Consider the following 288358-nt stretch of genomic DNA (forward strand, 5'->3'; position numbering starts at 1 on the left):
CTGCCATTAGTGGCCAAGGATCTGGTCTATTAGATGTTGGTTCATTAAGAGAGTAAAGTGATGAAAGTGAATATGATAGTTTTTCAGTCGTGTCCAACTCTTTGTGACCCGTGGACTGCAGCCTGCCAGGCTCCTCTGTCCATGGGATTCTCCAGGCAAGAATACTGGAGTGGGTAGCCATTCCCTTCTCTAGGCAGGGGATCAAACCTGGATCTCCTGCATTGGCAGCCAGATTCTTTACAACCTGAGCCACTAGGGAAGCCCTAAAAGAATAAAACTAGGTATAAAGAGAAAGAGTGGTGAAAGCACAGTTCCTCTCCTTCCAGTTTTGCTCAGGTTATCCTTATACACTAAAAAATCAAAACAAGGCAAAGCAACAGTCAAATTTTTAATGGGCCCTATAGATTTATAAGTTCAGAAGCCTTGGGCAGCAAATAGTCCCTTAACAAGGGAAGTTTAACTGAAACAGCTTGTGTGACAGCTTTGTCACTGAACGAAATCAAGTTTTTTCCCCAGGGATGAACACCTAAACCATACAAGTCAAGGCAGTATCTATCAGGGAATATGTTCTCTGTTTGGAATTTTCTGGGAGGGGCTGGAATGAATCGTAACAGCTGTGAGTGGCTTTCAGCGAAGTCCCTGCGCTTATGCTGCTGAATTCAGTTGTGTGACCTGAGTCACTGAACTTATGTTAAAATCAGCTTGGTGCGAGCTTTGCCACTGAATGCAATTAGCTTCATTCATGAATTTATTTTTGCCCTATCTCCTGTTTCCTGGAAGTAAACCAGCTTGGGTTCCACGCGAACAATGGGGGTGGGAAGCAGGCAGGAACGAACACCTTCACTGTCGCCTCTGCAACCGTCACCGCACTGTCCCTTCAGGTCTCACGTTTCCCAGTGCCAATCACGACAAACACAGGTAGCCTAAGAAGAAAAGGGATCCTGAAAGCATTGTGTACACAGCCTGACTCACAAGGGAAAGCCCCACGCCCCCTAAAGCCCATTTGAGACCCACACTTGACTGAAATTCAAGACTCATCGCTACCAAACTCAAACACAGATGTAACTTTTTAATCTAGCTCAGAAATCCACAGGGACTTAATCTCTAGACATCAGCAAGCTGCTTATATCTGAAGCTGATCTTACTAGCTTCTGCATCTCTGAAAATCCCAATCCCATGGTACTTCATCCAAGGAAATTATACTTCAATGGTGAGATTTCAGAACCAATGAGATTTCCTTAGCTTTTTCTCATCACATCAGCTAATTGCTTATTCTGCCCTCATACAGCACAAATTACTCTTATTTATGGGTTTCCCAGGTGACTCAGTGGTGAAGAATCTGCCTGTCAATGTAGGAGACGAGGATTCAATCCCTGGGTTGGGAAGATCCCCTGGAGGAGGAAATGTCAACCCATTCCAGTATTCTTACCTGGAGAATCCCGTGGATAGAGGAGCCTGGAGGGCAACAGTCCACAGGGTCGCAGAGTCAGACACGACTTAGCCACTGAACAACAACTCTTATTTACAGAGATGAGAAGAATGGTCCTCCCTCTCATTATTAGGAATGATCTGAAGTAGTGTCTTAAACTGTAATGTACCGGTGTGTATAGACTCCCAAACACACAGGGGCTGGGAGATTAACAAAAATGTGTAACCAGGATAAGTATTAAGGCTAAAGGGATTAGTGGAGCCTGAGAAACTGGATGCTCCTCTAAAGGCATTTAAATCTGTTTTTGAAGATACTGATTAACAAGCAAAATACCTCAGTTTGCAATCTACAAACTTCAAGATCCAGTAATAAAGCTAAAGTTTATTAGGCATTTCCTAAATGCCAGGCATTCCCCTGAGGGGCTCACATATGTCAAGTTACTTAAGTGTTGCAAAAATCCATAAAAATAGTTATCATTATTATCTCAGAAAATGAAACTGAGATGCAGAAAATAAAACTAATCATGCAGTCCACAAGTGGCAGAGACAAGATCTGAACCTAGCGCTCTCCGGATCCAGAGTTCATGTGTTTTAACTGAACAAGAACCAAAGTTCGTATTATCACCTCTTGTCAAGAGATTTTGAATCTAAATGCAAATGTAATGATTCTTTGTAGGTCTTCTGTGCCCCACCTGGTAATATTAAATCTTAAAAGGGTTCCAATCTACTCACTTGCCAAGCCAGCATCCCTCTGTTGATAGCGAATTCCAAACTAAAGTTCTATTTAAGTACTAGAGGCGCCTTTTCAATTATTCAGACAATATATGATGACTTTCCCCTCAATTAAGCTATTGTTTGAGTAGTGCATTGCTCTAGTGATGATATACCTGGTTCCAAGCATGGCAACAGATGCTACCTATTGTCTTTTTAAAGACACACAGGACTGATATATTTTTTTATAGGTCACCCCACAGTCGGAGAAACAGGTAGTCACAGGTAGTTATAGGAACCCACTTGCATTCAGTCCTTTGATTGGTCAGCCTTCTCTTGACCGTTTCCATCTAGGTGCACCACAGACACCAAAAACTTAGCCTGGTTCAGACTGGTCATCTCTTCCCTTATACCCACACCTGTTCTCCCTGGAATATTTTCTCTGAAGATTAGCAATTCAGCCATCTCACTAAATTTACTGCACTTAAACAATCTTAAGCTTCTCCTTTTCAAGTGCCACATCCAATCATCAAGTCTTGTTGTTTCCCCCTTCAGAAACAGTCCTCAGAGTTAATGTCCCCTTTCTCTGGTATCACTTCCTTGTGTTGATCTGTTTTTTTCTCATTTGAGCTACTGAAGTTGTTTCTTCATTGTTTTCCCTAACTCCTCTCTCTGACCCTCCCATGATTTCTCACTCCAGGCTGACTGAACTTCAAGCAACCTTAAATTCATTTTACCTATACTTCCATTGACTCTCTTTCTTATGGTCTAATGCTCTTAGCAAGACCTTTCACCTCAACCTGCCACCCACTCATCATTACATCCATTCTCCCTACCCACCGCTCCAGAACTCTATCTGTCTGTCACACAGCTACTGCACACCATCAGGTATTTGCATATATTTTCTTTTTGTTTGGGATGTTTCTACATTTGGAAAGCTCCAATTTGTCTTTCAAGACACAGTTTAAACATTTCATTCTCTGTGAAGTCTCTATAAATTCCTCTGGGCAGATTTATTTGCCCTCTCCTTCGGATCCCAAGATCTACGGTCATCTTCGTGTTACACTCTTGACATTAAGAGCTTTCAAGTGTGTTTTCTCCACTAGATGGTGGGATTCTAACTATAAAGGACAATATCTAATGTACAGTCACATGCCCAGTAAATGACACATTCAGTGTTGTTGAATAAATCTATCCAACATTTATCATTCAACAGATATTTATTGAGCGCTTGTCATTTGACAAGTGCTGGACTAAATTCTTGGGACATGATGGTGAGCAAAACCAGATATTTCCTCTGTCCTCATGAAGAAACTGATATTCATCAAGATGCAGGGGTATTTGGGGAATGAGGCTTGACCTAGCTAGGGAAATCAGGCAAGCCTTTGAGCTGAGTTATGTGCTGCAAATAGCCATTACTTGAATGAAGAAGTGAGGGAAAATCAAGCAGATGAAGTAGTGTGTGCAAAGACCCTGTGGCAGAACAGAGTCTGGAAAATACAACCCACTGAAAGAAGGCTATGTCAGCTGGAGCAGAAAGAAGTGGGCGAGCTTATTGGAGGATGAGACTGGAGAAGTGGGCAGGGTCATCCCACACAGGGACCCTGTGGTTCACGCTGAGAAGCTTCATCTATTTTAAAAGCAACAGGAAATTATACAGCATATACTTTAAGCTCAGGAGAGATAAGATCACTTCGCATTTTGAGATCATTCTAGTCACAGGATGGAGAACAGATGGGATGTGGGAACACCAAACAGGAAATTAGGACAAAAGCCTAAGTGAGAAAAGATGGTAATTTGGACAAACTAGATAAGTGGTAGTGGAGATGGAGAAAGGTGGATGGTTTTGTGAGATTTAAGGAGTTAAAAGTAACAGGATTTGTGATGGATTACATATACATATATATATATGAAAAGACAAGAATCTCAGGCAGGATATGTTTGACTTGCTAACTGGGCAGTACAAATTCAAGATTTTCAACACCATGCTGTGAACTTGGAAACCATTTACATTTTTTACTGCAAATCTCAGGACTGTGGGAAGAAAAGGCAGGGAGGGAATTTGAATTCTAACTCCAAGCAGTATCTCTAAGGTAGCGATGGGGGGTAGGGGTGGGGAGAGAGTAGCTAAAAGGCAGTAAAGATTTGCTTGGCCTGTGTGAGGACTGGTTTGAAAGAGCTGCTAGATGCAAAGAAGATGAGATGTGGAAGATGGAAAGAGGAGGTGGGAATGGCTAGGGCGGGCTTCCACTGAGCCTGAGCTGAGCCCTGGAGGATGAACAGGTTTCAGACAAGAACAGAGGTGGAGAAAGGATTCCTGGCAGGAGAACATGTTCCCTGGGTGATGACAAGTGGAGGAAAAAGCTGTTGAAGTACCTCCTCTAATTCTCCTCCATTTCCTTTAAGCTGGGAGCAAGATAAGTGAGCTTGTTACAGATACTACTTAAATGATCATTTAAAAATCTCTGGCTGAGGACATGAATTAGTGCAAAAACTGGCCTCTTTGGAGATCAGATGATGCTGACATTTTGTCTTCAGAGTTCAAGGTTGTGTGCTGAAGTTCCAAGATTTTAAATCACAGCCCAATCTTTGATTCCTTGAGATATGTGAATACATTTTGACAATCTCCTGCGTGGCAGGCAGTGCACTAAGTTCTGAAATTAGAAAGATGTTAAGGTGTGCCCTCCACCTGGTGTGTCTTACAATCTATACTAGGTTATCAAATAAGTTCAACTATAATAGTAATAATACACCTAAGCCTTTGCGTATATAAAATAGTCAAAATAAAAACTGAACCATTCTAACTGGGAAAAAATGAATATATATGATATCAGTGTCATGAAGCACAATCTCCCTGGCCTAAAGGCATATGAATCACTATGGTGAGCCTGCTAAAATACAGATTTTTGGATCCAACTCAGCTTACAGAATCAAACACTCTTGAGGGGTGGTCTGAGAATCAACATTTTTAAACAAGTTCCCAGTGATTTTTAATGCCCAGTTAAAGCATCATTTTATTAAACCAGGAGTGAATCTGGATATTAGAAAAGTTAAGCCTTTCTTTTACGCTTTGGCTCTTTTTTGGAAAAATGCATAAATATTAAATGTAACCCAGACCAAAAAAAAAAAACTTTGTGTATCCAGCTTCACGATTAGGATCCTAAATAGTCAATAAACCGGGAATCCAAAGGTTAAAATTCTTTCCACCCTTCCTTGCCTGCACGTACATAGTCTGTGTTCTTCTTAGCCAATGCTAATGATGGGCCTTCAGATGCGATTATTTACATTGCCAAGTATAGCACATAAAATATGAGGCATAAATTACTCTATGTGTGGCTTCAGTCTGGAAGTATGTACATATCAGTCTGGAGTATGTACATTTCAATGTGATTCAATGTGAAATCAGCCTTGAAGTTGCTTTTATATGGCATCTGTTACATATATAATTTGTAAAGAAACCTGCCACTTTTGGCTAAGAGAAGACAACCACGTAATTTTGCTTTGTATTCATGTATGTCCTTTTTGCTTTTCACCTTAGCCACATTACACTGTTTAAAAAGGCGAATCCATTACATAAGGAAAAGTGCACTCAAATTTTAAACGAAGAGAACGCAAATTAAACCTTGCACAGAGAACCTTGTCCTATGGAACCTGTAATAGGGATGTGAAGAAGGAAGCCAGAGCTGGACTTTAATATGGAGAATTAAAAAGGTCCAAAGAAAAAGTAGTCAAACCCTTTCATACTTCTCTGTTCCATATACTTCCTGCCTATATGATACATTATGGGTTAATTCCTGGGAGGTAGGAAAAAGACTCACCTTGCACTAAAGTTTCCGGCTCTACTACAAAGCCACAGTTATCAAGACAGTATGGTACTGGCACAAAGACAGAAATATAGATCAATGGAACAAAATAGAAAGCCCAGAGATAAATCCACGCACATATGGACACCTTATCTTTGACAAAGGAGGCAAGAATATACAATGGATTAAAGACAATGTCTTTAACAAGTGGTGCTGGGAAATCTGGTCAACCACTTGTAAGAGAATGAAACTAGAACACTTTCTAACACCATACACAAAAATAAACTCAAAACGGATTAAAGATCTAAACGTAAGACCAGAAACTATAAAACTCCTAGAGGAGAACATAGGCAAAACACTCTCTGACATACATCACAGCAGGATCCTCTATGACCCACCTTCCAGAATATTGGAAATAAAAGCAAAAATAAACAAATGGGACCTAATTAACCTTAAAAGCTTCTGCACATCAAAGGAAACTATTAGCAAGGTGAAAAGACAGCCTTCAGAATGGGAGAAGATAATAGCAAATGAAGCAACTGACAAACAACTAATCTCAAAAATATACAAGCAACTCCTACAGCTCAACTCCAGAAAAATAAATGACCAATCAAAAAATGGGCCAAAGAACTAAATAGACATTTCTCCAAAGAAGACATACAGATGGCTAACAAACACATGAAAAGATGCTCAACATCACTCATTATCAGAGAAATGCAAATCAAAACCACTATGAGGTACCATTTCACGCCAGTCAGAATGGCTGCGATCCAAAAGTCTACAAGTAATAAATGCTGGAGAGGGTGTGGAGAAAAGGGAACCCTCTTACACTGTTGGTGGGACTGCAAACTAGTACAGCCACTATGGAGAACAGTGTGGAGATTCCTTAAAAAACTGGAAATAGAACCGCCTTATGATCCAGCAATCCCACTGCTGGGCATACACACTGAGGAAACCAGAAGGGAAAGAGACACGTGTACCCCAATGTTCATTGCAGCACTGTTTATAATAGCCAGGACATGGAAGCAACCTAGATGTCCATCAGCAGATGAATGGATTAGAAAGCTGTGGTACATATACACAATGGAGTATTACTCAGCCATTAAAAACAATACATTTGAATCAGTTCTAATGAGGTGGATGAAACTGGAGCCTATTATACAGAGTAAAGTAAGCCAGAAAGAAAAACACCAATACAGTATACTAACGCATATATATGGAATTTAGAAAGATGGTAACAACAACCCTGTGTACGAGACAGCAAAAGAGACACTGATGTATAGATCAGTCTTATGGACTCTGTGAGAGAGGGAGAGGGGGGGAAGATTTGGGAGAATGGCATTGAAACATGTAAAATATCATGTATGAAACGAGTTGCCAGTCCAGGTTCGATGCAAGATACTGGATGCTCAGGGCTGGTGCACTGGGACGACCCAGAGGGATGGAATGGGGAGGGAGGAGGGAGGAGGGTTCAGGATGGGGAACACATGTATACCTGTGGCGGATTCATTTTGATATTTGGCAAAACTAGTACAATTATGTAAAGTTTAAAAATAAAATAAAATTAAAAAAACAAAAACCCTTCAACAAAACAAAACAAAACCTTGTAGAGAATAAGTAAAATTCCAAACAAATCCCCCAAAAATGTCCATAGAAAGAGCAGAGGTTCCCTAAAAATGACACCCACAGATGTGGGACTCTCAGAACCTTGGAGGTCAAAAGATCCAGAAAGGAAACTGCTTAGTACAGAGAAAGAGCAAAAACTCCAGAGCAGCCCTCCCAAACCACCCCAACCCCCAGGTAAGTCAGTGGCAGGACTGGTCCCCAAACTGCACCCCTGACTTCAGGCCCCCCAGCTGCTGATCCAAGCTTTAGAGGATTCTACCCACTATGTGGTTCCAACCAAACTCTTCATGTACAATGAGTGAGCCCAAAAAGAATTGTCTCATGTCGCTCCCCAACTAACCTGATGGCCTTAGCCTCACGAGGCAACAACGTCATATCCTGTATCTCCTAAGTATAGAAACCAGCCAGTCTCCGAGAGGACAGCAGATCACCCGGTCTGTTTCTTTCAGCTGGACTTTCAAAGCTCAAGGCCTGGCCCTGGGGAAGGAAGGTGCCTGTGCCAGCATATGTATGTGTGCACGTGTGTGTCCCAGGGAGTGGGGATGAGGGCCAAGTCATTCCGTGCGCCTGGAACACGGCTTTGATCTGCATCTTCTACTACCCAGTAAAACAACTTGTAATCAAGAGCACCTCTGGAACCCTGTCCCCTGATCCAGCAGGCACAGGCCCCTCTTTTCAGATAACCAAAGATCTTCCCAATGAGACCACTGCACTGCCCTGAGAGGGGGAGGTCCCCTTATCACTCACATGCTGTCATTCCCTTAGGGGGTGGCCAGGACACTCCAAGGAGCCTGAGCTGTAGGCTCTGATTGGGACCTCAGCCTCTTGGCCAGGCTTTCCCAGTTGAAAAGGGGACAAATATTGTTTTTCCTTTATGTTTCTTATCATAGGCCTATGGGGAGGGAATAACAAGGACCCAGGAGCTTATGAAAAGCTTACACTGAAGGCAGGAAGGGGAGAAAAAACTGGAAAAGTGGGGAGTAAAATAATATCCAGTTTTTTATTCAGCTATTTCATAACAGGTTAAAACCAGACTTCTTCCAGATCTAAATGGGTCCTGCAGTCCCAGAATTAAATGGGGAAAACGAAGCCGTTTCATGCCTTTTGCTTCCTTTGATCGTTGTTATTTTTGTGACTAACGTGTAACTGGAGCCGCACTTTCTGGGGCGTGAGCCTCGCGGGGGTGGCTGTTCAGAGAGCCCGGTGAGGCTGGCGTGGGTAGGAGCCTGCCCCACCCCCGAAAAAGCTGACCCCCAGAGATGAGTCTGCACTGGCGAGCCTCCTCATCTGCCTTTTCTTCTGGTGCGTTTTCCCATGCGCTCCTCCTCCTCGGGGACTCTCTGGGGGGACTGGTATTTTTTTCCCTTGAAGGGCAGGGATGGGGGCATATTAATGACAGTGCAGAAAACTGTCTCTCAAATCACAAAGATGGTGACCTCTGAAGGCTCATTATTTTCATTTTCTCTCCTTATGGTTCCTTATCAATTTCTATTCCTCTTTACTCCCCACACCTCCGTGCGTGCAACACACACGCGCTGAGCATGAATGTGCATGCACACACCAGTGAAAATGCTGTGGATCTTTCTAGGCTAAGGAGGCTCAATCCCATTAAAAGGCAAAATCTACTCATTAGCACAACCTCTACCTCTTCCTTTGCTCTGAAATCGGCTCCTGGTGATTCTCTAGAGCGCCCTCAAGTGGCACTCTGTTGTAATACCATTCAAGACCGGAAGGCTCTAAGCGTTTGTCCGAGCAGCGTCATCACAATTCAAACTATCACTTTTCTCTTTCCACCTTTACTTCTTGGGTGCTCCTATGAAGCTGAGAACTACTGTGAGATCCTGACACAGCATAAGTCATTCCCCAAATGCATGTCTGGACAAAACTGGTCGATCTCAAGGCTTAGGGCTGAATTCAAGTTCTGGTTTAGGGCCTTGAATGTTCCCTCTCCACCATGAGCTGAGAGCAAAACTCTGAATGGCACAGGAACCAGGGGGGATCAGCTGGGTACCTCTCCTCTATCTCCTTAGAAACCTGGCCAGCATTGCCTAAGTTCATCTTCCGGCCAAGAGTCTGATGAACTGATTAAAACCAGAGAGGTCATCTTAACATCAGGGCTTCCCAGGTGGCGCTATTGGTAAAGAACCCACCTACCAGTGCAGGAGAATTAAGAGAGAAAAGTTCGATCCCTGGGTCGGAAAGATGCCCTGGAGAAGGGCACAGCAACCCATTCCAGTATCCTTGCCAAGAGAATCCCATGGACAGAGGAGCCTGGTGGGCTACAGTACATGGGGTTGCAAAGAGTCAGACACGACTGAATCAACTTAGCACATGTGTCTTAACACAGTGCTTCCCAAAGTGAGGTTCAGAGAACTCCATCACAGAATCACCAGAAGTGTCTGTTAACATTCCAGATCTCCAGGCCCAATCTGCACCTGCTGAATCAGAACTTTTGCTACTGGGACCCAAGAGTCTGCATTTTCAATAAGTTTTCAAGTTGAGTTTTAGGCACAGTAAGATTGGAGGAACCTCACTTACTATAACCTCACTTATTTCTTTCACACCCTCTCAGGTTAGAGACTTAAATTTGGACAAAGCCTTTAATTCCACAAACCAATGGAATGACTTTGGCTATTGTGGCAGGGCAGCAGAAGAGGTCCTTTTAAAGTGAACAGAATAAGAGGAGTTTTCAGCGCTTCTTGATTTTTCCCATCAGGCAGCTGCACATGCAGCTAAAACAAAGGCCAGCCTTCTCTGTTTTACTGCTGTGAGTGCACCTCAAAGAGCACTTAGAGACTGGTAGGGACTGGATTCTGGGGTAAAGAACACTGTGTATAAATATGGGTGTTCAGTTGGATGGGAGAGTCAACGCACCTCCAGAGGTGCCAAGCCAGACGAGCAGAGCGTGGACTTCCTGTCCTGCCTCATTGTTTACTAGCTGGGGCATCTTGTTCAAGTTGTGCCTCTGGGCCTTAGTTTTCTCAATGGAGAATGGGAACTAATATTTGCATCTGCCTTGATAAATTTATTTTTATTATTAATTTCTAAGGATGCTGAGGTTGATGGGAAGAGCTTGTCCTCAGAGAAGGTATTGTGAGTAGTGGATATGAAGTTACGCAAAAGTATTTCACACGATGGGTCTGCATAAGGGAAAAAACAATATCTCTGTTATTAAATATTTTAAAATAAATTAAATATGTTAAATGAGCTCTGACCTCTCCTCTTCTCCATCTTAGCCTCCACCATCTTTTCCCTCTATTCCATCATATGAGGCTTCTTTCTGGGTATTTCCCAGTCAGGAAGATGGTATGGACTTCCCTGGTAGCTCAGACAGTAAAGCCTCTGCCTACAACGTGGGAGACCTGCATTGTACAGGTCTCCATACAACCCACTCCAGTATTCTTGCCTGGAAAATCCCGTGGATGGAGGAGCCTGGAAGGCTACAGTTCATGGGGTCGCAAAGAGTCGGACGTGACTGAGCGACTTCACTTCTTCACTTCACTTCCTTCCTCTGCTGTGGGCACAGAGCATTGTATGGTCATTCTCTGCCATCCTTGACAAAGGCATGAGGAGGGGACCGGAGGGGTATGAATTGGGGGTGGGGGAAAAGGAAGTTTCCTTTCCAGCCTACACACAAGAAGACACAAAGGAAGCTGTGAGTGGTACAAAGACTCACTCAACCCTGGTCAGGCCTACTGGGCTTATACCCAACCCTGCGTGTGTGTGTGCATGCTAAGTCACTTTAGTCATGGCTGACTCTTTGCGACCCTGTGGATCGTTGCCCACCAGGCTCCTCTCTCTATGGGATTCTCCAGGCAAGTATACTAGAGTGCATTGCCATGCCCTCCTCCAGATATCCAACTCTGCTACTTACTAATTTTAAGACCTTATTTAATATTCTTAAACTCTAAGCCTCATTTTTTCATCTATAAAATGACTCAAGTAATAATACCTATTTTGTAATTGTTATAAAGATGGACAGATATGAGGCATTAAAACAACTTCCCTGTATCTGATGCACTTAAGTGCTCTTTCCATGTTAACTGTTGTGATTTGGTCTTTGGATATTCCTTAGCCCATGGCTTTAAGCCCCGTGTAAGGCTCTCTCTTGTTTTATTTTATATTTTACCATTTATTCCATAACCTTGCTCTCACTCCCCTCCTTTCACCTCTTTCCTGGAATTTCTTATATGTCTTTATATTTATATGTATCTTTGAAAAACATGTAGCTTTGATTAATGTGAATATTAAATTTTAATATCCTTAAGTAGTATTGTGTTATAAATCGCTTTCCACCTTTTGCACTCAACACTGAGATTTTTAGCGCTATCCATATTACAGTTTGCCAATGGCTCTTGACTTCACTGCATAACAGAATCACTTGGGGAGCTCTTGAAAAATACCAATATCTGGACCTTAATTCCAGTGATTTTGATTTAATTTGTCTAGAATGGGGGCCAAGCCTCAGGTCATTCTAAAGTGCAGCCAGGAGTGAGGACCACTGCTGAACATAAAGCTAGCTCTCCAGACCAGACTGATCACATGGTAAGACATACGGAGTCCCTCCTTTTTCTAGCCTAAGCAAGTCCCTGCAGCAAAATCAGGTTATAGTGGTAGAAAGTGGTAAAAAGGAAAAAAGAGAATGGTCAACTTGCAGCCCAAAAGGCATGTAAGGAAGGGCAGAAATCAGTCCAGACTTTCCACCCTCTTTGTAAGAGTCATGGAGCAGCTTGCTATTGATTTGCCTATCTGCCCATTTAATCTTCAGCACTTATCAAACACCTATGTGCGCCCTGCCAGGCGTTCTACCAGGTATAGAGGACACAGCAGTGAATGGGAGACATGTTATGAGCACTCAGTAGCTTTCAAACCTGTTAAATGCAGCTTTCCAGGCCCCTCCCCCCCATTCCCAGTGCTTCCGATCCGTCGGTACAGGGCTTGGCTCAGGAATCTGCATTTTGAACAACTGCAATCAGTGACACTGGTACCTAAGGGCTTGGTCATCCTTTGAAGAAAATTGGTTCAACCAGTTTATAAGAATCAGTTCATTTTAAGCACATTTGGTAAATTTAACCTATCCCCTGCCCTCTAAAAGTTTCTGAGAAAGCAGAACTTGCATCTGCCATATGTCTCAGCTATAGTTACAGCCTTGGTTGATGTATCAGAATCTTCTTCCTCCTGCCAGACGTCCCTGCACATAACACTACCAACAATGCATTCATGGTACATCTGCATTATACAGTAGCTATAGAGATGTCAGTGCATTTAACCCTTACAAAAACTCTTAAGGAGTCTGAGTCTCACCTTTCATGTGAAAAAAAAATGGACTCATGTTGGTGAAGTGACCTTTCCAAGGTCATGCATGTCCAGAATTTAATGCCATATTCCTCTGGTTGGAATAACCATCCACCGTTGGGCCTTCAAAGGGAAAATAGGTTGAGAGAAAACTGTCCTGGCATTCTAGGTGGGAACCATGTGCTACAGGACAGTGAGGAGTCCAGCTGTTGAGGTTCTGTGTTGCACATGGCCCCCTAAAACACCAGGACAGCCTTCACTTTTCCTGTTTTCTCACAGAAGGCCCAACAGCACCAACAGATGCTTATTTCAATCATGATCATTGAACCAGCTCTTTGCTGGGTGCTATGTTGTGTCCATAACAAAGTACACAGAAGATGCCCTCCTATCTGGCATTAATTGGCCCTCGTTATTAGTTGGCTCCCTGGAAACATATGGCCAAAGCTGGGAATCATTAAAAGGTGATGGATACACACATCAAACATTTTATTTTAACCTATAACATATGAATGTACATTCATGAACTAGACTTCTGATGTAGAGCCAAGGTATTTTCTTTGACTTTAAAGCCTCTGATTAGAAGGCTTCCCAGGTGGCGCTAGTGGTGAAGAATCCACCTGCCAATGCATGAGATGTAAGAGATGCGAGTCTGATCCCTGGAATTGGAGTTTTAATACTACCTCTAAATAAATTATACCCATAATATATATTTTAGGATTTGTAATTTCCATTTGCTTAAAGTAGGGCAGAACTTTACTGCCCTTCTAAAGAAGTCTAGGGGCAAAGCTCCTTTGAAAAAATGTATTACAGAACTTATTGAAATTTTAAACATATAGACAAGTTGAAAGAGTAGTATTATAAACACCAAAATATCTGCTGACTAAATTAAACAATGTGTACCTATTGCCATGTATGACTTATTCCTCGTAATATATAGAGACTTACATCTACATTCATCCACTTATCATCTATCTATACTTATGTTTGGAAAATATTTGAAAATAAGTTGCAGACCCCTTGCTGCTGCTGCTGCTGCTAAGTTGCTTCAGTCGTGTCCGACTCAGTGCGACCCCATAGACGGCAGCCCACCAGGCTGCCCCGTCCCTGGGATTCTCCAGGCAAGAACACTGGAGTGGGTTGCCATTTCCTTCTCCATGCAGACCCCTTATGTTCCCCTAAATACACAGATGTACCTTTTGAGGATAAGAACATGCTTCTATATTTTTTCACACACTTTACAAATAATAGCTTCATAATAACATCTGGTATCTAACCTTCAGATTCTCACAGCTGTCACAAGATGGTCTTGTATAGATTTTTTTTTTCTTAACAAACATCCAGTACTGGTTCATGTATTGTATTAGGTGCTTCATTTGGGAACTCACCTTTGTTTTGTTTTATTTTTTCCTCCTTGACAGTGACTTTTTAAAGTGTTCAGGTCATTTTGTACAGCATCAAAAATTCTGGGTTTCCCTGAGTGTTTTATTGTAGTTATCATGGTTGCTCTTTACCCTGAATTCACTATAAACTGGATTTTAGGTTAAAAAGCTTAAATAGATTTGGGTTAAATATTTTGGACAAAATTTTTCACTGGCAATGCTGTGTACTTCATATGGCATCACAACTTCTGCAGACATTTTTATGAACAGATGTAAGCATTTATCTTGGGTACATACCTCGAAGTGGAATTGCTGAGTAAGAACACAAAAGTTAGCTTTTCCAAGTGGTTGTGTCAGTCTACACTCCTGCTCACAATATATGAATCCCAACGGGGCCCACTTCACCAACATCTGAAATTGTCTTTCTACTATGCGTTGGAGAAGGAAATGGCAACCCACTCCAGTGTTCTTGCCTGGAGAATCCCAGGGACGGGGGAGCCTGGTGGGCTGCCATCTCCGGGGTCACACAGAGTCGGACACAACTGAAGTGACTTAGCAGTAGCAGCAGTATGTTTGTAATAGATTGTCTAGTAATCTGTGTTAGTTTCAGATTGTGATTGTAAGTTGCCTTCTCCAGATGACCTTAAGTACATTTTTAAGTACTTAGTGATCCTTAAGAGCTGTGAAATGTTTCATTCTTTTGCCTATTTTTAAGTTTGCTTATCTGTCTCTTTAAAAAATTGATTTGGAACAGTGGATATGGGTCTTTTGTTGGTTATATATGTTTAAAATGACTCCCACTGTGTGATTTGCATTTTAAGTCACTGAATGTTGTCCTTTGAGGAATGTGAATTCTTAATTTTAATATATTTCAGCTTATCAACCAATTCTATTATGTTTAGTAATTTTATATCCTATTTCAAAGATTTTTGTTAACCCAAGATCATGAAGATATTCTCTGTATTATCTTCCAGAAATGTTATTGGTTTTTTTTCCTCTCCTGTCGAGATAAGCATTCCATTTTTTAGCATGGTGTGAGACAGGAGTCAACAGCAATTTTACACATGACCAGAACATTTTATTGAAAAGACCATCCTCATACTATGCTCCCTCTGTCATAAGTGTTAATATATGCTTGGTTCTCTACTCGGACTTCATTTTGCTCCATTGGTTATTTGTCTATACTTAGGCCAATAATACCATGCTGTTTCAATTACTATAGCTATACAACTCTTAATAGTCTGTAGTATATGAGGTCCAAACTTGTTCTTCCTCCTCAAGATTGCCCTTGTTACTGGGAAACTTTTTCATTTCTGTATAAATTTTAAAATCAACTTGATAATTTCCAATAAAACTACATTAAAACTATTAAATTTATAGATCAACATGGGGGGCAAACCGTGGTATATTTCTCTTCTTCTTTAGATCTTTCTTAATTTATCTTAATAATATTTTATAGTTTTGCTAAAATTATTTACTAATTCTATTGTATTATTTGTAGATTATTTTTGGACTTTCTAGGTACACAATCATGTGGTACATAAATAATGGAAATGTCTACATTTCAATTATTATTCATTTTATTCCTTTGTCTTGCTATGCTATGCTAAGTCACTTCAGTCGTGTCCGACTGTGCGACCACATAGACGGCGGCCCACCAGGCTCCCCCGTCCCTGGGATTCTCCAGGCAAGAACCCTGGAGTGGGTTGCCATTTCCTTCTCCAATGCATGAAAGTGAAAAGTGAAAGTGAAGTCGCTCAGTCGTGTCCAACTCTTAGCGACCCCACGGACTGCAGCCCACCAGGCTCCTCCGTCCATGGGATTTTCCAGGCAAGAGTACTGGAATGGGGTGCCATCACCTTCTCCGTCCTTTGTCCTTTGTCTTACCTTATTGCAAATTCTAGGCCCTCCAAAGTACTGTTGAATAGCAACAATAAAAAAATGATGATATACAAAGACGAGTTCTACCATTTCTTCCTAAATTCCAATCTCAGAAGTTTTTAGTAGTTCATCATTAAATATAAAGTTTGCTATAACACTTTATAAATATTCATCAAATTAAGGAAGTTCTATTCATAGTTTGCCATGATTAGTGGCGCAGTGGTAAAGAATCCACCTGCCAATACAAGAGGCGCAAGAGACATGAGTTCAATCTTTGGGTCAGGAAGATCTCCTGGAGAAGGAAAAGGCAACCCACTTCAGTATTCTTGCCTGGGAAATCCCACGGACAGAGGAGCCCAGTGGGCTACAGTCCATGGGGTTGCAAAAAGTCAGACACAACTGAGCAACCAAACACACACACACACACCCCTACACACCCACACATACACACAAGATTATTTTAAGTCATGTATCAATGTTCAGTTCAGTTCAGTCGCTCAGTCGTGTCCGACTCTGCGACCCCATGAATCCCGAAACTCGCATCCATCGAGTCGGTGATGCCATCCGATGTCAAATTTTATCAAATATTTTTCTAAATCTATTAACATGACTACCTGGTTTCTCTTCTCTTTTCTATTAATGTACCAAATAATAACAATGATTTTCTAATGTTAAATCAACTGTATTTTTTTGGGGGAAAAAAACCTGACTTGATAATGATGTGTACTTTTTTGTGTATCTTGTTTATATATATATATATATTTTGTTTAAAATATAATCATGTATATTCATGAGGAAGATTGAATTTTTTCTTATAATATCCTTGTCAGGTATCTTGCTGACCCAATAAAAGCTGAGAAGTAGCCTTTCTGTTACTATTCTCTGAGAAAGTTTATCTAAGATTAGTGTTATTTCTTCCTTAAATGTTTGGAAGAATTCATTAGTGAAACCATCTGGACCTGAATTTTTCTTCATAGGGAGATTTAAATTATGAATTTACTGTTTTTAATAGATACAGAATTATTTAAATGTTTATATCTTCTTGTGTTTTTCTGGGAATTTATCCATTTTATCTCAGTTGACAAGTTTATTCATAAAAAATATTTATAATAACGTATAATTATCTCTTTAATGTCTGTCCTTTTGTTTATACTGGTTATTTGTGCTTTCTCTCTCTTTTTCTTTTAATTATTTTTCCTAAGTTTATCAATTTTATTAGTCTTTTCAAGGAAACAAATTTTGGTTTTGCTGATTATTTTCTTTCCAATGTTTATTTTTTATTTCACTAATTTCTGCTCTTATCTTTATTATTTCCTTCTTCTACTTTCTTTGGATTCGATTTTCTGTTCTTCTGCCAATATTTATGATAGATAGTTAACCATTGATTTTTGACCTTTCTTCTTTTATAATATATTATGTATTTAAGGCTCTGACTTTTCTTTCTTCTCTACTTTAGTCGCATCCCACATTTGTTTTTCCTTAGCGAAAAGAATGAGGAGGAATGCTTTTTATGGTGGAAATGTTCTCAGAGCTCTGCTTCATGAGGCTTCATAGCCCCAAGTCCCTCCTTCAGAGTTTCCCCAGGCCTCTCTGTTCCTTTCCCGAAATTTTGAGGAGAAGGAGGTTCATGCAAAACTGTTTTCTGGATCCAGCTGGTTCAAGTCCTTTCCTGGGTTTAAGATTTCACAAGTCAGTCAGGGAAACAACCACTCAACAGATGAGGGACAGGTAGACAGCCCATACATTGTTATTCAATTTAAAACATTTTTAATTTTCAACCTGATTTTTAAAAAAATTTAACCCATGAATTATTTTGAAGTATACATAGGATTGATTTTCTGGGTACCTTTAAGTTTCTCTCTTAATTGTACTGTGATCAGAAAATGGTCTCTGGATGATTGGAATTCTTTCAAATTTGTTAAGCTGCGCTTTATAGCTCAACAAATAAATAATATTTCATGCACATTTGAAAAGAAAATAGGTTCTTTGGTTTTGAAGTACAATATCCAATATGATGTTTGTTTTGTTGTTCAGTTGCTCAGTTGTGTATGACTTTTTGCAACCGCAGGGACTGCAGCATGCCAGGCTTCCTTGTCCTTCACCATCTCCCGGAGCTTGCTCAAACTCATGTCCATCGTGTCGGTGATGCCATCCAACCATCTCATCCTCTGTCATCCGCTTCTCCTCCTGCCCTCAATCTTTCCCAGCATCAGGGTCTTTTTTTTTTTTTAATTATTTTTTTAAATTAAATTTATTTATTTTAATTAGAGGCTAATTACTTTACAATATTGTATTGCTTTTGCCATACATCAACATGAATCCACCATGGGTGTACATGTGTTCCCAATCTTGAACCCCCCTCGCACCTCCCTCCCCATACCATCCCTCTGGGTCATCCCAGTGCACCAGCCCCAAGTTTCCTGTATCCTGCGTCGAACCTGGACTGGTGATTCATTTCTTATATATTATACATGTTTCAGTGCTATTCTCCCAAATCATCCCCCACCCCTCTCCCACAGAGTCCAAAAGACTGTTCTATATATCTGTGTCTCTTTTGCTGTCTCCCATACAGGGTTATTGTTACCATCTTTCTAAATTCCATATATATGTGTTAGTATACTGTATTGGTGTTTTTCTTTTCTAATGAGTCGGGTCCTAGCATCAGGTGGCCAAAGTATTGGAGCTTCAGCTTTAGGATCAGTCCTTCCAATGAATATTCAGGGTTGATATCTTTTAGGATTGACTGGTTTGATCTCCTTGCAGTCCAAGGGACTCTCAAGAGTCTTCTCCAAAAGTTAATCATGTTCAAATTTTCTGTTTCTTACTAATTCTTTTGTTTTCTTCTTTGGCACTTACCATGAGAGATTTTAAAATTTCTAACTCTAATTGTAAATTGATCTATTTCTCCTTCTAGCTCTGACAAGTTTTATTTTTGATGCTCTGTTATTAAATATTATAAAGAAATATTGTATATTTCCGTGAAAATGAAACTTTCATTATTGCAAAATATTCCTTTTTATACCCGGTAATGCTTTTTGCCTTAAGTTTGACTTTAGAGTTAGTATTAAGATGGTATATATTTTTCTGTCTTTTTACTTTCACACTTTCTGTAGTTTTACCGCATTCTGACAATTTCTTTGTATTTTAATTGGAGAAGTTTACTTACATTTTATGTGATTACTGATGTCATTTGACTTCTATTTCTCACACAATATATTTTTTTATCTTCTTTCTTGACTTCTTTTGTATTAACCAATTATGTGTTAATTATTGCAGTTTTCCTCTATTAACTTCTTCTTTTTAAGATTTTTCTATTTGAATTTACTGATCACTAATTATAATCTCAGCAAGAAACTACTGAGGATCAGCAGGGGTTTCTGGGGAGCAGTTCCTCGTCATTTTTTTTTTTTAACATATCCATCAGCTCACAAAGTTACCCTGTGTGTGTTAACATCTACTGTATTAGCAAATTTCAGGTATGCATTATTATTAACTATAGTAACTATGCTGTACTTTAGGTGTCCAGAATTTAATAACCTTGTAACTAAAAGTTTGTACCTTTTGATCAATATATCCCTTTTCCCCCCAACTCCCAGCCTCCAATAACCATTATTCAACTCTGTTATTGTGAATTCAATTTTTTCCAGTTTTTTTCTCACCCACATATAGGTGAGATCATGAAGTATTTGATTTTCTGTGTCTGGCTTATTTCAAGGCAATGGCACCCCACTCCAGTACTCTTGCCTGGAAAACCCCATGGACGGAGGAGCCTGGTAGGCTGCAGTCCATGAGGTCGCTAAGAGTCGGGCACGACTGAGCGACTTCACTTTCACTTTTCAGTTTCCTGCATTGGAGAAGGAAATGGCAACCCACTCCAGGGTTCTTGCCTGGAGAATCCCAGGGACGGGGGAGCCTGGTGGGCTGCCGTTTGTGGGGTCGCACAGAGTCGGACACGACTGAAGCGACTTAGCAGCAGCAGCAGCAATGTTCTCCAAGTTCATCCATGTTTTTGCAAATGGCAGGGTTTCCTTTTTTTATGGTTGTGTAATATTCCTTTGGATTGAGTAATAAACCATATTTTCTTTATCCATTCATCTGTCAACATTTTAGGTTATTTCCATGTCTTGGCTACTGGGAATAATGCTGCAATTAACACTGGAGAGTTTATAGCTCTTCAAGATAATGATTTTATTTCTTTTGAATATAGACCCAGAAGTAGAGTTGCTAGATTATATGGTAATTCTATTTTTAATTTTTTGAAGAACTTCCAGATTCATACTATTTTCCATTATGATTGTACCAACTGACGTACCTACCAACTGTGTCCAGGGGTTCTCTTTTCTCTGCATCTCTGCCATTCAGTTTAGTTCAGTTCAGTTCAGTCACTCAGTTGTATTCAACTCTTTGCGACCCTATGAACCTCAGCATGCCAGGCCTCCCTATTTTTTGATAATAGTCATCCTAAAAGTGTGAGGTGATATTTCATTGTGGTTTTGAATTGTAGTTCTTCAATGATTAGTGATGTTAAGCATCTTTTCTTATATCTATTGGAATAGATATATCTTCTTTGGAAAAATATCCATTCAGATCCTTTGCTCATTTTTAATTGGATTATTCACTTTCATTGCTACTGAGTTGTACCAGTTCCTTATATATTCTGAACATTAACCTGTTACCAATCATATGATTTGCAAATATAGTCAGACCCCTGTATCCACAGGTTCTACATGCACAGAACCAACAGCCCATTGACAGTATATGGCTGCATCCTTTAAAGATCTTCAGTATTATTCTTCAGTAGTTCTGTGATAGACAACATTTAATGAAATTTTTTGAATAGAAGTTAGTATTAAGGTTCTCAAGCTTTGGAATAATCAAGAATCATGTGGGAATCATGCAGAGTCGTGTTTCCTTTCTTCAGAATTTCTGCTTAAAATTTGGGGAGGAATCCAGAAATCTCCATTTTAAAAATTATCCCACAAATTAATTCTAATTCAGTTGTTTCCCAGATTAGACTTTGAAAAATCTTCATGTAAGAGTTTGTAAATTCTGACAGGTAAAGCTTCAGTGAAAAAAGAGTTTTCACTAGTATTTAGCCCACACAGGTGGCTCAGACGGTAGAGTCTGCCTGCAATGTGGGAGACCTGAATTTGATCTCTGGGTTGGGAAGATCCCCTGAAAAAGAAAATGGCAACCCACTCCAGTATTCTTACCTGGAGAATCCCATGAACAGAGGAGTCTGGTGGGCTACAGTCCATGGGGTCACAAAGAGTCAGACACGACTGAGTGACTAATACTTTAACTTAATTTTAGTCTTCCTAAGGCTATGTAATTGCTAATGTTCATTTTTATCATAGGTAATTGACTTGAACCTGTGCTTTTCACTGGAACGTGCATCTTTATTGTTTAGAGTTAGTTCAATTACTAGAAAGGGAAAAATCTGTTTTAGACACTGCCTAAGCCCAAAAGGCCTTACTTCTTTTGTAAATGTTCTGGATCAACTCTCCAGAGCTGGTATTGCAGTTTTGTGAATATATCAAAGACCCAAGTTTTTTCCACTTACTTTGAGATTTCTACTGTGTGGTTCCTTATTCTAGATGGCTGCTGGAGCACCAGTCATTATGTCCAAATTTCATTCAAAAGGAAAAAAGACAAAAGAAAGAAGAAAGTGATGCTCTTTTCTTTTGAGGAATACTCATAGGAAGGTGCACACTTCTCTTCTACTTACATCCCATTGCCCATGCTTAGTTAACAGACGTTGGGAAATTTATTGTTTATTCTGAGTAGCTCAGCACTAATATGAGACACGTACTTCTTAGAAAAGCAGAGAGAATATATACTGGATGACAACTAGCAGTGTCTACTAATAATTTTCTTGTTGGAATAAAATCTCCTATTGGATCCCACAATAACAACTAATCCTGCCCTTGCTCCAGTGTTTTAGCATTTACACTTCATTACATCCTCAGATTTCTACAATAAATCTGGGAAGTATGAGACATATTGGGATATCCGTAGAAGAAAAAGGAGACTCAACTTCAGCACATTCAAGGAACTAGTTGACTAATCCAGGATACAAGTGGTATCTTCTATTAGTAGCACTTGCTCCATTACCCAACAACCCTTTATAAGCAGTAAGTATCCCAGGTGTGCAAAGAAGAGACTGAGGATCAGAGTCCTATACACGATCTAAAGCATAGAAGAAGTCTTCAGGGGATCCAAAACAGATTGTCATGAGACAAGAAGGAAAGGCAGCTCACTGTAGAGTCAGTGCATATTGACCCTGAGAAACAGTGCCAACAACTCTCTCTAGTGTTCCTGCCTTAAAGAAAATAGTGGGCTAGGCATAGCACCAGAAGACTTCCACCCAGTCTGTATCAAGATGTCTTAACATCTCCATCAGTGTAGTTTCAGTAAAGGCCAAATAGGAGGCCAAGATTTGTACCATTGCCAGCCAGTCCTTCTCCCTTCTCCCCTTCAACACAAGCAGGGTGTGGGGGTGGAGGTGGGGGGCAGAAATGAGCTTCTACTCATAGGGTTGGTATCAGAGGGGGCCTAGTGGAGAGTCAGGATTTTAACCATTGTTCAGGATTAATGAGCCAATAATTATATTAAATGTAAGTGGTCTAAATATACCAATTAAAAAATGGAGATTGAGAGAATGGATTAAAAAACATGACCTAATCATGTTCAGTCTACAAGAAACTTACTTCAAATATAATGATGAAGGTAGACTGAAAGTAAAAGAAGAAAAGATACACCATGAAAACACTAACCAAAAGAAAGTAGGAATGGCTATATGAATATCAGATAAAATAGACTTTGGAACAAAGAAAATGACCAGCGAAAGAGAGGGACAATACAAAATGATAAAAAGGGTTACTACACCAAAAAGACATAGCTAGCCTAAATGCATATCCAGCCAACTGATTTTTGATAAAGGTACAAATCTATTCAATGGAGGAAGCATAGTCTTTTCAACATATGGTGCTAGAGCAATTGGATATCCACAGGCCAAAAATGAAGCTTAACCTAAGCCTCACAGATTAGAGAAAAATGAACTCAAAAATGGATCATAGATTTAAATGTAAAACACAAAACTATAGAAATTTTATAAAAATACATGGGAAAAAATCTTCAGGACTTATAGCTGGTGAAAAGATCTTAGACATGACACCAAAAGCATACTCTTTTAAAAAGTTGATAATTCAGACTTCATCAAAATTTAAAACATTTGCTCCACGAAAAACTTCACAGAGCATGCTGAATAATTCAGCACAGGCCCACAAAAATGAATCAACATGAAGTATAGACTAGTAATGGATGCTAATGGAGCTCAGAAGACAATTACAGGTAAAGAATGATGAATAATAAAGAGGATTCAGCCAGAGCCCAGATTAGGTACCCCTTTAGCTGCCATGACCAGAAATTCATTCAGTCCTTAGTACATACTGATGTTAAGAAACACAAGAATTAAAGAAAGTGAGAAAGGGGACTATACCATTGAATATCATTTCATTTCAAGAGTCCAAAGTGACTATCAGGTTTCAGGGTAGGAAAAAAGAAGCAGAAAATTCCATTTGGCTTTTGAAACTATAAGCACACACACACACACACACACACACACACACACACACACACACACACACACAAACATTCCTGTCCCCAAACTTCTGCCTATAATGCAGAGTCCTGGAAGGAACTGGGTCCTTACAGGATGTCTTAGATGAATCATATAAATAGAAAGCTTTCAAAAGTCAACTCTGTTAAAACCAATTCAGAAGTTTGTCAAGAGAAAATAAACATAGTTATAGTTAGCTATTCTGTAGAAACTCACTCTCCATTTTCTCTGTAAATATGGGTTGCCATATTTATACATTTGTAATTAAGTTACACTTTAATCTTAAACTCACTCACTGTATGTGAACTATTTTACTAGACCACTTCTTCTCACAAAACAAGTGTCCAGCAGAATGTATAAATGGATTTGAGTAAGGGGTGTGGACAGCAGAGAAACAAAGGGATAGATGGTTTGGAACAAGAAATATAAGATTGTGGAAGGGACTATGGTAACTCTAATTTTGAATCCCTCCTTCCCTCCTCCTCTACCTTCGATCCCTCCCTTTCTCTCTCCCTCCTTCCTTCCTGCCTTTCCTTCTTCAACTAAAATATCAGCTATTCAGGATATGAAAGTAATATTATATATTTCTTATCAAAAGAAAGTGAAACCCTTTCCATTCATTATTACCTATTCTAGAAAAAAATTGACTCCTATGGCCAAGAATAATAATCATCATTTGCTTAATATTTGTTGCAGGCCAGGTAAAGTCCTGGGCCCTTTCATTTGATCATCCCGTAGCTTGCACAAGGTACAGATCATTCTCCCTGTTTTACAGAAGAAGCAACTCAGGAAGGCAAAGCAGACTACCCCGATTTTGGAACCTGGATCTTCCTGAATACAAAGCCTGTACAGTAAAGAGATCTGCCTTGAGCATTCTGCACCCCACTGCACCTAGCACAAGAGTGTCCCCTGCAACAATAAAGGCCTCATAAAGCCCTACTCTAGTGAAATCTTTCTAATTTGATGAGTAAATAGGTTTTCTGAGTGATGGCCACTTCTCAAGGCCTTCATGGGCAAGTGCAACGAATCTCAGAGAGCAAAGGAGAGTCAGAGTGAGAGAAGCTGCCTAGTGGTCACCTCTCTAATCTCTAGGAACCATAATAGCTCATCTGTTGAGGCTGTCCATGCATCAGCTTGCTCAATTCTCCCAGGGAACAAGGGAACCAAGACCCAGAGGCCTTCACTAGCTTGCTGAGGGCACATAGCCTCAATGTCAGAGCTTGGACTTAAACCCAAGGAGTTTGAGCCAGGCTTAATCTCTTAACCCCATTTTAACATTTACTTCTCCTGTAACCATATGTACCAAGTATGGGGTGCAGCCCTTCACAGGTGTGATCTCATTTAATCCTGACAACAGGAAGGTGAAGCAATAAGCTGGAGGTGAAACAATGAGCTGGATGTCCCACGCCAGCAAGTGGCAGAACAAGGATATGAGCCAGGTCTGTCTCCTGAGACTGGCATTCAAACTACTTGAACATCTTACTTCTCCCATGCATAGAGATTATTCTGGAGCCGGGTGTCACTCGAGTGCCTGAGACCTGGTTAATCTGCAAGGAACCAGAGATCATGGCATCTTCCTCGACATGCTTGTTAGTTGCTTGGTTAGTTGTTAGGATTCTGGTGTAGGCTGTAGAGTCTGGCTGTGTCCCAACAGTCAGGAAGGTGGGCCACTCATTTGGCTCAACATAACACATAGTGCATGACCATTTCTTTTTCATTATATTTAAAACATATGCACTGACCCTTTAATTAACCTGAAAGGCAGTCTGGATTGGTGGAAGGTACACGGGATTTGGAGTCAGTCACTCGAAACTAAGAACAAGGCCACTTTTCTTTTACTTGCTGCTGTAGAGCACAGTAGATGAACGCTTAGACTCTAGAGTTAGACTACCTAGGTTCAAAGCCTACTTACACCTACCCCTTTGGCACTTTGCCTCTCTGTGCCTCAGTCTCTTCATCTGTAAAAAGGGAATGATATCGATTGTGTGCTTATCTCCTGGCTGTGAAAATGTAAGGAAATAATGTTTGCAAAACTCTTAGAACAGGGGAACGTTTGCACTGATTTGCACTCCAGCCTGTGTACAGAACCTGAAAACAAGTACTGGCCCAGTAGGTATTTCTGAAATGCGGGAATTAGGTAGAGCCTGTTTCTTCAACAAAATAGAGCATGTGTCTAGCTACCTCCTGCCACCGACTTTTGAGGATTGCCTCAACTCACAAAAAGCGCCTGTTACCTTACCCAGCACATGGTGGTACCCAACAGGCATTATTGTTACCCACTTCATGATTTGAGCCTCAGCTTGCTCTTCAGCAAAACTGATAGCCTCTGGAAGCCCTGCTGGTATAACAACGTAGGTCACACTGCTCTGTGCATGCATGCTAAGTCACTTCCGTCGTTTCTGAGTCTGTGCGACCCTATGGACTGTAGCCCGCCAGATTCCTCCGTCCATGGGATTCTCCAGGCAAGAATACTGGAGTGGATTGCCATGCCCTCCTCCAGGGGATCTTCCTGACCCAGGGATTGAACCCACATCTCTTACATCTCCCTGCATTGGCAGGTGGGTTCTTTACCATACTGCCACCTGGGCAGCTTCCTTCGCAGCAAAATGGGTAGCCTCAGGAAGCCCTGCTGGTATAACAATATAGGTCACACTGCTCTGTAAGCAGTGAAAAACTGTACAATAGTGAGTTGCTACTGTCGCTCACGCCCGCCTCCTTTATCAGCATCACTCCCCTCCCTGTGGGCTTCCTCGGCCTCCAGCCTCTCCCTCCCTCTCTTTCCTGTTGGGAAGCTGCCTCCTATTCCCCTCTGCTTCCTGGCTTCTCCCATCCCCTGCTATTTCCCAGCTGCCCCAGACCCTCTCCTTCCCCAGGCAGATCCTCTCCCTGAATACATCTGCCTCACCCTCCTGGCCCAACCAGCCTTCCTGCTCCCCCACCCCTGCCCACAGCCTGCTGGCAGGAAGCCCTTCCCTCCTCACTCCACCCTGTTCCCTTTGGTAACACCCTGTACACATGGGGATTATTTCTCTTGGCAAAAGATGTCCAGCTGTCAAAGAGACAGATCAGATGTAGCCAAAGGAGGTGAGAAGGGAGATGGAGAAAGGGGATCTGAAAGGAAAAGGGCCCCGCCAGAAACTCTAAGAAATGAGGCAGGTGTGCATAGAAGCCTGGAAGAATGCAGGAAGCAAATCATAGACCTTCATCTGAGGATCCAGACTCTTACCCAGAAAGGTGCCATCAAGCCCCTCTGAAGTTCAAGCAGGATGTGAGAAGGTGCTGAAGGAAGGGGCAAGGAGGATGCCAAAGTGAAAGGTCGCTTGCTCAGAAGATTCATTTCTAATCACTTCCATGTTTGTATTCACCACCTCCACAATCTAGCATAGGACTGTTGTGAAGATTAAATATGTATATATATATAAAATATATATTAGCTGATTGTATTGTATATATATTGCTAATATTTATTAGCTATTAATTAGTTAATTGCTAATATATATACATGTGTATATATATATTAGCTAATTGTATTATCACAGGCTTCCCTGTGGCTCAGGGGTGAAGAATCCACTTGCCAATGCAGGAGACACGGGTTCAATCTCTGGGTCAGAAAGATCCCCTGGAGAAGGAAATGACAACCCACTCCAGTATTCTTGCCTAGGAAATCCCATGGACAGCGGAGCCTGGCAGGCTAAAGTCCATGGGGGTCTCTAAAAGAGTTGGACACTACTGAGCAATTAAACAACAATCTTATTATCATCAACAATGATAAGAATGCATCAAAATTCCAGGAATGGTGAGCATGGATTCTGGAGTCAGAGACCTGTTCTCAAATTCCACCTCGGTTCCTTCCTGACTATAAGACAACTTCTTTGAGCCTCAGCTCCCTAATGTGTGAAATGACAGCAGTATTGCCTCCCTTGCTGCTGTGGATTGAATTGTCTTTCCCCCAGATTCATATGTTGACATCCTAACCCCCAAAATAACTATATTTGGAGATGATAGTGCTTTAGGAGATAATTAAAGTCATAAGACGTGAGGGTGAGGCCCTGATCCGATTGGACTGTGGCCTCTTAAGAAGATGAAGAGATAGATGATATCAAGAAAAGTCCAAATGAGAACATAGCAAGATGGCAGCTGGAAGGCTTCCTGCAAGCCAGGAAGACCTATGCCAGAACCCAACTTCCTGCCTCTAGAACTGGCAGAAAACAAGTGTCTATTGCATAAACCGCCCAGCCTATGATATTTGATTATGGCAGCCTGAGCAAACTAATTCACTTGCCTTGCCTTGCATGGCAACTGAAAGGTATGTCCCCTCTCTATATTTCTAAGTTGAGACACAAAAACAGGTGATGGAACCTTCTATAATGAGATTCTTTCCCATAATTCAGAGTTTATAAGAGCCTACAGTGGCTTCTGTGGCCCTAGTCATCTTTCTCCAGCAGAAGAAAGTGAGCAGAGAAAGAGGGTGGGCAGTCAGAGACACAGGTAAAATAGTGGAAATGTTGCCTCAGTTGCTGGGAAAACCACTAGTTTGGGAGTCAGTGTCTGGTTCAAATACAGACCTGCCATTTACCTGTTGTGAGACTTTGGGGCAAATTATTTTATCTCCTTGAGAATCTGCATTTGTGGAGGAATCAAAGGAGGAAGAATACAGAAGACTGGAGAAGCAGTCAAGACTATTGTGTTTCAAAAGGAGAGAACCAAACTCAGGGCAGATCAAACCAAAGAAGGGAGCACACTGGAACCAGCAAGAGTCTGAGTTCCCGGTGCAGGCTCTGTCTCTCCACCTCTCAACTGCCTCTTTCCTCTCGGCTCTAACTTCTTTCCTTCTCTGACTACATTGAGTTCATTCTCCTCCAACCCCTTTTCCATTTCAGCCTTCGGCTGTTGCCTTTACAGAGTTTATTGGATTTCCTTTCACCTAAGCTCTGTTTACTTTTGAAAATGCATGTTTTCATTTCATTCCCCCCCACCCCATACACTTGTTTCCACGGAAAAGACAAACCGCAGAAATAAAAACCTCATAAACCCCTTGACCAGAACTTTGACAGGCTTGCATAGAGGTTTTGAACCCTAACTTCCAGACATTTCTGAAGTTTATTCTTCCAGAAGGTCAAGCTACATATAGTGGATGCATATTTTGAGTCCAAATTCCTGAGGGCACCAGTGACTAACATTTAAACATCATCTATCTTCTTGAGAAGTTTCTGGAAAGAGGATCAGATCCAGGCTAAAAGCTCTGACGTTCCACTTCCGACCCCAAATTACACTCTGGAAACTCAATCTCCAACGCCCTGTTCACTTTTACTTCCCATTCCATGACTGGCTCCACTCTCAACCCCAAACACACATTCATGCAAATAAACTGTGTTTACAGCTACACAGAGCTATTCTAGGTTCCCAGCCCCAATACCCCATGTACCTCCATCCTCTTCCCCAGGGGAAAACCCAGATTTATCCTTCATATCCTGGTTCAAGCAGAGGGTGTCCAGGAAAGCTGTCCCTTTTCTCTCACATCTTAACACTTTACCTTAACATGTTGTACTGTGGCCATTTGTTTAACCATCTGTTATTCTTTCTGATCATGAATACTTCAAGGTCAGAAACTGTCTTAGTCACCTAGTTCCCCCAGCACATGGCACATAAATAGGTGTTCAACGAACGTGTGAAAAATGAAACAGTGGAAGATCTGGGAGGTTGTATATATGAATGAGCCTCATACATCATTTAAAACCTCCTGATGGGGCCACCTGATCCCATTTATCTACTGCTACATAACAAAAATCTTCAATACACAGTAGCTTAAAACAACAATAATTACTGTAATACTCCTCACAATGTCTGTGTGTTAGGAATTCAGGAAATATTTGGCTGGTAAACTCTGGCTCAGGGTCTGTCACCTGGTTACAGTCGGATAGTCATTAAAGCTGGAAGAATGTGGGACTGGAGCAGCTGGGAACCAAGAAACTGGAGCATGGCTGGGTATCTTTCTCCATGCAGTCTCAGGGCCTCCCTTTGCAGTCTGTCTGTGAGGGGGCAGTTAGGCTTCCTCCCAACACGGCAACTCAGGGAAGTTGGACTGCTTACATGGAAGCTGGATGCGTTACGATGAATCACTATTTATGACCTAGACTTGGAATCTATGTATTGTCACTGCCACTGTATTCTGTTGGCTAAATTATTTACCAAAGCCTGTTTAGTTTTAAGACAAAGAGACATAGACCCCACTTTCCACAAGAAGATTGTCAAAAAATTTGCAAATGCATTTCAAAAACAGCACATTTTGCAATGTGGCTAGAAAAAGGACAGCAGTGGGAAAACTAGTGAAATTGAATACAATTCAGTTTAGTTAATAGTAATATACCAATGCTAATTTCTTGGTTTTGACAGATGTAGCATTGCAATGTGAGATAATTGGGAGAAACTGGGTGATAAGTGTATAAAGATTCTCTATACTATCTTTACAACTTTTCTATAAACCTAAAGTTATTCAAAAATTAAAAGTTGAATTAAATAGGAGTGCCACACAGCCCCTTCTCCCCACTCTGAAAGATGATAGAGAGAGACTCTTAAACAAAGAAGCTCCTGTGCATGCCATCACTAAGTACTGATTCTGCTCAAGCAGGATTTGCCATGCCCTCTCCACCTGCACTATTCATGGTGTTCTATCATCATCCTCTACAGGCCCATCTCCCATATGGATACTATGCACCCTGAAGGACCTTTTCTTACTGTTCTTTTTATCCTCAGTGCCTGGCACAGTGTTAAAGTAATATAGCAGCTGGAACCATATGAAAATTCCAGTTTGTAGCTCAAAAACAGTTGAATAGTGGCAATTAATTTGCAAACAAAAACTGAATGACATGGACTCTCCTTATTATATTCCACTCTTTCGCTCAAAGGGAAGAACAGAGTCCAACATTCTTGAAGGAAGAACTCTTTCAGAAAAATGAGTATTGACCCACAATTTTACACTGGGAGTTCCTCTAAGACCTTGGGACTCCTCACCCATCAGTTTCTTGAGCCCCCTCTAACTTCTTGTCTCCAGAGCCAATGCCTTTGCTGGGCTGAGAAAGTCTGTCTTGCTCTAGTAGGCCAGCAGCCAGAGGCCGAGAGACCTCCAGATGCAGACAGGAACGTGCAGGGTGGGGTCCAGATAGCAGAGTAGCCAGGGCCAGCTGGAAGGCAGCCATGGGCGCTGCTGGAGCAGGAGGCTGCAGGAAGTGGAGGAAGGAGGAAGCTCTCTTGTTGGCAAGCCCCACCCCTCTTCCATTTCCCAGGAGGTCAAGCAGATGTCATCAGATGAATTTTTCCAGACTTGAATGGAAGTGCCTAATAGCATTCTAACAGGAGACAGTGGGGGGGCCGGGGTGGGGGGAGTCACAGTTTTGCCACCATCTTAAGTCCTTTTTCTCTTTTTTAACCCAAATTTAGGAGCACCAGCTGCTGCCCTGGTTTCATGCTACCTTCTGCATCCATCTGCAAGGCCCATATCAGCAAGAAATGGTCACCAAAAGGACCAAGGCAAATTTGCCAAGCAGTTTTGAGCAATGTAGCATTGCAATGTGAGATATTGGGAGAAACTGGGTGATGAGTGTATAAAGATTATCTTGCCACTTGTCTTAGTCCTGGATGGGACAGAGACATGGCTGCAGCCAATCTGAGGGAAGAAGGTAGGGAGTCCTGCTTAGTGGCCAACAGAGTTCTGCCCACATCATAGCTTCCAAGTAGTTGCTGAGCCAGATCCAAAAATGTGTTGCCTGTTTCTGTGTTTATGAATTATCCTTCCCCGTACAGAACAGCTGGGGCATTTTGTTCTCCATTCTTTGACTCCGGGCTGGACTTTCCAATTTCTTGTTCTCCATAGTTTAACACACACAGCAATAAAACAGGGTCATTTTCTGTAGTATTCAGCTAACAGTGTAGGATCTGGCAGCCTCTCCTCCTTCACCAAAGCCATCCTTGGGAAAAGTTCTCATTCAAACACTCTAGGAGTTGTTTTTAACCAGCAAGTTCCAAGGCTTAGACATTTGTTGGGGGGTAGGGGGGTGGCAATCTGGTTCTTATTTTAGCTGAAACTAGTTTATTTTCCTCAGAACAAAAGAATGTCAATAATCCAGCAGTTCTTTACAGTCTACATCACCCGCCAGAGTCCTCCTGAGCTCTGAGGAATAGCCCAATGTGGCTTCAGGAGATGAGAAATAGAGAGAGGACCTGCTGTTTGGGCAAAGTATCTGGTTTTAACGGGTCTTTATTCTATGGGACCATGCAGCCATGAGTGTGCTGAGACCCAGTGAACCTCTTGACCAAGAGCCTTTGGGGCCAGACATGACCACAAAGTTGCAAGTCACACTCCAGTGAGAACTGGCTGCAGGGGCAAGGGCTCATTTTTTGTTAAAGACCAAGAATGCTATACTGGATGGAGGCCTGTATCAAACTGAGTCTTCCTGCAGGACATCCTGACAGTCTATTTTTCTCAGATTAGAGGCACCAAAGGGATTGGTAATACCACTGCTGCTGCTGCTGCTAAGTCGCTTCAGTCGTGTCCGACTCTGTGCGACCCCCATAGATGGCAGCCCACCAGGCTCCTCCGTCCCTGGGATTCTCCAGGCAAGAATACTGGAGTGGGTTGCCATTTCACGCTGACCACCTATAAAAGAGCAGGAGCACCCCCACGGCTCCCAGATCCCATCACAAACCCAAGTATGCCTGCCCTTTATGATTATAACTCAGTTTTTGGAGGCTTTGGGAAGTCCGTATTTTTCTAGATGGAAGAATTTTAATTGTTTTATGATGACTCTACAGAAGACAACCCATGTGAGTCATGTTAGTTAGCTTCATTATAACACTCTTCAGCATTTTTCCTCCCCTCTTCTTCCCACCTTTCCTTTCTTCTTTCCCTCATTCAACTGGTCAACATGTAATCATTGAGAGTGTTTAGTCATGTGCCTGGTTGTCCTGGGGCACCAGAGGATATAGCATTATATCTGTCAGAACGGGCTCTGATACGTTGCTGTAACAAACGATTCCAAAAACATAATGTTATAAAACAACAAAGGCTTATTATTCTCCTCTTGCTTTTCATTCACTGTGGATTGCAAAATGATATGTAAACGCAGGAAAATAAAAAGGATGTATTGATAATCTGGGAGGGATTGGGGGCAGGAGAAGAAGGGGACGACAGAGGATGAGATGGCTGGATGACATCATGGACTCGATGGACATGAGTCTGAGTGAACTCTGGGAGTTGGTGATGGACAGGGAGGCCTGGTGTGCTGCGATTCATGGGGTTGCAAAGAGTCGGACACAACTGAGCAACTGAACTGAACTGATTGATTATCTCCTATATACCAATAAAGTAGCAACTCATTTGCCCACAGTATTTTGTTTAATTTTTACAACAGCCATACAAGATGGGAAACTGAGCTTAGAGAAAAATTAGTAACTAACTCTTTAGTTGAGACCCGCCCCATATTAGGTGCTCTATAGACATTCAAATCAGTTCAGTTCAGTTCAGTCGCTCAGTCGTGTCCCACTCTTTGCGACCCCATGAATCGCAGCACGCCAGGCCTCCCTGTCCATCACCAACTCCCAGAGTTCACTCAAACTCATGTCCATCGAATCGGTGATGCCATCCAGCCATCTCATCCTCTGTAGTCCCCTTCTCCTCCCTCCCTCAATCCCTCCCAGCATCAGGGTCTTTTCTAATGAGTCAACTCTTCACATGAGGTGGCCAAAGTATTGGAGTTTCAGCTTGAGCATCAGTCCTTCCAATGAACACCCAGGGCTGATCTCCTTTAGAATGGAACTGGTTGGATCTGCTTCCAGTCCAAGGGACTCTCAAGAGTCTTCTCCAACACCACAGTTGATACTAGCTGCTATTATTATCATTGCTATTATTACTAGAGAAAAGGAGAGAAGGGATTGAGGGCAGTATATTCTACACAGAATTCCAGGTGGAAAGGTATGTTCAAAGTAGGGAGGGAAGCCCAAGCTAGGAGTTCTCTAAAACTAGGAATGAGATCCACTTGAGCAAAGAGACTTTGACTCTTGGCAGGTCTGATACCCCTTTGAGACACAAATGAAAATTATGGACCCGCTTCCCAGAAACATATACGTTCACACAAAGTTTGCATAAAAGCCCACCCATGGATTCCAGAATAATATAATAAATATTAACAGTAACCATATAATGCTGGCATAGTTGTGAGCCAGGCTCTAGTCTAAGCCTTTCACACAAATTATCTCATGTAATCCTTATAGCAACCCTAAGAGGTAGCTACATTTCCTCCTTTATAAACAAGAAAACTGAGAGTGAGGAGTTAAATAACTTGCCAGAGGTCACACTAAAGTGTGAAAGCGAGTGACATTGCTGAAATTCGAACCAAGCTGGCTCTAGAGAAAGTACAACCACCTACCACACCCTTGTTGTTGTTGTTTAGTTGCTCAGTTTTGTCCCACTCTTTTGTGACCCCATGGACTATAGCCCACCAGGCTCCTCTGTCCATGGAATTCTCCAGGCCAGAATACTGGAGTGGGTTGCCATTTCCTTCTCCGGGGGATCTTCCTGACCCAGGGGTTGAACCCATGTCTCCGGTATTGGCAGGAAGATTCTTTACCACTGAGCCACCAGGGAAGTCCACCACACTCTGCCTCTAAAGACCCTACTCCCTGGAGAGGAACTGAATTTCCCATCTGCATCCAAAGGAGGAAAGTTCTCTTTCAAGAGCAGACCCTTTGGGGGCTTCCCTGGTGCTCCAGTGGTTAACAATCCACCTTCCAAGGCAGCGGACATGGGTGGGATACCTGGTTGGGCAACTAAGCCTGCACACCACAACTAGAGAGAAGTTTGTGTGGTGCAACGAAAGATCCCATGTGCCTCAGTGAAGATCTCGTGTGCCACAGCTAGGACCCAGTGCAGCCAAATAGATGTGTATTTAAAGAGCAGCCCCTTTGACCAATCAGTCAGGAGCAGGGGCCACTTGTTCCTCTATCTGACACCTGCAGACCAAGCCCTTTTCTCAGCACCACCACCAGGTTAAAACCATTGTTTCCACTGTGCAACCACCAGGGTAAAAACCATTTTTTCCACAGCCATCCTGGTTTAGCGATAACCAGTTCCAGAGGTGCTACTGAGACCCAGGCAAACCCTATAAAACAATAAGCTGCCTCACTCAGGCAGAAACTCCCTCCCCACCTGTCTCCTCATCCCCTTTCCTGAGGAATATGCAAAAATTCCTTTTCCGCCTCTGAGTATCAGTACTGATGGATTAAGCACGTCCCCACACTACCCCTCCAGGGGTGCCACCAGTCCTTCTCCATTAAGCCCAGCAGTGTCGCAGGATAACAGAGACAAGAGGCCAAAAGCTGAGGGAAGGCCTCAACTAGCAGAGGCAGGTAGCACACCCACAATTAATTACACACATGTATTGGAGAGCTGGTAAGCAAATCAATGTCACTGGTGATTTATTCTCTAATTTGCCTTGAGTATGCACCTCATAAATCAATAATAGAAAATGGCATTAAAGCATTGGTGTTAACTGTCAGCAAAAGGCAGTGTACCGATCCTTTTAATTAAAAGAGTGTGTGTGGTGAATACGTCCATGTGTTATATTAGATATGGTACATATTTAAATTGCTTTTTCACATCAAAAGAAATGTTGGGAGTTTGGAAGAGGACGCAGAACTGTAAATTCACAGTGAGTGTCCAAGAGTCCTGGCATTCCTGGGTAATGTGCGGTAGTTTGACATGGAGCCTCATCCACGAGCGTTCTGGAAATGGAGACTGTTCTCTGGTTCCAGGCCAGGCTAAATGAAGGCAGGAAAAGGGCCATTGCTGACACTCCATCAGGAAGACATGGAACACAGTGAGATGTGGAATTCTGTCCTTTAGGTACCAGGTCACACTGATTCTATCTTTCCTAAGGAGGTATATACAGATTATGAAAATTGTTTATCCAAAATTAGGACAGTCAAGGTTAGTAATATTCTCCCCCTCCTCCAAAATTCTGAGGCTCGCATAACGTTTTTAGATAAGAAATCAATAAAACTTAATATTAAAAATCACACTGTTTGCCTGGGTGAAGAAAAGAAGAAGCCACAACACTATAGCATGAATTTCCATTTGTCTTGACTGAAAACACCAGTTGTTACAGTGAATGGCACGTGGAGGAAACATGCTTTTGCACTTGGTCTTAATCAAGTGGCCAAAAAGCAATAGGAAATGTACTTAAAGGAGAGGAAACTGTTCCTTGTGTACAGGAACACCTATGTCACAAGCAGAATATAGACTATTAGTCAATCAATGATCCTAGCCTAAAAGCAATGAGGCTTCCACAAGGGAGAAGCTGTGTGAGAGGCATTGTGGGTGACTAGACAGGAGTATGCTATGCTCTGAGTCAGGAAGAGTTGAAATCCTGCCTCTACTAAACGCCTGCTGTGTGAGCTGGAGAAGAGGACTTCAGTCTCCTAGTGTGTCTATTTTTGCATCTTTAAAAGGGGGAGAATAATCCCTATAACTTAGAGGTGGGTAATAGGATTACAAAAGATGATGCATATAAATCAAATTAGCAGAGTCCCTTGGCCCATGGTAATGCTCCGTAAGTGGTCAAGAACAGGGGAGTTCCCTGGTGGTCCAAGGGCTAAGACTCCGAGCTCTCAATGTAGGGGGACCGGCTTCAATCCCTGGTCGGGGAACTGGATGCCACAAGCCTCAACTAAAGACCCCATGTGCTGCAACCAAGACCTGGTGCAGCCAAATACATGAAGTGATTATATTTTTTAAATTCTTAAGAACAAAATAAAACACTGCAAAATAAACATACAAAAACCAGAGGTGGGGGCAGGGTAGGGAGAACAGATGCACAATACAAAGCCTACCATGAATGGGTGCAGGTGCCTCAGGGTAGAGAAATGTATTAAAGCCATTGGGGTGGAATGGTCTTGATCACTGCCTCCTGTGCAATGTCACGAACCTCTGTCCACAGTTCTTCAGGCACTCTGTCTATCAGATATAATCCCTTGAATCTATTTGTCACTTCCACTGTATAGTAGTAAGGGATTTGATTTAGCTCATACCTGAATGATCTAGTGGTTTTCCCTACTTTCTTCAATTTAAGTCTGAATTTGGCAATAAGGAGTTCATGATCTGAGCCACAGTCAGCTCCCAGTCTTGTTTTGCTTACTATATAGAGCTTCTCCATCTTTGGCTGCAAAGAATATAATCAATCCGATTTCAGTATTGACCATCTGGTGATGTCCATGTGTAGAGTCTTCTCTTGTTATTGGAAAAGGGTGTTTGCTATGACCAGTGCATTCTGTTGGCAAAACTCCTATAGCCTTTGCCCTGCTTCATTCTGCACTCCAAGCCCAAATTTGCCTGTTACTCCAGGTATTTCTTGACTTCTTACTTTTGCATTCCAGTCCCCTATAATGAAAAGGACATCTTTTGGGGGTGTTAGTTCTATTAGGTCATGTAGGTCTTCATAGAACCATTCAACTTCAGCTTCTTCAGCATTACTGGTCGGGGCATAGACTTGGATTACTGTGAAACTGAATGGTTTGCCTTGGAAATGAACAGAGATCATTCTGTCGTTTTTGAGATTGCATCCAAGTACTACATTTCAGACTCTTTTGTTGACTATGATGGCTACTCCATTTCTTCTAAAGGATTCTTGCCCACAGTAGTAGATATTATGGTCATCTGAGTTAAATTCACCCATTCCAGTTCATTTTGGTTCACTGATTCCTAAAATCAGCAGTGATCAAGACCATCCCTAAGAAAAAGAAATGGTGAGGAGGCCTTACAAATAGCTGTGAAAAGAAGAGAAGTGAAAGGCAAAGGAGAAAAGGAAAGATATACCCATTTGAATGAAGAGCTCCAAAAAATAGCAAGGAGAGATAAGAAATCCTTCCCCAGTGATCAGTGCAAAGAAATAGAGGGAAACAATAGAATGGAAAAGACTAGAGATCTCTTTAGGAAGGAAATGGCAACCCACTCCAGTATTCTTGCCTAGAGAATCCTGTGGACAGAGGAGCTTGGAGGGCTGCTGTCCATAGGGTTGCACAGACTAGGACATGACTGAAGCAACTTAGCAGCAGCAGAGATCTCTTCAAGAAAATTAGAGATACCAAGAGAACTTTTCATGTAAAGATGGGCACAATAAAGGATAGAAATGGTATGGACCTAACAAAAGCAGAAGATATTAAAAAGAGGTGGCAAGAATCCACAGAAGAACTATACAGAAATGATCTTCACAACCCAGATAATCACAATGGTGTGATCACTCACCTAGAGCCAGACATCCTGGAATGTGAAGTCAAGTGGGCCTTAGGAAGCATCACTACAAACAAAGCCTAGTGGAGCTGATGGAATTCCAGTTGAGCTATTTCAAATCCTACAAGATGATGCTATGAAAGTGCTGCACTCAATATGCCAGCAAATTTGGAAAACTCAGCAGTGACCACAGGACTGGAAAAGGTCAGTTTTCATTTCAATCCAAATGAAAGACAATGCCAAAATATACTGAGACTACCACACAATTGCACTCATCTCACACGCTAGTAAAGTAATGCTTAAAATTCTCCAAGCCAGACTTCAGCAATACGTGAACCATAAATTTCCAGATGTTTAAGCTGGATTTAGAAAAGGCAGAGGAACCAGAGATCAAATTGCCAACATACATTGGATCATCAAAAAAGAAAGAGAGTTCCAGAAAAACATCTATTTCTACTTTATTGACTATGCCAAAGCCTTTGACTGTGTGGATCACAATAAACTGTGGAAAATTCTGAAAGAGATGGGAATACCAGATCACCTGACCTGCCTCCTGAGAAATCTGTATGCAGATAAAGAAGCAACAGTTAGAACTGGACATGGAACAACAGACTGGTTCCAAACAAGGAAAGGAGTACGTCAAGACTGTATATTGTCACCCTGCTTATTTAACTTATATGCAGAGTATATCATGAGAAATGCTGGACTGGATGAAGCACAAGCTGGAATATAACCTCAGATATGCAGATGACACCACCCTTATGGCAGAAAGTGAAGAACTCAAGAGCCTCTTGATGAAAGTGAAAGAGGAGAGTGAAAAAGTTGGCTTAAAACTCAACATTCAGAAAACTAAGATCATGGCATCTGGTCCCATCACTTCATAGCAAATAGATGGAGAAACAGTGGCAACAGTGGCTGACTTTATTTTTCTGGGCTCCAAAATCACTGCAGATGGTGATTGCAGCCATGAAATTAAAAGACACTTACTCCTTGGAAGGAAAGGTATGACCAACCTAGACAGCATATTAAAAAGCAGAAATATTACTTTGCAAACAAAGGTCCATCTAGTCAAGGCTATGGTTTTTCCAGTAGTCATGTATGGATGTGAGAGTTGGACCATAAAGAAAGCAAAGCGCCAAAGAATTGATGTTTTTGAACTGTGGTATTGGAGAAGACTCTTGAGAGTCCCTTGGACTGCAAGGAGATCCAACCAGTCCATCCTAAAGGAAATCAGTCCTGAATATTCATTGGAAGGACTGATGCTGAAGCTGAAACTCCAATACTTTGGCCACCTGATGCAAAGAACTGACTCATTGGAAAAGACCCTGATGCTGGGAAAGATTGAAGGCCGGAAGAGAAGGGGATGACAGAGGATGAGATGGTTGGAAGGCATCACCAACTCAATAGACATGAGTTTGAGTAAACTCCAGGAGTTGGTGATGGACGGGGAGACTGGCATGCTGCAGTCCATGGGGTACAAAGAGTCAGACACGACTGAGCGACTGAACTGAACTGAACTGATTGGGGTGGAAGAAGGGTTGAAGAGGCTGGGGAGGAAATAGAATTCCTGAGTAAAGGGCTTCATGGTTTGGTGATGGTCTCTTCCCGTCCTGCTTCAATTCCTGGGCAGTAAATGGGAGCTTCGGGCTGGATGATCTCTGGTTCCCGAGTCAAGATAGATGCTGCCTTTGGTTTCTTTGCTGCTCAGTGGTGGTAATGTGGAGACCCTGAGGACTATTGAACAACTAGCTGCTGTTCTGTGTGTGCCCACATGCTATTGAGAATCTCCGGAAGAACCAGGCAAGGCAGGAGAAAGGGCTGATGATGAGATCTTTAATACCCACCCTGACTCTGAAAGTGAAAGTCACTCAATAGTGTCAGACTCTTTGCAACCCCATGGACTATACAGTCTATGGAATTCTCCAGGCCAGAATACTGGAGTGGGTTCCCTTCTCCAGGGGATCTTCCCAACCCAGGGATCGAACCCAGGTCTCCCACCTTGCAGTTGGATTCTTTACCAGCTGAGCCACAAGGGAAGCCCAAGAATACTGGAGTGGGTAGCCTATCCCTTCTCCATTGGATCTTCCCAACCCAGGAATCGAACCAGGGTCTCCTGCATGGCAGGCAGATTCTTTACCAGCTGAGCTATCAGGGAAGCCCCACCCTGCCTCTGCTGATCCCTTATTCTACACACTCTTATCTCTGCCTGCAGCACCCTTTTTACCTTTGATCTCTCTCTCCCTTCAGTAATTCTTCCATACTCGTTTCAGGGTCCGAAGGAAAGGGCACCCTCCCTGGGAAATCATTTCTGTTTCTTTCAGATAGATCTCTGTCTCCCTAAAGACCCCTGCAGGCTGTTGTGCTCCTGTGCTGCCCTCACAATATTTTTCATTACTTACAACCCCTGCCCAGATGCCTCCTTGAGGGTCCAGTCTTATTCCAACTGCCCGCTCCATGGCAAACCTGGAGCTCATGGCCTTTCCCTACAGAGTAGAGTGGTTAAGAGCTCTGGTTAGGACAGCCTGGCTCCATCACACCTACTTGAGTGATCATGAGCAAGTTAATTCCTCAGGTGGTTCTTCATTTGTAAAATGGAGATAAAAGTCCTCCTAATTTGGATCAGTTTGCCAATGCTCTCATGGCATCCTCTCCTTCTTTCCCTTGTTGCACATATCAACAGTGTACTTAGGCCATTGATTAGGTAATATACGCTTAAACATACACCTTCTCTGTTAGGATACAATCTTCACTGAGGCAGAGGCCACATCTGCACTAACCATTGCTTTATTTCAAGTTTCTAGAAGTTGGTTGAATGAGTGAAGGAGTGAATAAACAAATGAACATATGTATGAACAAATTATATACTTGTCATATTCTTCGACTAGATGGTTCATCCCTTGAGAAAAGTTTGCATTCTTCTCAGCTTTATATCCCTCCCAGTGCCAAACATGACATAGGTATAGAATGCAAAGCAGAATTGAATTGAAGGGCCTGCTCCTTGGAGGGGCATGTACACTCTGGGGAGCACTGAGAACTCTACCCATAACGTCTCAGTGTCCTTCTGAAGCAGACCAGTTGTCTTCCTACTGCTTTTGTCTCGGCTTCTCCACCTGTGAAAGCAGAGTAATTGGCTTATGACATGCAAACACATCCCCATACCTCAGGCTGTCAGCTTGGAACCCAGGGCAACCTTGTCCAGTTCCCATGACCTCAACAAATAAAGTCATGGGTCAGGGTGGCCCCTGCCCTCACTCTAACTCACTGGCATGAACACACAGTCAGTAACAGGGAACGTTCATCTTTGCTTATTCAGTGGAATTGCAAGTCTCAGCCATGCTCATGGGGTTCAATAAAAGATATTTGTGTTGACTTATACTATATGCTGTCGCTGGAAGTGACTCTATTTTAGACACACTGAATCTGAACTTAGGGTATATGGATATTTTTAAAAAATTTTTAAATTGTGAATCTGTTATATCCAAACATTTGCAAGTACATTGGTATTTATTATCCTCTCATATAGCTATGTAAAGCATGGAACCCAAGACCTGCAAAAATCTAAAAGATTATATAAATACAAAGCTATATATACATGCTTGTAGATAATTTCCATTAAGATATGCATTCATTATCCACTCTATATCAAACATGGTGTGCTATGTGCATCAGGGAATACAAATACAAACATAAATATGAAACAGACCTAACTCCAGTAATGTTATTGGTAAGCAGTGGAAGTGGTAACAAATAATAACTTATATAAATTAAAGTGTCTTTGGATGCAAATAATAGGATACGCCAATTCACACTGACTTCAATAATTTGGAAAGGGAGCAACAAGTCCAAAGGTGGGTAGGTTTGAGAATTAGGTAGTAATTCTGAATTTGTGGCTGACAGCTGTATCAAGTGCCCAATTCCTTTCCATTTTTCCACTTTGCATTTTCAATATTGCCTTCTTTTCCTCAGTTTAGGAAGTTATTCAATTCCTCTGTGCCAGGTCCAGATGTGACACGTGGACATGACAGCTTCCAGAGGCAGAAATTAGGCTGTCTCTTCTCTTGTCTTCTTCATAGAAGCAAGGATACTTTTCCCACAAAACCTCTATCCCTTCTCACTGTCCAGCCCCAGGTCACATGCCCATTCCTACCCCAACCTCTAACAAATGGATCTGGGACCACCATAGTGAGGATTTATTCCTGAGGCTATGGCTATGGTCAGTGATGCCAGAAATATAAAATATGTGGGAGGGATAGACACCAAGACATAACTGGGTCTCTGGAACTCAGGAGAAACAGAATAGATGCCAGGAAGGCAACCGACAACATCTACTAGAATAATGTTAACTTGCTAGTTAATGTTAACTTGGCATTGATGGTATTCAAATCCTTTTCATACTCAGTATCACTTTAATATAAACTCCATGAGCTCAGCAATCTTTTGTATGTTTTGTTCAAGGCCATATCACAAACTCATGGACATGAATCTGAGAAAACTCCAAGAGATAGTGGAGGACAGAGGAGCCTGGCATGTTACAGTCCATAGGATTGCAAAGAGTCAGATGCAACTTAGCAACTGAACAGCAACAACCTTAATATGTCAACATTTACTTTTAAGTTATAAAGTGCAATTGGAAAATGAAACAGTGGAAAGGGATAGAAGCCCAGCATGGTAGGGGAAGAAGAGGACGCTTTTTTATACACAACAGAGACAGCCTCTTAGCTAATGTGATACTTGAGCAGACTTGAGTGAAACAAGGGTGTGAACCCAGCAGTCATCAGGATGAAGAACATTCCAGAACAAGAGAAGAGGAAGTACAGAGTCCCTGAAACAGGGGGATTCTTAATGTGTTTTGAGGAGCCATGAGAAGGTCAATTAGAGCAAAGTAAGAGGAGTGAGGGGTCAGAAAGGTAGCCGGACATGAGGTTAGAGGCCCCCAGAACCTGCTGATGAGGTTCACAGGCTCAGCAGGCATGGCCATGGCAGGGGAGGTGCAGGACTGTGGCGCCTCCTCCAACTAGCCTCACTGAACTCCATCTGGGGAGAGACTATGCCAGCAAAGGGTCTTCCATGCTGGCTCAGAGAGTAGATAATCTGCCTGCAATGCAGGAGACACAGGTTTGATCCCTGGGTCAGGAAGATCCCCATGAGTAGGAAATGGCAAACCACTCCAGTATCCTTGCCTGGAAAAATCCCATGGACAGAGGAACTTGGTGGGCTACTGTCCATGGGGTCGCAAAGAGTTTGACACGACTGAGTGACTAACACTCTCTTTCACTTTTTCTTTTTTATGTCGGCAAAGGCCATCACATAACATTCATATGCACAGATGCTTGGCATCGGAGAGAAGTCGTGTGACGTAGCAGTTACAAGGCTGGACTGGGGAGTCAAAAGAACTGTGATAGAACCAAGCTCTGTCAGGTACTTGCCATCACATAACTTTGTTCCTGGGCAAGTGATGTAAGCTCCCAGAGACTCAAATTTTTCATCTTGAGATGAGATGTCATTGTTGTTTAGTCACCTAGTCGTGTCCAACTCTTTGCGACCCCATGGACTGCAGCACGCCAGGCTTCTCTGTCCCTCACCATCTCCCGAAGTTTGCCCAAGTTCATATTTATTGCATCAGTGATGCCATCTAGTTATCGCATACTCTGATGCCCTCTTCTCCTGCCCTCAATCTTTCCCAGCATCAGGGACCTTTCCAATGAGTCAGCTGTTCGCATCAGATGACCAAAATACTGGAGTTACAGCTTCAGCATCAGTCCTTCCAATGAGTATTCAGGGTTGATTTGTTGTAACTACTACATATTGCTGTAAGGACTAAGAGAAATAATGCATGCAATGCAATTAAAACAGTGTCTGGCACATATCATGGGTTCAATTAAAGCTCACCTCTGCTATTACCATTGTTATTCCTGGTGCTGTTTACTGGTTTTCATTTGGCATGGCAGACATACTCACTAGGTCAGGCTCTTCCCTAGTCGTGCTAACTATTTAAAACTAAAAGGAAGCTCCAGAAACAGCAGTGCTGTCCCTTAGTGAGGGTCTGGCAGCTGCACAAGGTGGCTGAGAAGCTGGCATCCCTCTGTGTGAATGAGCAGAGGACAGCCCCCCAAGGCTGGGGAGCCAGGTAGAAAGAACAAATCACCCTCTCTGATAGACCTACCATACTCCCTGGGATTCCACACTTAATAAGCTCTTCAGGGCGCTCTCTAAACTTCCCTGAAACAGATTGTTTTCCCTGCATTTTCTCCAAAGAGTGAAATCTGACTCATTCAGACCACACACCTGGACCTGTGGTTTGGGCCATGGCAGAGGGTGAGGGAGAGGGGAGCTACTGTAAGGCTGTGGATGCATGTAGGAGACCCCAAGGCTGCTTGCCTGCACAGCCTCACTTCCCTGCACCGTCTCCAGTAAGATGAAGGGGCCCACTTGTCTTCCTTGAACTGGGTCCAAAGAGCTTCACCTGGAGTGGGGGAAGATGGCTATGTGCTGGAGTCACTGGAGTGTCAGGCAGGAGGGAAGGGAGGACAGGGCAGGCATGTAAGATACACAGGCATATTGAAGAGTGGCTGTTGTATGCTGGGACAACACAGAGACAGAGGATGTGTCTCCTTCTACTTCCTGGTCCCAGACACTTCCTTTTTGACAAAAACAAAAGGAAGCAACATATCTTATTGCTGTTGCATGTTACAGTCTAAAAGCACAACTCTTGGGCAGTTTTTTGTTAAAGCTTCATTGTCCTGAGCCAGGACTCCTTCTCGTGCTACAAAAAGGCTCAGCCCTGCCCTGGTCCCAAGCCAACCATGATTTCTGGTGCTTTCCTTTTAGTGCATTTAAACAAATACCTGAAGCCTCCTGGCACACGACTGGGCAGCAGAGTGCAATGTGCTGAAGACTGGACCTCTGCTTCCATATCTCACAGGCTACTCACACCCTCATGTACAAATACCCACCCACCCCCTCGACACACACTTGCCTCCAGGCCAGTGGGCTTCTTATTAAACTCTGGGTTCAACCTCAGTGCTACGACTCACTGGCTGAGTAACTTTAGTCGGGAAGTGTATTCTCTTAGAAACCGCTTTCTCAAAAAAAAAAAAAATAAATAAAAAAAATAAAAAAAAGAAACCGCTTTCTCATTTGCAAAATAGGAATAAACACCCCAGGCCTGCCCAACACAATACACAAGCTATGAATTTTTGAGACAACAGTCACAGCATATTTGGGAGAAATTAAGATGCAAACATCAAAAAGGACATGAAATCCCTCAACTGGCATAAACAACAAATATGGGAGGAGTACTTTAGGCACGATACTATGCCCCCCAGAAGACATCAATGATAGGGTTCTATCAGCCTGCAGGGTCCTTATCAGCTTTCTTCTGATGGTGATTAAATTCCTTGGCCACATGAAAGGATCTAAAAGGCTATCCAGAACCAAAGCAAGTAGCCCCAAACACCTACGCAGCTTCCTTCCTTGTTCTCTTCAAGTGACTTGTTTTTACTGGAACATAGTTTCCTCTTCCTGTCTGGGAAACTCTGTTTACAAAATCTATCTCCATAAGGAAAGCAAAAAAGAAAGCTCTTTCCACCAACCAGCTTGGAATTTCACCAGGTTACCCTTTTAACCTGAACCAAAATAGGCCATGACTCACCACTTGTGTCTGGGGGACCCCATTCCCCATTTATCTTACCAGGAGATCATATCCTGCATGATTATCAGTAAAAACCAAGCTGCAGGGATGCTCCCATAGGGAAAAATATTTAGGAAAAAATTCACTTTTGGAAACTGCACCCTCACAGCACTTACTTACATTATCCAAGCTCCCCTACAGGCAATTCTCTACCATCTTAGCCTTGTCTAGCCCTGTAACACTCTCCTGTCAACTGAAAAAGAATGCAAAATGTGAGAGTGGTGAGTTAAGTTTTATTTGGAGCAAAATGAGGACTATAGCCCGGGAGACAGCATTTCAGATAGCACTGAGATACTGCTCCAAAGAGGAATGGGGGAAGGTCAGTATATACACATGACTTTGGTGAAGGGGAATACATGCAACCAAGCACATATTTTTCTGCAGTTTTCTGCTAGTTTCATAAAGGTTACTGCAGTCTCAAGGAGTAGACATCACCATGAAGGATTTTAGTGCTTTTCTAGATATGAAGAGATGTAAGAATTGGGCTCATAATATCTTTTCCTGAAAATATCTATCTGAAGACCTGTTTTGCCAGTTTGCCCAGAGCACAGAGGGCCTCATTCCTGATCTCCACTCTGGACTCCTTTCAGAGGGTGTCGATAGCAGCCGCAGCAGCTCATAATTTGATCCTTGTAAAGATAGATGGCAAGTATCAATCTGTAGGTGACACTCCCCATTGCATCCGCTCATCCAAGTCAAAAGCTTACCCCTTCATCTGAAGTTGACAGATTCTTGGCTGTGTGACCCTAGATACAGCTCTTCAAATTTTAGTTTCCTGACCTGTAGCAATGGCAGTAATAGACTGTGTTGACAGAATCCTTTATATTTGTCACATATTCATTCATTCATCCTCCAAAGAAGCCCGTAAGGGGAAAGCTATTGCTATCACCATTTTGCAAATGGTGTTGGTTTAGGTGCTAAGTCATGTCCAACTCTTACAACCCCATGGACTCTAAGCTGCCAGGCTCCTTTGTCCATGAGATTCTCCAAGCAAGAATACTGGAGTGGGTTGCCATTTCCTTCCCCAGGGGATCTTCCCAACCTAGGACTCACCAAAGCACCATAGCTGCTGCGGCTGCTAAGTCGCTTCAGTCGTGTCTGACTCTGTGCGACCCCATAGATGGCAGCCCACCAGGCTCCCCCCTCCCTGGGATTCTCCAGGCAAGAACACTGGAGTGGGGTGCCATTTCCTTCTCCAATGCATGAAAGTGAAAAGGGAAAGTGAAGTCGCTCAGTCGTGTCTGACTCTTCGTGACCCCATGGACTGCAGCCCTCCAGTCTCCTCCATCCATGGGATTTTCCAGGCAAGAGTACTGGAGTGGGGTGCCATTGCCTTCTCCGAGCACCATAGCTACCTACCCAAATTCATCAGCATGTTTTGAGGGTTAGAAGAAATAACCGGAAAATGGTAGGCATCTAACAAAATATTGTTACATTATTGGATGAAAACATATGTCAAAGTACTTGTCTTAGTGCCTGATTCATAGCCAACCTTCCAATTATGCTAGTGCCCTTCCATTCCGCCATCTTCCAACACAACCTTCCTGACCATGATCTTCCCTGCAGGTAGCCCAGAATGTGCCCTTTGAAGGTTACTCCTGAGAGAGTTATAGTGCTCAATACATTATTCCTGGAAATAGAGTCTTCTGAGTAATGTAGAAGGAAATGACAACCCACTCCAGTATTCTTGCCTGGAGAATCCCAGGGTTGGAGGAGCCTGTTGGGTGCCATCTATGGGGCCGCACAGAGTCGGACACAACTGACATGACTTAGCAGCAGCAGCAGAGTAATATGAATCATTGAGGTGGGATCTGCCACTTTCTGGATGGTGTGTGTGCATGTATGCTCAGTCACTCAGTCATGTCCAACTCTTGTGACCCCATGGAAGAGCCCACCAGTCTCCTCTGTCCATGGGATTTCCCAGGCAAGAATACTAGAGTGGGCTGCCATTTCCTTCTCCAGGGTATCTTCCTGACCCAGGGATTGAACCCACATCTCTTGTGTCTCCTGCATTTGCAGATGGATTCTTTACCCACTGAGCCATCTTAGGAAGCCCTTTCTGGATGATAACTTAGTTCAAAGTCATTCCACCATGGGCACCAGTGCCATGAGTACAACACAGAGATTCTATAACCTTTTTCAAGAAACTATGGCTCTTGGTGAGAAAGCAGAGTTGTTATTTTCCATGAGGGGACTCCACACAGAGTAATAGCCCTGCCTTTCCCCAGCATGCTGTCCTGTCTCACTTCTCACCAAGGACAAGGACAGGTCTACCTAACAACGAGACTGAGAGAAGAAATGAGCATGCACCTGTCAGCCTCTTAGGATTCCCTTTTCTTTTTTTCTTATTTTTATTTATTTACTTGGCTGTGCTGGGTCTCAGTTGCAGCATGCATGATCTTCCATCTTCATTGTGGCATTCAGGATCTTTAGCTGTGCATGTGAGTTTTACCTCCAGGAATTCTGTCAGGTCCTCCCAGTGAATATTGGGGGGAAAAAAAAATTCATGCTTCCATCAGGGGGAGAAAAAAGGAATCATTGCCACTGTGCCAGAACATTTGTTGTTTTTCATAAGGGCTGCCCTTAGGAAAAATTATTTACCAGCACATCACCTGCTATGGTTATAGCAAAGTCTAGCCTACCTACGGGCAAGAGAATATTCAACTCCAACCCCCTCGAGCCACCTAGTCCCACTTAAAAAGGAAAAAAACTAGGAAGCACTGGTGAGGCTCATAGTCCAGGGGAATAAGCTCACCAAAGGACTGAGACTTCATCAGCGGACTATAGAAGGATTGCCCTCTCTCCTCTCCCCATGCCCCCCCACTACAGCACTAACGGCCTGTTTGTCATGGCTCCTTCCACCCAGTACATCATGCCTGCATTTCAACAGAAAATTGCAAGACATTCTAAAAGGCAAAACACACAGTTTGAAGATTAAACAAACATCAGAACCAGAGTCAAATATGTCATGGGTGTCAGAATTTTCAGGCCAGGAATTCAAAACAATTATGATTAATATGTTAAAAGGTCTAAGGGATAAAGTACCTGTTAATCTATCATGACCAGAAGTAGAAGTTCTATCATTGCTATTTCCAAGCCCCAGTGTTACTTTCTTTGTCACACAATTAGCAGTTGGCCTTCCCTCTCCACAAACAGGCTACTTTTGGAGAGTCATAGCTATGAACCACATAGGGACCCTGATTTCTCATGTTTCATCGACAATTCACATTTCACATGTACTTGGACACCTGTGTCATGGGGAAAGCTGCAGGCCTAATGCACTGATAGTAAGATAACCTATAACAACTAGAGGTTACAAAATAGTTTTAGTTTCTGACACTGTTTGCTCACCGCATGTATAGTTAGCCTTTGCTTCTCTTAAAGCAGTGGTTCCATTTGTCTGGGTGTGTGTACTCATGCATGTTAGGGCTTTGAGGTGAATGGCAGGAAATCAATGCAACAATTTCCACACCACCTACCATTTTGTAACCTGCTTTGTGACATGTGCCAAATAACTTAAAGTACATTATGACTTCTAATCCTCGCAACTACCTTGAAAAATAAGCATTTAAATGAAACACAGCTCTCATACTTCTTTTACAGAAACTGAGCTCAGTAGCAAGTTCCTCAAGATCATGCAGTGGATCTGTGATGAAGCCAAGTTTGAGCACATATCTGTCCATCTTCAAAGCTGCATGGACTTAACCACCTTGCTTTTCTGGCTTTTAATATTTTACTTCCTGTTCTGCTTGGAAAGATGGTCAACACATGACTGGGCCTTAATGAGCACTTTTGCATTCACTGAATCTTGAAATAGATTAATGTAAGGGCGATTTGTGTCCTCAGCACTTACCTCAATCCCAGTGCCAAGCATTTAGTAAATGTTTCATAAATAATTTCTGCTTTAATAAGCATTTATTACATCTAAATAGGACATAGTGCTATAGCATGTGATGACTCACGTTTAATAAAGGTAGCATTTTGTCTCTATTTGCAAGCCCTATTTGTCTATTTTCATATAGTGTGATGTTTTATAAGGAAAGATAAAGCATAGCTGAAGAGAAAAGAATACTTCCCTTGACCGATTATTTCTTTTTAACCATAGAAGCTTAATTATTCATTCCAGGAGGCACTGACTTTAGTAATACATGATACCTTCTTGCAAATAGAACATACAAACAGCCTGCTGAGTGTTGATGAGCCCAGGGCAAGGAAGAAGCAGAATCTTATTTTTGCTACTCCACTATCCATTCCCTTTATGCCCTCAAGAACATTTGGATTGTTTTATGGTGAACTAACCCTGCCCCGTTCTGAGTCTACATATTCCTAAAGGTCTGCCCCATCCTCATGCATCACCACCCTCCAGATGCAGGAGTGGGCATAAGACTTCCATATGACCTTCCGATCTACTACCCAGCTTGATGGCACAGTAATTTTTTCTGTACCTAATTTCTCCCATTTTATGTTTTATCAGAGCTAGAGTGGTGTGGCTTACAGCAGAAACATTAAGGAAAAAATTTTCTTTTCTGGACTAGAACCTTGTGGAGGAGAAGCCTGGAGGTGTGACAGTGATCTTGTCACATCAAGAGGGACTGAGAATGTCTCTGATGCAGAAGAAAGCTGTCACTTCTTTTAAAAAAAAAAAAAAAAAAAAACATTTATTTATTTATTTATTTAATTTTTGGCTTCATCGGGTCTTAGTTGCAGCATGCGGACTCTTCATTGTGGCTTTCAGGCTCCAGGGCAAGCAGTCACAGTTCACCCGTGGCACATGGGATCTTAGTTCCACAACTAGGAATCAAACCCATGTCCCCTGCATTAGAAGGATTCTTAACCACTGGACCACCAGCGAAGTCCCAAAGCTGTCATTTCTAGTCATAACATTTAGGCCTGGAGAACTAGCTTCTCTCGAACTAAACTACTAGCCTCTCTTGAACTAAAATCTATTCAAAATCATACAGGTAACCTAACAAATTCCCATCTGTGCTCAAGCCAGTTTGAGTTTCTATCATTTGCAACCAGAAGTCCTGGTTGCAAGAGGGAGGGAAACAAACAGTTATTGTGTCCCACTTGCCTGGGTAATATCACTTCATTTAATTGCAGGAAGTATGCATTAGTTTTCCGCATATGATAAATAGGCAAACTAAGACCCAGATAAGTTAAGAAACTAGGCACACATGACTAGGAGTAGTTAACTTGGATCCACTCCTTTCTCTCCCTGACTCTAAAAACCTAGGTCCTTTCCACTACTGAATGCAGCAAAAGCAAATTTCTATGAAAAATTACCCTTTACTAAGCAAGAGAGACAGATTCCTTTTTTTTTTTTTCTGCCTGGCTCACCATACCTTTCTTGACTTTGAGCAATTTTCCTCTTTAAATCTCAGGGAGTTTTTGTTTGTTTGTCTTTGTTTTCTGGTCTATGAAATCATGAGGTTTGAACTGGATACACATGACCCAAGTTCTTTCCATCCCTAAAACTGTAAAATGTCAATTCTTGACTTTTCTTGAAATTTCCAAGTTAGGTGCTAGAAGAACCAGACATTGAAGCAAGCCAATAAATGAGGGTTCCCTCTGCAAACCCTCTCTCCTAATTTGGGCAAATGGATGAGGTATGTGTAATTAAAACTGCAGAAATAACAAGCTTCCGGCCAAGTCCTGCCCTCACTTAACCATACTCTTGGGGGTTGACTGGGGGGAGGGGAGCAGCGGATGTTGAACCCAGGGTGGAATTTGGCTTGATATGTGGATTCTTATAATTTCCAAATGATGTCAGTGCACTTATTTGAGAGACTGAGAAAGTGCTGAGTTTAGTCTATTTACCTCCATAAAGAAAAACTGAAAACCGCTGGGCTAGGGCCAGTGTCGACCAGTGTTATAAAGCTAAGAACACTCTTGGCAGGGCAAAGTCATTCGGGGACGATCGTACCCAATTCATGTCGATTTATGGTTGTGGCCTTTCTTTCTGATTATAGTTTTTTCTGAGATAGGAAATAACAGCCCTGTTCTTGTTAACTGGCTCAGAGAAAATCGATCTGCTAAAAAGTTTCGTCATTCCTTGATCCCAGAACCACTGAGGTTATAGAAATTTGAACAGCAGCTAAGAGGGGCCAGAATTCAGTGCTCATTCAAAAGAAAGTCAGCAAGCAATTGAAAAAACATATCTGTCTAGTTAATGCAACTCGAAATAGAATTTTGGCTCTTATTAGCCAGATAATGTCTTTGCATTTATGTGTCCTTTTGCCTTTGAGTTGGCCTCAATTAGGAATTTAGGTGAATTTTTTCTAATATTTAGATGGTATATGTCCAGGGGACATAAGAATTATAACATTCTATCTTGATCACGCTTTCCGTCCCCCAGAGAGTTACTAACATAACAAAGTATGGTCGGAGTAGAGTGGGATGGATGAGGCAGGTAGCCTAGGCTTAAACCTTGCTCACTTGTCAGTGAGAAAGCCTTAGGCACTTTTTTCATCTAGAAAAAAAGTGAATAATAATAGTACTTTCTCACAGGATTGTTATGAAAATAAAATTAGTTATTTTACTCAAATCATTTGTTCTTTGGCACCTAGTAAAGCTGAAACTCCAGTACTTTGGCCACCTCATGCAAAGAGTTGACTCATGGGAAAAGACTCTGATGCTGGGAGGGATTAGGGGCAGGAGGAGAAGGGGACGACAGAGGATGAGATGGCTGATGGCATCACTGACTCAATGGACAAGAGTTTGGGTGAACTCTGGGAGTTGGTGATGGACAGGGAGGCCTGGCATCCTGTGATTCATGGAGTTGCAAAGAGTCGGACAAGACTGAGCAACTGAACTAGAACTAGAACTATGTACTCAGTAGGGGATTCCCAGGTGGCGCTAGTGGTAAAGAACATGCCTGCCAAGGCAAAAGATTTAAGAGACCCTGGTTTAATAGCTAGGTTGGAAAGATTCCCTGGAGGAGGGCATGGTAACCCACTCCATGGGTTTGTTTTTTTGCCTGGAGAATCCCCATAATAAAGGAGCCTGACAGCTTACAGTACATAGGGTCGCGAAGAATTGGACACAACTGAAGCAACTTAGCACACATGCACATATGCATTCAGTAAATGCTAGCAATTAGTCCTAAAGATACTATACACATAGGAAACAAGACCAAATGTATACAAGTTAAAACTTCACTTTTATAGGGATCGATGCCCTTTATTCCAATATGTGGCACTCTGGTAAGCAAACTAGTCTAATTGCCTCTAAAGGGCCCTACCTCCCAGCTGCAATTCCTGGGTATTAATGACTTTCTGATTGGACCAGACCATCCAGAGAACCAGAGTTTTCATGACAACATTTAGGAAGGCATGCAAACAAAACAAAAGACAGGATAAATTCATCAGACATCGAGGGATCTTGACTTAGCATAGTGACGTCACATCAAAACAGCAGCAAGGAGCAGAAAAGAGGGGGAGAAAATACAACTGCTTGATGGCTGAACACCAAAGAATTGATGCTTTTGAACTGTGGTGTTGGAGAAAACTCTTGAGAGTCCCTTGGACTGCAAGGAGATCCAACCAGTCAATCATAAAGGAAATCAATCCTGAATATTCATTAGAAAGGTTGATGATGACTGAAGCGCCAATACTTTGGCCACCTGATGCAAAGAGCTGACTCATTAGAAAAGTCCCTGATGCTGGGAAAGATTGAAGGCAGGAGGAGAAGGGGACAACAGAGGAATAGATGGTTGGATGGCATCACTGACTCAATGGACAAGAGTTTTGAGCAAGCTCTGGAAGATGGTGATGGACAAGGAAGCCTGGAGTGCTGCAGTCCATGGGTGGCAAAAAGTTGGACATGACTGAGCAACTGAACAACAACAAATCAGATCCATCAGTAAATAGAGCCTGCTTAAGGTCCCAAAATGTGGCCCATCAGATAAGCAGCTGCTCATCAGGGCAGGGGCGGGAGGTGGCCAGGAGAGGAAACAGAAAGGGACTTGGATATCCTTTCCCCACCCCCAAACACTCTAACTTCAGTGATTCTCAAAATGCAGTGGGTGAACCATCCCATCAGACTCACCTGAAAAGTGAACTTAAAAGGTTAGATACTTAGTCGTGTCCAACTCTTTGCCATCCCATCATCTGTAGCTCACCAGGCTCCTCTGACCATGGAATTCTACAGGCAAGAATACTGGAGTGGGTTGCCATTTCCTTCTCCAGGGGATCTTTCTGACCCAGGGATCGAACCCAGGTCTTTTACACTGCAGGCAGATTCTTTACCATCTGAGTTACCAGGGAAGCCCCTAGGAAGTTTGCTAAAATGCAGATTCCTGAACTCTAAGCAAACATACTGTGATGGTTAATTTTATATACCAACTTGACTGGGCCATGGGATGCCCAGATGAAACATTATTTCTGGGTGTGTCTGTGAGGATGTTTCTAGAAGAGATTAGCATTTGAATCAACAGACTGAGTGAAACTGATGACCCACCCCAATGAGGGGGACAGGAGCGCTCAGCCAATCCACTGAGTTCCTGAATTGAACAAAAAAGTAGAGGAAGGAAGAATTCTCTTGCTCTGGTGAGCTAAAACATCTCTCTGAGCTGGGGCACGAGGCTGGATGGACCCTCAGACTGGAACTTATATGCTTGGCACTCCTGGTTCACAGACCTTGGGAGTCAGACTGGAAGTACACCATCAGCTTCCCATGGCTCCAGCTGGCTGATGGTAAAATGTGGGACCTCTCAGCCTCCATAATCATGTGAGCCATGTTCCTCATAATGTATCTCTTTATAGAGTGATAGATAAATAGATATATGAATCTTGCACATCATCTATCTACCTTTCTCTACATCTATATCTTATCAGTTTTGTTTCTTTGGAGAACCTGACTAATAGACATACTAAAATCTTTGATCTTTGAGGGGTAACGATCAAATATCTGTATCTTACAAGTTTCCCAAGTGAATTGAAGCATCTAATTCACTCTGAAGTCATCAAAGCACGGAGGTGATATTGTAGAATGCTTTTAAGTAGTCTTTGTGGTTTTTTTTTTTTTGGTAGGATGAATACTTCAGGAGGCCTCCTGAGTTGCTGTCACTCCCTACACTCAGGATGGAAACAGCACCAAGGCCAGCTGGTTTGGGTTCTGGTCTCATCACGGGCTCAGCCACTTGAGAATCTGGACACGTCAGAGGGCTTGCCTGTACTCTCTTTCCTCCTTTGTCAACATAGGAAAGGAGCTATGCCTCGCTTTCTTCATAGGGTTCTTGTAAACATTGAAGGAGCTGATGTGTGAGAGGCTTTTAAAGCTTATATAACCCAAAGAATTATGTATTCCTGTGAACTCAGAAACAACCACACTTCCCACTTCCCTGGCAGTTATGGGGAATCAGAGGTTTGTGTTTTTCCTCCACAAAGATCATGTTCACCAGATAATTACACACTTCATTTTATTCAACTTGTGGATTCAGTCACAGGATAGATGCCCATAACTAATGGGAAAGAACCCCACCATTTCAAGCAAAGCCTTTCTTAAAAATCTATCTTTCATTAGTATCACTAAATAGATACAGCATTTAAACTCTGCTTCCCTGGTAGCTCAGATAGTAAAGAATTGGCCTGCAATGCAGGAGACCCAGGTTCAATCCCTGGGTCAGGAAGATCCCCTGGAGCAGGAAATGGCACCTCACTCCAGTATTCTTGCCTGGAGAATTCAGTGGACAGAGGAGCCTGGTGTGCTACAGCCCACGGGGTCACGAAGAGTCGCACACGACTGAGACACTAACACTTCCACACTTTGAACTCTATTGACTTCTCTCTTGAGCTACAGGCCTGGATGTCCAGCTGAGCCCTGGTTCTCTCCCTCTGAATACGCCTCTCATGGGGTCGCACAGAGTCAGACACAACTGAAGCGACTTAGTAGTAGTAGTAGTAGTAAACCCACAATGTCTCGTGTCTCAAACTGAAATTCTCACTTTCCATCCTGAATCAATTTCTCCTCTGGACTTCCTCCTTCCTGTTCATGGCTTCACCGTCCTAACGCCTCCAACTGAAGAATCCGGGGCCCCTCCACTTCCCATCACTCTCCATCTGGAAAGAGTGTCTTGCTCACAGATTTCTTTCTTCTTGAATCTGCCACCACTGACCTCATCCTGGCCCCCATCTATCACCACTTTGTCTCAGACGCATGGCTGCGCAGTAGTAAAACTGTTGTAAAATAAAGCCTAGAGAGTCAGCCCAGAGCAGAGTCATTCTTAAATAAGTGATCACAACAATAAGGCAAAAGTCATCACTTATGTTGACACATATGTGCTCGCTGGTTGACAAGACCCAGGAGAAGATTTTGGAGGTTTTTCTCCCTATGGAACATCTGCTTTGGAACACACTTGGGGAAGCTTATAGCTGAAACTGAGAGCAGCATCTCTCTTGGGAACCCTAAGATACACAGAGTGATTCTGCTTGTTTATCTCACCATCATTGGATACTTTCCTGAAAATAAACTACATTCCATGGAGATGGGGGGGTTGTATTTTTGTCCCATGACAACAATCCCCTAAGGATGCAGGGCAGGAAGCTAGAAAGAACTGCTCCACAATGGAATCCCTGAGCCACTATGATGGCCCTGGCCTGCCACCCTCTGGACCCCTACTTGTGTGAGATGAATAACTCCCTTCAAGCCATCACTGGTCAACTTATTTGTTGCTTGTGATCAAATGAAGTCTTGACCGAGAGTGAAAAGACAGAGCTGGAACTCAAGCCCAAATCTGTCTGAGGTCAACACCTGTTCTCTTAAGTGCTACTCTACTGTGCTGTGGCTTATCTGAGGCAAGAGCTGTACAAATGGAGAAGAAATGAGATGTCCTAACATGGCCAGAGAAGGTTCAGCTGGCAGCTGGTACGCTGCTTTGAAATTCCAACCTGAATGGCCATTCTGAGAGGTACCCTCCACAGCCAGCCAACTCCAACTTTAGAGCCACGTCGTGTGTGCTAGGATCGTTTGGTTGTGTTTTAGGGATGAGGCTGGACAGACACTGATTTGGTTTTCAAAACGTTGCCAGAGGTCTGTCCTTTCCTTTGACTGTTGCCTGGGCCTTGAAACCAGCACCTATGCCTCAGGACATTTTATAAAATCCGAATCTCAAAAACTGAAGGCATGGTCTCCATCAACATTTGGATCAGATGCTCCTTCCACTCTGGATGATAGAAAGGAATTCTCTTTGCCTCATGTCCTAGGAAACAAGAAACCCTCGTCTAATTTGGTCTGTATCTGAATCCTGCAGCCTGGCACCAAACGACAGACATGGATGAAAATAAATCAAGGCGGGCAGTTTTGTACTAATCAGAACTTGGCTTCCAGAGCATGCCTAAGGAGTTAGAATAAAAGCAAATATCATGGCAGGGAAAAAAAAGAGGCTGGGGGAGCTGGGGAGAGAGAGAGAGAGAGAGGAGGCAGCTGACTGATGGCAAAGGAATGCAATGTCAGTTTTTCTCAGGTTTGACATAGCATCTGTCCTCCACTGCACGTCCCATCCTCCAGCGTTTACACTTGTCACATCTCTTTTCCTTCCAAACAAAAGATTCCTGACGGTCTGAACAGGTAATTTGTAAGGTGCTAGGGTTCCTCAGCCATCCGTGCTCATATATTTTTGGATGAGGAGAGGGAAAGTGGAGAGCAGCAGCTACATTTTGGAGGCAATGAGGCCACAATAGACCTAAACCTGCCTAGCACAAAAATAAACTATTGTGAGCCATTCTCTCTATCGCATAAAACTTAATTAACAACTCGCTCACCCACTACAGAGGTCACTGTACACCGAGTCCAAGACTTCAAAAATAAGGTGTAAAACAGATTTGCAGAAAAATTTAGTGATTTTGACGTTTTTGCCCAGACGAATGAACTTATTCATGATTTCTGGTTTGGTTGTCCTGGCCTCACCTATAGCATGAAAAATGGGTTCACAATTCTCCCATCAGATGTTTAGAGTAATTAGGGATTTGCCTCCATTTTTGCATCAGTATTGAGAGGGGATGTGTGTGTGCAGCGTGAGCACGAGGTTCAAGCCTCCACTGAATCTTGCAGTCTTTTTTGTTTTTTAATTTTATTTATTTACTTTTTGGTTGTGCTGTGTCTTTATGCTGCTCAGGCTTTTCTCTGGTTGTGGAGAGCTAGGCTGCTCTCTGGTTTCGGGCTTCTCATTGCAGTGGCTTCTCTTGTTGAGGAGTATGGGTGGTAGGGTATGTGGTTTTCAGTAGTTGCAAGTCCTGGGCTCCGAGCACAGCTCACTAGTTGCAGCTCAGGGGCTTAGTTACTTCATGGCATGTGGGATCTTCCAGGATCAGGGATCGAATCCATGTCTCCTGCATTGGCAGGCAGATTCTTTACCACTGAGCCACCAAAGAAACCCAGAACCTGCAGTCTTGATTGCAGTTTTGGCCACAGTAGCTGGGCCTGATCCATTTTATTTCAGTTTTGCAAATAACCTCAAACGGTTGATCAGCTACTTGTTGATTTTTAATCACATCCATCATCAGAATACCAAACACCCTCAGCTCAGCCAATCAGCACGTTTACTGGAGTTATTGTTCTAAGCAAACACAAGACAGGACTGAGACAGGACCCAGGTCTTTAAGGGATGACAGTAGAGACAGGGGGGAAAACAGGAGTGCAGTTTTCTGTTTAAGTGCATGTGTGAATTTTTCTTGGAAATGACTCTAACCCGCACCACATTCAAGGGATCTGGGATACAGTAAAACATAAGAGAGAGCACCACCTAGTAGGCTCTGGAGATAACTGGGTGGTTGGGCCAGGGACCCAAGGAACCTTGGTTTCCTCATTTGTGAAATGGAGATGACACCATGCACTTGGTAGGAGGTTTAACTACAGTATCATCGTTACAAGAAATATTGTAGAAATACAAGAGTATATTGCAAGCTGCCTGGCACATAGGAGGGCATTAACGCATGTTAGCAATCATGAGAACAAGGAGGAGGAGGATGAGGAGGAGGGGAAGAGGAAGAAAAAGAAAGAGAAGAAGGAGAAAAAGAAGGGAAAAAGAAAACATTGGTATAGGGAATTTTCTAAAACGGTACCATGCTTTGTGAGCCCCAGGTGCTCTGGGGCTGGATAAATCAAGGAAGCCTGTTTTTAAAAAGGAGGATGGTATTTGACCCTTGAAGAGCAAAAATTATTCAAACTGAGAGAATTAGTATGTGTTAGCGTTAGAGCTGGAGTACCGAAGAACTGATGCTTTTGAACTGTAGTTTTGGAGAGACTCTTAAGAGTCGCTTGGACTTCAAGGAGATCAAACCAGTCAATCCTAAAGGAAATCAGTCCCTGAATATTCATTGGAAGGATTGATGCTGAAGCTGAAGCTCCTATACTTTGGTCACCTGAGGCAAAGAACTGACTCATTGGAAAAGACCCTGTTCTGTTGCTGGGAAAGATTGAAGGCAGGAGGAGAATGGGACGACAGAGGATGAGATGGTTAAATGGCATCACTGACTCGATGGATATGAATTTGAGCAAGCTCCAGGAGTTAGTGATGGACAGGGAAGCCTGGCATGCTGCAGTCCATGGGGTGGCAAAGAATCGGACACAACTGAGCAACTGAACTGAACTGAAAAAATAGAAATTGAGTTAAAGGTAAGCAGATGTACTATTTAGGCCTCATGAGGCTTAGAGTGGCCATTGAGACAGGAGGTCAGCCTGGGTGATGACTGAAGTGCTCTAGGCTGGGCTTTTTGTGTGTGTCCATGGACGGACTGTAAGCCGTCAGACTCCTCTGTCCATGGAATCTCCCAGGAAAGAATACTGGAGAGGGTTACCATTTCCTCCCTCAGGGGATCTTGCCAACCCAGGGATCAAACCCCCGTTTCCTGCATCTCCTGAATTACAAGTGGATTCTTTACTGCTGTGCCACCTGGGAAGTCTAAGTTAAGATTTAGTCCTTTTTTTTAATTGGAATAGATCTGCTTTATGATGTTGTGATAGTTTCTGCTGTACAATGAAGTGAATCAACTCTATGTAGACATATATCCCCTCCTTCTTGGACCTCTCTCCCACCCTACCCCCTATCCCACTATCTACGTCATCACTGAACACCATAGGAAGCCCAGCAAGGTTTAGTCTTAACATTGGGAGCCCCTTGAACTGCAAGGAGATCAAACCAGTCAATTCAAAAGGAAATCAGTCCTGAATGTTCATTGGAAGGACTGATGCTGAAGCTGAAATTCCAATATTTCGGCCACTTGAAGCAAAGAGCTGACTCATTGGAAAAGACCCTGATGCTGGGAAAGATTGAAGGCAGGAGGAGAAGGGGATGACAGAGAATGAGATGGTTGGATGGCATTACCGACTCAATGGACATGAGTTTGAGCAAGCTTTGGGAGTTGGTAATGGACAGGGAAGCCTGGTGTGCTGCAGCCCGTGGTGTCACAAAGAGTCAGACACAACTGACTGAACTAAATATCTAGGTTGAGAAAACAGAAATATTGTAGCACAGAGAATTAGCCAAGTCCAGCCCAGGAGATGGTGGCAAGGAGAACTGGCCAGGCCAAGTGGCCCTTGTAGCCTTAAAGTGGTAACAAGTTAGACAGAGAGTCTTGTAGCAAAGCAAGCAGTTTCTTCAGAATGTCGTTACAACCACTTCATCAGCCCACCTGCCTTGTTATGTAGGTCTGCACGAGCCCATCCAGGGGGATGCCATGAGCTCATCAACAAGGGTCACTTTGCATTCATCTCAGGCTCCCCAGCTCTCAGCCCAGTTCTGCACACACAGCAGTCGCCAATAAATAGTTGCCCAAAGTCCAAGCTAAAGGAAAGACTCTTAGAAACAGAAGAGGGGAGAAAAATGCCACTCCACAGCCATAGCCCTGCCAGCTCTTCTGCTTGTCTCATTTTCTGTTCTTTCTAACACCAGGTTCTCCATTGCCCTTTGTGATGTTGCTTTGTGATATTTTCACCCAGGGAAGAGAAAATGGGACATGGGTGTGCCTTCTCTTCTAAATCTTCCACTTCCGCTTCTAGAAACCACTTTCGAGACACAGGTTGATGTAGTCAAAGGAAGAAACAAATGAGGATTCTTCAAACACAACCGCTGCTATCTCTGCATACATGACTTATGGTTGTCTTTAAAACTCTCTTTGCCAGGGTTTCCTCATGGGTAAATGTAGTGTTAATGACGACTTTATCAGGCTGCAGTCAGTTTCAGACAGTTACTGTTTCTGGTGCTTTTCATGCGTTTCTAAAGACCCACATCCTTTTCTTTCTGGGAATCCTTTTCCTTCAGACTGAAGAATTTCATTTTGTATTTCTCACAGTGCAGGTCTGGTGGCACAGTGACTTTCCTTCTGGGGGTGCGTGCATTTGTGCTCAGTTGCTCAGTCATGTCCAACTCTTTGAGACCCCATGGACTTTAGCCCGCCATGCTCCTCTGTCCATGGGGTCTGCCCTCTGTCCTCTTGCCTCTTGGCAAGAATACTGGGGTGGGTTGCCATTTCCTTTTCCAGGGGATCTTCCCAACCCAGGGATCGAACCAGCATCTCCTGCAACTCTTGCCTTGATAGGCAGATTCTTTCACCTCTGAGCCATCTATAATGCCCCTTTGCTTAGCATATCTTTTTCTGAAGATGTCTGTATTCTGCCTACATTATTGAAGGATGTATTTGCTGCAGATAGAATTCTAAATTGACAGATCTCTTATCTTTTAGCACTTCAAAAATGTTCTTGGACTGTCTTCTGGCTTCCATGGTTTCTCATGAGAAGGTGGCAGTCAGATGAAAGCTTTTCTCACCTATGGGAACATCTGCTTTTTTTCCTCTGACTTTAAGATTTCTTCTTTATCTTTGCTTTTCTATTGTTTGATGATGATTAATCTAGATTCAGTTTTCATTGGTTTTAATCCTGTTTCAGTTTGCTGAGCTTCTTCCCAAAATATAAGGTGCATCAGGGCAGGGGTCTTGTCTCTTATCTCATTGTTGCATCTCTAGAGCCTGGAAAAGAGCTGACTCTGTGTCGTGAGACTCAGAGAGTGTATCCGTCCCGTATCCTGCAGCCATCAGGTGTAGGCATCAGAATCTGAAGTCATTTCCCTTTGACTCCCTGCTTGTGTTTCTGCTCTACATGAAGACAAGTCAATGTCACACTGTGTTTCTCATATTAGTAGATGTGCCCTCTCTACAGGGGCTTCCCTGGTGGCTCAGTGGTAAAGAATCCACCTGCCAATGTATGAGATGCAGGTTTGATCCTTGGGTCGGGAAGATCCCCTGGAGGAGGGAGAAGCCTCTCCCTCCTGGCTACCCACTCCAGTATCCTTGCCTGTGAAATCCCACAGACAGAGGAGCCTGGCAGGCTACAGTCCGTGGGGTTGCAGAGTCAGACACGACTGAGGGACTAAGCACCAGCCTCTCTACAGCTCTTTTCCACTTAGGAAGTATGCACCATTCTCTCCTTTAGCCTACTACACTTGGCAATAGGACCTGACTTCAAAGTATCTAATTTGCATTGAATTAGTAGCCTTAGGATGAGATGTGCTATCTTCTCTCTATAAGAAAATATTAGAGTCTGTAAAAGGGAACTAACATGAAAGAAATTTTATTCTAATGGAAACTTACTATGAAAATCAGCAGAGCAAAAAGTTTTACAACCATGTTAAAATTTCAACTACAAGGTAAAACAAACCTGTATAGTTATTTTATTTGCATCAGAATGCACTTAATAAACACCAACTTAAACACAACAATTTTCTAGATAAATCAAATGAGCCTACCTCTATGATCTTTCAAGTGAAAATACCAAAATACAAAAAATGAAAGATGTAATTGTAACAAACTCATGGAATAATACATTTCTAAAACTCTGCACAAGTTTTCTAAATGCACTAACATGCATTGTTTCACTTGATCTTCTGACATTTTTGTGAGAAGTATATGATATTTATTATTATTATTAAATCCACTTTTTACATCTAAAACTTGGGGAAGTTGTTACTAATACATGAAAGAGTTAAGATTTAGATTCAGAGCAAATCCTATTTTCTTAGTGTTTACCAGGTTACTTGAATCAACTGTACACAGATAAGGTAAAATATTTACACTAGCTAAGACTAATGACTGCAGCCATGAAATTAAAAGATGCTTACTCCTTGGAAGGAAAGTTATGACCAATCTAGATAGCATATTCAAAAGCAGAGACTACTTTGCCAACAAAGGTCCATCTAGTCAAGGCTATGGTTTTTCCAGTGGTCATGTATGGATGTGAGAGTTGGACTGTGAAGAAGGCTGAGTGCCGAAGAATTGATGCTTTTGAACTGTGGTGTTGGAGAAGACTCTTGAGAGTCCCTTGGATGGCAAGGAGATCCAACCAGTCCATGCTGAAGGAGATCAGCCCTGGGATTTCTTTGGAAGGAATGATGCTAAAGCTGAAACTCCAGTACTTTGGCCACCTCATGTGAAGAGTTGACTCATTGGAAAATACTCTGATGTTGGGAGGGATTGGGGGCAGGAGGAAAAGGGGACAATAGAGGATGAGATGGCTGGATGGCATCACTGACTTGATAGACTTGAATCTGAGTGAACTCCGGGAGTTGGTGATGGACAGGGAGGCCTGGCGTGCTGTGATTCATGGGGTTGCAAAGAGTTGGACACGACTGAGCAACTGAACTGAACTTAAGACTAAAGTGAATAATTTGAGTTTCATATGAGGGCAGTGCTATTTACATGAGATGAAATTGAATTGATTGTGTGTGTGTGCACGTAGGGTTTATATGACATGTATACACATACTGATGTATATATTTTCATATATGTACACATAGACATACATTCACATGTGTGTATAATATATTGGAAGATATACATATATACACAAACATACATATGCAGTTAGAAAAATCTTAAAATGAGCATGAAAATATCATAAACCAACTGAGTGGAGAAGAGCTAAGTGGGAAAATTTGAGGAGAAGAATCAGAGAGCAAATGGAAAGAATAGAAGAACAACAAAAAAAATGGTCCCTGCTGCCAGTCAGTCCATTCAACAAGGATATAAAGCATCCAGCACTCAAGTCACCATTATCTCCACACCCATAGCTGACCACACTCACTGATTATGGCATTCTTTCCACTGAGCTTGGATACAACCATGGTTCTCACTGAAACTGTGCTCCAAGCAGCCATTGCCAATAAATCAGAGTTAGCACCAACGCTGCCTCAGGAAATATTTCCTGACTTCATATTCAGCAGTATTTTTAATTCAACACAGTAAACTACAAAGACCTCTCACTTAGATTCATCCATTCCATTCATCGCTGAGCAGTCAATGTGCTCTCCTACAGCTAGTTCCTCCTTGTTGTGATCTTGCCTTAGATGCCCATCCTCAGAGAAACTACCTCATAGAAGGAAGTTTTATAGCTTCCTGTTTATATATAAATAACTTCCTAAATAGAAATAATCCCTATTTATAATATAGTAAAATATATAATGTAATACATTCCCATTTCTTTATCTCCCTGTTTGCTTCTTTCCTAGCGGTTGTTCATTTGGTCACCGAGCTTCACTGTGCTGTTTGTCTCCATCATTAAACTGAAAAGGAGGGCACGTCTGCTGCATTCTGTCTTGTATTCCTATCTCTAGCACAGCATACGTGTGAGATGTACTGATTCAATTACTGCAAATGAACAAATGAATGACTACTTCCTGCCTGACTTCAGTGGGCTCACAGTCTAGGGCAGGAGACTCTAATACAGAGAAACTGTCACACTGTTAACAAACTCAAACACCACATTGAACAAAGTGCCAGAAGAGCACAAAGGAAGTGTAACCAGGACACTCCTTGAGGGGAGGCTAGGGACTGCTAAAACACAGAAGCGAGAAGGGATATTCAAGTTCAAAGGATAGCATTGAGGATGAACGTGAGTTTGATTAAGGCTGACACCGAGGAAGGCTTTGGTGTGGAAGTGACCAGAGGGCGCCACATCCACCAGAGTCCCCAGGGGCTGGCTTCTTCTGTCCTCTCCTCACTTCTCTGGTGGCTCAGCTGGTAAAGAATTCACCTGTAACCCAAGTCCTGGAAACCTGGGTTTGATTCCTGGGTTGGGAGATTCCCTGGAGAAGGGAATGGCTACCCAAGCCCGTATTCTGGCCTGAAGAATTCCATGGACTGTATAGTCCCTGAGGTCGCAAAGACTTGGACACAACTGAGTGACTTTCGCTTTCCCTGCTCCCCACCCTCCTCCGGCTGCCTGGCCAGGAATCCTGTTCATTTTTACAATGAACGGACTTCTCTCTGGTAGACAGTCTCAGCCCAGAAATGGCAAAAGATTATCTTTGTGTTTATTTTAGTCTCACTTTAAGGATCTTATCTCTAGCAAATCCACTGTCATGGTTCACCACAGCAGGACTCTCCCCTCAAAAAGGGCAGTCATTTTCTCCAACCCCATCAAATTGTCAAGAGGTTATTTCTTATTTACAAATGCAGATACATTGCTTACAATACACAGGCCCCAAGCAAGGAGGGCAGAGATCAAATCCGGAGGGCCACGGCAGTGTTGATGTTTGGACTTCGGGGAAAATCGTTCAGGGTTTTATGAAGAATTAGCTTTCACACTGAACTTTATTAAATTCTGTCCCAGAATTCTTTCCCCTTTGGAAGGACCTTTCAGTCTTTAAGCCTGGAGAACAGCCCACATCGGATGAATTCCAAACAAAATGTAGTAGAAGGTATGGAATCATCTGAGCACATACAACAGAAGTCCCATTAAATGTGTCAAGAGATGCTCACAACAAAGATGCTTACATTCTATGAACAGAGAGACCGACTGGGGTGAGGCCTGGTCAGGGGTCTCATAGACAAGCACAAAGACGGCCCAAGAAGAAAGCAAACACCGTTCTCCCTCGTGAAATTTTCTTTGGCCGATTGCTAAAGGAAAATCACCTGGAAACACCATTAGCCTCACTTCTTTCTGTCCATTCTAATTCCTTTTCCCTTATCTGTGACGGCTTAATCTCAACTCAAATACAAGGTCAAATATTTAGAGGCTAAATATGGTTTAAAAAAAGAAAAAGACTGAGTGAAACCGTAGTCTGGACTCCAAGTGTTTAATTTACCTTGATGTAATAACTGCATTGGTAATACCTTGAAAAAAAGAAAATCACATTCTTGGATGAAAAGAGCAGAGCTCCCCCATTTTCTCCCTTATACTCTTCCCAGAAAGCAGAAATAGTTAATCCTTAGCTGCCAGCAATAGAGAACAAAGATGTGAAGACTTTTGTTTGTTTGTTTTTGGGGTGGGGAGGTGGGGGGCGGGGCACGGTGTTCCAATTTTCAACAAAAGTTTTTTCCCTTAAAGGATAGATAATGTTATACAGTGAAAACACAAGCCACTTATTCTCTTTACAGGCCCAATCAGCTTGGACCAAATATACTGTGTGAAGTTTGATTTTAGCACAAGAGTGATCTAGAAAGTCATGCACAGAGGGGCAGGATTACACAGTGGAGAGTTCCTTGGAGACAGAATGAAGCAAGAAAAGATTCTTCAGGTAAATCAGTACTGAGCCCTTTGTTGACAAAAAATAGTACCTATTAGGATGTGTCTTCAACTCTCAGACTTAAATTTTTTCACACTTCAATGTTTCTGCAATTACAATGTGTCTTACAATTAAAATGTTCATTTATTTAGTGTAGTTGTGTTTCTTTTCTTCCTGAAATGCTATTACTAAATTGAAAGTGAATCTTATATAAACAACCCTTGAATATTGAATAAACTATTATTATTACTTAAGTGAAGAATTGACATAGAAAGATATCACATGGGAAGGGACTCTGATGGATTAGTAAATAGACAGACCATGCAGGCCCTTCAGAGCAATGCTTATGATTTTGTTAAGATTATGGTCTGACTATTCACAGGGCAGGAACAGAGACACAAACAGAGAGAACAGACTTGTGGGAACAGGGTGGCATGGAAGGAGAGGGTGAAACGAAATGAGAGAGTTGCACTGACATATATTACCGTCTTGTCAAGGCTATGGGTTTTCAAGTTGTCATGTGTGGACATAAGAGTTGGACAATAAAGAAAGCTGAGAGCCGAAGAATTGATGCTTTTGAACTGTGGTGTTGGAGAAGATTCTTGAGAGTCCCTTGGACTGCAAGATCTGACCAGTCAATCCTAAAGGAAATCAGTCCTGAATATTCATTGGAAGGACTGATGCTGAAGCTGAAACTCCAATATTTGGCCATCTGATGCAAAGAACTAACTCATTGGAAAAGATCCTGATGCTGGGAAAGATTGAAGGTAGGAGGAGAAAGGAAAGACAGAGGATGAGATGATTGGATGGCATCACTGACTCAATGGACATGAGTTTAAGCAATCTCTGGGAGTTGGTGATGGACAGGGAAGCCTGGCGTGCTGCAGTCCATGAGTTTACAAAGAGTTGGACATGACTGAGCAATTGAAGCGACTGAATGGACACTATTTGCTTAGTCCCATGGCTTCGTGGCAAATAGAAGGGGAAAAAGTGGAAGCCATGACAGATTTTATATTCTTGGGCTCCAAGATCACTGCAGATGGTGACTGCAGCCATGAAACTAAAAGACACTTACTCCTCAGGAGAAAATTTATGACAAAACTAGACCATGTATTAAAAAGCAGAGACATCACTTTGCCAACAAATGTCCATATAGTCAAAGCTATGGTTTTTCCAGTTGTCATATATGGATGTGAGAGTTGGACCATAATGAAGTCTGAGGGCCAAAAAATTGATGCTTTCAAATTGTGGGTGCTAGAGAAGACTCCTGAGTATGAGATGGTTGGATGGTATCACCGGCTCAGTGGACATGAGTTTAAGCAGACTCTGGGAGTTGGTGATGGACAGCAAGGCCTGGTGTACTGCAGTCCATGGGGTCACAAAGAGGTGGACACGATTGAGCAACTGAAGTGAACTGAACTGATATACACTACCATATGTAAAATAGAGAGCTAGTGGGAAACTGCTGTATAGTATAGGGTGCTCTCTGGTGATCTAGCGGGGTGGGACGGGGGTGGGGGGATGGGAGGAAGGCTCAACAGGGAGGAGATGTGTGTGTGTGTGTGTGTGTGTGTGTACACACTCAGTCATGTCCGACTCTCTGCAGCCCCATGGACTGTAGCCTGCCAAGTTCCTCTGTCCAAGGGATTTTCTAGGCAAGAATACTGGAGAGGGTTGCCATTTCCTCCTCCTGGGGATCTTCCCAACTCAGGGATTGAACTCGAATGTCTTGTCTTTCCTGCATCCGCAGATGAATTCTTTACAACTAGCATCACCTGGGAAGCCCAGATATATGTATACACCTAGCAGCTCTGGGAGAAGGAAATGGCAACCCACTCCAGTACTTGTGCCTGGAAAATCCCAAGGACAGAGGAGCCTGGTAGGCTACAGTCCATGGGGTTGCAGAGAGTCTGACACGACTGAAGTGACAGAGCACACAGCAGCTTTGGGCTCCCCTGATAGCTCAGCTGGTAAAGAATCCACCTGTAATGCAGGAAACCCCAGTTAGATTCCTGGGTTGGGAAGATCCCCTGGAGGAAGACATGGCAATCCACTCCAGTATTCTTGTCTGGAGAATCCCCATGGACAGAGGAGCCTGGTGGGCTACAGTCCATGGGGTTGCAAAGAGTTGGACACTACTGAGTGACTAAGCACAGTACACAGACCTGATTCACATTGTTGTACATCAGAAACTGGCAAAACACTGTAAAGCAATTATCACCCAATTAAAAATAAAACTTTTTAAAAAAGATTATGATCTGAAATACCTAATGTTTTGTAAGCCAAGGAATAGCATCCCTGGTGATATTAATAACATGATACAGAAGGGGAGTAGGAGGAATGCAAGGCTAGAGGAAGGGTGAATAAAGACAAATGGATGGTGCTCTGGGACAACAGAGGGATGAGGGGTGGAGGGGCAGGGAGGTGGTAGGGGGATTCAGGATGGGGGACACATGTGCCCCCGTGACTGATTCATATTGATGGATGGCAAAAACCATCACAATCTTGTAAAGTAAGTGTCCCCCAATTAAAATTATTTTTTTAAGAAAACACAACTGGAATATGCCGATGAGAGTCAAGAAAGCCTGAGCTAGAGGCACACAGTGTCCAGATGGAGAGAAACGGCAAGGTTTGACAGATGTTTGGAATATAGACAATAGTGATGAATTATCACCATTCAGTCATCCCCTGATGGTAGACAACTTGCCTTGATTTCCACTTCACACAGACATGGATGTTGCATTTCCTCAGTTAGCATGAGACTTAAATGGAAAGATCCAATGAGGGCTCCAGGCCATGAATTCAGGACATCCTTTGGAATCCTAGTGCTCTGCAGCACACACTTCATCTTTCAACAATTCAGCCTGGGACCCTAGAGAACACCAGGTGTGCCAACACAGGCCCACACAGGCATGCCAGCCCAGGAAGACAGAGAAAAATGGCTACCCATGCCGCAGGGACAAGTCTTAAAGGTAGCATTGTTTGTGTCTCAGGGAGAAGACACGTAGAATGATATCTAGATTTCACTAAGGGCGCCATAACGTTTGAAGTTGAAATGATTTTAGCTTTCAAGGATTTATATAGGTCTAAACCATAGTAGAAAAACTGATCACTTAATTGATTATACATTTCAAATAAAATTCAAATTCCTTAGCTTCATATTCAACCAACTATCTTCCACTGCTTTTTGTACTTGTTCCAATAACTGTTAGTAACTATCACTGAACATATACACATGCCAGGCATTTTGCTAAATACTGATCATTATTTCACTTAATCTTCAGACTAACTATATAAATTATCATCATCATCCTCATTTTATAGATAGGATGGTAAAAGTCCCAGAGATCAGTCAACCTGTTTCAAGTCAAGATGTTAGTAAGTGGCAGATTTGAGAATAAAATTCAAGTCTAGTCTATAATATAGCTATGGATCTTCTATAGGACCAACTCTCTCATAGAGTACAACTTAAAAACTCTGGGAAATTTTAAAAAAACAAATATTTGAAGGCACTACAGAGTAACTGAAAACAAAAAGACACTGGATGGGAGAGGGTAACAAGGCTCTTTCAGAGCTGTATTAAATTTGAGAAAACTAAGCTGCAGAGGCTTACCAAGAAACTTGCTTAAAGTTATAGGGATGCCCCTGCTGGCTCAGATGGTAAAGAATGTGCCTGCCTTGCCAGAGACCTGGGTTCAATCCCGGGGTCAGGAAGATCCCCTGGAGAAGGAGATAGCAACTCACTCTAGCATTCTTGCCAGGAGAATTACATGGACAGAGAAGCCTGGCAGGCTACAGTCCATGGGGTCACAAAGAATCAGACATGACTGAATGACTAATTCTTGGGCTTCCCTGGTGGCTCAGAGGTTAAAGCGTCTGCCTACAATGCAGGAGACCCGGGTTCCATCCCTGGGTCAGGAAGATCCCCTGGAGAAGGAAATGGTAACCCACTCCAGTATTCTTGCCTAGAGAATCCCATGGACGGAGAAGCCTGGTAGGCTACAGTCCATGGGGTTGCAAAAAGTCAGATACAAGTAAGCGACTTCACTTTTCACTTTTTTTGCTCTTCAAGCTGCAGAGACTTACCAAGAAACTTACTCAAGGGTATAAAGCAAATGAGACACAGAGCCAGTCTACACTCCTGCCTCTCTGGTTTTAAAACCAAAGGTAGCCACTGACTTCACCAAGGTAGGTCTAAGGGCACATTTCTCCAGAATGAAGTGATATACAAGGAGCCTGAGCCCAAACCCATGTCATTGACTAAATACAAGCAGTAGGCAAGAATGCACTTGTCCTTATCACCCACCTGGGAGCCTCAGGGCTAATTAATCATTCTGACAGCTCCCTGGATGCAGTAAGACAATTTTTTTTTTTTTCCTTGAATGCTGCTAGTTTAACCTGAGGCAAGACTTCCCTTCACAACACCAGGATGAAGCCTTGTTGAACATGATGAATGCCTTTTGGAAAAGAATAACATTTTGATAAAGGCCCTTCCAATCAACCTCCAGGTTAGAATAGAGTGGTTTTCCATGCCTGTTTGCATAGTCATTGTACAAGAAAGCCAGCTTTATCTCTGGGCTCCAAATCAACTAACCTAGACAGGACTTTTATGATTAAAAATCAAATAAATAACTTGCCCTGGTCTCTGACTTTTCACCAGTAATTATGGCTGGAGCTGCCATTTAGATTCTAACCTTCTGCCAAAGCCCTGTGTGTATCTCATTATTTCCGTTTCTGACTCCCTAACAGCCCCTGAGGATCTTGATTTGGGTTTAAGCTACAAACAAGGCTTCCCCCTTGGCCAGGAAAGAGATGTTATACAAACTTTGGAGGCATTTTGCTGCATGTTGCTATTTTATCCTGCTTTTTTGGCATTAGACTGGACCTTTTTCTCATTCATCTAATTCTTTGTTTTCTTGTTTGAAAGACACTTCTGCATGAAGAGGAAGAAGAGGCAGAGGAAAAATAAAGAAACAGCCATAGAGGGAAGGAAAAAGAAAGGTAAAGAAGCATTTGGAAACCTACTCATGGGAAGAGGAAATTTCCCATTTTTTTCTGCTGCTTTCAGTGGAGGGGCTGCCTACCCCGGAGTTGTGATCTTCCAGGGGCCCCCCAGTAGCCTGAATGCCCCTTAGTGAGGGTAGTTGCGGGGCAGGTAGGACCTGGGAAGGTCCCAGGAAAGCCAACTTGGCAGAAAGCCAACCTCATCTTCAGCCCAAATTCTGGGCTCCTAACTGGGTGGCTAACTCTATTGCAAACGCAGATTCCAAGGTGAGAGAACCAAAACAGATGTCAGCAGCCAAGTATGGGATAGGGTTCTGCAAATCATCTAGGAAAGTAAGGATGAAGTGATGGGTCAAGACTGTGAAAGGAGCTGATCACAGAACAGGGACTGCTGGCATGTTTGTGTACATGAGGGAATCAGCAGCACTTATACTGTATTTGCTCACAAACACATGTGGGCACGCACACACACACACAGACACTCATATACATAGGTATAGGTGATAGCGCCTAAAATTCAAAAACCAGCTATAATATACACCATGTTTAACTAAGGACTGGATTGAGCCTCTTTTTTTTAAGTTTACTTATTTTTAATTGAAGGATAATTGCTTTACAATATTGTGTTGGTTTCTGCTATACATCAGCATGAATCAGCCACAGGTACACATATGTCCCCTCCCTCTTGAACCTCCCTCCCACCTCCCACCTCATCCCACCCCTCTAGATTGTCACAGAGCCCTGATTTGAGCTCCCTGTGTCATACAGCAAATTCCCACTGGCTATCTATTTTACATAAAGTAATGTATATGTCTCAATGTCTCTCTCAATTCATCCCACCCTCTCCTTTCCCCACTGTGTCCACAAGTCTGATCTCTAGGTCAGCGTCTCCATTGCTGCCCTGCAAATAGATTCATCAGTATCATCATTCTATATTCCATATATAACTTAATATATGATACGTGTTTTTCTCTTTCTGACTTATTTCACTCTGAATAATAGTTAACCTCTATATTTTAGCTGTATCTGTCTCCTTTGCCACTTTGGTTTATGAACAATTCATTTATATCACAGACTATCACTGCTGCTGCTGCTGCTACTAAGTCACTTCAGTCGTGTCCGACTCTGTGCGACCCCATAGATGGCAGCCCACCAGGCTCCCCCGTCCCTGGGATTCTCCAGGCAAGAACACTGGAGTGGGTTGCCATTTCCTTCTCCAATGCATGAAAGTGAAAAGTGAAAGGGAAGTCACTCAGTTGTGTCTGACTCTTTGAGACCCCATGGACTGCAGCCTACCAGGCTCCTCCGCCCATGGGATTTTCCAGGCAAGAGTACTGGAGTGGGTTGCCATCAGACTATTGCTACTAATCATTATTAGCACACCTAGATGTACCTTTTAAGCTTCAAAAGCTACAAGAGAAATAAGGCCTCATCCCAATAATTCTACTTTCCACTAAAAATTTATACAAAGGATATAACTGAACATACCCGAAGATTTATCTACAAGAGTATTGGTAGAGACTAAATGTTTATGTTCTCTCAAAATTCTTCTATTGAAACCTAATCCCCAGTGTATAGTATTGGAGGCTGAGGTCTTTTGGGGTGATCAGGTCATGATGGTGGGGCCCTCCTGATGGGATTAGTCCTAGAAAAGAGGCCTGAGAAAGATCCGGTCCCTTTCCACAATGTAAGGTTACAGGAGAAGTCAGAAATCTGCAACCCAGACAAGAGTTCTCATTAGAACTCAACCATATAGGCACCCTGATGAAGTTCCAACCTCCAGAATTAGGAGAAATAAGTTTCTATTGTTTATAAGCCACTCAGTCTATGGCATTCTGTTATAGTCATTCAAAGGGATAAAGACAAACATGGATAGCAAAGTAATTTTTAACAATATCCAAAATAGAGGATTAATTAAATCATGGTACATAATAAAAATCAAAGTTCAAACTGTTAAAAATGACACTCTTGGAAAATATTAATTCATTTAAGCAGGTGAGAAATATTTATTTGGCACCAACAATATATGAAAAGGATAAAGTAGAAAAAAACAGGTTTTAAAACAGTAGTCATAATATTCTTACTTTTAAAAAAACTTTACAAATACATGTATAAAAATATCTGAAAGGTAGACAGCAAAATGTTAATCAATATTAGATTGGTGGGCTATAGATCACTTCAATATTTTTTTTTAATTTATAATGAACATATATAAATTATGTAGTCAGAAAAAAGTAATATCAATATGATTTTTTCAAGTTAATTGTTTTTTTTAATTTGTTTTTTCTATTGAAGGATAATTGCTTTACAGTATTTTGTTGTTTTCTGTCAAACCTCAACATGAATCAGCCATAGGTATACATATATCCCTTCAACAAGTTAATTGTTTTTTTACCAATACATAATAGATCTAATATGAAAGCCTATAAAGATCTGATACTTAATGCTAGTGTCCTCCAGACACTAGATTGTCCCAACTAGCCCACCTCCCCATAACCTTAAACCTTGGGTATTATTATTTTTAATATCTCTTCCAATTTGATGGGAAGTAAATTAACAGTCATCCCAGTCTTTTAATCTGCCCTTCCTTGATTTTTTTTAATGAGATTCAACATGTTTTCATATGACTGTCGGCCATGTAGGGTTTCTTTTTCATTTGCTACAGTTCTGCTCTTTCAGATTACAGAAGAAAAAGTTAGTTGCTCACTCGTTTCCAATTTTTTGTGACCCCTCCATGGACTATAGCCCACCAGGCTCCTCTGTTCATGGGACTTCCCAGTCGAGAATACTGGAGTAGGTTGCCATTCCCTTCTTCAGGGGATCTCCCTGATTCAGGGATCAAACCCAGATCTAACCTGCATTGTAGGCGGACTCTTTACCATCTGAGCCACCAGGAAAGCCCTTGAGATTACGGAAATTCCCCCCAAATTCAAGCATGCTTCGATTCTGAACCACTGAGCCCAAGTATCCAGCCCTCCATTGCTTCCTCCCAGCTTCTCCCAGGCTTTCATTAACTCAATGATTCTCAACCTTGCCTATATACCACAATGACCTGAGGAGCCTTAAAGATCCTGACACCTGGCTCTTACCTCCAGAGTTGTTGGTTTAACTGATATAGGGCTTCCCTTGTAGCTCAGATGGTAAAGAATTTGCCTGCAATGAAGGAGACCTGGGTTTGATCCTTGGGCCAGGAAGATCCCCTGGAAGAGGGCATGGCAACCCACTCTAGTACTTTTACCTGGAGAGTTCCATGGACAGAGGAGCCTGGCAGGCTACAGTCCATAGGGTGGCACAGAGTCAGACACCACTGAAGAGACTAAGCAGCAAGCAGCAGCAGGTGCAGCCTAGGAAATGGGAATTATTAAAGCTCCCCAAGTTACTCTTTGTTGTTGTTGTTGTTGAAGTAGAGTTGATTTACACTGTTGTGTTTCAGGTGTACAGCAAAGTGATTCAGTTATACGTATGTATGTGTGTGTGTGTGTATATAACATATGCATACATTCTTTTTCAGATTTTTTTCCATTATAGGCAATTATAAGATCTTGAATATAATTTCCCAGCTCATTCTAATGTGCATGATACTGAGGACCACAGCTCTTCAGAGAGGCTCTGCTAATGGCATCCTAATGAGCATCCTGAGATGCTGGAAAATGCCTCCCATTAGCATCTATATCTGCTATGAAGAGCAAGGCGATGAAGATGCACACAAAAGACAGAGATGAGGAGGGAAACAGATTGATCTCCAGTGTCATCTCATTCGTTTAACATATTGACTCAATAAATATTTGAGCATCTATTAGGACAATAATGGGCTTCCCTTGTGGCTCAGTGGGTAAAGAATTCACCTGCAATGCAGGAGACCTGGGTTTGATCACTGGGCTGGGAAGATCTGCTGGAGAAGGGAAAGGCTACCTACTACAGTATTGTGGCCTGGAGAATTCTGTGGACTTCTTGCAAAGCCCTGTAGACTATAGACTATAGCCCATGGGGTCGCAAAGAGTCAGACATGACTGAGTGACTTTTACTTTCACTAGGACAATAATAATCATGCACAATTATTGAACATTTAGGTTCAATAATTATAGGTCAGCCTGTCTTCTAAACCCTTTACACGTAGTCCTTATCTCATCTTATCTCCATTATATAGGTGAGGAAACTAAGGCACAGAGAAGTTGAGTTATTTGCTTACAGTCACACAGCTATTAAGGAGTAGAGGCAGGATTCAAGCACAAACAAGCTAGCTCTAGCATTCATGTCATAACACCACAGGCCAGTTGCTGCAAAGGCAGCTGGTACATCATAGTGAAAAAACAAAACAGTTAACAGTTCTTGCTTTCATATGTCTTAAGGTTTGCGTGCATGTCAAGTCGCCTCAGTCATGTCCAACTCTTTGCAACCCCATGGACTATAGCCCGCCAGGTTCCTCTGTCCATGATTCCCCAGGCAAGAATACTGGAGTGGGTTGCCATGCCCTCTTCCAGGGGATCTTCCTGACCCAGAGATTGAACCCATGTCTCCTGCGGCTCCTGCATTGCACAGATTCTTTATCACTGAGTCAGCAGGGAAGCCCTGTTTTAAGGTTTACTGGAGAGCAAATGAATAAACACATGAGATATGAAGGAAAACACAAGACACTATAAAAGAACATAACCATATACACACATTCATAGTAACATTATTCGCAATAGCAAATGTAATATAAAAGATGGAAGCCACCCAAGTGTCCATCCGCAGATGAATGGATAAAGAAAATGTGGTATACACGTACAAAGGCACATTATTCAGCCTTAAAAAGGAATGAAAATACTGCTTCATGCTACAACATAGATGAATCCTGTGGACATTATGCTAAGTGGGAAAAAAAACAGTCACAAAAGAACAAATACAAATAATGTATGATTCAACTTCTCTGAGGAATAGAGTAGTCAAATCATTAGAAACAGAAAGTATAATGGTGGTTATCTGGGGCTTGAGAGAAGGGAATGGTGAGTTTTATTTCATGAGCACAGAGATTGCACTTTGGAAGATGAAAAACAGTTCCAGAGGTGGGTGGTGGCAAAAGTTGCTCCAAAATGTGAATATATTTAATGCCACTGAGTCATACACTTGAAAACAGTTAAGATTGTAAATGTTCGTGTTCTGTACCTTTTACCACAATTTTTTAAAATAGTTTTTAAAATTATAAAGAAAATAGCCAGAAATCTCAAATTAGGATGGGGAGAGAGTCAGGAAAGGTCTATGTCAGGAGGTGACATTTTATGGGAAACTCAGGGATCAAAGGCTTAGCAAGGTAAAGGTTAGAGCAAGGCTATTCTGAATAGAAGGAACAGTGTGAACGAGACTCCAGCAATGGTCCCTGTACAACTCCTCCATCTCAGAGGCAAGAAACCTTGGCATGGAGAAAGAAAACGACTCGTCCCAGGTCACATCATTTCCTACTGTCCAAACCATCCAGGCTCTTTCTAAATGCACTTGGAAAAAGTAACACAGCAACCAACCCTGTTGGTAGCAGCCGGAAGTCGACCTCACACAAAAACAGTGGCAACAGCTATAGAAGAGGAGGGAGAATTTTCCTAAGAGCTGAGCAGGCACTGGCCAAGCAAAAGGGAACTGGGAGCAGCAGAGGGGTTACAGAGTGAGTTCTGGAGCTTTGCACTGTGTTCTGCTTTTAGGAAAAGAGGAACATTACGGTGGGAGACATCTGGGCTATAGTTGTGAAGATTGAGCTAATGCCCTGATTATCAGTCTGCCTACCACAGCATAGGTGCCCCATAAACAATAGGAAAGCCAGCGAAACTTTTCTCGAGTGTGGCTGAAAATATTTCTGAGTAACCCCTCATCAGGAAAAAAAATTTGATCGGGAGAATGTCATTTGGGATATCTGAGACTTGGCTGTAAAAGTGAGATTTTCATTCATTTCCGGGAAGGGGGTTGGGTGCAAGTAAGGGAGGGAGGGATCCAAGGAAGATAAAACATTTCTTCATCCCAGGCTGACACACTGAACCTTTTCAAGTATGAGAACAGTTGGAATTCAGCAGGGGCATTTTGACAGCACTGAAATTTATGCCTGCCTGGGAGGAGATAGTACCCTACATTTTTAAACAGTTTTGGTCAGAGGAGAAAAATGTAAAATTGGTCCCGAGCTAATGAGGCCTGATCATCCTTTTATGGCGCTCTAGTATGCAATTAAGGTTAGCTTCATGTAAACTGCCAGCAGGCTCAGACTTTTAACAGCCTTATGTATGTCAGGAAGGAAAATAAATAGTCCGCTGTTTGTGCTTTATGTGGGGAAATTATTGAGATAAACAGTGTGAGCCTGACAGGTGTGACTTCTTGCAGCTTAATGTGATGGATTCGCCAGGGGCAGCTGGAGCTGATAGCACCAAACTGTTGATGGAGGAAAAGCATGGTGAAGATTCTGATAACTATAGAATTGCCAGAGCCAGCCCGGGTCTGCTATTTGACTGTGAGGCATGCAGGCTTTCAGAGTTTGGGAATGTGGATGGAGCCAGAAAGCAGAGATAGTTTCATTCTATAGAGTAGGTGGAATCCTCAAACTCCAGAGGAAATTAGAGATGGGGACAGGGAGACCTAGAAACATCTAGTGACCATACAACTGTTCAGAATTGGCCGCCAGGTCTCCCGGCCTATTCTGCTTCTGTTACCAAACTTGCGTCACCTCCAAGCAGTGAAACCAACTTACTGACACCAGTTTGTGCTGAAGGAAAGTGCCGTGTCTATGGCAGGGCACCAAGCAAGGAGTCAGTCCAGACAGCTAGAGCTTAAAAGACCCCAACTCCAGATAGCTTTCAGGGAAAGGTTTTTAAGGATAAGGTGAGGAAAGGGGGTTGTGTGCTGCATGATCAGCTCAAGGACATTCTTCTGATTGGTGGGTGGTGAGGTAATCAGAGACATTACTTTGCCAACAAAGATCTGTATAGTCAAAGTTATGGTTTTTCCAATAGTTATGTACGGATGTGAGAGGTGGACCATAAAGAAAGCTGACAGCAGAAGAGTTGATGCTTTTGAACTGTGACATTGGAGAAGACTCTTGAGAGTCCCTTGGACAACAAGGAGATCAAACAAGTAAATCCTAAAGGAAATCAGTCCTGAATATTCATTGGAAGGATTGATGCTGAAGCTGAAGCTCCAATACTTTGGCCATCTGATGTGAAGAGCCAAATCATTAGAAAAGACCCTGATGCTGGGAAAGATTGAAGGCAGGAGAAGGGCACGACAGAGGATGAGATGGTTGGATGACATCACCGATTCAATGGACATCAGTTTGAGAAAGCTCCAGGAGATGATGAAGGACAGGAAAGCCTGGCATGCTGAAATCCATGGGGTTGCAAAGAGTCAGACACGACTGAGTGACTGAATGATGACAACAAGGTAATCAGGAGCCAACATCATCAACGTTTTGGTTCCAACCATCTGGGGTCTACATGCTTGTTAGCAACTTATAGTTAACTTCTTCTATCTTGTGAGAGTTTCAGTTCAGTTCAGTTCAGTTCAGTCACTCAGTCGTGTCTGACTCTTTGCAACCCCATGAATCGCAGCATGCCAGGCCTCCCTGTCCATCACCAACTCCTGGAGTCCACCCAAATCCATGTCCATTGAGTCGGTGATGCCATCCAACCATCTTATCCTCTGTCGTTCCCGTCTCCTCCTGCCCTCAATCTTTCCCAGCATCAGGGTCTTTTCCAATGAGTCAGCTCTTCACATCAGGTGGCCAAAGTATTGGAGTTTCAGCCTCAGCATCAGTCCTTCCAATGAACACTCAGGACTGATCTCCTTTAGAATGGACTGGTTGGATCTCCTTGCAGTCCAAGGGACTCTCAAGAGTCTTCTCCAACCACAGTTCAAAAGCATCAATTCTTCGGCACTCAGCTTTCTTTATAGTTCAACTCTCACACCCATACATAACCACTGGAAAAATCATAGCCTTGACTAGATGGACCTTTATTGGCAAAGTAATGTCTCTGCTTTTAAATATGCTATCTAGGTTGGTCATAACTTTCCTTCCAAGGAGTAAGCGTCTTTTAATTTCATGGCTGCAATCATCATCTGCAGTGATTTTGGAGCCCAGAAAAATAAAGTCAGCCACTGTTTCCACTGTTTTCCCATCTATCTGCCATGAAGTGATGGGACCAGATGCCATGATCTTAGTTTTCTGAATGTTGAGCTTTAAGCCAACTTTTTTACTCTCCTCTTTCACTTTCATCAAGAGGCTCTTGAGTTCTTCACTTTCTGCCATAAGGGTGGTGTCATCTGCATATCTGAGGTTATTGATATTTCCCCCAGCAATCTTAATTCCAGCCTGTGCTTCCTCCAGCCCAGCGTTTCTCATGATGTACTCTGCATATAAGTTAAATAAGCAGGGTGACAACATGCAGGCTTGATGTTCTCCTTTTCCTATTTGGAACCAGTCTGTTGTTCCATGTCCAGTTCTAACTGTTGCTTCATGACTTGAATACAGGTTTCTCAAGAGGCAGATCAGGTGGTCTGGTATGCCCATCTCTTTCAGAATTTTCCACAGTTTATTGTGATCCACACAGTCAAAGTCTTTGGCATAGTCAATAAAGTAGAAATAGATGTTTTTCTGGAGCTCTCTTGCTTTTTCCGTGATCCAGCGGATGTTGGCAATTTGATCTCTGGTTCCTCTGCCTTTTCTAAAACCAGCTTGAACATCTGAAAGTTCACGATTCACGTATTGCTGAAGCCTGGCTTGGAGAATTTTGAGCATTACTTTACTAGTGTGTGAGATGAGTGCAATTGTGCGGAGTTTCAGTATCTGCACAACAGCTCAAAGGACTAAGAATATATAGCTGAGAATATTATCTATAGACCTTGAGGAACTAAAAGTCCTTGACTTTGTTTAGTAGCTAAATTATTTTGTCTTTCTTGACTCTTCCTGTGTTTATGCACTTTCTCACTTCTCTGATTTAAATTTATTCATTGGAACTCTGGGAAGGCCTAGGAAGATAAAGTTTTACTACAAAAAAGAGGCAGACAGACATGGGGGAGGAGGGTACTGTGTCCTGGGAAGGCCCCATAGGGTCCTGCTCGGTTACATTTCCACTATTCTAAACTGTTAAGAACCCTGCAGCATAATGAATTGATGGACTCAGACATAAACTTGGGTTTGATCCTGCTTTTGCCACTGTCTCCTGGCCTCTGGTCACCCCCTCTGTCACCTCGTTGTAATTCATATCATTCAGCACCAGTGGAATTTCCTAAAATGCAAATCTGAGCTTGTCTCACCCTCTGTCCCCTGTTTAAAACACTGTAAGAACTATTCTCTGCTATCTGGATAAATCTGTAACATGGCTCACAAGGACTTTCACAAACCTGGCCTGTGCTTTCATCTCCAGGTTCATAATCCCTGTTTCCACCCATCCAAACTCTATATGCCAGTCTTCCTGAAGACTCTGCTCTCTCTACAAATGGTTTGTCAGATAAAATACACAGTGCTGAGTTAAGCATAAATTTCAGAGTGACAATGAGTAATCTTTAGTGTAAGTATGTACCATGGAATATTTGGAATGTTATCTGACATTATCTGATGTTTTCTATCTGACATTCAAATTGACTGAGGGTTTATTTATCTGCTAAATCTGGCAGCTTTACTCAATCAGACCCTGATATTTCCTCACCTCTGGGCCTTTTAAAAATGTACCATGTTTGCTAGACCATCAAGCCTTTTCCCTATTATTGCTTAGCTAACTTACTAAGTCGGGGACACCAAAGCTTCATGTTCACCTTCCATAGTGTAAAGTTATCACTGGTGGCTACAAACTCAGCAACTATATTTCTAAGCCCCCTGCATCTAGGTGGGGCCATATGACTAGATCTCACCAGTAGAATATGAGCAATGAGCATGCATGTCACTTCTGGGCCAAAGTGGTTAACAAGTAGGTATATCTTCTCCTCCTTATATCCTCATCTGACAACCATACGTAAGGACCCCAGGTCTTAAGGGATGGTGGAACTGTAAGCTGGAAGGAATCTGGAACCCTGAATCACTGTAAGGAAGGCCACCCACAGACCAATCACATTGTCAGTTACATAAGGGAGAAGGAAACTTCTATCATGGCAGTGAAAGGTGAGGGTTTGCTTGTTATAGCAGCTAGCATTATTTTAGATAATATGTGCGTTCTTTGAGTCTTTGACATATCCTCCTCATAGAGAGTCCCTCAAATTGGGTTAGTGACCCCTCTTACGTGCTCCCATAACACACTCATTCTTTCTAATTTCAGTAACATCTACCATGCTGTTGTAATAGGCTGACATTTTTTCCTACTGACAAAATGTTTCTTGGAGGTAGGGACTAGAATTTTCTTGGTCACAATTACATCTGCAAAGCATAGCATTGTTGAATAAATAACTAGAGTCTCTTCAACTCTGTTGTTCTGTTTCCTTGTTTTTTAAATTAAGGTGGCAATCAAGTGATTTCTAAGATCACTTTCATATCTATAATTCAGGAGCTATGAATGTAGTGAAGTGAAAACCTGTTGTTTGACTTCCCAGAACCACATTTTCCACGGGGAATGTAGCTTCTTCCATTGGCTATGGTTCTGATGATCATGGCACCCACCCCCCAACTTTCACCACCACAGAAATGGGGCAGGAGATCAGGTTAGACCCTACTGATTCACCCTCCTACAACAGTGATTGATCAGAGATAGGAAGAAGACCCATTCTAGATTTTCCCCTTTCCTTATATATGCATATTGAAACACAGAAGCTGTTTCCCTGCCCCCCACACTGGGGTTCTTACGGTAGAAGGATGTATATGGTAGCGTCTTAGTGGCAATCTAATAAGTGGCTCACTTATTAGAGTGTTTTAAAAAAAATAAAGCTAACACACACACACAAATCAGAAGGAAATGAAGAAAAAAGATCTCCAATAATTTCTAAGTTTATGGATCAAGCATTGCCTGAAGCAAACAACCTCTGACCTTTTCACTCACATGTGCCAACAAACCCTGATTTTGGCTTGAACCAAACCTTAGATTATGCACTTATATCCAAAAAAAGTTCTGAATAATGTAAAAATAGTAGCCTTCATGAGATAAAAAGGACCACACACTATTTGGTATGGAATACATACAAAATAAACTTGATATTTAATTTTAATTGGTTAGGATGAGATAACAATAGATACAACCAGTGTATTAATATTTACCACAGAACACAAAGCACGTGCCTGCACTATTCACTATAAAAGTGGATGAATTTAGAAAAAAAATTTTTTTTAATTTTTGGCCATACTGTGCAGCATGCTGTGATCTTAGTTCTCTAATCAGGGATAAAACCCGCATCCTCTGTATTGGAAGCATGGAGTCTTAACCACTGGACTATCAGGGAAGTTCCTAGAAATGCTTTTTAAAATTTAGTTTCATTCTGTAAGTGCCAACCTAAAGAACAACTAAACAATATAATTTTAAAGATATGAAGAGTTCTTGTCAGTAGGTACCTGCTCTCATTTTCTCACACGTACTGGAGGAGGGTAGTTTCTAAACAAAATTTCTAATTTGCTATAGGGAAACCAAGCTGAAGCAGCTGCCAAGTTTTTGACCACACTTGCATGCATGCTAAGTCTAGTCATGTCTGACTCTTTCCGACGCTATAAACTGTAGCTCTCCAGGCTCCTCTGTCCATGGGCTTCTCCAGGCAAGAATACTAGAATAGGTTGCCATGCCCTCCTCCAGGGGATCTTCCTGACCCAGGGATGGAAACCATGTCTCTTAAATCTCCTGTATTGGCAGGCAGGTTCTTTACCACTAGCGCCACGTGGGAAGCCCTTTTGACAACACCCCAACCACCAAATCTATACCACTCTTTATCCCCAGCACAGCCAACTGATCAAGGAAAAGTACCTTACAAGCTGAAGCAATCAGCTTCTGTCCTACCTGAAATTTGAAGCTTGTACTGAGAGACAGACTGAAAATGAGGGCACTGGCTCACATGAAGAGCCCACCCAAATGAGAAGGAACCTAAACATCTGCTTCTGTATTTCAGGGAATGTGCTTGTTTCTGCTCTTTTAATTCTGGATTGTCTATTCCTCCAATCATAGGAGCAGCCCAACATCTTTTTCCAGAATGTTTTTCTTAATCATGTGGAGTCAGAGAAGAGGACATCTAAAAGTGGACATCCGATATCATTGCTCCTGAGGTCCATCACTCATGCCCTTCTGCCAGCATCCCACTGGATACTGGCGTGCTCCTCTGCCCTCCATCATGTTGAGGACCAGCCCACCTCCCACCATCACCAGTGTCCTGAAATCCAAGCCCCCGATTCCCCTCAGATATGTAATACTTTCCACAGCTGCAATTTGTTATATTATGCTACATTGTCATGCAGAGTAGTTGAGCTATACTGTTTCAAATTTCTCCACTATAGACTAGGATTTTAATTTGACCATTGTGTACTGCAGTATGTTATGTTTTTCACAAAATAAAAGGCCAGCCTTACTCCAAAGATGAATTCTTCTTCTACCATTACAGGGAAAATAACTGGTGACAGCTTTATTCTTTTTAAATTTCTTTCAAGTTTCTTTTTTTAAATTTCTCTTTGTATTTGGAATCACAAAATTAACAATTAACAATAAGCACATGATATATACATACATGGATATATTATATATATGCATGCATTCATGCTGGGTCATTTTAGTCATGTCCAACTTTGCCACCCTATGGACTGTAGCCCCTCCAGGCTCCTCTGTCCATGGGATTCTCCAGGCAAGAATACTGGAGTGGGTTGTCATCCCCTTCCCCAGGGGATCTTCCTGACCCAGGGATCGAACCCATGTCTCTTATATCTACCTGCACTGGAAGGTGGGTTCTCTAGCACGAGCACCACCTGGGAAGCCCCACATATATGCATAAATACATATATAGGCAGATACCTATCTAGAACAATAAATATACATATAAAATGCAGAAGCCTGTACAACAAACTATGCAAAGTTTGGCCCATGGACTGGCTAGTGGCAGCTTTATAGCATTGGTTTGTTCTAGCTTCCAGCCTAAAGATTTCAGAGCTATTGGAAGTCAGACTAAGTACCCACTTTGCATGGAAAGGCCCGGTTCACCTCCTTTTCTTAGAACACCAAATGGCATCCAGGGAGACATATCTGAAATTCTTCAGTTCAGTTCAGTTGCTCAGTTGTATCCGACTCTTCACAACCTCATGGACCACAGTACGCCAGGCCTCCCTGTCCATCACCAACTTCCAGAGTCTACTCAAACTCATCTCCACTGAGTCGGTGGTGCCATCCAACCATCTCATCCTCTGTTATCCACTTCTCCTCCTGCCCCCAATCTTTCCCAGCATCAGGGCCTTTTCAAATGAATCAGCTCTTCACATCAGGTGGCCAAAGTACTGGAGCTTCAGCTTCAACATCAGTCCTTCCAATGAACACTCAGGACTGATCTCCTTTAGGACAGACTAGTTGGATCTCCTTGCTGTCCAAGGGACTCTCAAGAGTCTTCTCCAATACCACAGTTCAAAAGCATCAATTCTTCTGTGCTCAGCTTTCTTTGTAGTACAACTCTCACATCCATAAATGACTCCTGGAAAAACCATAGCTTTGACTAGATGGACATTTGTTGGCAAAGTAATGTCTCTGCTTTTTAATATGCTGTCTAGGTTGGTCATAACTTTTCTTCCAAGGAGTAAGTGTCTTTTTTTTTTTTTTTTACAGATCGAAAGCTTTATTGTAGGAAGATTTCTTTTTTTTTTATTTAATTTAATTTTATTTTTAACTTTACAATATTGTATTGGTTTTGCCATATATCAACATGAATCCACCACAGGTATAATAATTTCATGGCTGCAGTCACCGTCTGCAGTAATTTTGGAGCCCCCAAAAATAAAGTCTCTCACTGTTTCCACTGTTTCCCCATGTATCTGCCATGAAGTGATGGGACTGGATGCCATCATCTTAGTTTTCTGGATGTTGAGCTTTAAGCCAACTTTTTCACTCTCCGAGTTCTATCAGTAATCCAGAGCCAAGGGGAATAATCCAGGGGACAAACGCTTCTGTTTCCAGACTCCCTCCAGGCATCTGGTGATCCTCAGGCAGCCGAGGTGGACAGGCTGCACAGCGACAAGCAAATAGGAAACAGGCCTCTGTCCGGGTGGTCTGCCGCTCAGTGTCCATCACAGGCCAGGGAGCCATAAACAGCTGTCTGGCAAGGAGGCCAGCGCTTGCCCAATGCAAACAGCGACAAACCAGCCCTCCCCACCCGCCATGCCTTCTGCTCCAGGCATCCCCCAATGGGCTGCCAACAAGGAGGAGGGACAGTCTTTTTTTCACCGAGTAGGTCACATCGAGTTGACCAACAGAAACCACCCAAAGGCTGTGTCCACACATGGACAGTCATCATGGCAGAGGGGCCAATCAGTGTGTAAATAGGGAATCTCACTCAGGCGTCCTGCAGTTTGGAGAAGAAAAGGAAGCCATGGATGTTTAATTGGCTGCCCGAGTGCCCAAGAGCCATTGTGTACAATGGGTGGAGACTACAGTTCCTCTGCTCCACCGAATGTGGGAAATCACTTCATATTTGAAGCTACTTTTCTGACTGTAAGTTGAGATGGTTGGACCAGACCTTGGAATCACAGAATACTGGAGAATGACTGGTGAGCTAAACCAACCCCCTCATACAACAGATGAGTAAATTGAGGCTGGTTTCATATAATAAGCATGTTTCTTGAGCTCAACTGAGTGTCAGGTGAAGTGTTAGATGCTAGAGATAAACTAGTGAGCAAAAAAATACACAGTCCCTTCCCTCAAGGTGCTTACAGTACGGGGTTGGGGGGCGGGGGTGGGTGGGCAAGAGAGAGACATTGATTGAATAATCACATGTATGAAAGCCTACCGCAAGCTGAGCTCTGTGAAAAGGAACTCAGTATACTAAGAACACATTTTAGGCAGACCTGACCCAGTGACGTTAGTCCTGTAGGGAAGTTCTTTTAGATCTGAGACCTGAAGGAATGATAGGCTTTGACTAGTTGAGGGAGTGGTGGGGAAGAAGAGACAGAGAAAAAGCATATGCAAAGGCCCTGAGGCCATAGAGAGCAGGGGGACTTTTAGGATTCTGAAAACTGCCAGGGGGTGAGGGGCTAGAACAGAGAAAGATAGGCAGAGAGTGGGGCAAGATGAGACCAGAGTGGGAGGCAGAGACACTCTCCAAGACGTAGTATGAAGGGGTTGTATGGTGGGTAAAATTCTAAGATGGTTTGTAACACTTCAAGGTCCTCTTGTTCTTGATGTGCTCAGTTGTGTCCAACTCTTTGAGACCCCATGGACTGTAGCCCGCCAGGCTCCTCTGTCCATGGGATTCTCCAGACAAGAATACTGGAGTGGATTGCCATGCCTCCTCCAGGGGATCTTGGAGGAGGGATCAAACCTGTATCTACTGCATCTCCTGCACTGCACATTGCAAGAAGATTCATTACCACTTAGCCACAGGGGATGCCCCCAGTGTCCTGTAATCCCTCTCTTTAGAGTCTAGGTAGGCAGGACCTATGAATATGATGGAAAGTTACTCCTAAAGTTATGCTACATTAAAGAGCAAAAGGATTTTGTAGATATAACTACTGCTAAGTCACTTCAGTCATGTCCAACTCTGTGCAACCCCATAGATGGAAGCCCACCAGGCTCCCCCGTCCCATTGCCTTCTCCAGATATAACTAAGGTTCCCAATAAATTGCCTTTGAGTAAAATTAAAGGATCAGAGAAGGCAATGGCACCCTACTCCAGTACTCTTGCCTGGAAAAACCCATGGATGGGGGAGCCTGGTAGGCTGCAGTCCATGGGGTCGCGAAGAGTCAGACACGACTGAGCAACTTCACTTTCACTTTTCACTTTCATGCATTGGAGAAAGAAATGGCAACCCACTCCAGTGTTCTTGCCTGAAGAATCCCAGGGACGGGGGAGCCTGGTGGGCTGCCGTCTATGGGGTCACACAGAGTCAGACACGACTGACGTGACTTAGCAGCAGCTTCAAAAAAATTAAAGGATAATTATCGTGGGAAGGCCTGATCTAATCAAGATCAGCAGCAGCAGCAGCAGCAGCAGACACTCCTCTGCTGACCTGGAAAAAAAGAACTGGCCATCTTTATGAGCTGCCTGTGGTGGGGGCTTGTGACTGTGTCCTGAGGGCAGCCTCTAGGAGCTGAGAGGAACCCCTGGGCAACAGCCAGCAAGAAAATGGGAAACTCTGTCCTGTGGACACAAGCAAATGAAATCCGCCAACCACCGGATTCAGTCTAAGAGGATCCTGAGCCCCAGGTGAGAACACGGCCTCAGTCAGCACCTAGATTTCAGCCTTGTGAGACTGAGCGGAGAACTTGGCCCGCTACACTCAGAATTCTGACCCATAGAAACTGAGACAACAAACGGGTCTCTCAGAGTCCTTTAGTGTGTGTGTTTGATTGTTGTAATTGGTTGTGTTGTGACAGACACTAATACAGCTATTTAAAGATGTTAGTATTTACCTTTAGAACATTAGGAAATCATTGGGGAATTTTAAAGAGGGGCTTGGAAGGGTTGACATAATCTCCTTGGGTTTCTGAAGATTCCTTAGGCTCCTATATGAAGAATGAATTTGAAAGCAAGAGTGCAGTAAGACGGCAAGAGATGGTAGTGGTTCTGATGGTGGTTTTGGTCACAGAGACGGACAGAAAAGATAGACAGTAACCAAGGAAAATTCTGACTCTTATCTTCAGAAATATATACTGAAATATTTGCTTCAAAACAATCCAAAAGGTAAGGAAGAGAATAGATGAGACAAAATTTGCCATGTTTTAATAATATTTCAAGCTAATAGAAGCATCAGGTTTATTATTATACTAGTATTTCCATTTTGTATGTATACAACTATATTGATTTTTAGTTAAAATACATACACAGTGAAACACAAATCTCAAGAGTACAGACTGATAAATTTTGAAGAGAGCTTATACTTACATGACCCATTCTCCCTGCCATCCCAGAAAAGCTCCCTCTACTCCCCACCCAGGTAATATCAGCTCTCTATCCAGAGGCAAAATTTACTAATACTTTCAATAAAGTTGCAGAATACAAAATCAACATATAAAAATCAGTTTCACTTCTATACACTAATTAAAAACTATCCAAAAAAAGAAATTGAGGACAATTTCATTTACAATATCATTAAAAAGAGTAAAATACTTAGGAATAAACTTGACTAAAGAGGTAAAACTCATGTACATTGAAAACTAAAAATGTTGAAAGAAATTAAAGGCACAAATGAATGGAAATATGTGTGTTCGTGGATTAGAAGATTTAACATTTAAAATGTGCATACTACCCAAAGTGCTGTACAGAATCAATGTAATCCCCATTATGTATCAAAATTTTAATTCATTTTATCTTTATCCTATAGTTCATTTTTATCCTATAAAAATAATCACAAAACACATAAAGACGTATAATCATAACCATGTTTTAGAATGGAAAGAAATTAAAAACACTCTGTGTCCATCACAATGGTACAGTGGAGTAGTGTGTAGTCATTAATGTGTTTATGAAGTTCTACATAAACATAGTAAAATGTTCACAGTAAATTATTGGGTGAAACAGCAATTACAGAGCATAATGTACAGTACATCCCACTAAAGTAAGTTTGTGACTCTTTAGGAATATTTGCAGATCCATCCAATTCCTAAAAATCTGGGTGAGGGGATTTGTGATTCTTCTTTATAATTTTCCATGATTCTGTACTTTTTTGGGTAATGAACAAAAATGTTTTGTAATCGGATGGAAAAAAAATGATTTTATTTTGGAGTGAGCAAGTGAGTAACAGGAAATGACACAGGCAAGAAACATAACTGGAATGTGATTTCCAATGAGAATGGTCCTGCAAAGTGATGGTGCATGAGCCTTGTCATGCTTGCTAAGGAGAGGACTGCTCGAGAGACTAGCCAGACCTTGAATCTGCCTGTTCTCCAGCTCCCACCTACCTCTGCCCTAGTTCAGCCTCAGATTCCTCATCTGTTAAACAAAATTTTAGTAACTTGCCTGTAATCATGGAGTTGGGCTTCCCTGGTGGCTCAGTGGTAAAGAATCCATCTACAATGCAGGAGACTCGGGTTCGATCCCTGGGTCAGGAAGATCCCCTGGAGGAGGGGATGGCAACCTATTCTAGTATTCTTGCCTGGAGAAGCCCATGGACAGAGGAGCCTGGCAGGCTACATACATGGAGTCGAAAAGAGTCGAACATGACTTAGTGACTAAATAACAACAACTCATGGAGATAACAGTGAAAAACACCTGAACTTGAACCCAGACAACTGACCCAAAAGCTATACAACATTGTCCCCCTGAACAACCCTGACTCTGGTCCAGAGAGCTGATCAGCCCCACCTTGGCTGTCTCCCTCCACCTCTTACAGATGTCCATCACAGCCCCCAAAGACTTGGCTACAACCCTTTCTTCATGATCCATCATTCAGTTTAGACTTGTGCTGTCGCATGAGGCTGTTTACATTGAAACTAATCCAATTGAAATAGCATTTTAGAATTCGTTTCTTTAGTTGCACTCAGCACTTCTCAAGCACTCAGTAGCGCCACATAGCTAGTGGCTACCATGTTGGAGAACACAAACACAGGCTGTTTCCATCATCACAGAAGGTGCTGAAATGAGAGGCCAGGAATGGTGCACGGGGTTCTCAGTGACCAGCTGAGTATCTAGTACTCAAAAGGCCTGCCCTGAGTGAGTGAAGAATTAATGATTCAATCCATCAAATCCTAACAAACTGAGGCTAAGTGGGAAAGGTATTTTGCAGGAGCTAACTTTTCAGCCAAGTGCCAAAAGGTAATTATATAAACGGGTGGGTCAAGAGGAGGGTAGAGTATTCCATATGGGAAAAGACATTGATTTAGTGAGTAATGTGAAGGGAATTGGCAATGTCGAGCTATTGTTCTCAAGCTCTTTTTCGCTGCCAATTAAAAATCTTCTTAGGTGGTGTTTTCTTATCAGACTTCCTCCCTGATTTGGTATTATTGTAAGGTCTGCACTGACTAATTGGGCTCTTGGCAGTTGAACAGTCAGGCAATTTTTTTAAGTCTTTTAATTTTTTTCATTTTTTTTTTTTTTTTTGATTGGCGGTGAAAGCATATACCCTAGAGAACTACAAGAAGTTTTCCAAGAGACTTTCAACCCAAATGCCCACTAGTTCAAGTGTTCATATAACCATCATCAAAAAGGATGTGTCCTAAATGGCCCTGGAGTGTAGCAGGGAGACAGTTGAATTCTGTGAAGGAGCTGTATTCAATCCCCAGGCAAGATATTTCAAGTCAGTTACTGCCAGAGACATAAAAGCAAGAGTTGTCCCAAACTAATTCTAAGAATCATCTTCTTTCTTTTATTCCAAATCTAATACTAGTCCAGACTACATGGGGTGGGAGTGTTAATCCAGTTGGCTTTACGACTTACTAAAGCTGTGTAACATTTCTGAGCCTCAGTTCCCTCTTCTGTAAAATGGGAATAATAGAAGTGTTGTGCTGTGCTTAGTCGCTCAGGTGTGTCCAACTCTTTGTGACTCCATGGACTGTAGCCCGCCAGGCTCCTCTGTCTATGGGGACTCTCCAGGCAAGAATACTGGAGTGGGTTGCCATGTCCTCCTTCAGAGGATCTTCCTAACCCAGGGATCAAAGCCAGGTGTCCCACAGTACAGGCAGATTCTTTACCATCTGAGCCACCAGGGAAGCCCATAGAAGTGTTAGGACTAATAAATAAACTAATGTATATGAAGTGCTTAGTGCAACACCAGGTACATAGTAAATACCACATAGGAGTGAATATTAACTACATAACGGTAAAGAACCTGCCTTCCAATGAAGGAGACACAGAAGACATGGGTTCGATCCCTGGGTCAGGAAGATCTCCTGGAGGAAGAAATAGCAACCCACTCCAGTATTCTTACCTGGAAAATCTCATGGACAGAGGAGCCTGGTGAGCTACAGTCCATGGGGTTGCAAAGAGTTGGGCATGACTGAGTAACTAAACACACACACATATAAACAATAAATAACTAAAAGGTACATGCTTTGTCATAGCTCCAAATATGTTTTTGTAATTGACTAGTGTTAAGAATTAAAGTAATAACCCTTAAGTATATCATTTATAAAGCTTCTACTAAATACAAATCTTTATAGCAATCTGGAAACCTATCACCCTGCTTCACTACTACCCTGACCCAAACCACCATCACTCCATGCTGGCACTAGTACAAGAGCCACTTACCTAGTCCCCCGGTATCCACTCTTATTCCTCATATGGCATTAAGAGTATCTTTTCTTAATGGTAAATCAAATTTCATCACCTCTCTATTTAACCTACCAATGGCTACCCCTCTAACAGGGTGGCAGAGTGGAGTTTCAAATTTGTCATCAATGAAAATTTGTTTAGATATCCACTATGTCCAAACACCTTGTGTCTTATCCAGTTGACCAGAGAACAACAGGGATTTGAATTGTGCAGGTCCACTTATAAGTGGATTTTTTTTCCCCACTAGATAAATATTTCAGTACTACATGATCCACAGTTGGTTGAGTTGTGGATGCCATATGAAGGGCTTACTCTAAAGTTACACCCGGATTTTCTATTGCACCTCTAACCCCTTAGTTGCTCAAAGGCCAACGGTACTGTCATTGTCCTTTTAGCAGGAAAAGGAAACTGAGGTTCAAGAAGGTTCAGAGAGAATAAGGAACTTGCCAGAGGTTACCCAGCACGTTAATTGGGTGGGTGGGGGTTGTTGAATGCTGAATCCAAACCTCTTCCTCTTAATCTCAGTGATGGATGGATGGCCTGTAATTGCTGAACTATAGAGTGTAAGAACTTATAACCCAGGTGCCCTCTGCCCATTCCCAGGCTGGGAGCCTGGGAAAGGCCGATGTTAATCTCTTGATTGCCTTGTCCTTGAAAATACCTTTCACAGAACAGAGAAGAGGTGTATGGGGTGTTCTCTTCTGTCACAGCCTCCTGTTCCTAAGACTCAGTCCCTGCAGAGTTCTTCTGCAAGCCCCCAGACCTTCTCAGCCTGACTTTTCCATGCCTTGATTTTGTGCTCCTTCTCCAGAATGTTCTTAGGCTTGACACAAAGGAAGTGCCTATGCCATGGCTAACATCTACCCAAAATATCTAACATTCTAATAACTTTGCAGGAGGGGCCAGGAGATATGGGCACACCACTGATCTGTTTATATTGTCCTTACAGACAGACCAACTTGAAATTAAACTATACCGACCTCCAATGTATGGTTTCTGCCATTTGGCATCCACTGAACATTGATTAGTAATTAACTTCTCAGGCTGATATTACATCTTCTTCATTCCTGAATACTACCAATAACTTCATTCCATTGTCTGCACAGTTGCACATGTATATAACCTTCTACTTAAATATTTATAGAGTCATATATAGTTTTATATATTGTCCTATCATATGTTTTCATGTCTATGCTTGTAACTTCAGTTACTAGCTACATGCTGACAACTCCCAAATTTATATCTTCATTCCAGACATTGCTTCTAAGTTCCAGACCCATATATCCAGCAGCCCACTCAACATCCCCACTTTCATGTCTCACAGATGCACAAGCTCAGCAAGCCCCAAACGAAACTCCTGATCTTCCTTCCAGAGCGTGTTCATCCTCCCATGCTCCTTATCTCAGGAAGTAGCAGGAACCATCCAACCATGTGTTCAAGCCAAAAACCCTGGAAGCCATCCTTAACACCATCTCTCCCTACCTACCAGAGCCATTCTTTCCATGTCTGGACAGCTCTGCCTCTTAGTCATTCATTCATCAATCTACTCATCTATGTTACAATTCCTTATTCCACAGCACTCTATGAAAAATGGGTGATACCATGGTGAATAAGATGGTTATGGTCCTTCCTTCTCAGAATTCATAGTCATAAACCACAACTGCACATTTTGTTGAATGAGTGAATAGTATGCATACAGAAAGATGGTTTATACAGGACAGAAAAGTTATATAATTTCACCAATGTGCAATTGCATATTTTCCACTAAATCTTGTCAAGGACCATCTATAGAGAGAGTGTAAGGGCTGAGGGCATGGACTTTAAAGTCACAGACAGAACTATTTGGTCAATCAGTTATTAAATACTTATGACACACCTATTTTCTTAGTCTGCTCAGGCTGCTATTACAAAATAGCTTGTTGTTGTTCAGTCAATAAGTTGTGTCCAACTCTTTGCAAGCCTGTGGACTGTAGTACACCAGGCTTCGTCCTTCATTATCTCTCGGAGTTTGCTCAAATTCATGTCCATTGGGTTGGTGATGCTATCTAACCATCTCATCATCTGCTACCCCTTCTCCTTTTGCCTTCAATCTTTCCCAGGATCTTTTCCAATGAGTCAGCTCTTTGTATCAGATGGCCAAAATAGACTGAGTAGCTAAAACAACAGACTTTTCTTTCTCATAGTCATGGAAGTTTGAAAGTCCAAGATCAAGGTGCCAGTTGATTCAGCTCCTGGTGAGAGCCCCCTTCTTGGTCTGCAAATGGTTGATGTCTTGCTATATCCTTACATGTTAGGGAAAGAGCAAGAGCCCTGGATCCCTTCCTCTTCAGTTCAGTCACTCAGCTGTGTCCAACTCTTTGCATCCCCATGGACTGCAGCATGCCAGGCTTCCCTGTCCATCACCAACTCCCAGAGCTTACTCAAACTCATGTCCATCGAGTCAGTGATGCCATCCAACCATCTCATCCTCTGTTGTCCCCTTCTCCTCCCACCTTCAATCTTTCCCAGCATCAGGGTCTTTTCCAACGAGCCAGTTCTTCGCATCAGGTGGCCAAAGTATTGGAGTTTCAGCTTCAGCATCAGTCCTTCCAATGAATATTCAGGACTGATTTCCTTTAGGATGGACTAGTTGGATCTCCTTGCTGTCCAAGGGACTCTCAAGAGTCTTCTTCAACACCACAATTCAAAAGCATCAATTCTTTGGCGCTCAGCTTTCTTTATAGTCCAGCTCTCACATCTATACATGACTACTGGAAAAACCATAGCTTTGACTAGATGGACCTTTGTTGGCAAAGTAATGTCTCTGCTTCTTAATATTCTGTCTAGGTTGGTCATAGCTTTTCTTCCAAGGAGCAAGCGTCTTTTAATTTCATTGCTGCAGTCACCATCTGCAGTGATTTTGGAGTCCAAAAATCTCTTCATTTTAGACAAACACTGATCCCATTATGATTTCATCTAAACCTATTTACCTCCCTGGGTCCTTTCAAAATGCCAGCACATTTGGGAATTAAGGCTTCAACCGAAGGCATTGTTTCTGTTGAGGACAGAAACTTTCAGTCCACAACACCTACTATGTGCTGAGCCCTGTCCTAGGAACTAGGAGTTTAGCTAAGAATGAGCAGTGCCTCTGCACCCCCAGCATCTTGTAACACTTCCTATGTCTGGGAGATAACTCATCTTGATGGGAAAAAGAAATTTGTCTCTATAACTTACTTTTTTGAACTCCCTTGCAGCTAAGTTGCAGGCATTAACCTGGGCTCAGACTATCAGAAGCCTCTGTTAATTGTATGTTGCAAGGAAATTGGCACCAGGGAGAATCTGCTTAAAGAATAGTGCCAGATACATCCAGCTCCCAGAGGCAACAATAGGAGAAGTTCTGGCATGAGCAACCCAACTGTGACATTAGCAGGAAAAGCTGCTGAATGTAGAATGTTGTCCCATGCCTGCTTCTTTAGGGCCAGTCAGTATCTTTTACGAAATCAACTTCTTGTTTAAACAAACCAATATTGAGTTCTGTTTCCAACTAAGCTGAGTATCTCTGGGCAAATTATCTAACTTCTTTCGGCTTGTTTCCTCATCTACAAAATGAAAGCCATTCAGTGCAATAGTTCATGGGCTTCTTGGGTAGATTGATTGTGATTTTCATCAGGGCTTTCCAGTTTTGATATCTCCATGTGCTCTTATGGAATAAGCATCATTCCAAGAACTCAAGGACTGGGCTTCCATTTCCCCTCCATCTATGGTTCCTCCCACTTCTTTCTTAGATGAGAATCTCCTTCCTGAGCTTTTAGTTAATTCATCCAGTTTTGGAAATTAAAACCAGGCCTCTTAGAAAGAAGGTAGAACTTAAAGACAGACAGGCAGGCAGGCATGCATGCATGTGTGTGCAGTCGTGTCCGTTTCTTTGCGACCCCGTGGACTGTAGCTCACCAGGCAAGAATACAGGAGTGGGTTACCATTTCCTTCTCTAAGGGATCTTCCCAACCCAGGGATTGAACCCATGTCTCCTGCATTGGCAGGTGGATTCTTTACCACTGAGCAACCTGGGAAGCCCACAGTCAGACAGATCTGGGTGTAAATCCTGTCTCTGCCCCTTATCAGTGTATAACCTCAGGGAACTTGCTCCATATTTCCTGTTTTTGAGCTTTGGACACTTTAATTGTAGAATGAGATCTCTTATGCCCCTGGGCATATCACCACACTCCAGACAACAAATAGCCCATACTGTAGAGGTTGTTTGTAAGTGGTTTATCAGCTAAGAGGGGAAAATAGTCAGATAGATGCTCCTTTGATATAGTATTTAATAGTCTGCTATGTTGTTGATTCTCACAACAACCTTGAGATAGGTATGCAGGATAGTTATTTTAATTCCCATTCCATAAAAGAAGAAACTGAGAGGATCAGAGAAGTTGAATCTAAGTCAGTGCTTTTTCAGTTACACTCAAGTTTTAAGGATGGGCAGAGCATTTCACTTAGGTTCTTTGTCTTTTGAACCAAAAGCTGTGACAGTAAGTTAAAGCTGTCTAGTTTTCAAGCATACCAGACATTCATCTTTAAACCACCTTCCTACTTTTGGAGAAACCCCGCTACTATGCGATCCCACAAGGAAAGCCAAAGAAGCCCCTCTGCCCTCTCTGGAACCAGGCACAGAACCTGGGATCAGTCACTGGGTTGTTCCAACTCAGGCCTGTGAATACTGAGCAAGCAACCCAATGACATGGAGATAGCTGAGGATTTTTATCTAGCTACATTGAGGATCAGTGCCAGAACCCTCAGGGTCCAGGAGTAGCAGCAGTGCTGACATAGTGGCAGGGTGCTAACAAGAGGCTTCAGTTGTGGCCTAGCCCCCTGTTGTTGTTGTCCAGTCGCTAAATAATGTCCGATTCTCTCCAACCCCATGGACTGCAGCACGCCAGGTTTCCCTGTCCTTCACTGTCTCTTGAAGTTTGCTCAAACTCCTGTCCATTGAGTCGGTGATGCCATCCAACCACCTCATCCTCTTTAGCCCCCTCCTCGTCCTGGAGAAGGGAAAGGCAAACCACTCCAGTGTTCTTGCTTCAATAACTTCCCTGGAATACACTTATTTCCTAAACTTGGTTCTCTGGTTTTCCACCAATTTTGGAAGCTACTCAATATCTCCTCAATACATGCATTTTCTGTCCAAATCTGTGGCTTACACCCCATAACCTTGAACGATACCCTAAGGGAAACATCTACAGGAAATACTGAGATGTTCTCTCACACACTTGGCCTCAAAGAAGGATTTATGGATAGACTGGCCCAGCTTGAGCTCTATCCAACTCAAAAATGGAAGGACAAAGGGACTTTGAGCCATCTACACAGCAGGTCCATAACAAAGGTCACATAGGCCGGCCAGGTACATGGACTGGCCAGGTTCCTGAGTTCTCTGTATTTCTGTACACATTATAAACCTCAGGGCCACAAAAAGGCAACCTCAATACAACAGAAATGCATTACAGACCAGGGCCAGTGTAGTAAGTGAATTACTGAAAAGATCCTGTGAGAGAGTGTTTTACAAAATGACCTTAGTGAGAAGCTACCACCAAGAAGGAAACAGGTACTGACTTGGAGCAAAAAGAAAGGTTAACTTATTAGAAATCCTAATGAAGACTATTTAAGAACTTCCTTCTGTAGAGCAAATGCTGCCTGATTTGTGTTATTTCAGGGTATTCAAGAGGAAGAGACCCATAAAACTCTGCAATTAGCCTACAATGCAATCTTCCCCAAATGTCAAAATCTATCTACCATGTGTCTTGCAGGCATGCTTCCACGCATCAACTTGCCTACCTTTTCCAAATAGTTCTGTAAGATGACTATTATCCTCTTTGCACTGTTTATTTTACAAATGAGGAAACCAAAGGTCAAGGAGGTTAAGTGATTCGCCCAGGGTTACCCAGGTATTAAGTGGTAGAGCTGGAGGAGAGCCCAGGGTCTGCCTGGCTCCAAAAGTCACATTCTTTCCACTCGCCCCCCACACCGTTTTCCTTCCCAAGGCGATTGTCAAGCTCCTTTGCCAAAAATGCTAGCAACTAATGTCTCTGGTAGTGGAATAGATATGAAGTCTCTTGGTGGCCCTGGTGACACACAGGAGTAGCTGCCCATGAGATATGAGTTTGTAGGGATGGGCTGGGCTGTCAGAGAGGCAAAGTGATTTCTGACTTGGCTGTTTGTCTCAGGATGTCCTAGTGGGGTTATTAATTCAGGAAGGGTAAGGAAGAGAGAGGTTTAGGGGTAGGGAAGGAGAAAAAAGAGGGGAGAAGGAAAAGGAGAGAAAGAAAGAGGGGCTTTGCTGTCATGCATAGCCACATTTCTGCCTTGCATGGAGTTCACACCCACCAAATCCAAGACAGCAGCTCCTTTCCAGAAGCAGTCAGTGCCCCTTCAATAAGCCCCTCACAGTACCAACTCTCTCTCCCACCTCAGAGGCTCTGTGTCAGGGCTCCATCCTCACAGATTCCTTCATCAGTCTCGCTTCTCCACTGGACAAGAACCTCTTTGGAGCTGTATTTGAAGCTGTACTAGATGGAATTTGGGACAAGAAGTAAGAAAGGGAATATTTTTTACTGATTTAATTCACATGAGTTGCTTCAACTCAGAAATTTCTGAGAGTCAAGTTGACCCTGCCCCCAGCAACCTAAACAGAACACCAGAGGAGCAGAGACCATATGGGAAGAGCAGCCCCTTGAAGCGGGAGTTGAAAGGATTCAGCTCCCGTGAGGAGACAGCAGCACCCTACCCTGACTATGGATATGATGTCGAGTAGTCTCAGCCTGCAGCAGCTTGGAGCAGGGCCTGGGTTCCCAACCAGAGACTGGGCTGGGTCGCAGCAGTGAGAGCACCAGATCCTAGCTACTAGACCAGTGGTCAGTGACAAGCAGCCTGGCCCTTGCAGAAAAGAATTTCCACAAAGACAGAAAGTAGTGAAGCAAGTTAAGTATTTATTAGGAGTAAATACTTAGGAGTAAAAGTAAAAGAGTACATACAGTACATCTGGAGAGACACACGGGCAGGCTCAGAAGGAGAGTCCCTGAGTTGCTAGGTTGAGCCCTCATGGCAGTTTGAATTACTTTTATGGGATATTTCTTCTGAGTCTCCTTTGGCCAATCATTCTGATTTGCCTGGTTCACAGGCCATATTTAATATATCTCAGGATCCTCCCATGTGTGCACACACATCTCTTAGCCAAGACGGATCCTATCAAAAAGGCATCTGAGTATAACATCTCTTGACGTGACTCCTCTTTGGCCTCCAAGGAGCCTTTTCTTCACCTGTGTGGTTGAAGATGTCTCTTGACTTTGTGAGTCTGTGCAGGGTCCAGCCTCATCCCTTAATTGTCCTGCTGTTCTTGTCTTGGAGTTTTGATCAGTAGAGAATAAATTTCCAACTGTTTTACCCTGGGGGGCCCAACAGCCCCCTGCCTCAGGTTGACAATGACAAAAATGGGGGAGCATTCAGAGGAGACATGTTTTCCCCACTTTGTGTGTTCACGGTGGTGAGAGGGGTTCCCCTGACCACACCTGGCCTATTGTTCCACCTCTCATTATTCCCTGGGGAGACCATGAGTTAGTTGGTGGGCAAACGAGAGCCCTCTGTCTGTTCCTTAAATGGGTGGTGTGGGTGTGTCAAAGACTAGCAAAGATTAGTTGGTCTCTCTTCTGCGTCCTCTTCGCCCTAACAGAGTGTGCTGTTTGCAGACTCCAGGGTGCTCACAGGTTGTTTCCTCCGAAGTCCAGTCTGGGTTTGGGGAGTCAACAGGCCCATGTGGGCAGTCACTCAAAAGTGCTCCAGTCATAAAGGTGACGGTTCAGCCCCATCCACCTCATGCCTTTGCCTTGGCTCTGAACCCAAAGGGAAAGAAGAGATATTAATTTTGCCCCCTCAAAACCCAAGCTAGCAAAAATGAGAGCTGTGATGATTAATATTATCATTTCCTTGTTTCTGAGGCAAATTTATCAACAACAAAAACTTGGGATTTCCGTCTCCACTGGTTTATTCAGACACGTCCCAGTATCCCTGCAAACAGCCTCAAGCTCAGCACTCATGCCCTCACAGCAACCCCTCTGTACTCCTCACCCACAAACACCCCATCCATCACTCCGCACCCACATAGTTTCCTGTCTTCTTAGCACATAAACTCTTCGCTCAGTAACAGGGCACTTACAATCCAAGGTCACTTACCATGCAAAAGAGGCCGCCAGAAAGAATGTTGAGATCCCCATTGTCCCACTGTCTTGGATGAGGCCCTTGTTAAGTCAGTTTTGCAAAAGCCTGCCAAGCATTTAGGAGGAGGAAGGGTCTTACCCACAGGCCTGTGCAGTCCCTGGAGGGTTTGCAGACATTCCTATCCACTGATGTAAGGGGACTGGACAACAATACAGTGCCACAGGGTGTATGGGATTGTGTGCGCATGCACACAAGTGCGTGTGTGTCGGCATGAACCCAGGCATCTGAGTTTGTCTGTGCCCAGGCCTCTGACAAGCTCAGTGTCCTTCAGTTTCTAACTAAGAACCAACAGTTGGCAACTTGTAAATTAGCAAAGAAAGGGAGGAAGTTCTTGCTACAGAATGGCTTACATTATGCTTGGTAGACAAACTGGGGACTGGGGGACTTGAGAATGTGTTTATTTAACACTTTATTTCACATTAAGGAAGAGGGGACTGGGGACTTCTCTGGTGGTCAGGTGGCTAAGACTCTGCACTCCCAAAGCAGGGAGCCTCGGTTCAATCCCTGGTCTAGGTTTAATCCCTGGAACTAGATCCCATATGCTGCAACTAAGATTTCACATGCTGCAACTAAAGATCCCATGTGCCCCAACTAAGACCTGGCACAGCCAAATAAATAAATAAAAATATTTAAAAAGGAAGAGGTGACTGTACAAAGAATCAGGGTGCTGATGGAGATTATGGGGGAAACCTCGAGCTTCCCCATTGAGAAAATATTTCCTGCCATGTCAGTAAACAAGGATGTCACAGTTATCAGCGATTGCAGCTCAGCACAAGCTGGAATCAAGAGTGCCGGGAGAAATATCAATAACCTCAGATATGCAGATGACACCACCCTTATGGCAGATAGTGAAGAGGAACTAAAAAGCCTCTTGACAAAATGAAAGTGGAGAGTGAAAAAGTTGGCTTAAAGCTCAACATTCAGAAAACGAAGATCATGGCATCTGGTCCCATTACTTCATGGGAAATAGATGGGGAAACAGTGTCAGACTTTATTTTGGGGGGGCTCCAAAATCACTGCAGATGGTGATTGCAGCCATGAAATTAAAAGACACTTACTCCTTGGAAGGAAAGTTATGACCAAACTAGACAGCATATTATAAAAGCAGAGACATTACTTTGCCAACAAAGGTCCATCTAGTCAAGGCTATGGTTTTTCCAGTGGTCATGTATGGATGTGAGTTGGACTGTGAAGAAAGCTGAGTGCAAAAGAATTGATGCTTTTGAACCGTGGTGTTGGAGAAGACTCTTGAGAGTCCCTTGGACTACAGGAGATCCAACCAGTCCATTCTAAAGGAGATCAGTCCTGGGTGTTCATTGGAAGGACTGATGCTAAAGCTGAGACTCCAATACTTCGGCCACCTCATGCAAAGAGTTGACTCATTGGAAAAGACTCTGATGCTGGGAGGGATTGGGGGCAGGAGGAGAAGGGGACAACAGAGGCTGAGATGGCTGGATGGCATCACCAACTCAATGGACATGAGTTTGAGTGAACTCCAGAAGTTAGTGATGGACAGGGAGGCCTGGCGTGCTGCAATTCATGGGGTCGCAAAGAGTTGGACACAATTGAGCAACTGAACTGAACTGAACTGAATGTGAGCCCTAAGGGAACTCAAGAAGGAGAAGAATACCTGTCCTCCAGAAACCATCAGACTATAGCCACTCCCTACAGTGAGCCCTGAGAAGCTCAGGATATGAAAAATACAGGATACAGGCCCCAAATAGCTGAGGTATATATCAAAGGAATGATTTCAGTGAGCCCAGACTCTTGCATCTTCCCATACATAGAAAAGTGCTAAATCCCTTAACTTGGGTTATCTGGTTTTCTTTAATTAACAATAATCTTTTGATGTTCAGGCTACCTGCCCTTTGTTGCAAAACTTCTATATAACACAGATCCTCTTTTCACCTCTTTAGAGTAGTTCTCTCAGGGTTACTTGAGATGCTATCTCCCAGACTTGAAGTCTTAAGAATTTCTGCCGAATAAAATATAACTCTCAACTTTTAGGTTGTGTGTACTTTTTAAGTTCACATTATGCTACGGCATTGCCCCTGCCAAGGGAACTTTATTCAAGGCAATTACATCCTGTCATTCAGTTTGTCTGTGTACATGGGAACCACCATTCTTGCCCATTTCTGTTTATTGCATGTGTCTCTGTGCTCTCTCCTTTGTCTCAAGTTTTGCTATTTTGTTTGTGCCATTCCTATGGAATTTAGGGACTGGTAAGACTTTCAAGGGCAGGGATAGAACTGAATCACTCTGTATCCCAGCACCCAGCACATGCTTGCGTGGGACAGGTGCTCGGGGAGTGTTGATTGCCTAAGAGAAGCATCTTTCTATCTACAATGTGCAGATTCTTGCCTAATCAACAACACAACATTTCAGGCTCTCCCAACTGGCTCCACTATGAATAATCTGATAAACGGCTCCTATTGAAAGCCTGGCTGAACTATCAATGCTCCAGAGAGAGAAAACCATTAGCCAGGATTTTCCCAAGGTTCCCACCATAACAAAGAAGAAAGGAGGTAAAATGGTGTTCCATTCCAGAGTTTTCAGATATAGGGTTTTTTTTGTTTTTTTTTTTTTTTAAAAAAAGCACTCCCTAACACTCTTGACCCCCACCCCTGCTAGATTCATTGCTTGAAGACTCTAGAAGAGTTGACATCTCATTTCACCCCTGGCTTTGTTGAGAGCCAATAAAACAACCAATAATGTGTGGAATGTCTCCATGTTAAAAGAAATAATTGCTATTGTGGACATCATCCATTATGATGTCCAGTGTCCCTTTTCTTTTGCTTTAGGCAAACTCATAAAGAGATGAAGTGAATCCACATGGTATGGAATGGAAGAGAGACCCAAGTGTTTAGCTGAGCAGAAGACAAGAGGTGCCTGTTGATGGCAGAGGATGCTCTCAATAGCCAGGGAAGATTTCAAGTAAATAAGCAGTGACAAAACATATTCAGAAAGGGATAGGTGGCTACAGAAACATGAGAGGACCACCCACTCAGACAACAGGAAGGAGGGCTTCCTGGAGAAAGTGAGAGCTGAGTGAAGAAGATCATGTAGGAGTTGAAATGGTAGGGGTACGGAAAAAGTTCCTTAACAAAGGAAACAGCGTGAAAAAAGACAAGAACACGGTTCGTTTGGAGAAAAAGAAGGCAGTTCACCATGTCTGGAATAGATGAGGCAAAAGATGAGATCATAAATGTTAACAGGAGTTCTGAGAATGATCAGAAACATATATTTCTTAATATTTATTTACTTGGCTGTGCTGGGGCTTCGTTGTGGCATATGGGATCTAGTTCCATGACCAGGGATCAAACCGGGGCCCCTGCATTAGGAGCATGGAGTCTTAGCCACTGGACTACCAGAAAAGTCACCAATCAAAAACATTTTGAACTTTATTCCCCCCTCCCCCCAAAGGTAATATGGTGACATTGAAGAGTTTCAGTAGGGGAATCAATTAACCAATGGAAATTTCCTGGGCTGCAATGTGGACATGGATGCATGGATGATGGGTGGGGTGGAGGGATGTGGGGGGATGTAGAAAGATGCAGTTGCTGTACTGGAAGTGAGGTGACAGTGACCTGGACTAGGAAGGTGGCTCACGGGATTAGGAGAAGCGATGGATCTGGACGATATTTTAGAAGTAGAATCAATGGGACTTGGTAACTAGACGGGTGGTGATGATTTAGTACCAGATTGAAATAGAAAGGATTCAAGGTCAGCTCCCAGCTTGTGACACTGGGGATGAGACATTCCCTGGGCCATGATTTCCTGTGGGCAGGGCCACCACGTCTGCTTAAGGACAGTGTTGATGACAGACATGTCCTCCTGCACTGCCTACACGCTAGACCAAGCCTCAGAGCATCTCATGCACTCTGCTCCAGCATCACCGTGTCTGCCACTGGATGGACACACAAACGTACTATTGACAGATCTACCCTGGCTTTGGGTGGAGGCAATAGGAAGCTTGCTTAAGCTTCCAGGCCTCAGCCTTGTACCCCAACACAGAAAGCCCTTCTATAGCTATTGCCAGGGATGGGGGTGCAGTATATGGAGGAAGGGGGTATCAGGTACTTGCCCAACTATTACTAGAGGAGGATTTTTTTTCCTTCCAGTGCTTGTCCCCAAGGAGTTCCAATCTCTTCATGGGGAAACTAACAGGCACAAATGAGAGGATGGTGAGGTTCAGGTACCTAAGTCTTACTCCAAAATCCCATCATTATTCATCTTTGTAACCCTAACACAGGCACCAGAAGGAGCAACCCAGGGAGTGGGGAGGGGGTAAGGAAAGGGGATAAGTAAATAAAGGGACCCTCTATCCAGAGCAGCAAGGTCTCCCTCCATTTCCCCACCCACTCCTAAGAGGTCCCCACCCAGGCCCTTAGGAGCAGAGTCCTCCTTCCAGCCTTGCGGTGACCATCTAACTCCCCTGTGTCTGTCTCCACAGCAGAATTCCTGATGAAATCCGTTCCCCATCCCCACCCCCCTCGCCCAGAGTATATTCCTTGGATCCAGTCCTAGCTCTTAAGGAAATTGGCACTTTAGTCCAAGTACTTAAAAATGAGGAAGACAGAGAGGAATATAAAGAAGAGTCAACAGCTGTGCTGTGTGCTTCTCAAGGGCACCATGGACGTTGTGTCTTTGTCAGCCGAGAACTTGGAGTTATGTGGACTGCCACCCAGCTTGGGAGTCAAGAAACCCAGTCCCATTCCTGCATGGCTGGCCTGTGGGCATCACTATCCCAACCCATCCCACTGCACATACCACAAAGCCTCAAGCCTTGCCTCTAAGAGTCCAGGTATTGGGTTCCTACCACAGGTCCCATGGACCCCTACAACTCCATGCCTCAAATGCAACAGTGTTTCCCAAGGCGTTAAATTCACTATACTTACTTGTAATAAGACAAAAAATCCAAAAGGGGGGAAAAAATGCCAAAACTGAAGAGCCCAGTTTTGACAAAGGAGCAGGGAAAACCAGCCCAATGGCTGAGGGGAAACTTCCCTGAGCCACAAGAGCACTCTGCTCCCTACCACTTGGTTGTGAACTCTGCCAGACTCAGGGCTGGGTCGGCTCACCCCACCCCTCCCATAGTCTAATGAATGTGTCCTCTGCTGAGCCTGCCAGCCCTCCACTCTCCCCACCACCAGGGCTCCTTAGGGGCTGCGTTGTTGACATTTCTCTCCGGGCCCACTCGATGACATGATTATAGGAGAAACAAAGGAAGCATATTTGTAATAAATCCTGAACCAAAAAAAGAAGTCATTAAAAAATTGGGTTTCTCCCCAGTGCCTTTGGCAGAAGAGAGCAAAGAGAAAGAGAGATTTGCTCATTGGTTTCAGTATCTTTAGTTTGCTCCCCACTTTTCCTCCCTGCTATGGACTCTTTGTGTCCTCCTCAAAACTCACAAGTTGAAGCCTAACCCCAATATGAGAGTATTTGGAGGTGGGGCCTTTGGGAGGTCATCAGGTCATAAGGGTGGAGCTTCATGAATGGGATCCCTAAAAGACAAGCAAGCAGATCTCTCTCTTGCATGTGAGGACATAAAGTCAGGCTTTTACCATTTACTGAATCTGCAGCCCCTTCACCTTGGACTTCCCAACTTATAGAACTGTGAGAAACAAATGTTTGCTGTTTAAGCCACCCAGGCTATGGTATTTTGTCATAGCTGCTTGCTAGCCCATGGTTCTAAAGCCTGCCCCCTTCTCCCAGACTCCCAGGAGTTCTAGCTGAAGGACTCTAAGGCAATGGAATTTTGATGCAACGTGTAGGCGACAGTGAATAAGGAAGGGGATCTAAAGAAAAGGCTGGAGTGAAGATGCTGCATAGCTTCTAGGGGCCAGTTAACAGGGCTGGGCACCAGTAGATGTTATCTCCTCAGCAGGATGTTCACTCTGAGAGGTGTGCAGGCATGCTAAGTCACTTCAGTCATGTCCAACTCTACAATCCTATGTACTATAGCCCACCGGGCTCCTCTATCTATGGGATTCTCCAGGCAAGACTACTGGAGTGGGTTGTCATGCCCTCCTCCAAGGGATCTTCCTGACCCAGGGATAGAACCCAGGTCTCTCATGTCTCCTGCATTGGCAGGTGGGTTCTTTACCACTAGTGCTAGCTGAGAGGAAGAGAACCCATTTGCTATCTCATTCCCTGTAAAACTCTATAGTCCAAATCATTGTCTAGTACATAGTAGTTGTTTAATAACTATTTGTTAGATGAATAAGTTAATGAATCTCTTTCAGTCTGTACGGAAACCCTATGGGGGATTATCATACAGATTTGACAGATGAGAAAGCTGACTCTAAGAGTCAAATACCCTATCTCATGGATGACATTTCAGACTTTGAACACAGATGGACACACAGAGAACATGCAGATAGTTGATATGAACCCAAGGTCCTGATCCATCAAATAGGAAACTCTTCCTCTCTAAAATGCTCAGAAGGCTACCTTGAGCTTGCTTTGTCTATATGACACTTCAAATATCTACTCCATTCTATTTATGGCAACACACATCTATCCCTGCTTTCTTTGTCCCACCATAACACATGAGATGTGGCACAATCACGGCACTTACTACTCATTACTGCAATTGTTTTCTAACAGTTCATTAGACCATGACTTCCTTGACAGCATCTTGTTTACTGGATGCTGGGGATGCTGAGATAGTCTTCACAAAGATTCATGGCATAAATGAATAATTGAATGAATGACTTCATATGCACCCTCCATTTCAAAAAATACTTTTGGTTACATTATTTCATGCAATCTTCATGTGACTTGATGAGTTATTACTTTTAGTAACCTGAAGTACAAAACTTCCACTTGGAGGTGTAACAGTTGTATGGGAAAACACTTCAAAATGGTGGAGGTAGGTGAGAACCACAGGGCCAGATATGTTGACCCAGACAACAGAGAAGAACAAAGAATCTTGACTTTGGGTAAGATGTAAGAGAGATCAAATATGCTGAGATCAATTAAGAGAAGAGAAAACAGATGATACAAAGAAAGGACTCAAAGAGAGAAAAGTGAAAGTGTTAGTTGCTCAGTCACATCCAATTCTTTTGCAACCTCATGGACTGTAGCTTGCCAGGATCCTCTGTCCATGGGATTTTCCAGGCAAGAATACTGGAGTGGGTTGCCACTCTCTTCTCCAGAGCAAAGAGAGGGAAGGACTTAATTAAACGAGGAGTGATGCAAGGAGCCAGTGAGACCCTCTCATGTGGGGAGGGTGGCCTAGGGACATTTTAGGGATGGTATAATGCGTACCACCCTTTTGAAGCTGATCAGATTTCTATCATGCAAACCCTCATGTCTTTTTCCCCTGCCAAAACCAAGATAAAAAAAAAAAAAAAAAAAAACCAGCAACAAGACACTCTGGTCAATGTTACTCCTCTTATTCTTGCTGCTCTGCAAGCAGGCTGTCCTGGAACTTCCCAGAAGGACCAGGCTTCATACTGGGTCCATATGACACAGAACAGAGACCACATATAAGGAAGCTGGAGCCCAGAATTCAGACATTCAGGAGATTTTTATGAGCTATGGTAGGAGAGGGGAGAGGTATGTGAAAGTGTTAATCACTTAGTCATGTCTGATTCTTTGTAACTCCATGGACTGTAGTCCACCAGGCTCCTCTGTCTATGGAATTCCCCAGACAAGAATACTGGAATGAGTTGCCATTTCCTTCTCCAGGGGATCTTCCCGACCCAGTGATCTATCTCAGATCTCCCACATAGCGGGGAAGGTTCTTTACCATCTGAGCCACCAGGGAAGTATCTCCTTTTCCACTTTCTCTCTGACAGGATGTCCCTAAGTTTCTAGTTGGGTCTTTTCTGTGAAGAAACTGAGGCCCAGAGAGGTTAAGGACCTTGTCCAAAGTCACACAGGTAGCAGTTGGCAGAAAAACATTCTAAACTCAAGCTATACACTTGACCTTAAATCCCTTGCTTCCCTTGCATATTGAGGTTCCTGCACAAAGAACACCGTTAGCACTGACAGGAGGAAGATGGGCCTGAGCCTGACTTTTGGACTGCGTGGGCCAGAACAAATGACCACTCACCATCTCCCCCACCACAAGAGACACCACTGTGGTTTGCCCTGGCTATTAACACAAACTCTGGAGGACTTCAGTAAATGCACCCCCTACACACACATTCCCTCAGTACAAGCTCCTGCTCCACAGAGATCTCCTGCTCTAGCTCTCTTATGTCTGTTTTCGGAGATGGGAAGAAGGGGTGCAGGAGGGCCTGTCCTGGAGCTCTGCAGACAACCCTCCCCCCACCTCCACCCAACAGGCCAGAGCAGCCAGAGGAGACAACTTGGCAAGCAGAGGCCCCATTATATCTGTCACCGGCCCTCACACACACTCAGGCTTTATTAGGAACAGGCCCAGGCATGAGCAGGCAGGACACTATAGTGGAACGTTCACCCGCCCATCTGCCTGTCCTCTCAACACCCCGGCCTCACACCAGGCAAGGCACTGGCCACATCCCAGGAGTGGCCAAGCCACTGCAAATGCCCACCTACTTCCCACTAGCCATCATCACCATGGCAATGGCCATCTGGGTAGGCCTGGGAGGCCTGAATGCCTGATGCTCAGCCCAGATTCCAGCAGGGTCTTCCCAGAGCTCCCCTGGCTCCAGCACTGCACCAGGAGAAGCCATGCTCAGCCATTTCTTTGAAATACTGTTCCATGAATGAGTCTGTCCAGCTCCAGCCAGGAGTGACTTGAAGAATGCTCACTCCCTCCCACCCAATCCTCTTTCTCCAACACATGATGAAATGCTTCAAATCCTCATTAAAGCTTAAATATCTCCTAACTGGGGAAACACTTAAAAGTTTTTTTTTAATCAAATGACATTTAATATTTATTAGGCACCTACCATGTTCCAAACACTTTATATACATCTTGTTTAATCCTCACTATAGCCTCACAAAGCAGGTACTATAAACGCAGCCACCAAGGCTCAGAGTGTTGGTCATACAGCTAATAAACTGGGAGGGAAGTACTTGAACCAGTGGACCTTCTGGCCCCCACACCCGTGTTTGGCCTACCATACTGTGTAGCCACTAAGGGCAGGTTTTAATGTGGGCTAAAAGGAGGAAGTCTGGGTTTGCTGTGGGCTTGCAGGGTGACAGGTGCTGGGCTGTGGGGCAAGGGGCTTTGGGGTGGGACCAGCAAGAAAGGAAAAAGATGAAGAACTAGACTCCAGAGAAAGGTCATGAATTTTCAGAGGATCTGTGGACAGAGTTCAGGGGGCCCATGAACTTGTGGGAACTTTTCATCTTTTTTCTACTAATTGAAACTGAAATGTATTCAGTTATGAATGTGGACCACAAACCACAGGAGCATAAGCCGTTCCTGTGACTTTGCATGAATAGAAATCACAGATTTTTTAATCACTTTATAGTTGTCACAGTTTTTCAAGATATGATTTTAGACTCATCACCGCCTTGAAATTATAGTAGCTATCAGCCCTGCTGTTAATTCTTATACATAGTAGGTTAATAAGGAACCCCTTATAGTACTAATTTTAGAAGTTTGGTGTTTTTTAATTGTCTTATTGTATATTTCAATATATTTGGCTTCCTCTGTAACCCTATGTATTTTGCTTTAGTCGTTTAGGAAGTAGCAATATATATTATTTTGATGAGGGTCTATGGGCTTCAACAAATTGCCAAAGATCAATGGCAAGAAAAATCAAGAACTCCTGGTTGGGGAGGTCTAAGATATGGTTTTCCTACTTTAAAACTTCATCCACTCCACCCCTTCCCACCTATGTTTCATTAAATGAACTCTGGCCATGAATTAATTACCTAGGAGGTTTGTTAAAATGTAGATTTCCAGGACACACATCCAAAGTACAAAAACAGAATCTGAAAATTGGAAACTGGGAATCTGCTTCAACCCATTCACCAGTAGAGGTGCTTCCCAGTTGGCTCAGTGGTAAAAACAACAACAACAACAACGACAACAAAATCTGCCAGTCAATGCAAATGTGGGTTTGATGCCTGGATTGGGAAGATCCTCCAGAGAAGAGAATGGCAACCCACTCTAGTACTCATGCCTGGAAAATTTCATGGACAGAGGAGCCTGGCAGACTACAATCCAGGGGGCTGCAAAGAGTCAGAGATGACTGGGCACCCATGCACACACAGGATAGGTGCCCTGTATGATGCCCCTTCATGGATGTGGTCCCTTGGGGTGGGCTGGACACCCACCCCCAACCTTGTCCAGGTAGGAAAAGTCTACAGGGCTTCACCTGGGGATCTTATCCTCCAGGTGATTTCCAGTACTCACTAAAGTATCTCAGTGAGGAAGAAAGGATAAGTCATTGCTTTTCATGTTGGTTTGTGGGGGTTTTTGGCACTGGCTTTTTTTTTGAGGGGGTGGGTTGTGGGGTTGGTTTTTATTTTTTGCCTTTTTTCTTGCATTTTAGGGGATTTTTGTTTCTCGGGGCTGCCGTAAGACATTATCACAAACTAAGATGGCTTAAAACAATAGAAATGTATTTATTCTCTCACAGTTCTGGAGGCGCAAGTCCAAAATCGAGGTGTCTGCAGGATTGGTGCCTACTAAAGTTTCTGAAGGAGAGCCTGTTCCATGCTTCTCTGCTAGTTTCTGGTGGTTGCTGGAAATCCTTGGTCTTCCTTAGCTGGTAGATAGATCACTCCATGGAGAAGGCAATGGCACCCTACTCTAGTACTTTGCCTAGAAAATCCCATGGACGGAGGAGCCTGCTAGGCTGCAGTCCATGGGGTTGCTAGAGTCAGACACAACTGAGCGACTTCATTTTCACTTTTCACTTTCATGCATTGGAGAAGGAAATGGCAACCCACTCCAGTGTTCTTGCCTGGAGAATCCCAGGGATGGGGGAGCCTGGTGGGCTGCTGTCTATGGGGTCGCACAGAGTCGGACACGACTGAAGCGACTTAGCAGCAGTAGCAGCAGCATATCACTCCAACCTCTCTCTTCATCTTCACTGGCATTCTCCCCTGTGTGTCTCTATCTTTGTGTCAATAAATCTAAGTTGTCCTGTTCTTAGGACACTAGCCATAATGAATGTAGGGCCCTCCCTAATCTAGTATGACCTCTTAACTTGATTACACCTGTGAAGACCCTATTTCTAAACAACATCACATTCACAGGCTACAGATAGACATGAATTAGCAAGGGGCACTGTTCAATCTAGTATGGCTGTGTGATGTTTTGTTTGTTTCAAATACCTACATCTAACCTTCCTCCCATCCAGGAGGAAACTATTAACCTAAAACAATGGTTCTCAGGACTAACCTGGTGGTCCAGTGGCTAAGAAACCACCTTGCAGTGCAAGGGACACCAGTTCAATCCCTGGTCCAGGAGGCTCCCACACTCCAAGGTGCAGCTGAGCCTGCGTGCCCAACTACTGAAGCCCACTTGCCTACAGCCGATTCTCCAAGAGCAAGAGAAGCTACTGCAACGAGAAGCCCACACACACAACCACGAGTAGCCCCGGCTCACCACTAGAGAAAGTCCCCGTGCAGTAACAAAGACCCACTACAGCCAAACCATAAAATAAATAAATAAACCTTTAAATTAGAAAACAGAACAATGGTTCTCAAAGCATGGTGTCCAGAATTTACCTTGTCTGTGACCATATTAGAAATGCTATTATCCGGCCTCTAGAATCAGAACTCTGAGGTGGGGCCCAGTGATCTGTGCTCTAACAAGTCCTCTGAGAAATTTGGATGCCTTTTCAAGCTTGAGAACCTTTGCTCTCTGAGCAGGGGGATCTGGGCGAATCTTCCCTTCAGGCTGAATCATCCATTTATTTCACAAACACTTAGATGACAGTGTTAGCTCCTGGGGATGCCACCAGGTACAAATCCCAGTCTCTACACACTGGGAGCTCTCATTCTAATGGTGAGATGGATGCACAAGACCAGATATCTGACATGTACCAGGCTGCAGCATGTGTAATGGTCAGCAATCATCTGTGACCACAAAACAGGCAGTTCCACATGGCTCATCGCTAAAAAGCAATGAGTTTCCAGGATGCCGCAGAAGTCTCTCAAGAGACATGAACACACAGCCTAGGGCTGGAGAAATGACTCGAGGAAGTCCTCACGAACAAAGGAGGGGAGGAATGTGCAGACAGGAAACCGCACATGCAGAACGGAGGCTTCCACAATCTTCCAGGCTGACCCTCCCCACCTGCTATCTTTGCCACAGGCCACTCCACAGTCATCTGGGTCTCAATAAACAAAGCTGCATCTAGATACCAGGCATCGAGACACTGGGACCTCCACTGGGAATGGAAGAAGCAACTGTCAAAGAAGGAAGGTATAGATAAGAGTGGAGAGAAGAGGTTCAGAAACCCTGGGGGATTCTCAGAAACAGGGCCAACCTAACTCATCAGTTTACCATTAGGTTAAATGAGATACCACCAACACACAGGTTCTCAGCGTTCCAAAAGGAAGACCTAAGGGAGGAAGAATGCAGAGTTGAAGCTATAGCCGTAAAACTGCAAAGAAGGTGGGAGACAAGGTAGGCCTACCCCTACATGAGGGTCACCTGGTTCATAAGAGAATGACTAGATCTCAGGATTGATACTGCAGGAGATGAGGGTGGGTGGGGAGTGCAGAAATGGAAAGGACCAAAACTGGGTCAAGAAAAAGCAGGTACTGGAGTCTCCAGGCCATGCTCAGAAGGACGGTGCCCACAGACAATAGGCCACCATGGAAGTGAGCATCCCGAGTGGACAGGACAGAGGAGCCACCCTAGCCATTGTGTCAGTGTGGGGCCTACAAGTCGTCTATTGATCACCCAGGAGAAAGTCACTTGCCTGTGACCTGAGATTTACCTGAGCCCCAAACTTTCCTTGTAGCATACTCCTATTTTTTTTAACAGGCTGGCTCACATGTAAACCCCACTGAAGCCAAGAGTAGGTAGGGTAGAAAAGTCCCAGAAGTAAACCTTAGGGAAAGCTGGGCAATGGGGAAAGATGTGCTCAGTCGCTCAGCCATGTCTGATTGTGGCCCCATGGACTGTAGCCTATCAGGCTCCTCCATCCATGGGATTTTCCAGGCAAGAATACTGGCGTGAGTTGCCATTTCCTACTCTAGGAGATCTTCCTGACCCAAGAATCAAACCCGAGTCTCTTTTGTCTCATTGGTAGGTGGGTTCTTTACCACTGCACCACCTGGGAAGCCCAACTCTACCCTAAACTCTTGACTTATGTCACATCATCCTCACAACATCCCTGCTACAAGGGGCCATATACCCCACCTTTAAAGGAGAAAGTCACCCTCAGAGAGTGTAGGTAACCCAAGATCACAGAGCTAAAGTGATGACAAATTCAGAGAAGTGGTTCCATCTTGTTCTTGCTAGAAGACTCAAAGAATGAAAAGCTCATTTTTCTCTTTTTCTGAACAAACAACCAAGGGGAAAAAAATCTAACATAATTTTTGTTTACTTTGGTTTTCTGCTTTTCTGGCTGATTGGTTGGTTTGTTTGGCTTTTAAGAAAGGCTTAAAGAACTTAGTTACCAAAAGGGAAAGGTGGAGAGGGATAAATTCAAAGGTTGGGATTAACACATTCACATTGCTATATTTAAAATAGATAATCAACAAGGACCTACTGTACAGCACATGGAACCCTACTCAATATTTTATAATAACCCCTGTATGGGAAAAGAATCTGAGAAACAATGAATATATGTATACCTGAATCAGTTTGCTGTACACTGGAAAACCAACACAACATCATGAATCAACTATACTCCAATATAAAGTTAAAATTTTTTAAATTTTAATTAAAAAAAAAAAGGCTTAAAGAGATGAGAAAACTGTGCAGAGGGGACCTGTTTCAATAAAGGTAGGAAGACAGACGAGAGGTGACTCAGCCTAAGGGGCTACATGTCTTCCCTGAGACTGAGACAGGAAAGGATCAGTAGTTTGCACGCCCCTGAGGGTGGAGACCTTCAGCCCGGAATGGTGGGGGGTGAGAATGACTGAGAGGTGTGCCCAGGGAAAATGTCAGCCCACTTGCCTCGGGAGAGCCCTGCCAAGACCCCAGACCAGGCTTGTGATGGAGGAACATGGTAGCTACCTTCAAAATGGTGCTTGCAGACCACGAGCCAGAATTTCTCAGCCATGGACCCAACACCTCAAACTTGCCCCTGTCTTGCTGAGTTCCCTAATTCCCAGGGTTTCCTATGTTCCCAAGAATGAGAGAAAGCACCCTTAGCACCACACCTCCCCAAAACACATTAACTAAGAATAAGTTTCCTGCCAGCCCTGGCAGGTGGGGGACAAAGCCCGATTTAAATGCTTTAGAAAAATAAAGAAAACGTGTGGCCGCTCACACCCAAGTGTTTCAGAGCAAATCCTCATGGGTTCCAGCTGGTGAGCAGCCGTATTAAGCATCCAACCTTCCCTATCGTCCCTCAAAAGAACCAGGGGCATACGGAGCCTCTGCCCCCATAAAGAACCGATCCTTTCCGTACTCAAGCCATCACTTCTGGCTCGGGGCTTGGAAGGCACTGCAGCTGGTGAACGTGCAGTAATGAGGTTGAGCAAGCCTGAAAGATGATAACAATAATTTCTATTTCTCCACCACCCTCCATCCCCTCATGAGTTTTGCAGATTTTACAGCCATGACTCACCTCCGCTACTGCGGCGGGGTAGCTCAAGGGAGCGCACGCTCACAGCACGCTGAATCTAGGCAGAACATGAAAAAAAAGAAAGAAAGAAAAACCGCACACCCTGGCTAATTACAAGAGAAACGCTCCCCGTCACGCGCCGTCCAGCTGACTTCATGCCTGGGCGGCAGAAATGCGATAAAACTCCCAAGTTGGTCCTTAGAATTTCAAGAGTCAGATGGTTCAGCCATGATCTCACAGCCGGTGGCCATGAGCCAGGCTTTGAAATATGACCTAAGAGGGGGCTGGTGACCGAGGGGCCTTTTCTGGCAGGGATCATCCTAAATCAATTTTCCTATGAGGTTGCATCCTTCTCTGGCTGCCCAGTGAGGCCTCCCCACTGGCAGCTGCTGGCATGACCAGGTGGTGGGGGCCACCTGACAGCCCAATAGTTTCACAGAAGGTCCAGACTTCTCTATTCCTATGGCGATGCTCTCTGTACTGGGCACTTGGCCCTCAGCCCCACGCACTCAGGTGGTGCTATTCAACGCCATTCAATCAGCAAGCCTCTGCTTGGAGGCATGAGAGCATGGTGCCTGTGAGTTTGGATTAAGAAATACTATGGGTTTGTATTCTGCCTCTCTCCAACTGCATGAATGCAGGCAGGTGATTTCATCTGAGCCTCATTTGTCATTGGAGGAACCTCACATATCAGATGTGGGCCATCATATAGTGCCTGACAGTAGGGATGATTATACCCCACCAATAATACTGTTTCCTCACTAGCAGCAAAGTGCGCCAATTCCAGGAGCAGCAGCAGGTTAGGAATGTTCTATGAAAGGTGTGAATATGCCTGGCGAGGGCGAGTTCCCCACCAGTTGTGGCATCAGGAGCAATGTCTGAACCCGGCTTTGAAGGACGGGGCCAATGTGGCAACCTTACAGTGGGAGCAGCAGGAAGAGATGCTCAGGGGAAATACAGGGGAAACACAGCATTTGTTCAGGGAGCAGCAGTCTGGCTCTTGGGGTATCGAGGTGGGGAAGCAGAGCAGAGTCATGCGGGGGAGCCTCCAAATTCCAATATAAGGAGTAGGAACTCTTCTTCTTTTAGGCAGTGGGGTCTCAAAGTGTGATTCATGGGCTGTTGTAAGCAGAAGCAGGGGTGGGAGATGCCCATGAGGAAGTTACACCAGCCACCAGAAATGTGAAAGGAGGATCCGGGACTGGAAGCAGGGACAGGGCAAAGGAAATGAAATGATGGGGGTTGGAGAAAATGAACCACAGGATGTGGGAGATTCACATTCAAGTAGAGGAGCAGGATGAGAGAGAGAAAACAAACCAAGACGAAACTGGGATTTCAAGCCTAAGGAAGGAGCGACAGAGGGCCAGCTGGAGAATATCAGTTTGAGGACTGAAAAGATGCACCCTGGGTCTGCGGCAGTGGGAAGGCTAGGGGAGAGACCCCTTCTCCTGCCTCTTTCCTCTTCCGTCCCTAAAAACCTATTCTCAGGACCTCAATCAAACACAAAAGCAATGGCCAAGACTACCTTGAAGCCATCCAGATTGAAAGAGCCTTGGGTCCTGAGTTCTTTCTGGCTCCTCTTGAGGCTGGTCTCACCAGTGATGCTGAATGAGGACTTGACCCATCACCCAACACCTTCCCTTGAGGGAGCATTTCATGTAGATGGTCTCATTCCGCCCTCCATAACCCTGTGAAGTGGGCACACTCACCTCCCCTGTCTCACACAGAAGGAACTGAGTCTGTGAGCATCCCGACGTGTAGGTCCCACACCAGCAAGCAGCTTGAGGCTCCAATACAGGCCCTTGGAGGCCACATCTGCTCCACTGCACACAGATCACACAGAGGGGAAAACCCAAGGGTGAGAAGATTGAAACCCAAGTCTGTCCAAAGGCCAAAAGCTCAAGTACAATCATTGTCCTAAAATGAACATGGTGGTGGTGGCTCCTTATAGTGAGTGAGACACTGGGTCCAGCATCTTGGAGGAAGCAGTGTCAGTTAAGACCTCCTCCCTCAAACACCTGCAGCTTCATGGGGCAGACGAGACTCCCAGCCAAAACAAACATGCTAGCAGAATGAGTAAATGAGCCTCTCCTTGTATTTACTTCATGGCACTTACCTCTAACTGAATTTACCCTTCTTAGCTAACTGTGTGTTTACTGAGTGTCTTCCTGCATTGGCAATGACCAAGAGCAGCTGTTTCTGGTGACTCCCCAGTGTCTAGAAAAGTGCCTGAAACCTAGCTGGCACTTTGTAAATATTAATATTTGTTAAATGAACACCAAGCATATGGCCAGGCAGGAAAGTGGAAGTGAAGCTGAGAGGAGCAAAAGATGGTCTTAAGACTTTACTAATGCTGGGAAAGATTGAAGGCAGGATGAGAAGCAGGCGACAGAGGATGAGATGCTCGGATGGTATTGTCGACTCAGTGGACATGAGTTTGAGCAAAATCTGGGAGATCATGGAGGATGGAGGAACCTGGTGTGCTGCTGTCAATGCGGTTGCGAACAATCAGACACGACTGAGTGACTGAACAACAGAGACTTCAGAGTAAGGAAGAGTAAGAAGGATGTGAAGTCCAGGATGTAAGTGAGAAGAGAGAGAGATGTAGGTAAATATAGATATTGAGGAGGAGAGCATCATTTCTCTTCACCTTTCTCTTCTCATCCTAGCACACCTGCCCTATCCCTTCTCACCAACCCCAGATCCACTCCCTCCCTTATCTCCAAAACAGATGAAACAGCTAACACCAAAAAAGATGTCCTTTCCATCATAGGGGATTGGAATACAAAAGTAGGAAATCAAGAGATACCTGGAAAAGATTGAAGGGAAGAGGAGACAGGAGCAGCACAGGATGAGATGGTTGCATGGCATCACCGACTCAATGGACATCAGGTCATCTCAGTCGTGTCTGACTCTTTGTGACCCCATAGACTGCAGCATGCCAGGCTTCCCTGTCCATCACCAACTCCCAGAGTTTTACTCAAACTCATGTCCATTGAGTCAGTGATGCCATCCAACCATCTCATCTTCTGTCATCCACTTCTCCTCCCGCCTTCAATCTTTCCCAGCATCAGGGTCTTTTTAAATGAGTCAGTTCTTCTCATCAGGTGGCCAAAGTATTGGAGTTTCAGCTTCAACATGAGTACTTCTGATGAATATTCAGGACTGCTTTCCTTTAGGATGGATTGGTTGGATCTCCTTGCAGTCCAAGGGACTTTCAAGAGTCTTCTCCAATACCACAGTTCAAAAGCACCAATTCTTCAGTGCTCAGCTTTCTTTATAGTCCAATTCTCACATCCATACATGACTACTGGAAAAACCATACCTTTGACTAACAGATCTTTGTTTGCAAAGTAATATCTCTGCTTTTTAATGTGCTGTCTAGGTTGGTCATAACTTTCCTACCAAGGAGTAAGCATCTTTTAATTTCATGACTGCAATCACCATCTGCAGTGATTTTGGAGTCCCCCAAAATAAATTCTGTCACTGTTTCCACTGTTTCCCCATCTATCTGCCATGAAGTGATGGGACCATATGCCATGATCTTAGTTTTCTGAATCTTGAGCTTTAAGCCAACTTTTTAACTCTTCTCTTTCACTTTCATCAAGAAGCTCTTTAGTCCTTCTTCACTTTCTGTCATAAGGGTGGTGTCATCTGCATATCTGATGTTATTGATATTTCTCCTGGCAATCTTGATTCCAACTTCTGCTTCATCCAGCCCAGCATTTCTCATGGTGTACTCTGCATGTAAGTTAAATAAGCAGGGTGACAATATACAGCCTTGATGTACTCCTTTTCCTATTTGGAACCAGTCTGTTGTTCCATGTCCAGTCCTAACTGTTGCTTCCTGACCTGCATGTAGGTTTCTCAAGAGGCAGGTCAGGTGGTCTGGTATTCCCATCTCTTTCAGAATTTTCAGTTTATTGTGATCCACACAGTCAAAGGCTTTGGCATAGTCAATAAGTCAGAAATAGATGTTTTTCTGGAACTCTAGTCCTTTTTTGATAGTCTAACAGATGTTGGCAATTTGATCTCTGTTTCCTCTGCTTTTTCTAAAACCAGATTGAACATCTGGAAGTTCACGGTACTGTTGAAGCCTGGCTTGGAGAATTTTGAGTATTATGTTACTACCATGTCTGACAAAATGTGGTCCACTGGAGAAGGGAATGGCAAACCACTTCAGTATTCTTGCCTTGAGAACCCCATGGACAGTATGAAAAGGCAAAAAATAGGACACTGAAAGATGAAATCCCCAGCTCAGTAGGTGCCCAATATGTTCTGGATATCAGTGGAGAAATAATTCCAGAAAGAATGAAGGGATGGAGCAAAAGCAAAAACAACACCCAGTTGTGGATGTGACTGGTAATAGAAGCAAGGTCCGATGCTGTAAAGAGCAATATTGCATAGGAACCTGGAATGTTAGGTCCATGAATCAAGGCAAATTGGAAGTGGTCAAACAGAAGATGTAAAGAGTGAACGTCAACGTTCTAGGAATCAGCGAACGCAAATGGACTGGAATGGGTGAATTTAACTTAGATGACCATTATATCTACTACTGTGGTCAGGAATCCCTTGGAAGAATTGGAGTAGCCATCATAGTCAACAAAAAAGTCCAAAATGCAGTACTTGGATGCAATCTCAAAAACGACAGAATGATCTCTGTTTGTTTCCAAGGCAAACCATTCAATATCACGATAATCCAAGTCTGTGTCCCGACCAGTTACACTGAAGAAGCTGAAGTTGAATGGTTCTATGAAGACCTACAAGACCTTTTAAAATTAACACCCCAAAAAAGATGTCCTTTTCATTATAGGAGACTGGAATGCAAAAGTAGGAAGTCAATCCACCAGAAAATTACTAGAGCTTATCAATGAATATAGCAAAGTTGCAGGATATAAAATTAACACTCAGAAATCCCTTGCATTCCTATACACTCACAATGAAAAAACAGAAAGAAATTAAGGAAACAATTGCATTGACCATTGCAACGATAAGAATAAAATACTTAGGAATATATCTACCTAAAGAAACAAAAGACCTATATATAGAAAACTATAAAACACTGGTGAAAGAAATCAAAAGGACACTAATAGATGGAGAAATATACCATGTTCATGGATTGGAAGAATCAATAGAGTGAAAATGAGTATACTACCCAAAACAATCTATAGATTCAATGCAATCCCTATCAAGCTACCAATGGTATTTTTCACAGAGCTAGAACAAATAATTTCACAATCTGTATGGAAATACAAAAAACCTCGAATAGCCAAAGCAATCTTGAGAAAAAAGAATGGAACTGGAGGAATCAACCTGCCTGACTTCAGGCTCTACTACAAAGCCACAGTCATCAAGACAGTATGGTACTGGCACAAAGACAGAAATATAGATCAATGGAGCAAAATAGAAAGCCAAGAGATAAATCCATGCACCTATGGACACCTTATCTTTGACAAAGGAGGCAAAAATATGCAATGGAGAAAAGACAATCTCTTTAACAAGCGCTGCTGGGAAAACTGGTCAACCACTTGTAAAAGAATGAAACTAGAACACTTTCTAACACCATACACAAAAGTAAACTCAAAATGGATTAAAGATCTAAACGTAAGACCAGAAACTATAAAACTCCTAGAGGAGAACATAGGCAAAACACTCTCCAACATAAATCACAGCAGGATCCCCTATGACCCACCTTCCAGAATATTGGAAATAAAAGCAAAAATAAACAAATGGTACCTAATTAAAATTAAGAGCTTCTGCACAACAAAGGAAACTATAAGCATTGTGAAAAGACAGCCTTCAGAATGGGAGAAAATAATAGCAAATGAAGCAACTGACAAAGAATTAATCTCAAAAATATACAAGTAACTCCTGCAGCTCAATTCCAGAAAAATAAACGACCCAATCAAAAAATGGGCCAAAGAACTAAACAGACATTTCTCCAAAGAAGACATACAGATGGCTAACAAACACATGAAAAGATGCTCAACATCACTCATTATCAGAGAAATGCAAATCAAAACCACAATGAGGTACCATTTCACGCCAGTCAGAATGGCTGCAATCCAAAAGTCTACAAGCAATAAATGCTGGAGAGGGTGTGGAGAAAAGGGAACCCTCTTACACTGTTGGTGGGAATGCAAACTAGTACAGCCACTATGGAGAACAGTGTGGAGATTCCTTTAAAAACTGGAAATAGAACTGCCATACGACCCAGCAATCCCACTGCTGGGCACACACACTGAGGAAACCAGAATCTAAAGAGACACGTGTACCCCAGTGTTCATTGCAGCACTGTTTATAATTGCCAGGACATGGAAGCAACGTAGATGTCCATCAGCAGATGAATGGATAAGAAAGCTGTGGTACACATACTCAATGGAGTATTACTCAGCCATTAAAAACAATACATTTGAATCAGTTCTAATGAGGTGGATGAAACTGGAGCCTATTATACAGAGTGAAGTAAGCCAGAAAGAAAAACATCAATACATAATATGTATAAAAATGCATATATATGGAATTTAGAAAGATGGTAACAATAACCCTTGAGAAACCTATATGCAGGTCAGGAAGCAACAGTTAGAACTGGACATGGAACAACAGACTGGTTCCAAATAGGCAAAGGAGTACATCAAGGCTGTATATTGTCATCCTGCTTATTTAACTTATATGCAAAGTACATCATGAGAAATGCTGGGCTGGAAGAAGCACAAGCTGGAATCAAGATTGCTGGGAGAAATACCAATAACCTCAGATATGCAGATGACACCACCCTTATGGCAGAAAGTGAAGAGGATCTAAAAAGCCTCTTGATGAAAGTGAAAGAGGAGAGAGAAAAAGTTGGCTTTAAGCTCAACATTCAGAAAACTAAGATCATGGCATCTGGTCCCATCACTTCATGGAAGATAGATGGGAAAACAATGGAAATAGTGGCTGACTTTATTTTTCTGGGCTCCAAAATCACTGCAGATGGTGATTGCAGTAATGAAATTAAAAGACACTTACTCCTTGGAAGGAAAGTTATGACCAACCTAGACAGCATATTAAAAAGCAGAGACATTACTTTGCCAACAAAGGTCTGTCTAGTCAAGGCTATGGTTTTTCCAGTGGTCATGTATGGATGTGAAAGTTGGACTGTGAAGAGGGCTGAGCACCAAAGAATTGATGCTTTTGAACTGTGGTGTTGGAGAAGACTCTTGAGTCCCTTGGACTGCAAGGAGATCCAACCAGTCCTTTCTAAAGGAGATCAGTCCTGGGTGTTCATTGGAAGGACTGATGCTAAAGCTGAAACTCCAGTACTTCGGCCACCTCATGCAAAGAGTTGACTCATTGGAAAAGACTCTGATGCTGGGAGGGATTGAGGGCAGGACAAGAAGGGGACTACAGAAGATAAGATGGCTGGATGGCATCACCGACTCAATGGACATGAGTTTGAGTGAACTCCGGGAGATGGTGATGGACAGGGAGGTCTGGCGTGCTGCAGTTCATGGGGTTGCAAAGAGTCGGACACAACTGAGCAACTGAACTGAACTGAGCTGAATGATAACCCTGTATGCGAGATAGCAAAAGAGACACAGATGTACAGAACAGTCTTTTGGACTCTGTGGGAGACGGCGAGAGTGGGATGATTTGGGAGAATGGCATTGAAACATATATATTATCATATGTGAAACGAATCTCCAGTCCAGGTTTGATGCATCATACAGGATGCTCGGGGCTGGTGCACTGGGATGACCCAGAGGGATAGTATGGGGAGGGAGGTGAGAGGGGGGTTCAGGATGGAGAACACATGTACACCTGTGGTAGATTCATGTCAATGTATGGCAAAACCAATACAATATTGTAAAGTAATTAGTCTCCAATTAAATAAATAAACATATTTTTAAAAAGTAGGAAGTCAAGAAACACCTGGAGTAACAGGGAAATTTGGCCTTGGAGTACAGAATGAAGCAGAGCAAAGGCTAATAGAGTTTTGGCAAGAGAACACACTGGTCATAGCAAACACCCTCATCCAACAACACAAGAGAAGACTCTACACATGGACATCACCAGATGGCCAACACTGAAATCAGATTGATTATATTCTTTGCAGCCAAAGATGAAGAAGCTCTATGCAGTCAGAAAAAACAAGACCAGGAGCTGACTGTGGCTCAGATCATGAATTCCTTATTGCCAAATTCAGACTTAAATTGAAGAAAGTAGGAAAAACCACTCAACCATTCAGATATGACCTAAATCAAATCCCTTATGATTATACAGTGGAAGTGACAAATAGATTCAAGGGATTAGATATGATAGTGTGGCTGATGACTATGGATGGAGGTTTGGAACATTGTACAGGAGACAGGGATCAAGACCATCCCCAAGAAAAAGAAATGCAAAAAAGCAAAATGGCTATCTGAGGAGGCCTTACAAATAGATGTGACAAGGAGGGAGGTGAAAAGCAAAGGAGAAAAGGAAAGATATATCCATTTGAATGCAGAGTTCCAAAGAATAGCATGCAGAGATAAGAAAGCCTTCCTCAGTGATCACTGCAAGCCTTTCCTCAGTGTTTACAGGAAAACAATAGAATGGGAAAGACTAGAGATCTCTTCAAGAAAATTAGAGATACCAAGGGAATATTTCATGCAAAGATGGGCTCAATAAAGGACAGAAATGGTATGGACCTAACAGAAGCAGAAGATACTAAGAAGAGGTGGCAAGAATACACAGAAGAACTGTACAAAAACGATCTTCATGACCCAGATAATCAGGACGGTGTGATCACTCACCCAGAGCCAGACATCCTGGAATGTGAAGTCAAATGGGCCTTAGGAAGCATCACTATGAACAAAGCTAGTGGAGGTGATGGGATTCCAGTTCAGCTATTTCAAATCCTGAAAGATGATGCTGTGAAAGTGCTGCACTCAATATGCCAGCAGACTTGGAAAACTCAGCAGTGGCCACAGGACTGGAAAATGTCCATTTTCATTCCAATCCCAAAGAAAGGCAATGCCAAAGAATGCTCAAACTATGACACAATTGCACTTATCTCACACGCTAAAAAAGTAATGCTCAGAATTCTGCAAGCCAGGCTTCAGCAATATGTAAACTGTGAACTTCCAGATGTTCAAGCTTGTTTTAGGAAAGGCAGAGGAAACAGAGATCAAATTGCCAACATCCTCTGGATCATCATGTCACGCGAATGTATGTTCCTCGGTTCTTTGTCTCATCACAACAAAGAATTGGAGCAACGGACATTAAAGCCCTCGGCGCATCACAGCTATCGGGTCTTGGACAAACCGTGTTACAGCTCTTAGGCAAATCAGTGTTACAGCTCCATTTTATTTAGAAGATAGCAGGAGAATCCAAGACTTGAAGAGAAGAGAGTGGAGGAGTGCGTGGGGAGGGAGAAAGAGACAGAGAGAAAGAGAGAGAGAGAGAGAGCGTGCACACATGCACGTGGGAAAGAGTCCGAGAGAAAGCACTTTGGTTCCTCCTTTTATATGTTTTTTCCCTCCACCTGGGGCTGCCCTATGTAAATTGGGCTTAGCCAGGAGTGCTGTTTGTTCTGTTTGTTCTGCCTGAAGTCTTCACTCTGGTCCTCGGACCTTCCTTGTCTTTTAGACACCGCCATTTTGGACTCCTTTTCCCTATTCTACCTACCTAACATTCCCCCCTCAAGAGATGGGAGGCCCAATTCTTTGGGAATAGGGGCATCGAGGTCTTTCTGGCTACTTCCTGCTGAACTGGGACGGTGAGGGGTATTGGGCCTCCCCCTCTTGCTAGTCTCAATCCTCAGAGTCCTTATAGCGGTGTCCAAGGGTGTGTGATATTTTCCATGGTCATCTGTAGTTTTATATCTTTGTTGAACTGGCACTGCATGTTGTAGCTGGTTGACTTGGGCAGAGACAAAACAGGTTAGACATTTGACAGTACATGGAATAAGCATAAGCATCATCAATATAGCATAACAAGGACTAGTAAGGACATTAGTCAATTTTAAATTCACATCGCCAGGATGGCTCAAGTCCCTCCTTGTTCAGGGATCAGAAGATCTATCTCCTGTCTGTTTTGGAGTACAGTCTCTGTCAAGCTGTGTTGGCTCCTTAGGGTTATCCTGAGAAATCTTATCCCCAGAAACCAGATTTTGGGGGTGTTCATTAGAATGACACTCATTGGTAGTTCTGAATAGGTATCTGAGATCTCCCAGGGGCTCACAGGTGTATTGAGTGTCCTCTTCTGTTTTCTTCCATGGCTTGACTTGTGAGTAGTGAATCCAGGAGTCATGTCCTGGTACCTTGACTTCAGTGGGGGTAGAAAGTATTACAGGGTAGGGGCCCGTCCATGTGGGCTGGAGTTGAGCCTTTGGGGACCCATCTTTCCAGACTTTAATTAGGACTTGAGTCCCTGGAGCATATAGTGGTGACTCTTTAGAATCTTTTGGGTCCTGGTTCATACCCCACAAGTGTATATCCTATTGGAATTGCCCAATGGCCATGGTATAAGACTGGAGGGTCTGAACCTCTGGATCTAGGAAGAGGTCATTGATATAAACAAAAGGTCTCCCATAGCATCTCATAAGGACTAAGACCAACCTGTTCCTTAGGGGCAATACGGGTGCAGAGGAGAGCTATTGGTAAAGCCTCCTTCCATCCCAGGGACGTCTCCTGGGTTATATTTTTTATCGCTGATTTTAAGAATTGATTGGCTCTTTGTACTTTTCCTGCAGATTGAGGCCTCCAGGCACAATGGAGATAATAAGTAATGCTGAATGCTTTCGAGACTCCTTGGGTGACCTTAGAAGTAAATGATGTCCCATTGTCACTTTGTAATGACCTGGGGAGACCAAATCTTGGAATGATTTCATGGAGCAGTTTTTTTTACCACCTCCTCAGACTTCTCAGTCCGGGTGGGAAAGCCTTCAATCCATCCTGTGAATGTATCTATCATAACTAATAGGTATTTATACCCTTGAGAAACTGGCATCTGGGTGAAGTCCATCTGCCTGTCCTCTCCTGGGTAGGCCCCATGTCGTTGGACGGGCTGGGCCAGCTGGAGTCTATGAGCTCCTTGGGGGTTGTTTAATTGGCAAGTGGGACAAGAGGAGACCACCTGTCTTATAGTTGTTTGGAAGCCTGTTCCTCTGAAGGACCTTTCTAGTAATATTTGGAGGGCCTTTTCTCCTAAATGAGTAGTGGCATGTAAGGAGTTAGCCAACTTCCATTGGAGGTTTCCAGGCAGAAAAAGGAGTCCCTCCTTTTGGAACCACCCCATATGATCTTCTTGAAAGCCCTCGCTCTTAGCTTTAAGAGTCTCACCTTCAGTATATGAAGGAGTTTCTGGCAAATTAGTCTGTGGAACTAAGGTGGCAATCCCTATTAGGTCATGGTTCTGTAATGCTGCTCTCCTAGCTGCCTGATCAGCTGCTTGGTTCCCTCGTGCCACTTCCGTGTTCCCTTTTTGGTGTCCTTTACAGTGGGAGACTGAAACCTCAGTGGGCAGATGGACTGCCTCCAAGAGTTGAAGAATCTGATCACCATATTTGATTGGGGACCCTCGGATGGTCAAGTGGCCCCTTTCTTTCCAAACAGCCGCATGTGCATGTAGCACCAGAAAGGCATACTTGGAGTCAGCGTAAATGGCTATTTTTTTTCCTTTTCCCAGCTCTAAAGCTCGAGTCAGGGCTACGAGCTCAGCTAATTGGGCTGAAGTACTTGGTGGCAGAGGCTTAGCCTCTATGGTCTCAAAATTGGAGACTACTGCATACCCGGCTCTTCTTTTTCCATCCAAGACAAAGCTGCTTCCATCAGTGTACCAGATTTCCTCAGGATTGGTCAGAGGATCTTCTGACAATCCCTCTCGGGGTTTTGTCCAGTGGTCCAAGGTTTATAGACAAGAGTGAAAGGGGAGAGAGCCCTCGGGGGTAGGGAGGAGGGTGGCTGGGTTAAGAACCTCACAAGGGGATATAGTGAGGCCTGGATTTTCCATCAGCATTACTTGATATCTGAGGATTCTTTGATCAGACATCCATAAGTGGCCTCTCCCATTTAGGAGTTGTTTTACTTGGTGGCTGGTAAAAATAGTTAGTTTGCCCCCAAAGGAGAGTTTTAAAGCATCTTCTATCATGATTGCAATAGCTGCAAGATTCCAAAGGCAGGGGGGCCAACCTCGGGAAGTTGGATCGAGCCTCTTGGATAAGTAAGCTACAGGCTGGGGCTCAGATCACAACCTTTGAGTTAACACTCCCAAGGCTATTCCCTCTCTTTCATGGACATAAAGTTGGAATGCTTTTTCTGGGTCTGGCAACATCAAGGCAGGTGCCTGAATTAAGGCCTGTTTTAGTGTAGCCTCTGCCTCCTTTTGAGGAGTTCCCCACATCAGTGGGATTGAATCATCTCATCCCTTTAAGCTTTCATATAAGGGTTGGGCAATTAGACCATAGTTGGGTATCCAGATTCTACAATAACCAGTTAGCCCCAGGAAAGCTCGCAATTGTTTTCGAGTCGTGGGGGAGGGCAACTGGAGAATTCCTTGTACCCGATCAGAGGACAGCCTCCTGGACCCGTGTGTAATCTGAACTCCCAGGTAAGTGACCTTTGTCTCGACCATCTGTGCCTTAGCATGGGAGACTTTATATCCCCTTTCTGCCAAGAAGTTTAGAACCTGAATTGCATGTTGTTGGGCACTTTTCTCATCTGGAGAGCAGATTAGTAGGTCATCTACGTATTCTAATATTTTCCCATTAGGTCCCAGGTCCAGATCTAGGAGATCCCAGCTAAGGGCTTGTCCAAACAGGTGGGGGCTATCTCTGAACCCCTGAGGTAATACTGTCCAAGTCATCTGTTGGTGTTTTTCTCCTGGGGCCTCCCACTCAAAGGCAAAAAGGTATTGGGATTCTTTAGCCAGTGGTATGCAAAAAAATGTATCTTTGAGATCCAAGACTGTAAACCACTTGGCACTGGGTGGGATTTCTCCCAAGATTACATAGGGATTGGGTACTGTGGGATGGAGGGGGACTACAGCTTCATTTATAATCCGGAGATCTTGAACCATTCGCCAGGTTCCGTCTTTTTTCTTTACTGAGAGGATTGGGGTGTTACATGGCGAACTGGTGGGGACCAATAGCCCACAAGCAAGGAATTTATTTATTAAAGTCTGTAGTCCCTCCCGAGCCTCTCTTTTGAGAGGATATTGTTTCCAGTTAGGAAACCAAGTGGGATCTCGGAGGACAATGATGACCAGTTCAGCTTGGTGGGCTCGTGCCAGGAATCCCCTGGTCCCACACCTGGGGGTTAATTTTGTCTTCCCATAGTTTTTGGTCCCTCTCTATTGAAGGTGTAATGGGTTCTTCAGTAGTAACCAGGAGCTGTAGAGCTCTAGGGGCTGAAAAACTTCCCATCACAAGGGTGGTCCCCAGTTTAGTGAGTATATCTCTTCCCAATAAGGGGGTAGGACACTCAGGGACCACCAGAAACTGGTGGGAAAATATTTGTCCATCCCAGCAACAAAGAAGTGCTCGGGTGAATCTTTTAGTAGTTGCTTTTCCTGTAGCACCCAAAATGGTACAGGTTTGGGAGGAGAAGGCTCCGGAGTAGGAGATCAAGACAGAGTAGGTAGCCCTGTGTCAACCAAGAAATTCTTGGACCTACCTGCCACATCCAGTCACACCCTTGGCTCCAGCCCCGTGATGGTTATCTGTGACAGGCGGGCTGGCTGGAGCGGGATGCTTCAGTCCTCTTGAACCATCGTGAGGGTAGGCTTGGCGCTTGACCTTGAGGCTCTTGGGTCCCGAGGGCAGAGTGCCGCCCAATGTCCCAGTTGATGGCATTTGTGGCAAGCCATTCTAGGAGACTTGTCACGGTTTGGACACTCTTTGGCCCAATGCCCCACCTGTCTACAGATCAGGCATCTGTCTCGTGCCTTGTCCCTCAAGGACTCGGGGTTTGCCATAGGGCTTCTCTGGAGGGCGGCCAGAATCTGGGCATGCCTTGTCTCTTTCTTTCTCTCCTTCTCCTGGGCCTTGGCCTCCTTCTCCTGTTCCCTTTTATAAAAGGTATTGGTGGCTGTCTGGACCATCTCATCTAAAGAGGCAGCAGGGTCCTGCTGTTGTAGTTGCTGTAACTTAATTCTGATATCTGATGCACATTGGGACAGGAATTTGTCCTTTAAAATCACCTGTCCCTCATAAGAGTCTAAGTCCAGGTTGGTAAACTTTTGAAGTGCCTCTTTTAGCCTCTCCAGAAAGGCAATGGGATTCTCATTGGGCTCCTGAGTTATTGCTGAGACCCGGGCACAGTCCCACAAGTAATAGGCTTCTTTCTGTTTCCATAGGTGGACTTCCTTAGGGGTGAGTCTTTCTGAAGCTTATCCTACCCAGAACTGTTGCAACCTTGGAGCCAGGCGTCCCCAGGTCAGGGTGCAGATCCCCAGGCAGGCTGAGGTGTGACAGCCTCCTAGAGATCGAATCCCCAGGCAGGTCGAGGTGTGACGGCCTCCCGAGGATTGGGTCCCTGGGCAGATCGAGGCGTGACGACCTCCTGGGACCCCTGGGACCAGAGGATCCCCGAACAGGTTGAGGCATGACAACCTTTCGAAGACCGATCCCTAGGCAGGTCAAGGCGTGATGACCTCCTGGGACCCCCCCGGACTGGAGTTTGGGCGTCCCCAAGATCTCCAGTGTGACCAGTGCTGGGTAGAATTAAGAGATTTGTAACTCATTGCTAGTTTGCCCACTGTGGACAGGAATAGATACGATATAAGTTCATCTTACCCAGAACTGTTGCAACCTGAGAGCCAGGCATCCCCGGGTCAGGGTGCAGATCCCCAGGCAGACTGAGGTGTGACAGCCTCCTAGAGATCGAATCCCTGGGCAGGTCGAGGCATGACGGCCTCCCAAGGATTGGGTCCCTGGGCAGGTCGAGGCGTGACGACCTCCTGGGACCCCTGGGACTAGAGGATCCCCGAACAGGTTGAGGCGTGACAACCTTTCAAAGACCGATCCCTAGGCAGGTCAAGGTGTGATGACCAACTGGGACCCCCCGGACTAGAGTTTGGGCATCCCCAAGATCTACAGTGTGACCAGTATTGGGTAGGATTAAGGGTTGGATATTATAGAGTATTTCCCTCCCAAGGCCAGCTATTTTCTGGTTGTCTCTCCAGAAGATTGTAGAAACCTTGTGGGTCTGGATGGGGCTCAGGAAAAGAGCATGAAACAGGAGGGAAGGGGGCAGAGCACAACCTTTGAAAGAATGACATAGCACAAGGGTATAATGTAAACTAATTAAAATCAATTGGGTCCAAGATGACAAGTCAACTTCAAGTAAACTTCAAGTAAACCTTAATCCCCAATATATAAGCCAACAGACACACCCAGAGGTGGCAAGACAGCTCCAAGGCACAACATCAGAAGAGGGAGGAGTGGGTGGTTCCCCAATGGCTGGGATGATCCTCTCACTCATTAGCATATGAATTCCATCCCTTCACAAAACCTAGCCAGGCCTAATTCCATGGTTGCAGCCGTTGCCCTCAGCAATGGTTCACACCCTGAAGGGTGGCTTCTCTCTGGATCCTAACAAATCGCTTTGTCTCTCAATGAATTTCTGCAATGAGACATCAGAGCCTGAGTTTCATTAGTTTTGGTCGGGCTTGAGTCCCGGGAAAGAGCTAAAGGACAGGAGGAAAAAGCAGTGGGAAAAACATGCCAAGGAATCCCCTTCGTAGCCCGCCGGAAAATTTGCTATATATCTGACCGGTGCTCAGTTTCATTGGTCTGATCCTTGGCACAGAGAAGAAAAAGGACAGAAGAATTCCTACCGGCTTGTGTAACAGCTACTGGGGCTCAGCAGATAGCGCCTTTGGGACATGCTGAGGAGTAGCCTCTCCAGAGTCCCTCAATTGTGCCCCTGCCGCTCGCCTGTTTGCGGGAGGTTCGAGGAAACAAGAAACGAGATTGTAAAGGTCCCTCCAGCCATAGGAGCGAGGACCTCTTACCTTAACTGGAGGTCTTCTGGAATCTGAGACTGGGCCGCGTGAGCTTTCTGTTGAGTTGGGCTCCTGTTGTGCTTGGCCTCTTCCACGTAGAGGTTGTTTCAGCCAGGTTAAATCCGAGTCACGGCACCATAGATGTCACGCGAGTGTATGTTCCTTGGTTCTTTGTCTCATCACAACAAAGAATTGGAGCAACGGACATTAAAGCCCTTGGCGCATCACAGCTATCGGGTCTTGGACAAACCGTGTTACAGCTCTTAGGCAAATCAGTGTTACAGCTCCATTTTATTTAGAAGATAGCAGGAAAATCCAAGACTTGAAGAGAAGGGAGTGGAGGAGTGCATAGGGAGGGAGAAAGAGCGAGAAAGAAAGAGAGAGAGAGAGAGAGCGCGCATGCACGCAGGAGAGAGAGTCTGAGAGAAAGCGCTTTGGCTCCTCCTTTTATATGTTTTTTCCTCCACCTGGGGCTGCCCTATGCAAATTGGGCTTAGCCAGGAGTGCTGTTTGTTCTGTTTGTTCTGCCTGAAGTCTTCACTCTGGTCCTCGGACCTTCCTTCTCTTTTAACCACCACCATTTTGGACTCCTTTTCCCTATTCTACCTACCTAACAATCAGAAAAGCAAGAGAGGTCCAGAAAAACATCTATTTCTGACTTATTGACTATGCCAAAGCCTTTGACTGTGTGGGTCACAATAAACTGTGGAAAATTCTGAAAGAGATGGGAATACAAAACCACCTGACCTGCCTGTTGAGAAATCTGTATGCAGATCATGAAACAATAGTTAGAACTGGACATGGAACAACTGACTGGTTCCAAATAAGCAAAGGAGTACATCAAGGCTGTATATTATCACCCTGCTTATTTAACTTATATGCAGAGTGCATCATGAGAAACTCTGGGCTGGATGAAGCACAAGCTGGAATCAAGATTGCCAGGAGAAATATCAATAACCTCAGATATGCAGATGACACCACCCTTATGACAGAAAGTGAAGAAGAACTAAAGGGACTCTTGATGAAAGTGAAAGAGGAGAGTGAAAAAGTTGGCTTAAAGCTCAACATTCAGAAAACTAAGATCATGGCATATGGTCCCATCACTTCATGGGAAATAGATGGGGAAACACTGGAAATAGTGCCTGACTTTATTTTTCTGGGCTCCAAAATCACTGCAGATGGTGATTGCAGCCATGAAATTAAAAGATGCTTACTCCTTGGGAGGAAAGTCATGGCCAACCTAGACAGTATATTAAAAAGCAAATACATTACTTTGTCAACAAAGGTCCATCTAGTCAAGGCTATGTATGGTTTTTCCAGTAGTCATGTATGGATGTGAGAGTTGGACTATAAAGAAAGCAGAGTACTGAAGAATTGATTATTTTGAACTGTGGTGTTGGAGAAGACTCTTGAGAGTCCCTTGGACTGCAAGGAGATCCAACCAATACATCCTAAAGGAGATCAGTCCTGGGTGTTCACTGGAAGGACTGATGTTGAAGCTGAAACTCCAGTACTTTGGCCACCTAATGTGAAGAGCTGACTCATCTGAAGAGACCCTGATGCTGGGAAAGATTGAGGGCAGGACGAGAAGGGGCTGACAGAGGATGAGATTGTTGGATGGCATCACTGACTCCAGGGACATGAGTTTGGGTAAACTCCAGGAGTTGGTAATGGACAGGGAGGCCTGGCATGCTGCAGTCCATGGGTCACAAAGAGTCAGACATGACTGAGCGACTGGACTGAACTGAACTTACTAGCGTGTGAGATGAGTACAATTGTGCAGTAGTTTGAGCATTCTTTGGCATTGCCTTTCTTTGGGATTGGAATGAAAATGGACATTTTCCAGTCCTGTGGCCACTGCTGAGTTTTCCAAGTCTGCTGGCATATTGAGTGCAGCACTTTCACAGCATCATCTTTCAGGATTTGAAATAGCTGAACTGGAATTCCATCACCTCCACTAGTTTTGTTCATAGTGATGCTTCCTAAGGCCCACTTGACTTCACATTCCAGGATGTCTGGCTCTGGGTGAGTGATCACACCGTCCTGATTATCTGGGTCATGAAGATCGTTTTTGTACAGTTCTTCTGTGTATTCTTGCCACCTCTTCTTAGTATCTTCTGCTTCTGTTAGGTCCATACCATTTCTGTCCTTTATTGAGCCCATCTTTGCATGAAATGTCTCCTTGGTATCTCTAATTTTCTTGAAGAGATCTCTAGTCTTTCCCATTCTATTGTTTTCCTGTAAACACTGAGGAAAGGCTTGCAGTGATCACTGAGGAAGGCTTTCTTATCTCTGCATGCTATTCTTTGGAACTCTGCATTCAAATGGATATATCTTTCCTTTTCTCCTTTGCTTTTCACCTCCCTCCTTGTCACATCTATTTGTAAGGCCTCCTCAGATAGCCATTTTGCTTTTTTGCATTTCTTTTTCTTGGGGATGGTCTTGATCCCTGTCTCCTGTACAATGTTCCAAACCTCCATCCATAGTCATCAGCCACACTATCATATCTAATCCCTTGAATCTATTTGTCACTTCCACTGTATAATCATAAGGGATTTGATTTAGGTCATATCTGAATGGTCGAGTGGTTTTCCCTACTTTCTTCAATTTAAGTCTGAATTTGGCAATAAGGAGTTCATGATCTGAGCCACAGTCAGCTCCTGGTCTTGATTTTGCTGTCTGTATAGAGCTTCTCCATCTTTGGCTGCAAAGAATATAATCAATCTGATTTCAGTGTTGGCCATCTGGTGATGTCCATGTTGTTGGACGAGGCTGTTTGCTCTGACCAGTGTGTTCCCTTGTCAAAACTCTTTTAGCCTTTGCCCTGCTTCATTCTGTACTCCAAGACCAAATTTGCCTGTTATTCAGTGGACATGAATTTGAGCAAACTCCGGGAGATAATGGAGGACAGAGGAACCTGGTGTGCTGCAGTCCATGGGGTCACAAAGAGTCGGACATGACTTAGGGACTGAACAATAATGAAGGACCACTGTGCTCCATCTCTCAGCAGCTGGTTAGGAACCTGAAGCCCAACCACCCTCAGAGAGAGCCATCTCTTTCTCTTGGATATTCTGCATCCTATTTGGGAAACTTTCTCTCTTGATCCTGTCAGTGGGGACAATGTAGGCCTGCCGCTCCCTCCACTGTCACTTGATTTAAGCCTGAATCAAGCCATCTAGACTGGTTCTGCTCTGGCACCAGAATAAGAATAGGCACTGTGGTCTCCCCACTTCTCCCTGTGAGTATGACCATCCCTCTCCCCAACATGGTAAGACACTGATTCAGGTGTGGGTCCTGATGGGGTAAATCCTTTTGCTGACTTGGCATGCTTATCTGTTTTACATCTGGTTCTTCGGAAGCAGAGCCTGAGACAAGGATTTGGGCACATGTGTCTTACTAAGGAAGTGAGCAAAGCCAGGATAGGGTCTCAGCTTGGATCTGTCTGAAGCCTGATGCCCACAGGGAGCTCTGGAGCCTGAACTGTATGTCAGAGTTGATCCCACTTTGAAACAGGGGCTCATCTTTTATAACCCCTATTGGTTACTCATTGGATACAGGTTGAAGAAGACAAATGGGGGAGCTTGCATTCTCCCAAGTAAAGAGACTCCAAGGATGAAGGCAAACCTCTAGAGAAGGGGCAGTTGTGAAGTTTTAGCAGACAGCACACAGAGCAGCTGGGATCTGGGGGCACCAGACTGGTAACAGGAATGGGGTGGGAATATGAACAGCAACCCCTCAAGACTCCTTGGTGCCACTTTTTAAAAATGTAATTGAAATATAGTTGACTTACAATGTTGTTTTAATTTCTTCATGTTTCAATATAAATATATTTTCTTTTTCATGTTCTTTTCCATTATAGTTTGTCAGAGGATAGTGAATATAGTCCCCATGCTATACAGTAAAACCTTGTTGTTTATCCAACCTATTTACAGTAGTTTGCCTCTACTAATCCCAAACTCTCTTTCTTTCCCACCCTCTTCCCCCACCCTTGGCCACCATAAGTCTGTTCTCTATGTCTGTGAGTCTGTCCTTGTTTTGTAAATATGTTGATTTGTGTCATATTTTAGATTCCATACTTGGTGCCACTTAAGAAAAAGAAGTCTTCATAAGATGGAGCCTGGGTCTACTGAGGTTTGTAACTAGGTTTGGAGTCAGGGTCTTAACAAATAATTCAGGGTTGCTTTGCCTTGTTCTGTTCTGTTCCCATTTCTTTCCATTGAAACCTATCCTGGAAGGGGTTGGTACAGGTGAGCCTTAGTCTCATGCCCACCTGTGGAAGCACTCAATGGTGATGTCATTTCTCTGGGAGAGTATCTTAAGGGAGACAAAAGAACAAGATCTGAGACTTCCCTGCTGGTCCAGTGGTGGTTAAGACTTAGTTCTTCCAATGCAGCAGGCACAGGTTCAATCCCTGGTCAGGGAACTAAGATCCCACATGCCCTGTGGTATGGCAAAAAAACAGAAATAGAACAATACCTCCTGTCCACTCCATAAAATCAATGTTCATAAGACCTGAACAGAAGCAGTGCTCAGTCCACAGGAATTCCTAAGGAAACCCTCTCCAGAGCAGTCTCTCTGCACAGAGGCATGTGGAGACTTGCCTACTATACAAAAAAGTGCCAAAAATTTTTTCATTTGGGGAGGTTGATTTTTAAGTGGAAAATTCTTAACCTTTCAGCTAAATGACATAAATTGATTGCAAATGCCCCATTCGGAAAAGAAAGCAAAGAAAATCTGTGGAAAACTAAGTACATATTTCTACCCCCAATATTCTGCTCCAGCCGCCCCGTCAGGTCACATTGGACCAAATAAGGAGAAAATGACACACAATCTCTTTGAAGAGAAAGCTGAGAAGGCGATGGGGGGCTGGGAGAAACAGCTGAGGTGGAGGGAGAAAACTGGGGGAGATTGGAAGTGACAGAAGTTTCCAAAGAAAGAGATTAAGATCACAGAAGTCCACACCAGGGCTGGTGTGACAGAGAAAGAGGGGACAGGAGGAGGTGGCAAAGCTGATAAGCTGGAAACAGAGCTCTGGGCCAGGCAAAAGGGCCCCTCCTGGAGGAAGGACCCCCTGATAAAGGGAACCCTATTGCCCCAACAATGATGATGAATAAATGGTAAGATGTGAAGAGCAAGTCAGGGAAAATGAGGCACTGGGGACTCTGTTTTGTGTTTCATACCCGGGGTGGAAGGGATATCTGCAACCATGGTGACCAGATGTATGAGAGACTATGAAATCCCCACCAAGATAGGGGAAGTTGAATGTCAGCTTCGCTTGGCCACGCTTTTCCCTAATCTGTGAGTCAGATTTCTAGAGAGGGCAGAGATACATTTATCCCACCCCTGAGAGGGTGGGGCTTTGTCCCCTTGGCCATCTGGAAGGCCAATCTGCAGATCCCCTGGCAATCTAGAACAAACTCAGAGACCACCCCATGGGGATAGGGGTGGCCAAGTGGACAAGCCAAGAACACCCAGCTGATGTTGGCTCCTGGGCCAGCAGGGCCAGTTCCAGAGCCCACTTGCTAGGCACTTGGCCTAGCCTGGCAGGAGATCAAGCAAGCTGTCCCCTGGGTCAGCCCCTGATTTGGGAGAAAGATCTACAATGCCCCACGGACTCCCCCATCAAGACCATACTTCTCAACCTGTGATTCTCAAATGTCGCCTTCTTCACTCAACCATTCACTTTATTCATTCAACAAATACAGCTGAACCTAGTCCACATTTCAGGCTCCAGAACCAGGGAAAGCCGGGTATGCCCTGAAGCCTCCCTGCCTCCTAGCTGTGTGTCCCAGGTCAGTTGTGCAATCCTCTCAGCCTATTTTCTCAATTGCCCTTCTTCCTCACTGAAAGCTATTTCTTCCACATGGGGGAGGTCCCACTTCATTCCTGGTTTCTCTCTGTTTCACTGGCTCTCAGGGGAGAGTGGTTTTTTTTTTTTTTTAAATTGGGGTATAGTTGCTTTACAACGTGGGGCTAGTTTCTGCTGCACACATAAGTGAATCAGCTCTAAGTATACAGATATCCCCTCCCTCTAGGACCTCCCTCCCACCCCCTACATCCCAGGCCTCTAGGTCATCATAGAGTACCGAGCTGAGCTCCCTGTGCTATATGGCAGCTTCCTATCAGCTGTCTGTTTCACACATGGTAGTGTATATATGTCAATCCCAATCTCCCAATTCTTCCCTCCTCCCCCACCATTTCCACATGTCTATTTCCTACATCTGGGTCTCTATTTCAGCTCTACAAATATGTACATCTCGACTACTTTTCTAGATCCCACATACATGAGTTAATAAACAATATTTGTTTTTCTCTTCTGACATAACTTCACTCTGTGTGACAGACTCTAGGTCTATCCACATCTCTACAAATGACCCAATTTCATCCCTTTTTATGGCTGAGTAAAATTCCATTGTATATATGAGCCACATGTTTTTTATCCATCGCTCTGTCAATGAACATTTAGGTTGTTTCCATGTCCTCACTCTGAACAGAATGGCCATCATCAAAAAAATCTACAAACAGTAAGAGAGGGTGTGGAGAAAAGGAACCCTCTGGCATTGTTAGTGAGAATGTAGATTAATACAGCCACTATGGAGAACAGTATGGAGGTTCCTTAAAACACTAAAAGTAGAACTACCATATGACCCAGCAAAGAGTGATGTTTTTATTCTAAGTTTGAAAAGAGGAGTTAGGAATGTACAGCCCATCCCTTTCTTTACATTTTCTCTTGGGAGAGAGGCTGTCTACCAGAGCATGCTCTGGTACAAAGGGGCATGCTCTGCCCCTTTGTATGGTGTTTCCAAGGGCCTGTCCAGAGCTGCTCTGCCTGAAGGAGTTAAGTCTTTTTAGGTTGGGGACTCAGTAGCAAGAAATCTACCCGTCCATAGAACACACAGCTATAAACTTACATTTCCCACTTCATCACTAACAAAGATGGTGCTGTATTTCAATCTCCAGCTGCCAAGACTTTTGTTTTAGTCCTCAACCAGTTCATAACTCTGGTGAAAAAGAGAGGTGCTATTTATGGGGTGAACCTCAAATCCCAACAATTAGAAATAATTATTTGCACACGCATAACTGAGATTCAACCACATCAGTTCAATGAAACAGTTCAAAGGGAACAATGAATTCAAATCCTCAGACTATTTTTTCCCCTTGAATCCCACGGGCATCCCCATCAACATTCCAGACATTTGATGACCCTGCGATTTCTAACAGAAATTTACAGTTTCATTATATGAAAGACAAAAATAAGGCTCCTTGCCCATTTACTCTTTTTAACCAGGTTCCATCCTGGAGCCAAGATTTGCAGTTTTCATGACCACCACTTACTTTTTGTTTAGATCGTCCTTCCCTGCTGAATTCCAGATCCTTATCCAGGACCTGTGCAGGAGAGGACTTCTTTCATGTGGTTTTTCTTTATGAGCGTCTAGGGCTGGGCTACCTTCGGTAACTAAGAGCATCTTTGGCTCCCTGGTGACCACAAGGGTTTCATTTGTGGAGGCTGACTCTTGTTTGGAAATGGTGATTACACAAAGCAGAGAGATGCTGAGATTAGGCGAGACGGAGCATTCCAGCTCAATAAATCAATCCCTTTTTAATTGTGTCCTTGTCAGTCAACATTCTTCTAGAGACTGGAGGTCGAGGAGCTTGTTTAGCTGAGCGGTTCCTCACCGCCCTTTGTGTGCTAACCTGACTGTCAATCACATTAAGCCAGAGGGAGCAGAGGCCGTGCAGGGGCTACTAGGCCTGTCACAGTCACTAGAAAAAATTCAAATAGATCATCCACACGCTTGGCTCTGATTTGGAGCTTCTGAGCAATTTAAACCTGAATTGTCATCTCTGGGGGGTAGACAACCTTGTTCTGACCCCATCTGGCAAAACCAACCAGCTCACTTTGCATATTTCTAATGTCTTTACCTTAAAGATTATTAAATTATCGGCTACATTTTCCAAGTAGCTTCCAAAAGCTGTTAGACAATACAGCTCCTATTCAGCGTCTAAGTGTATCTTTCCTCACAGGCGTTTCTGCCTCTTACTCTATCGGCCACACGCCAACAGTTTCCATCCACCTGCAAGGTGAATAAAAAGCTTAGCCATATGATGATTTGCTATCTTACAAAAGCTAAACATTTCAGGATATTGAACAGTGTTTGGATCTTTGTCTTGTTTTACTTCTCAAATTTGAATATGAATGAGAGTTACTTCAGAGGCTTAGGAAAATGTAGATTCTTTTTTTCTTTGTCTCAATCACTTTATTGGGCTATAATTTACATACCAAAAAGCAGTCTTCTTAAGTGTACGGTTTGACTTTAGACAAACCTATTATCCACCACATGAAACAGGGAAAATGTAGGTTCTAATTCAGTAGGTTGGAGTAGTGTTAAGATTAGAGTTAGGAGCTGACATTGTGTATTTTGAAGGAGCTCCCAGTTGATCCCACGGCTGTTGGGCCATGGACCAGATTTTGAGTAATAAGGATCTAGACTTATACTTTCATCTGGATCACATTCTAAAATCCTTGACATGATCTCTTTTATCTAAGATTTGCAGTCTGGCAGACCTGGACAGTTTATTTAAACCCAGTGAGTCCCCTTTCCTCACTGGTATCTCAGGAGATAGAGCATGAAGCTACTTTGAACAGCCTAGCAAAGACGATGCATTTAATAAACAGTACTGTTTATCAGCATCTACATCAAGGTGGGGCAAACCACAGCCCACAGCCAAATCTGTCCTGCCACCTGCTTTTAGAAATAGCTTGATCAAAACACAGCCATGCTCATTTATTTCTACATAGTCTATGGCCACTTTTGTGCTACAACAGAGAGTTGAGAAGTTAGAACTTAAAACCCAACATAGTTTGTGTTTAAAACACAAAACCCAAGATAGCTGCTATGGGGCCCTCACAGAAAAGGTCAGTCAACCTCTGATCTATATCACTTATTCAACAATAAAAACATACCGAGCACCTATTCCATACCAGGAGGTAGACAGGATAAAGAAAAGTTTTTTCTCCTGAAAGTTCTCAATACCTAAGAAATAGTTAATGAATCCCTGTGACATCCCAGACAAACATTCCTCTTCAGTCCCTCATCTTCAAAATGGAGATTATAACAGCATCAACTTCAGACTATTTGCCTTGTGGACCTACTGAGTTAATGCACGTTAAAGTCTTAGAACAGGCTTCCCTGGTGGCTCAGGCGTAAGAATCTGCCTGTTAGTGCAGATTCCATCCCTGGGTTTGGAAGATCCCCTGCAGGAGGAAATGGCAACCCACTCCAATACTCTTGCCTGGGAAATCTCATGGACAGAGGAGACTGGCGGGCTACAGTCCATGTGGTCACAAAAAAGTCAGACACGACTTAGCGACTAAACAACAAACAAGAAAGTCTCAGAACACTGCCTACAACATATTAAAGGTTTATAAATTTTTGTCATTATTATCTCTACCCTTGTAGGTATTTTCATTTAAATTTCACACCCAAGAGAGAGGATTGCCATTGCTATTTTATAGATGTAGGAAATGTGAGCAGTCAGGATCCTTGGTCTTAAATGTTTAAAGGCTCCAATGCAGTTGACACAATGTCCTCCCCATCATCCTATTCCCAGGCCTCTCTCTCCTACAGTCTGGCCCAGGACAGCCCTCGTTTAGATATGATAATGATGATAAAAATATTACCAATAGCTAACACATACTGAGAGCACTTTACAGGCACCACTTCAAGTGTATGATGACAATCAATCACCACTAGTGTGACACAGGCCACTTCTGTTTTCCCCACACGCAGAAACAGTGAAAGAGGCCTCGAAAGGCTTTGTCTCCCAGCTAGTAAGTGATAGAGTCAGGATTTGACCCCATTTTTCTCTGACTCCAGGACCCAAAAATAACTCCACTGCAAGCATCAAATAATTAGTGGGCAAGCCATAAATATCTGAAGTATCCTTGTAAACGGAACATAGCATTCCAATGCCGAGCAACAAGCATCACACCTCTCAAATCAGCAAAAACCTTCCGGCGCCTTTATTTCGCTGGTAACAGATGAGTCAGTCACACAACTGTACTGATCTCTGCTCCCGAGATAATAAACCAGAAAGCAAAGGGAGAGGATGGCCAAGCTATTCAATAGGCCATGTGGCCTGAGGTGAGAAGCACCTGAGGATTTGGATTTCAGTCCTGGTTGATAAACATGCCTTTACCTAAAGCCTTAGCCCTGGGCCTGGTCCTTGTGAACATGCGATTCATGGCAGCTATGTATGTTACATGTAAGACTATATAATATAGAGCTTTGAAATCAAGGAGAAAAAAGGATTGAAATCTGAGCTCCAGTCATTTCCAGCGGTGGTTTCTTAGGCAGGTGCTCATCTTGAGACCTCGGTTCCTCTTCTGTACTATGGGTCCACGGCAGAGCCAGCTCTGGAGGGTCACTGTGAGGATGGAAAGAATGTCCCGTGTAACTGGAATGCTCCCACCCAGTAAACCCATAATGGGTGCCTGCTCAGCTGTGTCCAACTCTTTGCAACTCTGTGGACATCGCCCACCAGGCTCCTCTGTCCATGTGACTTCCCAGGCAAGAATACTGGAGCAGGTTGCCATTTCCTTCTCCAGGGGATCTTCCCAACCCAGGGATCAAACCTGCGTCTCCTGCTCGGCAGGTGGATTCTTTACCCCTGAGCCACATGGTGCCACCCTGTAAGTCCACAATAAGTGCCTTTATTTCCTGACCCCAGCATAGCCTGGGCCCTTAGTAAGTGTCCACCATATGTCATGTCCCTTCCCTCTAATTTCCCTGATGGAGACCTGATTGGAGACGTGTGCTCTAAGGCCTTCCCATCCTGAATCAAGCCGTCATATCTTTTAACAAGTTTTTCCTCTAAGTCTAGTTTTATCAGAAGAGAACGAGCTTTCTTCTAAGAGCCGATGGATTAAAAATGTTGCATGGAGCATAATTACCTGACTCTCCACTTCTCCACAGACTTACCATTTTCATTTAGACATGTTCTACTTTTGTTGCTGATATTTTTTCAAATCAGTGAATCTTTATTGAGCACCTGTGAAGTGCCTGGCACTATTCTCAGTGCAGAGGATAAAGCAGACAGCAGGCTTCTCCCATGGAGTTGACATTCTTGTGGGGATAAACAGAGAATGAACATGTGAATATGTACATGTAACTTCACATTCATGCTCTGAGGAAAATAAAGCAGGCTTGTGTGACAGCAACTGGGGTAGGAGACAAATTGGCTCCAGATTGCATGGTCACTCGGCCTCTGAATAAGGGGGAGAGCAAGACATGGCAAAATGGGAGAAAGCATTTAAGGCCAGCGGAATGGCCCGTGCAAAGACTGTGGGATGGGAAGAGCTCGGTCTGTTCCAGCAACACGCAGACATGATGGAGGAGCAGAAGAGAGGGCTATAGGTGAGAGGTGGGGACCCGGGTTCAAGAACCACTGAAGCTACAGGACGGAGTGGGGAATCTTTTTCCAAGAGTAATGAGAAGCCATGTGAAGGTTTTAAAGTTGGAGAGGGCTATGATCTGATTTCACTCGTAGTGCAACGTCTTTGGTTACTAGCAAAGGATGGGCTGGGAGGGGCTGGATCAAGCAGGAAGACCCGTTAGGCGGCTACTGCGGCTGCAGCGGAAGGGAGATGGTGGTATGGCTCAGAGTGGAAGTAGTGACAACACAGAGAAGCAGACAGGGTTGGGATATATTTTACAAGTCATTACAATTCCAGTGTAGCCCCCTCTCTTCCAATCAGCTCTAGTCAGGCTCCTCTCCATAGCTCACACTGGTCTTCACAGCCAAGAACTGTAGTTAGTTATTAGTCTGTCAAATTTCCACCCCAACCTGGAGATCATCTCCCACCCCTCTGGAAACTCCCTTTCGTTCATGGAAGACTTTGGTCCAAGGTGCTGAGTCTTTCATCTCCCTAAGCCCTCCTGGTAACTGTCCCATGGATAATCTATTCCAGCCCTTGATTTTCATCTCCACCTAACACCACTGCATTCCTGCTCCAATCACAGATTCCTGTGGCCACACCTGAACACAGGCTTCAGAAGGATGGCTCCATAGCTGAAATCCAAAAATCAGACAACTCACTTTCCGCCCAAAGCCTCATATTTCAGAAATTAAACAAGGGTGGTGCACATACCACTCAAATGAGAACTTCTTGGGATACTTGCTACACATATAGATCCCAGACCTCACCTCATACCTATTGGTTCAGAATCACTAAGAGACATACTCAGAAATCCGTACTTTTTACACATTCCCTAGATGATACTCATGCACAGATGAGTTTAAGAACCACTACCAATCAACCCAGTGCTGGCTTTACTCTCACCACACCTGTCCTTCAAATCCACAGAGCCCTCTGGTCCTTGGTTCCTCTGTGTTCAATCTACCAGCCTTTCTGCCTTCACTTTCTTCCTGTCCAGCACACACTCCCTCATCAACAACTTCAGCCCTCTTGGCAATTTCAGTTTCCTTGTCCAGAGAGGCTAGTTTTGTCCAGCAAAACCGTGGCCCTAGAACAATTCATCTACTCATCTTTTCTACCAGGACTCATTGATTCCTTTATCCTTTCAATAAAATTTTGCTCGATGCCTCAAATATTCCAGTCACTATATAAGAGTTTGTTTTACTTTGTTTTTTAATCCATGATCCTTTGCCCTTGAGGGATTGTGGGAGAGCCATAAAAGGATAAGTTCAGTGAAAGAAGTAAGCACAAGACACTATGACTACATGAAGGAGAAGATCCCAACCCAGTCTGGGGTAGGAGAAGATTAGGAAAACCTTCTTGGAGGAGATATTGAAGAACAGTGAAAAGAAAGTAGATGGACAAAGAGGAGCGGCAAGCATTCCCAGCAGAGGGCCCTGAATGAGCAAAGGCAGGGAAGTAGACCAGCAGAGCAGGTGTGGGATGTGGGAAGCCAGTAAGGGCTGCTGAAGCATGAAGTTCATGGCATGGAGGGCTGATGATATTTTCCAAACAAAAACTCAGGATATACAGCCCCAATGAGGTGGAATGTTCCGAATCAGGAATGTCTCAGAAAATACGAGAGATGATGTCACCAATATGCTGGGTGGTTGGGGCTCTATCTACCACCTCTGCTCTATACTCTGGCTCTGACATGCAGCTTCATTCCTTACTCAAGACTACCAGAAAATACAACTTGTTTTGCAAGATTCTTAGAGACCCTTTTCACATCAACCCTAGTAGTATGTACAAGAGTGAAAAATAAAAACTAATCTCACCACCCATCAACAGGAGATAGTTTAAATCAATTATGGTACATTCAAATATACCATGCCATCATATTAGACTTTTTTTGGAATAACATAATTATTTTAAATAAAGACAGTCATATTCAATGTATTCAGAGTGATTTCTTTTTTTTTTTTTTTTTGACTCTATACACGTGTGGTAATTCATAATGCCATCAGAGAACAAGTAAATAGAAATAATAGTTAGGTTCCATTTTTTTTTTCCTAATCCTACTCCAAACTATTCTTCATGCATAGTAAGACTGATATTCCTTAAAATGCAAATCTTGAAACTCCCCTGGTGGTCCAGTGGTTAACTGCACTCCCAATGCAGGGAGCCTGGGTTTGGTCCCTGGTCAGGAAACTAGATCCCACATGCTGCAGCTAAGAGTTCACATGCCACAGCTGAAGATTTCACATGCACAACGAAGACTGAGGATCCCAAGTGCTGCAACTAAGACCAAGTGCAGTCAAAGAAAGAAAGAAGTGCAAATCTTATCCTGACTAAAACCCTTCAAAGCCCAAACTTCATTATCCTGGAGCCCAGAACCAATGTCTTCTGGCCCCTTTCCAATCCCTGCCCCTACTTGCCATTGCTCACCTCCAGGCCTTTGCACATGCTGTTCCTTCTCCTTAGATGCCCTTCCCCATTTCCATTGCTCACCTGACTAACTCTGCTCTTTCTTCAAGACACAACTTAGATGTTGCTGGCTGTAGGCCCCTCCCGCAATGGCCATCAGCCTCAAACCACATCCAGCTCTCCTATATACTCCTACCCCATCCTAGGCTTTTATAGCACTTTTCACTCTGCAATGTAGTTGTTAGCTTTCTCATTTCTATGCCCCACTAGCAGCATATTAAAAAGCAGAGACATTACTTTGCCAACAAAGGTCCGTCTAGTCAAGGCTATGGTTTTTCCAGTGGTCATGTATGGATGTGAGTTGGACTGTGAAGAAAGCTGAGCGCTGAAGAATTGATGCTTTTGAACTGTGGTGTTGGAGAAGACTCTTGAGAGTCCCTTGGACTGCAAGGAGATCCAACTAGTCCATTCTAAAGGAGATCAGTCCTGGGTGTTCTTTGGAAGGACTGATGTTGAAGCTGAAACTCCAGTACTTTGGCCACCTGATGTGAAGAGCTGACTCATTTGAAAAGACCCTGATGCTGGGAAAGATTGAAGGCGGGAGGAGAAGGGAACGACAAAGGATGAGATGGTTGGATTGCATCACCGACTCAATGGACATGGGGTTTGAGTGGACTCCAGGAGTTGGTGATGGACAGGGAGACCTGGCGTGCTGTGGTTCATGGGGTTGCAAAGAGTCAGATACAACTGAGTGACTGAAGTGAACTGAACTGAACTAGAACTTAACCTCCATGATGGCAGAAACCATGTCTGCCTTGAAGATAGAAAAAAAAAATCCATGTTAGTTATCAGTACATATCAAGTGAAAGTGTAAGTGTTAGTTGCTCAGTCGTGTTCGATTCTTTGCAATCCCATGGACTGTAGGCCACAAGGCTCCTCTGTCCATGGGATTCTCCAGGCAAGAATACTAGAATGGGTTGCCATTCCCTTCTCCAGGGGATCTTCCCAACCCAGGGATCAAACTCAATTCTCCCTCATTGCAGCCAGATATTTTACCACCTGAGCCACCAGGGAAGCCCTGTACATATCACATTATCGCCAAAACTTCGTGGCTTAACACAGCCAATATTCATCATCTTGCACAGTTTCTGAGAATCAGGAAACAGGGAATGTGTTAACTATGAGATTCTTGCTCAGGGTCTCTCGTGAGGTTATGGTCCAGATGCAGGCATGGGCTGGAATCATCTGAAGGCTTGCCTGGGGCTCGAGGACCTACGTCCAAGTTGGTTCGCTTGCATGGCCATTGGCAGAAAGCTCAGATTTTATACCACATGCATTTGTTCATTAGGGTGCTTGAGTACCTTCAGGGCATGGCAGCTAGCTTCTCCCAGGGAAGGCAAATGGGAAGGGAAAGCATGGACTTAAGACAGAGTCAACATCTGTGTTAATCCCCATTTTCCATGTAAGCAAGCAAAGAGAGGCCAGGTAAATGTGTCCAGGCCTCATAGCTATTGGGGTCAGAGGTAAGGTTCGAACCATGCAGCTTGAGAACACTTGAGAGCACTTTCTCCTAACCATCATGCTACCCTACCTCTCTAGAGCAATCAGTACATATTTGCTGGATGCACACATTGACCCCAAGAAAAATCCCAAGATTCTGGGGTATTCATGGCTTGTAAGGGAAGTCAAAATCCTTTGGCCTCAGAAAGCTTGTCTCATAATCCAGTTCTAAGGGCCAGGTTTCTCTGGAAGGTCATGTGAGCTAAGTAACCTCAGGCCTCTTGGGCCAGAAGGCCCAGCATCACTGCTGCTGACTGAGGCAGCCGTCTTGTCCTTCAGTACCTCCACTCCAGGAGATGAGCCTGGGACCTGAGTGTGCAGGTGGAGGCTGATAGCTTCCATTTGGGCCCAATGATTTCACCAGAGAACCATTCTACAGCTGCCTTCCCCGGGCTGCAAGAAATCTTGGAGGGAGACGGCCCAGATGTGAAACCACCAGTGAGGCGCCAGGTACAATGGCACCCTTGTAGGATACAGCTCGTGATCTCATGGGTCCAGAAAAACAGAGCCAGTATCCCTGCCTCAGCCCAGCCCCACCCAGGTGCAGCACAGGGCAGTCTGCACTGTCCATGAGCTGATATTAATCTCCAAATCAAGGCTTAGAATAAATAAGAAGAAACCAGCAATATTCCCTGGAGAAGAAATTTTTCAACTCTCTCCTCAGGCTTAATATCAATAAGAGGAGAACCCGAATGTCCTTCCACTGAATTATTATTCACCCTAGTCTGGATACAGAGATTATTCATATTTAAATGAAACATGTATACTAAAGGATGATTCTTTTTGCTTTTATAAAACATTTCCCCACCTTACAAAGAGATGATTTAAGACTTTTACATATACAGCTTAGCAAGAAGACACAGATTATGTTAGCAAAAGAAGAGAAATCAAGATTAGAACAATAAATGGCACTAGGAACAAGGGAAATATAGAAAAATGCATATAGTGGAGTCCTTTATATTTTGTATGGAAGGTTGTACTTTGGCTCTGAGATTCCTAGCAACCACAGTGAAGAAGGAAACCTGATCAAATTCAAAAATCAGTGTTTCACATATTTTTGCCATCATATTTTACTTCAATATTGTTTCTTACAAATCATAGTGTTCCTAAGATTAAAACCAGCCAATTACTAAAGAAAAACACAGCTACTAGAAAGAAATTCATTCTAAGATTTATCACAAAAAGAATGTTAAATGAAATAGTGAATAATATTCTTATATATATATAAAAAAAAACTCTTGATGAAGATGACCAATATTACTGTAAAAATCAGAGTAATTCAATTCATGAGCCAAACTTGGCCTTCACCTTGTTTTTGTAAATAAATTTTATTGGAACATAGGTGTGCTCATTTGTTTACATATTGTATATGGATGCTTCTGTACTATAAAGGCAGAATTTAATAGATGTTACAAAGTCAAGAAACCCAAAGATATTGCCCCTCAATGAGTCATACCCTTGTAGAGTCCCCTCCCCTTGAGTGTGGGTAGAACCTGTGATTTGCTTCCAGACCAATCAATTACAGCAAAGGTGATGGGATGCTGCTCCCTTGATTGATAAGGCCAAGGTGACAGGATATTGCTCCCTTGGTTATGTTACTCTGTGTAAAGCTCTGTCTAAACAGAATGGAGAAAGAGAGACACTTAGACTCTTACTGGTCTTGAAAAAACAACAAACAATGATGTGAATTGCCTATAGCAAGGGCCACATGTCAGGGAACTGCAGGTGATCTTAGGAGCTGAGAGCCTTAGTCCTACAGCCACAAGGAACTTAACTCTGCCAAAAACCATGTGAACTTGAGTGTAGCTTCTTTCCAAGTTTAACTCCCAGATAAGAATGAAGCCCAGTCATTCACCTGACTGCAGTCTTATGAGACCCTCAGCAGAGGACCCAACTAAGCCATGCGCAGGTCCTGGTCAACTGAAACTGGGAGATAATAAATATGTGTTGTTTAAAGCTAATACATTTGTGATAAACTATTACTCAGCATAGAAATCTAAAACATCATTCACCTCTCCCAGACTCAAATACATAATATCTGGCCCTTTGCAGAAAAATTTTGCTAATCCTTGCACCAAAGCACAATTCAAAAAAAAAAAATCCTATGAGGAGTGTATGGAGTTTTCAAAACATGTGGAGAGAAGTAATAAGAATGTTTAGAGGCCCTGCTCTGGGTCAGCATTTTCAGAACCATTGACCTTGGCACCAGGAAATATATGAACAGGGCCTAAGAGGGCAACTGAAGCAATCAGAGGTCATTGGTGGCAAGCAATAGGAGCTGACTGTGGCTAAGCTTACACAAGAAAGGAAGTTCTTGAAGCTTATCAGATAATTCACAGAATCAAAGGAAAACCTGGCGATTTATTCTCAATCATAGTAACCAGGAGAGTTCTATGGGTTTAAATAGCAGAAAGGGTTCACAGCATCAGCAGGACTCTGCCACTGGCATGAATGCTCCCCAACTGCTGGGTTATATTTTTTGCATCACTGGGTTCAAAATTCAAAGTCCCAAGAGAGGGAGGAACTGAGTGGCTGAGGAGGGGCAGGCACTTTGGTTTAATTCACCATGATTGCACAAGGGTGGAAAGAGATTCCTCCCCTAAAGGGAAGCAGGATGCTAGACTGGAAAATGAAGAAAAAGTGCTGAGCAACCATAACCAGCCACAACTTCTGTCTCCTCTGCATTCCTGCATCCCCTGCATTACCTCCATCACCTGCATCCCCCTGCACTCACTCCACCCACCCAAACCCTCCTGGGAGCGTTCTCACATTTATCTTTACATAGTGATGTCCATCTGGATGGAGTGTAAGCTGCAAGGGGCAGGGATGATGTTCACCTTGTTCTCCATGGTAACAGGAATGCTTAGCATGTGCCCAGCACACAGTGGGTACACAAGAAAGATGTGTCAGGGACCTATGTACACCTATGGCTAATACATGTTGATGTATGGCAGAAATGGAACCAATGTGTAAAGCAATTATCCTTCAATTAAAAATAAACAATTAAAAAACCAAAGAAGAGTGAAGAGTGGGGGGCATTATTAATGAATTCCTCACCTCCTCTTCACTAAAAATTTAAATTGATAAATACCAGATAAAGTAATAAGTGAAAAATCATTATGTTAAATAAACTGCTACTTGATGCACAATGAATCTAGCTGGTACTGATTTTCTATAAATATGAAAATGTAGTGATTGTCCCTGAGCTAGTCATTAAACTTCAAAGTCAATGAAAAAAAAAAGAAAGAAAGATAAGGCAAGTGGATGGATGAGAGAATGAATGAACAAAGGCTCAGACACACTAATCTCTGGACAGACTTGTTTCCTTCCCCATTTCCCCTGCCACCCACTCTTCCCCAACTGCCTTTCCTCCCCTCTGCAAGATGGGAGAAGCACCTTGCATCTCTCTCTTCCTCAAATCTTTCTCAGCAGCCTTATCCTTTCCTCAGCTGCAGAGGTGCCCAACAGACGAGCCCTTTCCACAACTAGCCCCTTGTAGTGGTGTTAGGGAAACAAATGTCCACAGTAGAGATGTGGCTATGTGCTTCTCCCCGTGAAATGGTCGGTGAAATGCTGTAAACATCACTGCACTATTTCTTGCTGCCTCCAACAGGTGATGCTTTGAGGCCAGGGGGATGGAAGGGAGGAGCAGCTGCTACAAGGGGGCCCTTTTGGGCACTATTTCTTGTGTTTTCCAGAAAGTCGGGAGCCTTGCTCTGGCCAATGACAAACACAGAAAGCTTGGCTCAGTGAGAAACCAAGCCTCAGACAGAGACATGGAAAGCCATTCTGAACTCAGCACCATATTCATTCCTTCATGCATGCATTCATCCATTGCATATTTATTTAACTCTTTTGTGTTCGCCATGCATCATTCTGAGGTGCTGGGAATACCACAGTGAAGCAGCTAGTGACGGTCTCTGCTCACAGAGCTCGAGGTTAATGGTAAACACGACGAGCAGCCAGATGGTTATAGTCCAACAAGGTTAAGTGCAAGAGGAGAGGACACCTACAGGAGCACAGAAGCAGGCAATTTTGTTGGACTCAGGTAACCAAGGAAGGCTTCCTGGAAGATATGACAATAACACTTTGACTTAGAGAAAGAGTCTGAGTGAAAACAGATGTTCTGTAGCTCACAATAAACTAATGGAGGATTGGGTATCAGTGGCAAACACACATGCCATACATACTGCTCCTGCCCTTCTTGCCCCCACAGCAGACATAACAAATCAATCACAGACCTCTTTGCCACATGGCTTCAGAATCCTTAACACAGAACTCTAGGAAGCCACTGCCAATCACTCAGAAATGGCATGGGAAAGCCAACCAGCAAGGCCTTGCTTGATGTAGAGGAGAGAGAGCTGGATCTAGAGTTACAGGACCAAGACTATAGGTGGCCCTGGGGAGCTGCAGCCCATGAGAGCTACACCCAGGGGTTCCCTGGCAGGGAAGGGGGGATGGGGGAAGGGTGGGGCAGGTGGGGAGAAAGCAGGGAGGAGGGAAAATGTTCAGTCAAGGCTCAGACATAAGGCTATGCCATTACACTAGGCTGACCTAACAGCAGCTTTGAGGGGAGGTGTAGGGTCAACCTCTTGGTATAAAGAAACCATGTCAGACAAGAGAGCCAGCTCTCCCTTAAGTCAGCTGTGTGACCTTGAGAAACTTACTTCCCTTCTCTGAGCCTCAGGTGACTCACCCAAAAAATGATGGAAACAATCTACTTCATCAGGCTGCAGTGAGAACCAATCAACACAAGATTTTAACTGTGATATGCTGCAGAAACAATATCATAATTATTGACCTGCTGTGGAACCCTGGGAAAGTTCCTTAACCTCTCAGCACCTCAGTTATTTAATAATTCATTTTAAAAATGGGAGTGATAATACTAACACTTAACTGCATTCTCGATGCATCAGGCATAAGACTTTCATGAATTAACCCATTTATTCCTCATAACAACACTCTGAGGTAGATGCTCTCATTATCCATAGGGCACTGAGGCACAGAGAGGGGAAGTAAATTGCAAAAGATTATACAGCCAAGACATGGACAGAGTCAGGACTCAAGTGCAGAACATGTGACTCAGGGCCTGCATGGACAATCTGCCTATGACATGGGCACTCGTATGGCTGCTGTGCAGGACAAATGTGTTCATGGACAGAAAGCACTTGAAACAATGCCTGGCACAGGACAAGAGGCAATAACTCTGGCTGATAGCAGTATTACTAACTAGAAAGTAAAAGACACGCTTTATTTTGGGGATGGGCTGTCATCATGGGGCTTTTGGCAGAGTTTCTGGAAATGAGGTATTTTGGGAAGCTTGACCCATTGGAGGAAGGTGAGGGGAGGTGAGACTGGTCTTTCAGGAGGAAGACAGGTGAGCCAGGTGGCCCTGCGGCTCTTGGCTGGGCACAACCATGAGTCTGTGCTCAGCTGTGGTTATAGGAACCTCTGCTACTGATCTGGGATCAACTCTTCTTGTGTCCAGGATCGGCTGGCTGTTGACTGGTCTAGAACAGCTTCAGCTTGAACAGCTGAGCTCTTCTCCACTTGGACTCTCATCCTCTAGCAGACCTTGGTGTGATTAGGCTTGTTCATACCCAAGAAGCGGAGCTCTAAGAAAGAAGAGAGCTGTACACACAGCCTCTTGACAGGCACAGCCTCTCTCAACTCCTCACCTTCTATTGGCCAAAGCAAACTGCAAGGTCAGCCCAGATCCAAGCAAGCAGTCTCCACCTCTTGATGGCAGCATTGCAAAGTCATTGCTCTGACCTTAATTTTGTGTCCTCCACACCAAATTCACATGTTGAAACCCAGCCCCCAAGGTGACGGTTTTAGGAGATGGGGTTTAGCCCGTGAGGGCTCTGCCCTCATATGATTCGTGCTCTTATAGAAAGAGGTCCCACAGACCTCCCAGCTGCTTCCAACCCTGAACCTCACCAGACACCCAACCTTGCAGCTCTGTGACCCTGGTCTTCCAGCCTTCAGAACTGAGAGAGAGAGATGTTTATTGTTTACAAGCCACTCCAGTCATGGAACTTCTGTTACCGCAGCCTGAAGAGGCTGAGATGGTCATCTGTAAAGGGCACAGGCTCAGAGAAAATAGGAATTGGGACCATGGAAGCAGGGACCAGTCCTGGCCACCAGGGCCCCTCCCAGCACCTAGCCCGCTGTTCACTTCCTGGGAACCCACTCCTGTGAGGCTGTGAGCTCCCACGTGGAGAGACCTTGCCGGCTGTGCCCCCGGTTCTTTCTCTCTCACACACACCTGGCACACACTGGGGCTGGAGGTTTGAGCATGTCCATCCATTAAAGCAGACAGCGATGGGAAGAAAGTGTGACCCTCTCCTCCAACTAGGTCTCTACGAGAATCGTGTACTGCAGGGTGGTTTGCAGAGGCTTCTGCAGGACGATGATTTGAAAAATTCCTCAAACTTAATACCACCATCGATTCTGGAATCCGAAAGACTCTCCCCACCCCCCAAGAGGAGAAACAGCCTCTCACCACCAGCAAAGCCCCCACCTTTGTTGCTGGAGTGGTGATGCCTGCCGAGTGAAGCAGACGGAGCATTTCACCTTTCTTTCCATGACATAGAGTGTCTAAGAATGCGCGGCTGCCCCAGCCTGGGTGACGCATGAGCTGAGCTCCCGGCTGGGATCTCAGCCCCTGGCACCCGCTGCTTGGGCTGCAGCAGGGGCTGCAGTTGGAGGGAGGGGGTGGTTTCCCACATGCACAAAGAGAGGAGCTTTTAAGGCTTTCCACCAACTGAGAGTGTGAGTCAGCTAGGATGTCTGGAGATGGACAAGCACTTTGCCATGGTCTCCAAATACAGATGTATACTCACACACACACACTGCCTGGGATCTACAAGCTGGCAATGCCATCAGACCACCCCCACTGTGTCCCCTCTTTCGTGATCCCAGTCCATATTCCTTCAGTCAGGAGATACTGCTGACACTTTGGCCAGTGAGTGCCCAGCCCGAAGAACCCACGGGACTCCATGTTGGACGCTGAGTTTTCCTTTGCTGTCTGCTTTTGCACCCACTGCTACTTATCCCCTATCCACACCCAGCTCTGGTTCATCCCCAGTTTCCCCTCTAGACTCCAGTCTCAGTCATCACAGGGACTTAGTTTTCCCCGTCTAGAAGAGAACTGTCCTCGTAGTCAGACATTCAGTACCCACCAGTGTGGTCATCTTAGGGGCATTTGCACTGTTTGAGGCAGAGCCTTCTGCAGGCTGGGGGAGGGGACTGTCTGTGCTGAGACCCCAGGGTACTTTTCAGGGAGAAGGAAATGCTCTGTATTTCATTTATGGTGGTGGTTATACAACTGTCTTAATGTATCATCCTATAGGTCTGAAAAGGGTACATTTTACTGAATATAAAGTATGCTTCAAGAGATCAGACTTAAAATTTTAGTTATTAAATCTCCAATGTTCATTATTTGACTCTCCTACCACTCCAACCAATCCTCAAGCATGATGGAGGAGTGTTTTGGAAGATAATGAATTCAAGCAGTGCTTTCGGGGCATCCATCTGCTTGAACAGGAGTTCCGCCAGTCTTTATCTTGTGTCTTCTTGGAAGCAGTGAGAGCCTGGGGGATAGGTCCTTACCAACTGAGATGGTTCATTTTATGTCTCTACTTGACTGAGTCTGGGATGCCCAGATAGCTGATAAAATTATTCTTCCCAGTGTTTCTACGAGAATATTTCTGGAGGAGGTTAAGCATTTGGATCTGTAGATGGAATAACAAGATCTACCCTCAGCAATGAGGTGCCAGCCAAGCTCCCTGCCATCTGCTCACAGCGCCCCTCAGGGTTCTGCTTGCAGCCACATTACAGATGCCCTAGGGAAGCCAGGAAGCCATCAGCACAGCTACACAAAGCCTCACATGGGATCCAGGGAGATAAAGGTGGGGCTGAGGGGTCAGCAGCAGGAAGGGAACATGATGCTCCATGCTGGACTGACTTAGTTTCCCCTTGAGTCCATCTGCCCCCCTCCCAAGTGCTGTCCAATTGACCTCTGACTCCCTTCAAATCCATCCCTTCCGCCTCTTCCCCCTCCCTGGCTCAGTGGTCATCCCTCATCTGGACCATCTCTCAGCAGCCTCCTGAATGAGCTGAGTTCTCACCCCAGGAGGTGGTTGCCATGCAGGCACTTGTGTGGGCCCCAAGCTTTGGACTCATCACTGACCCCTTTCTACATCCAGTCCCTCAGCAAATCCCATCCACCCTGCTTAAACATCTACCCAGAGTCCATCACTTCTAACCCCTCCCTCCATGGCTGCCCACCCCTCAGCTGGACCACTGCAGGGGCTTCCATCCTGGCTTCCAAGCAATTAGGATCTACACGCTCTGGTGCTAGTGACACCTTTGCAGCCAGGGTTGGTGTGATAGCAGGGCTGCCGCTTAATGAAAGAGAAGAGAAGTCAGAGTGGAGTTTATCACTGTCCCACCAAAGGGGGACATAGCTCTTTCTGCCACTACTCAAATCCTAATTCTGAATCAGGCCAGTGCCCCCTGCTAGCCCTCAATCATACATAACAATCAGCCCCCTGTGAATGAGTCTCTCACCTTCTAACCCTGCTGATCTGAGTGCAGCAGGATCTGGGGAGAACCTTCAGTCCTGGGAGACAAATGATGGAGAGGTTTGCAAACTCATCTGTGGAACCTATTCCCTCCAGAATACGAGGACAAGCAGAAAGGCAGGGGGCCAAGAAGAAGAGGAAAAGGGGTGGACGGTGGGAGCAGGCTGGACAGGTCCCAGCCCAGAAGACTCTTTGGGGCTGAGATCAGCCCTTCTCAGTACCCTGCCAGCAAAGAGCCCTTGCACCTCTGGATACCCTTCTCCCTGTAAATTCCTTGCACGCTCTGTGACAGCCAATTTGTATCCATCTATCTTTGTGAATCTTTGCAGTCCATAAACACTTAGTGAAAAAGAGACTAAAGTCAAGCTGGGAACTCTGGCAGACTCCTCATCAGAAATAGAGGAAAGGGCTCCTCCTATACTATGTAAATTCTTGAATTTTTTCCTTAATTTGGCAACGATGGATTTGACAAAACATATGACAAATGTATGAGAAAACATATGTTTTGTCAAATCCATCGTTGCCAAATTGCTGCAGTGACCGCAATTGCACTCCTGGTTACATACCCAGGAGAAATCAGTGCATATGTCTGCCAGAGGACAGGCCAAAGAATGCTCATAGGAGCATTGTCATACCCTGAACAGTCAACAACCCAGCTGTCTATCAATAGCACAATGGCTAAGTAAATTTTGGTATATTCAGACAATAGACTGTGATACAATAAGGAAAAAGGGCTTTAGGACACATGCGATGTAGATACATCTCTCACTCATACTTTTGAGCAAAAGAAGCCACATTTAAGAGTTCATGCATGCACAAGTCACTTTAGTAGTGTCCGACTCTTTACGACGGGCCCTGTGGACTGTAGCCCACCAGGCTCCTCTGTCCATGGGATTCTCCAGGCAAGAGTACTGGAGTGAGTTGCCATGCCCTCCTCCAGGGGACCTTTTTGGCCCAGGGATAGAACTCACGACTCTTACCTCCCCTGCATTGGCAGGCAGGTTCTTTACAACTAGCACCACCTGGGAAGCCCAGATTTAAGAGTACATGTCATCAACTTCAGGTATACAAAGCTCAAAAACAGGCAAAGTTAATGCACAACGAAGAGTGCAAAGAATAATTGTCTTAAGGGAGTGACCAGAAGGAGCGGAAGAGAAACTACTGGGTGTTCAGAACGCTCTGCTTCTTGATCTGGGTGCTGGCAACATAAGAGCATCTATTTGTAAAAATGTATTAATTTGGGAACTTTATGTATATTTTATTCTAATAAATACACATGTTATATCCATCTATGGCTGTCCATCTACAAATACATGTGAATATAGATACATAGAAAGAGAGAGAGCCAGATATCAGGGATTTAACATTTTTAAAAATTGGGGGAGAAAATTGCACTATCCCCGGCCCTTATGGAACTTAAGAGAGAGTGGAGGGAGAGACATAAGCAAATGATCACCCAAAGGAAGAAAGAATAACAAAGTGGGATCAAAGCAATAAAAAGAAAAGTGGAGGGGAGGGGGGCCTGTAACATGAGCTCTGATTGAAATCTGGTGTCAGAGAAGACTTCTCTAAAGAAATGACATTTCAACCAATTCTGCAGAAGTTAGCCTCCTTCCGGCAGAGCGAGGAGTAGAGCAAAGGTTCTGATTAAGATGGACTTTGCCTAGAGAGGGATTGACAGATGGGGAAGGAGCGCACGTGGGCAGCACAGGTGCACAGAATAGAAAGGTGGCATATGAGGGGAGATTCTGTGGACTAGGTGAAGGATTTGGGGTTTTCTTCTGAGAGTAGCAGGTACCCTTTGGATGATTTCCCCCAGAGAGCAACGTAATCCAATTTTCATCCATCAGGGACATTTGTCACTGGTGAATAACAAAGGCCAAAGCCAAAAGAAGAGCTAAGAGGTGACTCTAAGAGACCCAGTATGGACTAACAGTCAGTTAATGGAGAATGGTTTACTGATTTCAGTTATTGATATTGTAATTGGACATCAGCCCTGGTGGGAAAAAAGACACACTGCATTAAGCATAAGCAAAATACAATAACAAGGAAAACGGCAGTGGCCGACAACAGCATGCATTCACTCATACACTTCAATACTCCTTGCTCCATCAATATCACCTTCAAAATGAGTCCCGGAAGCCTCTTTAAACTCAAAATCTAAACATTTTTCTGAATTATTTTTGGCCGTGGATAGTCAGGCATGACATTGGATGTAATATCGGGAATAATGTGCTGTTTATCCTGATAGCTAACATCCTGGAACACTTGCCATTTGTCAAACATTCTTTCTAGTGTTCATGTTGACTAAACTCATTTACTCCTCATGGCAACTCTGTTAGGTCAGGGCTGTTATTATCCCCATGTACAGCTGAGAACATAGAGGCAGAGAGAAGTACCCCCAATCCCCTAGATACTGAAAGGCAGAGCAAAGGTTTAAACCTAGGCAGTGTGGCCTGGATCTACATTTTAACAAATAGGCTGTAAGTTCTCACGATCAAATCTTTGATCTTGACCTCTCGGGAAAACTTTCGATGAAGAGAGTAACTTGCCGGCATATCAAATTACACTGAGGTTTGTTTGCATTTCCGGATTTGGTTAAATGAATGGCTCTGTTTTTTCCTCTATTGCGGTTTACTTTCCTGGAAGTTCAACAGCCTCTCTTGAAAGTCAGCCAGAAGCATTTGACAAGCTAGACATCGTGTGCTCGGTGTCCTTCAGGACACAGCAGTCAGTCATATCAACTGCTCTTGGCTTCGAAGAATCTATTCTGCATTCCAAAATATTTGGCAATCTCATCTCTTGAATGGTGTTGTCTGACATATGGTGGAAAACCTGTGAATTCAGCAAGTTCAGGTTTCAATACTTAATCCTAATGTAACTTTTATTGGAGGAGCTTCATGAAGTAGGCAACATAAAACCATAGTCAGCCCTGTAAGGTGCTACCAAAACCAGTAAGTCAGCTGAAGTGACAGTAGAAGAAAGTTACACACACGCTAAAGATGACAGCTCTGTTAGAGCTGATTCCAGTGCTGGGGAGTTGGCAAGTTTCTGGTAACATCTATTATAAGATGCAACCCCTTTTCACAAGAACATGAAACTTATGAAATACCAAATTTCAGACTGAGGAAAATAGGGTATTTTGAAACTAGAATCTCCCGTTTCTCTAGGCAGTAAGTCAGTTCGCATGTGCCATGGCAGGAGCCTGCCCCTTCACCCCTCTAGTCTGGTTCCCAGCATCCAATTCCAGACTTCCAACCAGTTTCACCTGCTTCAATTACGCTTATATCCCTCTAACCCAAATGCATAAACTATAAGGTAAATATGTTCTATCTTTTGAAGATTAGCATGGCCCTAGTATCAGGTAGCATTGTCCCATATTTTATTGTGATCATTCATTAGCCTTGTGAGTATGAGCAGGTTACTCTGAGTTCAGTTTTCTGTTCCAAAACAATGAGGATAGTAGCACTTACCTCCAGAGCTCTTAGGGGAATAAAATGAGAGAGCACATAGAAATAATTTAACATAGATTCTTACACCTAGTGACTTATCAGTGGATGTTAAGCTATTATTACCATTAACATCATCACCATAGTAGTACATCTCTTATTAACCAAAATCCTTAATCAACTGATTAAATAAAAAGTCAGACAAGTGAGAAGTTAATAATAAAAAGCTACTTCAAATGTTTGATTCTACTTATATTGAGAAGTATATCCTTAGCTTGCAGGAGACCAACCTTTATGCCAAGAAAAAGTAGAAAAACCCATTAAAATACAAAAATAAATCTGTTTGAAAGCATCAGAGAGTTACTGAAGCAGCCAGAACATGATAAATCAAGATCCTGGAGGGAAAGGGGCCCCAGGGAAGTGAGCCAACATTTCTGCTCCTTTTTCCCCTAGTGGCATCTGCAGGTATCCAGGCAGAGGACAATTGTTAAGGGCGGAGGTGCCAGGAAAGCTTTCAAGAATCTCACAGAGCTGGGGGGATAAAAATTATAGTTCAGGGCTTCCAAGGCAGCCAAGAATTGAAGGATCAAGATCCCTTAGAGGAGAGAGGCATGGAGGGGGAATCCAGCACTCTTATCCCCTCAAAGCATTTGCCCAGAGCAAAAGGTAAAGAATCCACGCAGAAAAGTGCTAAAGATTTTAACCCTAGAAGGACATGTCTCTTGACTGTTTTGGATTCTAATACTAAAGCTGAATAAACAAGAATTATTTTGTTGTTGTTTGCATTTACAACTTATTTTTAAAGAGGATCAAAAGAGTGCCAGAGTTCAAATTCTTGATCACTAAGCTGTATGGTCTAGGTGACCTATACATTCATCTTGATTTCTTTAGTGCATTTTTGTTTAACTGTGTATCTTCAAGAATATCAACAAATCCTGGAGTTTGTCTGAAATAGTGCCAATTTAAAGTATATCTAATTTAAATCTGTTATCTAAAACCTTCCCAAAGAAATTTCCATCCCAGATGACTTTACTGATAAATTCGTCTAAATATTTAAAGAAGAAATAACACTAATCTTAAACAATCTCTTCCAAATGGAAGCAAAAGAGAAAACACTTCCCAACTTATAACACCAACATAACTTTGAAAACTAAACCTGATGAAGAAGCTATAAGAATTGAAAATTACAGGTCAATCTCTCTCAAAACAGGTGGAAAAACGGTAACCAAATATTACCTAACCATTTATAAAAAGAATAATCATGACAACCAAGTTGGTTTTATTCTAGTAATGCAAGGTTAGTTTTACGTTCAAACTCAATCAGTCAATGTAATTCACCACATCAATATAATATAGAACACCCATTTGTGGTTTTTTTAAAAAGTCTTAGCAGACTAGGCTTGAAATGGAACTTTTCAAATCTGATGAGTATATATATTTTAAAAGCTACAACAAATGCTTAACAAATGGAAAGTTTAGTTTCCACCTGAGATTAAAAATGAGAGAAGGATGTCTACTATCACCATTTTAGTCAACATTGTACTGGAAGTCACAGACAGTGTAAAAAGGAAAGAGAAATAAATAAAAGGTATAGGCACTGAAAAGGAAGAAAAAACACTGCCCTCATTGACAAAATAATATAATTGTTTACATAGAAAAGCCAAAAGATTCTCCAAATAATTAAATTAATAAGGGAAGCTAGAAATAGTAGCTATAACATCAATATATTTTTAAAATAATACTTTAATACATTATGAGTAAAAGATTAAAAATTAAAGCGTTACAGTTACCTCAGTTCAGTTCAGTTCAGTCACTCAGTTGTGTCTGACTCTTTGCGACCCCACAAACTGCAGCATGCCAGGCCTTCCTGTCCATCACCAACTCCCGGAGTTCACTCAAACTCACGTCCATCAAGTTGGCGATGCCATCCAGCCATCTCATCCTCTGTCATCCCCTTCTCCTCCTGCCCCCAATCCCGCCCAGCATCAGAGTCTTTTCCAATGAGTCAACTCTTCACATGAGGTGGCCAAAGTATTGGAGTTTCAGCTTTAGCATCATTCCTTCCAAAGAAACCCCAGGACCGATCTCCTTTAGAATGGACTGGTGAACCTATACAATATCAAAAATATTGGCTGCTTAAATTGAAACAAAATATGCATAAGGCTTTGACACAAAAACTAAAAAATTCCTAGCAATAAAAAATCTCCCAAGATTGACTCAACAAGAAATAGAAAATATGAATAGACCTATCACTAGTAATGGAACAGAATCAGGAATAATACAACTCCCAACAAACAAGGAAATGGCAACCCACTCCAGTAATCTTGCCTGGAAAATTCCATGGACAAAGGAGCCTGGTGGGCTATAGTCCGTGGTGTCACCAAGAGTTGGACATGACTGAATGACTAAACAACCAACAAAAGTCCAGAATCAAATGGTTTCACAGGTTAATTATGTCAAACATTTAAAGAAGACTTTATACCTATTACAAAACATTGTAGAGGAAAGAGTGCTTCCAAACTCATTCTACAAGGCCAGTATCACAGGAATGCCAAAATCAAAGACACTATAAAAAAGAAAAGAAAATGACAGGCCACAGTCACTGCTGAACATGGCTGCAAACATTCTTAACAAAATATTAGCAAGCTGAATTCAATGATACATTAAAAAGATCATATACCACCATCAAATGGGATTCATCCCAGGAATGCAAGGATGCTTCAATATTCACAAGTTAGTTAATGTCATACAAAATGTAAACAAATTGAAGAAGGAAAAATCATATAATCATGTCAATAAATGCAGAAAAATCTTTTGATGAAAGTCAATATCCATTTATGATAAAGTGGGTATAGAGGGAATACACTTCAGTCCAATAAACACCATCCATGTATGACAAACCTACAGCCAATATCGTACTCAATGGCGGAAAACTGAAAGCATCTCCTCTAAGATCAGGAACAAAACAAGAATGCCCACTCTCACCACTTTACTCAACACAGTACTGAAAGTCCTAACCACAGCAATCAGACAAGAAAAACAAAAGGAATCTAAATTTCAAGGAATAGGTAAAACTGTCACTGTTTGCAGACAACATGAGACTATACAGAAAATTCCAAAGATGCCACCAAAAGCTATTAGAACTTACTGATAAATTCAATAAAGTTTTAAGATACAAAATTAATATACAGAAAGCTGTTGTGTCACTATACACTTACAATGACCTCTCAGAAAGAGAAGATAAGCAAACTATCCCATTTAAAACCACATCAAAAAGAATAAAATACCTAGGAATAAATCTACAGAGATAAAAGGCCTGTACTCATAAAACTTTAAGATACTGATAAAAGAAATTGAAAACAACACAAGCAAGTTGAAAGGTAAATCATGTTCATGTATTGGAAGAATTAACACTGTTAAAATCACCAGTGTAAGATAGTACACTCTTTGACTTACAAAAAATAAATTGATTGCTGTATCTCCCCAGGCAAGTGAAACAAAAGCAAAATTAAATGAATAGGACTACATCAAACCTGAAAATTTTTTGCACAGTGAAGGGCAATGCCAAAGAATGTTCAAACTACCACAGAATTGTGCTCATTTCGCATGCTAGCAAGGTAATGCTCAAAATCCTTCAAGCTAGGCTTCAGCCATACGTGAACTGAGAACTTCCAGATGTACATGATGGATTTTAAAAGGCAGAGGAATCAGAGATCAAATTGCCAACATCCACTGGATCATAGAAAAAGCAAGGGAATTCCAGAAAAACATCTACTTCTTCCTCATTGACTAGGCTAAAGACTTTGACTGTGTGGATCACAACAAACTGTGGAAAATTCTTAAAGAGGTGGGAGTACCGGACCATTTTACCTGCCTCCTGAGAAACCTGTCTGCAGGTTAGGAAGCAACAGTTAGAACTGTACGTGAAACAATGGACTGGTTTCAAATTGGGAAAGCAGTACATCAAGGCTGTATATTGTCATCCTGCTTATTTAACTTACATGCAGAGTACATCATGCAAAATGCTTGGATGAAGGGCTGGATGAAACACAAGTTGGAATCAAGATTACCAGGAGAAATACCAATAACCTCAGATATGCAGATGACAATAACCTCAGATATGGCATGAAATTTAAAGACACTTGCTCCTTGGAAGAAAAGCTATGACAAACCTAGACAGCATATTAAAAAGCAGAGACATTACTTTACCAACAAAAGTCCATGTAATCAAAGTTATGGTGTTTCCAGTAGTCATGTATGGATGTGAGAGTTGGACCATAAAGAAAGCTGAGTGCTGAACAATTAATGCTTTTGAACTGTGGTGTTGGAGAAGACTCTTGAGAGTTCTTTGGACTGCAAGGAGATCAAACCAGTCCATCCTAAAGGAAATCAGTCCTGAATATTCATTGGAAGGACTGATGCTGAAGCTGAAACTCCAATTCTTTGGCCACCTGATGTGAAGAACTAACTCCTTGGAAGAGATCCTGATGCTGGGAAAGATTGAAGGCAGGAGGAGAAGGGGACAACAGAGGATGAAATGGTTGGATGGCATCACGGACTCGATGGACATGAGTTTGAGCAAGCTCTGGAAGTTGATGATGGACAGGGAAGCCTGACATGCTACAGTCCATGGGGCTGCAAAGAGTCGGATACAACTGAGCGACTGAACTGAACCAAACTGAATGCAGATGATCCCACCCTAATGGCAGAAAATGAAGAGGAACTAAAGAGCTTCTTGATGAAGATGAAGAGAAGAGCAGAAAAGCTGGCTTAAAACTCAACATTCAGAAAACTAAGATCATTGCATCTGGTCCCATCAGTTTATGGCAAATAGATGGAAGAGAAAATGGAAACAGTGAGAGACTTTAATTTCTTGGGCTCCAAAATCACTGCAGATGGTAACTGCAGCCATGAAATTAAGATGCTTGCTCCTTGGAAGAAAAACTATGACCAACCTAGATAGCGTATTAAAAAGCAGAGACATTGCTTTGCTGACAAAGGTCCATATAGTCAAAGCTGTGGTTTTCCCAGTAGTCATGTATGGATGTGAGAGTTGGACCATAAAGAAGGCTGAACACCGAAGAATTGATGCTTTCAGACTGTGATGCTGGAGAAGGCTCTTGAGAGTCCCTTGGACTGCAAGGAGATCAAACCAGTCAATTCTAAAGAAAATCAACTCTGAATATTCATTGGAAGGACTGATGCTGAAACTGAAGCTCCAATACTTTGACTACCTGATGTGAAGAGCCAATTCACTGGAAAAGACCCTGATGCTGGGAAAGATTGACGGCATGAGGAGAAGGGGGCAACAGAGGATAAAATGGTTGGATGACATCATCAACTCAATGGACATGAAGTTGCTGAAGCCCATGGGGTTGAAAAGATTCAGACATGACTCAGCAACTGAAGAACAACAGCGAAGGAAACTATCAACAAAACAAAAAGGCCACCTACTGAATGAGAGAAGATACTTGCCAACAACATGTCTGATAAGGGGTTTACATTAAAAATATGCAAATAATTCATACAAGTTGAATTCCAAAAAAAACAAACAGCCCAATTAAAAGATGGGCCTAGGACTTGAACAGACATTTTTTCAAAGCATCATTTGACCTCAGATGATCAACAGCTGTTCAGGTGTTTCTATTTTGCTAGAATTCACTTATATCTCTTTTTGGCTGCCATTTTTGAGCACCTAATGTTTACCACTACGTAGCTCATAGGACATTATACAATGAGACTGACCAAATGACTGCTACATTAAGCAACATAGATGGATATCACAAGCATAATGCCAAACAAAAGAAATCTACCCCAAAACAGAAAACAAAAATGGTCTGCTTGATTTATATAACAGGCACAAGTAATCAATGCTTATAGAAGTCAGGGCAGTGGTCCCATTTGAGGTGGGAGGATGTAATGATCTGGGAAAAGGCATGAGGAAAGATTTTAGGGTACTGGAAAATTCCATTTCCTGATCTGGTTGCTGGATACCCTGGGTGTTCACTTTGTAAAAATACATCCCACTGACTCCTAGATCTGTGCACTTTTCTCTATGTATGTTATGCTTCAGTAAAAAACATTTCTTAAAGCTAAAAAATGATACATAATACTTCAAACCTGTTTAATTTTAACTTAAAACATATAAATGCACATTCATTCACCATTCTTTTGATCTGGGGCCAAAGCTTTTCTTTGCGAATGGGGTCGGCTCACTGGAGCTTCTTGTCATCTTTCTTACATAAACCACACCCATAATGCATCATCTACAGTTCCCGGCGTCAGTTTCTTTGAAGTAGAGAGAGATCTTAAAGACCCTTGTAAAGCAGTCTGAGTGTAGAATCTTGCTAGAATTTTATGATTTTTCCAATCTTTTCATTGTCTCAACCACACCCAATTCCACAGCAATTGTTTTTGTTGTTTTCTTTTTTTTTTTTTTTAGCAGTCCTCCTAAGTATTTTCAAAGCTTTCAACCCAGCGTTCAGAGAAACATTTCTCTTTTTACACACTTTTGGGAGGAGGGGAGGGGTGGCGCTAATGTTTCATTAAGTAATTAACAGCCGGCATAACCAGTCCATTCTGAAGGAGATCAGCCCTGGGATTTCTTTGGAAGGACTGATGCTAAAGCTGAAACTCCAGTACTTTGGCCACCTCATGCGAAGAGTTGACTCATTGGAAAAGACTCTGATGCTGGGAGGGATTGGGGGCAAGAGGAGAAGGGGATGACAGAGGATGAGATGGCTGGATGGCATCATTGACTCAATGGATGTGAGTCTGAGTGAACTCTGGGAGTTGGTGATGGACAGGGAGGCCTGGCGTGCTGTGATTCATGGGGTCGCAAACAGTTGGACACGACTGAGCGACTGATCTGATCTGATAAGTAGATTTGGTACCGAATATAAATGATCCTTGACTGACACACAGTTGAGCTAATGGGAACACACATGAGTGGGTGTCCTGGTCTGTAGCAAGCACTTCCCATGATGCAGATGTGCCTTCATCAATGTGTTTTTCAGACTGTGTTTGTCAAGTGAAGAGGTCTTTCATGTTGTTATGTATGCCCCTAAACTCCCAGCTGCTACCACAGGTCATATTGGAATCATCTTTCACCTGGGCCACTACGGAGGTCCTTTAATAATTTTCTATACAGGTACCTTTTCCTTTTCTGAAATACAAAGCATGCCCCTGTGTGCTGCTTAAAGGTTTTAAAATAGAGTGCCTGGTGTAATGTAGGTGCTTGATAAATAGGTTGAATGAGTGAGTAACTAAACAAATGGATACACAAGTTTTCAATTCCTCCAGGACTAAGCTCCAGCTCTTTGGTCTGTCCTACAAGGCCCTTCCTAGTCAGATCCTTCTCACCTTCCAATCATCTTGTCTTATATATCCTCAGTACACCCTGCACTGCAGCCCCACCAAGTGACCTGTGATCACTAGCCGTGTAGGGTCACACACACTGGTCCTCTGCTGGAAGCCCATGTTCCCCATTGTCATCCATGGAGGCACTGCGTAAGACTCAACCGTCCTTTCCTCAGCTTTCCCGGATGCAGCCAGCGGTGTTCATCAATAGCTCTGGTCTCCTGTTCTTATCATTCCTGGTCATATGCCTATTCCTCCCATACACAGTACAACCCAGAGACTTGACGATTGGGCTTCAGTCCCTTTATTTGGTTTCAGTCCCAATGTCTAGCTCGGCCTTGGCAGACAGTTGACTCTCAACACCACTGTGAAGGCAGGAGTTGGCTGGCCTGAGTTCAGATCTCCACCCTGCCACTTGATAGCTATGGAGCCGTAGGCAAATTCCGTCTTCAACATTTAGCTTCCTGTCAAATAGGAGCAATGATACCTATCTCTCCACATTCCTATAAAGACTGAATGAGATCTAGGTAAAGGACCTGGCACTCAATGAACCATCTAAAAACTCAAGGAAGGGCCCACTTTCAAGATCTATACAGTTGTCCACCTATGTCCTCCCAGAGCAAACGAAAGACCAATGTGACGTGAACCCCAGTAACTGCACACAGTAAATACTCAATGGATATTCATTGAAGGAATGAATGATACCCTCTGCCCATGGTTCACTCCCCTGTCCTACTCTCCTCTTTGCTCTTACCATCATTCCCCACATCCAGGCCCCACCAGCCCTGTGGGTAATTTGAAATTAAAATCCCAAAGTTATTTTTCATAAGCAAGAACAATCATTCTTGGGTCTGCTGGCACCGCATCCTGACAGGGGCTGGCAACATCCAGTTCACAGTGAGCCCTGCCAGGGGGCTGTGCATACACTTCTAAGAATAACTCAGTGTCCAAGAATTCCGCCTGTTCTATCGCAAGCTGGGGCCAGCCAGCAGCTGGTTTGCATTAGCGTCTAGAGTGATGGGATTCCGCTTTACTGTACTGAGGCTGACGCACCTCCTCCCCTTCCTCTGCTCTCACTCTGGGCTCCCACTGAGCAAGTCGAGTCTTTGTTTAACAGTCTTGAAAGCACCAGGAAGGGATCTGGTTAGAGGTACACTATGGAGTAGATGAAGCCCGCCTCCTGTGTCCTTTCATCTCACGCCTGGGTCATACCTCACACTTCCACCTGGGTACCATTCTGAGTACCCCCTGTGATCTCTGTACTCCAAGGCCACAGGAACATCCCATTCAAACCTGCCTTCAAAACAGCAGCCAATATTTGGGATTCCTGACCTTCTTTCCTTTGTATTTACATTCATTCATTCATTTCTACATAGAATTGTTGAACAATGAAGCTAAAGGGACCACGGAGATCACTTAGGGAATCAGCTTGGTCTAGAGTGGCTCTTAGAGAAGAGGGGGCTGCATGTACACTGTCTTAAGGACATTTGAAATGTCTGAGTGCACTTATCTTTGGGCGTCGCAAAGAGAAAGAGCACTACTGGCATTTACTGGGCAAGAACTAAGGACACAGAATATCTTGCAATGCACAGAACATTCCCACATAATGAAGAATTATCCAGCCCAAAAATGTTCCTGGCATCCCTCCTGAGAAACCCCACTGGAGCCGAGTGTGTCATCCTGTAAACTCACAGCACACTGGCTATGAGCACAGGCTTCCTCACTCCTGGCCTTGACATATCTTGTCTTCAAACATTTGAAGTACATTTGCTTTATGATGGAGGAAAAAAGGTCATGGACTATGAAGTCAAAAAGACCAGGACAAAGTTCTGTTGCTGCCACTCCACCTGCAGACACTTGAGCCGAGTTCATGATTCTTAGAACCCAGACTCCTCCTCGTCTGTTGTAACGGTGCTCATGATGTCTATGTTGATTATGAGCATGGCTGCCATATTTCACAATTCCCGAAACTGAGTAAAAATATCCAGCATGCATGTGCTAAGTTATATCAGTCATGTCCAACTCTTTGTAACCCTATGAACTGTAGGCCTCCAGGCTCCTCTGTCCATGGGATTCTCCAGGCAAGAATACTGGAGTGGGCTACCATGCCTTCCCCCAGGGGGATCTTCCTGACTCAGGGATCAAACCAGAGTCTCTTACTTCTCCTGCATTGGCAGGCAGGTTCTTTAGCACTAGCACCACTGGGAAGCCCTAACAAGGTCCAGCAGTGAGAATTAAGTCAGAGAATTTACACAGAATACTGGGTGCATAGTAGGCATTGAGAATACTGTAGATGTTACACATGAAGTGCCTTGTACTATGCCTGGCATATAATAGAGGCTCTTCACATGTCAATTCCATTCCCTCCCTCCTCCTCCCATAGATGTCCTGTGACTCACTGAAGGTCATCTAGGATTCCTTGAAGGCATGCTCTGTCACTTTAAGTCATGTCCTACTCTTTGCAACCATATGGACTGTGGTCTGCCAGGCTCCTCTGTTCATAGGATTTCCCAGGCAATAATACTGGAGTGGGTTGCCATTTCCTTCTCCAGGGGATCTTCCTGGGTCAGGGATCGAACCCACATCTCCAGCATTGGCAGGCAGATTCTTTACCATAGAGCCACCTGGCTCATTAGAGCAATGTGGTCTCTATTCTCACAGAATTTAAAAATTAAGAGGTCTGATAACTCTTAACTGAAGTCTGCTTCTTTTGTACTCTACTTCTCACTATCTTCAAAAGAATGATCTTTCAATCATTTTGTTCATGTTTTTGTCATGCTGATAACAAGAGCAGATAGATGGATGATAGAAGCTTAATTGCTTTTACAAGACAGGAGGAGGCCAAAGAGGGGAGGGAAGAGGGAGGAGACATTACAGAAAGTGAGGAAGAATGGGAGGGGGGGGGCGGGCGGTGGTGGGAAATAAGTAGATTTCTAAAGAAGAAGAACCTCAGGACAAGAGGTGGTTTGGGGGTGATTAAGTTGCTGGGATGTTTCACTATACAGAGGCTATCATCAGGGGAGTCCCACTGTGAGCACTTGAGATATGGTTTTGACCAGTTAGAGCTCCCAGTTCTTCCCAAAGATTTCTACAGTCATTGTGTAGTCACTGGGTCCAGTTTCTTGCTCTCTTTTGTCAATATATTCAGCTTCACACCACATCAACCCAAATATAAAACTCAACTCTTTCTTCTATTTCTTCCCAAATCTTGCCCACTCAAAGCACTTATAAGAATGGCAGACTTTTCTAAAGATGTGGAGGAAGCCAAGGAAAGGGATTACAACAATACAGCACAGAGGACACTGGGAGGAGCACAAGATACAATTCTTTCTAAAAAGGCCTGATCACCCACCACAAGAATCTGCTCTTCACCTCTAGAAGGCGCCACCTTGATGATGTCATGGTTCCTCTCTCTCTTCCCCATTCCTTCCCACCACCTCTCTTCTCTTCTCTAACCCCACCTCCTCTCAGAGGCAGGAAACAAATGCCTCTCTTTTCTCTCAGGCACAGCTTCTGAGAGAAGCTTTCTATCTGTCCATGAGCCCTCCAAAACCCATGCTTTTGGGGCTTGCCAATTCCCTTAATGGACATATCAAGGTGTTTTTAGCCAAAGCTGTTCCCTCTCGAAAAGAATGAAGTTAGATCATAGAGGTTTCACCTCATTTTTCCTGTCTGCGATTTAGATAACAAATCCAAATTGTTGAGAGAAACAAAGCATTATGGAAATCCAGTGGACTGGTCTGGAAGGATTTCTTTGACTTTAAGTAGACCCTTGAAGGATAGATGGGATTTGGAGAGAAACAAAGAAGGAATCCAGTGGTATCACAACATAAATAAAAATGCAGAGGCTGAATTGGCACAGAATATACAAGGGATAGGGGAGAACTTGTTCAAGCTGAAGCCAACAATACATTGGCTAGCAGTGAAGGAGAAAAATGTAAGCATTAGGTGGAATCATCAGTGGAGGACTCTGAATGTGTCGGATTACAAATATGCCCAAAATCTGATCTCTCCTTTGGGATTGGCTAATCTATTTTTAGGGGTGGGGAGTTTGTGGTTTCTTTTTCTTTTTTTTTTTTAGAAAGCTGTATCAATGATCCTTTTAGATATGCAAGAGTAAAGCAAGAACATCTTGGAGAAACATGGGAATCTGATAAATACATCTAACTTAGACATCTAACTTAGACAAATGAGTTGAAGAGTTTGCTTGCTTATGCCCAGAGCCTCCAAGAGCAAAATCTCTGTGAATGCTATTGCTTTTTGGGGTAGAAAGGTTTCTCTCCTATATGGACATGTCTACCATATAGCTGAACATGCTTCTATTCTTTCTAGGTTGGGAGTTTTTTCCTTCAAACAGTTGTTTGCAGTAGAATCAGAATTCAAATGGACAAGTACTTGGAAGGAACAGGCAGATGTGCCCTTCTGTCTTTTTAAAAAGCCCTGGTCACCCACCACAAGGAATCTACTGTTTACCTCACAGAGAACTAGTGACAGCAAAAAAGGATTTGGATTGCGTTTGGTGACACTCAAGATAGATCTCACATGAGGTTCTTCAAAACTTTGTTCTCAGGAGAAGGTGGAATAAGTTGAGAGAGTAGCACTGACATGTATACACTACCATGTGTAAAATAGCCAGCTAGTAGAAGTTGCCGTATAACACAGGGAGCTCAGCTCCATGCTCTGTGATGACCTAGAGGGGTAGGATGTTGAGCTGGGAGGGAGTATATGTATATGTATATATACATACACCTGATTCACAGTGTTGTACAGCAGAAACTAACACATTGTAAAGCAATAATACTCCAAAGAAAAAAAAGTTGTTTTCACAACTGTGCTTACTGTGATGATGTTGACCTTACAAAACAAATTCAACTTAAGAAAATACTGCTGAATTCATTGATTGTAATATGTGAAGTATCCTTATAAAAATTGTTTTACTACCTATTTGATAAAAAGAGTCCTATAGTCTGAAACTACGATTTTCCCCTGTGCAGTGTTCATTCTCTCTGATTCTAGAGCTAGCACTCTAGTTTTTCCTGGGACGCTGGCTCTCTCTCTTTCCCTCTCCTCTCAGGTACTTGGTTTGGATGGTATACTGCCCTGCCTTTATGACACAGGGATCAACGCTGTACTACCAATCAGGTGCCAGTTGACAATGGTGATTGAGTGAGTGGTGGCCACATCTACTCCACCCAATCTGAAGCAGAAGCCCCATCACTTTCCAGCATATCTTCCTTCCTATTTTATTTTTCTGCACAGCCCTCATCTGATGTCTCCTCTTATCGTTTACTCACTTTTCTGTTGGGGGGTATATGTGTGTGTATCTCCTACATCTGGAATGAATGCAGGGGTCTTCTACGTCTTTTTAATGTGATGTCCCCAGTAACCTAAAATGCTACTACCACATGGAAAGCAGTCAGTCAATGTATTTTGGTTGAAAGGTTTACAACAAACCTTTAACAAACAACAAATCTTTAACAAACACCAAACCAAAGAAATGGCTCAACAGTGGAAATGAAACACAAGTGTGTCCCATCAAAGCTAATCCTTGAAATGTTGCTGGCATGATCAAGGAAGAGTCATTCAATTATGAATCTATAAATCTAGAGCTGCCATGAGGTTATCACAAAAGTAAAGCCCCCTATGTTGAGAAAGAAGTCAATACCAAGAAAGAGAGAGATGGAGAGAAGTCACTTCATGATAAAACCACATCTGCACTGGCTCCAGCTATGCCTGAACTCAATAGCTGAACTTTTCAGTACTGCATGTGCATCGTGAGGACTCTTGGCTTTCAGACTGTAGGCGTGATTGCTGACCTCTGCAATGTAGCCAGAATCAGCTCTACAGAACACTACAGACCTGAGCCCGGAGAGACAGTCTCCCTCTAGGAAGGACAGTGTTGTACTGTTCCCGCTTTTCCTAAAAAGAAGAAAAACATAACAGGAAACATTAACGTATACATTTTCCTGGGGGACTGAGACAATGGCTCAAAGCTCATGGAACAAGTATAGGCATGACAGACGCCATGGCCCTGTGCCCACAGTCTATCCCACTTCCCTCCACAGGAAAACTGCCTGAAGAAGGAAACCAGACATCATCTTGTATAAAGACTGCAGGGCACTTCTTCAGTATTCTCTCTCGTGGCCCAGCATAGGTGGGAAGGGCACTGATCATATCGCCAAAGATCTGGGTCCTCGTTCCTTCTGTCTTGCTCTCTGGACTAAGACTACAGAACTTTTGGATCATTCAATCATCATGTAGTGAGCCTTATCCTGGGATTCTTCTTGTTGAAGAACCAATGACTAGAGTTCAGGTGAACAAGTTTAAGCCAACAAGTGTATTTATGAACTCTGGGAACATCAGGAAGAGTTTCAGGAAGTCCAAATTGAGTTACATCCAAGATTGGCATGGTGAGGGGAGTGAGGGGTGCTCAAGTCATTTCCTAAAAATCTGCAGTGCTTCAGAGAATGAGGGTTCACTAGCTGTGGCCTTAAACATCAAGAGATGAACAGCTCTTAATATGACAGTGTATTTTATTGCCAAAAGCCCTCTTATCTACTTCTTTCTTCTGTGTCATGGGTTTCATTGTCTCTGTAGGCTGGACTGTGAAGGAAGTGGACAGAGGCCTGTTTGAACATAACGTACCCCACAAGCTGTGGTTCAACCTACCATAGAAAATAAGCTTGGAATACAATGTTGGAGTAAGATTTTTAAGGAAATTTGCACTCATCCTATTGAAAATGGGTAATTATTTAACACAGACAGCACTCATTTCTTCTAAAAATACAATATTTATTAAGCCAATAGTATATACAAGGCCCTATAATAAAGAAATAACAAATAAGACACAGTCTCGGATCTCAAGAGAAATGCCAGTAGAAAGAAGACTTTAGAAACATCTAGAACAGCACTAGATGTGCTCATATCATGTGGCTCAGATAATGAACTCCTCATGGCCGAATTCAGACTGAAATTGAAGCAAGTAGGGAAAACCACTAGACCATTCAGGTATGACCTAAATCAAATCCCTTATGATTATACAGTGGAAGTGACAAATAGATTCAAGGGATTAGATCTGATAGAGTACCTGAAGAAGTATGGACAGAGTTTCATGACGTTGTACAGGAGGCAGTGATCAAGATCATCCCTAAGAAAAAGAAAGGCAAAAAGGCAAAATGGTTGTTTGCAGAGGCCTTACAAATAGCTGAGAAAAGAAGAGAAGCTAAAGGCAAAGGATAAAAGGAAAGATATACCCATTTGAATGCAGAGTTCCAAAGAATAGCATGGAGAGATAAGAAAACCTTTCTCAGTGATCAATGCAAAGAAATAGAGGAAAACAATAGAATAGGAAAGACTAGAAATCTCTTCAAGAAAATTAGAGATACCAAGGGAATATTTCATGCAAAGATGGGCACAATAAAGGACAGAAATGGTATGGACCTAACAGAAGCAGAATATATTAAGAGGTGGCAAGAATACACAGAAGAACTATACAAAAAAGATCTTCATGACCAAGATAACCACAATGGTGTGATCACTCACCTAGAGCCAGACATCCTGGAATGTGAAGTCAAGTGGGCCTTAGAAAGCATCACTACAAACAAAGCTAGTGGAGGTGATGGAATTCCAGTTGAGCTATTTCAAATCCTGAAAGATGATGCTGTGAAAGTGCTGCACTCAATATGTCAGCAAATTTGGAAACCTCAGCAGTGGCCACAGGACTGGAAAAGGTTGGTTTTCATTCTAATCCCAAAGAAGGGCAATGCCAAAGAATGCTCAAACTACTGCACAATTGCACTCATCTCACACACTAGCAAAGTAATGCTCAAATATCTCTAAACCAGGCTACAACAGTACATGAACTGAGAACTTCCAGATGTTCAAGCTGGATTTAGAAAACACAGAGGAACCAGAGATCAAATTACCAATATCCACTGGATCATCGAAAAAGCAAGAGAATTCCAGAAAAACATCTACTTTTGCTTTATTGACTACACCAAAGCCTTTGACTGTGTGGATCACCACAAACTGTGGAAAATTGTTCAAGAGATGGGAATACCAGATCACCTGACCTGCCTCCTGAGAAATCTGTATGCAGGTTAAAAAGCAACAGTTAGAACTGGACATGGAACAATAGACTGGTTCCAAATCAAGAAAGGAGTACGTCAAGGCTGTATATTGTCACCCTGATAACTTAACTTAAATGCAGAGTACATCATGTGATATGCCAGACTGGATGAAGCACAAGCTGGAATCAAGATGGAGAAATATCAATAACCTCAGATATGCAGATGACACCACCCTTATGGCAGAAAGTGAAGAACTAAAGAGTCTCTTGATGAAAGTGAAAGAGGAGAGCGAAAGGGATGGCTTAAAACTCAACATTCAGAAAACTAAGATCATGGCACTTGGTACCATCACTTCATGGCAAATAGATGGGGAAATGATAGAAACAGTGAGAGACTTTATTTTTGGGAGTTCCAAAATCACTGCAGATGGTGACTGCAGTATGAAGTTGAAAGATGATTGCTTCTTGGAAGAAAAGCTATGACCAACCTAGACAGCATATTCAAAAGCAGAGACATTACTTTGCCAACAAAAGTTCATCTAGTCAAGGCTATGGTTTTTCCAGTAGTCATGTATGGATGTGAGAGTTGGACTACAAAAAAGCTGAGCACTGAAGAATTGATGCTTTTGAACTGTGGTTGGAGAAGACTCTTGAGAGTCCCTTGGACTGCAAGGTGATCAAACCAGTCCATCCTAAGGGAAATCAATCCTGAATATTCATTGGCAGGACTGATGTTGAAGCTGAAATTCCAATACTCTGGCCACCTGATGTGAGGAACTGATTCTCTGGAAAAGACCCTGATGCTGGGAAAGATTGAAGGCAGGAGGAGAAGGGGACAACTGAGGATGAGACAGTTGGATGGCATCACCAACTCGATGGACATGAGTTTGAGTAAGCTACGGACAAGGAAGCTGTCCGATGGACAAGGAAGCCTGGCGTGCTGCAGTCCATGGGGTCGCAAAGAGTGAGACATGACTGAGTGACTGAACTGAACTGAGAACAGCACTGTCCAGTAGAAATATAATGTGAGCCTCAAAATGTAACTTTAAGTCTTCTAGTAGCCACATTGCAAAAATAAAAATAAATCAGTGAATATCATCTTAATGATATATTTTCTTTAATCCAGTATATTTAAAATTATTTCTTTTTATTTTTTCCTCTTTTCATAAATGCTCTTGGACATTATTGGGCTTGCAGAGTTCCCTTATTCTGGGAGTTACAATGCTTTTATCGTTTCAGGCTTCATTTTAGCTTCAAAACAAGCTGAGCACACTGTTAAAATCATGATTTTGCAGAACCTTTGGTTTTGGACAGTTTCATTTTTTGGATTTGGGACAGCTTACATAGGGGTATGGAGTATGCTGTAAATAAAAATACAAGCTAGTGCTTTGTCTTAGTAGTTTGAAGAAATTAAAAGCAAACAAATTTAAGTTTTCTTGTATTGAAAATAACCTATGATTGTATGTTTTGCATTCCTAGAAGTAGGTCAACTGTGTTTTTAAATTGTTATAACTTCACACCTTTTTGAAACCTGCCCTACAAAATTTGTTTGGCTTAAATGTCAAAGCTGTGACAATTTGTTCTTTGATGTGATTGTATTTCCACTTTCTTGTTCATGTAAGATTTCAATAAAACTCAAAAATCTATTCAAAATAAAACAACAAAAAAATTAAAATTATTTCAACATGTAAACAACATACGGAAATTATCTTTTTATCCAGTCTTTGTTTTCCTTTTTTTTTTGGCCATGCCATGTGGTATGTGGAATCTTAGTTCCCCAACCAGGGCTCAAACCCTCACCCCCTACTGGGGAAGTGTGGAGTCTTAATCACTGGACCACCAGAGAAGTCCCTAAGGAAGTTATTAAAGAGATAGTCTTTTTCCTGATAGTGCAGTTGGTAAAGAATCCTCCTGAAGTGCAAGAGACCCTGGTTTGATTCCTGGGTTGGGAAGATCCACTGGAAAAGGGATAGGCTACCCACTCCAGTATTCTTGGGCTTTCTTTGTGATTCAGCTGGTAAAGAATCTGCCTGCAATGTCGGAGACCTGGGTTTGATCCCTGGGTTGGGAAGATCCCCTGGAGAAAGTTTACCCAGTAGAGTATTCTGACCTGGAGAATTCCATGGACTGTATAGTCCATGGGGTCGCAAAGAGTAGGACATGACTGAGCGACTTTCACTTTCAACTTTCCTATTCTTTTTTTCTAATCAAGTCTTTAAAACTCAATGTATATTTTATACCTCAATTTAAACTCACTCCATCTAGGCTGTAACTATATTTGATTCATGCTTATCATTTTAACATATATTTCTCATTTTATTTGATTTATTTATTTATTTTTGCTAATGGCTTATTACTTGCTGCTTATCTTATATTTATTTTAGACTACAGAAATTATGTTAAACAAAAACCAAATTTGACCGATTTTATTATTTGAGTTCAAAAATGGGTTGTAAAGCAGAGGAGACAACTCACAACAACAATGCATTTGGCCTAGGATCTACTAATGGACGTACAGTGCAATGGTGGTTCAAGAAGTTTTGAAAATGAGACAAGAGTCTTGAAGATGAGGAGCATAGTGGCCGGCCATGGGAAGCTGACAATGACCAGTTGAGAGGATCATTGAAGCTCCTACAACTACGCAAGAAGTTGTCCAAGAATTCAACATCAACCATTATATGGTCATTCAGCATTTGAAGCAAACTGGAAAGCTGAAAAGGCTCAGTAAGTGAGTGCCTCATGAGCTGACCAAAAGTCAAAAAAAAATCATCATTTCAAAGTGTGGTCTTTTCTTATTCTGCACAACAATAACAAACCGTTTCTCAATCAGATTGTGATGTGTGACAAAAGTGGATTTTATACATCAACCAGCAATGACCAGCTCAGTGGTTGGACCAAGAAGAAGCTCTAAAGCACTTCTGAAAGCCAGTTCAATTTACTCACTCAGTCACATCTGACTCTCAAGAGTCCCAAAGCCAAACTTTCACCAAAAATAAGTCCTGGTCACTGTTAGGTGCTCTGCTGCCCATCTGATCCACTACAACTTTCTGAATCCTGGTGAAACCATTACATCTGAGACATATGCTCAACAAATCATTGAGATGTACTGAAAATTGCAACATCTGCCGCTAACATCAGTCAACAGAAAGGGCCTAGTTCTTCGCGACAATGCCCGACTGCATGCCGCACGTCCAACTCTTCAAAAGTTGGATGAATTGGGCTACAAAGTTTTGCCTCATCCACCGTATTAACCTGACCTCTCACCAACCAACTACCACTTCTTCAAGCATCTTGACAACTTTTTGCAGGAAAAACACAGCCAGCAGGATGCAGAAAATGCTTTCCAAGAGTTCATCCAATCCCAAAACATGGATTTTTATGTTATAGGAATAAACAAACTTATTTCTCATTGGCAAAAATGAGTTGATTGTAATGGTTCCTATTTGATTAATAAAAATATGTTGGAGCCTAGTTATAATGAAATTCACGGTCTGAAACCATAATTACATTTGCACCAACCTAATAGTACACAGTGATTTCATCCAGTTTCCCTCTCCACTCCTGTATAGTCTACCTAAAAAAGAAGTAACATACGTGGCGACACCAGTGAATCTTAACATCCATTGGGCTACATGTATCAGGAGACAACATCACCATACTGAAATAGAAATAAGGTTTGTCTCTCATTTCCACTTGTCTCTTGCTCTCCTGGACAGACCTAGCCAGGGATCTGTCCTCTCTGTTCCAGATTCTACCCTGTAATTGAGTTAGTTGAGTCAGTTCAGTTCTGGAGAGGTTGGATTTTTTTTATTCTTACCTCTATGGTGGTGCCTGCTTTATACTAGCAACATGTTTACAATTATGGGGTATTGACTCAGTTTCCCCAATATGATTATGCATTAGTGGTAAGAAATGCATTTTTATTAAAAGGAGATGAAGTAAATGTCATATCAGATATATGTATATATATGGCTGAGTCCCTTTCCTGTACACCTGAAACTTGTTAATCAGTTACACTCCAACACAAAATAAAAGATTTTTTTTAGAGATACAAATGAACTTATTTATAAAACAGAAGCAGACTTGGTCATGGATAAGAAAAATTTCTATCCTTAAGGGAAAATTCTCAACAAGTTTAATTAAATTATACAATCCTTAAATTTCATCATTTATTCATCAAACATTAAGAGCATACCTACAAGGCATGATAATAGCCACTAAGGGTACAAAGATGAATGTGTCACTGAACTCAAGGAGACAATGTCAATTTTATTTGCATGTTTTACAAGTGTAATGAGAGACAAGAACAGGGAGGAAACATTGAGAAATGACACTTTAAAAGGCCAGGAGTAGTACTTACATTGAATTTATAAGGACAACAGAATCCAATAAAAAGTCAGAGACTGGCAAAATGTATGAGAGAAAAATCATCTAACTATATGCTGCAAAAAGAGACATAATTTATATTTAACAATGCAAATAGGTTGATGGAAAATGATGGAAAAATAAATACCAAGCAAACAGCATCCATAAGAACTGGAGTATTTCTGTTCTGTCAAACAAAATAGACTTGAAGACAAAAATTGTTACTCAGGACAAAGAGAAATATTTTATAATTATTAAAGGAACAATCCTTTAGGAAGTTGTAACAATTATAAAAATACATGTATCTAACAAGAGAACCTCAAAATCCATGAAGCAAAAACAGATTTAAGGGGAGAAATAGACAATTCAACAATAACTAAAGACTTTCAATATCCTCCTCTTCCTATAAAAGATAAGATATCCATTTTTGATAGATTCATTTCAATAATGAGCAGAACACTAACAAAGAAATAGAAGACTTGAACAACACTTAAAAATCAACTAGACCTAATAGACATCTGTTGAATACTAGCCACTAGCAAAATGCATATTCTTTTCAGTGCATAGAATGTTCCCCAGGATAGACTACATGTTAAGTCATAAAACAAGCCTCAAAAAACTTTAAACATTTGAAATTATATAAAATATACTGTCTAACCACAACATATAGAAATTATAAATCAAAAGCAGAAGTAAATTTGGGAAACTGACAAATATGTGGTCATGGAACAAGGCATTCCTAGCCCAAAAAAAATGGCTCAAAAAAAAAATCAAAGAGAAATTTGAAAATTCTCTGAGACAAATGAAAACAAAAAACACAATATACCAAAATTTATGGAATCCAGCCAAAACAATGCTGAGAAGGAAATGAATAGTTGTAAATGCCTATGTTTAAAAAGAAGTGGAAAGATTTTAAATCAATAACCTAACTTTCTACCTTGGGAAACTGGAAAAGGAAGAGCCAACTAGACCCAAAACAAGCAGAAGAAAAAAAATAATAAAGATTAGAGTGGAAATGAATGAAATAGACAACGGAAAACAATAAAGAAAACCAGTAAAACTAAAAGTTGTTTCTTTGAAAAGATCAACAAGATGACAGACAATTAAGACTGACGAAGACAAAGAGGGAACAGTCAAATTACTAAAATCAGGAATGAAATAGGAGATATCATTACCTACCTTACAGAAATAAGAGATACTAAGGTGATCACATAATTGTTTGCCAGCAAATTAAATAATATAAATTAAATGAAAGAATTCCTAAGTCTAAATCTAAGTGAAAGTCACTGTCATGTCCGACTCTTTGCGACACCATGGACTACACAGTCCATGGAATTCTCCAGGCCAGAATACTGGAGTGGGTAGCCTTTCCCTTCTCCAGGGGATCTTCCCAACCCAGGGATCGAACTCAGGTCTCCCTAATTGCAAATGGATTCTTTACCAGCTGAGCTACAAGGGAAGCCCAAGAATACTGGAATGGGTAGCCTACTCCTTCTCCAGCAGATCTTCCCAACCCAGGAATCAAACCAGGGTCTCCTGCATTGCAGGCAGATTCTTTACTAACTGAGCTGTGAGAAAGACACAGCTACAAAAACTGACTCAAGAAGAAAATTGAAAACCTGAACTGTAGCAGGAGATTACACTAACCATCAAAATCCTACAATAAAAAGCCCAGGCTCCAAAAAATCACAGGGGAATTCCATGAAACATGTGAAGAATTAATACCATTTCTTCACACACTCTTTCAAAAAATAGAAGAGAATATGTTTTCAATCACAATTCAACAATAAAAAGACTACTCAATTTAAAACTGGGCAAAGAATTTGAAGAGGCATTTCTCCAAGGAACATATACAAATGACCAACAAGCCTACAAAAAGAAGCTCAAAATTATTAGTCTTCAGGGAGATTTAAATCAAAACCACAATGAGATATCACTTCATACACACTAAAATGGATATAACAAAGATAATAACCAATATTGGCAAATATGTGGAAAAATTGGAACTCTTAAGTTGCTGGCAGGAATATATAGTGCAGCCACTTTGGAAAACAGTTTGGCAGTTCCTCAATAAGTTAAACATTGAGTCATCATAAGACCTAGCAACTCCACTCCTGGGTAGATGTCCAAAAGGAACTGAAACTATTTCCACACAAAACTAGGACATGAACGTACACAGACGGATTATTCATAAAAACCAAAAAACAGAAACACCCCCAAATGTCCAACTGATGAATGAAAAATCAAAATGTGGTATATCCATAAAATGGAACGTTATTCAGCCATGAAAAGGAACAAGGTACTGCTACCTGGATAAACCTTGAAAACATGACAAAGAAGCCAGTCACAAAAGACCACACACTATATGATTCCATTTATATGATATAGCCACAACAGGTCAATCTATAAAGACAGAAATAAAGTGGTGGCTGCCTTGACCGACAAGGAGAAGGAGAAGGCATGGAGAAGTTAGTGGTAATGGGCATAGGGTTTCTATTTGGGCTGATGAAATGTTTCAGAATTAGAGAGTGGTGATGGATGTACAACTCTGTGAATGTACTGGAAACCACTGAATTTTACACTTTGAAAGGGCAAATTTTATGGGATGTGAATTATATCTTAAACTGTTATTTTTTTTAAAAGACTTCAAGAGCTCAAGGACTACTTCCCAAAAATGACACCCTAAAATTGATCTTAAAAAAGAGAAAACATTTATTAGAAACAATCAAGGCACATTTAGTAAGGAATTTTAAATGTTAAAGTTTACAAAGTACTAAAATTATACATTAGAGAAATCCCCCAAATTAACATATACACACTCTGAATGTCTGCTCAGTCACTTCAGTCGTGTCCTACTTTTTGTGATTCACTGGACTGTAGCCTGCCAGGCTCCTCTGACCACAGGGATTCTCCAGACAAGAATACTGGAAGGGATTGCCATGCCCTCCTCCAGAGGATCTTCCCAAACCAGAGATCAAGCCCACGTCTACTGTGTCTCCTGCATTGCAAGCAGATTCTTTGCTGCTGAGCCACCAATGAAGCCCGTATACATTCTAGAAGCTTACAATCTAGCTGAAGATACACTGGCAGGAAATAAGAAAGTGTGTATTACTTACTATTTGCTAAATTCCTATGTATCTGGCTCTTTCACCTACATATTTTCTTTTCGCTTATATCTCACAACAATCTATTTTTGAAACCTAAAACTAATGAAACTAAGAAAGACTGGTTGGCTATACTTGGCCACACCCTTGTACAAATGACTTACTTCTTCTTAAATATAGCTGTTTGCTCTTGTAGAGCTACAACTTTTGTGTTTCCATCAGAGGCGTCATGCCTTTGGATCCTCATTCCATTTTAGCTGTGAGTCAAGGGATCCCGGTTGGTGTTCAGTATACCAAACGGTAACCAACATAAATATCCTGGAAGCCAGAACCCTAAGGTTGCCTCCCACTCTGGAGGTTGTGAGGTTTCCATTGTCAGCGTACGCTTCCTTTTCAAGACAAGGCAAGCTATGTATGTGCTAAGTAGGAGTGTTACATGATCCCCCCCCTCGCCGGTGCTAAAAGCAAAATAACGAGTAGAGTAGAAGAGAGGAAAATGGCGCCAGAAAGAAGAGCCAAACTAAATTTGGCATTTCACCTTTCATTTCCCCCCAAACGCTGCCTACCCACAAACCCGACTCAGTGTCAGATGTTTAAAATGTTTTCATTGTTCCTTCCCCCAGCCCAGCTCCAAATCCCAGAAAGTGGGAAGAAGAAAAAAAAAAAAAAAATCAATGCCATACAGATGTGTTTATCCCCTCTTGCCTGGATAAAAGACTTCTTTCAAGTACAGTGCATATCTTCCAGGCCGAATCTCTGCACGCTTAGGAATGCCACATGGCAGTCAGGTCAGGGCTGTTCTTTTGCTGTCCTTTTCATGTCAAACCCAAGCTTTTGTTCTCTGATGTTAAGGTTGACAGATGTGTTCTCAGGCAGCCAGCACACTGAAAACACGTGGCAGACTGAAGCCCCTGGTCTCCTTGGCCAAAGCACGGCCAATGACATGAGCGAAATGATTCCAGTTTCCCGAGAGGCTCCTCCACTGGGGTGAAGGTTGGGTGAGATGAGAATGATGTAGGCTTAGGACCATGCTCAGGGGAGTGGTGATGCAGGAAGAACTGCAGTGAGTCCTCACTTCTTCCTGGGACCTAGAGGTGTTACCATTAGAGCTGGTCTACTGGGGAGAGGGTTAGTTTTTCATCTTAAGTGATAGTCGAGGCTTGCAGCACCTTGTTCACTCAACTCTCTGCACACACAGGTAATCGCACCTCTCTCCCTTCCTTCCCTCTTTCCTTCCTTCCATTGTTTTCTGTCTCTTTCCTTCTCTCTTTCCCTGCCTCTCTTCTTCTTGCGCTTTTTCTTTCCTTCCTCCCTTCTTTCTATCCATCTATCTTTCTATTCTCTCCAAACACCCCTTTTAGCATCATACTCATACTTTCCTCTCTCATACTCACTTTCCCATCTTTGTTTCTGCTTTCCTTCCCTCAGATGATAAAGAATCTGCCTGCAATGCAGGAGACCTGAGTTAGATCTCTGGGGTCAGGAAGATGCCCGGGAGCAGGAAATGGCAACTCACTCCAGTATTCTTGCCTTGGAAGTCCCATGGACAGAGAAGCCTGGCATTGAGTTGGGCTTCCCAGGTGGTGCAGTGGTAAAGAATCTGCCTACCAATGCAGGAGACTCAGATCCAGTCCCTAAATCTCCAGGGAAGATTTCTTGGAGAAGCAAATGGCTACCCACTCCAATATTCTTGCCTGGAAAATCCCACGGACAGAGGAACAAAGGGTTGCAAAGAGTCAGATGTGACTGAGCAACTAACACTTTTCTCTCCCCGTGTCTACCTTTTTATGCTTCCCCTTCAACACATTTCTCCCTCCCTTTTCCCCTATACATACACACACAGACACACCCCTCTCTCACTCTCATGTCCTAATCAAGGCTCAGTGACCCAAACATATTGAAGGCTCCACATTTCTGCCCTTTGTTAACTCTGGGTCCAGCTCCTCTTCGTATGGCTTTTTGCAGAATCCTGGGCTGCTGTTTTAGGCCACTGGGACTGCTCTGGCTGCCAGCTAAATTTAGAGCTATCTACCCATCTTAGCAGCAAATCATTTTATATTTACAGAATAGAGGGAGCTTCTACAAATGTCTGATCTTCCCAGAAGTTCTTGTCCTTGTCTCTCAGCACTGTACAAACTCACTTCTCCCTGTGGCCTTGGCAGTGGGCAGTATGGTGCTTTGGCATGCTTCAAGCACAGACAAGGGTTTCCTCGACAGGAGGGGCCCAGCCAGACAGAAGGCATTTGTATTACCACTGCCCTGGTTCTCTCCCGCCACTTTATTCTCATCCACTCTCTGTCTGTACTCCTGCCAACTTGTCTGAGACTGGAACTTGCCAGCTGCTACCCCTTGTGACCAGAATTCTTCAGGAAATTTTATTAAGAACCTAAGAGAAATGTAATCTAAGTTTGTGGTGCTATGGAGAGAACATAGGTTGGAGGGGGCAATGCATCTCTATTTGAACATTACAGGAAAAGTATTGTGCTATCTTAGTGTGACAAACCTGCTGGGTGTCCCCGTAGATGCATTCTCCCTTTATTCCTCTATGATAGAACCACCCAAATAGAACTGGCTGGGTACATAGCCACCAGAATAAATACTACGGTCCCCCAAGGCCTCCCATAACTAGATACAAATATACACCAAATTTTAGTCAATGGGATTATAAGTGAATATGACTTGTGTGATCCTTATATATGTAAATTATTATATGTATAAATTATACATGTATAATACGACTTGAATAACTTCCATCATGTATATAAGTGTAATGTCTGTGTCATTCTTTTTCCTTTTCCTTTTCCCAGAGGTCTGGATTAAAGTTGTGATAGCTGGAGCTGGAGCAGCCATCTTGAACCACAAAGTAGAAGTTTTGTATTAAGAATGAGAAAGCAAAAAGCTTGAAGGAGAATAGTTTCACTAGCCTACAAGCCTGGGCTGCTGATATCTTATGTGAGAACAAACAAACTTCTATCTTATTTAAACTACTGTTTTTTGGTAGGGGAGAGGGATCTCTCAAAGGAGGAGGTGACACTATATGATCACCTAGTCTGTTCCAGATCTGAAATACCAATGGATCCAGTTAAAAGTCATGGATGCATTTACAGAACTCAAATTTCTAAGTGTAACTTCAAACTAAGCAATAGGTCAGAAGGAATGGCACAGCTTAAAAGAAACCCAGAGCTTTGATTTCTTTTCTCCCCATCACTCTGTCTACTTAGTGACCATGAATCCCAGTGATAGGAAAACTAGAACTGAAACAAAAGTTAAAAACAGCTACATTTATTGGGCTTTTGCCTTGTACTGGGCATCATTTAACCGTCACATCAACCCTAGTAGGCAAGTACTACTATTATCCTTTTTTATGGTTGAGAAAACTGATTCCTAGGGATGTAGCATCCTTACCAAGGGTCTCCCAGATGTGTATGACAGAGCCACCTTCCAACTCAACTTCCTGATTCCTGTCTTGCACCCACTAGCTGTTTTTATGTTGAAAGAAGACTGCAAAAACTAGTGGTTCAGCCTGTGAGTTCTGGAAGCCGACTGTCTCAGGCACAGATCTCAGCCACGTTATCTCTAAGGCAAGTAACATTACGTAGTTTCTTTGGATTTATGTGTGCGTTCTTAGTCGTGTCCGACTCTTTTTCGACTCTATGGACTGTAGCCTGCCAGGCTTCTGTATCCATGGGATTGTCCAGGCTAGAGTACTGTAGTGGGTTGCCTTTCCCTCTTCCAGGAGATCTTCCCAACCTAAGGATCCAGCCAGTGTCTCTTACACCTCCTGCATTGGCAGGCGCATTCTTTACCACTAGCACCACCTGGGAAGCCCCAGGTTTCTTTAACTTCCCTCTATCCTACTCTCTTTATGTACTGCTGCTGCTGTTGCTAAGTCGCGTCAGTCGTGTCCGACTCTGTGCGACCCCATAGATGGCAGCTCACCAGGCTCCTCTGTCTCTGGGATTCTCCAGGCAAGAACACTGGAGTGGGTTGCCGTTTCCTTCCCCAGTGCATGAAAGTGAAGTCGCTCAGTCTTGGCCGACTCTTTGCGACCCCATGGACTGAAGCCTACCAGGCTCCCCCGTCCATGGGATTTCCCAGGCAAGAGTATTGGAGTGGGGTGCCATTGCCTTCTCCACTCTTTGTGTGCACTTGGAGATAGCAATAGTCCCTGTTATGATGAGCAAAGGAAGTGATGCAGGTACAGCAATCAGCATGGTCCTGACACACAGGGACTCCCCATGGTCTCAATAACACCTGAGCATAAGCCAGTAACCTGCAATGGACCTGTCTCAAACAAGGGAGACCAAGGCATCGGGGAAGAGGGATAAAATTTAAAGAAGCAAAGCAAGCATGAGCATTTTCCCCCATCTCAAGCTGACAGTGATAAATAGAACCTACAGATCATACCCTATCTCAGAGAAAGAATTCTAAACAAGGAGACATGGAGCACAGGGCACGGAGCCTCCCACCGCTGGGCTCACTTTCTTATCTGCAGAGGCATCATTTAGCATGTGTCTTCACACATCCCCCAGAAGGGTAATAATCAAGTTCCAATCTTCTCTTCTAAGTGAGAAATTCCTCATCCCAAAAGCGGCAGGATTTCCAGGGATTAGTGTGAAAGGCACTTAAGCATCTAAATCCCTTGGAATGAAGAGTGGGAAAGTCCCACTGTTTCCCCCACCCAGGCCCCCTTTCCTCCATCCCCTCAAGACCTCACCCTCAGCATTCTCCCCCTTCCCCCTACCCAGAGCCTCTCCAGCAGCTGGTCACTGCTTAGCAGGCAGGAGGGGGCACAGTAAGGAGGGAGGAGAGAGACTGTGAAAGGCAACCACAAACCCCACTAGTCATAGGGATGGCTGCATATGTCTCACACAAGCTTGAGGACAAATCCTAAGCACCCCAATATTTACAGATTTCAGATTGCTTACAGTACTTGTATAAGCTGGGTAGGGGCTTCTGTTTTATATTTCCTCCCTGGCAGGACTGCAAGGCTTATGGGATCTTAGTTCCCCCACTAGGGATCGAACCTGGGCCTCAGCAAAGAGAGTGTGAGTCCTAACCACTGGACCACCAAGGGATCCCCTGAGGCTTCAGTTTTTGAAGAGTTAGGATCAGCCCCAGTTTGTTTTCTGTCTGTAATACCCACTGCTGCTGGGTGCTAGAAAGTTAAACTCCCAAATTGCAGCCCTTGAAATATAAGGTCTTTGTGCTAGCCTTTTCAGCAACCCCCCGCCCCCCCCACCACCACCTTTTCTGCTGGCTTTACAGAGTGAGGGACCGAGAATACAAGGCAGTGAGACAAGCACAGGTATTGTAGTTAGAGAGGCTGTGGGTTCAAACCTGGCTCCCTAATCCCTGGCAGGGTGGCCTTCAGGTCATCCGCAGGACTTCTGGCCTACCAAATAACAGCAAGCTTTTTTCTGAAGGAAGTTACACTGTGTAACTAGGTTTTCTCTTTCCAAATGGTTGCTAGACAGTTAAGCTCCCAAATTGCAGCCCTTGAAATATAAGGTCTTTGTGCTAGCCTTTTCAGCAACACCTCCCCACCATTTTTTGCCGGCTTCATTTTAATCTACATTCTTATTTGCTTTGTACCTAATTTTTATTTTAAACTTTTATTTATTTATTTGGCTGCTCTGGGTCTTAGTTGCAGCATGCAGGCTCTTTCAGTTACAGCATGTGAGATCTAGTTCCCTGACTAGGGAACAATCCCAGGCCCCCTGCTTTGGGAGCACAGAGTCTTAGCCACTGGACTACCAGTGAAGTCCCTTGTTTTGTGTGTAATTTCAAGATCAATGCTGTTCTTTGTAACGCAAATACACTCAGTAACCTTCTGAGTAAATCCTTCTGAATCAAGGTGACAATTGTTTTTAGAATTATCAGTAATGTATCAGAGCTGTCTGGATTTATTACTGAGTAGATGCTAAACAAATAGTCATCATTAATATTCCTGTGACCTTTCACATACATTATTGTGTTTATTCTGTGTAACCATCCCAAGGTGGTTGAGAACAGATTGAACACAAAGAAACAGAAACACAGAGGTTCGACAAGGGGGCCAATCCCTAAATACATTCTCCCAAAGTGACAGCTTTCCAATCATTTTTTCAAGTAATGTACGACCCTTATGGCAGAAAGTGAAGAGGAACTAAAGAGCCTTTTGATGAAAGTGAAAGAGGAGAGTGAAAAAGTTGGCTTAAAGCTCAACTTTCAGAAAACTAAGGTCATGGCATCCGGTCCCATCACTTCATGGCAAATAGATGGGGAAACAGTGGAAACAGTGGCTGACTTTATCTTTTTGGGCTCCAAAATCACTGCAGATGGTGATTGCAGCCATGAAATTAAAAGATGCTTATTCCTTGGAAGGAAAGTTATGACCAACCTAGACAGCATATTCAAAAGCAGAGACATTACTTTGTCAACAAAGGTCTGTCTAGTCAAGGCTATGGTTTTTCCAGTGGTCATGTATGGATGTGAGAGTTGGACTATAAAGAAAGCTGAGTGCAGAAGAATTGGTGCCTTTGAACTGTGGTGTTGGAGAAGACTTGAGAATTCCTTGGACTGCAAGGAGATCCAACCAGTCCATCCTAAAGGAAAACACTCCTGGGTGTTCATTGGAAGGACTGATGTTGAAGCTGAAACTCCAATATTTTGGCCACCTGATGTGAAGAGCTGACTCATTTGAAAAGACCCTGATGTTGGGAAAGATTGAGGGTGGGAGGAGAAGGAGACGACAGCGGATGAGATGGTTGGATTTCATCACCGACAATGGACATGAGTTTGGGTAAACTCTGGAAGTTGGTGATGGACAGGGAGGACTGGCATGCTGCAGTTAGTGGGGTCGCAAAGAGTCGGACATGACTGAGCGACTGAACTGAACTAATGAACATGATTGACTGTCATTAATGGCATAATTAGTAACTACAGATGATCATTGAGAGTATGACTTTAAGTGATGTAGTTTGAAATCAAGATCCTGAAATCCATAGCAAAGGCAGATAAAGGTTGAAGTTTGATGCCCCGCTAATCAATAATCAGGTGGACCTCTACCACAAGTCAGTCTCCATCATACCTTCATCACTTCCACCAGCATTACCACCATTCTGGCCTGGTTACACACCCTCACTTCCACTCATGATAAAAAGTGTAGCTATGCCATTAAATATAGCCAAAATGAAAAAAAGGACTTTTGGTAAAACAGAAGATGACCCAGCAACTCTTTTAGTATAATATCACCATAAATTATATAAATGCCCATCAAATGCTCTTTGTAAAGGCTTTGCTCGGCATTTCATACCTTGGCACAGAACTTTTTACACTAGCATCATCAAAAGCCTTTAATTCTATTTAGCTTATTAGAGGGAAAGGCTTTGCTAACAGCATCAAGTCCCGTGGCTCCCTTTTCTCCTGTGGTGCCTCCAGTCTGTCCAGGCAGCTTCCTCAATTGGGTGGGGAGGAGGGCATGGCAGATAAGTGATGTAGAAAATCGTGTGAGACTCTTTGCCTCTCATCTAGGTAAGCAGCTAGCAACCTGGTGAGAATTTCTTTCATCAGGCAGGACAGACCTTACAGCACAGCCAGGCAGTTTGAGATCACCTCCCAGATCAGCTGTTTACTACTATGTGACCTTGGGCGAGTGAATTCCCCTCTCTGCACTGTGGTTCAACATTTGTAAATAGAGGCAAACATGGCACCTACTTCATAGGATTGCAAAGATTTAAGACTCCATATTAGCTAAGTGTTCAGACTCCTGCCTGGCACGCTTCTCTGAGCTATTTCCTGTTTTCTATTTCTCTTCATTTAAATGGCGCAAAAAACACTTATTGAGGTACTCTGTTGGGGACTGAGGGCTTGGGGGTAGCAGACCAAGTCCCTGCCCTCGGGAGGCATACAAATTAAGAAGGAACTGCCACCCAGGGGGATGAGAGCAGAGACGGGGAGCAGGACTCTCTAGGGGCTCACAGAAGAACCGGCTGACAAAATACAAAGTTGATCGTTTTACTCTGCTGCTTTATATTCTGCAGCAGCTCCCAAACACCCTCAGGTCCATCCAAACTCTCTAAACTGGATTATACGTCCTCTGTGGTGGGGCCTGTTCTCTCCCCTTCCCCTCATTTGCTGCCACAATCCCCTCTGCTCAGGTCCTGCTCTTCCTTTGCTGTACTTTTTTTTCACTTCCCAGGGCAAGTCCTGCTTGGTCTAAAGTCAGGGATTTTGCGCATGCTCCCCTAGTTCCTTTGTCATTGAGGTCACATCTTTAATCTCACTATCTCCAAGAAAGTTTCCCCCACCTTTCAGATCTTGGCAGGTGTCCTTAGCACCTATGCTTCTCCCATTTTGGCATTTATCACCCTGTTTTCTAATTGTCAGTTGGTTTATTTGTTTTTCTCCACTAACCTTTATCTCCTTAACCCCAAGGACCAGATCTGCCTCACTTGCTCCTGTTAGTGAAGCATCTTGCAGGAGCCCCATTCATATTTGGAAAAATGAATCATTTGGCTATGAAACTCCCAGAAAGCATCTATAAGTACAGCCCCAGGCTTTTAGGATGATCTAGCCCACTCCTAAAAGTGTTAGTCACTCAGTCATGTTTGGCTCTTTGCAACCCCATGGAGTGTAGCCCCCCAGTCTCCTCTATCCATGAAATTCTCCAGGCAAGAATACTGAAGTGGATAGCCATTCCCTTCTTCAGGGGATCTTCCCAGTGCAGGGATCGAACCCTAGTCTCCTGCATTGTTGGCAGGTTCTTTACCATCTGAGCTACCAGGGAAGCCCACTCCTAAAATAGACCAATTCTGTATTTTCCATCTTAAATATTTTAAAAATAATAGAACTCAATATAAAGTTTGACAGGGGTGGCTTCCCGAGCAGAAGGAAACAATATCTTTTGAGAGAAATAATCCACAGTTTTCAGTAGCATAGGCCAAGGGCTCATGTAATCTGACTGAGAACCCTCAGAGATGCTGCTGAACATTTATACAGGAAGGAAACAGTGTCCAAAGAGTTGAACAACTGCCCAGACTCAACTGCTAGCCCAAAAGATAAGCTTCCCATTTTCCTGCCTCTGTCTTGGAGGACATGGCCATGTCCACAAGATACCCTTGGCTGGGGAAGAGTAGCCTCAGAGAAGTAGCATCCTTGGTGCCTGGTCCTTTAAAACGATTTCAAGATGACCTCCCTCCATCCTTTCTTTAGGGAAGGGAAAGAAAGCACAGAGCAAATTGAAGTGTGGCAACGGGGGCTCTGAAAGTCAAATTTCTGCCATTCCTGCTTTAGGGTTTGTACAATCCCTGGAGACCTATACCAGATCGCACACATTCCATCGTGTATGTAATGAAAACAGCCTGGTCTCTAGATGCCGGTCTGCATGAGCGCCGGGCTCTCTCGAAAGTCAAGAGTTATGTTATTTCTCAGCCCCTCACATAAAGGCAAGTCAGGCCGCCTCCGGAAAAAGCCAGGGGCCACCATGGAGGGCGCCTTCCTTCTGGGCCAGACTCCCATCCCACGAAACTCCATGTGAGATACTCTTGGAAGTCACTCACTGTTTGGAATTTAAACATCTCCTACTTTTCCTAGATGCAGAGGAAGTATTTTCCAGGGATGCCAATAATTAACCAGTGAGGGCATCCGTTTAATTGTATTTGAAACAGAAGCTAATGTTATTAACACACGGACCACATTTACTGAGAGCAAGAAGAGGAGAAGGGCAGCTGCAGAAATTATTAAAAATAGGTGAGACTAGAGCCAGCTTTGAGGAGCTCTAGGGAGAAAATGGCTAAAAGTGTGAAAACGGTCATTGTTTCACTGAATTCATCTTTTCATTAGTAAAGAAAGAAACCCACAGTTCCGTCTACATTCATTGTGTTGTTGCGACATCTTTGATCTCTCAAATCAGCAAAAATCCCAAAGGGAAGCTCGCAGTGTTTTTGATTATTATCTTTAAAGTCTAAAATTCCTTAGGTGAAATTCAGTATGAAACGCATCCATGCAATGGGGAAGGTGAGTGACTCTGTCAACATCTGGGCCTTATTAAGGCGCAGCTATTTTCACGAGGCAGTGAACTGAAGAAACCAAATTCCTTGATAAAGCTCGAAATTTCCAGGAACTGCTTGTAAAAGGCATTTCTTCTGTCTGGTTATTTTGCATGACACACAGCACTGTGAGTTCCTGCCCCGCCAAGCCGTGGGGATAAAAGACATTATCTGTTTGTCGAATTGTCTCTAAAGCTTTAATGCTCTGGTTCACTGTTTGGTTTTGACCTTGTGTAGAACACTGTGCAATTTACAACACCTTCCATAGACCCCCTGCCTTTTGATCTGTACAGCAGCCCTGAAAGGGAGAAGACACAGATGGGAGCCTCATTTTACAGCTGGAGAAATTGAGGCTGAGAAGACTCCTGTGGGATCTTCTTTGGGCCCAGGTGACAAAACAGTGATTTGATGTTACCCAACGAGCAGGCGAATTATCTAGAGATGAGCTTCCCAGGTGGCGCTAATGGTAAAGAACCCACCTGCCAATGCAGAAGACAAGAGACAAGGGTTCGATCCCTGGGTTGGGAAGATCCCCTGGAGCTGGGCATGGAAACCCACTCCAGTTTTCTTGCCTGGAGAATTGCTAGGACAGAAGAGGCTGGTGGGCTACAGTCCATAGCGCCGCAAAGAGTTGGACACGATCAAAGTGAGTAAACACGCACGCAGGTAAAATAAGGATTCTGATCCAGGAGGTCTAGGGCAGAGCCCTCATGCTGAGTTTTGCTCAGCTCCCAGGTGATGCTGATGTTGCTGGTTCATGGACCACACTTGGAGTAACCAAGAGATCAGAGGCAGATTTGGGACTCAAAGGGAGTCTTAAGTTTTCAAGTCCAAGATTACTGGACTAAATCATGCTGCTTAAATAGGGGGCAAAAGCACAAGTTCCAGAGCCTGATTCTGGGGGTTCCAATCCCACCTGACACCTGGTAGCCTTGCACCATCTTCTTCTTCTCACCATGCATCCATTTTATCATCAGCGAACGGGGATTAAGTGGTACCAACATTCACACGATTGTTTTTTAGCAGTAAAGGAAATGACATATTGAAAAATCTAAAAGAGTTCCTGCCACCTAGTAGGTACTTGGGAAATATGGGATCTTTTTATTACTTATTGAACAGGTGGGACTCAAGCCCTCATGGCAGAGTCCCCCTTGGAGCCTACAGGTTACTAATTTACAAAGTGGGAACAACAAAAGATAACTACAAGGGTTGCTGTGAAGAACAAAAGAGATAATAAATGAGTTACACCACCAAAGGCAAGAAAATGATTATTTTTCTTGAGCCTGCTCAATTAGCCCAGGGACCCTCAGATGCTGCTTGAGGCCAGGTTGGTGAGGTTCACTGAAATTGCTAGTAACTGTACATGGCCTGTTGGCCCCTACCTGAAAGACCTGCAGTTCCTAGAAGTGTCTTCTTTCTGTCTCTTTCAACCATCATGCTTAGCATAATGTGAGTGTGGAGTAGGGGCTCAATAAAAGTGTTCTCTTTGATTGATTTAAAATAGTTGCTTTTACATATATATATATATATATATATATATATGCACATTAATATATGATCTTTGCTTTCCTCTTTCTGACTTACTTCACTTTGTGTGACAAACTCTAGGTTATTTGCATGGCAGGAATAGACACGCAGACAACAGACAACAAACTTATAGACACAGCGTGGGAAAGAAAGGTGGGGCCAATTGAGAGCAGTATTGACCACCATGTGTAAAATAGATGGCTAGTGGGAAGCTGTGCAGAGCACAGGGAGCTCAACTCTGTGCTCTGTGATAACCTAGAGGAGTGGAATGGGGGTGGGCGGGAGGGAGGTCCAAGAAGGGGCTATATGTATACATATGGCTGATTCACATTGTTGTATAGCAGTAACTAACACAACATTGTAAAGCAGTTATCCTCCAGTTTAAAAAAAAAAAAATTTTTTTTTTAAACAGTTGCCCATTTACACAAATCTACCACTGGGGCTGGGGAAGAAGCTTCCATTTAGTCAATCCTATTGACAACAAAAATAGCTTTAACACTTTATTCTTTAAGGCTAAATAAAGTCCTTTGGATTCTTTTATGAAAGATTACCAACCCAACCAAAGATCCTCCAGACACGACTGGGAAGGGAACTTTCCTACTGCCCTTCTGAAGGCACTTTCTCTCTTTGCCTCCATCAGCACTTTTGATGTGGCCTCAAGGGACATTAAACAACCTGCTAACCTTGGGTTTTCTCCAAGTGGAAACCTCAGAATGAAAAAAGGGATAGGAAGAATGATTCCCAACCAAGTGAAATAGACATGCCATCAAAATACTAAAACCAGCAGGATCCCTCAGCAGATTAGCCCTTTGTGAAATGAGGAGGACCACGACACAAAGATACAGAGATTTGAGATCTGGCTTGCAAAGCTGACTTCCTGACACATATTTCAGTTCAGTTCAGTTCAATCACTCAGTCGTGTCTGACTCTTTGCAACCCCATGAATCGCAGTACGCCAGGCCTCCCTGTCCATCACCAACTCCCAGAGTTCACTCAAACTCACGTCCATCGAGTCGGTGATGCCATCCAGCCATCTCATCCTCTGTCATTCCCTTTTCCTCCTGCCCTCAATCCCTCCCAGCATCAGAGTCTTTTCCAATGAGTCAACTCTTTGCATGAGGTGGCCAAAATACTGGAGTTTCAGCTTTAGCATCATTCCTTCCAAAGAACACCCAGGACTGATCTCCTTCAGAATAGACTGGTTGGATCTCCTTGCCGTCCAAGGAACTCTCAAGAGTCTTCTCCAACACCACAGTTCAAAAGCATCAATTCTTTTGCGCTCAGCTTTCTTCACAGTCCAACTCTCACATCCATACATGACCACTGGAAAAATCATAGCCTTGACTAGATGGACCTTTGTTGGCAAAGTAATGTCTCTGCTTTTCAATATGCTATCTAGGTTGGTCGTAACTTTCCTTCCAAGGAGTAAGGGTCTTTTAATTTCATGGCTGCAATCACCATCTGCAGTGATTTTGGAGCTCCCCAAAATAAACTCTGACACAGTTTCCACTGTTTCCCCATCTATTTGCCATGAAGTGATGGGAACAGATGCCATGATCTTCCTTTTCTGAATGTTGAGCTTTAAGCCAACTTTTTCACTCTCCTCTTTCACTTTCATCAAGAAGCTTTTTGTTCCTCTTCACTTTCTGCCATAAGGGTGGTGTCATCTGCATATCTGAGGTTATTGATATTTCTCCCGGCAATTTTGATTCCAGCTTGTGCTTCTTCCAGCCCAGCGTTTCTCATTATGTACTCTGCATATAAGTTAAATAAGCAGGATGACAATATACAGCCTTGATGTACTCCTTTGCCTATTTGGAACCAGTCTGTTGTTCCATGTCCAGTTCTAACTGTTGCTTCCTGACCTACATACATGTTTCTCAAAAGGCAGGTCAGGTGGTCTGATATTCCCATCTCTTTCAGAATTTTCCACAGTTTCTTGTGATCCACACAGTCAAAGGCTTTGGCATAGTCAATAAGCAGAAATAGATGTTTTTCTGGAACTCTCTTGCCTTTTCGATGATCCAGCGGATGTTGGCAATTTGATTTCTGGTTCCTCTGCCTTTTCTAAAACCAGCTTGAACATCTGAAAGTTCACAGCTCACGTATTGCTGAAGCCTGGCTTGGAGAATTTTGAGCATTACTTTACTAGTGTGTGAGATGAGTGCAATTGTGCAGTAGTTTGAGCACAGTTGAGCTGAAGTTTGATCACAGTTGATCATAGTTTGAGCTGAAGTTGAATGGTTCTATGAAGATCTACAAGACCTTTTAGAACTAACACCCAAAAAAGATATCCTTTTCATTATAGGGGACTGGAATGCAAAAGTAAGAAGTCAAGAAACACCTGGAATAACAGGCAAATTTGGCCTTGGGATACGGAATGAAGCAGGGCAAAGTCTAATAGAGTTTTGCCAAGAGAATGCACTGGTCATAACAAACACCCTCTTCCAACAACACAAGAGAAGACTGTACACATGGACATCACCAGATGGTCAACACCGAAATCAGATTGATTATATTCTTTGCAGCCAAAGATGGAGAAGCTCTATACAGTCAGCAAAAACAAGACCAGGAGCTGACTGTGGCTCAGATCATGAACTCCTTATTGCCAAATTCAGACTTAAATTGAAGAAAGTAGGAAAATGACTAGACCATTCAGGTATGACCTAAATCAAATCCCTTAGGATTATACAGTGGAAGTGAGAAATAGATTTAAGGGACTAGATCTGATAGAGTGCCTGATGAACTATGGACATAGGTTCGTGACATTGTACAGGAGACAGGGATCAAGACCATCCCCATGGAAAAGAAATGCAAAAAAAGCAAAATGGCTGCCTGAGGCCTTACAAATAGCTGTGAAAAGAAGAGAAGCTAAAAGCAAAGAAGAAAAGGAAAGATATAAGCATCTGAATGCAGAGTTCCAAAGAATAGCAAGAAGAGATAAGAAAGCCTTCTTCATTGATCAATGCAAAGAAATAGAGGAAAACAACAGAATGGGAAAGACTAGAGATCTCTTAAAGAAAATTAGAGATACCAAGGGAACATTTCATGCAAAGATGGGCTTGATAAAGGACAGAAATGATATGGACCTAACAGAAGTAGAAGATATTAAGAAGAGGTGGCAAGAATACACAGAAAAACTATACAAAAAAGAGCTTCATAACCAAGATAATCACGATGGTGTGATCACTCACCTAGAGCCAGACATCCTGGAATGTGAAGTCAAGTGGGCCTTAGAAAGCATCACTACGAACAAAGCTAGTGGAGGTAATGGAATTCCAGTTGAGCTATTTCAAATCCTGAAAGATGATGCTGTGAAAGTGCTGCACTCAATATGTCAGCAAATTTGGAAAACTCAGCAGTGGCCACAGGACTGGAAAAGGTCAGTTTTCATTCCAATCCCAAAGAAAGGCAATGCCAAAAAATGACACATATTTAGGAGTAGGCGTAAAATAAGAGATCTTGGCATATGTAAAACTCTGTATTAATCTTTTGTCATATCAGAGGAATCATGGTCAATTCATTCATGCATCGTTCATTTGACAATTATTAAATGAACACCACACTAAATGAACAAGATAAATTCATGCCTGAACTCTCAAGACTTATAGTCTATGGGAGAAATTGACACAAATTAAGCCATTATAATATACTGTGTTAAGCATTACAATAAGGAAGGGCAGACTTCTAAGTCAGATGAACCCCATGTGATATAATAATACTAAACTCGTATACATTTAATATGATAACCTTATTTTATCTTTTCACTTCAGCAGCAAAGAGAATACTAGGGGAATCATACTAGGGGAACCTTCAAAATTTTGAAGATTCTTCAAAATCTTTGGAATGTGGACTGTTACTCTTTCAGCCCAGCATCGTCAAGGACCCGGTCAGGCAGCTTACCTCCTCCCAGCTGGCCTGTATCTGTCTGAACTTGACCTCCTTAAGACATATCCCCAGTTCTCAAGGGAACTCTAGGTTAAAGTGTCATGGTTTGTGTTCATTCCTAATGAGCTTCCTATCTTAGAAGGGGAAAACAAAGGCTATCTAATAAACACAGCTGACTGGCAACGCCCAAAATATCCCAAATTCCTAAGAGAGGAAAGCCAATTGTGTGCAAGAGTGTGTAAACTCACACGGGGCAGTATAATTGAAGGAAACCCTCAAGGAGTAGGCGTATTTCTGAAGCATGCATCACCTACCACAAAGTTGGGCTCCTGTCCCACCTACCTCAGCAGTCGCCCTAACACTGGCCTTGGTTTAGCTGTGGGAAACCCACTGCCAGAGAACGGGATGTGACAGTCAGTGGTGACCCATTCAAAACATCCTCTCTTCAATCCATGCGCTGCTAAAGAGGGGGTGTGTGTGGTGTGCTTCTACGAGAAGCACCTAACTTCTTAGGAAATCGCAAGTCCCTTAAGCCAATTAATGTTATCACATCCCCACAATGACCTGGCCCACCAGCCTGACTTTGCTTCCTGACCAGGAATTCATAGAAGGTCAAGTTCCTTAGTGCTCTCCCTACTCAACAACTCCAGTATTGCCAGCAGGCTACAAAAGCCACAACCAAGAGCATCTTCGTGTTTGTTAGCCTTTATCAAGAGTTCGTTGTGTCCCATGCACGACACTGTTTTCCCACATCATCTCAGCTGCTACTTATGACAACTCAAATCAGCTAGGTAGCATTTGCAATCCCATTTTATAGACAAGTAACCAAAGCTGAATGACTAAGCATTCCAGCAGAGGTCATATGTCATCAGTGGTGGAACCTAGATTCCAACCCAGCCCTCTAGACTCCAGAGGTGGTCTTAACCATGGGCTACACTGCCTCCTCAAAGACTAATCAATCCTAGGTTAATCTTCAAATGAGACCTCTTTAAGGGATAGCTCTAGGCACACTTGCTTGCTTCCCTGGTGGCTCAGATGGTAAAGCGTCTGCCTGCAATGCGGGAGACCTGGGTTCAATCCCTGGGTTGGGAAGATCCCCTGGAGAAGGAAATGGCAACCCACTCCAGTATCCTTGCCTGGAAAATTCCATGGACTAAGGAGCCTGGTGGCCTACAGTCCATGGGTCGCAAAGAGTCGGACACGATTGAGCGACTTCTCTTTCACTTTCACTTTCTAGGCACACAAGAAAGGGAACTCTGCAGGCCTCTGCTGCTCTGATTGGAGCAGGAAAACACACACACATTAAACAGAGGTGCAAACTTTACAAGTAGCTCCTATGTATTTCATGAAAGGTTGCTCTGTATGTGTGGCAGTTCTCCTCAGGGGGCTGTAAGCACTGTAAGGGCAGAAACTGTGTGTGATATTTTTTTGTGTGTCTCCCACAGCTAGCAAGCTGAAGCTCCAATACTTTGGCCACCTGTTGCAAAGAGCTGACTCATTGGAAAAGACCCTGATGCTGGGAAAGATTGAGGGCAGGAGGAGAAGGGAACAAGAGAGAATGAGATGGTTGGATGGCATCACCAATTCAATGGACATGAGTCTGAGCAAACTCCAGGAGATGGTGAAGGACAGGGAAGCCTGGTGTGCTGCAGTTCATGGGATCGCAAAGTCAGCCACAACTGAAGGACTGATCAACAACAACACACCTAGCGAAGTGCCTGGCCTCTAGCAGGTGATGTGGAAATGTATTCCAAAGAGGGCAGTGAGGATGCTGCTCATAAGGATACTGCAGTCTGGGTGCAATTAAGTTTTCCAGGCTGACCTTCTCTCCCAGTCCCCAAGACACCCCAGGATTTTCACACCTCTGTGCCTTTGCTGACAATGTGGTCCACACCTGCAGTGCTGTCTGTTGTTCTCCCATGCTTCCCTCAAGTCCCTTCTTAAATGCCCTCTCCCCAGGGAAGCCTCTTTGGGTACCCTTCTCAGTTAGAAATCATCTCCCCTCCCTCTGAACTCCCTTCTTTCCTGCCAATTCCTTCCCTCCCTCCCTCTCCTGCATCTTAGAGGCTGGATATAACGTTGAAGTGAGACAATGTTCTAGAAAATTCTTTGTCAGCCAGGAGGCACTGTCCAGACATGAGGGCTTATAAAAGCTCCAAGCTCATCAAGAAGGAATAAGACTGTCTCTGGCTTCGGATTCAACACTGCCCAGTCCAGAAATTCCCACACCCAAGGCACAAGGAGCATTTGCTGAAAACCTGTCTGCAGACTCCTTCCTTCTCTCCCTCTTCCTTGGAGCCATGGCTATGCCCTTCCAATGAGGTTGAGAGGACTTCCATCAAGTCAAAGTCAAATCTTGTTAGGAATGGATTGGAAAACCATGGGAAAGGAAAAACTGGGAGTGTCCACTGAACACCTCCCACTAAGGACTAATACGTACCATGACAGTTCTCAACTCTGTACTGTCTGTCCTATCCAAAGTCCTCTTTTAGTTACAAATATTTTATAACTTTCCCTTTCCGATCATTAATGAAATCCACAGGTGATGTAGATGGCAGTGACTGGCTACCTGCTAACCACACAAGTCCTGCCTCCTCCTGGCTGCACTGACCGGATTTCCCAGCCTCCTGGGCAACGAGGTGTTACCACATGACTGAGCTCCAGCCAGTGGATTAGGAGCACCACGTCCAGACCTGGGCCCATGTAACCACCCACTAGCAAAATCTAGGTCTTTTTGATGTCCTTAGAAGCCATAGTTTAAAGCTGACCGAATCCAACTGTGTGGATTCCAGTTGCTGAAAGGACTTAACGGGAGGCAGAGATAAAATTCTACTGTTTAAGCTACAGAGACTTGGCCGTTTATTCCCTATGGCCACTAACATTGCCCTGGCTAATACACTCTAACACATTCCCATATATCTATGGCTCCCAATCCTGAACAGATTCTGTTTTTAGAGGATTTCAGTAGAAGTCTGGGCCTGGGATCAGTAGACTTGGGTTCTAATCTGGACTCTGCCACTAAATAACTGAGTGATAGGAGTCAAGTTCATTTGCCCTCTTTGGGCATCAGTTTCTATGACTGTGAAATAAAGGATTGAAGAGATTACCTTTAAGGTTCCATCCAGCTCTAGGATTCTAAGACTCCACTGTCAGCTCAATGACACCAGGGGCCACATCTGCCGTGGGGATCTTAGAGTCCCACTTTTGACTCTACATTGATTACAGCACCTGGGACATGTTTTCATTGTTATTCAGTCGCTAAGCTGGATCCAAATCTACATAACTGCATGGACTACAGCAAGCCAGGCTCTTCTGTCCATGGGGATTACAGGTACTCAAAAAACACTTCTTGAATGAGAGAATAATTCTATTTGTGAGAGAATAATTCATTACCTTGTACTTTACCCACTTACAATTGCCAAATAGCACATTATTGACCACAAGCGTTTTGCAGAAACTAAAGCCTGTGACTGGCGATTTGTTAATGTAAGTGAATATTGAAACGTCTCCAGTCAATAACATTTGGGTAACAAAAGACATAGGCTTCCCTGGTGGCTCAGACGATAAAGAATCTGGCTGCAATGCAGGAAACCAGGGTTCAATCCTTGGGTTGGGAAGACCCTCTGGAGAAGGGAATGGTAATGCACTCCAGCATTCTTGCCTGGAGAATTCCATGGACAGAGGAGCCTAGTGGGCTGCCGTCCACAGGGTCACAAAGAGTTGGACACGACTGAGCAACTAACACTTTAACAAAAGACATATTAATACATTTTCAGTCAATAAGTTGATAGCAACAAATTGCATGAACTGTTAAATACTTTCTTCTTGTGTAATAGGGATCATTGATGGTTTCCTCCTCTCTGCCTCTCCCCCTCCCTTCAGCACACCCCCTTCAACACACACACACACATACCCTCCCTCTAAATAGACCCCAGACCCAGGACCTCCCGCAAACTTCCATTTTTCTGCCCTTGCACACTCTGCTCCTGTGCCCTTTGGTCCCCGCAAGCCACCAACCTCTGTGAGTCCCCCAGCCCCACCCCATCGTTCCTCTCTTCAAGAACTAAAATGCTAAGTATTTTTATTTTAAGATGGAAGAAAATTAAAGCCTACAATTAGCACATTTTTCCAACACATTGCCGAAACCACTGCTGTGTAGTGGAGCCAAGAACAAGTGCTAGTAAAGTTAACACGATTTATTAAATAGGATAAGCCATCCAGAGCTGAGCTAATAGAGCAACCATATGTAAGGTCCACCTCCTCACAGGGTTAGCTCCATCAAGCAGGCTTTAATGAGGAAAGGCACTCGCCCCCAAAGTCAAACTATGGATCGCAGCAAGGAGGGCAGAGAGCTGGATTTCAGCTCTAAGACCTATGTGCTGTGTGACCCTGACTTAGTCAAACAACCTCTGTGAGTCTCAGTTTCCCAACCGCAAAATAATGACAACCTCTGATGTACCTCATGGGACAGTTAGGATCACACCAACATATACATGTTATATGTATATATGATAGTGTATATCATGTACATGTACTAATATGTGTAAAAACGTTTTCTAAATCAGAAAAGCTCTATGCTTTTAGTTTATTGCTTGCCATTTTTGTCCATCCATCTTTCTTTCTCCCTTTTTTTTTCTTTCTTCCTTCCTTCCTTTCCTTAGTTTGTAGAAGAAGACAAAACCCTGTTCTAACCCCTGTGGGTAGAAGAATGAACAGTGTGTGGTCCCTTCCTCACAAGCTCAGAGTCCAGCTGGGGACACCAGCATTATACATGGCTACAGGATCATGGGCCACTACATAATGCTGTGCAGATGGGGGGAGGGTGTCCTGGTGACTCTCATGCACTCCTGTCACCAAGCCCTTGATGTAGGATTGTGTTGGCTGAGTGGAAGGGGAGCCTTTGTCTAACTGAACAAAAGTGATGCTGGTCTATACGTCAGCCTTTTAAGCACAGTTAATGTGAGTCAGCCCTTCTAAGTCACTCCTGAGCTGATAAATCAAGGCTCTGAATCTACAGAACTGAAGGTCATAGAGCAGAATGCAGCAAATCCACACAGGGGATTGCTTCCTATGATACCTGTAGTAGAGAAGTAACTGGCTTCTCTGGCAAGAGCCCTCCACCACCAAGTACTGTGTATGTAATCTAGCACAAGGGTTCCTAGGCTGCCTTGCAGGGCAGCTCCCACCGAAATGGGTTCGTGAACATTCTTTCCTGAAATACTTGTAAATAACAAAAAAAAATAAGTAACTTTCAAACCCAAAATGTATCCTTAAAATAGTAGTTTTCTGAGTTCTTCAAATATACGTGGTTCTTACAAATTTGAAAAAAAAAAAAAAAAATGGCTCATCTGTCAAAATGGAAAACACTCTGGGAATTTCTGCTCTAAAATAATCTATCGCATCTCAATTCAGATCCCCGAGAACTATGATGGCGCCAGTGGGGTAGAGCTATCATGTTATGTGTCTGTCACACAACAGGGGGCTCAAACCACCTTGCCAGGGGTTCTCTTCTTCCTTTTGAACCAAGCATAGCACAGAAAGAGCCTTTCCTCACATTGTGAAAGGGGGCACTGTTGGGCCTAGAATTTTATAAGCTCACAAGTTAGCATGTTCCTGGATGCTAGGAGAAGACACAAGACTCCTGGATCAGAGACAAAGGATGTCACTGCTCCCAGCACAGCAAGCTGCATGAGCAGCAGCACGTCTGCATCTGTTTCTCTGGCCTCCATTTCCACGTGACAGTGTAATAAGCCGGGATGGAGGCTTTACATCCAGTGAGTCCAAATTGCAGCTGAGGGACACTGAGCCTTGGGGAATCCACTACTTTTATAGCAAGAGGTAAGCCCACCTGCCCTTTGTCCTTGAGGGAGATGTTACTTCATCCCTCAAGGGTTCTCACTGCAGACACAACTCTGAGATGTGTCCCAGGTAAAGAGGTCAGTCTTGCATTCTCGGCATACAGAAGTGTAATGATTCCCAGATATTTTTGTCCAGAGAAACAAACAGCATGGAGTTTAGAAAATGCATTGAAAGTTGTTCTTGAAATCAAAAAGTCAGTTTCTCTCAGATGTCACCCCCACACTCCCAACTTGATTTGACTCTGCCTTCTCAGAGAACAGAACACTTTATCTCCTGCCTGATCCATGACATAGTCTATATATGCATCCTTTTTCAGCACCCCCTACCCACTACACACTCAGCACCATGAGGGGACGGGCCATGTCTTTGAATCTGCTGTGCTTTAGAGCACCTCACACAGTATCAGGGCTCTACTGTGTACCTACTGTCTGTTGAAAGAATTCGTGATTTAGAATATCTTATTTGAAGAGAGGATCCTGAACCTAAGCAAACCCTACTCCTTCAATTATACCAGGGTTTGGCAACGACCATTGCTGCCACACCTGCACAGATCTACAAGGATACCAGGGCTGGAAAGACGCAGATGCAGCCTGAGGCCACTTGAAGGCTTTTCCACCTTCCCCCCAAAAGCTATCCCCATTTCCTGAATGCACACTCTCAGCCAGCACATACCATCCAGTCTGCTGATCTCTGCCGATTGTGCCAGATTTAAAAGATGATTGGAAACAAGGGACAACATCCTGGACAGAAAGGAAGACCAGCTACTGAATCCTTGTCTCCAACACTGGACATTTCCAATGGACCTAGGAATTGGAAGTCTACTTGGAGGATCTGGTTTTTTATCCATATAACAGATCACATGGGGGGACTTCTCTGGTGGTCCAGTGGTTAAGACTTCACTTTCCAATGCAAAAGGTGTAGTAGGTTCGATCCCTGGTCTAGGACCTAAGATCCCACATGCCTCGCTGCCAAAAAAACAGAACACAAAAAACAACAGAAACCATAATTGTAACAGATTCAACAAAGATGTTTAAATGGCCCACATCCAAAAAAAAAAATTTTTTTTTTTAAAAAAAAGGTCATTTGGTATTTTTCCAGAAGGGAAAAAGGAGATTGTGAGCTGGAATAAAGGATCTCATTTCCAGTAAAGTCTCTATGTAACTATACCATTTCAGCCTCTGGAATCCTATGTTATCAAATGCCCAGAGAAAGATTCCGGAGAAAGAAGATTGTTTTAAACTGGCCCTCTTGGCCTTCCACAGCTAATCATTCTCCCAGGACGTTACCCACAGCCCTTTCCCCTCCCAGCGATATCTGCCCCTCCAATCTCACTAGGAAATCCAGGCCAGCTGGTGATTTCAAGCTCCTTTATCTACTGCGATAAGGAGTATCCCAGCATGCCGTGGGGCCCCACTGCCAACTCCTAGGTCACAGTGCCAAGTGAAATCATAAAAAGTTGCCATGTGGGCCTGTCCCAACACCCTCAAAAAGGAAGAGCAAACAATGGCTTACCAACAATACTCACGTGCATTCACTTGAGATGTCTCATTCCCAGGCCAGGCTCCCAGATACACACAATTCCCACTCCTTTCAAAAGGAGATGACGTTAGATGAATGGTTTTCAGGCCAAGACTTTAATTGTTTATTTGCTATCAGTATTTTATTTTTATAGTTCTGATGAATCTGATGTCAACTCTTGATAGGAGGGGCCTGACTCGCTAGAAAATAAAAAGCATGGATTTAGAATCAAAAGGCAATGAGTCTCAATCTCCTTTTCCATTCCTGCTATTACAGTTGAGGTGCTTTGACCAATAATGTTTCTGAGCTTCAGTTTAATTATTGTAAAATGGTACCAACAACACGTATTATCAGTCTATTGTGGAAATTAAAATGAATAACCCATAAAAATACTTAATAAATAAATGTTTGTTCCATTATCTAATGTTCTGTGACTTGACAAGGACCCCCACATGCCACAGAGTGTGGCCAAAAAATAAATAAATTTATTTTTAAAAAACCAAGTGATTGGAAAAAGAAAAATGTCAGGTATGACTCCTCTGCTCAGAGCCCAGCAATGGCCAAAGACAATGTCCTCATGGCAGTGTCAGAAGGTAGTACCTAGCTTTCAGGAGCCCTCCCGTGACCTCCTCTCCTCCATGCTCCTGCTCACTCACTCCCTCCCACCACACCAGCTCCCTGATGGTCCTCAGACACTCTGGGGGCAGGGGGCTCCTCTCAAAGCCCTGTACTTGCTGTTCCTTCTGCTTTTCATGTTCTTCCCCCATTTATCTACATGGCTCACTCTTTCCCCGGTTCCAAGTCCTTGCATAAATATCTTCTCACTGAGAAGTTCCTTGACCACCTGTTTAGACTCAGACTCTAGCATCCCTCCTCCTTTCCTGCTTTGTTTTTCTTCCTTTTTCTTGGTATCACCCATCACTCCCTATAATTTATAGATTTACTTTATTATCTGCCTCCCCCTTTAGCACAGAACCCCCATAACAGCAGGTAGTTCCATGAGGTCTTGTCCACTGCTGTATCCACAGCACCTAGAACACTGTCTGGCACAAAGTGAGTGTTCAAGATATCTTTGTTGAATGGATCAATGAATGGATGACACTTTGCCTCAAAGGTAGTGGTTGCAACATTTAAGGGCCAGGCAGAGATGAAAGAACCAGTCAAACTGAGAAGAGTTGTGTCAAGGGTGAGAGTAGAGGAGAGGGTGATATTCTAGAAGGCAAGTGGTCATGAGGTTCAAATGCCACAGAGAAAGGGATGATACAAGAGGAGGAATGAAAAGCGAGGCTGGAAAGATGAATGCAAGAATATGGCTTGAAGACCCTGTGAAAACCTGCTACAAAAATATTCAGTGACATTTTTGTTATCATAACCATTTATCACAGTCTGATGAATTTTTCCATGAGGAAACGAACAATCTTTTGATCATAATAGCAATGAGAAGTGGTATCCTTATCTAATTTTTTTCATGCTTCTATAAAAAGTTGCAGAATGCCTAACTTTATGGTGATGCCAGAAAGTAGGCAAATCTTATAGCACTCTGTAAATATTTCTCTATTATGAATGCTGCTATGTGGGGCTTCTCTGGTGGCTCAGGTGGTAAAGAACCTGCCTGCAATGCAGGAGACCCAGGTCTAATCCCTGGGTTGGGAAGATCCTCTGGAGAAGGGAATGGCAACTTCAGTATTCTTGCCTGGAGAAATCCACGGACAGAGGAGACTGGCGGGCTACCGTCCATGGGGTCACAAAGAGTAGGACAGGGCTGAGTGACTAACACTAACTAATGTGGGGCTGGTGACATTGAGAAGTATCGTTAGTTATTTAGACCTTTTTGTGTTCCTATAGGAGCATAATATCATGATTTAGGAAAGAGTTAACCCACAGTCATAAAGCACATTGGGGTTAAAAAAAATCCCCTACTAATGACTGGGAGGCTCTTGTGCATCAGGCACTTGTCCACCCCCTTTCAGCTTTCACACAATAGATAACCTTCAGAACAAGCCAGTGAGGAAATACCATCCTTCTAATATACAACAAGAGCTGGGGTCCTCAAGTCACATAGCCTGGCTTTTCATTCCTGTCCTGCTACTTACCAGCCATGTGGCCTTGGACATACTTTTTGACCTCTCTCAGCCCTGTACTAACTGCAACTATCTCATGGGAACAGAGTGAGGATTAAAACAAAATAATATGTGGAAAGTTCCCAACAGAGTAAGTAGCCCACAATAAGCTCTCAGAAAATATTTTGTTATAACAATGAATGAGAATTGAACCTGAGAAAGCCCAGGTAAGTAATGTCCCCAAGGTATTCTAACCAGTAAGTGAGAGAGTCAAGATTTAAACCCAGGTCTTCCGTGCCCTGATATAATTCTTTTTCCTTGTCATCATAGATGCTGCTGCTACTGCTGCTAAGTCACTTCAGTCGTGTCCGACTCTGTGTGACCCCATAGACGGCAGCCACCAGGCTCCCCCATCCCTGGGATTCTCCAGGCAAGAACACTGGAGTGGGTTTTCATCATAGATATCTCACCACAATTCCTAGCAACAGGGATGCACCCTTGTTGAATGTAAGAGCTAAGCAAGTCAGGAGGATCTTCTAAAACTCAAGGTGATATCAGATGGGGCTGTAATCCTTCAGGACTTCTATTGGTTTGGCGCATTCAAAGGTCTCACCTATATGTCTGGGAACTTGACAGGGAGAGCAGAATACTGGGCTTACAAGAGATGCTGGGACAGCTACAAAATACAGCACCAAGGCACGCACAGCTGACTCTTCGGTTACATGCATTTCCGCCACCTTCACATGTGCTTTATGACAATCACCTAAGGTGTCAGTTCCTTGAAATTGAGAACTAATCTGCCTGGTTCATTGCTGGATCCGAAAAACTGTGCCTGGGATGTGGCACATGCTTAATAAATATTTGTAGATAAAGTTTAAGGAAGGGAGAGAGGATAGAAGGCAAGAACGAGTGGAGGGAAGAGAAGGCAAGAAATGAGAAAAGTTCTCCCACTCAGGGTATGTTAATTAAAATTAAAGAATTAGAAGGAGGTGTTGCTTTGGGGCTGTGGAAGCCTGCCTCATGAAAACACAACCCAGGGACCACCTCCTTCCTCACCCACACCAGAGAAGAGTAAAGACGGTATCTCCCATTTGACTCACAGAAACTGCGCTCTCCTTCACACCACCACCATTTTTCCTATTTATCAGTCAAATCAGATGAGCCCCAGAAGCCAGCCAATCATCCAACCTGAACTTGTCTATCCCTGTGGGTGTCCCCCCTAGAGTCAGACTCAATTGCTTCAGAATTTCTGGGGAAGGAGCCTAGCATCAGTACTTCTTAAAGTTCATCTGTTAACTCCAATGTACAGCCAAGAAACTAAGATTGAGAATGAGAGCCCTTTATCCAGAGAACTGAGAGCTTTTGGCAAATACACATATGCGTGCACACACACACACACCTCTAAGTCTAGTTCTTAGAGCCTTTAGAGAAGATTGTAGTTCCTCATAATCTAAACTCCTCTTAGCATCTCTTAGCTGTCTGTCTTCTCCACATTTAATTTTCATTAGGTTTGTACTTGTCATCTCTTCTGTCTGGGTGTAAATTCCTGGAGGAAAGGATTCACGCTTCCTCCACTTCGCAGCCTCCCAGAGCACCTGGCATGCATCAACACTCTATCTGCTCCTGACAGCACAGCAAGCTCCCAGGCAACAGGCCTTCAAATAGGTGCATTGACCAGAGGAGCTGGTCTTGGAGGAAATCCTGTGAGGATGTTTCCTACGGGGCTTCTGCTTCTCTCCTCTGACTCCTTCTTTTCCTCTGTTCTGATTCTGGATGTTCTCAGCTCCCTAGCAGAGTGAGGGAATCCTGGCTCAGAACCCAAGTTCTCAGCACTGGGCTGTGTCCACCCTGCAGAGAGGGTGCTGCTCTAAATACATGCATCTGGGCATTTCAGCCTTGCCCTACAGACCCACCTTGATCCTTGGGATGGCTTCAGGCCATTTGAACTGGTTCAAGAGGGAACCCGGAGGCTCAGACTCCCACAGTGAGGCAGCTAATAAGATGAAAGGAAGGGAGATTGTCTCACCAAATGGGGGCAACAGGGATCCTGGCCAAAATTCCCCATCGAAAACAGAAAAATCAATTTTGAATGGATTTGGACAGACAGTCCCGCCAGGACATTCCAGAAGCGGGTCTAAATACCAGCAGCAGACAAAGAGAATACGTGTGGTTCTGTGGGATCACCATGGGCTACCAGAGCTGCCAGGGAACTGCACCCCTCCAGCTCAGCCCACCCAACCCCAGCCTCTGACCCCCTCCTTCTCTACTGGGACCCTCTGGATGCCTGCATCCTTGTAACATATCACCTATTCCTTCCTTCCCTAGGAGCAGATGTACTGCTACCCTAAGTGGAGTTACTTCTTGCACTGTGTGTTTCCTACTCAGCAGAAAAGAATGGATATATCCCAGACAGGCCCAAAACAGGTAAAGCTTTTGAACCAGGTAAAACTTTTGACCTTAGAGCTAAATTCGCATGCAATTTCAGAAAACAGCTGTTTTTATATTCCTTCCCAGCTTCCAGGTCTTGTTAGCTGTGGGCCACTGAAGAACTCCTCCTCTTTCCACCCTCCTTTGTGAGCACAAAATCATTGCTATGCAAAGGATGGCAAATGGGTGTGCTCTCCAAGGCCAACTCTAATAGATTGATAATGTCTGCTGAGGTGCAGCCCTCCCCAAGGCTCAGTGGAAAATCACAGTTGATTAGTGATGTCTGCCACATGCCTGGAAAGGAGACATGTAGAGTGTTCACCTTGCTTTTATCAACTCAAGGAGAAGATTAAGGCTCCCCACTAGGGGAGAAGGAAGTCTCACCCAGATTAAATACACAATGATGGACACTGGGGCTACTGAAGTAAGTGTAGTGTGGCTTGGGTGGGAGGTCAAAGCAGAAATGACTCTGATTCTCTTCCATGGGATGGGCTCTTCCTCTTTTTCCTTAGTGACTAAGAAAATGAGATAACCCCCTTAGTGGAGGGCATCCTGCATCTCAGAGGACAAAGATAGGAGGAGAAAGAGGACAGGCATAGGTGGCTCTGGGAAAATGAGCAAAGGGAATTCTCTAGAGTCACATCTCAGCTGCCTGGTTAGAAAGAAGCCAGAGAAGAACAAGGGCCAGAGCTCTGGCCTTACCACACTTTATCCTGTGCAGATATCCCTAGATTTCTCAGTGGGATGGGGCCAGGGCCATTGGATTGTGAGAACTGCCATCCATACCACATAGCATGCAGGATCTTAGTTCCCTGACCAGGGATTGAACTCATATCCCCTGTAGTGGAAGCTCAGAGTCTTAAGCACTAGACTACCTGGGAAGTCCCTGGAAGGGTCTTACTGCAAAGGAGATGGAAAGAAATGGGCATCTTATCTGTGTTGGTGGGGAAGGGGAGAATATTTTAAATACATTTTTCTCATCTATGCAAATCACCTAGAAAAATGGAGTGTACAACCTACAGGCCAGAGAAATCCTTATTATGTAAGAGTCCAATGGGGGAAAAGAATTTCAGAGCCACAACAAACCATAAGCTGGACCTGAGTTTGCAAAACAACTTCTGTTTTGTTTGTTGGTTGGCTTGTCCTCTTTTAAAGCAAAAACAATAACAAGAAGGCTGGACCGCTGCTAACTTTGATACTATCTAATAGCGTTGGCTCTGCTCCTACAAGTTCCCCACTTGTCTGTGTCTGAGTGAAAATAAAATGAGAATACATTATCTGGGGTAGGAAACGAGGCATGACATCCCATTATCACATGAGCAGATTAGCTAGACTCCAAAAGCAGGCTCCAAGGAAACAGAAACAGGATGTCCACATGTCAACAGAGAGGAAAGAGGGTCCAAAAGGTCCTAAGTGGGAAGAAGGAGCCAGATACCTTGGTGTCAGGGCTTCTCCTAAAAAGGGCCACCAGGGGACAATGGAGGATATGCTGGCCCAGGAAGCAGTAAAACTGGCCAAGAGATAAAAAAGGGGACATCCAAACATGCCAATCAGGGGGCATGTTTGCCTTCATCTTACTTAGAAGCAGCCCTAAAATCCCATTCCTCACCATGTCACTGCACATCCCCATGAAGTCTACTAGTATTGAAAAGAACCACTCTTGGGGTGACCTGTTTAAAGATGCTAACTTACTGTCTTTTCATCAGAAATACAATGTTGTTGCTGTTTGGTCACTCATTCATGTCCAGTTCTCTGTGACCCCATGGATTGCAGCACACCAGGCTTCCCTGTCCTTCAGGGGTATATGTGTATGTATGACTGAATCACTTTGCTATTTACCTGAAACTAACACAACATTGTAAGTCAACTTGTTATTCAGTTGCCAAGTTATGTCTGACTCTTTAAGACCCCATGAACTGCAGCACACCAGGTTTTCCTGTCCTTCACCATCTCCCAGAGTTTGCCCAAGTTCCTGTTCACTGAGTCAGTGATGCCATCCAACCATCTCATCCTCTGTCACCCCCTTCTCCACCTGCCTTCAATCTTTCCCAGCATCAGCGTCTTTTCCAATGAGTTGGCTCTTCAAATCAGGTGACCAAAGTATTGGAGCTTCAGCTTCAACATCAGTCCTTCCAATGAATATTCAGGGTTGATTTCCTTTAAGAGTGACTGGTTTGTATTCCTTGATTTCCAAGGGACTTTCCAGCAACACAGTTCAAAAGCATCATTTCTTCAGCACTCTGCCTTCTTTACTGTCAACTATACTCAATATTCAAGCGATTTTTTTTTAAAGAATAAGAAGGGTTAATAAGGTTATCTATATAAAGTGCTTAGCACTTTTTGGCACAGAGTAGGTGCTTAAATTTGGTTCAAAATTGGGAAAGGAGTATGTCAAGGCTGTATACTGCACCCTGCATATTTAACTTCTAGATAGGGTACATCATGCAAAATGCTGGGCTAGATGAAGCACAAGCTAGAATCAAGATTGCTGGAAGAAACATCGGTAACCTCAGATATGCAGATGACACCATCCTTATGGCAGAAAGCCAAGAGGAACTAAAGAGCCTCTGATGAAGGTGAAAGAGGAGAGTGAAAAAGCTGGCTTACAATTCAACATTCAGAAAATGAAGATCATGGCATATGGTCCCATCATTCACGGCAAATAGATGGGGAAACAATGGAAACAGTGATAGACTTTTTATTTCCTTGGGCTCCAAAATCACTGCAGGTGGTGACTACAGCCATGAAATTAAAAGACACTTGCTCCATGGAAGAAAAGCTATGACAAACCTACACAGTGTATTAAAAAGCAGAGACATCACTTTGCCAACAAAAGTCTGTATAGTCAAAGCTATGATTTTTCCAGTAGTCATGTATGGATGTGAGAGTTGGACCCTAAAGACTGAGTACTGAAGAATTGATGCTTTCAACCTGTGATGCTGGAGAAGACTCTTGAGAGTCCCTTGGAAAGCCAGCAGATCAAACTAGTCAATCCTAAAGGAACTCAACCCTGACTATTCTTTGGAAGGACTGATGCTAAAGCTGATGTTCCAATGTTTTGGTCACCTGATGTGAGGAGCCAACTCATTGGAAAAACCCTGATGCTGGGAAAGATTGACAGCAGGTGGAGAGGGGGATGACAGAAGGTGAGATGGTTGAATGGCACCACCAATTCAATGGATATGAGTTTGAGCAAGCTCCAGGAGATGGTAAAGGACAGGGAAGCCTGGCATGCTGCAGTCCATGAAGTTGCAAAGAGTCAGACACAGCTGAGCGACTGAACAACAAGGTGCTTAATAAATATTAACTATGAGGCTTAAAAATCTTAAGTGAAGAATGGGATGCCATGGCAGGCTGTCAGGATAAACTTTGGTACAGAGCCCCTTTCAACCACCATCAAATTATCCTGAGCAGGGAGCTTTCATTAGAATCCATTATCAGAAAAATTATCTGATTGCCGGAAATAGACAAAAGAGGTTACTGAGCACATTTTCAGGGCAGTACTGGTCTTTAGTTTTTATTTCCCAGGCTATTTTACAACCCTGTAAGGGCAAAGGTTCACTTGCAGAATTTTGTCTGGTAGAGTTGCAAACAATTTAAGACTGGGGGAGTAGATACCCCATAAGCTGTGATGTATGACCCTGTCGGACTTAAACCCAGCAATCTTTTAAATTGCATGTACATACAATTACACATAACACATAATTATTATATAATACATATAGCTATATAATTGCATATTTGTATATAATTATATATAATTATATACATATATAATTAATATTATATATTCTATTATTATATATTATCTATAATTAATGCATGTATGTATATTCCTAGTTTTTCAAACACTCTTGGACAGGTTTCAGCTTATTACTGGTTCTCTGATTAACGAATGAATGATGAGTTTTTTTCAATTTTAGAATCATGCTTGTTTAACCTTTGGAAAATTACACTTTTACACTATGCAGAGAAATAGGTCTTTCTCTGGGAGCCCCAATGAAGTCACGTGATTCCTGGCTGCCCAGAAACACCATTCAACCTTGAGTTACCCACTGAGCAGCCCTGACCTGGCCACTGCCTCCAGCGCAGGCAACATGGGAGCCTCAGGACTTTAACTTCAGTGAGGGAAGTGGGACCACTGACAATATTCCCTCCCTGCTTCCAAACAGGGCTCCAGGTCAGAGTAGGAGCAAGACCAGCCTCACGTAAAACTGACCATCACAGAGATGATACCTAGGTTCTTAGTTTGTACTGTGCTGTGCTTAGTTGCTCAGTTGTGTCTGACTCTTTTCAACCCCGTGGATTATAGCCCACCAGGCTCCTCTGTCCATGGGGATTCTCCAGGCAAGAATACTGGAGTGGGTTGCCATGCCCTCCTCCAGGGAATCTACCCAACCCAGGGATCAAACCCAGGTCTCCCGCATTGCAGGTGGATTCTTTACCAACTGAGCCACCAGTTCTTAATTTCGGTAAGTAACTATTAATAGATGCAAGATATTATCATTTACTGAGATGAAGAAGACTAGGAAAAATAAATTTAGAGGTAGAAGATTCAAAGAGACAGTAGCTAATTTCCCAGTTCCTGATACATCTGGAAGCCTTTGGTACAACAGGGCTAGAATTACAGAGGGAAAATTTGAATCGTCTTATCAACACAGTTTTCTGTAGTGGACTTCTTTCATCTACTAAAATCTTTGCATTTTGGAAGGTGCATTTGCCTTTTGCTCACCTTACAGACAGCTGAATGCCTGAGTCAAGAGACCATGGGGTGAGTTTTGCCATTGTTCAGTGAGTACCTGTTTCATCAACTTTTCCTCTCAGAATCCTGGTGCTTTGCTCATTTATATGGAGCACAATCTTGTGCCTTATGCCTGGTGATATCAACCTCTTCAGAGAGGGCAGTGTAACTCTTTGCTTTCATCGGTTTGTTTGTTTTGTCACTACCGCTCTGTTTATTTGTTCGCACTAAAGTTTGAATTGCTTAAAATTTTAGCATCATCTTTGCAATTCAAGAGAAAAATCTTCATGTCTTCACTGTGCTCTGCATAATGGATTAATGAAAACAAGTACACAGCCATACTATGCAGAGGAAGGTGTGAAGGGTAATGCTTTGTTAGGCTAACTTAACAAATGAAGCAGTTTTGTCCATTTTGATGTGATTTGCAGGTTGTCTTATTTTTTGTCTTTTTTTTTTTTTTTTTTTTAGCAGGATGGAAGTCAATTTGAGGACTGGAATTAATGGTGTTTTTCAATTTCAGATGATTCCCCCTATGGTGAGGGATTTTAAGAAAAGAATTGCTCTTATAGAGTAGAGAACCATTTTGGCTGTCAGAGGGTGTCAGTAAAGGCAGTCCCCAGGTCAGGTCCCAGAGGTTTGTCCCACACCTCCTGGCAGGGCTAGGACCAGATGCTGTGCCCATGTCATACTGAAGATGTCAGGTGAAATCCCAAAACATTGAGCCTCATGACAACTGTGCCTTGTTAGCCTTGGTTCCAACTTCCTCCCTAGACTGTCAATTCCCAGGAACTTAGTGACAAGAAGTAGGGCTCCTGACAGTGGGTCTTTGTAAGCACTTAGCACAGTGTTAGTTAAGGCTAGCTGTTTTCATTCAAAAGGAGAGGAAAAGTTACATATTTAGATGCAGATGTAAATATGGATGACACAACATTCACAAATGGAAAAAAAATACTAGCGGAAGTAGAAACAAAAGCATTGGCAAAAGTTACCTCTGGGGACTTCCCTGGTGGTCCAGCAGCTAAGAACCCACTTAGCAATGCAGGGGACACGGGTTTGGGGAGCTGGGATCCCACGCGCTGCAGAGCATCTAAGCCCACGTACCACACCTGGGGAGTCTGTGTGCCCAGTGAAACCCCACGCGCTGCAACTGACCCTGACACAGCTAAATACAGGCATAAAAAGAATATCTCTGTGTAATAGCGCAGCAGTTAATTTTCTCTTTTATTTTTGCTTTTAACTATTTTCTGTGATGAACCATGTGTTCATTCCTTAGGACTAGAACGCAGCCAGAGTGATAGAAGTCATTCCAAAGATTAGATAAGGTCTAACATCTTGCCCATAATCACTCTGACTCTTCTCACTTGCTCTCTTAGATGAAGCAAGTTGTCATGTTGGAAGCCAACCTATAGAAAGACCCATTTGGCAGGAAGCTCCAGCCAGCAAGGAACCAAGGTCCTGAGTCCAGCAGCCACAGAGCTGAATCCGGCCAACAGCTGGGTAACTTAGCTGGGAAGTGAGTCCTCCCCCAGTCTAACTCTGAGACCACTCTAGCCTGACCCCTGGATTGCAAACTTACCAGAGACCCTGCACCCAAGAACCAGTTAATTTACACTTAGATGCTTGATCCGTGAAAACTGGGAAAGAAATACTGGTTGCTTGAAACCACTACATTTTGGCTACACAATAATAGGAAACTAAAAAAATATATAAACTAGTGATGATGGGAGGATTGCAAGGGTTATTACAATATTAAATTAGTCCCATAAAGTGTTTAGAACAGGTCCTGTCATATAATAAGCATTATATACACTTTGCTCTGAGATATTATAAAGCACTGATGCCCTTGGTACCTACAGAAGGTTCTAACTGCTTTCTCCATCACCAAATGGTCCTAGCCTCCTCTGATCCTGAAAAGTTCCCTCTCCACCTTCCTGTCACTTAACTGCCATTCCTAGTTGGTGTCAGTGTGTCTGCTTCTGGCCGTTCCTCCTCTCCCTGATAAAATAACTTTTCAAAAAGCTGCTTTTAATCTTCCATAGGTTTTAAATTAATAAATAAACTTGTTATGAAGTAACTAAACTCAAAATAACTGGGCTGTGATTTAGGGTCTGGGGAGCTCTCAAATAAGCACACTGCAAGGCTGTTTCTCTTTGCTTTAATACCATCCTTTTTGAGGCTCAGAGGCCCTTGCTGCTTCTAGTTTCTCAGCTATGTTGTAGTCAGTTGAGGCCACTAGATTTAGGAGACATCTCTGACTTTCTACCTCAATATGCATACATTCTACATCCACTACGTCATGGATCGCAGCTCTGATTTTACTCATCCCCAAGCTCGGTGCCTCCTAGCCCAATCCAGAGTTTATTTATTTCAGCCAAAAAAATATCCTTTGTTTTTAATGCCTCAGTTTAATCAAATTTAATTTCTGTCATTGGCTAACAAGAGTCCTCAGGGATTAAGGAGTACACAGGGACTAAGGGAGACTAGCTGTAGGAAGAGAAAATTAAAAGGAGATCCAGGGGATAAGTTGACTGTAAATGAGTGAAGGAGAAAAGGGATTGGAAGGTGGTTTACAGCAAAAGGAACAACTCCTGTGAATTCCCCAAGGTGGGAGAGAGCAAAGCAAGTTTGAGAAATAGAAGTAAAGCCAGTGTGGCTGGAACTCAACACATGAGGGAGGAGGGCACTAGAAGTGGCAGGGCCAGAGCATGCTGGCTTGACACGCTGGGTAGGAGTTTGGGTTTCAATCTAAGGGCACAGGCCAAAGAATAAAGGGTTTTAAGCTAGGGGTTAGCCAACAACAGCCCTGAGCCATGTCTGGCTCTCAGCCTGTTTTGGTAAATACATTTTTATTGGAACATAGCCATGGCCATTCATTTACATATTTTCTATGGCTCTTTTCACACCACGATGGCAGAGTTGAGTGGTTGTAACAGACATCACAGAGCCTGCAATGTTGAACATATTTACTACACGACCCTTTACAGAAAAAGTTGCTGACCTTTTTTTCAAGCTTGTGGGTTCTATGATCAGAGCTGCATTCTACACAGATTCTGGCAGCCAGTTGAGAACCTTGATGTAGGGATGGATCTGTTACCACTTCCCGTTCCGTTCCAGCCCAGATGGGGCTACAGCATGGTGAACTATGTTGGTGTAAGAAAGAGCAGGAGGAAGACAGAGGAGCGGTGCATGGTGTGGATGATAAACAGACAAGTGAATTGCACCCTACATTTTTAATAAGTGAAGAGCATTTTGGAGAGTAAGAGAGATGAATAGAGTTATTTTTTTTCCCTTTCATTGATATCACAGAAAATGTGCGTGCGTGCATGCTCAGTTACTCTGTGGTTTCTGACTCTTTGCAACCCCCTAGACTGTAGTCCTCCAGGCTCCTCTGTTCATGGGGTTTTCCAGGCAAGAATACTGGAGTGGGTTGCCATGCCCTTCTCCAGATCTTTCCAACTCAAGGATCAAACCCAAGTTTCCTGTGTCTCCTGCATTGGCAGGCAGGTTCTTTACCACTGAGCTACCTGGGAAGCATCAGAAAATGGGGTGGCACGTTAAATACAAAAAACCTAAACTGAGTTAGTAGCTCAAATGCACAACAGGGACTTCCCTGGAAGTCCAGTGGTTAAGACTCTGAGCTTATAGAGAAGAGACTTGTGGACACAACGGGGGGAAAGAGAACATAAGACAAGTAGAGAGAGTAGCACTGACGCTTATACACTAATGTGTAAAATAGATAGCTAGTGGGAAGTGCTATATAACACAGGGAGCTCAGCGTGGTGCCCTGTGATGACCTAGATGGGTGGGAAGGAGGGTTGGTGGGAGGGAGGCTCAAGAAGGAGGGAATATATGTATACATGCATATGGCTGATTCACACTGTTGTACAGCAGTAATCCTCCAGTTTAAAAACAAACTAATTAATTAGAAAGGGACCCCAGCTTCTAGTGCAGGGGGTACAGATTTGATCCCTGGTCAGGGAACTAAGATCCCACATGCCACATGGCACGGCCAAAAAGAAAAGAAAAATCTATTCCTCCAGGCCTGATGTCTATGTGTACAAGGACCCACTTGCCCTGGACAATCTCCAAGCTGCTACCAATCTAAGGGTGCTGAGCTTCTGTGATCAAAGGGAGAAAAGTCACAAAGGTATTAAAAAGATGACACTGGCTTAGGTCCTTCTTAGGTTTCCTTAGGAGCAGTCATTTGCTAGGAAAACAATTATTATCCTCTAATTTTGGTTAGGAGCAGTGGGGGTGAGAGAGAAAATGTGAAGCCAAGGGGAGTTGTTCCTTTAGGACAGCTGGCTGAGAACCAAAGTACAAAGTTGTCCACAAACTTCTCGAATCAGTGTGAGACTTGAAAGAGAGCAATGTGCTGGCAGTGTGGGCCGGTCTGCCTTGCCAGAGTGGAATTGAAACCATCCGTCCACCTCCTGCAGACATCACCCACTGGAAGGATGTTCTTATAAATCCTCTCCTCCACAACCCCCTCCCTCTTCCCCTTCTCCTTCACTCCCCAAACCAGAGGAACTTAACAGAAACAGAAGGAACTCATCTCTCCCCAGAGCTGGAAGAAGAAGGGAAACAAAAATACACCAAGGATGCAAATGAGCCCTCTAGTCACTACTGCTCAAGCTCCTGTGGACTCTACCTTTGTGGTCTATTTGATCCAGGTCACCCTGAGTGGTACAAAATCCATGGATGCTGGGGTGAACTCCACGGTGCCCATAACAACAGGAGATCCCCGATCAGGCTGCCCTTTACCTGAGCTACTCCACCCACTTCCCAGCCAAGGAATTCCAGGTTGATTTATGAAAATCTGACCTCAATCTAGAGCACCTCCCAAATGAGCCCAGAGAAAAGATAAAAAGCTCCATCCTCGGTTGAAAACCAAGGCTAAATCACAGCTACAGAAGTGGAGCAGGGAGTTCTTATTCTGGGCAGATCCCACTGTTTCCATGGAGAGGTCCTGACCTTGATAGTCAAGATTCTCCACAATTTGACCCAACTCTCCCAGCTTTGTCCTTTTCAGTCCCAACACAAACACTGTCAAATTTTGTCCCTCATCCATGCCATCAATATCCCAGCTCCCATCATTGCTCCAACTAGAAAGTTGGAGGGACCTCACGGGTCCCTCCCTATTCAGGAAAAAGTTTACATCTGTAAAGAGAAAGTCTCAGAAAGCTCGGAACCATTTCAATCCTCTAGGCAAACAAATTTCATTAGGTCAATACAACAGGGTAGTATGCATGCTCAGTCACTCAGTCGTGTCCAACTCTTTATGAACTCCTGAACTGTAGCCCAACAGGTTTCTCTGTCCATGGGATTCTCCAGGCAAGAATACTGAAGTGGGTTACCATTTCCTCCTCCAGGGGATCTTCTTGACCTAGGGATCGAACCCGAGTCTCCTGCATCTCCTACACTACAAGCAGATGCTTTACCACTGAGCATACTATACCTCAGTTAAAAAAAAAAATGTCTGAACTAGCTCCATATATTGAAAAGATATCCATGTAAATATTACCATTGTGGATAATTTTTTCTTTGGAGAGGAAGACAAGGAGACGGTCCTTGACTGTTTCTTGAGATAGGTCAACATTTAACAACTGATAGAGGTGAACAAAGGCTTCCCAGGTGGCGCTAGTGGTAAAGAACCGCCTTCCAATGCAGGAGACACAGGAGTTGCAGGTTCAATCCCTGGGTCAGGAAGATCCCCTGGAGGAGGGCATGGCCACCCACTCCAGTGTTCTTGCCCATGGACAGAGGAGCCTGGAGGGCTACAGTCCAGGGTTGCAAAGAGTCGGACATGACTGAAGCAACTTAGCACTCAGAGGTGAATGAGTCTTTAAAAAACAAGAAATTTGAGAGAAATTTTTTTAAAGAGATGATTTAGTGGAAGCAATGGAAAGTGTTTCAGAAAGGAATAAGTACTTGGCTCTAACAAACATTGAATGAAGCACAAGATGACAATAGTTTCAAACACTGTTGAATTTAAAAATACAAAGGCCATTGATGACTTAGAGGCCACTGATGACTTTGGCAAGAAGTATTTCTATTGTACGTAAATAGGCTACCAACTACACTGAAGCTGAAGAAATAGCTAATTACCAACAAATATATAATATTCAGATCTATAGAGGAGAGCTGTATGTGAACAGATATTTGGGTGGCTAAATCACACTTTAGGAACCATACCTTGTGAAACAAGTATTTGTCATAAAAAAAGACTTCTATAATTTAAAAATTCAGTTATAACTACATTCTCCAACTTTGAATATTTTTGAAATATATATATTATAATATTATATTCCCAAAAATAAATAAATAAGTTGATAGCACCTGTAGCAAACTGAATCAGTTCAGTTCAGTTCAGTCACTCAGTTGTGTCCGACTCTTTGTGACCCCATGAATCGCAGCACTCCAGGCCTCCCTGTCTATCACCAACTCCAGGAGTTCACTCAGACTCATGTCCATCAAGTCAGTAATGCCATCCAGCCATCTCATCCTCTGTCGTCCCCTTCTCCTGCTGCCCCCAATCCCTCCCAGCATCAGAGTCTTTTCCAATGAGTCAACTCTTCGCATGAGTTGGCCAAAGTACTAGAGTTTCAGCTTTAGCATCATTCCTTCCAAAGAAATCCCAGGGCTGATCTCCTTCAGAATGGACTGGTTGGATCTCCTTGCAGTCCAAGGGACTCTCAAGAGTCTTCTCCAACACCACAGTTCAAAAGCATCAATTCTTCGGTGCTCAGCTTTCTTCACAGTCCAACTCTCACATCCATACATGACCACTGGAAAAATCATAGCCTTGACTAGACGGACCTTTGTTGGCAAAGTAATGTCTCTGCTTTTCAATATGCTATCTACATTGGTCATAACTTTCCTTCCAAGGAGTAAGCATCTTTTAATTTCATGGCTGCAGTCACCATCTGCAGTGATTTTGGAGCCCCACAAAATAAAGTCTGACACTGTTTCCACTGTTTCCCCATCTATTTGCCATGACGTGATGGCACCAGGTGCCATGATCTTCATTTTCTGAATGTTGAGCTTTAAACCAACCTTTTCACTCTCCTCTTTCACTTTCATCAAGAGGCTTTTTAGTTCCTCTTCACTTTCTGCCATAAGGGTGGTGTCATCTGCATACCTGAGGTTATTGATATTTTTCCTGGCAATCTTGATTGCAGCTTGTGCTTCTTCCAGCCCAGCGTTTCTCATGATGTACTCTGTATATAAGTTAAATAAGCAGAGTGAAAATATACAGCCTTGATGTACTCCTTTTCCTATTTGGAACCAGTCTGTTGTTCCATGTCCAGTTCTAACTGTTGCTTCCTGACCTGCATTCAAATTTCTCAAGAGGCAGGTCAGGTGGTCTGGTATTCCCATTTCTTTCAGAATTGTCCACAGTTTATTGTGATCCACACAGTCAAAGGCTTTGGCATAGTCAATAAAGCAGAAATAGATGCTTTTCTGGAACTCTCTTGCTTTTTCCATGATCGAGCAGATGTTGGGAATTTGATCTCTGGTTCCTCTGCCTTTTCTAAAGCCAGCTTGAACATCTGAAAGTTCACAGCTCATGTATTGCTGAAGCCTGGCTTGGAGAATTTTGAGCATTACTTTACTAGCATGTGAGATGAGTGCAATTGTGCAGTAGTTTGAGCATTCTTTGGCATTGCCTTTCTTTGGGATTGGAATGAAAACTGACCTTTTCCAGTCCTGTGGCCACTGCTGAGTTTTCCAAACTTGCTGGCATATTGAGTGCAGCACTTTCACAGCATCATCTTTTAGGATTTGAAATAGCTCAAATGAAATTCCATCACCTCCACTAGCTTTGTTCGTAATGATGCTTCTAAGGCCCACTTGACTTCACATTCCAGGATGTCTGGCTCTAGGTCAGTGATCATACCATCGTGATCATTGCAGCAGGCAGCTGCAATGGTGCACAAGCGTGGCCGAGAGGAGCTACCCCACGTCCAAGGTCAGGGGCAGCAGCCAAGAGTGCCAGGCTGCAACGATGCAGGAATGGCTGAGAGGAGCTACCCCTCGCCCAAGGCCAGGGCCGGCAGCCAAGAGGAGCTACCCCGCGTCCAAGGAGCGGTGGCTGCGCGGGCTCAGGAGGGCCTAAAGGAGCTATTCCACGTTCAAGGTCAGGAGGGGCGGCAGTGAGGAGATACCCCTTGTCCAAGGTAAGGAGCAGCAGCTGCGCTTTGCTGGAGCAGCCGTGAAGAGATACCCCACGTCCAAGGTAAGAGAAACCCAAGTAAGACGGTAGGTGTTGCAAGAGGGCATCAGAGGGCAGACACACTGAAACAATAATCACAGAAAACTAGCCAATCTGATCACACGGACCACAGCCTTGTCTAACTCAATGAAATTAAGCCATGCCCATGGGGCCACCCAAGATGGGCGGGTCATGGTGGAGAGGTCTGACAGAATGTGGTCCACTGGAAAAGGGAATGGCAAACCATTTCAGTATTCTTGCCTTGAGAACCCCATGAACAGTATGAAAAGGCAAGTAAACTGAATAGTGGTCTCCAAAAGACACATTCGAGGCCCACCCGGTACTTGTGAACATGAACTTATTTGGATGGAAATAGGCCCTTTGCAGCTGTAATCACATTACGGATCTCCAAAGGAGATCATCCCACGTTTCAGTAGGACTCTAAAAAAATCCAATGGAGAGTGACCTTCCAAGAGAAGAGAAGACACAGACACACACAGAAGGAAAGGCCATGTGAAGACAGAGACTAGAGTTAGGCAGACTCAAGCCAAGAATTGCCAGCAGCCGCCAGTCCACGGGGTCACAAAAAGTTGGACATGACTGAGAACACACACACAGACACACATACACACGTGCACGCACACGCACACACCAGAAGCCAGAAGAGAGGCATGACTCCTCCCTTGGAACCTCTACTGCTGCTAAGTCACTTCAGTCATGTCCGACTCTGTGCAACCCCATAGACTAGAGGGAACTAACCCTACTGACACCTCAATTCTGGACTTCTTGACTCCAGAACTGAGAGAGAATAGATTTCTGTTGTTTAAGCTGCCAAGTTCATGCTAATCTGACCACCCTCAAAAATTATCACAATACCCAAATGTGTGTCTGAACTCTCTGGCCTCTCTCTGAGTTCCAGACTAATATCTAAAACTGCCAACTTTACATCTCACCTAAACTCAACATGTCCATGATTTAATTAAACATTTTATCCACCTGCATCGGTCAGCTTTCTCCAGAAAAACCGAACCAATAGGATAAATAGAGAGACATATTAGAGGACATGTATCATGGGAACTGGCTTATGCAGTTTTAGAGTCCAGAAAGCCCCAGAAGCTGCTCTCTGAAAGCTGGAAAATGAAGAAAACTGATGGAACCATTTAGTCCAAATCCAGAGCCCTGAGAACAGAGAATCCACTGGTGTAAGTGCCAGAGTCTGAAGCCCTGAGAACCAAGAGCTCTGATGTCCAAGGACAGGCAAAGATGGAGATCCCAGCTCAAGAAGAGAGACAGAGTTTGCCCTTCCTTCACCTTTTTGTTCCATTCAGACCACTAACAGGTTGCATGATGCCCACCCAACTGGTGAGGACAGATCTCTTTATTCAGTCTACTGAATCAAATGCCAGTCTCTTCCAGAAACACAGAAACACCCAGAAAGAATGTTCTACCGGCTAGCTGGGCACCCCTTAGCTCAATCAAGTTGATACATAAAGGCTTCCCTATTGGCTCAGATGGTAAAGAATCTGCCTGCAATGAGGCAGACCCGGGTTTGATCCCTGAGTCAAAAAGAGCCCTTGGAGAAGGGGATGGCAATCCACTCCAGTATTCTTGCCTGGAGAATCCCATGGACAGAGAAGCCTGATGGCCTACAGTCCAGGGGTCGCAAAGAGCCAGACACGACTGAGCAACTAACAATGTGCCCCTTGTCAACTTGACACCTATGTGCATCTCCCTAAACCATACTTAATCTCCAAATAAAGACATTAACAAGGTCATAATTCCACCTAATGACTGAAAATGCACTAACCCCTTTCCCAGAAGGGAAATTACCATGTCCCATAACTAAGGTTGATGGAAAACGATGGGAAAAAGTCCAAGTATTGTTAACTTTATATCATAGTCTTTAAGTTATAGGAGATTAAAGAGTGATTTTTCCTTCTCTCTTTAAGAGACACCTACAGAGATCACCTGTATTTCAGATATACTCTTCCTCCTCTTCATTGTGGAGTTGCAGTCCAATGGCCCCCTGATCATCAGGACCCATCACCCTCATCAACACAGTAACTCCCTTCCTTATCTGTTGATTAAAGAGGCATGAAGAGCCCAAATTAGCTTGGCGGCCGTCTCAACTTCCAGTTCAATGAATCATTGTTGTGTCTCCTGTTGGAAGCATTCCTCCTCATGGAACTATGACCTCTAGGCCAGTAGAGGCCTAAAGTTGCAAGAACAGGAAGCTAATTTTTGCTTAGCAGGTCACTAGGGGTAATAGTGAGAGGAGCCACTCCCATCTTGATTCCCAAATCTGTGGATCCTGGCTATCACAGAAACAGTACCATATTTGGGATGTGGATTCAGAGCATACACAGATTTCTGGAGATACTTACCCCAGCCCTGCAAGGTTTTGCTACCTATCTGGTGCTGTAACTGGGTCTTCAAAAGACCATTCCACTGTCCAATCAGGCCAGCTGCTTCATGATGGTAGGTAACATGGTGAGACCAGCGAATTCCATGAGCAGGGGCCCTGCTTCTTTCACTGTGAAATGAGTTTTTGATCCAAAGCAACACTGTGTGGAATATGAAGATGGTGGATAAGTCATTCTTCATGTCCACAGATGGCAGTTCTGGCAGCAGCTTTATGTGCAGGGAAGAAAATTTTGTATACAGAAGGTCTATTCCAGTATGGACAAATGCAGCCCCTTCCATGATGGAAGAAGTCCAATGTAACCAACTTGCCACCACGTAGCTGGCTGATCACCCAGGGCACTGATGCCATACTAGGGCTCAGTGTCGGTTTCTACTTTCAGCAGGCTTGTCTAACAATCAAGGACCCTGACAATAAAATGGCAATAATGTCATGATCTCCCTGATGGCAATGACTGTGGGTTTTCTTTCCATATCCTCAATATCTAGTTTATAGCCAGTCTCATAGACACTGCTCAGTGAGTGTTTATTGATAGAATGATTAGATGTTTTTAGATACCAATTAGCAACACAGCTGTTCTGAAGAGTCCTCAGAAAGTACTGCCACTTGACAAGGATTTTAAATCCTTAGGGCCTTGGGCAACATATAATTACTATTCCTGTGTGCTGGTTTGGGCTTCCAATAGCTAGATTTCCTCTTTTTCCTCTAGGGAGTGTCACCATCCCCCACCCCCCACCCCCACCTCATTCTTTGTGCTTTGGGTGGGACACAGAGTAAATATCCACCCCTGATTGGACATGTGACATAAACCTGACCAATCAAAATAACACACCCTCCTGGTCACAGTAACCAGCATGATGATCAGAGATGGGCCTGTGACCCAATCATGGAAATTAAATGATCAGAGCTAATCCTGAGACTTTGGTTTGAGCAATCAGAAAAGAGTTGATGAAAGCCAAACTGTCTTCCTTTGGTCTTGGGGAAATGAGGTTGCAAACCAGGAGTGGCCTGATGCCATCAAGAGGGGAAGGCTTCTGACAGTAAAATGAACCCAAAGGAAGAAGAACCAAGAGAAGAAGGGAAACCAGGTCTTAATGACATTTTTTAAGCCACCAGATCTAGCTATGGGCTTCCCAGGTAGCTCAGTAAGAGAATCTGCCTGCCAATGCAGGAGATGCAAGAAACTCAGGTTCAATCCCCTGAAGGAGGGGGACCAAGAAGATCCCCTGAAGGAGGAAATGGCAACCTACTGCAGTTTTCTTGCCTGGAGAATTCCAAAGACAGAGGAGCCTGGTGGGCTGCAGTCCATGGGATCACGAAGAGTCAGACACAACTGAGCGACTTCACTTTCACTTTTCACTTTCATGCATTGGAGAAAGAAATGGCAACCCACTCCAGTGTTCTTGCCTAAACAAACATAAGTCGGATTTTCCAGAAAACTTGAGGGCCATAAGTGAGGTTTTCCATCATTTGCAGCAAAGAGGGCCATTAACTGCAACTCTATCTTCTGAATACATCTGAATTTGTTGATGTTTTGAACTTGAGAATTCCAACTGCAATACATTATACCAAGTAATTAATGATGCAAGTCTAAGGACACCAAAGCAGGGATCCCAAGTATGCAAAGACCCCTTGGGTGACATATGAGATGGGTCAGAGAACTAGAGTGATAGCTGTGAAACTTCCAAGGACTCAAACGCTTAGTTAATTGTATCTGAAATTCAAACATCTTTGGAAAGAAGTCACATTCACCTGGCTCAGATGGTGAAGAATCTGCCTGCAAGGCAGGAGACCCCGGTTAGATCCCTGAGTTGGGAAGATTCCCCTAGAGAAAGGAGTGGCTACTCACTCCACTATTCCTGCCTGGAGAATTTTATGGACAGAAGAGCCTGGCAGGCTACAGCCCACAGGGTCGCAAAGAGCTGGACGCAACTGAGAGGCTAAGACGTTCGCTTTTTCACTTTTCAGAATCCGTACAGTCACTCCTGTTTCCATGATAACACCCAGTGAGTCCCCATTAATTGGCCCCTATTTATCCTCAATCACTGGCTGCTGTGAGATGTTTATGCTGGCGTTTTAGTCAGGAAGACATTAGCTGGGCCTAATTGCGCAGACTGTGTTTAACAGACTGCCTGCGCTATCAGATAGCTCAGGAAAGAAAACAATAGAAGGCTTACAGTGCCGCTCTAGGAATGTCAGGTATGTAGTCATAAAATCTAATAATTTCAGAGCAAGGAGAGCCTTAGATGAGCCACTAATCTCCCCTATGGCCTGAAACACTAAGTGCCCCAAGCTGACTAATGAAAGGCTGAACTCCTTTCCAAATGTTAAAAGATAGTTTCTGAAAAGCTAGAAATCACGATTCTCGTGCAAACATAAAATAAACACACGTCAAGGATTCTATTCTATTCATCAAGTAATGAGGGCACCCTAAGGTGTTCAATTGGTTCAAAGGAGACGTCAAAGAGTGGACACACCTGTAGGCAATCAGAAGTGCTCGTTGCATTTCAGAAAAGTTAGAGCGAGTTTGTTACGAGAAGCAAGACCAGCTTCCTCCACCAGACATTCATTTGCATTGAATGTGGACAAGAATCTTTTACATTATTACAGGGTCTTTTTAAACTTACAGAGTTATGAAACAGCTCAGAGACAATGAAAGGTGAAACCCCTATACATAAAATTTTAAAACTCATAGAACTGGAGACCACCCAGCATTTCTTTTATTTTTTAAATTAATTTTTATTGAAGTATAATTGCTTTACAATGTTGTGTTAGTTTTTACTGTTCAGCAAAACGAATCAGTCATATGTATACATTATCTTGTATTCCTGCTCAGTCACTAAGTCATATCCAATGCTTTGACACCCTGTGGACTCCAGCCGGCCAGGATGCTCTGTCCATGAGATTTTCCAGGCAAGAATACTTGAGTGGGTTGCCATTTCCTCCTCCAGGGGATCTTCCCAATCCAGGAATCAAACCCACATCTCCTGCATGTCCTGCGTTGGCAGGCAGATTCTTTACCCCTGAAACACCTGGGAAGCCTCAGGTGTTTATATCCCCCTCCCTTTTGGATTTCCCATTCAGGTCACCACAGTGCATCAAGTAGAGTTCCCTTTTCTCCACAGTATGTTCTCATTAACTATCTATTTTATACGTAGTATCAATAGCATTTCTTTTAATCCCCAGTAATCCCTTTGTCTCCACCATTCAAAGATTTGTGCAATTTTTCCTCTCACTATGTATGTGTTCACTAACCGAATATATGTTGCCCATATTATTTTACCATTTTTGTGGTTTCTGAAAAACCTCACTGAGCCTCAGTTTCCTCACTTACAAAAAAAGAAATTACAGTATTCATTCTGTAGGATGCGCTGAAGATTAAAGCCAAGCTGTTTGGGAAATGGCCGAGAACCATCCTAGACACCCAACACCTAGTCTCTTAGGGAAGAATTCGTGCTTCAGGAGAAAACTATGCATTGTCTAGAGCACATCCTTCCGGGGCATCTGATTTTGATTCTATGGGAGATCTGCTGCTTTCATTGCCTTTGAGGTTTTTTTTTATAGCTCTGTAAATTGTAGATAACTGATTGCAATGCAAGTAATTTCTGTCTATAGACATGCAAATATATTCTGTCTGGTGGAGGGATAACCAGCCCCCTCTCTCTCTTTTTTTTTTTTTTAAAAGGCAGTTTTGCAGTCATTTGCAAATTCATTTACTTCCAATCTGTAAAAGTCTCTGCACTTTGACACCGCCTTGAAAATAACTATAACATCCATCAGAAGCTGCCTCCGCAAATACCACCAACACAACCTCTTGATAAGACAAAGCCGAGTTTGTTGCTTGCTGAGGGAAGAGTGTGTGAATGCGTAGTCGCTTCAGTCATGTCCGACCCTTTGTGACCCCATTGACGCTGGCCTGCCAGGCTCCTCTGTCCATGGGATTCTCCAGGCAAGAATACTGGAATGGGTTGCCATTTCCTCCTCCAAGGAAGAATGCCACCTTACAAATGGTGGCAGTGTCTCCGAGGAAGAAAGGGAAAGTCAAAATGTATTAAGAATTGGAAGTTTGATGTCAGGCGGGTTTTCAAAACAGGGCTTGATTAGGCATTGAGTAAAGATCACAGTTCTACAGTCCACAGTTGGAAGACCTCAAAGCAAAGGATTCAAGGAATCTTCATGAAGAACAATGAAACCATTTGCCTGGGCAGCAGGCCCTTGGAAGAATCAGGTCATGCTAATGAAGAGAGAGGAAGAATGCAGAATCACATGGATGTGCAGTGAGGTGCAGATTAGTTCTCAGTGCTCTAAGTGTGAAGATAAACACTTTTTTTATTTTGCTTTGGCCAAAGAATCCCTTAAGAATGTGACTTTGAAATCTGAATTTTCTCTATGCCAATTAAGAAATGAAGACCAATGGAAGTTTGAAGCTTTCTCCTTTTTTGAACTTTCTTAGTCTTCAGGGCCAGTTTGAGGAAAGGGCTTATTTCAGGACCTACACCTCTTCCTTACAAATTTCATCCTATGGATGGACAACAAAAGTGACAAAGACAAGGAGACAAACAGATTTTCACCAAGGATATAAACTTTTTTTTTTTTTTTTCAAATTTGGACACTGAGGAAGGGTTTCTTATTCTTAGGAAAGGAAATAAAGTCAGCATCTAGGAATTCAATGAAAGAGATCAAAGTTCTAATCAATGCAAGTTCTCTTTATCAATACCTGCCCTGTCTTGGGAAAAGGCAATGGCACCCCACTCCAGTACTCTTGCCTGGAAAATCCCATGGATGGAGGAGCCTGGTAGACTTCAGTCCATGGGGTTGCTAAGAGTTGGACATGACTGAGCGACTTCAGTTTCACTGTTCACTTTCATGCATTGGTGAAGGAAATGGCAACCCACTCCAGTGTTCTTGCCTGGAGAATCCCAGGGACAGGGGAGCCTGGTGGGCTGCCATCTATGGGGTCAAACAGAGTCAGACACGACTGAAGCGACTTAGCAGGAGCAGCAGCAGGCCTGTCTTCATAGACAGAAAGTCCCCAAGGAGAAGGCTCAGTGCCCTGAGAGGGCATTCGGTTTTGTATTCCAACACACTGGCCATGGCAATAATACCCAACTGGATCTCAGTGGGAACCCCTAATCTGGCTCCCCAAATATCACCAACACAGCCTCTTGATCTGTAAAGGCTGTTAACTGCTCACTGCGTTAACACAGCACCATCTCTCAAAGCTTTGGAAATGCCTCAAAGAGGCAAAGGTAAGGTCGGAATTTATTGTGATTTGAACACATACAAAAGTACAAAGTCAATAAAAACCTGAAGTAACAGGCAAATTTGGCCTTGGAATACGGAATGAAGCAGGGCTAAGGCTAATAGAGTTTTGCCAAGAGAACACACTGGTCATAGCAAACACCCTCTCCCAACAACACAAGAGAACACTCTACACATGGACATCACCAGATGGTCAACACCGAAATCAGATTGATTATATTCTTTGCAGCCAAAGATGGAGAAGCTCTATACAGTCAGCAAAAACAAGACCGGGAGCTGACTGTGGCTCTGATCATGAACTCCTTATTGCTAAATTCAGACTTAAATTGAAGAAAGTAGGGAAAAACCACTAGACCACTCAGGTATGACCTAAATCAAATCCCTTATGATTATAAGTGGAAGTGAGAAATAGATTCAAGGGACTAGATCTGATAGACAGAGTGCCTGATGAACTATGGACGGAGGTTCGTGACATTGTACAGGAGACAGGGATCAAGACCATCTCCATGGAAAAGAATTTCAAAAAAGCAAAATGACTGTCTGAGGAGGCCTTACAAATAGCTGTGAAAAGAAGAGAAGTGAAAAGCAAAGGAGAAAAGGAAAGATATAAGCATCTGAATGCAGAGTTCCAAAGAATAGCAAGAAGAGATAAGAAAGCCTTCCTCAGCAATCAATGCAAAGAAATAGAGGAAAACAACAGAATGGGAAAGACTAGAGATCTCTTCAAGAAAATTAGAGATACCAAGGGGACATTTCATGCAAAGATGGGCTCGATAAAGGACAGAAATGGTATGGACATAACAGAAGCAGAAGATATTAAGAAGAGGTGGCAAGAATACACAGAAGAACTGTACAAAAATGATCTTCACAACCCAGATAATGACGATGGTGTGATCACTCACCTAGAGCCAGACATCCTGGAATGTGAAGTCAAGTGGGCCTTAGGAAGAATCACTACAAACAAAGCTAGTGGAGGTGATGGAATTCCAGTTGAGCTATTTCAAATCCTGAAAGATGATGCTGTGAAAGTGCTGCACTCAATATGCCAGCAAATTTGGAAAACTCAGCAGTGGCCACAGGACTGGAAAAGGTCAGTTTTCATTCCAATCCCAAAGAAAGGCAATGCCAAAGAATGCTCAAACTACTGCACAATTGCACTCATCTCACACTCTAGTAAAGTAATGCTCAAAATTCTCCAAGCCAGGCTTCAGCAATACATGAACCATGAAATTCCAGATGTTCAAGCTGGTTTTAGAAAAGGCAGAGGAACCAGAGATCAAATTCCCAACATCCGCTGCATCTTGGAAAAAGCAAAAGAGTTCCAGAAAAACATCTATTTCTGCTTTATTGACTATGCCAAAGCCTTTGACTGTGTGGATCACAAGAAACTGTGGAAAATTCTGAGAGATGGGAATACCAGACCACCTGACTTGCCTCTTGAGAAACCTACATGCAGGTCAGGAAGCAACAGTTAGGACTGGACATGGAACAAGACTGATTCCAAATAGGAAAAGGAGTTCGTCAAGGCTGTATATTGTCACCCTGCTTATTTAACTTATATGCAGAGTACATCATGAGAAACGCTGGGCTGGAAGAAGCACAATCTGCAATCAAGATTGCCAGGAGAAATATCAATAACCTCAGATATGCAGATGACACCACCCTTATGGCAGAAAGTGAAGAGGAACTAAAAAGCCTCTTGATGAAAGTGAAAGAGGAGAGTGGAAAAGTTGGATTAAAGCTCAACATTCAGAAAACGAAGATCATGGTATCTGGTCCCATCATTTCATAGGAAATAGATGGGGAAACAGTGGAAACAATGTCAGAGTTTATTTTGGGGAGCTCCAAAATCACTGCAGATGGTGATTGCAGCCATGAAATTAAAAGACACTTACTCCTTGGAAGGAAAGTTATGACCAACATAGATAGCATATTCAAAAGCAGAGACATTACTTTGCCAACAAAGGTCTGTCTAGTCGAGGCTATGGTTTTTCCAGTGGTGATGTATGGATGTGAGTTGGACTGTGAAGAAGGCTGAGCGCCAAAGAATTGATGCTTTTGAACTGTGGTGTTGGAGAAGACTCTTGAGAGTCCCTTGGACTGCAAGGAGATCCAACCAGTCCATCCTAAAGGAGATCAGTCCTGGGTGTTCATTGGTAGGACTGATGCAAAGCTGAAACTCCAATACTTGGCCACCTCATGCGAAGAGTCGACTCACTGGAAAAGACCCTGATGCTGGGAGGGATTGGGGGCAGGAGGAGAAGGGGACGACAGAGGATGAGATGGCTGGATGGCATCACCGACGCGACGGACATGAGTTTGAGCGAGCTCCGGGAGATGGTGATGGACAGGGAGGCCTGGCGTGCTGCGTTTCATGGGGTCGCAAAGAGTCAGACAGGACTGAGCAACTGAACTGAACTGAACACTGCATTCAAGGCAGATCTTTCTAATGTTCAGTTGTTGTTCAGTCACTAAGTGGTGTCCAACTTTATGTGACTCACAGACTGCAGCACACCAGCCCTCCCATCCCTCACCATCTCTCAGAGTTTGCCCAAGTTCATGTCCATTGAATTGGAGATACTATCCAACCATCTCATTGTCTTGGTTAGGATTGGGTAAAAATCATGATACAACAGTCCAAGGTTGGTAGAAAAAGCAAGGTGGGGATTTAAAAGCAAGGGATGTCAGGAATCCTAGGGTGGCTTTTAAGTAAGTTCTTGTAATGACCAATCCAAGCATTTGCTTGGGCAGCAGACTCCTGAAAGAATCAGGTCATGCTAATGAAGAAAGAATAATAGCACAGAGTCCTGTTACTAAAAACAGTGACCCATGGCTTTGGTTTTCAGTGTCCAGTCTAATTATAAGGGTAGAGAGTCTGCATGCTCCCATCCTTTCTGTTATTCTCATTTAATTTAGGAGTTAAATAAAATCCTCATCATGCCTTTATTTTATATCTGAATAAGAATTTTAATTTTACCCTTTCAGAAAATTTTGTTTAACAGTATATACTCATTAATGGTAATTTGAATTGTTTTCATTATTTATATGAAGCCATAGCAACAAGAGGGCACAATTTATTATGTCTTGCTGAACATACAGGTCCAATCATTGCCCATGTCTGTGATGTTCTTATCCTTTATAAACCTCTCACTTGGTTGAGTATAAAAACTTCATCCTTTTTGGCTTTCAATAAAAATATTACATTCTCAGTCTATCTCATGGAGCCTCCCTGGTGGCTCAGAGATAAAGAATCAGCCTGCCACTGCAGGAGACACAGGTGGGAAAGATCCCCTGGGTGGGGAAGATCCCCTGGAAAAGGAAATGACAACCCACTCCAGTATTTTCACCTGGGAAATCCCATGGACAGAAGGGGTCTGGGGGCTACACTCCAAGGGATCACCAAGGGTTGGACATGACTTAGTGACGGAACAACAGCCACAAGCAGACTTGGAGGTGGGGAGTGGTGAAACATAATTTTTCCAACAGTTGATTTGAAATCCAAACCCAGAGTATTGATTTGCAATAAAAACGGTTATGTTCTGTGATCAGGACAGCTTTGATATCAAATGAGAAAGTTCCCCAAAGGCTTGTTTAACAGAGTCATTGGCCCTCTATACCCCAAACCCATACCCCAAGTTAAAGTCAGAATCTTAGAAAGCCATCTGATACCCCAAGAACTAGGATTCCCAGCAGGATTCTGATGGTAACATAGTCCCCCTTTTCTGTGGTTTTGCTTTCTGTGGTTTCTGTTACGTGAGGTCAACTGTTTCAGATTTTAATATCTGAAAATATTAAATGGAAAATTCCAGAAATAAATAATTCATAAGTTTTAAATTGGGTGCCATTCTGATTGACTCTCTAGCCATCTCAATCTGTCCCACTCAAGATGCGAATTACCATTTTTCCAGTGTACTTACATTATTTACATCGACCACCACCCATTAATCATTTAGTAGCCTCTAGGTTATCAGTTGATCCTCCTCCTGACCATGGTCCGAAGGTCAATAGTAGCTTAATGCTATGTCACACTGCTTACATCCTTCACCTCACTTCATCTCATCATGTAGGCATTGTATCACCTTATATCATCACAAGAAGAAGGGTGAAAAGTGAAAGTCGCTCAGTTGTGTCCGACTCTTTGCAACCCCATGGACTACACAGTCCATAGAATTCTCCAGGCCAGAATACTGGAGTGAGTAGCCTTTCCCTTCTCCAGGAGTTCTTCCCAACCCAGGTCTCCTGCATTGCGGGTGGATCCTTTACAGCTGAGCCACAAGGGAAGCCCAAGAATACTGGAGTGGGTAGCCTATCCCTTCTCCAGGGGATCTTCCCGACCCAGAAATCGAACCACGGTCTCTGGGGTCTCCTGCATTGCAGGCGGATTCTTTACCAACTGAGCTATCAGGGTAGCCCCAGAAGAAGGGTGAGTACAGAGCAATAAGATATTTTGAGAGAGAGAGAGAGAGAAAAACCATATTCATATAACTTTTATTACAGTGTTATTGTTGTTTAGTCACTAAGTCATGTCTGACTGTATGCAATACCATAGACTGTCACCCAATAAACTCCTCTGTCCATGAGATTTCCCAGGCAATAATACTGGAGTGAGTTGCCATTTCCTTCTCCAGGGGATCTTCCTAGACCAGGGATCAAACCTGTGTCTCCTGCACTGGCAGGCAGATCCTTTACCTCTGAGCCACCAGGGAAGCCCCTTTATTACAGTACTTTGTCATAATTGTTCTATTACTAGTTATTGCTGCTAATCTCTCATTGTGCCTAATTTATAATTTAAATTTTATCATAGGTATGTATGTTAGGAAAAAATAGTATACAGGGTTCAGCATCATCTGCAGTTTCAGGCATCCACTGGAGGTCTTAGAAAGTATCACCCCACAGATTCAGGGAACTTCTAGATTTCCCAGATCCATCTTCCCATCAGCAATTCATGAACCTTATTGACTGCACTGTAGTATTTTCAAAAATAGCCTCTTTTTCCCAGCAAAGAGAATAGTGTAAAAATTATTCCCAGCAAAGAGAATGGGGGGCCGGGGAGGAGATTTGCCAAAGAATTTCAAAAAGCCAAGAATCTATTGTGTGGTATCATTTAATCTTTGGGTGGTCTCCCCCTCCCTACCCAACTTCTGGCTTCCTGGCCCTAAGTACTCTTGACTTAAGATATCTTGAAGATCACCAGAAACAGAGTCCTGTAGATCATGCATGAAGCCTTATCTTTCCTGGTTATGCTTTTATTTCAGAGGTCACCCATCCACGGCGCTCCAGGAGGCTCACGGCATTAATGAATCCCTTGCTGAATTTACAGTAGCAGCTTTCAGCCCACACATTAGTGCCACTTAGACACAGATCAAATTTCCTTTTTAAGCAAAAACTTCAATAGCTCACAGATCAGCCAGCTGAGCTCTCTCTCCCCAACTTCCAATGTGAATAGTGGGGGGTCTCAGGGAGCAGAGAATAAAAACCAAATTCCAACACAATGCTTCTCATTTTAAAACTTTCCCACAGCTGTTTTTCAAAATCATTTCTGCTAGCTTTATGAGGAAATGGGAAGTCTTTGCTCTGGATAAAACAAAGAATGCTTCTAAGGACAGTCCCAAAAGTGTTGGATCAGTTATTTACAATTAAATAATCATTCACTAGCCAAGATACCTGAAGAATTCATTTCTCTGAACATCAATTTCTTCATCTGTAGAAAGGAACTAAAAATATATGGTCTGGCTACCACTCGGGTTGCTGTAAAGATCAAATGAGATAACAACACATGCGAATGTATTATTGGTGCTAACGGTTGTGTTTGAGACGCAGATGAACTAATTTGTTGGACAAACTTAAGACCATGAGAATTGATGCTTTTGAACTTCGGTGCTGGAGAAGACTCTTGAGAGTCCCTTAGACTGCAAGAAGATCAAACCAGTCAATCCTAAAGGAAATCAACCCTGAATATTCATTGTGTATGTGCTGTTTGTATGGGCTTCCCCAGTGGCTCAGAGGTTAAAGCATCTGCCTGTAATGTGGGAGACCCAGGTTCGATCCCTGGGTCGGGAAGATCCCCTGGAGAAGGAAATGGCAACCCACTCCAGTATTCTTACCTGGAGAATCCCATGGATGGAAGAGCCTGGAAGACTACAGTCCACGGGGTTGCAAAGAGTTGGACACGACTGAGCGACTTCACTTCACTTCACTTCACTTCATGTCCTGCTTGGAGGAGGGAAGTCCCAACAAGTACCAGCTGAATGGTCAGAAGAAGGAAAGAATCGAGGCTACAGCTCACACCAGTGTAGAGAGTTCCAGCAACAATGCCACGCTGGGGCACCCAGGACCACCATGGGTGAGAATCAAGACTCAGCCAGCGTAGCCACACCTCACTCTTCCCCAGACTGAAGAAAACTGGAAGTTTTGGTGGGCCAGAGATAAGTGCTTTGTAATTTACAGTAATTATTGCTCTGGTATACACCTGGGTAGGTAGGTCTCTTTCTTTTCACCCAGGTGGTCTCTGGTTTCAACCAGAGAAACTCCAGCCCTCACAACTGTTTTCAATTCCATGCAATTTTTATTGAGGGTTTATTTATGTTAAGCATGGTATTTAGAGCTGACGCTCCAAAGATAATGATGGTAATAACAAATGCCATCTTATCACGTTGATTCTACAGAGGAGGAAACTGAAACTCAGAGAGGTGATTTCCACAGCGGCTGCAAAGGAATAAATGGCAAAAGTGGAGTTTAGAGAAGGACTGTGTGACCCCAAGAGCTCACATTCATGACACCACTGCATGATAGTCCTACCCTCCCAGTCTCGTTCTCAGATCTACAGGGTGCATCAATCACTACAGCCTCTATATGCACCCTGAGGCAGCAATATCACCCCCAGAGTTGTCTGTCCCATTGTTCAAGGACCACCTGCCCTGCCCTCTCTTCTCTGCCTTCCATTCTAGTCCTCTTTGAGAGCTGGTGAGGTTGCCCCAACCCCAATCTCAGCTACCCCACTGGATTTCAGCCAGCTTCCGGCTAAGAGCTCAGACCACTGCTCCCCCCGGAACTCAGTCCCTCTACCCCACACTGAGGCAGCCCGGAGCAGTCACAGGAGTGCTCCCACCTGGGCTCCCTTCTCTGAGGCTGTTTCCTTATTTATGAGATGAGGTATGATCTCCCACTAAGATCAGATGAAATCATCTATGTACAATGCTCAGTGCAGGCTTGATTCCTGGGGCTCCCATCTGCCTGAGACTCTCAAGATCATGCCTGGCCAAGAAGGTGAACCCACCCTCCCCACATAGCATTAAGGGAACTTCACTTGAGTTTGTTCATTTCTGGGATGCTATGCACTGCCAGGTCCAAGGCCTACCTCTGAAGCCCAGCCGGTTTCCCCAGCCCATCTTGTACTAGCCAATGGGGCAGGGCTCTGCTTACCCCTCCACTGCACCCCCACCCCCCGCAGCCTTGGCTGAGGTCCCAGCATGCCCACTTCTGTTGCCACACTTCACAGCAGTGCTTTTCACCAGAATTTTCTGGAGTGATGGAACTGATCTGTATCTGTACTGTCCAAAATGGAAGCCAGAAGTCCTTTCAAGGGGCTGTTGAGGACTTGAGATGGTTAGTGTGGCTAAGGAACAAACATTTTAATTAATTTTATTATAAATCACCATTCTAGGCTGAGGTTGCTGTCGATCTTATAGGACGGCCCAGGTGTGACACACACGCACTCAGGTGTGTTCCTTGTCTCTCAGCTCCTGGTCATGACTTCACCCCACGTGGGTTTGGGTAGCCATAGCCACTTACAGTCAAGTCCAGCCCCACCAGTAACACACCAGGAGCTCACTGGCTCCTACAGACGAGCCTGTGATTATATCTAGTGCATTCACCTCTGCCAGAGACGTTCACCTTCCAGGTAACAACTCTTTTAGGGGTCACTGGAAGGTAAGGAGGAAACAGACAAGCCATCCAGCAGTGCATCTGCAGCAGCCAGAGCTGAGAAGGGGTGTATATAATTACAGATCCCAGGACTGGAAAGGATTAGACATGCTACAGAAGTGAATGTCAGGTAACATGATATTCCACAGGTGTGAAAGGAGCATTTCTATAGGGTTGGCCAACACTCTCTAAATCAAAAATATCTTCAGCCAGAAAAAAAAAAAGAATTTTACTAGAGTAAAATGGAATAGGAGAGACCGTACAGGGTTGTCAAACCAGCAGACCATACCTGCAAACCTGAGTACCCAATCACTGACCTAAAGACTAGATCTTTTATCAAAGGGACATATGATTTAAATGGAAGATTGTTGTAGTTGTTCAGTCACTGAGTCATGTCCAACTCTTTGCGACCACATGGACTGAAGCACACCGGGCTTCCCTGTCCTTCACTGTCTCCCGGAGTGTGCACAAATTCATGTCCATTGAGTCAGTAATGCCATCCAACCATGTCATCTTCTGCCACCCCCTTTTCCTTTCCCAGCATCAGTCTTTTCCAATGAGTCAGCTCTTCGCATCAGGCAACCAAAGTATTGGTGTTTCACATTCAGCATGAGTACTTCAGTGAATATTCAGAGTTGATTTCCTTTAGGATTAACTTGTTTGATCCCCTTGCAGTTTAAGGGACTCTCAAGAGTCTTCTCTAACATCACAGTTCAAAAATATCAATTCTTTGGCACTCAGCCTTCTTTATGGTCCAACTCTCACATCTCTACATGACTACTGGAAAGACCATAGCTTTGACTATGTGGACTTGGTTGGCAAAGTGACATCTCTGCTTTCTAATACACTAATCAGGGTTGGGGAATTAGGAACTAGTCATAGTATCATTTTACCCCTGAGAAAACCAAATCATAAGAGGTTAAATGACTTGCTCAAGTTCACATAAATTGTGCAGAGTTGAATTAGGGTTTGAATGCAATATCTAGCTCTTGCCTGCTGGGCTAACCAGCCTCTCAAGTCCATCAGTTCGTAACAGAGAACCTACTTGGCATCTGCAGACTGTAATAAAGAGAGTGTTAGAAAGAGACAGGAATGTAAATAGGCACAGCCTCTGGAAGCAACTTGGCAGTATCTGTCAAAATTGTAAACGCTCACCCCCTGTAACCAGGCAACTCCATTTTTAGGCATTCATCCTAAATATTTGCAGATATGGACAACAAGACACACAATATGATCTTGCAGTTTTGGGTTGTTTTTTTTTTGAAAAGGGGGAAATTGGAAAGAGTCTAAATGTCCATTGATCTGGCCTTTCTAAATTAACTCTGGCAAATCCATACAATGAATTACCATCAGGTTGTCATGAAGAACAAGGTCAGTTTTGACATGTGGCATTGGAAATTCTCTAAGGTACGCGGTTAACTGAAAAAGGCGAACCATGGAATGCTAGGTACAGGATGGGCCAGGGATTTAAGCATTTAGGTTGAAAACAGCATACAACAGAACTGTATTTCTGTACATGGAGCAAAGCTCCATGGCAGATAGGAGTAGGGATTTCTGTGTTTAATGATGGTCATGGCATCAGATCCCATCTGCTGCTGCTGCTGCTAAGTCACTTCAGTTGTGTCCAACTCTGTGTGACCCCATAGATGGCAGCTCACCAGGCTCCCCCATCCCTGGGATTCTCCAGGCAAGAACACTGGAGTGGGTTGCCATTTCCTTCTCCAATGCATGAAAGTGAAAGTGAAGGTGAAGTCGTTCAGTCATGTCTGACTCTTCATGACCCCATGGACTATAGCCCGCCAGGCTCCTCCATCCATGGGATTCTCCAGGCAAGAGTACTGGAGTGGGGTGCCATCGCCTTCTCCCAGGTCCCATCGCTTCATGGCAAATAGATGGGGAAACAACAGAAACCGTGACAGACTTTATTTTCTTGGGCTCCAAAATCACTGTGGACAGTGATTGCAGCCATGAAATTAAAAGACACTTGCTCCTTGAAAGAAAAGCAATGACAAACCTAGACAGCATATTAAAAAGCAGAGATATTACTTTGCCTACAAAGGTCTGTAAAGTTAAAGCTGTGGTTTTTCCAGTAGTCATGTACAGATGGGAGAGCTGGACTGTAAAAAAGGCTGAGCGCTGAAGAACTGATGCCTTTGAACTGTGGTGCTGGAGAAGACTCTTGAGAGTCCCTTGGACTGCAAGGAGATCAAACCAGTCAATCCTAAAGGTAATTAACCCTGAATATTCACTGGAAGGACTGATGTTGAAGCTGAAGCTCCAATATTTTGGCCAACTGTTGCGAAGAGCTGACTCATTTGAAAAGACCCTGATGCTGGGAAAGATTGAGGGCAGGAGGAGGAAGGGGACAACAGAGGATGAGATGGTTGGATGGCCTCATGGACTCAATGGACATGAGTTTGAGCAGGCTCTGGGAGTTGGTGAAAGACAGGGAAGCCTGGTGTGCCGCAGTCCATGGGGTTGCAAAGAGCTGGACATGACCAAATGACTGAACAACAACAACAAATGCTATTTTGGAGAGACTCCTAAGAGGCCAGATAGTGAAAGTTACAGTTAGTCACAAGCATGCTGGGAGGGTAAGAAAATGTCCCCTTTTATCCAAGATACTAGAGAAACCAGAAGAATGTCCTGCAGAATGTAAAAGAGTTATGTCATGTCCAACTCTTTGTGACCCCAAGGGCTGTAGTCCACCAGGCTCCTCTGTCCATGGAATTCTCCAGGCAAGAATACTGGAGTAGGGAGCCATTCCCTTCTCCACAGGATTTTCCCAACCCAGAAATCGAACTCAGGTCTCTCCTGCATTTCAGACAGATTCTTTACCATCTGAGTCACCAGGGAAAGCCAGAAGAATGTCCTGCAGGGTAACACAGGGCATATCAAGAACTTTGAGGGGATGTTTCAGGGACTATGGAATAATGATAATCCTCACCCTGGCCCTTCACTCTAGACTCTTCAGAAGGCTGTCTGCCTCCCACAGAAAGATGTCCCAATGGTTGCTTAAAGCCACCCAGCTACTTAGGAACTGCCCTGGCATCAGATAGCAGATGTCCTGTAAGTCCAAAGCTGCTCCACTTTAAAGCAATCAACTCTAGATTGTTGATCCTTAAATTGCATTCCAAGTGTTTTCAAAGAATGTCTTACTCTCTGGCACAAATTATAAAAACAAACTAGAACCCAGGTCACCAGACTCCAGAGGCCCTCAAGACACATTCAAGGAGAGTAAATACGTCCTTTTCAATAAGGTTTTGTTTTGCATGCTCAATCAGTGTGACGTTCAATTCTTGGCATTTTGCTTGATTCTGTTTCATTGCAACCATCCACCAATAAATACTTTTTTTAAAAAAAGTTTTGCCAGGCTCCTGGGCCATTGTATTTCTCCTGGTACAGCCTGTCATTTGGTCACTCTGCTGCACTTTGTAGATCTTGGGTTTCTTCCACTCTGAACTTCAAAGACCCAATTACATCAGCCCAGAGTTGAGTTAGATTACTGCAGCAATGCTGCCCTCTGCTGGCCACTGCTAGCATGGCCCTTTAAGAGGGACGCCTATCTAGAATTCAGGCACTTAACAGCTATTATGTTCTTACTCCTTTACGTGGATTATGTCATTGAGTTTGCACAACTGCCCTATGACATTAAAAATTATTTTCTACATTTTCAGAAGAGAAATCTGAATCCCAGAGTAGTTAGATAACTTGTCCAAGATCACACAGCTAACAAGTAGCATAAACAGTATTTGAACCCAGGTGTATTGGACGGAGGAGCCTGGTAGGCTGCAGTCCATGGGGTCGCCAAGAGTCGGACATGACTGAGCAACTTCCCTTTCACTTTATACTTTCATGCATTGGAGAAGGAAATGGCAACCCACTCCAGTGTTCTTGCCTGGAGAATCCCAGGGATGGGGGAGCCTGGTGGGCTGCCATCTACGGGGTCACACAGAGTCGGACACAACTGAAGTGACTTAGCAGCAGCAGCAGCATCTACCCTTCTAGCCATTATTTAACCCTCCCAGAAGGGAAGATAGCTAACAAATTTTGAGCAACTGAAAGGTTAGTTAATTAACTTGAAAAAAAATTACGTGTTTACCTGTGGCCATGTGACCAGTAAAGCAGATGTTTCTGGGCCCAAAGCATTGGCTTCATCTCTGTCATTCATGCAGATGCATTGTCTCCAGGAGACCACTGGCAGGGAGTCCGTGGGCTGACAGCCTCCAACCACTGTGCCTTCAGCGCGTGCACCAAGGCTACGCTCTCCCTGAATTCACACCACAGGTGGCTGAGCACGAGGAGCAGACCAGAGCGCAGCCATTTCTGCCCGGTGCAGGACCTCTAAGACCATTGCTGCTGGACACTCCCTGTCGGCCTGCCCTGCAGTCTGAGGCTCTTTCCTCCCCCGTCCCGCTCTGTCTTGCCCTCGTGTCGCAGGTGGCACACCTTCACTGTGCTCTGAGGGTCTCCTACCCACTCTTGCTCTGTCCTCCTTTGTTCTTCACAGCTGTCACGCTCTGAAAATCCCTCGTACATTTCATGTCTGTTTCTCAGGAAACCCAAAGAGAGCCTATCAAAGGGCACGTTTCTCCTTCAATGGAACCATCAGTACTTATTATTGTTAATTCTCATACACTCTAAAAGAGCAATCAAGAAACCATTAAAGTCCCGTGCAAATGCCAGATCTCTCAATGTGCACCCCAGCAGCTAGTGACGGGCTCTCAGATTACCCCACGCCCAGATCGATCACTCACGGTTGGGAGTGGCCACTGTCGGTGGAAGTCCCCATCACCCACCATCCCACATGAGAGGGTCTTGGCAAAACTATGAAGAGAGAAGAGTTAGTTTTCACAGTCTGCCTACCTTACCTGCCACGAGCTCAATGCCTTATGCAGGTCCCTCCTAATCAGGTGGAATGTGGAATCCCAAATGAATATGTCCACCTGACATAGGAATTTATCCTCCAAAATGTTCTCACCTCCCTTCCTATCAGTAGATCTCATATACTCCATTCAACTACCCATGCAACATGGATCAGAAGCCCCAGTGGTCACGCATCAGTTTTGGCAATTTGGGGATCCAACCAGGTGAATCCAATACTAATCTTACCTGCACATTGCTTGAACCAGGTGGAGGAATTTAGTTGTGAACGTTTAGTTGATGACTATCCAGCAGGATAAACCACCATGAGAAGCAGCAGTGTAGAGGGAGAAGTCTAGGATTTGTAACAAGAAGGCCTGGGCTAGAGTCCTACATCTGCCTCTTGGGCAAGTTCCCCATCCTCACCCAGCCTCATTTCCAAGTCTATAAGAAGAGACCAGAGAAGAGTATGTCCTCACCATGGGCCATGTGTTCTGGTGGATTAGAAGACTTTGAAGTTAGGCAGACCTGTGTTTGACTCCTGGCTGGATAAACTTGAGCAAGGGACCTGGCGTCTCTGCTCCTCAGTTCTTCTGTCTGTATAATGGGCACACTAACACACATCTCGCAGTGTTGCTGTGACCATTAAGAATGACATGTATGTAAAGAATCTGTTCCTAATAAATATGAGATACGGACTTCCCTGGTGGTCCAGTGGTTAAGAATTTGCCTGCCAATGCAAGGGGCATGGATTCAATCCCTGGTCCAGGAAGATTCCACATACCTTGGGGCAAATAAGCCCATGCCCTATAGCTACTGAGCCCTCACTCTACAGCCTTCAAGCCACAGGTACTGAAGCCTGCACCCTAGAGTCCATGCTCCACAACAAGAGAAACCACTGCAATGAGAAGCCTGTGCACTGCCACTGGAGAAGAGCCCCTGTTGTTGCAACTAGAGAAAGCAACTAGGACCTAGTGCAGCCATCAATAAATAGTTGTCTTTTTTTAATGAGATACATGGCAGCTATTCACCAAAATATTTTGGTTAGAAGAAGAAAAAAATCATAAGGTTTTTTTTCTTCTCGGCAGACAGAGGTTGGTTGTCGCTATTATTTTAAATGCCCTAGAGGGAATGGAATTAAGGGGTCTGAAATCCAAGGAGAGGGGTCGTAGCTGAAGTAGGGAGAGGAGAATCAGGCTTTGGACAGGCAGAGGCAGAGGGGACATCAGGCCAGGTGTGGAGACCAGCAAAGGCAAGAAAGCTCAAGGGAACCTGCATAGAGCCAATTCCCTGGGCCCTTTAGGTGAGTATAAAAGAATCAGAGAAAGGAAGCCAGGACAGTGCCTTCGTGCGAGGAGAGTATGGAGGAGGCAGGAAAGGTGCCTCAGAGATCTCAGGCTTCTGGCAGCTTCCGAGGAGTTTACAATCCCCCTGGGAAACCACACATGCTGTGGACACAGAGAAATAATATCCAAGACACTGGGAAGAAGGGGAAGATGGTAACGTGGCTCCCAGAACTCCAAAGTCATCTTCCCCAGGTCAGGGGAATGAAGAGAAGGTTCTATCAGACAAGAGGGAGAAGGCAGGTGACCTGGGCCCAGATGCCAAAGGCCAGGAGACGGCAGAGACACAACCAGGCTGCTCTTTACATTTACATCACACTTGCCAGACCTTCTGAAACACCAGGGAAGGGAGCAGGAATTTCTAAGAATTGGGCCGCCTTTTTTTGGCCTTTTATGGTCGGCTTCAGAACTGTCATGGCACTGGTGAGCCTGTGTATCATTTAGCAAATGCTGACCATAAAGGCTAAGTGCTGAAGAATTGATGCTTTAGAACTCTGGCGCTGGAGAAGACTCCTGAGAGTCCCTTGGACTGCAAGGAGATCCAATCAATCAATCCTAAAGGAAATCAACCCTGAATATTCATTGGAAGGACTGATGCTGAAGCTGAAACTCCAATCCTTTGGCCACCTGATGCGAAGAGCCGACTCATTGGAAAAGACCCTGATGCTGGGAAAGATTGAGGGCAGGAGGAGAAGGGGACAACAGAGGATGAGATGGTTGGATGGCATCACTGACTCTATGAACATGAGTTTAAGCAAACTCTGGAAGATAGTGAAGGACAAGGAAGCCTGGCATACTGCAGTCCATGGGGTTGCAAAGAGTAGGACACAACTGAGCGCCTGAAAAAAAAGCCTGACCACCATGGGACTGAGGTGAGACTAAATGACAGCCACCCCTCGGCTGGTTCACCCAACCCTCCCACCCCTTCCCCACCAGCCTGGGTGAGGCTGCGCGGCTGAGATGGGGTTTAAAGGTAGCGTGTCTCCTGACACCAAGTGTTTCAGTTGGAAGCCATAGGGAAGGGCAATTTCATGCTGAGCCCACAGTCAGCATGTTTTCCACAAGTCCACACTTCTGACTACGACACAGACAAATAAATGCTCATAACCACCTCATTCCCTCTGGGGCTGACTCTTGCTGGAGCAAGCTTTGCACCTGGGAAGTAGTCACATTTGGGATAAATGAATAAATAAACGAAGAAATAAATGACAAAGTATCCCTAGGTCCAGTTGGTCAGGAAATAAACTTCAACCAGTTATCATGACCAAGTCTTAAGGAAATTCTACTTACATTTGCAAAGTGTTTGGTGTGAGGGAAAATCTCTTTTGAAAGCTAAGAGTGGGGGAGAGTTGGGAGGGGGCTGTGTTTAGTCTCATGGAGGTGACAAGTGAAAGAGAGACAGTAAATTTGGGCGCAAAACACAAGAGTTTATGTCCTCAAAACTGGTGAAAATCTTAATAATAGCTGCCTGTTTTCACAGATTGCTAAGGGGGCTGGGGCACAGGTGGGACAATGGGGATGGGGCAAGAGAGCAAGTGGTGAAATACAGTGCGAGCTCAGAGCAGCAAGAGGGCCTAGGCTACCTGGGACTCTTCTTTCAGGAAAGCTATACTCTCCACAACTCCTTAGTTTCTCTGCAGCCTGACCTAGAAAAGCCAAATGGTCCCAAAGAGCTGGGGCCCAAGACCCTAGGAGAGGCAGGAACCACTTGGCAGCTGACAAACAGGCTCAGCTGCTGGCAGAGGACTAAGAGGGCCCCACTCTTTGGGAAGAGGTCATGTACCACACGGGCCCTTTTAGTCTAGCAAGGAAGGACACGGGCAGTGATGTCAGGGAAACTCAGGGGTCCTGGCAACAATGTAGGTGCTTGGCACTCCAGTGGGTTGAACTCAGTGGGGTCTAAGGCACTAGAGACAGCACTGGGACCATGCTTAGCCGAGGAGATGCTGAACCCTACCTGTTCTAACCGGGGCACTTTAATATGGAAAGTTCTTCCTGAGGTTTTGGAGAGACTGTGCTGTGATAGTCAGTTTCCTAAGGAAGACTATGAGGCCCAGAGCAAGCCAGGAGTGTGTTGTTGGTTATGTGACAAGTGGAGCAGATCCCAAGGGCTCAATTCCTGGTCATGGGTTGGACCTCTCTAGTCAAACACTAGTCTAGATGTTGCTGAAAAGGTATTTGCAGCTGTGATTAACACTTACAGTCAACTGACTTTAAGAAGGTTACCTTTGATGGTGTGGGTTCAGTTCAGTTTAGTCTCTCAGCCATGTCCGATTCTTTGTGACCCCATGGACTACAGCACACCAGGCTTCCCTGTCCATCACCAACTCCCGGAGCTTGCTCAAACTCATGCCCATCAAGTCAGTGATGCCATCCAACCATCTCATCCTCTGTCGTCCCCTTCTCCTCTGGCCTTCAATCTTTCCCAGCATCAGGGTCTTTTCAAATGAAGTTCTTCACGTCAGGTGGCCAAAGTATTGGAGTTTCAGCATCAGTTCTTCCAATGAGTATTCAGGACTGATTTCCCTTAGGATGGACTGGTGTGCATCTCATCTAATCAGTTGAAGGCTCAAGCACAAAAAAATGAGGTTCCTTGAAAAAAAGAATTCTGCCTCAAGACTCTAACATAGAAATCCTGCTTGAGTTTCCAGCTTGCCAAGCTCCCCATAGACTTCGGATTTGCCGACTTCACAAACATGTGAACAAATTCCTTAAAATAACCTTAGATTCCCCAAAATGTCTTAGCATACACAGACATATATTCTGTTGATTCCCTTTCCCTGGAGATCCTTGTCTGATACCCAGGATATTTACCAACATCTAGGGTGTGAGGTGGGAGAAGGCAATGGCGACCCACTCCAATACTCTTGCCTGGAAGATCCCATGGGTGGAGGAACCTGGTGGGCTGCAGTCCATGGGGTCACTAGGAGTCGGGCATGACAGAGCAACTTCACTTTCACTCTTCATTTTCCTGCATTGGAGAAGGACATGGCAACCCACTCCAGTGTTCTTGCCTGGAGAGTCCCAGGGACGGGGGAGCCTGGTGGGCTGCCGTCTATGGGGTCGCACAGAGTAGGACACGACTGAAGTGCCCTAGCAGCAGCAGCAGCAGCAAGGTGTGAGGTGAGCAGAGCAGCAGGTGTCAGATAAAAGGGCACAGCCAAGAATATGATGCTGTCACACAAGTGCCCTGGGTGCTGGGTTAAGGCTGGAATTAGCCCATTTTACAGATGAGCAAACTGACACTTGTCAGCCATTTGTCTCAAATCTCACCTCTTACTGATGGTAGAGCAGAAACCTAAATCCTAGTCTTCCTTCTCCTAATGCCTTGTGCTTTTCCTGCTATATCTCAGAACCACCAATAGCCAGCTGTCTCTTAGTTCCACCCTCTCCATTCAGAGCATGCCCTCGAGCCTCCTTGCACAGTGGAACACAGTCACAGGCACCATCCATCAGCCAAGCTCCAGGGCCGGCTCTAAGTATAATACTCATTCACCGTCTCCATGTTAACCTTATGTCAGTTCCCCTGTACTGAATCGCAAGGATACTAGCTCATCTTTTATTTCATCTTTTTCTCACTCCCTACATCTAATCTCTTAAGTTTTAGAGAATCAGCCTCAAAGATGTTTCATAAATCTGCCCTCTTTTTGAATCTTCCCACTGGGACTGTGGGCTTTCCAGGTGGTGCAGTGGTAAAGAATCTGCCTGCCATTGCAGGAATTTTTATACAGGAGATGTGGGTTCGATCCCTGGATCGGGAAGATCCCCTGGAGGAGGAAATAGCAACCCACTCCAGCATTCTTGCCTGAAAAATTCCACGGACAGAGGAGCCTGGCAAGTTGCAGTCCTTGGGGTCGCAGAGAGTCAGACATGACTTAGCAACTGAGCACGCACACACAGACACACAGAGGCCAGACGTGCTCACACCCTGGGTCGCTTCTCACCCATGAGCTGAGCACTGAAAACAGATTTTGAGAACAATTGAGCCCTTGTGGGATGGAAGAAACCAGTGGAAGAAATTCCAGATGGTGATTTTTGTGACCAAAATCTTGGACTCCTTGGACATCTTTAAATGCCTTTGTGCCAACAATTCTCCTTCTTACTGTGAAGCAAACAAAGGTCACTTATTTACAATGTTTTAGACCCTAGGTGGGCTTGCTAGACATTTTGTAATGGGGACCATATTTCACTCCCTGGAGAGTATTTAGGGTTTTGGTCACAATGTTGGGGGTTTGGGGGAATTTGCTGCTGGAAATTAGCAGGTGAGGCATAGGACAGTGCTGCACAATAAAAAAATGTTCCCCATCCCACACACCTTTCAAATGTCCTGCTAGAAAAACATGTAGATAAAAAGCTTGTTCACCAAAAAAAAAAAAAAAAAAAGCTTGTTCATAAAGTTCTGAGTATAATTTTGTCTCACATATAAATATCAAGGTACTTGTACACATCTTTAATATATATCCATTGTATGTTGTACACAAGGAATGCAACAAGTCAAATGGAGATGGCATTGATTTGTTTGTGGAAAATCACTGATGTCAACACACTCAGGAATACCATGGGTTTCATCACACCTGCACAGTAGTCTGTGCTTGTGGATAAGAGGTAGATGTCTAACCCCTGTGTTGTGTATCTCTGCAGTCCAGCTTCAGTGTTACATTCTGAAACACAACATACTACTTAATTGCAAGTTACTAGCCTATTTTTCCTCCTTTGTGAAACAGTTATGCCAGGATTGGGGAGGGGAGGGGAGGTGGTAAAATGGTGCATCTGCTATGGAAAATGGTATGGAGGGTCCTCAGAACATTCAGCATAGAATGACCAGGGATTTAGCAATTCCACTTCTAGGCAGATACCCTAAAGAACTGAAAGTGGGACTCAACCAAGTCTTTGCACATCCGTGTTCACTGCAGCATGATTAACAGTAGCTGAATGGTGGGAGCAACCCAGATGCCATCTACAGATGAATGGATGAACAAAATGTTGTCTAGAAAACATACCACAGGATAACATTTAGCCTTAAAAAGGAAGGAAATTATGGCACTGGCTACAACATGCATAAAATTTGAAGACTTTATGCTAAGTGAACTAAGTCAGTCACAAAAGACAAATACTGTAAGATCCCACTAATACGGGGTCTCTGTATGTGCGTGTGCTAAGTTGCTTCAGTCATGTCCGGCTCTTTGTGACCCTATGGACTGTAGCCCACCAGATTCCTCTGTCCGTGGGATTCTTCAGGCAAGAATATTGGAGTGGGTTGCCATGCCTTCCTCCAGGGGATGTTCCCGACCCAGGGATCAAACCCACATCTCTTATGTCTCCTGCATTGGCAGGCAGGTGCTTTACCACTAGTGCCACCTGGGAAGCTCGATATGAAGTCACTAGAGGAGTCAAATTTAGAGACAGAAAAGTAGATGGTGGTTGCCATGCGCTGGGGAGCAGAGAGAGTGGGGAGTTAGTGTTTAATGGGTACAGAGTCACAGTTTGGGAAGACAGAAAAAGGTCTGGAGCTGGTTGATGCTGATGGCTACAGAACAATGTGATTGTACTTAATGCCACTGAACTGAATACCTCAAAATGGTGAAAATGGTAAATTTTACATGATGTACGCTTTACTACAACTTTTTTTTAAAAAAGAGTTATGCATTTTATTGGGGTTTTTTGCCTGTATCAGCAGGATAGTCAAGAGGGCATTTCAAAATATTTGTTTTGAAAAGGAAACATTACATGGAAAACAAGGTGTCTAGAGTTTTATGCCCTTAGCGGTTTACAGCACACTTTATTTCGTCTGGAGACTTTCTGGCACCCCTTTGAAATCTGTGGAGACACCTAGGCATCGCTAATGAAGGGCTGGGGATTGTTGGAGCACAGAGTGGAAGACCCCAGGGGACTAAGAAAATATGTATTTGAGCTTATGAGGATTAGGGCTGAGAGAAGAGCTACTCAGAGTCCCTTTAAGCTGGATGTGAGCTAGCACGTCTGGGACTACAAACATTTTATAATATATTTATGGAGCTTCTCACGCTTCATGACACAAAAGCTCTGTACATATAGAGTCCATTAACAGAGGTAGCTATGGCAGAGTGCGAGTCAGGGCTGTCCTGGCCATGTTAGAATTGTCCATGTGATTTAGGACAAATGTCTTAACTTCTTTGAGTCCCATTTGCCACAATCTGTAGGACAAGAATATTATTTACCCAACTTCTTATGAATACCTCCTATTTATAGATACCTACTATGGGTCAGGTTCTTGGCGGACATTGCATCATTTCATCATTAATCATTTAATCTTCACAGCTGCCCCTTAAATTAACATAGGAAACCCAAACAGATGCAGTCAGTCCCCCAGCCAGTTCCCCCCAACTCATTGGAGGGCATCAATGTGACTTCCTGTGTCTCTCTGGCTGCTGAGTTTCCTCTGCCCATACACAAGCTACTGGGAAGGCCCATGGAGTTGAAACCCCAGGAGCAACCCTCAGCCAACAAGGGATGGGAGCCAGTGGATAAGCAGTCCAGCACCTCACCCAGTGGCAGAACAATCCAGGGTTGTTCCCCACACAGTCTCCCAGAGGTCCCTGTAGGACCAAGATCTGCTATTGGTTTTACTCACTCCCTACACTCACCACGCTATGCTTCCTGGAACCAGCTCCCAAGTAAACCACTTCACTCAAATACTTGTCTCAGGATCCACTTGTGGGGTTACCCAAAGGAAGACAGCAAGGGAGGTTCAGAGAGTGAAGTTCCTTGATGGAGATGCCGCAGTTAAAAAGCTCAGCTGAGCCCCACTCCTGAATACAAAGTCTATCTGCCTTCCACTATCCCTGGGTGTTGGGATTGAGTGAGATGAAGCCAATGAAGAAGAGATGTCCGTGCACAGTAAGTGATTATCACGTTTTCACCTGACCTTCGTTCTAGCACCAGGAGGTGGATCAGCAGGCTCGTTTTATGCCCACTTTACAGGAAACGGAGACTCGTTGAACAGAGTGACTGGCTCTTCAGTGACAAATGGCAAGGTGATTCTGTTCCTCCTGGCCCGTTTTCTCCCTTTCTCTGACTCTCTCTGTGACCAGGAGGCCACACACTGGACTTCATCCTTCGAGCCCCTCAACCTCTGGCTTCCAGCTGGGGTCAGCCAAGAGAAGGCACCGGCAGCAAGAGAGAGAAGGGATGTGTGACCACCCCACCTCCCTGAGAGGGTATAATTTTAACAGTGGCTGCATTTCTCTGTTGGAGTCACAACTCCTTTCCAACCACTTTAATTAAAAAAAAAAAAAAAAAAAACAACTTGGATTTTCCCAGCTTTTATTAAGAAAGAGGGAAGGAAATGGTGAGAGTTTGCTAAGACCCCAGGACCCTTTCCAAGGGCCAGTCTGCCCTGATCCTGTATCACGGCTACAGCGCTGAAGCCCTTGACTTGCCCATCAGCAAAGGCTTCTGGCTCTTGCTGATCCCAGGACATTTCTCAGCCCTGCCCACAGCTCCATCAATCTCAACGGGAGTCTCAAACCTCCTCTAATGCCTGATGATATGAAGTGGAATTGATGTAATAATAGGAATAAAGTGTACAACAAATGTGCTTGAATCTTCTCAAAACCATCCTTCCTCCCCAGGTCTGTGGGAAAATCTTCCATGCAACCAGTCTTGGATGCTAAAAAGGTTGGAGACCACTGCTATACATCATCTTCATTACACCCTCTTCAATGAACCTCTTTGAGGTACCATTCTTTTGCTTGCTTGGACTTGAACCCCAAGAGTTTAGCAACTAATAAGGGGCAGGGCAGGGGGAGGGCAGGGAATAAAATCCTTATGGAGCAAATACCATTTTCCAGGCCCAAATGACCCTTTTCATTCATGACCCTCGTGAGAAGGTGGTGAGGTGGGTAGAATTATGATTCCCATTCCACAGATGAACAAACAGAGGCTCAGTCATACTACATGGACCAAAGTCCAGGTCAGTTAGAATTGACAGCCCATTTTCTCTCCCCTTTCCCACAAAGACCACACTGTTCTCTAGCTTGACTTGCCTTTACTGTAGATAACTGTCGGGACCACAGCCCTCCAACCTGGCCCTGGGCATGTCAGGAAACCCGGGGCACCCTGCCTGTGGCTAGGGTGTAGCATCTTTGTGGCCAGTGAGCATTCCATGAATGGAAACAGCCTTTCCCTTCTGTGAGGAAAGGCAGGATTTCATGTGAATGTGTGATGGCTGGCAGAGGGCCAAGAATAAGAGCAGGAAATGGAAGCCCAAGTGAGATAACTGCCACGAACATTGAGGGGAGGGGGCAGGATAAACAGAGGACTTTCAATTTTGCAAAGCATTGGAGAGCTCGTTGGATTAAGGAACGACCCTTGGGGAGAACCCGGGGAATATTAGGAAAAGGGGGAGACGGCCTTGGCAGGCAGCAGAGACTAAGTGCTGGTGGAGCAATTAAAGGGTGGGGTGAATGACTGGGAAACCACAGAATAATGCAAAACCCAAAAGCAGGCATCTGAAATGTGCAGAAGGAAAAAAAAATCAATTATAAAGCAAAACATAACCAACCGGAGTTTATGCTTAGTAGCTGAAAATATTCAAAACAACATTTTGGAATGAGAAACACATGGAATAAAAAGCAACTGTCATTTGATTTAGCAGCTTAAGAAATGTGACTTCTCCCCACAAGGGTTTGGAAGAAGGACTAGTCAGAAAGATGGAATTCAGAACTCTAAATAAAGATGTGGGGCTGAATGGGTCTGGAGGGGTTGCCCAACACTTGACAATTATGGATAAAATCAGAAATACCAGATTTCACAGAGTTTATTAGAATACACAAATTTTCTTTCTCCCTACCTCTACAGCAATCTGCAACATACCCATTATAAAATAATGTCCAGGTATTTAGCACCTATGTTGCAGACACTTTACATACATTATCCCTAATTCTCCCTACAACCCTACAAGTAGTAGTATTATTCCATTACACAGATTTGGGAACTGAGGCACAGAGTGTTTGAATAACTTGGCCCAGGTCACATGAAAGGTTGCTGAGAGTCTGAAGAAAGAAGAAAATCCAGATCATTTTCTCCAGGTACATTCCATTACCACATGGAGAATCCCAAAACCTAGGTTTTCTAAATGGTCCAAATCTCTGTTTTCAGAAGGAAAATTCAAGGAACAGAGAAGAGACAAACATATTTATGGAAATGGCAGCCCTAGAATTTGAGTGGAGATCTATGGGGTCTGGGAAGTGAAATCTTAAGATCACTGAGCCCAACGCCTCTATTTTATGCCAAGGTGATCCCTCCAAGAGCTTGAAGCAGGGGCAAGAGGAAAGTTCATTTCTCACACATGGTAGTACATCCTACTATCCATGTATTCATTTAACAAACCTTTCCAAGTGGCAGCTAGTGTGTGCTATGAAAAATATGAAAATATTTTTCCTATAAGCAACTGGAAGGTGCTTGGTTTACATTTTATTTTGATTTGATCTTTCTTTTTCATTTGAGCACATTTCCACTTCATTCACTGCATCAGTTCCTCAAATGCTCCTCCAAAAACTGTATTCAGTGAACAATCAACAGACTGCTATCTTTAGAATATTTATCATCAAATAGCAGTCCTTGGTTTTTTTCCAGTCGTGACTGTGTTTTCTGTTCTGCAACACTGGCAGCTCTGAAAGCATGCTTTTTTCTTAGCATATATGAATGGTAAAGGCCTCTTCTATTCCCTTGTCTGAGCTGAGAAAGGTAATTGAAAGGGTGCTTTGTAAAGGCTCTGAAAAGCATATGGATTTGGCTAGAGTTTTATTAGAAATCTAGAAACCTGGGAAAGGGAAATAAAACCATATATGTTTGCCAAATCCTAAAACATTTTCCCCATTTGATCAGATCAAGTGCCAGGTTCCTGCTACCCTAGTCATCAGTAAATTTTTTGCTGTGTAACAAATGACCCCTACAACTTAATGCCTGCAAGTAATAAACACTTATCATTTTCCCTGATCCTGTGGGTCTGCTAGGTGGTTCATGTGGGCCTCTGGCCTGGCCTGGATGGGCTAGGATGTCACATGTCTGGGACTCACCCGGGTTGAATAGGGCCTCTCTCCTCTCAGGGGGGCTGGCCTGGGCTTCTCCACATGCCAATGGAAGGGCCCCCAGCAGCCAAAGAAGAACAAGCTCCAGTGGGCAAGCACTTTTCAAGACTCTTGTATCATGTGTGATTCTGGCCCCATTGACCAAAGCTTGTCATGAGGCCAAGCCAAATTCAAGGCGTGGAAAACAGACTCCACTTCTTAACGGGCGTATCTATAAAAATATTGTGGCCATTTTTTTTCATATTCCCTCCACTGCTGGGCATTTTGCTGGCTGAGGTCCCTCAGCTATCAGCCCTCTCAGAAACTGCTCCTTTTTTCCCAAAGAAAACCATCTCACTGAAGGACGATGCTCGTTCCCAGGGGCAGCAGCCTGCTGTGGTAACTGGTTGCTGTGGGAATACAAAGGTTTAGTCTCTTGCCCACATTTGAGACCTGAAGTCTGACCAGTCATCCCAGCTTCTCGGGTTCTTCAATGGTCAGCTGAGGCCTTTGTTGAAGCTGTTGTTGTTTTTGTTCAGTCACTAAGTCGTGTCCAACTCTTTGTGACCCCATGGACTCCAGCACGCCAGGCTTCCCTGTCCTTCACAATCTCCCAGAGTTTGCTCAGACTCATGTCCATTTAGTCAGTGATGCCATCCAACCACTTCATTCTCTGTCAAACTCCTCTCTCTGCTCAGTTCTGTGCCTTTCTTTCCACCACAGGTGTCCCTCCTGAGCACATCCCCCAGTAGGCCTAACACAATCTAATCTCTGTGCCACAAGCTGCCCTCTGTGGACAGATAATGCCAGGAGTAATCTGAGAAAACAGATGCTAAAATGGACTATAGGGCTGTATCACCTGCCAGCTGACAGGCAATGAGAACCCCATTACTGTTGATGTTGTGGTTGTTGTTCTTTAGTCTCCAAGTCATGTCTGACTCTTTTTAACCCCATGGACTGTAGCTCACCAGGCTCCTCTGTCCATGGGATTTTCCAGGCAAGAATACTGGATTGGGTTGCCCCAGGATTTCCTTCTCCAGGGGATCTTTCCGACCCAGGGATCGAACCTGTGTCTCCTGCATTGGTAGGCAGATTCTTTACCACTGAGCCACCTGGGCAGTCCATTGCTGTTGATACACAGAGCTAATTCAGCCCCATATGGGAGATGGCAGTGAAACTGGTCAAACTTCCACCAGTAGTGAAATAGAATGGGATACTGGTGGAAGAAATGGTCCTAGAGTGTGTGACATGTTGGGCTTTTGCCAAAGATAGAGGAAAGGGTCATTAGGGACAATGGAATTGAATGGCTGTTATTGGAGAACAATGTATGCTTTGGGGGAAAAAAAAAAGATAATGAAAGATTGCAATGACTATTAGTCAATAAAGAAAACCAAGTAGAAAAGTACAAGGGCCTCCTTAGCTCCTCCTTAGCCCCATAGAAAGGAATTCTCATCTCCTGTAACCAGAGACCAAATTCTCAACCAAAACATGGAAGGAGCTGGACTCCTAATGGCCTTGTGAAGCGGGGCCACTGTCATGAGCTCAGATGCTTACATGAGAGAGAAATCAATTTCTACCTAATTTAATATATCATTATTTAGGGTCTATTTCATATCTAGTCCAAGTTATACCCTGCTATAGGCTGAATATCTGTGTCCCCTAAAATTCACATGTTGAAGCCAAATCACCAGTGTTATGGTATTAGAAGGTGGGACTTCGGAGAGGTGGTTAGACCATGAGGATAAAGCCATCAGGAATGGGAGTAGTGCCCTTAAAAGAAGCCCCAGAGAGCTCCTTGCTTCCTTCCTTCCACCTTGTAAGGACACAGTGAGTCTGCAACTCCAAAGCAGCGCCTTCAGTCTTAATGTTCCATCAGCACGTCCCCACTGGGAGGTTCTCCAGAACAGACATCCCAATTTCTTTAAGAAATAAAAGGGAAACTAGAAAAGGAGACAAAAATCTGGTGATTTTATCAACAAATCACAATATGTTAACCTTATTTGAATGTTGACTCAAAAACTGTTAATTAAAAAAAAAAACAAACACTTAAAACATGTGTGAGACAACTGGAAATATAAACACTGACTGGATTATTTGATGATATAAAGAAATTATTGTTAATATATTTAAGCAAGTTAATAGGCTTGTGATTATGTTAAAAACAAACCTAATATTTCAGAGATGTGCACTGAATTATTTACAGAAGCAGTGATAATGATCTGAAATTTGGTACAAAATAATACTGAGGCAGATTAGGTGGAAGTATAAATAAAACAAGCTTGGCCATGATTTAATCGTTGAAACCAGGTGATGGGTAACATGAAGATTTATCACATGAGGCTGTATGTTTTTGTGAATGTCTGAAATTTTCTACAGTGAAAGTTAAAAGAAAAACATGCAAAGGGACCTGATTTGTTGGGTGGGTAGGTGGATGGATGGATGTGTGGCAGCAGAGGGAGTCTGTGATTCAGAGCCTTATGTTTAAATTAGGACAGGATCTCACTAGTGGTTAGGGGTCCAGGGAGTGGGGAGGAAGTGGTGGGATGATCTGGGTTATTAAAGTACCATCCCAAGAACCAAGCAGGAATATCAACAGAAAGACCAAGTGAGAAGTGGGGGGAAAACCAGCATGGTAGACACATGGACACTAGCTGCTTATCGCTGCCAAATTAATTTCCAGATCCCACCCACTGGCAGACACAGGGAACTCAATGTACTGCCAACACCATGTAGATTGATTCCAGGGCTGGGTGGGACTGGGCTTTCCAGTGAATGGCCCCAGCGCCTACTGCCCAGATCAGCAGGAAAAAGGCATACATACCTACAGTGACTTAACCCTCCAGAGGGAACACTGAGACAATTTTAGGACTAAAATGTGAGTGTATAACAGAAGGGTTTGATATCCTACCTTCCCTTTCTGATAAACATTCTGTCTCTGTGGTCTAGACTGCCATGTTGGAACCACATGACCCCACCCCACTGGCCACAGCCGACTGATCCAACAATGCACACCTAACCTAAGGGGAAAATATCCATAGACTGAGAGTAGTCCATCACATTTCTCCTCAAGAATGTGAACTAGTAAATCAAGAAACCAAGTTTAAGAACTGTAAACCATATCATCAAAGAGTGGAGGCACTGGATTTAGAAGGGAATTGCCATGAACTGAAGTTTTGCATCTCCCCTCTCCCCGCAAAAAGTATGTTTGTTGAAACTTAATCCCTAATGTGATGGTGTTTGGAGGTGGAGTCTCTGGGAGGTAATTAGGTCATGAGGGTGGAGCCCTCATGAATGTGATTAGTGCCTGATAAGAGAGACCCCAGAGAGTTCTCTAAGATCTTTCTGCCATATAAGGATATGATGGTAAGTTGGCAGTCTGCAATCTGGATCCTGACCATCCTGGCGCCCTGATCTGACTCTCATCCCCTAAAACTGTGAGAAATAAACTCCTGTTGTTTATAAGCCACCCAGTCAGTGGTAATCTGACATAGCAACCCCAAGAGACCAAGACAGTCATGTATTCCCACAATATGAGTGCGGGTTTGACTCCAACTTACCTGTGTGACTTGGGGTGAGTTACTTGTTCTCCTCAAACCTCACTTCCCTTATCTATAATGGGAAGATAATAAAGATATAAGTATATATAAAGTATAAATTAATAAATATAATATATAATAAAAATAAGTATAAATAAATAAGCATAAATAACATAAAAATAAAGGCAACTATTTCAATTTGATTTGAGGATACAATGAAAATACATATAAAATACTTACATAGTAAAAGTTCAATAATTATGAGCTAGTCTGATTATTATTAGCAGGGTGACTGCTATCCTTGGCTGTTGTTAATGTACCCTTGGCCACATGAGAGCAAAGGAAGCCAGTCACAAGAGACAACCACACTAACCTAGGCTGAGCACTGCCCAGCACTGGGTGCTGTGCTAAGTACTTGACAAGTGATAACCTACTGAAACCTCCAATGCTCACTTAACCAGCAAGGAAACAGGGACACACTGATTTGCTAAAAGTTTAGGAGGTAGGAAAGTTATGACCAACCTAGACAGCATATTAAAAAGCAGAGACATTACTTTGTCAACAAAGGTCCGTCTAGTCAAGGCTATGGTTTTTCCAGTGGTCATGTATGGATGTCAGAGTTGGACTATGAAGAAAGCTGAGCGCCGAAGAATTGATGCTTTTGAACTGTGGTGTTGGAGAAGACTCTTGAGAGTCCTTTGGACTGCAAGGAGATCCAACCAGTCCATCCTAAAGGAGATTAATCCTGGGTGTTCATTGAAGGGACTGATGTTGAAACTGAAACTCCAATACTTTGGCCACCTGATGCAGAGAGCTGACCCATTTGAAAAGACCCTAATGCTGGGAAAGATTGAGGGCAGGAGGAGAAGGGGACAACAGAGGATGAGATGGTTGGATGTCATCACCGACTCAATGGATGTGGGTTTGGGTGGACTCTGGGAGCTGGTGATGGAAAGGGAGGCCTGGCGTGCTGTGGTTCAAGGGGTTGCAAAGAGTCAGACACAACTGAGCAACTGAACTGAACTGAACTGAACTGAACGGTAGGGATGAACATCCAGCTTCTGCTTCCTGACCTATTCCCTCAACCATTCTGGGATTCTTGGGCAGATGAGGAAAAAGAGGCTCAAAGGAGATCGGGAAGCCCCAAGAAATTGGAGGAAAAGGGAACCCCTGAGCTGAAAGCCTGAAAGAATGACTTGTGTCCCACAAGTCTAGTACCCGGGTCCTCTGAGGACCCAGCACCTTTGTTTTCCAGTGAAATAACAGTTGGAGCCCTTGAATGAGCTCCCTCATTTTTTTCCCATTAACTAAAATCTACACTTTATTCCAATTTCCTTTGTTTTTTGGTAATGTCCTTTTTCTATTCCTGGATCCCATCCAGAATACCACATACTTTTAGTTGTCACGTCTCCTTAGTCTCCTTTTGGCTGTGATGGTCTCTCAGACTTGTACTGATTTGGATCATCTTTACAATTATGAGTACTAACCAGGTATTTGCAGAATGCCTGTCCATTGGGATCTGCCTGGTGTTTCTCTAGGTTAAACTGGGGTTATGGTGGGGAGAGAGAGCACAAGATAAAGTGTCATTTCATCACATCATATCAAGGTTACATGCTATTGATGGGATCTATGATCATTGATGTTGACCTTGATATGCTGCTTTTATTTATTATTTAATGTTGTTCTAGGGGTTTCCCAGGTGTCCCAGTGGTAAAGAATCTTCCTGCTAGTGCAGGACATGCAGGAGACTCTGGTTCGATCCCTGGGTCAGGAAGATCCCCTGAAGGAGGAAATGGCAGCCCACTCCAGGATTCTTGCCTAGAGAATCCCATGGACAGAGGAGCCTGGTGGGCTATAGTTCATGTGGTTGCAAAGAGCCGGACAGGACTGAGCAACTGAACACGCACACAATGTTGTTCTAACTAAAACTGAACATTTTAACTACTAGCATAAATTATATAGTTCCATCTTTATACTGTACAATATGTTTTAACTGCAAATATAAGAGCACTTGACTCACATGCAGAATCAGAAAAACTGCATAACTCATACTTTGTAACTCATGTATGCATATGTATTTATTTCTTACCAGAACAGTAGAAATGCTGCTCAAAACTGACTCAACTGTTTATATTTTATTTCTTGGTACATGCACACATGGACATTCTTCACGTGCAGAATGGAACTGGAACCGTGGCTTGTTCTATCTTTCCATCTTTGTCATCATTTTCAACATTAAGTGGTTGGCAAATACAGGGAAGGAGCACATGTCAGAAAGGATATGATTGGCTTTCTTGGTCGTTTGTGTTTCTTGGAATGTGACGATGTGTTGGAAGTAAGTTCTGAGTGGAACCAAAGGCTGGCCTCTCCTGAGCCCCCCTCATCTGAGTGAAGTTTTGTGTTCTTTGTTCTGACTAAAACAACGGGAATTTTGATGTCTTTCAGTCACCCACAGTAGAGTCCTCTGTACAAATCCACTGCTTCAGTGGTGTTGGTGCCAGGAAAAATATTGTGTTGTGGGTATGACCGCTCAAATGTCTGGTTATTCTAAGGAAAGTTCATTCCGTCCCTACCCTATCTAACTGCTGCTTCTACATGGCATCCCTGTTCACCAGAATAAAGCTCCGCTGCCCCACACAGAGAGGGCTTTGACCGAGAGAGGGGGTGGTGTAACATGGAGTCAGAACAAGATGTGGTGTGGAGAATTCTCTTTTGAGAACACATCCCCTCAGGCACGAGTCACAAAATAAACAGAGACAGGGCAAAACCACTAACAAGAGAGAATTTGGAAAGCCAGAACGTTGAGGACAGGGCAAAGAGAGCTCTTTTAATGAGACCAGACTCAAAAATAGAAAGACTTTCTCCTTTGCCCTGGCTGTTTTTCCACCCATCACCTCCAGCCCTCCAATTTTATAAAACTCATTTTTAAAAAACTATAAAATTTTCCATCTGAGGCAAAAGTTACTAAAGGAAGACAGAAAATAACGGCAGAGAATACCAGCTGTCAAATATCTGAAGCCAACGGGTAAAACCTAGCCATCTCCAGTTTCATCTGAAGAGAAGCTGCCAGCCCCACAGCCATCCCTAAGAATCAGCAGTGGGGAAACTATATAATTGCCCATAAAACTTGAAAAGCCAACATAGATTTTTAAAGACAAAAGAAAAGTGGATGATCCTCTTTCAATAAGGCTAAGAGTGACAAAGGCAGACTGGTTGTGTGCAGAGAGAGAAACCACAGCAACTCCAAAATGCGAGTGCTCTGGGGCCAGATCTGGACACAGCCACCAAGCAACTAGCGACCTTGAGTACATCCTTAGCCACTCAGCACCTCGGCCTCTCCATCTGTGTAAGGAGGATGATAAATATAGACCTTACCTCAAGAGACTATCTGGAGAAGGAACCAGCAACCCATTCCAGGGTTCTTGCCTGAAGAATCCCATGGACAGAGGAGACTGGTGGACTAGAGTCCATGGGGTCACACAGAGTCGGCCATGACTGAGTGACTAACGCTTTCACTTTCAAGAAACTACAGTGAATATTCATGCACAGTGCCATAGTGGACACATGCCACAGATATCTGTTATAGTAAGTGTAATTATAAAAAGAATGAAATAATGCCATTTGCAGCAACATGGATGGACCTAGAGATTATCATACTAAGTGAAGTATAAATCAAAGACAAATATCATATGATATCACTTATATGTGGAATCTTAAAAAATGATACAAGTGAATTATTTACAAAAAATAAATAGACTCACAGACCTAGAAAACAAATTTATGGTTACCAAAGAGGATATCAGGGGGAAGGATAAATTAGCAATTTGGGATTAACAGATACACACTACTGTATATAAAATAAACAACAAGGACCTACTGCATAGAACAGGAAACTATACTCAATATCTTGTAATAAACTATAATGGAAAAGAATCTGAAAAAAGAATATGTATATCAAACCAGCCCTAAAGGAAATTAATCCTGAATATTCATTGGAAGGACTGACACTGAAGCCAAAGCTCCAATACTTTGGCCACTTAATGAGAAGAGCCGACTCATTGGAAAAGACCCTGATGCTGGGAAAGATTGAAGGCAGGAGGAGAAGGAAGCAACAAAGGATAAAATGGTTGGATGGCATCACTGACTCAATGGACATGAGTTTAAGCAAACTCCGGGAGATAGTGAAGGACAGGGAAGCCTGGCGTGCTGCAATCTATGGTGTCGCAGAGTCAGACACGACTTAGTGCCTGAACAATAGCAAAAAAATAAAAATTAAAATATATATATATATATATATACTGAAAGTAATACAAAATTGTAAGTCAACTATAGTTCAATTTTTCGAAATGTATAATTATACAATTTTTGTGATTATTATGACATAATTATAAGTAAGGAAAACCAAAGTTATTTTCAAAGCTTATGCAGCATATGTGACCACAGGAAATCTGAAACTGAAATGAGGGTGACTCCCAGGTCCCCAAATTCCAGAATCATGGGCATCATGAAGAGGAGGGTGTGGGGCTTCTGCTACAGCTTCTCTGGGTGCTGTGGGGTGCACTCCATGTCAAGGGCACTGAATAGAAGAAAAGTGAAGGAGAATTAGGACAGAGGGCAAGAGTTGAACTGGTCAAGCACTGCCTTGGGGCCAGGCACTGGACTGAGTTACACACACACACACACACACACACACACACACACACAAAAACCTTGTCTAAATCCTCTCAGTGACTCCACCAGGAGGCAGGCACTACTATCATCCCTACCGTTTTACAGGAAAGGAAGTCAAGATTTAGAGACAGCCCATGACTTGCTCAGGGTCACAGAGCGAGTACATGAAGGCACTCGGGTTTGAACCTGAGTCGGCTTCCTGACCACCCTGCACCATCTTCCCATAACACCACCATCTCCCTTCTCTGGGCCTCAGTTTTCCTTGTCTGTAAAATGAACTTTTCACCACAGGCCTGTGTAGCACTTATGTTCCACGGTTCCCAAGATTATGAAAACCTCTTTCAGCCAGGATCACCACTTTCCAGGAGATGGGCAGGAGATATTCCCTGAAATCTTCCACAGGCATGATTTTGTCTCTTGGGCTCACTACAAGTGAAACTGAAGGGCAGATGACAATGTTGCCCGCACAATGCAGGGGCCCCACAAGGGGTCATGTCGATATCACATATTGAGCTTCGGAAGCCAGGAGCTGAGTGGGGAGGGTGGGGTTCTCACCAGGAAGATGAAGGGATGTTGAGCACACTAAGTCCTTGTTGCTGAACCGACCCTGAAACCTGTGAACAAAGAAGAGGAAATCAGAGACACCTGTGAAACAGCACATAAACCACTGACCAGCTTAATAGGTGGAGTCTGAGAAAACTGGTATAGACAAACTTATTTAGAAAGCAGAAGTAGAGACACAGACATAGAGCACTGGTATCCCCACACGTATGGATACCAAAGGCAGAAAGAGGGGTGTGGGATGAATTGGGAGATTGGGATTGACATATGTACACTATTGATAATATGCATAAAATGGATAACTAACAAGAACCTACTGTATAGCACAGAGAACTCTACTCAATGTTCTGTGGTGAACTAAAATGGGAAGGAAATTTTAAAAAGAGCAGATATATGTATATGTATAGCTGATTCATTTTGCCATGCAGTAGAAACTAACACAATTTTGTAAAGCAACTGTACTTCAATAAAAACTTTTTTAATTAAAGGAAAGTAAAACATTTTTAATTAAAAATAAAATACACATAACATTAAAAAAAAAAAAAAAACCAGACTAACCAGCTTAAATGGGTTTTGCCTCCTTAAATAGGTGGATTGACCCTAAATTATTTACAGGGACAGGACTGCACATGTGCCACACGGGAGTCCAGATCTCCAGAATGACTCAGAATCCAGAATCTTCAGTCTATGGAGTTTAAAGAATAGAAATGCAGCCACTGCCTTTGCTAAGTGAGGAAGGCTGCAATAAGGAAAATCTTGCCTCCCACACAGCCCAGGGTAGCTAATATGGACTGACTGTGAGATTAGCCAATCAGTTGATTGGAGACTAGCCAATCAGCTTTCAACTTTGAAATTTCCCAACCACGTTAAATTTTGCCCTTGACCCTGGATCAGAAAGATAGGTTTGTAGGCTTTGCCTCGTGTCTCTTGCCAGTCCATCTCACAATACAGCTCTTTCTTTTCTCAAAAGCGGTACCATGATGTTGGTTTCTCTGACTGTCAGGCTCTGTGCCCTTGCTAGTAACACCCAGGCTCAACTGAGGCCCCAGCCTGTCCACAGCCAATGAAAACCAAGAGCCCCAAGGAACCAGAGTTGCTGGAACATAGTCCCTCTGACTTCAAGATATGATAAAGAAATTAAGATGATGAATTCAGGAAATTTTAGCCTCTCTTTCCTAGATGATGGTATCTATTGGTGCTCATTTACAGCATCTCAGTTACTCCTTCCAGCTAGCAATGGGATGGGTACCATGATCTTCCTTTCAAAGATGGGGAAGCAAAAGTTCAAAGAGGTTAACCAACATGCCTGAGGACACACAGGGAGCAGGGAGTCAAGCCAAGAGAGCAACCATGGGTAGCCTCATCCATAGCCCCTTGCTGAGCACCACACCTTCCTGGCTCGGGAAGAGGGGTGTTCACACTCTCAAAAGGTTGGGTAACTGATAGAAGAGCTCAGAAGAGGCATAGATATGAGGGGGTCCCCCTCAATGCTTTAAGAGAGTGCTGTGGAGAGCGAAGGTATTGGCAGCATCCGATGGGAGTGGCTGGAGTATCCAGGATATAGAGCACTGTCGCAGGTGGAATAGGGTACCTGAATGTGTGGTGGGGGAGGGCTGGAAGGGAGGAGACATGGCTGGGATACTGAGTCAAGGCCTCATCTATGCACCCTCACAACCAGACACACACACACGCACACATACACACACCAAGAGGATGCAGTGCATCAAGCCTTCTCAACATGGACTTCCCTGGAGGAAGATAGAATTTGCTGAATGACCTTTGTTGTTGACATTGTAGTCGTGGGTATAGTGATCGGTGTTTAAGTTCTTCCAGGTGGGAAAGCCATCCTGGCATCAGGTGACCTGCTAAACCACAAGTCCCAACAATCTGGATAGGGAGTTGGGCCAGCAGGTGATCTCTACTCTGTCGCCCTGCTTTCCAGATGCCATCCTGGCAAAAGGCTTCCTGGAATGGCAGGGGCGGCCTCCTGGTGCTGTGTCAGGCAAACCAGCTGTGGAATCTCACTGGACTGGTGTCAATTCCCCCTCCTACCCCTACCACACACTGACTAACTAACCACATGACCTCGAACAAATCATCGCACCTGTCAGAGCGTCAGCTGCCCCCTGTACCGCTCAGTGTGGCTCTCGCCACACAACTTTGTGGTGGGTTCAATGAGATAATATAAACACACCGCTGATTATAGGGCCTGAATCGAGTGACCACTAAGAATGATTCTTATTTTTATTGGAAGACACAAGAGCGTTTTGGCACAGGAAACAGTCAAGCCCATCACAATCCCCTAAAACAAGAGACTTTGAGATCAGTTGGAGATTAGAACCTGCACTCTGTTCACATTTTTTGAAAAAGCCCAGGAGGCAGTCCTAAGATGGTGGAGGAATAGGACGGGGAGACCACTTTCTCCTCCACAAATTCATCAAAAGAACATTTGAACGCTGAATAAATTCCACAAAATAACTTCTGAATGCTGGCAGAGGACATCAGGCACCCAGAAAAGCAGCCCATTGTCTTCAAAAGGAGATTAAGTGCCCAACAGTAACTCCCAGCAGAGAAGCAGCGCAGTCGCCCGCATCCTCCTCTAGCAAGTGGGGGCTGGGCAGGGAGGTGTGGGGTACATTGCTTAGAGTAAGGACTGGGCCTGAATGCCCCGAGGGCAATCTGAGGGAACTAACTTGAGATAGCAACCCAGACTGTGGGACAGCTATCCAGCAAAAAGCCCTAACCTAAGACATCGCCAGGCCCACTCACAGAACAAAGGACTGAGCAGAGCTATCCAGCTGCAGACCGGCCCATCCCCCACTGGAGACAGGCAGGCGAGGGCAGCCAGAGCCGGAAGGGGGCAATCGCGGCCCCAGAGAGGTATCATCTACCAAACTGCAAGCAGGCTTTCTTGCTAACCAAGACTTCTTGGTATTCTGGACGGTCAACATCCGCCAGGAGAGTCGCAGCCAGAGATCAGCTCCCCAGAAGAGACACACGGCACACCTGAGAAGGTGCTCCAGTTGTACACCCAAAAAACCAAGTGGCAGGATGGGGGAGGCGATAAGTTGCAGCAACCGCACTTGCCAAGCACCGGCTCACCAGAGCTGCTCGGACCTGGGAAGGGCACAAAACGCAGGCCCAACCGAGTCTGCGCCTCTGAGGAGTATCCGAGAACCTGAACCTGAGTGGCTTAGACCTGGAAAGTGCATACAACCCAGGGCCGGCCTCAGACAGTTCCCAGCAGAGCAACCTAGAGCCTAAGCAATGTAGACAGGGAAAGCACACACACCGTGAGCAGGGGCAAACCCAGTGTGGCTGAGACACTGCAAGCACTCCCCACACATGCCAGTGTTATTTGTTTGCAGTGTTCCTCCCTCCCCACAGCACGACTGAAAAAGTGAGCCTAAAAAAGTGTCCACCATCGCGCCCTTGTGTCAGGGTGGAAGTTAGACACTGAAGAGACCAGCAAATAGAAGAAGCTAAAACAAACAGAGGGAACCGCCTTGGAAGTGACAGGCACAATAGATTAAAACCCTGTAGTTAGCACTGACTACATAGGAAGGGGCCTATATATCTTGAGAAGTATAAGCCGGATCAAGGAACTATCTGAAAATGAACTGACCCCACACTGTCCACAACACCAGAGAAAGTCCTAGATATATTTTTCTATTATCATTTTTTTAATTAAAAAAATTTTTTTTCTATTTTTAAGTCCTCTATAACCTGGATAGCATATTAAAAAGCAGAGACATTACTTTGCCAACAAAGGTCCGTCTAGTCAAGGCTATGGTTTTTCCAGTGGTCATGTATGGATGTGAGAGTTGGACTGTGAAGAAGGCTGAGCGCCAAAGAACTGATGCTTTTGAACTGTGGTGTTGGAGAAGACTCTCAAGAGTCCCTTTGACTGCAAGGAGATCAAACCATCTCATTCTAAAGGAGATTAGTCCTGGGTGTTCATTGGAAGGACTGATGCTGAAGCTGAAACTCCAGTACTTTGGCCACCTCATGCGAAGAGTTGACTCATTGGAAAAGACCTTGATGCTGGGAGGGATTGGGGGCAGGAGGAGAAGGGGACGACAGAGGATGAGATGGCTGGATGGCATTACCGACTTGATGGACGTGAGTTTGAGTAAACTCCAGGAGCTGGGGATGGACAGGGAGGCCTGGAGTGCTGCGATTCATCAGGTTGCAAAGAGTCAGACACGACTGAGCAACTGAACTGAACTGATTACTCCTTTAATTTTCATTTTTATAACCTACTATTACTTTGCAAAAAAAAAAAAGACCCTATTTTTTAAAGCAAACTTCATATATATATATATATATATATATATATATATATATATCTTATAATTTTGTGACTTTGTTTTTTTCTTTAATATTGTATTTTTGAGACTCCAACCTCTACTCTAGATTTTTAATCTTTGCTTTTTGGTATTTGTTATCAATTTTGTACCTTTAAGAACCCAATCTTCAGTACCCATTTTTACCTGGGAGAGAGATTACTGGCTTGACTGCTCTCTCCCACTTTGGACTCTCCTTTTTCTCCACCAGGTCGCCTCTATCTCCTCCCTCCCCCTTCTCTTCTCTACCCAACTCTGTGAATCTCTTTGTGTGTTCCAGACAGTGGAGAACACTTAGGGAACTGATTACTGGCTGGATCTGTCTCTCTCTTTTTGATTCCCCCCTTTATCCTCCTGGTCACCTCTGTCTCCCTCCTCCCTCCCCTCTTCTCTTTATAACTATATGTACATCTCTGAGCGGTCCAGACTGCAGAGAGCACATAGGGAAGTGATTACTGGCTAGCTTGCTCTCTCCTCTTTTGATTCCCCCTCTTCTCCTCCTGGTCACCTCTATCTCCCTCCTCCCTCTTCTCTTCTCCATGTAACTCTGTGAACCTCTCTAGGTGTTCTTCACTGTGGAGAAACTTTTCATCTTTAACCTAGATGTTTTATCACTGGTGCTGTATAGATGGAGAAGTCTTGAGGCTACTGTAAGAATAAGACCGAAAACCAGAGGCAGGAGGCTTAAGTCCAAATCCTGAGAACACCAGAGAACTCCTGACTCCAAGGAACATTAATCAATAGGAGCTCATCAAATGCCTCCATACCTACACTGAAACCAAGCACCACCCAAGGGCCAACAAGTTCCAGAGCAAGACATACCACGCAAATTCTCCAGCAACACAGGAACATAGCCCTGAGCTTCAATATACAGGCTGCCCAAAGTCACACCAAAACCATTGACATCTCATAAGTCATTATTGGATACTTCATTGCACTGCAGAGAGAAGAAATCCAGCTCCACCCACCAGAACACCAACACAAGCTTCCCTAACCAGGAAACCTTGACAAGCCACCCCTCCAACCCCACCCACAGCAAGGAAACTCCACAATAAAGAGAACTCCACAAACTCCCAGAATACTAAAAGGCCACCCCAAACACAGCAATATAAACAAGATGAAAAGGAGAGAAACACCCAGCAGGTAAAGAAACAGGATAAATACCCACCAAACCAAACAAAAAAGGAAGAGAATCTACCTGATAAAGAATTCCAAATAATCATAGTGAAATTGATCCAAAATCTTGAAAACAAAATGGAGTTACAGATAAATAGCCTGGAGACAAGGATTGAGAAGATACAAGAAAGGTTTAACAAGGACCTAGAAGAAATAAAAAAAAGAGTCAATAAATAATGAATAATGAAATAAATGAGATCAAAAACACTCTGGAGAGAACCAACAGTAGAATAACAGAGGCAGAAGATAGGATAAGTGAGGCAGAAGATAGAATGGTAGAAATAAATGAAACAGAGAGGGGGAAAAAACGAATTAAAAGAAATGAGGACAATGTTAAATTCCCCAACATTCAAATCATAGGGGTCCCAGAAGAAAAAGACCAAAAAAAAAAGACCATGAGAAAATACTTGAGGAGACAATCATTGAAAACTTCCATAAAATGGGGAAGGAAATAATCACCCAAGTCCAAGAAACCCAGAGAGTCCCAAACAGGATAAACCCAAAGCAAAACACCCCAAGACACATATTAATCAAATTAACAAAGATCAAACACAAAGAACAAATATTAAAAGCAGCAAGGGAAAAACAACAAATAACACACAAGGGAATTCCCATAAGGATAACAGCTGATCTTTCAATAGAAACTCTTCAAGCCAAGAGGGAATGGCAAGACATACTTAAAATGATGAAAGAAAATAACCTACAGCCCAGATTATTGTACCCAGCAACGATCTCATTCAAATATGAAGGAGAAATCAAAAGCTTTACAGAAAATCAAAAGCTGAGAGAATTCAGCACCACCAAACCAGCTCTCCAACAAATACTAAAGGATATTCTCTAGACAGGAAACACAAAAATGGTGTATAAATTCGAACCCAAAACAATAAAGTAAATGGCAACGGGATCATACCTATCAATAATTACCTTAAACATAAATGGGTTGAATGCCCCAACCAAAAGACAAAGACTGGCTGAATGGATACAAAAACAAGACCCCTATATATGTTGTCTACAAGAGACCCACCTCAAAACAGGGGACACATACAGACTGAAAGTGAAGGGCTGGAAAAAGATTTTCCATGCAAATAGAGACCAAAAGAAAGCAGGAGTAGCAATACTCATATCAGATAAAATAGACTTTAAAACAAAGGCTGTGAAAAGAGACAAAGAAGGTCACTACATAACGATCAAAGGATCAATCCAAGAAGACGATATAACAATTATAAATATATACGCACCCAACATGGGAGCACCACAATATGTAAGACAAATGCTAACAAGTATGAAAGGGGAAATTAACAATAACACAATAATAGTGGGATACTTTAATACCCCACTCACATCTATGAATAGATCAACTAAACAGAAAATTAACAAGGAAACACAAACTTTAAATGATACAATAGACCAGTTAGACCTAATTGATATCTATAGGACATTTCACCCCAAAACAATGAATTTCAACATTTTCTCAATTGCACACGGAACCTTCTCCAGGATAGAGCACATAAATCTATGTGCTCTGGGCCATAAATCTAGCCTTGGTAAATTCAAAAAAATTGAAATCATTCCAAGCATCTTATCTGACCACAATGCAGTAAGATTAGATCTCAATTACAGAAGAAAAACTATTAAAAATGCCAACATATGGAGGCTGAACAACACACTGCTGAATAACCAACAAATCACAGAAGAAACCAAAAAAGAAATCAAAATTTGCATAGAAATGAATGAAAATGAAAACACAACAACCCAAAACCCGTGGGACACTGTAAAAGCAGTCCTAAGGGGAAAGTTCATAGCAATACAGGCATACCTCAAGAAACAAGAATAAAGTCAAATAAATAACCTAACTCTACACCTAAAGCAACTAGAAAAGGAGGAAATGAAGATCCCCAGGCTTGGTAGAAGGAAAGAAATCTTAAAAATTAGGGCAGAAATAAATGCAAAAGAAACAAAAGAGACCATAGCAAAAATCAACAAAGCCAAAAGCTGGTTCTTTGAAAGGATAAATAAAATTGACAAACCATTAGCCAGACTCATCAAGAAACAAAGGGAGAAAAATCAAATCGATAAAAGTAGAGATGAAAATGGAGAGATCACAACAGACAACACAGAAATACAAAGGATCATAAGAGACTACCATCAGCAAGTATATGCCAATAAAATGGACAATGTGGAAGAAAGGGACTAATTCTTAGAAAAGTACAACTTTCCAAAACTGGACCAGAAAGAAATAGAAAATCTTAACAGACCCATCACAAGCATGGAAATTGAAACTGTAATCAGAAATCTTCCAGCAAACAAAAGCCCAGGTCCAGACGGCTTCACAGCTGAATTCTACCAAAAATTGAGAGAAGAACTAACACCTATCCTACTCAAACTGTTCCAGAAAATTGTAGAGGAAGGTAAACTTCCAAACTCATTCTATGAGGCCACCATCACCCTAATACCAAAACCTGACAAAGATGCCACAAAAAAAGAAAACTACAGGCCAATATCACTGATGAACATAGATGCAAAAATCCTTAACAAAATTCTAGCAATCAGAATCCAACAACACATTAAAAAGATCATACATCATGCCCAAGTGGGCTTTATCCCAGGGATGCAAGGATTCTTCAATATCTGCAAATCAATCAATGTAATACACTACATTAACAAATTGAAAAATAAAAACCATATGATTATCTCAATAGATGCAGAGAAAGCCTTTGACAAAACTCAACATCCATTTATGATAAAAAAAAAAAAGCCCCTCCAGAAAGCAGGAATAGAAGGAACATACCTCAACATAATCAAAGCTATATATGACAAACCCACAGCAAACATTATCCTCAATGGTGAAAAATTGAAAGCATTTCCCCTAAAGTCAGGAACAAGACAAGGGTGCCCACTTTCACCATGACTATTCAACATAGTTTTGGAAGTTTTGGCCACAGCAATCAGAGCAGAAAAAGAAATAAAAGGAATCCAAATTGGAAAAGAAGAAGTAAAACTCTCTTTGTTTGTAGATGACATGATCCTCTACATAGAAAACCCTAAAGACTCCACCAGAAAATTACTAGAACTAATCAATGATATAGTAAAGTTGCAGGATATAAAATCAACACACAGAAATCCCTTGCATTCCTCTACACGAATAATGAGAAAATAGAAAGAGAAATTAAGGAAACAACTCCATTCACCATTGCAACGAAAAGAATAAAATACTTAGGAATATATCTACCTAAAGAAACAAAAGATCTATATATAGAAAACTATAAAACACTAGTGAAAGAAATCAAAGAGGACACTAATAGATGGAGAAATATACCGTGTTCATGGATCGAAAGAATCAACATAGTGAAAATGAGTATACTACCCAAAGCAATTTATAGATTCAATGCAATCCCTATCAAGCTACCAACGGTAGTTTTCACAGAGCTAGAACAAATAATTTCATAATTTGTATGGAAATACAAAAACCTCGAATAGCCAAAGCAATCTTGAGAAAGAAGAATGGAACTGGAGGAATCAACCTGCCTGACTTCAGGCTCCACTACAAAGCCACAGTCATCAAGACAGTATGGTACTGGCACAAAGACAGAAATATAGATCAATGGAACAAAATAGAAAGCCCAGAGATAAATCCATGTACCTATGGACACCTTATCTTTAACAAAGGAAGCAAGAATATACAATGGAGAAAAAACAATCTCTTTAACAAGTGGTGCTGGGAAAACTGGTCAACCACTTGTAAAAGAATGAAACTAGAACACTTTCTAACACCATACACAAAAATAAACTCAAAATGGATTAAAGATCTAAAAGTAAGACAAGAAACTTTATAAAACTCCTAGAGGAGAACATAGGCAAAACACTCTCTGACATACATCACAGCAGGATCCTCTATGACCCACCTCCCAGAATATTGGAAATAAAAGCAAAAATAAACAAATGGGACCTAATTAAACTTAAAAGCTTCTGCACAACAAAGGAAACTATAAGCAAGGTGAAAAGACAGCCTTCAGAATGGGAGAAAATAATAGCAAATGAAGCAACTGACAAATAACTAATCTCAAAAATATACAAGTAATTCCTGCAGCTCAATTCCAGAAAAATAAACGACCCAATCAAAAAATGGGCCAAAGAACTAAACAGATATTTCTCCAAAGAAGACATACAGATGGCTAACAAACACATGAAAAGATGCTCAACATCACTCATTATCAGAGAAAGGCAAATCAAAACCACTATGAGGTACCATTTCACGCCAGTCAGAATGGCTGCGATCCAAAAGTCTATAAGCAATAAATGCTGGAGAGGGTGTGAAGAAAAGGGAACTGTCTTATACTGTTGGTGGGAATGCAAACTAGTACAGCCACTATGGAGGATAGTGTGGTGATTCCTTAAAAAACTGGACATAGAACTGCCATACAACCCAGCAATCCCACTGCTGGGCATACACACCGAGGAAACCAGAATTGAAAGAGACACGTGTACCCCAATGTTCATCGCAGCACTGTTTATAATAGCCAGGACATGGAAGCAACCTAGATGTCCATCAGCAGATGAATGGGTAAGAAAGCTGTGGTACATATACACAATGGAGTATTATTCAGCCATTAAAAAGAATACATTTGAATCAGTTCTAGTGAGGTGGATGAAACTGGAGCCTATTATACAGAGTGAAGTAAGCCAGAAAGAAAAACACCAATACAGTGTATATATATGGAATTTAGAAAGATGATAACAATAACCCTGTATGCGAGACAGCAAAAGAGACACAGATGTATAGAAGTCTTTTGGACTCTGTGGGAGAGGGCAAGGATGGGATGATTTGGGAGAATGGCATTGAAACATGTATATTATCATATGTGAAATGAATCTCTAGTCCAGGTTCGATGCATGATACAGGATGCCCCAGGCTGGTGCACTGGAATGACCCAGAGGGATGGGATGGGGAGGGAGGTGGGAGGGGGGTTCAGGATAGGGAACACATGTACACCCGTGGCAGATTCATGTCAATGTATGGCAAAACCAATACAATATTGTAAAGTAATTAGCCTCCAATTAAAATAAATAAAAATTAAAAAAAAATTAAAAAGCCCAAATGTTGAGGGCAGGGCGAGACAAAAATGCTGATCCTAATCAACATAATATTCCCAACCCTCAAAAGGGAACTACTTAGGCAAACATTTCTGGGTGTCCAGTAGAATTCAACAGGGGACAGCCAAAAATTCAAGAGGAAGGACGCAAGTTCATTAGAATGTCCTCAAGTAGCTAAAATGCCTCTTCCAACAGCTTGATGTTCAACCACACATCCTTAGTCAAAAGAACATCATTTAAAAAGCCATCTGAGAAGGTACAGGGCAGGAAAGGAACATCATTGTCCATGGATCAGCTGAGAAGAATCTCCTCTCTACAGCCAAAGCCTCCCCACTACTCCTTTCCCCAATTAGCGAAAATACTTTGATCTCAAAACCAAAAGAAGCTACTTCCATTCACATGACTTTCACCGGTGACTGACCAGCATCTGAGTCCCCTCCCAAGGGAGGCCTCCTGGGAGGCAAAGTAATAAGAATATGGAGTCCAATACCAGCTGCATTTCTTGTTAGCTATGCAATCTTGAGCAAGATACTCAGCCTCTCTAAGCTTTCACGTCTCCATATTAAATGAGAATTTATTTATTCAACAAGTAGAAGAGTCCAGTCCTGTGTTAGCTTCAGCATCTAATTTTTGTTATTGCTGTTGTACATTTCCAAGAAGAGCTTGATTTTCACAGGTAGACAATTTGCCAGTCATTATAATTACAATTCACCAGTTATCTTTATGTTCTGCATGAGGGAAACTCAACTCAGGTTAGTGAAGTCGCTCAGTCGTGTCTGACTCTTTGCGACCCCATGGACTTGTAGCCTACCAGGCTTCTCTGTCCATGGGATTTTCCAGGCAAGAATATTGGATTGGGTTGCCATTTCCTTCTCCAGGGGATCTTCCCGACCCAGGGATTGAACCCAGGTCTCCCACAATGCAAGCAGACGCTTTACCTTCTGAGCCACCAGGGAAGCCAGAGGGAGCATTTATCAGTTCCCATAAGGAAGAGCCAAGGACTTAAACAGCTTCAGCCATGGCAACCTTTCCATCTCCCCCTCCTCCATCTCTCAGCCCTGCTCTCCCTCAAAGTGGCTTTATTCCTAGAGAGCCTCCCTGTATTGGAAGGAAAGATGACCTCAGTAGCTGTAGGCTTACATCATAGTTAAAGCTATGATCACACAGGTGGAGCTAGTGGTAAAGAATTTGGCGGCCAATGCAGGAGACATAAGAGATGTGGGTTTGATCCCTGGGTCAGGACAATCCCCTGGAGAAGGGTATGGCAACCCACTCCAGCATTCCTGCCTGGAGAACCCCATGGACAAAGGAGCCTGGTGGGTTACAGTCTACAGGGTTACAAAGAGTCAGACACGACTGAGTTGAATTTAGCACACATGCATAAATCATAGAGGGAAAATTTTCTCCCTAAAGTTCTGGAGAAAATTTCTGGCCAGATGCTGATCAGACATCTTAGGTCACATGCTCTTCTCAGAAAGATGACTATAGGTAATAAAAATAGGAAATTTTTGACCAGGTTAGAGTCACGTTGCCATCTTGGTAGTAAGAGAAGTTGAGAGGTCAGCCCCTCCCACCCATGAGGAATGGATTTCCCACAGGGAGGAGGGCTTCTCTTAGCAGAACAAGGGGAAAAGGAGAGTGTGCTAGGCAGATGCAACCCATAGCTACCACAGCTCTCTTAATTTACATAAATAAGTAGCTACACAGGTAAAAACTTTCATGGCTCACCTTCCAATCTCAGTTTACTGGAATAGACCCAGAGTTTGACAGATAGTCGGGACTGTTGGTGTAACAATGAATCACTAACACCAACAATTAAGTCACATTCCTTAATTACTAAATGTCTTAAGAGGGATTTGATGAACAAGTCTTCAGCAAATTTAGATTTTTCCTTGTTTTGAAAAACCAGAACAGTTTTCAAATATATCTTGAAATAATCGATGACAACATTTTTAATTGCTAGAAATCTCAATTCCTGTTCAGTAAGATAGTTGCAGAATATTTCAGAACTAGTTTATTTTGTTTTGAATGTTCAGTTCACAATTTAATCTTTCAGTGACTTTAAAGATGCTTTAGCTGTTCCAGTTGTTGTTCAGTCACTAAGTCATGTCCAACTCTTTGCAACCCTATGGACTGCAGCACACCAGGCTTCCCTGTCCTTCACCATCTCATAGAGTGTGCTCAAACTCTCCATTGATTCAGTGATGCCATCCAACCATCTCATCCTCTGCTGTCCTCTTCTCCTGTTGCCTTCAATCTTTCCCAGCATCAGGGTCTTTTCCAATGAGTCAGCTCTTCGCATCAAGTAGCCAAAGTATTGGAGCTTCAGCTTCAGCATCAGTCCTTCCAATGAATATTCAGGGTTGATTTCCTTTAGGATTGACTGGTTTGATCTCTTTGCAGTCCAAGGGACTCTCAAGAATCTTCTCCAGCACCACAATTTGAAAGCATCCATTCCTCAGTGTTCAATCTTCTTTATGGTCCAACTCTCACATCTGTACATGACTACTGGAAAGAGCTAGCTTTGACTATACAAACCTTTGTTAGCAAAGTGATGTCTTTGCTTTTTAATATGTAGTCTAGGTTTGTCATAGCTTTTGTTTCAAGGAGCAAGTGTCTTTTAATTTCATAGCTGCAGTCACTATCTGCAGTGATTTTGGAGCTGTTCCAGTAGGCAAGGCAATTTTGTGAATCCCATGCTGCTCTGTTAAAACCATTCTGCCTGCTAAAGTCAGAACTATAGCAAAGACTAAAATACTGAAGTGATCTCTGACATTAGATGGTCACAACTCAGCATATTTTAAGTTCTGCTATTACTACTCAGCTGATCTATAAAGTTATAACCGAACCTCACCCAGTCTGTACTTGAGAATGACCTGCACATGTGTTATAAGAATTTATCCAGTAGCACCATTTCAGGCAAGTAGATGATTCTTGGCCTAAATTGTTTCTAAACATCAGTGTAACACTCCAGCCCCATCAGTCAGTGAGACTTTTACCAGAATTTTAAATATATGCAGAGCTTTGGTCCAGAGTTTGCATAAACCACGCAACATACATTAAAAAGCAAAATGGTGGATTTCCCTGGAGGTCCAGTGGTTAAGAATCCACCTGCTGGTGCAGGGGACATGAGTTCTATCCCTGGTCTGGGAAGATTCCACAATTTCTGGGCCAGTACCCTAGAGGCTATGCTCTGCAACATGAAAAGCTACCGCAATGAGAAGCTATTCACCACAACTAGAGAACAGGTCCCACTCATTGCAATTAGAGAGAAAGCCCACATGCAACAAAGAAGGCCCAGTGCAGCCAAAAAGAAATAAATAAATAAAATTTTTAAGAAAGTAAAATGGTGGTGATCCCCCCTCCCTTTGCTACATAATAGGATATGATATATTTGAGTCTTATTCTTCTTTTTAATCAGTTTTATAGGGGGGTAGCTAACATGCCATAAAATGTGCCCATTTCAAGAGTATATTTCAATGAGTTTTCTAGATAATAGTTAACTTTTAAATGGTGTTTTAGATTATAATCTTTAGCATTTACATTAGACCTAACCTTCCACGTCTTAAACATAAAATCCCTGGGATTAACATGACCAGGTATTTTTAAATATTATAAAGCTATAATAATTAAAACAGCTTGGTACATTGGGGCATTGTATTAGCTTACTAGGGTTGCTATAACAAAGTACCACAAACTGGAGAAATGTATTGTCTCACAGTCCTGGTGGCTAAAAGTCCAAATTCAAGGTGTTGGCAGGGCCACACTCCCTCTGAAACCTTTTGGGGAAGGATCTCACCTCTTACTGGTTGACAGATACTCTTTGGCATTCCTTGGCTTATAGGTACATCATCCTGGTGGTTCCTCTTTTTCATATGACTGCCTTCCCTCTGTATGCATCTCTGTGTCCAAATGTCCGCTTTGTATAAGGACAGAAATTCTACTGGATTAGTTCAGTTCAGTACATTTCAGCTGCTCAGTCATGTCCTACTCTTTGCAACCCCATGGACTGCAGTATGCCAGGCCTCCCTGTCCATCACCAACTCCAAGAGCCTACTCAAACTCATGTCCATTGAGTTGGTGATGCCATCCAACCATCTCATCCTCTGTCGTCCCCTTCTCCTCCTGCCTTCAATCATTCCCAGCATCAGAGTCTTTTCAAATGAGTCAGTTCTTCGCATCAGGTGGCCAAAGTATTGGAGTTTCAGCTTCAGCAATGGTCCTTCCAATGAATATTCAGGACTGATTTCCTTTAGGATGGACTGGATTAAGGCCCATCCAAATGACCTCATGTTAACTTAATTACTCTCTGTAAAGAACCAGTTTTCAAATAAAGCCACATTCTGAGGTCCTGGGGGTTAGGATTTCCACATATCTTTTCTACAGGATACAATTCAGCCCATAACAACCAGAGGAGCAGATGAAGTAGAATTTTACCAGAAATGATCTGAACACCAAAGAATTAGAATGTGTTAAAACTGCTGCTTCAAACCAGTTGAGAAAAGATGGATTACTCAATGCATGGTGCTTGAACAACCATGTTGTATCTAGTTGTATCAACAACTAAGTTTTATTAATACTTTGCACCTTGTACCTGATCACTTCCCAGTTCATGCTTCTAATCCCTGGAGAGACCTCCCTGTCCTAGGGTTCTACAAAATGCTCCATTATCCCTCCAAATAAATTCATTTTTACGACTGGCTTGAGTTGGTTTCTGTAGCTTGTAACCATTTCAGAGGCTGACGGCCTCCTAACTGAGCCTTCCTTCTCACAATGAGAAATTTATATGTCCTTCAGTTTAAAAAGTAAAAATTAAAAAAAAAAAAAAAAAAACAAGAACTTTCCTGTCACCCTGCCTCCTTCCCAATTCCATCTGGTTTCTCGCCTCCACCTGGAAGTAGGCTATTTGAAGTCAATTGGTTCCTTCTGTGGTCTTCCATCATTCCGGGCCTCCCAGGAGAAGTGATCAGTGCAAGTAGAAGCTGTCCTCTGAGGGCCACTAGGCGGTCTGCAAAGCCAGCTAAGAACGCAAGTATTCTAAAACCAGACATCAAAGTATTTGGATGGGGTCCAGCGTTTCCTGCCTCTACACAACCTCTTCCCAAAGAGAATCAAACTCTTAAGGAGGAGGGGGAAATCACCTTACTTAGACCTCTAATTCCCCAAACTGCTATTGGACTCCTTACTACAGAAGGGGACTCCTGGCACCCAAAGCCAGGGCTCTGGGACAACCTAGAGGGATCAGGTGGGGAGGGAGGTGGGATGCGGTTCAGGATGGAGGGGATACATGTACACCTATGGCCAGTTCATGTTGATGTATGGCAAAAAAAAATCACAATATTGTAATTATCCTCCAATTAAAATAAATAAATTATATTTTTAAAAAATAGGGGCTCCTGAGAAGCTGACTTACTAAAATATTTTTCTGAAAATTGGTGAGATGGAGGGCAGCCCTAAAGCTAGACAAAGCGTACTAACAACTGAGGCTTTCTCTCTTTGAGGTTTCCTCTTTCAATGTTCGGTTTTGCTTTTCAAATAGAAGCAATAGCTCCCATCTATTGGCCACTTGCATGTGTAAGACTCACATGATTATATTCTTGAATTCTCTCCATGGCCCAATAACTTAGGTTCTCTCTCCCTGCCCCCCGCCCCTTGGAAGGGATTCAGTTCAGTTCATTTCAGTTGCTCAGTCATGTCCGACTCTTTGCGACCCCACGAATCGCAACACACCAGGCCTCCCTGTCCATCACCAACTCCTGGAGTTCACTCAGACTCACGTCCATCGAGTCAGTGATGCCATCCAGCCATCTCATCCTCTGTCATCCCCTTCTCCTCCTGCCCCCAACGCCTTCCAGCATCAGAGTCTTTTCCAATGAGTCAACTCTCCGCATGAGGTGGCCAAAGTACTGGAGTTTCAGCTTTAGCATCATTGCTTCCAAAGAAATCCCAGGGCTGATCTCCTTCAGAATGGACTGGTTGGATCTCCTTTCAGTCCAAGGGACTCTTAAGAGTCTTCTCCAACACCACAGTTCAAAAGCATCAATTCTTTGGCACTCAGCTTTCTTCACAGTCCAACTCTCACATCCATACATGACCACTGTAAAAAAAAAAAAGCCTTGACTAGACGGACCTTTTTTGGCAATGTCTCTGCTTTTGAATATGCTATCTAGGTTGGTCATCGGAGAAGGCAGTGGCACCCCACTCCAATACTCTTGCCTGGAAAATCCCATGGATGGAGGAGCCCGGTAGGCTGTAGTCCATGGGTCGCACAGAGTCGGATACGACTGAGCGACTTCACTTTCACTTTTCACTTGCATGCATTGGAAAAGGAAATGGCAACCCACTCCAGTGTTATTGCCTGGAGAATCCTAGGGACGGGGGAGCCTGGTGGGCTTCCATCTATGGGGTCGCACAGAGTCGGACACGACTGAAGCGACTCAGCAGCAGCAGCAGCAGGTTGGTCATAACTTTCCTTCCAAGGAGTAAGCATCTTTTAATTTCATGGCTGCAGTCACCATCTGCAGTGATTTTGGAGCCCAGAAAAATAAAGTCTGACACTGTTTCCACTGTTTCCCCATCTATTTCCCATGAAGTGAAGGGACCAGATGCCATGATCTTCATTTTCTGAATGTTGAGCTTTAAGCCAACTTTTTCACTCTCCTCTTTCACTTTCATCAAGAGGCTTTTTAATTCCTCTTCACTTTCTGCCATAAGGGTGGTGTCATCTGCATATCTGAGGTGATTGATATTTCTCCCGGCAATCTTGATTCCAGCTTGTACTTCTTCCAGCCCAGAATTTCTCATGATGTACTCTGCATATAAGTTAAATAAGCAGGGTGCCAATATACAGTCTTGAGGTACTCCTTTTCCTATTTGGAACCAGTCTGTTGTTCCACGTCCAGTTCTAACTGTTGCTTCCTGACCTGCATATAGGTCTCTCAAGAGGCAGGTCAAGTGGTCTGGTATTCCCATTTCTTTCAGAATTGTCCACAGTTTATTGTGATCCACACAGTCAAAGGCTTTGGCATAGTCAATAAAGCAGAAATAGATGTTTTTCTGGAACTCTCTTGCTTTTTCGATGATCCAGTGGATGTTGGCAATTTGATCTCTGGTTCCTCTGCCTTTTCTAAAACCAACTTGAACATCTGGAAGTTCACAGTTCATGTATTGCTGAAGCCTGGCTTGGAGAATTTTGAGCATTACTTTACTAGAGTGTGAGATGAGTGCAATTGTGCGGTAGTTTGAGCATTCTTTGGCATTGCCTTTCTTTGGGATTGGAATGAAAACTGACCTTTTCCAGTCCTGTGGCCACTGCTGAGTTCTCCAAATTTGCTGGCATATTGAGTGCAGCACTTTCACAGCATCATCTTTCAGGATTTGAAAGAGCTCAACTGGAATTCCATCACCTCCACTAGCTTTGTTCATAGTGATGCTTTCTAAGGCCCACTTGACTTCACATTCCAGGATGTCTGGCTCTAGGTGAGTGATCATACCATCAAGATTATCTGGGTCGTGAAGATCATTTTTGTACAGTTCTTCGGTGTATTCTTGCCACCTCTTCTTAATATCTTCTGCTTCTGTTAGGTCCATACCATTTCTGTCCTTTATCGAGCCCATTTTTGCATGAAATGTTCCCTTGGTATCTCTAATTTTCTTGACGAGATCTCTAGTCTTTCCCATTCTGTTGTTTTCCTCTATTTCTTTGCATTGATCACTGAGGAAGGCTTTCTTATCTCTTCTTGCTATTCTTTAGAACTCTGCATTCAGATGCTTATATCTTTCCCTTTCTCCTTTGCTTTTCGCTTCTCTTCTTTTCGCAGCTATTTGTAAGACCTACTCAGACAGCCATTTTGCTTTTTTGCATTTCTTTTCCATGGGGATAGTCTTGATCCCTGTCTCCTGTACAATGTCACAAACCTCCGCAATAGTCATAGATTCTTTTTTTAATTAATTTATTTATTTTTAATTGGAAGATGATTGCTTTGAAATACTGTATCAACTTTTGCCATATATCAACATAGGTTCTCTTATTATCCCCATTTTACATATGAGAAAACTGAGGATCAAGGAGGTAAAATCAATTGCCCAAGTCCACACATTTAGGAAGTAACTGAACACAGATTTGAACCCAGGATTTGTCTGACTCAACTCTGTGCTCACAAACACTACTCCAAGAATCCTAAGCCAAAATGTCTGAAAGTGCCAGGCAGGAGCAGAGAGGGTGGTGTGGACCCAGGATAAGACATAGAGAGTGGCAGGCAGAATGCCGGGCCAGAGGGCCCCCATCAGAAGAAGACATCACTGGGCAGTAACAGCCAGTCCTAGCCCTGTGGGAAAGTGGCCAATGTGGCCAGATTTTCGATTTTCTGAAAGAAGCTTGAGATCTGGATTTTATATGAAATCTCCCAACTTTTATGGGAACAGATTCAAATATTTTTAGAAAAACATGGTGCAGTCTGAAAATTGGCATCTACGCTGTCAGGCAGGAACTCTTATCCCCTACTCTTCATGTCTCCTGTTGGAGGAAGTTCAGCAGGACTACCCCCAACACCCCCGTCATTCTTCCCCTCTGATTGGTGAGTTTCCAGGAAGGAACTGGGCTTGCTCACCTAATCTCCATCCTCCAAGGACCCAGCCTGATCTGTGGAAAACCTTCAAAGAAAGGCTGGGGGGAAAGTCCATCTACTCAAGGATTTGTTGTTGTTACTTAGTCACTAAGTCATGTTTGACTTTTTTGTGACCCCATGGGGCACTCAAAAAGTGAGCAGAAAGTCATGTTCTCCAAACTGCTTTTGTGGTGTTTTCCTTTCCTGTGTCTGCCATAATGAAGTACCACAGACTGGTACTTACAACAACAGAAATGTACTCTCTCAGAGTTCTGGAGGCCAGAAGTCCAAAATCAAGGTGTCAGCAGGACCATACTTCCTCTGAAGTTTTCAGGGAAGGATCTTTTCTTGCACCTTCCAGCTTCTGGTGTCTCCTGGCAATCCTTGGGCTTCCATGACTCAAAACTGCATCACTTCCATCTCTGCCTCTGTCTTCACATGACATGCTCCCTCTTTGTCTCTGTCCATCTGTTTTACCTTCTTATAAGGCATGAGACATACTGGATTTAGGGTTCATTTAGTCTGGCATGGCATCATCTAGACTAATTACATCTGCAAAAACCCTATTTCCAAATCAGGTCACATTCTGAGGTGGAGTGAGCATGAATTTTGGAAGAGGATGTTACTCAACAGAATTTTTTATTATTACTTATTTATTTGGCTACACCAAGTCTTAGTTGCAGCATGTGGGATCATTGACCTTTGTTGCAGCATGCAGGATCTTTAGTTGAGGCCAGCAAAGTCAGTTGCAGCATGGGCAATCTAGTTCCCTTATCAGGGATCAAGCCTGGGGCCCCTACATTGAGAGCACAGAGTCTTAGCCACTGGACTATCAGGGAAATCCCCAGAATTTTTTTAAGAGTGGTATTTTAATCTCCATCTCTCTGATTCCTGTGTTTATCTCTATACTGGTTCCTGTTGGGAGAGTTTATCTCCTAGAAGTTCAGCAGTTAATGCTGCCTGTTTGCATCCTCTACATCACACTGGAATGAAATCATTTCTCTCCTGCATACTTCTTTCTCTTCTTCCCTGGCATTTCCTCTTCTCTCTCCTTTTGCTTTTTAACTACTCTTTGGTAAGTTAGGCCTCTGACAAAAGTTGCCATGCTATAGTGGAAAGGCTTTGAGATTCTAAAAACCTGGACTCAAGTCCCACCTTGGCATCTACCAGCCCTTAGAGCCTGACTCCTCACAGATGTGCAGTTAATGTGTGAATGGAATGTGCCATTAGAGAGGCTCAGACTGAGGCAGGTGCACGATTCTGCTGGATCTCAGCTTCCTCATCAGAAACACGGAAGGGATCATAAACATCACAGAGAAACCCTGTGTTCCATGAAAGAGACATTTCACCATAAAATAAATGGCTCTGCAAGAGAAGAATCAGGGAAACAGTAATGTCATTTGGTGAATTTTTCTGAGAGTAAAGAGAACTCATAGTGCCCACCATAATAAGCCAAGCAGCCCTAGAGACCTTCCAGGCTAAGTCTAACACCAGGAGCCACTCCTGGAGCCCACGGCATAGTCTCTCCCTCTCTCTCCTTTTCCACTGCACAAATGGCAGGACAGGAGTATGTCAGAACTTTCCTGATGTGATGGGGAAGAGGGAATCCAAAGGTTTGAAGAGATAGGGATGCTGATGTGAATTTCTCAAGTGTGAGCTGCTCCCCACCACAGAGGAGACCCCCTCCCCCAAGGCACTGAGCAAAGTGAGAAACACATAATGAAGGGAGTATCCAGGGGGATCATTCTCTGTAACGTGGCTGTGACAGTGGGAGATGCTGCCCTTGAGATGGGTTCTTTGTTAACTTGGTGGTGGGGGGGGGATGAGACCCCAGAGAAGCAGAGGTCAAGAACTCAACCACCCAATCAAGAAGGAGGGAATATGTGTATACAGTGAGAGCCTTTTTTGGCATGGGGGCTCCAAAATCACTGCAGATGGTGACTTCAGCCATGAAATTAAAAGATGCTTGCTCCTTAGAAGAAAAGTTATGACCAACCTAGATAGCATATTAAAAAGCAGAGACATTATTCTGCCAACAAAGGTCTGTCTAGTCAAAGCTATGGTTTTTCCAGTAGTCATGTATGGATGTGAGAGTTTGACTATAAAGAAAACTGAGCGCTGAAGAATTGATGCTTTTGAACTGTGGTGTTGGAGAAGACTCTTGAGAGTCCTTTGGACAGCGAGGAGATCCAACCAGTCAATCCTAAAGAAAATCAGTCCTGAATATTCATTGGAAGGACTGATGCTGAAGCTGAAGCTCCAAAACTTTGGCCACCTGTTGCAAAGAACTGACTCACTGGAAAAGACCCTGATGCTGGGAAAGACTGAAGGCAGGAGGAGAAGGGGACGACAGAGGATGAGATGGTTGGATGGCATCACCGACTCGATGGACATGAGTTTGAGCAAGCTCTGGAAGTTGGTGAAGGACAGGGAAGCCTGGCATGCTTCAGTTCTTGGGGTCACAAAGAGTTGGACATGACTGAGCAACTGAAGTGACTGATAGCTGATTCACGTTGATATATAGCAGAAAGTAACACAACATTGTAAAGCAACTATGTGTGCACGCATGCTCAGTTGCTCAGTCGTGTCTGACTCTTTGCAACCCCATGGACTGTACGTAGCCAGCTAGGCTTCTCTGGAAAAAATTTAAAAAAACAAAGTTGCTATTAGAAGTTAATTCCACAAGAGGGCAGTAAATGCATGCACTACATAGGCATGCTCCTAGCCAGTGGTTTGTCTTTTTTTCCCCCCCAAGATGTTAAACACTCAAAGTTATTACAGATTTTATGCAGACTGTTAAGAAGTCAACTCAAACTAGTTTCCTATTATCTTTAAAGTACAGCGGATTACTGTGAGAGTTAAATATAATACAGTCAAGTGTCTGGTAAAACTCAAGATCTGGTAAACTGATGAGAGGACTTCCTCCATCAATATTCAATAAACCTTTTGTACTCACTCCTGTGAGCCTAACACTGCACTAATGCTCAAGGTCAGGGTGTATCAGGCTTGAAGGTCACTGAACAATGAGAGACAAGGACCCACTCCACCACTGCACCACACCCCACTCACCTTTATTCTGTGTGTATACAAATACATCCCTACACACATATACAAAAACATCTGGGATAATTCTGTATATAAATTTATGTTTGCTTTCTGAAACATACTGTGCACATTTTCCCATTAAATTACATATTCATCAAAAGCATAATTTTTCTGACTATATAATATTCCCGTATATCTGACTCATAAAACATTCCTTTATTGTCAAACGCAGCAGAGGAAACAATCGAGTGAAGAGAAACATGAAAAGTGTTCAACATGACTAACCGTCAGGAAAATGCAAATCAGAAAACCACAGTGAATTATCACCTCACACCTGTTAGAATAGCCATCATCAAAAAGACAAGCAGTAAATGCTGGAGAGGATGAGGGGAAAGGAGACACTTGTACTCTGTTGAGGGGAATGTAAATTGGTGCAGCTACTATGGAAAAACAGTATGGAGTTTCCTCAAAAAATTAGAAATAGAACTGCTGTGTGCTTAGTTGCTCAGTTGTGTCTGACTCTCTACGATCCTATGGACTGTAACCCACCAGGCTCCTCTGTCCATGGGGACTCTCCAGGCAAGAATACTGGAGTGGGTAGCCATGCCCTCCTCCATGGGATCTTCCCGATCCAGGAATCGAACCCAGGTCTCCTGCATTGTGAGCAGATACTTTACTGTCTGAGCCCACCAGAACTTCCATCAGTTCAGTTCAATCGCTCAGTAGTGTCCGACTCTTTGCGACCCCATGAATCACAGCACCCCAGGCCTCCCTGTCCATCACCAACTACTGGAGTTCACTGAGACTCACGTCCATCGAGTCAGCGATGCCATCCAGCCATCTCACCCTCTGTCGTCCCCTTCTCCTCCTGCCCCCAATCCCTCCCAGCATCAGAGTCTTTTCCAATGAGTCAACTCTTCACATGAGGTGGCCAAAGTACTGGAGTTTCAGCTTTAGCATCATTCCTTCCAAAGAAATCCCAGGGCTGATCTCCTTCAGAATGGACTGGTTGGATCTCCTTGCAGTCCAGGAGACTCTTAAGAGTCTTCTCCAACACCACAGTTCAAAAGCATCAATTCTTCGGCACTCAGCCTTCTTCACAGTCCAACTCTCACATCCATACATGACCGCAGGAAAAACCATAGCCTTGACTAGACAAACCTTTGTTGGCAAAGTGATGTCTCTGCTTTTGAATATGCTATCTAGGTTGGTCATAACTTTCCTTCTCCTTCTCAGTATGTAGCTGAAGGAAATGAAATCACTGTCTCAAGAAAGATGTGGGGAAAAGGAAACCCTTTTACTCTGTTGGTGGGAATGTAAATTGGTGCACCTACTGTGGAAGACAGCATGGAAGTTCTGCAAAGAAAAATAGAACTACCATGGGATTCAGCAATCCTCCTTCTGGATATATGGCTGAAGGAAGTGAAATCACTATCTCAAAAAGATATCTGCCACACACACCCCAATGTTCCCTGCAGTATTATTGACACTGTCTGTGCAAATAGATAAAGAAAATGTGGTATGGAAGATTACAATGGAAGATTCAGATCAGATCAGTCGCTCAGTCATGTCCGACTCTTTGCGACCCCATGAATCGCAGCACTCCAGGCCTCCCTGTCCATCACCAACTCCCGGAGTTCACTCAGACTCACGTCCATCGAGTCAGTGATGCCATCCAGCCATCTCACCCTCTGTCGTCCCCTTCTCCTCCTGCCCCCAATCCCTCCCAGCATCAGAGTCTTTTCCAATGAGTCAACTCTTCGCATGAGGTGGCAAAAGTATTGGAGTTTCAGCTTTAGCATCATTGCTTCCAAAGAAATCCCAGGGCTGATCTCCTTCAGAATGGACTGGTTGGATCTCCTTGCAGTCCAGGAGACTCTTAAGAGTCTTCTCCAACACCACAGTTCAAAAGCATCAATTCTTCGGCACTCAGCCTTCTTCACAGTCCAACTCTCACATCCATACATGACCGCAGGAAAAACCATAGCCTTGACTAGACAAACCTTTGTTGGCAAAGTGATGTCTCTGCTTTTGAATATGCTATCTAGGTTGGTCATAACTTTCCTTCTCCTTCTCAGTATGTAGCTGAAGGAAATGAAATCACTGTCTCAAGAAAGATGTGGGGAAAAGGAAACCCTTTTACTCTGTTGGTGGGAATGTAAATTGGTGCAGCTACTGTGGAAAACAGCATGGAAGTTCTGCAAAGAAAAATAGAACTACCACGGGATTCAGCAATCCTCCTTCTGGATATATGGCTGAAGGAAGTGAAATCACTATCTCAAAAAGATATCTGCCACACACACCCCAATGTTCCCTGCAGTATTATTGACACTGTCTGTGCAAATAGATAAAGAAAATGTGGTATGGAAGATTACAATGGAAGATTCAGATCAGATCAGTCGCTCAGTCATGTCCGACTCTTTGCGACCCCATGAATCGCAGCACTCCAGGCCTCCCTGTCCATCACCAACTCCTGGAGTTCACTCAGACTCACGTCCATCGAGTCAGTGATGCCATCCAGCCATCTCACCCTCTGTCGTCCCCTTCTCCTCCTGCCCCCAATCCCTCCCAGCATCAGAGTCTTTTCCAATGAGTCAACTCTTCGCATGAGGTGGCAAAAGTATTGGAGTTTCAGCTTTAGCATCATTGCTTCCAAAGAAATCCCAGGGCTGATCTCCTTCAGAATGGACTGGTTGGATCTCCTTGCAGTCCAGGAGACTCTTAAGAGTCTTCTCCAACACCACAGTTCAAAAGCATCAATTCTTCGGCACTCAGCCTTCTTCACAGTCCAACTCTCACATCCATACATGACCGCAGGAAAAACCATAGCCTTGACTAGATGGACCTTTGTTGGCAAAGTGATGTCTCTGCTTTTGAATATGCTATCTAGGTTGGTCATAACTTTCCTTCCAAGGAGTAAGCATCTTTTCATTTCATGGCTGCAGTCACCATCTGTAGTGATTTTGGAGCCCAGAAAAATAAAGTCTGACACTGTTTCCACTGTTTCCCCATCTATTTGCCATGAAGTAATGGGACCAGATGCCATGATCTTCATTTTCTGAATGTTGAGCTTTAAGCCAACTTTTTCACTCTCCACTTTCACTTTCATCAAGAGGCTTTTGAGTTCCTCTTCACTTTCTGCCATAAGGGTGGTGTCATCTGCATATCTGAGGTGATTGATATTTCTCCCGGCAATCTTGATTCCAGTTTGTGTTTCTTCCAGTCCAGCGTTTCTGATGATGTACTCTGCATATAAGTTAAATAAGCAAGGTGACAATATACAGCCTTGAGGTACTCCTTTTCCTATTTGGAACCAGTCTGTTGTTCCATGTCCAGTTCTAACTGTTGCTTCCTGACCTGCATACAAATTACTCAAGAGGCAGATCAGGTGGTCTGGTATTCCCATCTCTTTCAGAATTTTCCACAATTTATTGTGATCCACACAGTCAAAGGCTTTGGCATAGTCAATAAAGCAGAAATAGATGTTTTTCTGGATCAACCATAAAAGAAGAAGGAAATCCTGCCATCTGCAAAATCATGGATGAACCTGGAGGACATTATTCCAAGTAAAATAAGACAGACAAAGAGAAATATTGTCTGATCACACTTGTGAGTAAAAATTTTATAAAGAAATGAATTCATAGAAACAGAGAGTAGAATAGTGGGTACCAGGGTTTGGGAGAGTGAGAGAAATGGGGAGATGCTAGTCAGAGGGTAAAAAGTTGCAATTATGTGGGATGAACAAGTCTAAAGAGCCAAGGCTCAGCATGATGGCTATAGTTAATAATACTGTGTTGAATAACGGAAATATGCTAAGGAAGTAGATCTCAAGTGAACTCATCACAGACACATATGGGAAATAATGTGTTGGTTTGACTGTAGTAATCATTTCACTATGTATATCAAGTCATGTTGAACACAATAAATATATACAATTTTTATTTTAAAGTACATTTTAAAGAATTAAAAGTCTATAATGGTCCTGGTCTTTCTCCAAAATACCCCCCGCCCCCCGTGACCCTCTAACCTCTCCAACAACTCTCCCATTTGCCATATCCTTTTCCAACCACACTGAATTCTTCACTCTTCTTTAAATATTCTAGACATATTTTTGCATGAGGTATTTTAGCTTGCCACTTCTTAAAATGTTCTGCTGGAACCCACATGGGTAGCTACTTCTCCTTCAGTTCTTTGCCTTCAAATGTCTTTTTAGTGAGTAATTCCCTGATCTTCCTATTCAAGATTAAAATTGCAAACCCACCTGCCCAACTAGCTCTCTATTCCCTTTTCTGGCTTAGTTTTCGCCCACAGAACTTATTACTGTAACACATATATAATATTTATTCACTTAGTGCATCTCCTCATGTAAAACATAAACCTGATATCAAGGACTTTTGTCTGATTGGCTCACTGTTGCATGTCCAATGCCTAAAACAATACCAGGCCTCCAGCTAGTGATTGTTCCTAGCAAAAGGGCAGTGGGACTTC

The 288358-nt window shown here is 43.4% G+C and overlaps 4 long non-coding RNA genes across 6 annotated transcripts; 2 read left to right on the forward strand and 2 right to left on the reverse strand.

Annotated features, from left to right (window-relative positions):
* Window positions 1–76340: 76340 nt before the first annotated feature.
* Window positions 76341–83684, forward strand: LOC129648135 (uncharacterized). The gene is made up of 2 exons (XR_008712723.1): window positions 76341–76845; window positions 83291–83684. It is a non-coding gene; the product is annotated as an uncharacterized LOC129648135 (long non-coding RNA).
* A 14771-nt stretch (window positions 83685–98455) lies between these two features.
* On the reverse strand, window positions 98456–130935 carry LOC129648114 (uncharacterized). Of its 3 annotated transcripts, XR_008712713.1 has the most exons (6): window positions 130381–130935; window positions 116115–116228; window positions 113853–114463; window positions 113468–113487; window positions 99716–99805; window positions 98456–99375 (listed from the first exon to the last, which is right to left on the reverse strand). It is a non-coding gene; the product is annotated as an uncharacterized LOC129648114 (long non-coding RNA). The 3 variants fall into 3 exon arrangements; XR_008712708.1 differs by lacking the exon at window positions 113468–113487 and having other exon boundaries at window positions 114409–114463; XR_008712703.1 differs by lacking the exons at window positions 99716–99805; window positions 113468–113487; window positions 113853–114463 and having other exon boundaries at window positions 130381–130926.
* Window positions 130936–140435: 9500 nt separating this feature from the next.
* Window positions 140436–235893, reverse strand: LOC129648146 (uncharacterized). Its single transcript, XR_008712734.1, has 6 exons — window positions 234765–235893; window positions 203528–203733; window positions 202688–202980; window positions 159605–159923; window positions 141354–141497; window positions 140436–140799 (listed from the first exon to the last, which is right to left on the reverse strand). It is a non-coding gene; the product is annotated as an uncharacterized LOC129648146 (long non-coding RNA).
* A 14505-nt stretch (window positions 235894–250398) lies between these two features.
* LOC129641486 (uncharacterized) lies at window positions 250399–258170 on the forward strand. Its single transcript, XR_008709354.1, has 3 exons — window positions 250399–250504; window positions 250619–250740; window positions 258063–258170. It is a non-coding gene; the product is annotated as an uncharacterized LOC129641486 (long non-coding RNA).
* The last annotated feature ends 30188 nt before the right edge of the window (window positions 258171–288358 follow it).

The sequence above is a fragment of the Bubalus kerabau genome, chromosome 1 (genome assembly GCF_029407905.1).
Source record: "Bubalus kerabau isolate K-KA32 ecotype Philippines breed swamp buffalo chromosome 1, PCC_UOA_SB_1v2, whole genome shotgun sequence".
Lineage (NCBI taxonomy): Eukaryota > Metazoa > Chordata > Mammalia > Artiodactyla > Bovidae > Bubalus > Bubalus kerabau.